This window comes from Eschrichtius robustus, chromosome 1 (assembly GCF_028021215.1).
Source record: "Eschrichtius robustus isolate mEscRob2 chromosome 1, mEscRob2.pri, whole genome shotgun sequence".
NCBI lineage: Eukaryota > Metazoa > Chordata > Mammalia > Artiodactyla > Eschrichtiidae > Eschrichtius > Eschrichtius robustus.
Genome location: NC_090824.1, coordinates 147,597,729 through 147,882,416, shown reverse-complemented (window position 1 = coordinate 147,882,416; position 284,688 = coordinate 147,597,729). Strand labels below are relative to the sequence as shown.

Genomic DNA, 284,688 nt, shown 5'->3' with positions numbered 1-284,688 from the left:
TTCTTTCTCTAGTGGCTTTAAGTGTAAGGTTAGGCTGTTTATATGAGATTTTTCTTGTTTCTTGAGGTAGGGTTGTATTGCTATAAACTTCCCTCTTAGAACTGCTTTTGCTGCATCCCATAGGTTTTGGGGTGTTGTGTTTTTGTTGTCATTTGTTTCTAGGTATTTTTTGATTTCCTCTTTGATTTCTTTCGTGATCTCTTGGTTATTTAGTAACATATTGTGCAGCCTCCACGTGTTTGTGTTTTTTACAGTTTCTTTCCTATAACTGATTTCTAATCTCATAACATTGTGGTCGGAAAAGATGCTTAATATGATTTAAATTTTCTTAAATTTACAGACGTTTGATTTGTGACCCAAGATGTGATCTCTCCTGGAGAATGTTTCGTGTGCACTTGAGAAGAAAGTGTATTCTGCTGCTTTCGGATGGAATGTCCTATAAACATCAATTAAGTCTATATTTTCTAATGTGTCATTTAAGACTTGTGTTATCTTATTAATTTTCTGTCTGGATGATCTATTCATTTGTGTAAGTGGAGTGTTAAAGTCCCCCACTATTATTGTGTTACTATCAATTTCCCATTTTATGGCTGTTAGCATTTGCCTTATATATTGCAGTGCTCCTATGTTGGGTGCATAAATATTTACAATTGTTGTGTCTTCTTCTAAGATTGATCCCTTGATCATTATGTAATGTCCTTTTCTGTCTCTTGTAATAGTCTTTTTTAAAGTCTATTTTGTCTGATATGAGTATTGCTACTCCTGCTTCTTTTCCTTTCAATTTGCATGGAATATCTTTGTCTACTCCCTCACTTTCAGTCTGTATGTGTCCATAGGTCTGAAGTGAGACTCTTGTAGACAGCATAAATATGGGTCTTGTTTATGTGTCTATTCAGCTGGTCTGTGTCTTTTTGTTGGAACATAATCCATTTACATTTAAGGTAATTATTGATATGTATGTTCCTATTACCATTTTCTTAATTGTTTTGGGTTTGTTTTTGTGAGTCTTTTTCTTCTCTTGTGCTTCCCGTGTAGAGAAGTTCCTTTAGCATTTGTTGTAAAGCTGAGTTGGTGGTACTGAATTCTCTTAGTTTTTGCTTATCTGTAAAGCTTTTGATTTGTCCATCGAATCTGAATGAGTTCCTTGCCGGGTACAGTAATCTTGGTTGTAAGTTTTTCCTTTTCATCACTGTACATGTATCCTGACACTCCTTTCTGGCCTGCAGAGTTTCTGCTGAAAAATCAGCTGATAACGTTATGGGGATTCCCTTGTATGTTATTTGTTGCTTTTCCCTTGCTGCTTTTTTTTTTTCTTAAACATCTTTATTGAAGTATAATTGCTTTACAATGCTGTGTTAGTTTCTGCTTTATAACAAAGGAATCAGTTATACATATACATATGTTCCCATATCTCTTCCCTCTTGCATCTCCCTCCCTCCCACCCTCCCCATCCCACCCCTCTAGGTGGTCACAAAGCACTGAGTTGATCTCCCTGTGCTATGCGGCTGCTTCCCACTAGCTATCTATTTTACATTTGGTAGTGTATATATGTCCATGACACTCTCTCACCCTGTCACATCTCACCCCTCCCCCTCCCCATATCCTCAAGTTCATTCTCTAGTAGGTCTGTGTCTTTATTCCCGTCTTGCCACTAGGTTCTTCATGGCCTTTTTTCCCCCTTAGATTCCATATATGTGTGTTAGCATACTGTATTTGTTTTTCTCTTTCTGACTTACTTCACTCTGTATGACAGACTCTAACTCCATCCACCTCATTACAAATACCTCCATTTCATTTCTTTTTATGGCTGAGTAATATTCCATTGTATATATGTGCCACATCTTCTTTATCCATTCATCTGTTGATGGACACTTAGGTTGCTTCCATGTCCTGGTTATTGTAAATAGAGCTGCAATGAACATTTTGGTACATGACTCTTTTTGAACTATGGTTTTCTCAGGGTATATGCCCAGTACTGGGATTGCTGGGTCGTATGGTAGTTCTATTTGTAGTTTTTAAGGAACCTCCATACTGTTCTCCGTAGTGGCTGTATCAATTTACATTCCCACCAACAGTGCAAGAGTGTTCCCTTTCCTCCACACCCTCTCCAGCATTTATTATTTCTAGATTTTTTGATGATGGTCATTCTGGCCGGTGTGAGATGATAACTCATTGTAGTTTTGATTTGCATTTCTCTAATGATTAATGATGTTGAGCATTCTTTCATGTGTCTGTTGGCCATCTGTATATCTTCTTTGGAGAAATGTCTATTTAGGTCTTCTGCCCATTTTTGGATTGGGTTGTTTGTGTTTTTGACATTGAGCTGCATGAGCTGCTTGTAAATTTTGGAGATTAATCCTTTGTCAGTTGCTTCATTTGCAAATATTTTCTCCCATTCTGATGTTTGTCTTTTGGTCTTGTTCATGGTTTCCTTTGCTGTGCAAAAGCTTTTAAGTTTCATTAGGTCCCATTTGTTTCTTTTTGTTTTTATTTCCATTTCTCTAGGAGCTGGGTCAAAAAGGATCTGTCTGTGATTTATGTCATAGAGTGTTCTGCCTATGTTTTCCCTCAAGAGTTTGATAGTGTCTGGCCTTACACTTAGGTCTTTAATCCATTTTGAGTTTATTTTTGTGTATGGTGTCAGGGAGTGTTCTAAATTCATACTTTTACATGTATCTGTCCAATTTTCCCAGCACCACTTATTGAAGAGGCTGCCTTTTCTCCACTGTATATGCTTGCCTCCTTTATCAAAGATAAGGTGACCATATGTGTGTGGGTTTATCTCTGGGCTTTCTATCCTGTTCCATTGATCTATATTTCTGTTATTGTGCCAGTACCAAACTGTCTTGAATACTGTAGCTTTGTAATATACTCTGAAGTCAGGGAGCCTGATTCCTCTAGCTCCATTTTTCGTTCTCAAGATTGCTTTGGCTATTCGGGGTCTTTTGTGTTTCCATACAAATTGTGAAATTTTTTGTTCTAGTTCTGTGAAAAATACCAGTGGTAATTTGATAGGGATTGCATTGAATCTGTAGATTGCTTTGGTAGTAGAGTCATTTTCACAATGTTGATTCTTCCAATCCAGGAACATGGTATATCTCTCCATCTATTTGTATCATCTTTAATTTCTTTCATCAGTGTCTTATAATTTTCTGCATACAGGTCTTTTGTCTCCTTAGGTAGGTTTATTCCTAGATATTTTATTCTTTTTTGTTGCAATGGTAAACGGGAGTGTTTTCTTAATTTCACTTTCAGATTTTTCATCATTAGTGTATAGGAATGCAAGAGATTTCTGTGCATTAATTTTGTATCCTGCTATTTTACCAAATTCATTGATTAGCTCCACTAGTTTTCTGGTAGCATCTTTAGGATTCTCTATGTATAGTATCATGTCATCTGCAAACAGTGACAGCTTTACTTCTTCTTTTCCGATTTGGATTCCTTTTATTTCTTTGTCTTCTCTGATGGCTGTGGCTAACACTTCCAAAACTATGTTGAATAATAGTGGTGAGAGTGGGCAACCTTGTCTTCTTCCTGATCTTAGTGCAAATGGTTTCAGTTTTTCACCATTGAGGACAATGTTGGCTGTGGGTTTGTCATATATGGCCTTTATTATGTTGAGGAAAGTTCCCTCTATGCCTACTTTCTGCACGGCTTTTTCAGAAATGGCTGTCAAATTTTGTCGAAAGCTTTCTCTGCATCTATTGAGATGATCATATGGATTTTCTCCTTCAATTTGTTAATATGGTGTATCACGTTGATTGATTTGCGTATATGGAAGAATCCTTGCATTCCTGGGATAAACCCCACTTGATCATGGTGTATGATCCTTTTAATGTGCTGTTGGATTCTGTTTGCTAGTATTTTGTTGAGGATTTTTGCATCTATGTTCATCAGTGATATTGGCCTGTAGTTTTCTTTCTTTGTGACATCTTTCTCTGCTTTTGGTATCAGGGTGATGGTGGCCTCGTAGAATGAGTTTGGGAGTGTTCCTCCCTCTGCAGTATTTTGGAAGAGTTTGAGAAGGATAGGTGTTAGCTCTTCTCTAAATGTTTGATAGAATTCACCTGTGAAGCCATCTGGTCCTGGGCTTTTGTTTGTTGGAAGGTTTGTAATCACAGTTTCAATTTCAGTGCTTGTGATTGGTCTGTTCATATTTTCTATTTCTTCCTGGTTCAGTCTCGGCAGGTTGTGCATTTCTAAGAATCTGTCCATTTCGTCCAGGTTGTCCGTTTTATTAGCATAGAGTTGCTTGTAGTAATCTCTCATGATCGTTTGTATTTCTGCAGTGTCAGTGGTTACTTCTCCTTTTTCATTTCTAATTCTATTGATTTGAGTCTTCTCCCTTTTTCTCTTGATAAGTCTGGCTAATGGTTTATCAATTTTATTTATCTTCTCAAAGAACCAGCTTTTAGTTTCATTGATTTTTGCTATTGTTTCCTTCATTTCTCTTTCATTTATTTCTGATCTGATCTTTATGATTTCTTTCCTTCTGCTAGCTTTGGGGCTTTATTGTTCTTCTTTCTCTAATTGCTTTAGGTGCAAGGTTAGGTTGTTTATTCGAGATGTTTCCTGTTTCTTGATGTAGGCTTGTATTGCTATAAACTCCCCTCTTAGCACTGCTTTTGCTGCATCCCATAGGTTTTGGGTCGTCGTGTCTCCATTGTCATTTGTTTCTAGGTATTTTTTGATTTCCCCTTTCATTTCTTCAGTGATCACTTCGTTATTAAGTAGTGTATTGTGTAGCCTCCATGTGTTTGTAGTTTTTACAGATCTTTTCCTGTAATTGATATCTAGTCTCATAGCGTTGTGGTCGGAAAAGATACTTGATAAGATTTCAATTTTCTTAAATTTACCAATGCTTGATTTGTGACCCAAGATATGATCTATCCTGGAGAATGTTCCATGGGCAGTTGAGAAAAATGTGTATTCTGTTGTTTTTGGGTGAAATGTCCTATAAATATCAATTAAGTCCATCTTGTTTAATGTATCATTTAAAGCTTGTGTTTCCTTATTTATTTTCATTTTGGATGATCTGTCCATTGGTGAAAGTGGGGTGTTAAAGTCTCCTACTATGATTGTGTTGCTGTCGATTTCCCCTTTTATGGCTGTTAGTATTTGCCTTATGGATTGATGCGCTCCTATGTTGGGTGCATAAATATTTACAATTGTTATACCTTCCTCTTGGATCAATCCCTTGATCATTATATAGTGCCCTTCTTTGTCTCTTGTAATAGTCTTTATTTTAAAGTCTATTTTGTCTGATATGAGAATTGCTACTCCAGCTTTCTTTTGATTTCCATTTGCATGGAATATCTTTTTCCATCCCCTCACTTTCAGTCTGTATGTGTCTCTAGGTCTGAAGTGGGTCTCTTGTAGACAGCATATATAAGGGTCTTGTTTTTGTATCCATTCAGCCTGTCTGTGTCTTTTGGTGGGAGCATTTAATCCATTTACATTTAAGGTAATTATCGATATGTATGTTCCTATTCCCATTTTCTTAAATGTTTTGGGTTTGTTATTGTAGGTGTTTTCCTTCTCTTGTGTTTCTTGCCTAGAGAAGTTCCTTTAGCATTTGTTATAAAGCTGGTTTGGTGGTGCTGAACTCTCTCAGCTTTTGCTTGTCTGTAAAGCTTTTAATTTCTCCATCAAATCTGAATGAGATCCTTGCTGGGTAGATTAATCTTGGTTGTAGGTTTTTCTCCTTCATCACTTCAAATATGTTCTACCACTCCCTTCTGGCTTGCAGAGTTTCTGCTGACAGATCAGCTGTTAACCTTATGGGGATTTTCTTGTGTGTTATTTCTTGTTTTTCCCTTGCTGCTTTTAATATGTTTTCCTTATATTTAATTTTTGAGAGTTTGATTAATATGTGTCTTGGCGTGTTTCTCCTTGGATTTATCCTGTATGGGACTCTCTGTGCTTCCAGGACTTGGTTAACTATTTCCTTTCCCACATTAGGGAAGTTTTCAACTATAATCTCTTCAAATATTTTCTCAGTCCCTTTCTTTTTCTCTTCTTCTTCTGGGACCCCTATAATTCGAATGTTGGTGCGTTTAATGTTGTCCCAGAGGTCTCTGAGACTGTCCTCAGTTCTTTTCATTCTTTTTTCTTTATCCTGCTCTGCAGTAGTTATTTCCACCATTTTATCTTCCAGGTCACTTATCCGTTCTTCTGCCTCAGTCATTCTGCTGTTGATCCCATCTAGAGTATTTTTAATTTCATTTATTGTGTTTTTCATCGTTGCTTTGTTCCTTTTTAGTTCTTCTACGTCCTTGTTAAATGTTTCTTGCATTTTGTCTATTCTATTTCTAAGATTTTGGATCATCCTTACTATCATTGTTCTGAATTCTTTTTCAGGTAGACTACCTTTTTCCTCTTCATTTGTTAGGTCTGGTGTGTTTTGACCCTGCTCCTTCATCTGCTGTGTGTTTTTCTGTCTTCTCATTTTGCTTATCTTACTGTGTTTGGGGTCTCCTTTTCCCAGGCTGTAGGTTCGTAATTCCCATTTTTTTTGGTATCTGTCCCCAGTGGCTAAGGTTGGTTCAGTGGGTTGTGTAGGCTTCCTGGTGGTCCCTTGCTGCTTTTAATATTTTTTTCTTTGCATTTAATTTTTGTTAGTTTGATTAATATGTGTCTCAGCATGTTTCTCCTTTGATTTATCCTGTATGTGACTCTGCATTTCCTGAACTTGTTTGACTATTTCCTTTCCCATGTTAGGGAAAGTTTTGACTATAGTCTCTTCAAATATTTTCTCATACCAATTCTCTTTCTCTTCCTCTTCTGGGAACCTCTATAAGTCAAATGTTGGTGCATTTAATATTGTCCCAGGCCTCTAAGACAGTCTTCATTTCTTTTCATTCTTTTTTCTTTATTGTGCTCCACAGCCAGTATTTCCACCATTCTATCTTCCAGCTCAGTTATCCATTCTTCTGCCTCAGTTATTCTGCTATTGATTCCTTCAAGGGTATTTTTCATTTCAGGTATCATTTTATTCATGACTGTTGATTTCTTCTTCAGTTCTTCTAGGTCCTTGTTAAACATTTCTTGTATCTTCTTGATCTGTGCCTCCATTCTATTTCCAAGATCTTGGATTATCTTTATTATCATTACTCTGAACTCTTTTTCAGGTAGATTGCCTATTTCCTCTTCATTTATTTGGTCTTGTGAATTTTTCCTTTGCTCCTTCATCCACAATATATTTCTCTGTTGTCTCATTTTGCCTAACTTACTGTGTTTATGGTCTCCTTTCTGCAGGCTTCAGGGTCACAGTTTTTCTTGCTTCTGCTGTCTGCCCCCTGGTGGGTGGGGTTGATCCAGGGGTTTGTGTAAGCTTCCTGGTGAGAAGGACTGGTGCCTGCACTCTGGTGGGTGGGGCTGAGTCTTTTCCCTCTGATGAGTAGGGCTGCATCAAGTGGTGTGTTTTGGGGTGTCTGTGAACCTAGTATGACTTTAGGCAGTCTGTCTGCTGATGGGTGTGGTGGTGTTCCTGTCTTGCTGGTTGTTTGGCATGAGGTGTCCAGCACTGGAGCCTGCAGGCAGTTCACTGGAGCCAGGTCTTGGTGTTGAGATGGATACCTCTGGGTGTGCACATGCTGATTAATATTCCCTTAGCCAAGGAATTCTTTGGCACTCCAGCAGACTGGATTTCATGCTCCCACCCTGGAGGCCCAGGCCTGATCCCTTGCCAGGGAAACAAAAGCCTCCAAGCCATGCAGCACAGCCAGAAAAAAAAAAAGAAGAAAGAAAACAGACAAACCAAATACAAGACAAACGATAAAAACAAAATCAAACAGAAACAAAGAAGCAGTTAGAAAGGAAAGAAAAAAAAACAATGAAAACAAAAAACAAGAGAACAAAGAACACAGAAATGAAAACAATCAATAAGGACTAAACTAACAAAAACAAGAAATGAAAAACAAATCAAAAACAGAAAGCAAACTAAGAAAAAAAAGAGCAAAGAAAACAAAGCAAAGACATTAAATTATTAAAAAAGAACAAAAACAAGAAAAAAACACAAAACAAAAAAGTAAAGTAAAAAAAGAAAAATATATTTTAAAAATAAAAAATAAAAACAAAAACAGCAACAACTGAACAAAATTAAACAAACAAAAAGTATAATAGTAATAAGAATCTTTTCCTGGGGCCTCATCTGTCAGTATCCTTGATCCCATAGTGAGCCAGAGCCAACCCCTGCTTCCCCAGGAGGCCCTTCAATACCTCTAGGTAGGTCTCTGAACCTGCTGTGGGCACTGTAGGGCCAACTCAGACTCTGACCTGGCCCAAGTCCTACATGTACTTGCCCCTAAAGTCCACACCTGCTAAACTTAGACTGGTCTCAGTTGTGGGAACACTTGTTGTCTATTCAGATATTCCACATATGCAGGATTTACCAAGCCAATCATGGGGATTTAATATGTAGCTTATGCAGCTACACAGAGAAATTTCCATTCCTCTTCCTTAGTCACACTGCCCCTGGGGCTCAGCTTTGGTTTTGGCCCCACCTCTGTGTGTTTGCCACCCTCAAGCATCTGTTCCCTGCCGAGAGAGAGACTAAGCAGCAGTTGATTGGGGCACACTTACTCACTCAAGCCAGGGAGGGGTACAGTGGCCCAACTGGGTTGTGCATGAAGGTGGACGAAACCAGCAGGGAGTTGCAACAGACTGGGTTGCACTCACTCTGGTGGGAGTCCCTCCCAGTGCCTGCGGAGGCAGGGGCTGGCATGTGGGGGTGGTGGCAGTCCTGTCCCTCACACACCACTCAACAATGATGCCTCCTTTCCTAGACAGATCCTGCTTCCTCTAGGAGCATTCCTGGCCATGGAGCCCCTCACTCCCATCCCTTCTGTTGTACCCGTGCAGCCAACAGCAGTCCTCTCCCTGGATCTGCTCTTTTAACCCCACACTTTAGCACCCAGCCCCCACCAGCATTGGCAGATTCCTGTCTCAGGCAGGGGGGCCCAGGGCTGATTCCTTAGGAGGCTTTGGGATGGGTGGCACTCAGGACCCCGGAGCCTACAGGGGAGGAGGAGGCCTTAGCTTGAGGCACCAGTGAGCCTGCTCAGATGGGTGCCCTTCCCAGCGCCTGTGGAGGCCAAAGCCTGTGGGTGGGGAAGAGGGTTACAATGGTGGCCCCACCCCTTGTGCACCACTGAAAAATGATGCCTTGCTTCTATGGTGTCCTGGGCTTTTTCTGCAAACTTTCCCAGTCGTGGAGCTCCTTACTCCTGTCCCTTCAGGCTGTCTTTTTACAGCCAACAGGTGTCCCCTCCCTGGGTCCATGCTCCAAACCCCACTTTCCAGCACCCAGCTCCCCTCTGCAACAGGAGACACACGACTCAGCCTGGGGTGCGCAGGGCGGTGGCACAGACCATGCACAGTTCTTACTTTGTCCTGCTTTCCACAGACCATCCGCTGCATTCTCCTTTGATCCCCCGAAGGTCCCTTTCTGTCCCAGCTGATTTCCCCACCATGAAGGGGTTTTTCTGATTGCGGGAACCTCTCCTCACCTTCAGTTTTGCACAAGGGTTGTTGGTCCCTTTATTGATTCCTCTTTTCTTTTTTTCTTTCTTTCATCCTACCCAGTGATGAGGGTATTTTTCTTATCTTTTTAGGTGTCTGAAGTCTTTCACTAATGTTCAGCAGGTGCTCTTTGAGAATTGTTCCATTCGTTGATGTATTCTTGATGTACTTGTGAGGAGAGACAAATTCCACGTCCTCCTATTCTTCTATCTTGACTACTCCCCCTCAATTGACTTTTTTTTTTAATTTTTTTCTTTTAATTAATTAATTAATTTATTTATTTATTTATTTTATTTTTGGCTGCATTGGGTCTTCGTTTCTGTGCGAGGGCTTTCTCTAGTTGTGGCGAGTGGGGGCCACTCTTCATCGCGGTGTGTGGGCCTCTCACTGTCGTGGCCTCTCTTGTTGCGGAGCACAGGCTCCAGATGCGCAGGCTCAGTAATTGTGGCTCACGGGCCCAGTTGCTCCGCAGCATGTGGGATCTTCCCAGACCAGGGCTCGAACCCGTGTCCCCTGCATTGGCAGGCAGATTCTCAACCACTGCGCCACCAGGGAAGCCCCCAATTGACTTTTTAATGTAACTATTTTCCTTCTTTTTTCCTTCCTTCCTTCCACCTCATTTAGTTTAGTTTTATTGTTCTTTTAAAAAAATTACTGACTTGAATATTTAGTTCCCAAATTTTATTCTTTCTTTTTTCTGATAAATTGATTTAAGGCAACAACTTCTATATAAGTGGGAAAGTTTTGGAGGGCATAATTTTGTGATATTCTCATGTTTCTAAATACATGGTTAGTTTAGTTTTAATTTCTCCTAGTGATTTAATATTTACGTGAAGAGATATTTTGATTTTAGTTTGTAATTTGGAATTTTATTACACTGTTTGCTGCATACTGATTTCCACTTTTAAACATTTTCTTGACATTTTCCTTTACATAATCAATTTCTGTGACTGGTCTGTATGTGTTTGCAAAGATTATGTTAGTTATGCATACATATATGCATATATTATGTTGTATTTTCTCCAATATACTTAAATTTGTCATTCAAATCTCTTATATTTATTCTGAGAGAACTGTGTTAATGTCTCCCACTAATTTTGTGGATTTGTCCATTTTTCCTTGCATCTCTATTTTTCTTTATTATTTTTTTTATACACACACTATATTAACATCATTAGAGAAATAAAAGAGAAAATAGAATCTATTTTACAAGAGCATGCTGCAAGTTACTCATTTCCAAGATATATCTACATCTATATCTGTATCTATATCTATCTATCTATAAAGAGAGAGCTTATTTTTTAGACAAACTCTTAGTGATCTTGGAAACAAGGCATCAATTATCCAAATTTAAAAAGTATTAAAATTTATAAATAGACCATGAAGCAGAATGGTCACAACTAAAATAGTGAAATATATGTGCATGTATGAGTGTGTGTGTGTATGTGTGTGTGTGTGTGTATATATATATATATAGAGAGAGAGAGAGAGAGAGAGAGAGTTAGCAAAATTTCATAGACTACTTTTACTTTTCATAAATGTTAAAAATTTACTTTTCTCCAGACAAATAGCACAAAGAGAACATGCATATAAGTAGTTAAGATATTGACTATCAGAGGAGAAGATGTAATTTGTTGATTAGAAGAGCCAGTCTGGGTACTGAGTGGTTGCACTGGAAGCATTCACCTCTTTAAAACTGTTTCTTCACATGTACTGTGGTATTATAAATGCAGCCCCTTTATACATTATTAGAAGGTTTATGTGAGATGGGAGACTGCATGAAGAGCATTATCTCAGTTCTGGACAAAAGGAATCACTTAATAAGTGTTAATCATCAACCCCATAAACTATGTAAAGCATTTATGATAAAGATTTAATTGTCTTAAAATTTAATTGTCTTTAATTGTCTTCTTACAAATCAATTAAAAATATACAAACACATCAAAGAAAAATGAGCAAATGAATGACAATTCAAAAATGAAGGACATTGAGTATAAGCATATGGAGAAATGTGTACATAATAAACATGTAATAACAAATAAATAAGTGAATAAACAAATAAATAATGTTACAACAAAAAAATTAAAACTACAATTAAAGTCAAGAGAACTCAAATCTCCATGGCATTTTAATTCAGAAAAAGTGAATCTTGGTTTTTATTTTATCCTCTGAAACACAGAAATCTTGGCTTCTTTGGCAGAGTTTTTTATTTGGGTTGGGGGGGTAATTAGGTTAGCTTAATCATAAACTAAACTAGAAGGAAAAATAGTTTATATACTTTTTACTTCGATGGCAGCTCTAATCAATATTAAGTTCCACACATTTATAAGGAAGTCCTACTTTCTGTCCCTTGGTGCTAAGATACCTCCTAATATATTCTTTGACAGGCAGCTTGAGACTTCTAGGTGCCTAAACTGATGTGAAAATGGAATAACATGCACTTTTGCTCCTTTTCATGTATTGTATTAAAAATAATTCAAGAAAGTGTTTGAGAATACTTGGGCAACAACAACAAACAATCTACAAAGTAAAGCCTTATTCTTCATATACATGATTTCTTCCTCTCCTGTGCCTCTATACTCTCATCATCTCTGCAAAAACAGACTTTCCCAGATAAGAAATGGTCCACAGGAAGTGTCTGGGGCCTCTTGTTGGGTTCAAAGATGTGGTGGCCAGAATTCATGTGGATGACAAAGATAGGAGACTGAGGTTAAAATGCTTTAAGAGACAGCAGCATATTTAAATATTATATATTCTTTTCTTGTGTTGGGAATAAGGGCGATTTTGTATTCTTTTTTTTTTTCTACAGTGATATTTATCATTTGTATAATTTTAAAAAGACTAAATAAGGAAAAGATTATATAAAAGGATAGGGGAGGGGCTTCCCTGGTGGCGCAGTGGTTAAGAATCTGCCTGCCAATGCAGGGGACACGGGTTCGAGCCCTGGTCCAGGAAGATCTCACATGCTGCGGAACAACTAAGCCCGTGAACCACAACTACTGAGCCTGCGCTCTAGAGCCTGCAAGCCACAACTACTGAAGCCCACGCACCTAGAGTCCGTGCTCCACAACAAGAGAAGCAACCGCATGAGAAGCCCACACACCACAACAAAGAGTAGCCCCTGCTTGCTGCAACTAGAGAAAGCCTGCGTACAGCAATGAAGACCCAACACAGCTAAAAATAAAATAAATAAATTTATATATAATTTATTTATTTTTTATTTATTTATTTTTGGCTGTGTTGGGCCTTCGTTTCTGTGCAAGGGCTTTCTCTAGTTGTGGCGAGCGGGGGCCACTCTTCATTGCGGTGCACAGGCCTCTCACTGTCGTGGCCTCTCTTGTTGCGGAGCACAGGCTCCAGACGCGCAGACTCAGTAATTGTGGCTCACGGGCCCAGTTGCTCCGCGGCATGTGGGATCTTCCCAGACCAGGGCTCAAACTCGTGTCCCCTGCATTGGCAGGCAGACTCTCAACCACTGCGCCACCAGGGAAGCCCAATAAATTTATATATAAAAAAAAGAAGCTGCAGTTTCAAAGCCCATCTTTAAAAGTCTAAAAAAAAAAAAAAAAGATAGGGGATCTATACACATTGTTAATTATTGGTTTCAATAAACAATATTTGTATTTCATTACTTGTCTTTCAATTATCAGCAAAATGATATATGTTTTAAATTTTTATCACACTTAGGTCACTGGCATAAAATGCATGATGACTACTACAGTAACACCAAATTGTCATATTGTTGTAAAAATATTTGGATAGGAGGAGGGGCAAGATGGTGGAAGAGTAAGACGTGGAGATCACCTTCCTTCCCACAGATACAGTAGAAATACATCTACACGTGGAACTGCTCCTACAGAACACCCACTGAACGCTGGCAGAAGACGTCAGACCTCCCAAAAGGAGAGGGGATTCAGAGCACCGCCTAAACGAACTCTAGAGAAAGGCGCGAGCCGCGGCTATTAGCGCGGACCCCAGAGACGGGCAGGAGACGCTAAGGCTGCTGCTGCCGCCACCAAGAAGCCTGGGTGCGAGCACAGGTCACTCTCCACACCACCCTTCCCGGGAGCCTGTGCAGCTCGCCACTGCCAGGGTCCCGTGATCCAGGGACAACTTCCCCGGGAGAACGCACTGAGCGCCTCAGGCTGCTGCAACGTCACACCGGCCTCTGCCGCCACAGGCTCGCCCCGCCTCCTCTCTACCCCTCCCTCTCCCCAGCCTGAGTGAGCCGGAGCCCCTGAAGCAGCTGCTCCTTTAACCCCGTTCTATCTGGGTGCGGAACAGACGCCCTCAGGCGACCTACATGCAGAGGCGGGTCCGAATCCAAAGCTGAACCCCAGGAGCTGTACGAACAAAGAAGAGAAAGGGAAATCTCTCCCAGCAGCCTCAGAAGCAGCGGATTAAAGCTCCACAAACAACTTGATGTGCCTGCATCTGTTGAATACCTGAATAGACAACGAATCACCCCAAATTCAAGAGGTGGACTTTGGGAGCAGGATATATTCATTTTTCCCCTTTTCCTTTTTTTGTGAGTGTATATGTATATGCTTCTGGGTGAGATTTTGTCTGTATAGCTTTGCTTTCACCATTAGTCCTAGGGTTAGGTCCATCCATTTTGTTGTTTTTTTTTTGTTTTTTTTTTGTTTTGTTTCCTTTACTTAAAAAAATTTTTTTCCTAATAAATGTTTCCTTTATAATTTTTTCCTTATTTTCTATTTTTAGAAATTAAAAAAAATTTTAATAAGATTTGTCATATTTTTTATTTTAAAAAATTAAAAAAATTTTTTTTCTTAATTTTTTTTATTTTTCACTATAAAAAAATTAATAAATCTATTTTTAAAAATTAAAAAAAACCTTTTTTTCGAATACATTTATTCTTAATAATTTTTTTTTCTTATTTTTTATTATAATAGCTTTATTTTATTTTATTTTATCCTCTTTGTTTCTTTCTTTCTATTTTTTTCTCCCTTTTATTCTGAGCCGTGTGGATGAAAGGCTCTTGGTGCTCCAGCCAGGCATCAGGGCTGTGCCTCTGAGGTGGGAGAGCCAACTTCAGGACACGGGTCCACAAGAGACCTCCCAGCTCCACGTAATACCAAACGGCAAAAATCTCTCAGAGATCTCTATCTCAACATCAAGACCCAGCTTCATTCAACGACCAGCAAGCTACAGTGCTGGACACCCTATGACAAACAACTAGCAGGACAGGAACACAGCCCCATCCATTAGGAGAGAGGCTGCCTAAAAACATAATAAGACCACAGACACCCCAAAACACACCACCAGACGTGGACGTGCCCACCAGAAAGACAAGATCCAGCCTCATCCACCAGAACTCAGGCACTAGTCCCCTCCACCAGGAAGCCTACACAACCCACTGAACCAACCTTAGCCACTGGGGACAGATACCAAAAACAACAGGAATTACGAACCTGCAGCCTGTGAAAAGGAGACCCCAAACACAGTAAGATAAGCAAAATGAGAAGACAAAAAACCACACAGCAGGTGAAGGAGCAGGGTCAAAACACACAAGACCTAACAAATCAAGAGGAAATAGGCAGTCTACCTGAAAAAGAATTCAGAATAATGATAGTAAAGATGATCCAAAATCTTGGAAATAGAATAGACAAAATGCAAGAAACATTTAACAAGGATGTAGAAGAACTAAAGAGGAACCAAGCAATGATGAAAAACACAATAAATGAAATTAAAAATACTCTAGATGGGATCAATAGCAGAATAACTGAGGCAGAAGAACGGATAAGTGACCTGGAAGACAGAATGGTGGAATTCACTGCTGCAGAACAGAATAAAGAAAAAAGAATGAAAAGAACTGAGGACAGTCTCAGAGACCTCTGGGACAACATTAAATGCACCAACATTCGAATTATAGGGGTCCCAGAAGAAGAAGAGAAAAAGAAAGGGACTGAGAAAATATTTGAAGAGATTATAGTTGAAAACTTCCCTAATATGGGAAAGGAAATAGTTAACCAAGTCCTGGAAGCACAGAGAGTCCCATACAGGATAAATCCAAGGAGAAACACGCCAAGACACATATTAATCAAACTCTCAAAAATTAAATATAAAGAAAACATATTAAAAGCAGCAAGGGAAAAACAACAAATAACACACAAGAAAATCCCCATAAGGTTAACAGCTGATCTGTCAGCAGAAACTCTGCAAGCCAGAAGGGAGTGGCAGGATATACTTAAAGTCATGAAGGAGAAAAACCTACAACCAAGGTTACTCTACCCAGCAAGGATCTCATTCAGATTTGATGGAGAAATTAAAAGCTTTACAGACAAGCAAAAGCTGAGAGAGTTCAGCACCACCAAACCAGCTTTACAACAAATGCTAAAGGAACTTCTCTAGGCAAGAAACACAAGAGAAGGAAAACACCTACAATAACAAACCCAAAACATTTAAGAAAATGGTAAAAGGAACATATATATCGATAATTACCTTGAATGTAAATGGATTAAATGCTCCCACCGAAAGACACAGGCTGGCTGAATGGATACAAAAACAAGACCCATATATATGCTGTCTACAAGAGACCCCCTTCAGACCTAGAGACACATACAGACTGAAAGTGAGGGGATGGAAAAAGATATTCCACGCAAATGGAAATCAAAAGAAAGCTGGAGTAGCAATTCTCATATCAGACAAAATAGACTTTAAAATAAAGACTATTACAATAGACAAAGAAGGACACTATATAATGATCAAGGGATCGATCCAAGAGGAAGGTGTAACAATTGTAAATATTTATGCACCCAACATAAGAGCACCTCAATACATAAGGCAAATACTAACAGCCATAAAAGGGGAAATCAACAGCAACACAATCATAGTAGGAGACTTTAACACCCCACTTTCACCAATGGACAGATCATCCAAAATGAAAATAAATAAGGAAACACAAGCTTTAAATGATACATTAAACAAGATGGACTTAATTGATATTTATAGGACATTCCACCCAAAAACAACAGAATACACTTTTTTCTCAAGTGCTCATGGAACATTCTCCAGGATAGATCATGTCTTGGGTCAAAAATCAAGCCTTGGTAAATTTAAGAAAATTGAAATCGTATCAAGTATCTTTTCCGACCACAACGCTATGAGACTAGATATCAATTACAGGAAAAGATCTGTAAAAAATACAAACACATGGAGGCTACACAATACACTACTTAATAACGAAGTGATCACTGAAGAAATGAAAGGGGAAATCAAAAAATACCTAGAAACAAATGACAATGGAGACACGACGACCCAAAACCTATGGGATGCAGCAAAAGCAGTGCTAAGAGGGGAGTTTATAGCAATACAAGCCTACCTCAAGAAACAGGAAACATCTCGAATAAACAACCTAACCTTGCACCTAAAGCAATTAGAGAAAGAAGAGCAAAAAACCCCAAAGCTAGCAGAAGGAAAGAAATCATAAAGATCAGATTAGAAATAAATGAAAAAGAAATCAAGGAAACAATAGCAAAAATCAATGAAACTAAAAGCTGGTTCTTCGAGAAGATAAATAAAATTGATAAACCATTAGCCAGACTCATCAAGAGAAAAAGGGAGAAGACTCAAATCAATAGAATTAGAAATGAAAAAGGAGAAGTAACCCCTGACACTGCAGAAATACAAACGATCATGAGAGATTACTACAAGCAACTCTATGCCTATAAAATGGACAACCTGGAAGAAATGGACAGATTCTTAGAAATGCACGACCTACCGAGACTGAACCAGGAAGAAATAGAAAATATGAACAGACCAATCACAAGCACTGAAATTGAAACTGTGATTAAAAATCTTCCAACAAACAAAAGCCCAGGACCACATGGCTTCACAGGCGAATTCTATCAAACATTTAGAGAAGAGGGAACACCTATCCTTCTCAAACTCTTCCAAAATATTGCAGAGGGAGGAACACTCCCCAACTCATTCTACAAGGCCACCATCACCCTGACACCAAAACCAGACAAATATGTCACAAAGAAGGAAAACTACAGGCCAATATCACTGATGGACATAGATGCAGAAATCCTCAACAAAATACTAGCAAACAGAATCCAACAGCACATTAAAAGGATCATACACCATGATCACGTGGTTTATCCCAGGAATGCAAGGATTCTTCAATATACGCAAATCAATCAACGTGATAGATCATATTAACAAATTGAAGGAGAAAAACCATATGATCATCTCAATAGATGCAGAGAAAGCTTTCGACAAAATTCAACACCCATTTCTGATAAAAGCCCTGCAGAAAGTAGGCACAGAGGGAACTTTCCTCAACATAATAAAGGCCATATATGACAAACCCACAGCCAACATTGTCCTCAATGGTGAAAAACTGAAACCATTTTCACTAAGATCAGGAACAAGACAAGGTTGCCCACTCTCACCACTATTATTCAACATAGTTTTGGAAGTGTTAGCCACAGCAATCAGAGAAGAAAAAGAAATAAAAGGAATCCAAATAGGAAAAGAAGAAGTAAAGCTGTCACTGTTTGCAGATGACATCATACTATACATAGAGAATCCTAAAACTGCTACCAGAAAACTCCTAGAGCTAATCAATGAATTTGGTAAAGTAGCAGGATACAAAATTAATGCACAGAAATCTCTTGCATTCCTATATACTAATGATGAAAAATCTGAAAGTGAAATTACGAAAACACTCCCGTTTACCATGGCAACAAAAAGAAAAAAGTATCTAGGAATAAACTTACCTAAGGAGACAAAAGACCTGTATGCAGAAAATTATAGGAAACTGATGAAAGAAATTAAAGATGAAACATATAGATGGAGAGATATACCATGTTCTTGGATTGGAAGAATCAACATTGTGATAATGACTCTACTACCCAAAGCAATCTACAGATTCAATGCAATCCCTATCAAACTACCACTGGCATTTTTCACAGAACTAGAACAAAAAATTTCACAATTTGTATGGAGACACAAAAGACCCCAAATAGCCAAAGCAATCCTGAGAACGAAAAATGGAGCTGGAGGAATCAGGCTCCCTGACTTCAGACTATATTACAAAGCTACAGTAATCAAGACAATTTGGTACTGGCACAAAAACAGAAATATAGATCAATGGAACAGGATAGAAAGCCCAGAGATAAACCCACGCACATATGGTCATCTTATCTTTGATAAAGGAGGCAAGCATATACAGTGGAGAAAAGACAGCCTCTTCAATAAGTGGTCCTGGGAAAATTAGACAGGTACATGTAAAAGTATGAAATTAGAACACTCCCTGACACCATACACAAAAATAAACTCAAAATGGATTAAAGACCTAAGTGTAAGGCCAGACACTATCAAACTCTTAGAGGAAAACATAGGCAGAACACTCTATGACAGACATCACAGCAAGATCCTTTTTGACCTACCTCCTAGAGAAATGGAAATAAAAGCACAAATAAACAAATGGGACCTAATGAAACTTAAAAGCTTTTGCACAGCAAAGGAAACCATAAACAAGACCAAAAGACAAGCATCAGAATGGGAGAAAATATTTGCAAATGAAGCAACTGAGAAAGGATTAATCTCCAAGATTTACAAGCAGCTCATGCAGCTCAATATTAAAAAAACAAACCACCCAATCCAAAAATGGGCAGAAGACCTAAGTAGACATTTCTCCAAAGAAGATATACAGATGGCCAACAGACACATGAAAGAATGCTCAACATCATTAATCATTAGAGAAATACAAATCAAAACTACAATGAGGTATCATCTCACACCGATCAGAATGGCCATCATCAAAAAATCTAGAAACAATAAATGCTGGAGAGGGTGTGGAGGAAAGGGAACACTCTTGCACTGTTGGTGGGAATGTAAATTGATACAGCCACTATGGAGAACAGTATGGAGGTTCCTTAAAAAACTACAAATAGAACTACCATACGACCCAGCAATCCCAGTACTGGGCATATACCCTGAGAAAACCATAATTCAAAAAGAGTCATGTACCAAAATGTTCATTGCAGCTCTATTTACAATAGCCAGGACATGGAAGTAACCTAAGTGTCCATCATCGGAAGAATGGATAAAGAAGATGTGGCACATATATACAATGGAATATTACTCAGCCATAAAAAGAAATGAAATGGAGGTATTTGTAATGAGGTGGATGGAGTTAGAGTCTGTCATACAGAGTGAAGTAAGTCAGAAAGAGAAAAACAAATACAGTATGCTAACACATATATATGGAATCTAAGGAAAAAAAAAAAGGTCATGAAGAACCTAGTGGCAAGATGGGAATAAAGACACAGACCTACTAAAGAATGGACTTGAGGATATGGGGAGGGGGAGGGGTGAGATGTGACAGGGTGAGAGAGTGTCATGGACATATATACACTACCAAATGTAAAATAGATAGCTAGTGGGAAGCAGCCGCATAGCACAGGGAGATCAGCTCGGTGCTTTGTGACCACCTAGGGGGGTGGGATGGGGAGGGTGGGAGGGAGGGAGATGCGGGAGGGAGGAGATATGGGAACGTGTGTATATGTGTAGCTGATTCACTTTGTTATAAAGCAGAAACTAACACACCATTGTGAAGCAATTATAGTTCAATAAAGATGTTTAAAAAAAAATTTGGATAGTTCATTCTTGATTACCATTCCCCAAAACATAATAATCAATATCAGTGGATTAATGTCTTATATTAATAATACATGATTTAAGGACCTCACTTGGAATTATACTAATATATAAAAATGTGGGGAGGGAATTCCCTGGCAGTCCAGTGGTTAGGATTCTGGGCTTTCATGGCTGGGGGCCCAGGTTCGATCCCTGGTCTGGGAACTAGGATCCTGAAAGCTATACAGCTTGGCCAAAAAAAAAAAAAGAAAGAAAAAGTGGGAACGATATCTTTAGACATATAAGCAAATTTGCTTATATGCTTTTGCTTTTAATTAAAAAATGTCAGACTTCTGATTTCAGCCCTGACATGTAAAGGAGCTTGGAAGTAATCACTGCCATCCTGACAAGAAGAAAAATCTGAACAAAGTGAAAGTTAACAGCTTCTTTTGGACTCATCAGAGAACTGAGGTCACAGGACAAACCACCCCAAAGTCTGGAGATACAGGAGAATGTGGAGAGAAACACCTGAGTTATACTTTCAATAGCATAAGCTGCTGGAGCCATAAACTGGTTAGAACACTCAAAGGGTAATTTTGACAAATTGCTGGAGGCTGAGTGTGGAATAGCTTGAAATCAAGGGACTGTTGAGGGAGATGCTGTCTTGAAGTGACTCATACTTTTCTACATTTTACCTCCAGAAACATCACCTGGTATTCAAGATAAAGATCTGAGAAAGATTCCCTAGAGGCTCTAGTGGAAGTTCTGTTTGGGGGTATTAATTGTGATGAATTACTCCCAGAGTCCTCTCTCTGACAAAGGAAGGGCTACTCTCCAAGGAAGATTTTACCTGGGCCTTATCCCAGCTGGTGAAAAGTGTTCCTCCCACGGTAGATCCCTCTAGCCTTCCTGTATCACAGTAATGGGGTTGAAAACAACAACAAAACAAACAAACAAAAGAAAACAGTCTTTGTCACTGGAAAAAAAAAAAAGACAACTGTGCAGATCATAGCCCAGAGACATGGTAAAACACTGAGATTTAATCATGATATCATAAAATGCTTCCCTTCCCCATACCTGACCACTATACCAATAGGGCCTCTGTAGAACAACAGTGAATTACAGTGGAAAAATCTGAAAAACAGACTCTTGGAAGAATCTTAAACAGGAAGCCCAAAATCAAGAGAGGAGACAAAACCAAGGACACTAGAGGAATTTGAAACCCTTGACCCCCCCCACTGGCAAGAGCACACATTAAATACTGGCCAACTTCCATCCAGTTTAATATAAATTCTCACACCCAAGGCCTAGCTACCTCAGCTCCTATTACCTGACACAAGTCTAGCTTTCAACAAAAAAGTACAAGGAATGCCAAAAGGCAGGAATAAAAGCAACAGACACAGGCTCAGGTATGACACAGATGTTGGAATTATCAGAGAGGGCATTTAAAATAACTATGATTAATATGTGTAAGGGCTCTAATGGAAAAAGTAGAAACATGCAAGCCCAGATGGACCGTAAGCAGAAAGATGGAATTTCTAAGAAAGAATCAAAAGGAAATGCTAGAAATCTAAAAATAAGAACAAAATTGAAGAGCACTTTTAATGGGTTTATTAGCACCCTAGACATGGTCAAGGAAAGGATCAGTGAGCTTGAAAAGAGGACAACAGAAGCCTCCCAAACTGAAATGTAAAGAGAATGAAAATAAACAGTGGAACCATTTCAAAAAGTGTAACATATACATAATTGAATTACCAGAAAGAGAAGGAAGAGAACACAGAGCAGAAGAAATATCTGAAGTGAGAATGTCTGAGAAGTTTCCAACATTAATGAAAGACATAACACATAACAGATCCAGGAAGCTCAGAGAACACCAAGAAGGATAAACACTGAAAAACCAAAGGCAAACTGTATGTGGGCATATCATATTCAAATTGCAGCAAAAACAAACAAACAAACAAACAAAGAGAAAAATCTTGAAAGAAGGCAGAGGAAGAGAAAAACCCTTTCCCACAGAGGAACAAGGATACTTCTGTCAGAAATCATGTAAGCAAGAAGAGAGTGGAGTGAACTATTTAACACTCTGAGAGGAGAAAACTCATTACCCTGGAATTCTACATGCAGTGAAATTATCATTCAAATGTGAAGGAGAAATAGAATGCTTTTGAGCTAAACAAAAACTGAGGAAATTTATCAGCAACAGGCTTGCCATGCCAGAAATGTTAAACAAAGTTCTTTAGGGAAAAGGAAAATTATATAGGTCAGAAATTTGGAGTGACAAGAAGAATAGAAGAGCATCAAAGAAGTTATAAGTGAAGATAAAATATTTTATTTTTCTTATCCTTAATTGATCTAAAAGATAACTATTTCTTTAAAGTAATAACAGTAGCAATGTATTGAATGATTATAGCACGTGGATAAATGAAGTGGATGATAGCAATGTCATAAGGAAATTAGAAATATTAAGTTATACAGTACCTGCATTATTTGTGAAGCAATATATTGATATTTGAAGATGAATTTATTTATAATAGTCAAAATAATATTAAACTTTAAAGAAAACCTTAAAAACATTTTAAAAGAAGTATAATTGATATGCTAAGAAAGGAGACAAATGGAATTATATAAAATGCTCAAAGCACAAAAGGCAGAAGAAAGAGAGAAAAAAAAAAAGAAACAAAGAACAAATGCAATGAACAGAAAATAGTTACAAAGATCATAGATATTAATCCAAATATGTCAATAATCACTTTAAATGGGAATAGTATAAATATACTAAGTAAAAGACAAGGAAAAACAGGTTGGATTAAAAAGCAATACACATTTCTCCAAAGAAGATATACAGACAGCCAATAAACACATGAAAGAATGCTCAACATCACTAATCATTAGAGAATGGCCATCATCAAAAAATCTACAAACAATAAATGCTGGAGAGGGTGTGGAGAAAAGGGAACCCTCTTGCACTGTTGGTGGGAATGTAAATTGATACAGCCACTATGGAGAACAGTATGGAGGTTCCCTAAAAAACTAAAAATAGAACTACCATACGACCCAGCAATCCCAGTACTGGGCCTATACCCTGAGAAAACCATAATTCAAAAAGAGTCATGTACCAAAATGTTCATTGCAGCTCTATTTACAATAGCCAGGACATGGAAGCAACCTAAGTGTCCATCGACAGATGAATGGATAAAGAAGATGTGGCACATATATACAATGGAATATTACTCAGCCATAAAAAGAAATGAAATTGAGCTATTTGTAGTGAGGTGGATGGACCTAGAGTCTGTCATACAGAGTGAAGTAAGTCAGAAAGAGAAAAACAAATATAGTATGCTAACACATATACATGGAATCTAAAAAAAAAAATGGTTATGAAGAACCTAAGGGCTGGACAGGAATAATGATGCGGATGTAGAGAATGGACTTGAGGACACGGGGAGGGAGAAGGGCAAGCTGTGACAAAGTGAGAAAGTGGCATGGACTAATATATACTACCAAATGTAAAATAGATAGCTAGTGGGAAGCAGCTGCATAGCACAGGGAGATCAGCTCAGTGATTTGTGACCACCTAGAGGGGTGGGATAGGGAGGGTGGGAGGGAGATGTAAGAGGGAGGAGATATTGGGATATATGTATATGTATAGCTGATTCACTTTGTTATATAGCAGAAACTAACACACCATTGTAAAGCAATTATACTCCAATAAAGATGTTTAAAAAAAAGAAACACAACTGGGACTTCCCTCGTGGTCCAGTGGTTAAGACTCCATGCTCCCAATGCAGGGGGCCTGGGTTCCATCCCTGGTCAGGGAACTAGATCCCACATGCTGCAACTAAGAGCCCACATGCTGCAACTAAAAGATCCTGCATGCTGCAATTAAGATCCCACATGCCACAACTAAAGATCCCACATGTTGCAACGAAAAACTTGTGTGCTGCAACTAAGGCCCAGTGCAGCCAAATAAGTAAAAAATAAAAACAAACAAACAAAAACAAAACAAAACACACAACTATATGTTGTCTACCAAAATAAATAAATAAATAAAAACCCTATAGGGGCTTCCCTGGTGGCGCAGTGGTTGAGAATCTGCCTGCCAATGCTGGGGACACGGGTTTGAGCCCTGGTCTGGGAAGATCCCACATGCCACGGAGCAACTAGGCCCATGAGCCACAATTACTGAGCCTGTGCATCTGGAGCCTGTGCTCCACAACAAGAGAGACCACACGCGATAGTGAGAGGCCCGCGCACCACGATGAAGAGTGGCCCCCACTTGCTGCAACTAGATAAAGCCCTCGCACAGAAACGAAGACCCAACACAGCCATAAATAAATAAATAAATAAATAAATAAACCCAAAGTTAAAAAAAAAAAAACACCCTATAAAGTCACAGATTAAAGTATAGGGATGGAGGAAAATATATATTATGCTGTACTGAGTTGAATAGTGTCCCCCCCCAAATTCATATCCACTCTGAACCTCAGAATATGACCTTGCTTGGAAATAGTCTTCGCAGATGTAATTAATTAAGATGAGGCTATACTGGATTAGGTGGCCCCTAAATCCAAAGACTGGTATCTTCATAAGAACATGTGGATACTCAGGACACAGGGACTAACAGAGAATACCCTGTGAAGATGGAGGCAGAGGGGAGCGAAGCAGCTATAAGCCAAGGAGCCCCACGGATTGCCAGCCGCACCAGTAAAGTGAGCACAGTCCTGCTGACATCTTGATCTCAGACTCCTGGCCTCTAGAACTGTGGGAGAATACATTTCTGTTGTTTGAAACCACCAGCTTGTAGTAATTTGTTACAGCAGCCCTAGGAAACTGATACATGTGCTAACCATCATTAAAATATACCTAGAGGAGCTATAGTAATTTCAGGCAAGTAGACTTCAGAAGAAGGACAATTATCATGGATAAAGAGGAGGATTATATAATGATAAAGAGGTCAGTTTTCCAAGACATAACACTCCCCGCCTTTAGAGCCAAGAACAGTCTATGGAGACATGAGGACTAAACATCATGTGGTATTCTGAACAGAAGCATGGGACAGAAAGAGAACATAGATGAAACTATGACAATCTGAGCAAAGGGTGAACTTTACTTATATGATGAATCAATGTTGGCTCATTAATTGTAACAAATATACCTACTATGTAAGATGTTAATAATAGGAGAAACTTGGTGTGGTTTACATTGGAACTGTCTACACCCTCTATAAAATTTTTCTGTCAATTTAAAACCATGACTAGATAATTTAAGAAAAAATTAGAAATGTCTCACAACATTTATGAAACATTTTACCTTAATAAAAGTATTGTATTTAAAAAACAACTGACAATATTTTTAACTCACCAGATACTCACAGATTAGAAAATATAACTAACATTTATGTTGGTGTTCTGAATTGGTCACTATCATACTCTGCTCGTGTGAAGAAAACTGTTATATCTTTTGGGAAAAAGAATTGATGATATTTACAGAGATTTTTTTTTTTCCCCAACAATGTACATACCATTTGACTAAGTAATTCCATTTCTTGAGATGTTTCAAAAAGAAAGTGTCAAAATGGAAACAAAGGTTTTGGCCCCAAGATATCAGAAATGAGATTTACTTATAATATTAAATATTAAATATAACATACCTTGTCTAATGTCTTGACAGCTAACATTTTCTTAGTAGAAGGCCACTTGGTTTTTAATACCTTATCTTTACAGGATATATGTCAAGAGCTAAGCAGAGCTAGAGAGAGCTGGGTGGCTAGTTTTGGAAGCAGCTGATTAAGACAAGCAGTTGATTAAGACAAGCCACAGTGAAAGTAACCGTCAAGCCTTGAACAACAGAGATTGATCATAAAGCAAGAGGCAATAGAGGAGAAGTACCAGCCCCCCAGGTTTTGTTTTCCCCGCAGCAGTGCCAAGCGAGGGCTGGGTAGATCAGCTTGGACAGGTGGATCATCTCTGCCCAAGGACCCCCAAATAAGCAGCTCCTGACATTTTGTGTATGTACCCCGAGGCCAGGAAGATGGAGGCAGGAAGGGCTAGAAGTGGGAAAGTACTGAGCCCTGAGTCAGGGTGAAGAAGTGTTCTCAAAGTCACCCACTCCTGATGAGCAGGGGAGGCACCTAGGGAAGGCCTCCAAGTGGAGGTCCCTGGCCTGGGAACGCTGCTATGCCAGGGAGCATGGTCAGTAGGGCCTGAGTCCTGGACAGAGCCCCCCAGAGACTGCAGCACGCTGGCTGTCAGCACCGCTGGTATGGGGAGAGCAGCTTCCTGGGAGGCTTGCCTTCTGAGCTTTGTAACTGCCTGTGGTCGGGCCTGAAAAATCACACATGGAATTCTGGCCTGGAGCTGGAGTCCTCAATATGTGTATCTATTAAAAAACAACTTTCCTGTTGCTGTTTGCATAGGAAAAATATATTTATGTTCCCAAGGACAGTATGTCTTTTTAACAAAATGATAGGTGGTCAAAACTTTTAAGTAACATTCCACTCACGATGGGCAGAACACTATAATCCTATGGAGATGTTTTGAAACAAGTGCCAAGAATCAAAAAGGGGTGGACGTTAGAGAGAGGCCATGTGACTGAGTGCAAAGCAGCTGTAGTTAAAAAACACACTCGTTTGGTGCACAGGAAGCAATGTTATAATCATGGAGATGGTTAGAAAATTAATTGGGAGTTTCAGGTGGATATGTACTACAGTACAATCTAGCCTGTTTAAAATAATAAGAAAGAGGCTTCTGGTTATGATGTTCTAGCCAAACATTTAAAATTCAGGAACAGGTTATTGACCTGAAATAGGAGATGCCTATATCTGGATGATTAGCAGAACTTATTAACTCATGGATTCATTCAGTGACTATTTATTGAATGGTTACTAGGTCAAATGGTAAAACATGTTGTTTTATATCCAAATAATTGATGAACTAGAGATTAGATCTAGAAAATTACTCCTGATTCAGCACAGAGAGAAAATGAGGTGGAAAGTATGGGATTTTCACAGTCAATGTTACTTTAAGAAATGATTACTATAAACCCTGATGTCCAATGTAAGAGTCCTACAAGGAGAAGCTATAGAGAAGAGCGTCAAAGAGGGCAGGCAGGTGAACAGTGTAAGTGATACAATTTCTAGAACCTCATGCATGAATTCTCAGATTGAATATTCACAAAAGTAAGGATAAACAAAAAGAAATCCATAGCCAAGCTCTTCATGGTAAATATGTAGAATCACAATTTCCATGGATCTGAGCAAATTCCAAATAGGATAAACTCAAAGACATCCTTGGAAAGACAAGAAGAGAAAGAACAATGAAATTGATATCAGTTTTCACAGAAACAAAAATGAGGCCTGAAGACAGTGAGCTATTTTCATCAAAATACTAATAGAAAATGTTAACTATTGAGACAGTAGACCAGCCATGTCACATGTAATATTCAATATTATAAATAAGTCTCATTTTTGACATCTTGGGCCCAAAGCCTTTGTTTCCATCTTGACACCCCAGAACACTGGAAGTCTATATTTAGCTAGGCAAGGCCCTACAGTAAGCACAAAATAAATACAATTTTCAAATAAATAGAAATGAAAGAGTTTACCACTCACAGGGTCTCACTGAAAAAGAAAAAAAATATCAGGAAGAGCAGTGAGAAGAAAAGAATGGAAATGCAAGAAACATGACAAGAAAGAAATTGTTAAACATGGCAGTAATTCTCAACAAATAGTCTTTAATATTAATAATAATGAAACTTACACTGATATATGAGGCACAGATTAAAATAAGGACTGAGCAATTATTTTACTTCAGGAATGAAAGAATAATATAACATTGGGAAATTTATTAATAGGCTGAGGATTAAACATGGCAGATTAAATCTAATCATTTATCTTTCCTCTTTATTGTCTTCTGTTGACAAAAAATTTTTTTAGTGTTGTACAGAAAGAATAAGGGGAAAGGGTAAATGTGCTATTTCCTATTCCTTCTGCTAAGTATAGCTAAAAACACTAGAAGTTATATATTTGAAAATTACAAACATAAGAAGACATTGAAAGGTGGGGAGAAAAACGCAGAAGGCCGAGGGAGATGGGAGTGATATAGCAGTGAATTACCTGGGCTTTCTTTATGTCTCATGTATCTCAGACTGAGTACTATAGAAGCCAGCAATCTGGAAATGCCAGCAAGTACAAACAGAAAAAAAGGATCCCCAAGAAAAGTCTGCCCTTTCTAGCCAAAGACCAAGAAAGGGCAGTACCGGAAGACAGAAAAGTTTTAGACAATAACATATTTACTCCTGCCAAACACCACTGAAAATACTGTAGCCTGTCCCACTCCTTAGCCACTTCAAGGCTAATTGGCTAGACTAACAACAGCTCCGTCCGGCTGTAAGAGGACCTCAGTACCCCCCAGGGGTGGGGCCAAAGCAGACAGAGTGTGAAGGCAGGATGTTCATCCTTAGTGGATGGTAACAGAAGCTCCTAGACCTACTCATTGGAGACCATGTGGGGAGCATGGCCTTTCCTCCTCTCAGAGTAATGAGGAGCCCTCATTCCCCACAGGCGTGGTGCCAGAGGAGGTTTAGTGGAAAAGTCTTTTACCAAGACCCAGAGGTAATGAAACCACCCTCCTGCAGTGTCAGTGGAGGACATATGAGGAGAAGTAATGAGACACTGCTCTCTCTCTCTCTCTCCAACTATAATCAACGGAGGCCTACTGGGGCTCCTGAACCCCCACGTCAACGAGCAGGGGGTCTCTCCCTCCCTGGGAGTCAATGAAAGCAGAGTGGACAAACCCGACTTCCACCCTTATCTGGCAGTAATGAAGCAGGCCCTTTTCCCTACCAGAATGGAATTGGAGGGTGCTAGATAAAACAGAAGAGTTAAAGGAGATCCAGCTATTTGCAACATAATACACAGAATGTCCAGGTTTTGATAGAAAACAATTTATCATACCAAGACAAGGAAGATCTTGAATGGAATAAAAAAAACAATGAATAAATGCCAGCACTAAGATAACAGAGATGTTAGAATCATCAAACAAAGATTTTTAAAGCAGCCATTATAAAAATTTAACAAGAATTATGAACACACTTGAAATGTATGAAAACAATAGTCTCAGCAAAGAAATAGAAGATATAGGGAAAAACTGTTGATAAGTGGAAATTTTAGAGTTGCAAAATACAATAACCAAAATAAAAGACTCAATGGATGGGCTCAACAGCAGAGTGGAGGGGACAGAGGAAAGAAGCAGTGACTTGAAAATGGAAATCACTCACTTTGAACAGCAGAGAGAAAATAAACTGAAAGAAAAAGTACTGAACACAGCCTCAGTGACCTGTGGAACTGTAACAAAAGACCTAGCATTCATGCAATCAGAGTCTCCAAACTCCAGAGACCCAGAGAAAGAAGTTGGGGCTGAAAAGTATTAAAAAAATAATGGCTGAAATATCCCCAAATTTTACAAAACACATGAACTGACATTCATGAATCTGAGCAAATTCAAAATAGGATAAACCCAAAGAAATCCATAGAAAGGTACATCATAATCAAACTTCTGAAAACAAAAGACAAAGAAAAAAATTTGGAAGCACCCAGAGAGAAGTGACACACTATGAATAAAGGAAAAACAATTCAAGTGACAGAAAATTTCTCATCAGAAATGATGGAGGCCATAAGAAAATGGTGCAGTACTTCCAAGTGCTGAAAGAACTATCAACTGTGAATTCTATATCTGGTTAAAAAAACCCTTCAGGGTTGAAGAAGAAATCAAGACAATTTCAGATGAAGGAAAAGTAAGGGAATTTTTCACTAGCAGATCTATTTGAAAAAAAAAAAAAAGGCTAAAAGATATTCTCTTTAAAGGAAGGAAACTTGGGGGGGAATATCCCAAGTAAAAAGATGTGGAACTTACCTCCCCCAATCAACACATCAAAAACACATCTACATGTGGACAATTCTCAATGAAAACTAACTGGAAATTGGCAGAAGGACTCCTGTACAACCAAGGCTATAAGAAAGTTACACATGTAACTGGGTAGGAAGGGAAGAAAAGTGATTGGGTTGGGACCAATTTCCTCTGAAGAGTCTCAGAGGAAAAGGGAGATCACACAGGTGGACCCTCACCCTAGGGAGAGTGTAGGTCAAGCCACAGACTGGACATCTTACATATAGGAGAAAAGCCCCCTCTGTGCCTTGGAGACCACCAGGAAAGACAGAAAGGCTGGAGAAGCCTAGACTCCACTCATGAGGACTGTGCAGGTGATGGCTTGCCCCTAGGCAGGGTGGGGGGTGTGGGGCTGCCCTGGTGGCTGCTGGGTTTCCTACAACCACCTTGCCATGTTCCCCAGCCTGAGCTGAGCAAAGGCCATGGTCCTGCTCACTTCATGCCACAGGTGGCACTGGATCTAAGATGGCCAGAACGTGGAAGAAGACTCTTTAGAAGCAGAGTTGACCCAGAGTTGACCCAGTTGAAGCAGAGGCCAGGTGGGATGGCAGTGGCCACTGTTGTTTACTCAAGCAGCACCCCTGAATCAGCTCAGATCTCCGACAGCAGTATGGCTTCTGGGTTTACCATGATTGCCTTGCTGTATATCCAAGCTGAGCAAAGGCTCCAACCTGCTCACTCCATGGCACAGCACCACACTAGATCTGGGGCAACCACATCCCAGAAAAGGATGAAACTGTGGGCTGTGTCTGAGTGGAGCTGTGGAATCCAACACAGGCAGAGCATAGGACCTCTGTGAGTGCACAAGCCCCACTTGATTCAGCACTCCCCTCGTTTGGGGGGATGGCCTCAGTGCAGGAAGAGGGAAAAACACACATTTAAAGGGGACACATTCACTGTGAACCCCCAGGGTAATACTCTTAGGTTGTAAATAAATAAATTAAATAAATTAATAAACAAGCAAACAAGTAAATGGAACAGAGCCAGCTCAAGCCTGACCTTCAGGGTTTCCACTCCAGTAACGTGGGATTGGACCAGACACCCAATAGGGTGGAGATGGCCACTGACCAGAGAGGAAGTCCTGCCACACACCAGGAGCCTGCTCTAGCTCCTCCAACTCCAGCCCCACCCCTACCAAGGTGATAGCTGCCAGCACACCCTGAGGAAAAACATGACTGGCATCCACATCAAATCCAGCACCCCCATCAGAGACACTGGGCACACACAGTCTACATAGGGATATTCCTACATAAGAACACCCCTTAAGACCACAGTAAGCAACTGTTTCACCTAAATTCATAGAGGCAGAGAAAGTTAAGTAAAATGAAAAGGCAGAGAAACTGCTCTCAATTGAAAGAGCAAGAGAATACTCATGAAAAAATAAATAATGAAACAGAAATAAACAATTTACCAGGTAAATAATTCAAAGCATTGTTTATAAAAATTTTAAATGGATTAGTGAAAAGAATTGATATAAACAGTGAATATTTTAACAAGGACCTAGAAAATATTAAAAAACAATCATAAAAGAAGAATTCAGTAGCTGAAATAAAAAAACACACTAGAAGGAATGAATAGCAGACTAAATGATACAGAAGAAGGCATACATGATCTGGAATATAGAATAATGGAAATCATCCAATCAGAACAGCAAAAAGAAAAGCAAGTTTAAAAAATGAAAACAGTTTAAGAGATCTTTAGGATAAAATTAGACATACCACCATTTGTATTATAGGGGTCTCAGAAGGAGAAGAGAGAGAAAAGGGGATAAAAGATGTATTTGAAGAAATTATGGCTAAAAAATTCCCAAGCCTGTAGAAGGACACAGACATTCAGACACAGGAAGCACAGAGGAGCCCAAACAAGATGAATGCAACAAGGCCACACTAAGACATATAATTAAAATGGTAAAGGCTAAAGATGAAGAGAGAACTCTAAAGGCAGCAAGAGAAAAACAGAGTCATATATAAAGGAACCCCTATAAAGCCATCAGCTGATTTCTCTACAGAAACTTCACAGGCCAGAAGGGAGTAACAAGATATATTCAAAGTCCCAAAAGGGAAAAACCTGCAGCCTAGGATACTCTATCCAGCAATATTATCATTTAGAATAGAAGGAATGATAAAGACTTCTCAGATAAGCAAATCTAAGAGAGTTCATCAATGCTAAACCTATCCTAAAAAAATGTCAAAGTGGAAAAGAATTAAGAATCTATAGGAAAGGGAAAATTCCACTAAGAAAGGCAATTGTATAGTAAAGACAGAGGATCACCACTTAAATAAGCCAGCATGTAATTAAAAGACAAAAAGTTGTAAAAGTAATTATACTGACAGTAAACTAATAAGGGATAAACATGAAGATGTAAAATATGACATCAAAAACACAAAATGTGGGGGAAGGGAGTAAAAATTGTAGATTGTTTAGAATATGTTTGAACTTAAATGGCTACAAGTTTAAAACAAGTAGATATAGTTATAGGTCAACATATGTGAACCTCATGATAACCACAAATCAAAAACCTACAATAGATACATGAAACCCAAAAAGAATGGAATCCAAGCATACTACTAAAGAAAATCATCAAACCGCAATGGTAGAAACAAAAAGAAAAAGAAATGAAGAGAGAAGAATGACAGAAACAACTGGAAAACATGTACTGAAATGACAATAAGTACATGCTACAATCATTTCTTTAAATGTCAGTGGACTAAAGGCTCCAATCAAAAGACATAGCCTGGCTGATTGGATAAAAAAAAACAAGACTCTTCCATATGCTGCCTACAAGGGACTCCCTTCAGAGATAAAGACACACACAGACTGAAAGTGAGGGGATGGAAAAAGATATTTCATGCAAATGCAAAGGACAAGAAAGCAGGGAGCAATACTCATATCAGGCAAGATAGACTTTAAAACAAAGGCTATAATGAAAGACAAAGAAGGGCATTCCATGATGTAAAAGGGATCAATACAAGAAGAGGACATTACACTTGTTAACATATATGCACCCAATTCAGGAGCACCTAAATATATAAAACAAATACTAACAGACATAAAGAGAGAAATTGACAATAGTACGATAATAATACTACTTTGGGTTTTAACAGGAAAAACTATACCAATTTCCTATTTTATGGTCTTAAAACATTGCAACAATTCTTCATTTTACCTTGTCTCTTATTGCACCCAATTCATTCTAGTGAGTATTTTGCCATCTCTTTCATACTTTCAGTCAGCACTGTTACACAGTCAAGGTTAGGAAGGTGATTCACATGAAGAAATTAATGGTGCTTTTGTAAAATACAAGTAATTGATAGATTTTTAGGGACATTGTTATTGAATGTATTATTCTCTACAGTGATACCTCAGAATGCACATACATCATCCCTAGTTTAAGTTCTTTCCTTTTGGCATTTATGGTATAAGCAGAATACTTCTGGTAAACTTAGGTAGTAAAAGGTTTCAGGTGCATGTGAACAACAATAAATGTATTATTTATTGACAAAAAACACAATAATCTAAGATTCCATCTTAAGAAGCTAGAAAAAGAAGAGCAAAGTAAACCCAAAGTAAGTAAAGAAAATAATTAGGGTGAGAGTAGAAATTAATAAAATAGAAAACAGACAAATGATAAAGAAAAATCAATGAAACCAAAAGCAGATTCTTTGAAAATATTAATAAAAGCAATCAACCTCTCTGTAGACTTATTAAGAAAAGACAAAAAGACACAAACTACCAATATCAGGAAATAAAGATGGAACATAACTACATATACTACAGACTTCAAAATTATAGTAAGGGAACATTATAGGCATTTTTGTTACTAAATTTGACAACTTAGGTGAAATGGACAAGCTTCTCAAAATACATAAATTAGCAAAACTGTCACGAGAAGAAATAGAAATCTAAATAGACTTATGCCTGTTAAAGAAATTATATTTATCATTAAAATCTAAGGGAAACTTCAAGGGCAGATGGTTTCTTTGATGAATTCCAGAAAATATTTAAGTAAGAAATGATAATTATCCTACAAAAAAATCCTTCAAAACTTAGAGAATGAGGGAGCATGTTGTAGCCTCATTTTGCACTGAAACTAAAACCAGACAGGAAAAGGACATTATACAGCAAACACTCATGAACCTAGACAGAAATCCTCATCAAAAATATTAGGAAGTCAAATCCACAGATACATTAAAAATGTAAGCAACATGACCAAGTAATGTTTATCCTGGGAATGCAAAGATTGCTTAACATTTGAAGATCAATGTCATCTACCACATTAAAACCATAAAGGAGAAAATCCATATGATTAACTCCATAGATACACAACAACAACAAAAGCATCTGACAAAATTCCACTTCATTCTTCATAAAATTTTCCACAAACTGGGAACGGAAGGCATATTTCTTAATCTGTTGAAGGGTACCTAGAGAAAACTTTTTGTTTTTGTTTTTTGATTTTTTAAAAAAAATGTAAAGCCATCATAAACTTACAGAGAAGTTTGAAGGACTTCACAATGAACTTTTCCCTGAACCATCTGTGCATAAGAAGCCAAGCTGATGACTATCATCCTCAAAGAGCTGAGTGTTTTTCACACATGCAAGGAGACTTTCTTATGTTATTACAGTACGATCATCAAAATCAGAAAATAGGTATTAACTTACTACTCTGCAATCTTCAGATCCCATTCAAGATCCACCAATTGCCCCACTAATATCTCTTACAGTTCAGAATCATACATGCATTAAGAATCCCTGACTCTTCAGTTTCCTTCAGTTTGGGGTAGTTCCTCAGTCTTTCCTGACTTTGATGACGTTGGCACTTTTAAATATTACAGGGCAGTTGGGTTGTATTTGAAGTCTCTCAATTGGAATTTGTTTGATGTTTTCTCATGATCACATTCAGGTTATACATCTTTGTTAGGCATGTCATAGAGCTGATACAATATTCTTCTCAATGTATTATATCATGGGACACATTATTTTGATTTATTTCATTCTTTAATTTATTTGTATTGATCACTTGATTATGGTGGTGTTTGCCAGCTATACTGTAAAGTTTCTTCTTCATAATTAGTATTTTGTGGGGAATGTAATTAAAAGCTATGTAAATATGCCATTTGTGATTAAACATTTCATTAGCTAATTGATTATTATGCATTAACTCATATTTTTCTCTTCTTTTTCTATGGGTTGTAGCTCATTATTGTCATTATTAATTTTTATGCTCAAATTTTTTTCCAGAATTGGGCAGCACAAACACATTCAAGCTGGATTTTGTGTCTCTTTGACACGTCCCCATCATTCTTTAAACACTTCCTGTTCTCTGGCACAAGATATTTCAATCTTACCTTGTACTTTCCTGGCCTATCTCAAGAATCAACCCTTTTCCCAAAGAGCCATGGCTCTGTTTAGTTAGAAAATTATACATAGAATCCATGATCTGGGTGCAGGGGTGCAATAGCTGATTGCTATTGGGCTGTCATTGTTCTTAGGCATTCTTGGTGGATAGAACTTGAGAATATATGTACATATGTGTATATATGTAGGTGTACAGAAAAATATACATACAGTATATGCATATATATGTGTATGTACATATTTGTGCTTATCTATACATTTTGAAAATCATTAGTTCACACGAATATGTTTGACTGCAATCTCACACCATAGGGATTATTTCTCTGTCTTTTAGTATTTGTAACTCCCATCTCCAAAGAGAGAAATCTGGCTTCCATTATCTTTAATATACTTACTCATTTGATAAGTGCCCCACTGTATAACAAATCTCTTGTTGCTGCCACTACCCTGCATACTTTCTGCTCTCCCTGTTCAGGTTCTGAATCTCATTTTGGGCCATCCCAGAACGTGGATGCCATCCTTACTCTTCTCAAGTTCTGAGTTTCCATGACAGGTCACCCCAACACATGGATGCCCACATCTCCCCTTGCACAGTGTTAGGATGCCTTCTTAATGCTGCTTGGGCTCCAGTTCCTTATTCCAGGCTGGCCCACATTAATGGATGCCTTTCTCATCCTGCCTGGGCTTAGACCCACACTCAGGGTAGTCCCCATGTCTGGATATTCTCCTACCCTCTGAGACCCTTACAGCCACATGAGCCCTCCTGCCATTGGGACGTGGCTCCACCTTGCCTTGGCTCTGATGTCAAACACAGGCTGCTTTGTCCACATCAATGCCTTCCTCATCTCCCATGCGCTCTGACACCCATGCCAGGCTGTCCTTCCCCTGTGATACCCTCCTTACTTTTGTTTTGGCTGTGACATCCTAACTCAGCTTTCCACCCCAAAAGAGGTCTTTTTTCATCCACTTGAGCTATGAACCCTCATGCTCTCCTCACACTACCTGGGCTCCTCATTCCATGCCAGATGCGTATCTTGTACGGCCCTACCCTTAAGACTGAAATTTTCAGAGAGGTGCAAAAAGGGGCAAAGAGGAAAGGGTAGAGAGAACAGAAGAAAAATAAGAGGAAGATGTTAACATCATACTTAATGGTAAAAACAACAACAACAACAACAACAAAAAATCTGAACATTTTTCCCTTAATATTGGAATAAAGCAAGGGTATCCACTCTCACCACTTCTATTCCACATTGCCTTGGAGTTCTCTGTCAGGGCTGTAAGGCAAGAAAAAGAAATAAAAAGCATCCAGAAAGGAGAGGAAGAAGTAAAACTATCTATATTCGGAGATTATATGATTGACTTTTTTGATGTAATCCTAAGGAATCTACAAAATTTTTTATCAAAATAATAGTACATTGAGCAAGGTTATAGGATGCAATGTGAATATATTAAAATCAATTATATGTCTATATACTACCAACAAACAATTGGACAATGAAGTATTAAAAATAACATTTATAACAACATAAAATATGAAATAATTAGGGATATATTTACTGAATCAAATGCAAGACTTTGCACGGAAATCTACAAAGTATTTCTGAGAAAAATTAAATATGATCTATTATAAATAAATAGAGAGATACAGAGTTTTCACAGATTGGAGGATTCAATACTGTTAAGATACCAATTTTCCCTGAATTCATCAATAGATTTTATGTAATATGAATTAAAATCCCATGAAGCTTCTTTATAGAAATTGAAAAGATCATTCTAAAATGTCTATGAAAATGAAAAAAACTTCAAATAGTCAAAAACATTTTTTAAGAAGAAGATCAAAGTTGGATAATTTACCTTACAGCTACATTAATCAGAACAACATGGAATCGGTGAAAGAATACATGTGTAAGTCAATGAAACAGAGTAAATGAAATAGAGCCCCCAAAATACACCCACATATATAAGGTCTATTGATTTTCAACAAAAATGTAGAAGTAACTCAATGGAAGAAAGAATAATATTTTCAACAAATTGTGTTGAAACAACTGGACATCCACGTGGAAGAAAAGAACCTTGACCCTTACATTATCCACAAAAAATTAGCTCTAAGTATATCAAAGGTGTAAATATGAATGCTAACTTTTTAAAGAAAACCCAGAGAAAATCTTAACTTCTGATTAGGTAAAGTTTTCTTAGGTGGGATACCAAAAGTCTGACCCATAAAAGATAAAGATTGATAAACTGAACTTCATCTAAATTAAATCCTTCTTTTCTTTGAAAGACACTATCAAAGAAAGCAAACGGAAAGGCCACAGAATAGGAGAAAATATTCTCATTACATATATTTTATAAAGGATTTGTATCTAAAATATATAGAGAACTCATATCTCAATAAAAAAGACTAAGAATGCAATTTAAAAATGGGAAAAAATTTTTATATTCAAAAAGAAGATAAGAATGGCCAGTAGGCAAATGAAATACATTTACATGTCACCAGGAAAGTACAAATTCAAACCTCATGAGATACCACTACACGCCCACCAGGATTGATGGGGGTGATGTGGAAGAGCCACTTCTCATGCATTGCTGGTGAAATGTAAAATTCTTCAATTACTTTGGAAAATATTTTAGCAGTTCCTTATAAAGCTAAACATGCACTCTACTATATGATTCAGCCATTCACGCCTAGGTATTTACCTAAGAGAAATGAAACCATATGTCCACACAAAGACTTGTACATGACTTTGTATTCATAATGGCCCAAACTAGAAAGGTCCATCAACAGATGAATGGATAAACAAATTGTGGAATAACCACACAATGGAATGCTACCCAGCAGTAAAACAAACTATGGATCTGCAACAAGGACGGATGTCAGAAACATTATACTGAAAGAAAGAAACCAGCCATAAAATAACATATACTGTGTAATGCCACTTATATGGCATACTGGAACAGGCAAAAAAAAAAAAATCTATAATGACAGATGTTAGGTCAGTGCTTATCTGGATCCGGAATGGCATGTATGCTAAAGGGTTGAGATGGAATTTTGGGGATGATAGAAATGTACACTGGTCTACACATTTTTCAAAAATCATCTAATTATATATTTAACTTTTAATTTCATGTGTCATACTTCAAATTGATTGAGTTATTTTAAAGAGCTTTAAAATATATTGTCAGAAACTTTGATACTGTTTAAAAAGACAACTTGATTTTCTATAAGTAAGAGGCAACTATGAACAAAACACAGTTTGGTGAAGGCTTTTTGGTCAGCCCAAATGCACAAACATGGACTAGGTAAAATGATCATGTGATGTTCTTCATCTATTTCCTCCCTTTCCTGCTTCTTACCTTAAGGACCCCAAAATGTTATTCTAGCCTGTTTAAAACCACTTTACTATGAACAAAATTGCATTCATCTCCTTTTTCTTCTGACATGAAAATTTATCCTTTGTAAGACCCCTAAAGCCTTTTCCTCTTTCTGTAGAAAATAAAGAACTGCATCAGTTATTTCCAGCTGATTTGGCTAATATGTTAGCACCATCTAGTAAAGATATGAAAATATTCTTGGTTTCAGGAATCCTGGCAAGAGAGTGGAAGGATGGGGTTACCTGGGGTTCACGGCACATCCAACCCTCCAAGAAGGCTGTGGGAGGAGCTGAGACAGGAGGGCAGTCAAGGGTTGCATGCCCAACCTTTGTTGCTCACGTAGGTGCAAGTTGGCCAGCAACTGTGATGAGCTTCATGGCCCAGTGTATCTTGATTATACCAGTGTACACTTACTGCAATGTTTCTCTTAGATTTTGCCTTCATATTAGAAAAAGACTGCATTTTAGGTGACACTTTTAGTGACTTGCCAATGGGTTTATGACTTAGCCTGGGTTCACCAGAAAACATATGCTGAGGCAAAATTGAAGTGCTATTGCTTTTCTAGGGTGTGTAATACTGATGAAAACAGGAGTGAAGGAAAAGGGGATCCAGGCATGGAAGGAGAGGGAAAAGAAAGGAGTTACTATGGCATCTCAGGACATTTCATAGGGAGAAATAGAGGGAGAATCATTTATCCCCTGGCTCCCATCTTCTGTTCATCTAAGGTCCATCCCATGGATGGCAAACACTACAGTAATTTCAGATTGCACATTTGTGAGTACTGAGTAGGTCCTGTTGAATTTGGACCTCATTGCTAACTGAGAAGCCTGAAGATGGGAGGTGAGAGACAATCAATGTGGACAGGTGGTGAGGGGTATGGATTTGTTCCCATGTAAAGCTGATCAGAGCTCTTGCAGAACTGTATGGTGAAGCAACAACTGGAATGAAAAATAAGGCCAAGATACTCAGAGACTTGTTGAAGCCAGGATCTGAGGTGTTACATGGTTGGATGACAATAACATTTGCAATGTTGTTTTCAAGTTTTAGAACATATAAAATAGTAGAAAGGGGGCTCATTCTTGCTATGTTGTTGGTTTTTCTCAAGCACCTTATTCTCACTGTTTGTTTTCTATAGCCATGATCCCCAGCAGGGCATTTCTCTAAAAGAGGTACATGCAAACAGGAGAAATAGACTGAAACATGAATGTGGAGGGGAAGGTATGATAATGCAAATCTAATTTTCCTGATAATTCCATTGCACTTGAACAGGACACAGAATACAAGTAGTTGTAAATAGACTTTTCCAGAAAATAATTAGGGAGCTAAATTTATCTCTTAACCTTATCTTAATACCAACCATTCAGCTTCTGTGGTCACATTTTATGTTCCAAAAATAAAATTGTTGATTTTTTTTTAAAAGGCAATGATATTTAAAATTAATGTCAGAAACATGCCAAGTTGAGAACCAGGGCCTAGATTTAGATATTTACCCATATAAAGTCTTGACAATAGAAAAGAAAACCTTAAGCTTTGTAGAAAAAGTAATTAATACAGAGAAGCAGTTACCTATAATTAACCATTCATTAGGTCCTGGAATGGCCCAAGGTAGTCTATCAAGCAGAAAATGGACTTGATTTGTAAGTGTTGTTGGTTGACCACAAGTAGGAATGTGTAATCATCTTCATCAGTATTAGAAGTCTGAAGCACAGAGGACCATTCAGTAAAGAAAAATATATGACCTATGACTCTGGGTGAGCAGACATTCCTCAGGTACACAGTGGTGACATACAGGGCAGGGTGGACCGTGGTGCACATCGGTCTGTTTCTTGGCCAAGGTGCAGGAGGTTCTCTTCTAAAATGAGAACCAAAGGATGGGGGCCAGTCATAGGGAAAACGAGGTTCCTTGCCTTATATTAAGAACCACGGACAGCTCCAGGCTGCACCAGAAAAGGCACATTATTTTCCCGTTCCTGGGATGATAGTCCAGGGTCTCCATGTCTGATTCGGACTCCGGCTTCCCGATAATAAAGCAAGAGTGCATATCCAGGCCTCTCTTTAACACTCCTTATAAATGTATTTATGTAAGTAGGGAGGGCCCAGTGCTCACATGAAATGTTCAGGGGGTGAGAGTGAGAGAAATAGTTTAAAGAACCAATTTAAAAAATGGTCTTATATTGCATAAATAATTAATCAGGCCGCCATGCAAGGGGCTGGATGGCGGGTCAGGCAGGAAAGCCTGGGGGTGGGGGCAGGGGCGGGGATCCCCGCATCGCTGTTAGAATGCTCGGTGACTGTGGGGGAGAGCGGATCCCACCCAGGTTAGGTCAGAGGAGCAGCGCCATGTGCTCCGGGATCCCGGCTCTCCTGCTGCTCATCTGGCTCTACTGGACCCTGGGGACGCGAGGCTCAGAGCCCCGCAGGTGAGGTAGGGGCTTCCCCCGGGCCACGCAGCCTCCCTCTCTGCTCCGTAGCTCGCAGTCCCGCGGGCAGAGGCGCTCCGCTGTACTCATGGGCTCGGCCTGAGCCGCAGCTGGGCGGGGGTCGTAACGAAGGGGTCGGGCCGGGGAGGGGGCGGGGGGAAGCGGAGAGCGTTTCCTTCGCGGTCTCTGCCCACGTCGCCGTCGCCGATGATACCCTCCTTCCTGGGTCGCAAGGAGCCCAGAGGAGCTGGCAGCGCCAGCCCTGCCCCGCGCCGCGCAGCCGCGGCTCCGGCTTGCTGTCCCCGGCCGGGCTTCGGGTCTCGCTCCGCAGCCGCCGAGGCCGGAGGCAGCGCTAAGGGCCCGGGCCCACCAGCCGCGGCGAGCGCGGGGGAGGGCCGGGTGCGCGGCACTGAGCGGCCGGCTCCGCCGGCTCGGCCTCCGGCTCGCCCTCTCTCCTCCCCCCTCCCCTAGCTCCCGCGCCCGCTGCTCCTCCTCTCCCCGCGCCCGCTCCTCCTCCTCCTCCCCTCCCCCTCCCCCTGCGCCCTCCTCCGCTCCGGGCCAGCGCGGCGGCGGCGGCAGCAGCAGGAGCAGCCCCGGCTGCGGGTCGCGACGGCGGCGGGGCGCCCCCTCCCCCGTGCCGGGGCGCGGCGGAGGGATGTGGGGCTTTGCGGGAGGAAGGCTTTTCGGCATCTTCTCGGCCCCAGTGCTGGTGGCGGTGGTGTGCTGCGCCCAGAGGTAGGGTCGCGGGTGGGTTGACGGGAAGCGGGCCGGGCGCCGGGCAGGGCGCGCGGGTGTGCGCGCTGGGCGCTGGCGGGCGAGCCGCCGCCTGACCCAGCTCTCTCTGGCCCCCGTCCCTCCCGCAGCGTGAACGATCCTGGGAACATGTCCTTTGTGAAGGAGACGGTGGACAAGCTGTTGAAAGGCTACGACATTCGCCTAAGACCCGACTTCGGGGGTAAGTAGGGTGTGCGCGGCCGCTGCGGGCAGCGCGACCCACCGCGCTGGCGGCCTGGGTGGAGGAGGGAGGCGGGGGCCGCTTCCGCCGAGCTGCGGCGGGGTGGGGAGGGGGGCACTTCGCCTGCGCCCCCTCCTCGGATAGCCCCCCATCCTCAGAGCCGCTGCAGCCGGTGCCTGAGCCAGGCTGATCACCGTGTCGTGCGCTTCCCGCAGGTCCCCCGGTCTGCGTGGGGATGAACATCGACATCGCCAGCATAGACATGGTTTCCGAAGTCAACATGGTGAGTGCCTGCCCTCCCCAGGGCTGTCCCCGAGCCCCTGCCCCGCTGTCTGGGCCCACAGGCGTCCACAGTACTGGGCCAGAGGCCTCCTCCGCCGGGCTGAGCTTCCCGGGCCCGCAGAGGGAGCGGCGCTCCTGGGCGCAGGTCTCCTGTTCGTGAGGCTCCCTCCGCCCGCCTGAGTGCGCGGGGGTAGTCGTTGGCGTCAGAGACGCTCGGAGGGCGCACCCTTCCCGCCGTAGGAAGGGGTCCTGGGCTCACCCGAGGCTGGGCTTTCACCGCCGCCCTGGTGCTGCCAGCTCCTCCAGGCGTCGGTCCCCTGGTCCTGAGGCTGCCCCAGTGTCTTCTCGCCTCCTTAGCAACAGGCGCCGGGGAGCGGGGGAGGAGAGGAGAGTTGTGGGGGTGGCTCGTATTCTAGGTAAGAGATGCTTAAGGGTTCCTTTGTTGTCTTTCGGAAAGAGGTGCTGGCCGCCGGAAAGCGCGGTGGGCGGTGGGTCTGTGTGTTCCTGGCTGTCTCGGGTCAGTTTCCTTGGTGTCAGTGGCTCTTCCGAGGGCAGGCTCGTGACAGTGAAACCCGGACCCCATCCACCAGGCTCTGTCGGAGGTGCTGACGGCCCGGGCGGCTCTGAGAACTGGAGGGCCTGGGCAGCCTACGGGCTTTCTCTGCCCGGAGAGTCGAAGGCGAGGGAACCAAGTGTCCCTTAGGGCTATGTTAACGGTGACGGGATTCAGTATTCCGACCTGTGGAAAGTGGAGGCCCGTGTCCCGAGGTGCGAAGTGGGTGTCACGGGCTTTTGCTCAGGATCCTTTAAGACAACAGGCAATAAGGAGAAAAATGACCCCTTTCATTTGTTAATTGAGCTGAAATACCAGGGGATTTGGAAACGGGTTTAAGTTTCTGTTGAGTGACACTTTAGAAATTATAAGAATGAGAATTTGGAAAAAATATATTTTTGGAAGAAATCGTTTGGCAACTTTTCTTTCTAAAATATAACACCGAGAATATAATGAGGCATGAGATAGACTCGATAGATTTCTCAAGTCTGTTGGACATCAGAGCCACATGGGCAAACTTGTTTTAAATGCATACTCCCAGGCTCTGATTCTGATCCAGTGGTGTGGAATGGAATCTTGGGGTCTCTGCATTTCAAACTAGTGCTCCAGATTTTTTTAAAGCAGGTGTTTTGTGAACAATATTTTGAGAAACATTGCAATAACATAGAAATGTTGTTTACAAATAAACTAAAACCATGATTTTTAAATAGACTTTAACAAGATATATTTAAAAGTATATACTAGTATGGATTTTGTAGAAAAAAATCTGACTACACGAAACTATATTTTTTATCAATTTTCACTCTTAACCTAAAGATTTTAAAATTATAATGTTTGATTTAAAAAAAAAAGTACCTTTCTTTCAATGTATATCACTAAGGACATTTATATACAAGTGTTAATAATAAATAAATAAATAAATAAAGTGTTAATAATAAAAGCGTTAGCAAGAAACAGACTTTACATACATTACACTAAAATCATCATGTATATTTTACTTTTTGTAATTTTGTAAAAATAATTCTGTCAAAAATATGTTTTGTTTTATGGCCTTAAGGAAACAAGTTAATATATTCAAGATTTACTCTGTAGTCTGTGATTTCCTCTATTGGCAACTGCACATTCTATAGAGAAGACAGTTTTGTACGGAAGTTAATCGACTTAGTGGATTTTTATGTCAAAAATTATTATATTGGATGTCAAATTATGGAGAGAATATACTGATGTGGCACTTTAAGAACTCTGTATAGTACTAAAACATTCAGGGGAATGGGGAGAATGTCTTGTTGCAGATCATTGCACATTTTCTTTGAATTAATATTTAAACTTAGTTATCCACTTGTTTAGACATCATGCTGATACTTAGTACCTTAAAAACTTCATATGTAATTGCCTAATTCATGCACTATGAATTGAGGTGTCCCAATTTTCTCTGGACCCAATAATAGAAAGACGAATCGAGGATACAAGCCATTATATTGGATAATCTTTAAGTGCATATCCCAAAGCCAGTAATTATGCATAATGTAGCCATAGTATACTTGTATGCCTTTTTTTTGCATTCTCATGATGGAAATTTTTGTGGTTCTCTACACTAAGTTTATTATAAAGAAAAACTGGGGATTGATGGGATGGGAGATTGAAGGCCATTGGACAGATGTACTGACTGGCTTCTGAAATATCTTCCACAAGTGGATTGGTAAAACCATTCGCTAGAAAAATCTGATTTCCCTTAACTCATGATCAGGATCATAGCTCATGATCATAGCTATGTTATTTGATTTTTTTTAATTGAAGGAACTTCAAATACAGCAATGATTAAGTATCATTTTGGAGGTAACATTTTATAGGGAAAGAAGAGAGAGTATGTGAGCATAAGATTAAACCCATCACTCAATCATGTTGCTTAAAAACAATGAATTATATTTATGAGCTTCCTTAATCACCTTACTAGTTACACAAAACTAAGTGTTGTTAGCTTATGAAACTAAATAAGAAATGATCTTGCTTTAAGGATGCTACAGCTAGTAGAGGAGATATGTCAAATAGTTGTAACAAAAGTAGGTGAGTCCCATTTAGAGGAACAAAAGAAAGGGGTATGGCCTAAGAGAGAGAGGGAAGGAAGGAGGGAGGGAAGGAGGCAGAAAGAGGGAGGGGGAGAGAGCGATATATTGAGATTACTTCTGACATGGAAAGCCTCATGAAAGAACTTAAGAAATGATATCTAAATTGGGTGGGTGAATAGTGGGGAATAGAATTGTGACTGGCATAGATAGAGGAGGATGTTCTGGGTTAGGGAAGAAATTGGCAAAACTACTGATGGATAGATCTGCAGGATAGGAGATTGTGAAGGAGAGACTCAAAAGATGAAATTGGAAAAGTAGGACAAATCCCTGTTCACCTAGGCCCTTCTCTGCCTTGCCAAGGGTTTCAGATGTTAATTTTCAAAAATTAAGGAGCCTGTAAATGTTTTTAAGCAGGTGATTGACATGATTTAAGATGTGGTTTAGGATGAATATTTTGGCCAAAATGTTAATTTAGATAGAGGAGTCAGAATGATGAGTTAGAAGAGCAAAGTTCACTAGAAAATTCAGGGTAAATGATCATGGAAAGTTGTTCTTTGAAATTTTCTTCTCAAAATTTCATAGATATGCTTTTGAAAACATATATTTAGTGAAATAAAGATTCCTTAATATATGAAATAAAGATATGCAAAACATGTATATCTCAAGATGGGACAGATATGTGCTTGTCAGTGAGCATTGTGGGGGTGAATGTAAAGAATATTGTTACTTTTCTCTTTAAACTATTATAAAGCACAGTGTTTATCTATTGATGGTGCATATAGATAATGCCTCCAAATAATGCCTCTGACCTCAAAGAATTAAATAAATAGATACATTATGCATATCCGTGTATATGTCATCGTGCATTTTAGTGTTTTGTATTAACAATCTAAAAATGGATTTTAGTATTTTAATACTTAACATTATTTTGCCATAACATGTTTCACTGATAATGGAGATAGTCTACATTTCCATTTTTCCTAATCTTCTAATTTTTCTTTTCATGCACTTTTTTAAATTGATATAGTTAATTTACAATGTTGTGTTAGTTTCTAGTGTACAGCAAAGTGACTCAGTTATACATATATATTTATACATGTATATACATACATACATATATATATATTCTTTTTCAGATTCTTTTCCATTATAGGTTATTACAAGATATTGGGTATAGTTCCTTGTGCTATATAGTAGGTCCTTGTTGTTTACCTATTTTATATATAGTAATGTGTATATGATAATCCCAAACTCCTAATTTTCCACTTCTTACTTTTTAATTAGCTGACTTGACAGAAGTCAGACAAAAAACCATTTTCTTTTACATAACTTCCCTTGTTCTCTAGCTCTTGTTTTAAAATTTCAGACAATCTTTTAAAACTATGCATGGTTAAGTAATTATTGAGATTTAGTTTACATATTACTTTCTTTTTTTTAAGTTTATTTATTTTTTATTTATTTATTTTTGGGTTTTCGTTGCTGTGTGCAGGCTTTCTCTAGTTGTGGCGAGTGGGGGCTACTCTTTGTTGCGGTGCGTAGTCTTCTCACTGCAGTGGCTTCTCTTGTTGCGGAGCACGGGCTCTAGGCATGTGGGCTTCAGTAGTTGTGGCACACGGGCTCAGTAGTTGTGGCTCGTGGGCTCTAGAGCGCAGGCTCAGTAGTTGTGCCACACGGGTTGAGTTGCTCAGCGGCATATGGGATCCTCCCGGAGGAGACTCAAACCCGTGTCCCTTGCACTGGCAGGCGGATTAAATGAGATTGTACTTATGGAAGAATACTGTCTACTGAAAACTTTTATATGCATGTGTTATAATTCTGGTGCTTAGCACTGGTCCAAGTGTGTGTTGAATAGATAGATGAAGGGATGAATAAGTGGACAAAAATTATTGAAAATATAGGAAATATAAGGAAATACTAAAAATAAAAACAACTAGGAAATTTTAATTTAAAAATAGTACTTTTTACTGAGAGAGTGAAGCAGGTCTAGAACTCTTTAAAAAAATCAATTAGTTAAAAAATAAAAACAGTATTTTAAAGTAGTCATATGAGTTCTTTTTTAATTTGAATGATTAGAAGAAGCCATTGTTTGATTTGTTAATTCAGAAAGAAACTACACGTACTTGATTTCTACTTAATTAACTATAAAGTACTGAGAATATAAAGCTAGACTCAAACTCTAGTAATATAAATACTAATTTTCTATGATTTAACTTGTATTTTGTTATTATTCTGTACTTAATTCGTCTATTAAAATTAGCTCATCCTGGGACTTCCCTGGTGGTGCAGTGGTTAAGAATCTGCCTGCCAATGCAGGGGACATGGGTTTGAGCCCTTGTCCGGGAAGATCCCACATGCTGTGGAGCAACTAAGCCCGTGCACCACAACTACTGAGCCTGCACTCTAGAGCCCACGAGCCACAACTATTGAGCCCGTGTGCCACAACTACTGAAGCCCATGTGCCTAGAGCCCGTGGCCCGCAACAAGAGAAGTCACTGCAATGAGAAGCCCGTGCACTGCAACGAAGAGTAGCCCCACTCGCCGCAACTAGAGAAAAGCCCACGTGCAGCAACGAAGACCCAATGCAGCCAAAAAAAAAAAAAAAAAGCTCATCCCAATGAAAATGTAACTACAGGGTTATTTCTTCTGACTTAATGCATATAAATCATAAATTATTGTCTTTTTTTTTTTTTTTTTTTAGTTGTGAGCTCCTTTTAGGTGACATATAATGTGTCTTTAGTTATTATGAGAAATAGATTTGTCCCTTATGCTTGTTGTATTGTATTCCTTTGTCATTTATTGTATTTTCCTCTTATAAAATCCACTTGTTTTCTAATGTCTCAGTGTAAAATTAAGTATGGTACATAAGAACATGGTTTTAGCACATCTCAGCAAGCAACTTTGGCACTGCATCACTGTAAAATGGGTGCAGTCTTACTCACGAACACAACACGTAAACATTTGCACTCATTTTGTCTTTCCCCTTTTCAGAAGAGTGGGAAAGAGGAGAGGGTTTCCCTGTATAGAGTGAGCTGGGATCACCTGGAGAATTCAGCTTTAGGCATATTCGATCAAACTTATGTTAATCCACTCCCCTCTTCGTGCTGCAGAATCTAGGGTTGCTCTGCCTGTAGTGAATGCTGAAGGGGCACCCAGTGCCCAGTACCTGGCCGGGTCCTCAGGCAGAGGAGCTGAGTCCCAGGAGTCCAGCTGTGTGCTGAAAAGAGCCTAATGGGATTGGGAGTTTTGGGTCCTGTTTCCAGGTTTATGGGAACATCTAGCCTTAGGCAAGTCATTTAACACTCAGTAATTCAGTCTCAGGCTTCCCAGATGCCCATGGCATCCCCACAAAATTGCCAAAGTAATAGCACGAAGGGCTTAGCTCTACACAGAAAATTGAGGTAAAGACATCCACAGGATCACAGCCAAACAAACACGTTAGAGAACTGTCCTTTACTGATTTCTCTAGAGAGGCTCTGGCTGCTTTCAGAGTTTGCATATGAATTGTTACTAGCATTTTAAAGGTTGGAAATGTGCTAATGCTCTTATTACCAAGTAAGCTGGGGGATGACTCAGCAGAAAGGAAAAAGTGTTTCTCTGACCCAGTTGGGTTTGGAAAACTGCTTACGTGGAAGGCACTCCATGGGTAAGGTACAATGAGCATGTTGGCATTTGGTTCCAGGTTGCTGCATTTAGGAGGTAAGATTGTTTATTGAGGACATTACTTTTCCCTGGCAGTGTGTTTCGTGCCTAAGTTATGATCAAACGTCAATGCTGGGGCACTGATAAGAAAGCATATAATGAACTTCAGAGGTGGATGAGAATAACCCTTACATAATACATTCTTTATGAAGGGAGGTTTTTGTTTAATATTAGAAGGAATGGTATGGGGAGCAAAGAGAATGCTTTTTGTCTTTCCCCTCAGGGACGTTGTAAAGCTTACATTGCTGCATCTCTTAAAAGATGGATCTTACACACATTTCCTTGTTGTGAGCAACCTCTTCCTAGAGCCTGTGCCAGGCTGAGGGATCCTATGTTGTACTGCACATAGAAGTAAGTATTTCGTTTGAATTAATGGCGTAAATCTGATTATTTACATACTAAAAACTTTATGATTCTTACCAGTAAAGCAGTATGAATTCAACATTTGATTTTGTACAATCTGATATCTGTAATAGCTCTCCTTTTCTTCCATTGGTAGCAGAACCCTTCTTTCTCCTATGGGTTCTGTATCATATCGTATATACTGTCATTGTGCTTTGAAGCCTACTGAACGTTTGTTTTAAATAAATGAAGCCTATTGACCATTTGGAATCTTTAAAATTTTCTTATAATACATGTTGAGGTGTAACTTAGGGAGATGACAGCTAACAACAGTTTTATGTCATTTATGTCATACTTCAGGTATTTTATCATATTTGATCATCAAACATGATCAGTTTAGTGAAGTATATCTTATAGGTAGGTGTTAATCTCATCTCCATTGTTCAGGTGAGAAAATAGCCTCAGGAATAGCACTGACTTACTACAAAGGCAAAGCTGGGACTTGGTCCTATTTCTTTGTTCTTTCTACCTCATTATGCTACAGAGCAATAAAAAAGTGCTCTGTTAGGCCCTCATGAGATTTTACCTTTTTCCATGACCTTCATTGCCATCTAAAGTGGATCTTCCAATTTACTTTTCCATGAACTCTTAGTCTTTCCTTATAACACTATCAAAGTGTTAAATATTCTGGTGTGCTTGTTTGCTTAGAGGCTTTCTTCTCCATTTTTCTCCCCCTTAAGACTGTAAGCTCCATCAGGCAGATCTGTGTCTAAGAACAGCCCTTGCATAGTGCTTGACACATGATAGGTATCATTCTTCATTCATATATTTTCTTTCAACCAATATCTAATATACACTAGTGTCTATATATATATAGCATCTATTAGATTTTGGTTGAAAGAAAATATATGAGTGAAGAATGAATGAATGAATAAATATGTAAGTGCATGAATAAATAGGCAGATAGCTTTCCAATGAAATATTTTTATAACTCAGAATTTGGGCTCATGACCAAGAAGAACCTTTTATAGGCTAAATGTGATGTATATAGTTTTTACTTTAGGGGACTTAATTTGATCAGAATTTGTATAATTGTACACAGTATAATACTGTCAAGTGTCAAGTGTTGTCAAGTGACAGCTTGTCAAGCTGTCAAGTGTTCTATAGCAGTTACCCCCTTCACTGGAGAGCTTTTACCCTGATTTCAAAGCAGAAAAGAGGGAAGTATTGCAGTGGTTCTGTGATGTACAGCCTGTGTAAGGGTTAGTGTATATATTTCAAACACCAGTCACTAGTGCCTTTGTACACTCAAAGTTTTGTGTCTAATTGGAAGTATATGTGGTTTGAGCTTTTCTGTATGATAGGGAAGTTTTGGTGGTTCTTCTTATATTGGGATTTATTGGGCTCTGCATTCCCTTTCTGATGGCCGCTCAGCAGTGCAGTGGAGCTGCATTGGTTTTCATTCGTTTGCTAGCTTTCCAGCACAGTTTACTTCTGGGCCATTTATGCCAGCCATGAAGAAGATTCTCTAGCTGCAAAATTGGGAAGACTAGGACTAAAATAGGTTTCATCTCTTGGCACTTTGCTCAGTCCTGTCAATTCAAGACGGAGAGCTAGCCTCCGATCTCTGTGGTGGGGGATGTATTGATAGAATTCTCTTATTCCCTTGGTTACCCAGAGACTGCATTAAGAAATAGAAGCCATTTGTAAACATTAATGCATGTATCCCTTTTTACATTTTTCCATTGAACTTAAGTATCACACAGAAGCGTTAATATAATTAACAAAAACCTTAGCATGCATGGAACTAACATTTCAGATGAATAGGAATAAGATTAAGATATGAGAATGTCATAGTTCTTTAAAAACTCTAATTTGTGCTTGTCCATTCAATCTGAGAGAGGATATGGATTCTAATGATTACAACATCATCATATTTTACCTCAGTTCTACAATGAAAGAATTCCTTTTATGTAAAATATTTGCTAAATCCTAATTCATAACATGAAATACATTTGTTTTATTTTGAATTGACTTAAAAGGATAACAGAATTTACTGGTTTAAAGCTATATAACTCTGTGTTTGATACATATGTATAAAATGTTTGTTACTTAATTCAACATCACATCACTCTTCTTTTAAAATTTAATTTTTTGAATTAGACTTTACAATTGATAACTTTAATGAGTAGAGGGTACAACTTTTCTGGGTCACCCATCATTACAAGTTGTTTGTGTGTGTGAATCTGTGAATCCATGCAAACCAAAAATTTTAAAAGAAACAACAATTTGAGTAATTCATTGTAATAGCATTGATTTTTTTCCAATCCTGATGACTCTAAAAATCCATCTGAGAGATACATCCATATATCAGGTTGAAAGACTAAACTGGTCACCAAGCGCAGTGCCTGTCATGTAGAATATGCTTAGTAAATATTTGTTAAATGCATTTGTGTAGCACATGACCCTTGTGGTAAAGCTGTACGTTCTGTTTGTTTTATCGGAGAGATTCCCTTATTTGTATGTTTGTCAAGCACATAAAATTAACTGTAGCTTTACACATGAGGATTCCTGTGAACTTGTCACAGAAAAGACATCTGAATTATGGAAAACAGTGCCATTCCTATGGTCTAGACTAGTGGTTCGAAAGGTATAGACCAAGAAGACTTCTGTGGTGTTGGATTGATTGCAGGGGTTGACACAGATAAGTGCCCTCCAAGCAAAATTTCTCATCATTGGTGTAGTCTGTGCTTTGCCTTTCAAAAGCAGTGTACATACTAGAAAGAGGCTGGGAATAACTGAGTGTATGAGGAGCAGGATTGATTGTGCTGTATTCCTTTTTATGCTGTTAAACATTCTGTGGATAATTCATTGGTGTGAGGCTATATTTGATTGTGCCATTGAATGAGTTTTCATTTCTGAATTTTTCCTTTGGCCCTGGGCACCAAAATTCCCTGTGAGAATGTAATTTCTTGTGGTATGGGCTAAAATAATGGTTGCTTAAGAGAATGCTGTTATATAGTGTACATGTATGCCCCATAATCAGTGTTTCTGCTCAAATAATATTGGAAATTATGTTAGAGATGTAAAATAGGTTTCTTTACTGTAGGAACTGTCAAGCCCTTTAATATGCTAATGATTTTTGTAAATCTTCAATAAGAGGGGTGAAGAATTCAATATTTAAAATATACGTTTGGGGATTTTTTTCTTTTTGAGGGGATGGTGGACCTTATTAACACTTATTCATGAAGTTTCCTGTAGAACACAGTTTAGGAAATGTGGGTCTAACCCATTGAATTAGAATGAGCTTTAATATGGCCAGTCCTCAGGAATGATAACTGAGAAAATTACTGCATTAACAAAGCCTATTCTGGTGACCATGTCCAAACAGCACAGAAGATACAATTTTGACAAAAAATGTATCAGTGCATATGGGAATGGGTAATATTTTCTGGAAATGAAGATTAAGCATTTCATAATTAGATTGATAAAAAACACAAAGATTTTCTTCTACAACAATACTCTCTGTCACACTGAAGGAAGATCTGTGTTTCAAGCCTTCTTGTTTTCTTGTAAATATTACAAGAGTAAATGATACAGAAGCAGAGAGAGTTGTGTTGAGCAAGAGAGGATGCAAAAAAGGCTCTTGGGACAACAATAGTAGGTTAATTTTGAGAACAAAATATGTCTCTTTGAGGCTGTTGGGCTTAACCAGTGCTTTCTTGGAAGGCTGGAGATTCCTTCTTGGGGCAGGAATAACAGGCAGTGCTGTGATTCTGCATTCCACTAGGGAGGGTTGACATGTATCTTTGAATATATTACATTGCATAAACAGATATTTATTATAATCTACAATACATATTATATATAATGAAATTATATAGTATACTGTATATTATATAATTTATGTTATTCATATTTATATGTAAAATAAGATTCTCTTTAAAAATAAGATTCTCTTTGGTTGAAAGGTTCTGGTGATAAACATTTTAACATCCCCTGGAGTAAGACATCTCTAAAATTCCCTGTATGACTAATTCTCTATAGTTCTATGAAGAGTCTATACATGTTCATGAATAGTCAGTGACAACAGCCCAGAGGGCAGATGCATCTTCTGGACTGTTCCAGAACCACAGGAATATTATAACAGGGCAGTATTGCTCAGGCAGCACTGGGGAGGCACCACTGGGGATCTGGGCTTGACTGGTAATAATGGGTGAGGAAACCAAAGTAGATCCAGAAATGTAAAGAGATGCAAAAGTGTTAATTGATTATAAGGATAATAGGTTTTGTTTGTTTGTTTGTTTGTTTCTGGCATTTAGGAGCATAGGGAGCTGGTTTAAAAAAGGAGGGCTCTTGTTTTGGAAATATTATATATCTATAGATTTTTTCCCCCTAAGTCATGCTTTATTTATCATTACACTCTATTGTCCCAAAGGTTTTGTTTATGATTGAAAAGCTAGTCTCAAAGCTTGTGCAAACTCTTTAGAATTTTAATTATCTAGGTAATTTCCTTAGTATTCCAGGCTATTTTACCTTTAGAGACCACAGAGGGTCTAACTGTCAAGATTGCCCTTGGCAGTGGAAAAGAGTTGGTTGTCAGAACTCTCAGATTACAAAGGGTTTGTCTTAACTTTGGCAAGTATTCAGACTCAATGGTCTTCAATCTGATCTTTTTTTTTTTTTAACAAGTATATTAAAATTGATTCTTTAAGTTGCCTTCTAGCTCTGATTTCTGTGGTTTCTTAGAGTCTGTGAGCAGTTAAAAACATAAGGGACCTTCTGTTTGCATTACACAGACCGCTGCTTCTTATCATTTGATACTGTGTGTAGTTTAATTGGGTATCCTAGTGGTGGTCATCTGGCAGCTTGCAGCCTTATAGTCAAAGCATGGCCCATTTTCCCCAAGTCATCTGTGCTGTGTGCTGCAAGCCTGGGACATGTCGTACATAAACAGTGAGATTTACAGTCTGTACCCATGCTCATTAATTTTTGTGTTTCAAACATGGTGTTGTTTAGTTTTTGGTTTGAATTCAGAGTCACTAATTTATGAGTGAAAACTAGCAGGCTGTTAAAATGCTTCTGTTTTATCCAAACCATGACCTTTCCATTATCATCTAAGAAAAATAACTCAATTTGGAAATGTCAGTTAATGCCCAATAGGGTACCAAATTGTCCATATTCAGATTTTTCAAAAATTCTACATGAATGTAATTCATGCAACAGTTTTGAGTCTTCTGTGGTATTTCTGTGACATAATTTTAATATTGCTTGAGTTCATAGTCCAGTCAGAAAGGAAGAGGGTGTGGGCTGAGTCAGAGTTACCTGTACTGCCCTCAATCAGTTTGGGATGATTAGCCAGCATTTCGTGAAGAAAACTGTAAGCTTAGACCTCAAAGGTAGTTGCATATTGTGGCCTCTCTACAAAAAATAAAGTTTTTACCATGTTCTACCTCTTTCTTGATTCCTTGCCTCATTTAAGGCAAAATTATTATACATAAAATCCAAGCAAGAAAACCTGTGTAGATATAGGGATAAAGACTTGGGCTTGCCTGAACTAGAGATTGCAAAATGAGATACGTAAAATTGTTTAATTTTATTCTGAAAGAGGAAAAATGTGGATGTGCAAATTATTATATAACTAGGAAATTACCTATTTAAAATTATATAGATCAAAATGTATAGTGTGACTCAAACTTGGATGTAATCAATGACCAAAAAAATGTTAATAATTTTCAAAGTGTTTACTTCATATTTATTTACTGTAGGTGAAATCCTGCTAATAATGGATTGCAGTATCTGGTTAGGAGAAATTGTAGCACAGTAAAGACAGTAAATAACTGATTTCCTAACTTAGCACTTTGAAATAATTTATCTACAGTGGTAGCCCCACGCATAGATGTTCCTCAAAGTTTTTTTTTTTTCCTTTCTTTCTCTCCCAGAGCAAGAGGGGTATGGCAGCTAGTCTGGACTAGCAAAGTTCAGACATTAAAAGGGGAGACACTTTGTTCCAAGTGTAATTGAATTAGTGCACCTTGGGTAACACCAACTCTGAGGACCAGTGGGGGTACAGGTCCTGGGCATTAGCTGGTTTACTAAGATTAAGGTGAAAAGGTCAAATAAGGGAGGTAGATGTCCTTCCTAGTCTCTCGGCTACCTATCTGAATGACATCTCCCCTGATGAGATAAGAAATGGGGGTCTTACCTGCCAGTTTTTCTCTCCATTTATCTTTCTGGGATTTTGAATGAAAAATTTTGATACCACAAGCATCAGATTGGCTCAGTAATTTCTCTCCTTTTATCATATCTTTCAGTTTCTAAAACTATTAAGGAAAAGCCTCTTTTTTTTCTCCAACATACTTCAGAGGAAAACGGAATGAAATTTGTTAAACAAAGGCTGACAGGAAAGCAAGCATCTATTAATTGACATCCAATTTCCTGATATGCCAACCTTTGCCCAAGACTGTACTTGATTATGCAATAATGTGCAAACAGAATATCGGAATTTACTCATGCTATAGTATTAATAGAAACTGTCAGTTACCCAGGGGAAGGACTCACACATCAGTTTCACATATTACTGAACTATTGGGTTGGCCAAAAAGTTCGTTCCGGTTTTTTCATAACATCTTATGTTATAAGATGTTATGGAAAAACCCAAAAGAACTTTTTGGCCAACCCAATATTTTCTGTCAGGTAAGTGTGAGTGTTTCTAGATCACACTTATGTAGAGATTTTTTTGTGTGACTATTTACATTGTAATAGAAATGGTGAGACCGATAATCATGACAAAACTCTGAAATAGAAAACATAGAATTCTGTCACACTGACAGTAGAGCCTGTTGCGATGGTAGAAAAGGGGAGTGTAAGGGGCCGATTTTGTGAATATTTATGGTGGAACACTACTTTCGTTGCTTCAGAGTGAAGTGCTATATCTAATTTACACTTATTCTAATAGGTTAGTCCAAAATAAGCTGTATGTATAGATTTTTAAAGTTCCAGGCTTATCAAAGCACCTTGCATTCGTAAGTCAACTCTGGAACTAGTCGGGGAGAGGCAATGCAATGAATTTTTCCTTTTTTAATTCTCAAAATAACTAATATCACGTAATAATTCCTCTTGTGTTGTCTTTCATGGCTTTTTGGTTCACCTGTTCTGTGCTGATGAGCATATTCTTGTGCTGTCTCCTTCACTCTAAATGCTTCAGATTTAAGAGGTTACTTAACTAGTGTATAACTGCTCTCATACGCCAAAGAAACACTCAGCATCATAGATCCAAATGATAATAGTTTGGGCTTTTCCACGTGTCTCCAGTTTAGCACATCTTTTCACGTTGCCTCTGGCACTTCAGACTTGAAACTCTGGCAAGCAGTCAGCGCCACATGAAGTTGTGCAGAAACTCAGGAGGAGAGGGTGCTTGCCTGGAGCTCAGGAGTGAGTCACTCAATAATCATCAACCTGTGCAGACGTGGGAGGACAGTGACAGTGAAGGTGGGGATGAGGAAAGAGGAGACACTGAGAGTGTTCTGAAAAGCAGTTTGGAGGAAAGTGAATAGGACTAGATGGCATGGAAAAGACATAAGGGAGCTATGGGTGGGATTGAAATAGCAAAACATGATAAAAGTGTTACAAGAAACTGGATTTTTGATTCTTTAAATACTTGCGATACTGGGACATTTGGTCATGTTTAATTAAAAAATAGATATATGCCAGTTTGTACTGTGCAAAAGAAGAATTAAATTGTTTACTTCTGCTCTTCTTACATTTTCCTTTGAAAAACTGGAACCACTGGGGGTGTTTGAGTCCCTGAATTGGAGCCCATCATCCTCCTGGGGGGCAGCTGCCCAAGGTACAGAGTCACTAAGAGGGTTTACAATCTGCTCAGAACCTGTGCTGAAACCCCAGGTGTTTTCAGAGCTGCAGGCCTTACCGGATACTTTGATGCATGTTCTTTTCAGGTGTGATGGGAGGGAGGCAAGCAGGAAGGACAATCTTTAAATGAGAAGGAAGGCAGAAATTCTCCCTTATCCAGCTGTAAATGATCAGAACACCCATGGATTTTTATACATAACACAGGTGACTTTGTGTTTGCATTCCATGTTCTTTAACATTGGGTCAGGTGCAGGAGTGTTCTCTGACTTTATATTGTGAAAAGAAGGCCCACGTGGCTGGAGATGTCAGTATGACTGCCTGTTGAGAACTTAGGTACTCACTGCACCTTTACTGCTTTCACAAAATAGTGTCCACTGTTTTCCAAAATTAAAAAAAAAAAATTAGTTGCCCACTAAGAAAATTTAGAACCGATATAAAAATACATTTGGATGTATTTCTTTTGGTTTTTTTCATGCACATATGATATGTATGTACTATTTTTTACACACTGTATGCATAAGTTATTATCATGCTTTTCCATGTAACTTTATGTTATAGACACTTCCATGCCACTGAACATATTTTACTGATATTTTAAAAACTGTATGGTATTTCCTTGCATGGCTGAATAATATTGTTAATATTTTCCTATTGAATATTTAGGCTACTTGCTAGACTAAATAGTATTTTGATGAATATCCTTGGGCGTGAATTATTATGCATATTTTCCTTGAGAAACATTTCATTAAGTAGGATTACTAAGTCAAATAGTATGAATATTTTTAAGGTGTTTGAGACACATAACTGAGTAGCTTTCAAGTAAGGATCTGCTGGTTTGGGGTCCCACTGATTTGCCTAAAAAATGTTTTATAGCTAATATTCTAGAATAAGTGTATCTTTTGGTAAATGGAAAGAGAATAATAGCTCACAAAATTGAGTTAAACCCCAAAACTATTCTTAACTTTACCATGACTCCAACACAACGTCATCTAACAAGAAAAATATACAAATAATTTGGCTTTATATTAAAATTGACTTTATCTTAATTTTATATTTGGTATTCTGATATATATGTAAGGAACAGCACAAGTTCAGGTCACTGTTTTGAATGAAATAGAATAAATTCTAATTCCCCAAATAACTTTTACATTTGAATACTAGAATTTTCTCAGAAATCATGCCTAAGAAATTGGAAAAAAAAATTATTGTTAGGGGTTTTGAGGTCACATTTGACCATTTTTACCTGGAAGCCCACATTATCAGATTTTACCAAGACACTTAAAATTCAACGTAGCCCCATATTTAATCTCAATAACCGGGCAGAGCCTTGATCCTTTGGGTGTTAAAGTATGTGGGGCCCCTGGCAAGTGTGGGGAAGTTGAGGGGCCTGGTGTGGGCGGGGCTGGCGTGGCATGGGCGGGGCCTCGTTTGTGCAGAGAGCAGTGAGGCTGATACGAAGGGCGCATCTGATTAATCTGAGGTTTTGTTCAATGAAGTATTAACTTTACCTACATGGGTAACATTTTTAGGGGACTATTTTCCATAGTTAATGAGGAAAAAATCAGATAAAATTTAATCTAATCCAAAGTTTGCTCTACTGATGCAGAGAAAAAAAAATTAAGTGATCATTAACATTTAATCGGAAGAGAATTTAAATCCAAATTATATTTGGATTTTTCCACGTCGATTATGAGATGAATGGGTAACCATTTTTCCTCACTGCCCTGATTTGAATCCTGCCATCATGCCCAGAAATAGCATCTCAGTGAAAGTCATTCAGGAACAGCCCCATATTTAAAAAAATTTATAAAAAGTTTCACCTACCCCTGAGCTTTATTATTTTTAATCTTCTTTCTACATGAAGGTCACACATTTGACCAAAGGAGCCGTCTGCTTTTGAGAAGACTCTTTTCACTGTCCACTTGTCTTTCTTTCCCATTCTTCTGCCCTGTCAGCAATTTTAGTTTTATTCGTCCTTAAGCACTGGTTCTACCTCTCATCCTAGACACCAAAGAAATCTATTTCAAGTTTCTCTAGCCCTTTAACATCATGATTGTGTTTAGCTTTTGCCCAGCCTTCAAAACGATGTTGGTCAAAGTGTCACAAGCCTATCCACTAGAAGAATGTCTCTGACCACAAGAAGTCTCCCAGTAATTTTATTATTTAATGTTCATTGTCTTCTCTATGCAGAGCGTTCTCTCCACTTAAGGCCTCCATTCTCACTTCCCATCTTTCCTTGCAGTTGAACTCAAATTTTGTTTCCCTCAGAAGATTACAATGTGGGCTTGCAGGATGCAGGGGCCCTTCCCCCGTGTCTTTCTCAGAGGAAGATGTTTCTCCTCCCATCAGAAATTATTCTTGCTCTCTGTGCTCTGCATTTTGGCTTTTCCTGTGCCCACATTTGCTGTCTCCTTTGCAACATATCTCCCTCTTCGTTAGGCTCTTTCCTGTAGTCTTCCTATAGGAAAAAGAAAGTATCTGTATATAAAAGAGACACTCCAAGCCCTTCCCTTGACTGTGCTGCCCCTAAGTGTTGAATTCTCTTTTACAGCCATTTTCCTCAACCATATGTTTCTGGACACTGTTTCTGGGATGAGTATCAACCTGTAGCCCTTGCCTGTATCCTCGCTGGTGGGTGCTGGGGGCTGTGTGTGTAAATGTGGTGATCAGGGATTACTCTCCTGCATATCAAATCTTGGTCAGCTAGGCCTCGTGAATTGTGATTTTCCACCTTGTCATTGATCCTGAAGATAATTTTCATCTCTTTCCTCTTTCTCTAGTATCTAATTATTCATCAAGTCTTGCACAGTAATTTTGATAGTGTATTGAAGACTCCTTTTTTTCCATGACCCTAGTTTGGAGCCCTCAAATGCAGGGATCTATGATCTGTCTTAAGTCTGTTATTATCCTCTGTTCTGGTTCCACTTGTGCAGTATGACCACTCCGTTCTTCCTGTCCTTTCCAGGATGGGAGCCCCTAATGGCTCCAGAGTGCCTGCTGGGTGTGGTAGAATGGGGTGACTAGAGTTAATGTCCACCGTGGCTGGGATGCTAAGATTAAGAACCAGCTCCAGGATCTGGGGGGAAGTTCCTGTGGGCTGTGTCAATGGACATCTTCTCAGCCTCAAGGGAAGAGATTGGAGCTATTTTGAGGTTCTCAGTACCTATCAGAGCCTTTGCCATTTGGTTAGTACAAGGGGCAGGATTTAGGGTTCTTCCTGAGAAAGTGCAAGAACAAAAGAAGTGATGGCCCTGGATGACTGTGTTGAGTATGGACTTGACACTGGGGCCTCAAAGAGTTGAAGAGCAAAGCTCTTACCTTGATAAGTCCAATTAGCCCTATGTTTACCCAACTTCAGTTTATTCTAATCCTTAGCACAGTGTTAACGTATTGGTCTCAAACTATTTCACTTGTAGATTTCCTCCCTTTGCCATGTTATGTATCCCTTTACTTCCATATATTCCATACTATCAGCCATAAATAGATGTTTTAAAACTGAGTTTTTTTATACTCCAATAAAGAGCTATTAAAAAAAAAAGTGAGTATTGATAGTGATTCTATTCTGATTGTGGAGATGGCCAGAGGCAGACAAGGACCTATTCTCTCCAAGGATACCAACACCATAAAGAATGCTGTGGGGCAAACATGGAACCATTAAAAACACTCATTACAGAGAGCACACAATGAGTGGGAGGGAGTAATTGTGAAATTGTGAGAGTCAGCAGGACACAGTCCATGGACTCTTCTCCCCCTTAAATCATCACTTTTACCCTGGGTAACTACACGGTTAAAAAGGAGAATCTCAGAAATAAGAGATGGAAAGAAAGAGTGGGTGTTAGAAAGAGGTTCTTGGTCTGCTAGTTAAGTAACACTGTGTTGTTGAATTTAAAAAAATATTTCAAAGCATGCTTTTTTATACAGAAAATTGTATTTCTTAGGAGGAGCAAGGGTGCTGTCTCGGCTAAAAGTCTACATTTAATGTGTACTCTCTTTTCTTGCCAAGTACCAATTAGAAATCAGGTTACATAGCCTATCAGTCAATTAGGGATGGAGATAAGGCTTTCTGAGTGTGGTGTAAAAACATAGATTTTATTTCTAAAAAAGTAAAAAGCTGAAATTAGCTAGAAAAGGAACAAATTTGACAGTTTAAAATCTAGAGAAGTGGTGGTGAGATTAGTGCTCTAGCCAAATTTCATTTACTGGGATGCTGAATCAACAGCAGAACAGACCCTCAAGAAGTAATGAGTTCGATATATCAGTGATTATTTTTTCAGGGAACTTGGATAATATTGGGATATGATGAAAATTAGGAGCCAAACATCAAATTCCAAATTAGGAGGAGGAGGTGGAGAGGTGGTTAGTTTAAGATCCTTTATCTCATGACCTTCTATGTCTAGAGAGCTCTCTTACACTGAAGGGAATCTGATCACTGCTCTATTGTTACTGTTGGGCCTTGTTCCAGGAGTTGGAAACCATAGACTTTGGAACAATGCACCTTTCCATCTGCAGTTGTTCTGGACACATTCCAATGCATTTCTAGTTTGAATTTCTACATTGTTGCCAGTGTTGTCCGTTGATATTTAAAAGGTTATTATGATATTTTAAATATTTGATTAACATGAATTGTAAACTATGGTTTGTTAAGGAAAGAAAGGAAGGAATCCCATGAATTCTGGATAACTTTATCATCAAACACTTTTTTTTTGAATTTGCTAGAATGAATACAAATGCTCAGATTTTGGAGAACTCTTACAAAATGCATTGTATAACTTTCAACATTAGTAGTTCATGAATTTTCCGTAATCTAGAAAGATTTTGAAAAACTAGAGATTTCACTATTCCCAGATGCTAATTACATTTTATAAAACATAATTTTTGCAGAAAAAAAGAGCAAAATGCTTCATTGTTATGAGTAGAACTTAAGAAAAAGGTTGATTTATCATAATGAAATCTTAAAATAAACAAGCTTTGGAAAACATTTATAATTCATAATATTTCTGAGCTTCAGTATATTCTTAGCAAAAATATAGGTTATCACATCTCTGGCAGTTTTCTCCCATTCATGAGGTAAGCATTTCATGAAATTCTCTTTCTTCAACTTAATAGAGTCATTTTACTCTAAAACAGCTCCTTATGTTAACTTTTCTCTTCATAATCAACAATAGCTTACTTAAATCTAATGTAAATTCCATATTTTAGTTAATCTTGAATTCACTTGTCTCTGTGTGTTCAGCCTGCCTCTTGTTATTTAACTGGGATGCTGCAAAGATGGGTACCATGCCAGCTGGTTCCTTCACTTGGTAGAAAACAAAGCAATTATTAAAGGCATAGTTTATATTTTTCATAAGAAAATAAATTCACATTCCCATTTTGTCATGTAGTTTCCCAGTCTGTGTTGGCAGTACCTTATTGTTCTCTGAGCAGTTTCATTTAGAAAGAATTTGAAGGGCAGTATCTAGGCAGTGAATGGGGTCTAAGCCTTAATGTTCTACTACTGCTAACTGAGGGCTTGGGTTGAATGAATAATTTACATCCATAGATTATTATTTTTTTAATAAATTTATTTATTTTATTTTTTTATTTTTGGCTGCATTGGGTCTTTGTTGCTGTGCATGGGCTTTCTGTAGTTGTGGTGAGTGGGGGCTGCTCTTCATTGTGGTGCACGGGTTTCTCATTGCGGTGGCTTCTCTTGTTGCAGAGTACGGGCTCTAGGTGTGCAGGCTTCAGTAGTTATGGCATGCGGGTTCAGTAGTTGTAGCACGCGGGCTCTAGAGCGCAGGCTCAGTAGTTGTGGTGCATGGGCTTAGTCGCTCTGCGGCATGTGGGATCTTCCTGGACCAGGGCTTGAACCTGTGTCCCCTACATTGGCAGGTGGATTCTTAACCACTGTGCCACCAGGGGAGCCCCATCCATAGATTATTGAAAACCTCATGTTAGTAAGTAGTTTCAAGTTCTTTCACTGGACCTCTTCCAGAGTTGCTAATGAGTAGCAAATGGACTGATTTTGAATTCTAGCTCCTTCTATTTCCTTGCCTTCTTTCTGGTAGAGGTGCTAATAAGCAAGAATGCAACTAAAAGGCGTGAAGACAGAAGGGAAGAATTAAATGAAACTGGTTTTTAAAAACCTCTAAACAGATTTCCAATTCCAGCCAAGATGGAGTAGCCTCGTTCCTCCTAGTCTTCCCTCTTACAACTGAAAAACCCAGATCATAATCCAAAAACAGGAAGATTCTGAAGGTTGAAAGAAGAAGGTTGATTGCCTGTGGACCTCAGGACATGGGCAGTGACTTGGTATTGAGTTCCCTAGGTCTTCTTTTTGCCTTTCATGAGTTCCAGAGAGTATACTGGAAAGCCTACTGCCTAGAACTGCCAACAACAGAGGAAAAAAACTCCAAAAAAGCTTCTTAGCCAAATGATCAGGAGAAGGATGGCCTAACAGAAACAGAAACTTTTTGATAATACCTATCCTATTTCAGCCAAACACCAATCAAAAAAGGACATACCTCCCTCCCCATGATTTCAGCAGGGTCAAACAGGGAGCTAATCATCTACCCGCTACCCAGTAAAACAGGATAAAGAAGAACTGAACATCACCTCAGTCAACAGGATCTGACTGACATTTAAGGAACACTTCACCCAACAACAGCAGAATACACATTCAAGTGCCCACAGAGCTTTCCCCAGTATAAATCATGTTCTGAGTCATAAGGCAAAGAATTCATATCATACAGTTTATGTTTTCTAACCATAATGGAATCAGACTAGAACTCAATACAGAAAATCAACAGGAAAATCTCCAAATACTTGGAAATTAAACAATAAACTTTTAAACAATCTGCGAGTCCAAGAGGATGTCTCAAAGGAAATAATGCTGAATGAAAACAAAAATGCAGCATATCAAAATTTGTGGGACACAATTAAAACAGTGCTAAGATGGAAAGTTATAGCACTAAATGCTTACATTAAAGAAAGGAGAGCTCTCAAATCTAAGTCCTTAAAAAGAAGAAAAGGCAGATCAAAATAAATCCAAACCAAGCAGATATGAGGACATTGTAAAGATAAGAGCAGAAATAAATGAAATTGAAAACAAGAGAACAGGAGAGAAAAATTGATCAAATATAAAGTTGGATTTTCAAAAAAATCAATTAAATTGCTAAATCTTGGACAGGAATAACAAGAAAACACAAATCACCAATGTCAGGAATGAATTGGGAATTATCATTCCATGTCCTGCACTCATTTAAAGGAAAATAAGGGAATAGTATGAACGAACAGCTTTACACATAAAAGTTCAACAACCTAGCAAAAAAAAGACCAATTTCTTAAAAATCATAAATTACTAAGACATACCCCAAATGAACGAGATCTGAATATTCCATTAGTGACTAAAGAAATTGAATTTATAATTAGAGGTTCCTGAACAAGAAATCTCTGGGCCCAAATAATTTCACTGGAGAATTCTAGAGTACATTTAAAGAAGAATTAAATATTGGTAATACACAATCTTCTCTAGAAAGAAGAAAAGGAGGGAACAGGTCCTGACTCATTTTATAAAGCCAGTATTGCCCTGATACCAACCCAGAGAAAGACAGCACACAAGGAGAAACTAAAGAACAAAATCTCTCAAGAACATTGGCACAAAAATCCTGAACAAAATATTTGCACATCAAATCCAACAATGTAAAAAAGGAATTCTACACCATGACCTGGTGTCATTTATTCTAGGTATGTAAGACTGGTTCAGTAATCACAAATCAATTAGTAACTACCTTGTCAGTTGGCTAAATAAGAAAAAAAAATCACATGTTATATCAATAGAGACAGAAGAGGCATTTGAAAAATACAACACTCATTCATGATAAAAATTTTCAGCAAACTAAGAATAGAAAATTTCCTTAACCTGTAAAGAGAATCTACAAAAAACCTACAGCTGTCATCATGCTTAATGGTGAAGGACTGACTGCTTCCCCCCTGAAATCGGGAATGAGGCAAGGATGTCCACTCTCACCTTTCTTATTCTAGCTACTTCAGTAAAGCAAGAAAGAGAAGGAAAGGGCATACAGATTGAAAAGGAAGAAATGAAAGTGTCCCTATTACTAGATGACACCATTGTCTATGTAGAAAATCCCAAGGAATCTACATAGAAAGTCCTAGAACTTATTAGTTCTAGGTCTTAGGATATGAGGTCAGCACAAAAATCAGTCACATATCTATATAGTAACAGCAAACATATGGAAACTGAGATTAAAATAAAAACATTCAAACTCACTCCAAGAAAGTTAAATACTTAGGTATAAACTTAATAAAACAGGCACAGAACCTGTATGCTGAAAATTATAAAATACTGATGAAAGAAATAAAAGACCTAAATGAATGGGGAAAACTACTGTTTGATAAATTGGAAGATTCACCATAGTAAGACATTGATTCAAATTGATGTATAGGTTTTATGCAATTCCTATCAAAATCCCAGAAAGATTTTTGTTGACATAGATAAATTTATTCTAAACCACATATGGAAAGGCACAGGGGCAAGGAGAGCTAAATAAAATTATCTTCAAAAAAGAAGAAAATAGTGGGAAGGAATACTCTCTACAATATTTGTGATTACTATGTAACCACAAGTCAGTGAGTTTTGGTGGAAGGATAGACATATAGATCAGTGGAATAGAATAGTGAATCTGGAACTAGACCCACACACATATGCCCAAATGATTTTTAACAAGATTCAAAAGCAATTTAGTGGAGGAAAGATGGCCTTTCTTTCTTAGGTGAAGGGTACATGGAACCTCCCTGTACATTTTTTTCAATTTCCTATAAATCTATAATTATCTCAAAATAAAAATTTTAAAAATTCTGAAGACTATGTGTATATATGTACACATATAAATATACATATGTAAATATAAATAAGTGAAACGTTTCTTTTATTTATTTATTAAGTGAAATGTTTCTTGAGACTATAACTTGAGAATTGAAAATATGAGTTTCAAAGTTGTGAGCTTGATACTGGTTATTCAAGTTTTAATCAAAGTTTCTGTTATTGTTATGTTGAAAATAATTTCCATTGTAGCTGATAACTGTATCTCAGTAATGTAGCATAGTTTAAATTTTAAAAAAAGTGAAAAGAAATGGGAATAACAAAAGTCGTCATCTGTCCATACAGCTTATCTAATTTTCTAAGTGAAATATCTGAGAATTTTCATGCTTAATCTTAGTATCAAATGCGGTTACTAAATGGCGAGGCCCTGAGCTGTAGTAAGTTGAGTGGAGAAGAGCACGCAGACTGTGCTATTTTTATATGCCTCATTCAGAAAACCGCATCTGCGTAGAAACCTGTCTCTTCAGGTTGTGCTGAGCTTTGCTGGTTTTTTAAGTGGGAGACGATCTCAGGCACACGAGAAGGGGAATTAAGTACACAGGACTTTACTTTTGGTGACTAGCACTCTTCTTTCCCCTCAGCTTCCTAATTTGTAAATATAACCTCCTTCCTACTTAGCGGGAAGAGCTGAGAAAGGACTTTCTTTCAAAGACACCTGAAATGTACTAGAGATGAGTGCTCAGTGTGTCCACATTCCTGTTGATGTGAGTGTGCTTTGTCATTCATCTCTGGTGATAATCCAGTTGCTTGTTAAGACGGTACAACATAGATGTTCATAGGGAGGAGTGAATTGGCAGAGAATCATTGTCATGCCAGAAAATGGCCATTTCCTGTTAAGATTGTCATGTTGCATTTTGCTTAGTAATGAAACAGACAGAAAAACTAAAATGGTGTTCACTTTCCCCACAATTTTGAACTTTTTTGTTCTAGCATGGAATATTCATGGAGCTAATGAAATCTTATAGGAATGCCAAATTATATACTGGCATCTTTCTGAATCAGAAAACATTTATAATAATACCAATAATCTAGCACCTGCAATTCCAATAGATAAAAGATTGTACAGATAAACTTTAATAGCCATCTGACATAGAAGGAAACTGAGAGTTTAATTTCTCCAGCCCACATAACTTGCATGGAGCCAAGATTCAACCCCAACCTGAAATCTTTCTACTATGGAACTGAATGCCTTTTGGGTACAGAGGCTTGGGTTAAGGATTTTGGGAGGAGTGGAGATGGGAGGAAAGAGGAAAGGATATCCATTCCATGTGTACCATCTGTTTTTGAGGAAAATAAAGTCCAATGACAATGTAATGGTGATGGAAAAGCTTAATATTTTATAGATGTTAGTTATTCTCAAATTAATATGTAATTGAAATTAAATCTCAATTATGATCTGACTTTTGGGTAAGAACATGATAAATTGATAAAGTTTATGTAGCAGAATAAATGGGTGAGAATAACAATAACAGATTGGCAGAAAAAGATTAATTATGGGAACTTTCCTTACCAGGTATTTAAAAGGTAAATTGCAGCAAGGGTGATGTAGTAAATCATGGAAGAGAAGAGAAAGTCCAGTAGGGCACACGTTCATATATGGAAGATGATGTTTCAAACCAGAGGCAAAAGGTTTGCTGTAAAAACTGTACTCGATTTTCTACCTCATGCCATTTATAAAATATCTTCCTTATAAACTCTTGCACATGTTTAAAAACTTGGGAAAAATATAAGAGTATATATGGACTGCATTTGTGAATTTAAGTTGTAATCCTAGGGTAGAAAAGTTTTTTTTTTTTTTTTTTTTTTTTTAAGCAATACATCAAGACCCCACACTATAAAGAGGAAAGAGTTGAAACTAAAAATTAGGTAAAGTATGTACGATACCCATGGCAAACAGTAAATATCCATTGTAGTAAAAGGACTCCTAGACTTAGAAGACATCAGAGAGCTGATTTCGGTAAATGACCCAACAGACAAGCTATAGAAGAAACATGGGTGTCAATAGTATAGTGGAGAGGCAGGCAATATGGGTAAAATGCTTAGGGAAACACAGGGAAGCAGGAGGGACAGATCATTATTAATCCAGCATTACTAAGGCTGTAGGGAAGAGCACTTCTGAGCACTTGTAGGAGTACATGAGGGTACGTTAGATAATGGCCAGTTTGACATGAAATAGTGTATTTTAAAACTTGCATACTTTTAACTGAGAAATTTGATCATGAGAGTTTTCCTCTGGAAGCATTTGTATAATTGTTACAATGATAGTTGCACCATTCTTTACAACAGTGAGAAACTGGTAAGTAACTAAATGCCCCAGTGGGGGAGGTTGTTAAATGAGGGTGGGTACTTTCAGACAGTTGAATACTGTAAGACTCCTCAAAGAATGAGGTGCATCCACATGATGTGGTCCACAATTACTTGTGAAACAGTGTGCATAGTATGAATATAAATTTGGAAGAGATATGTATATACATTGGACATGGTCAGGAAGGATATTCATCAATTATACTGTGTTTTATTTAACATTTTTGGAGAATGTCAGGGAGATGGGATAATAGGATAATTTCATTTATAATTTTTTTTTTTTAGTTTTATGGCTGAATGACATGTTTTCTAAGTGGAGATTAGAAGTACTGGACAGCAGACTGGTGGGTCTTATGTCTCAGTATTTGGTAACAGCACTTGTGCCCAGTGGAACGTCTGCAATATTTATTCTCCTTCTTTCTCTGATAAGAATACATGGAAATCACTGAAAGCAAGTATTCATTGTGTTACAGGGAATTCAGGTCAGTTCACCCAAACCTTATGTATTTTTCGTTCTGACCCTAAGCTTGGAAATGCAAAGAATAAAAGATAAAAAAGTAGCAAGAAATTAAGACCATATATGTAGTGCTTGCTATGTGCCAGGTACTCATATAACGTACTGGAGTCCACATACTCACCCTGCCCTCAGCCCTATGAAGTAAGTACTGTTGTCATCATGCCATTTCACTGGTGAAGAAACTGAGGCATCCATGAGATTTTTATTGCTGCAGACCCATAGCCAGCTGGGATTCGACTGGGAGTCTGTACTCCTTACTTTGGCTGTTTGCTTCTCCCACTACCTCTACCCTCCAAGTACCTCCGGGAATGCACGTGTGCATGTTCAGGAACTGGGAAGATTCCTTATAGCTTATCATCCAACTGGGAGGCTTTGAAAGGGGGAGAGGGCATTGTTAGTAACCATTATGGGACAAGCAAGAGTGAGCCAAGGCTGCCCTGGGAAAAGTGGGACTGCTGATCACTGTCATCAAATGAGGTGTGTCGTGTGTCTCATAGCCCAGGTCAGAAAGTGCCCTCCTCAGAAGGGTTCAGAAGAGGGAGAGCAGAGCCTAGGAAAAGGAGGGGCTTTGTGGAATGCCCTGAGGTAGTAGCGAGGTTGTCCTGGCAGAGGTCACACAGAGCAGGAGGGGCAGCCTGGGTGCTGCAGATGAGAGGTGGGAGATGGACCTCGTGAGGGGACATTAGACACAGGTGGCACCTTTGACCTTTCCTTATGCTGTTTCTCCTGCCAGGACCGTGGCCCTATCCTCAGGTCCCCACTGCACCTCCCCGTTATCTGCTTGGAGATCTTTTGGTCCTTGTAAGACCAGTGTGCCTTCTGCAGAGACCTTGGCATAGTGTCCCCAGATGGCAGCTCGAGCCCAGAACCTGGCACACCTGCGGGTGGTGAGTGCAGGGGGACACGAGTCATTTGGTCAGTCCCAGGAAGCTACCAAATGCTGTCTGAGTGAGGAGGTGAAGATACCAATACTGACCTGTAGGAAGCTTATTTTGTTGGTGAGGTGATTTAAAACAGGAGAGTGCTGGGGACAGAGACAGGTGAGCCTCCTGTGCAGGTGTGGAAGCAGTTGGCAGCAGGGTCTGTCTGTATTCAGATGAACCACTGGACGACTGCTCTTGTGTACATCCCCTTCTATTTTCTGAAGATAAAGAATAGATCTTATTTTAACCTCAATTTCCCCCTTTCTATTTTATAAATTTCTCTTAATCTTTTCCAAATAAATCCCCATATACTACTTTTCCCAACTTACGGTCTACACACACCAAGTATTTATTATTGAGAAGTACCTGATCAGTGAGAAAAGGAAGCTCCGTCCCTCCTGGTGCTCACATCTCCCCTACATCCTGCCTGTCTGGTTGGTATAGAAAGTGAATGAACTAATGCATTAATTTACTCAACAAATATTGATTGAACACCTGCTGACCCCATAATAGATTTCTGATTTCCCAGAAAAATGTTGCAACAACCAAATACTGTAAACAAGGAATTTCTTTCAATAAGGATAAAGCTATTTTGATTTTTTTAAAAGTTAACTCTTCCTTGTGCTAACTGATCCCAATTTTAGGAGATTCTCTCTCTCTCTCTCTCTCTCTCTATCTATCTATCTATCCTTATTCTGCAGTAAATCAAAACATTTATGTTAGCAGGTACATGAGAACTGACCAGAAGAATCTCTTCCCGTTGGCTTGCAAAATTCATCTATGCTTTCAGTTTCTATCTTGATGAAAATATTTACATTGACCTAGCCAAAGAAATAAAATTTATCTCTATTTCAGAACATTTAAATGATTGATCTTGCTATACTCTTATTTTCCATATCCAGTCCTGTTTTGCATAGTGCGTTCTTCTTCCCCTGGGCTGTCACGTCATCACTGCATTGGAGGTCCCAGCCTTTTGAAGCAGACAGCAGAAACCACACAGACACGGATTATTTTTATAGTCAAAACATTCCACAAGGAAGCACCCATTGCCTCAGCTGTGTTAATGGGAATAAATATCCAGCGTTTCTTTGCTCCTCCTGAAGTGAGCACATTGACATGACCCAGAATGTCAGAGGGCAGTGATGGCCCCTGGAGGCCTGGTGGTGACACAGGAGGCTAACTGAGGAAATAAAGAAGATCAAACCCAAAGGGAAAAGAGGGTGCTTTGCCAGTTGTTGTCCTTCCTGGAAAATGCACTCGCTTCAGACCTAACCTGGCGAACACTGGCGACCGCGTCTGTGTGTCTGGGGGTGTCTCAGGCACCCAGCGTCTTCAGGCCGGTCCTCCCTCCAGATCGAGGCCCGTTGTTATCTTGTTATCCAGTCCTTCAGTCAGTATTCACTGAGCACCTGCTACCTGCCAGTCCTCACAGGAACTGTGTGATGTCCAAATGGAAAAACATGCTAACTAGTTAATTACTTTGCTCTAGGTCCCAAAGCTACCCTGTGCTCCTGACCCACAGCCCTTAGCTGTTGGCCTTTCCCTGGAGGAATCGACCTTCCTCCCGGAGGCCTGGGGCTTTCCCAGGCATAATGAAGGTGGCATGGTGTTTTCATCTCACTCTGGGTGGAAGATGTCTGGTAGAAACATGTAACTAACAATTTCAGAGGGAGTAATCCTCAAGACAGCAGTTCCCATCATGTTTTATTATTTCCTTCCCGATAAACTGTTGGTAAAGGAAATTCCATTATACCTCACTTTAAAACAAAGTATAAGAGTTGCCTTGTAATTTTATCATGTGGCTGGATAGTATATTTCTCTCCTGCTTTATACTAATGAAGAAATAATTTTCTGTAATTCCACCAAGGATACTGGCTGATGTAAGTAGCTTCTTTTTTTTTTTTTCAATTTTTTAAAACATTTATTATTTTTTTGGCTGCATTTTGGTCTTCATTGCTGCGCGGGCTTTCTCTAGTTGTGGTGAGTGGGGGCTACTCTTTTTTGTTGTGCGCGGGCTTCTCATTGTGGTGGCTTCTTTGTTGCGGAGCACAAGCTCTAGGCGCGCAGACTTCAGCAGTTGTAACACGCGGGCTCAGTAGTTGTGACTCACGGGCTCTAGAGTGCAGGCTCAGTAGTTGTGGTGCATGGGGTTAGTTGCTCCTGGGCATGTGGGATCTTCCCGGACCAGGGCTCGAAACTGTGTCTCCTGCATTGGCAGGTGGATTCTTAACAACTGCACCACCAGGGAAGCCCAGTAGCTTCTATTTTTTTGAAGGGCCTTCAAACATGATGGAAGTCTTTGTGTTAATGAATAATTAGATTTATTTATCTATCTATTGATCAATCAGAAGTTGATTTTTCCTTATAACCAACTAAAATTCAGTGTTGACCTTGTTCCCAACACACAAATATCATTAACTATCCATTTTAGCCACTTTGTGCACCTCTGTAAGAACAGTCCTCAGTGGTGTGCTGACTCTCCTTCCCCTGTTCACAGCCCTCCCGTTTGTGTCTTCTGCTTATTTACTGAATTTTCACATTAACTGTTTGCAGTTAGTATTATTGTGTGTAGCATTTCATGCAGAAATTGAAATACAGAGTGTCAAGATATCAATATGGGGAGAAAAAGGATGTAATGTTATGAGCTATTTCACAGGCAGGTGCAGAAATAGTCCTCCTGCTAGCCTGGTCTGCATGTCTTTGAATGCAAGTGTGGGCTTGTGTCTACCCTGCTTCCCATGTGTGTCCCCAGAAAGAACTTATTTAACTGTGAAATTAAAACAAGCCCCTGTCTAAACTCCAGAGTGAAGTCCAGGGAGCCGGCAAAGCTCAAAGTTTTATTCAACTTGAGAATTCAACAAGGATATTATTCTGGTGAGAGTTGTGTACAGTGAAAAATCATTCTCTCACTGGTGGGAAGAAGTCTTTTGAAAACTTGAGTTGAAATGAAAGGCTTGCTGTAGTAAGCAGTGCTTATTTGTATGTGTCTACTGGTTTGTTTTTTTATGCTATATTTTTGATTTATTATTGTTGTTTGGTGATTTCTGTTATTTTTTATTTAATAGGTCACATATTTCCTGCAAATAATTACATTTTTAAAACAAGTAGAATTGCAAAATCAGTGTCGATCACAAACATAACTTTTGGATGAAAATAGTATTATTGATTTGTTAAAAAGTTTAAAAAAGAGAGATTGCATCATTCATGTTAGTGTTGCTGAGACTGAAAGAATGATGTCAATAAGGCTAAATGTTGTACCCAAATTTTATTCATGATTGCTTGACAAGAGTTATTTACCAGTTTCTTTTGTAAGTGTGGTGCATGTGTGAATTCATTTACTGCTTACAAAGGTCCTATGAGGAAAGTATATTATTATTAACCCTTAAAATTTTTTTATTTTATTCAAGGATAGTTGATTTACAGTGTTGTATTAATGTCTGCTGTATAGCAAAGTGATTCAGTTATACATATATATACATTCTTTTCATATTCTTCTCCGTTATGGTTTATCACAGTATATTGAATATAGTTCCCTGTGCTACACAGTAGGGCCTTGTTGTTTATCCATTCTCTATATAATAGTTTGCATCTGCTAACCCCACACTCCCAATCCTTCCCTCCCCTCCCCTTTCCCCTTGGCAACCACAAGTCTGTTCTCTATGTCCATGAGTCTGTTTTGTAGATAAGTTCATTTGTGTCATATTTTAGATTCCACATATAAGTGATATCATATGGTATTTGTCTTTCTTTGTCTGACTTCACTTAGTATGATAATCTATAGGTCAATCCATGTTGCTGCAAATGGCATTATTTCATTCTTTTTAATGGCTGAGTAGTATTCCATTATACATGTATACCACATCTTCTTTATCTGTCCATGGACATTTAGGTTGTTGCCATGTCTTGGCTATTGTGAATAGTGCTACTATGAACATAAGGGTGAACGTATCTTTTCGAATAGACTTTGTTTGGATATATGCCCAGGAGTGGGATTGCTGGATCACATGGTAGTTCTATTTTTAGTTTTTTGAGGAACCTCCATACTGTTTTCTGTAGTGGCTGCACCAACTTACATTCCCACCAACTGTGTAGGAGGGTTCCCTTTTCTCCACATCCTCTCCAGAATTTGTTATTTGTAGACTTTTTAATGATGGCCATTCTGACCAGTGTGTGGTGGTACCTCACTGTAGTTTTGATTTGCATTTCTCTAATAATTAGGGATGTTGAGCATCTTTTCATGTGCCTGTTGGCCATCTGTCTTCTTTGGAAAAATGTCTATTTAGGTCTTCTGCCCATTTTTTGCTTCGGTTGTTTGTTTTTTTGTATTAACCCTTTTTTATGGATGAGGAGACAGAGGTGCAGTTGGGTTGAGTAATTTTTGCCATGTCATACAGCCAGCAAAAAGTAAATGAGGATTTGAGTTCAGAAATTCTGAGCTCTGAATTTTTCTTCTTACCTTCTGGATCATACTTCTCATTAAGTCAGTCATTAATATGTGTGTAAAACCCAGGCAAAAATCGCAAAAAAGTAAAATGGCCTTAAAATGTAAGGGAAGAGCAATGTCCATGAGTGTCCTGTTGACTGTGAGTGAGATGAAGGTGGGCTCAGCCCCACCCCTGCCATTTGCACCCCCTCCCTGCCCCCCATGGCCTCAGACCAGGCTCTCTAGCCCTTCAGCTTAGTGTCCTTCTCTGTACAGTGGGATGCTGTGTGTGTGTGTGTGTGTGTGTGTGTACACTAGGAAACTGTAGCTTTCATTCTGTAAATCTTATTTTTCCACATGTTCCTCATCACCAAGTCAGTGGGTATTAGGGTTTCAGGAAATGGGACATCACCAACAGAAGAAAAATACATTATCTCAGCTTGGACTGTCAAAGCAGATATTTACTAGGCTTTTCAGGAATTCAGTGGATTTGAAAGCCAGGTTTTTCTAATTTCCTTTTGGGTATCTTGGTATTCCTTCCATAACGACAGAGAAAATACTCCTTTTGCTTTACATGGCTAGGCCATGTATGTGTTCAGTTTACACATCCGTTTTATAATATTTAGTGAATGCCTTTATGCTACAGGCCTCATTCTAGGTTTACATCTAGGGTTATATCAGGGAAGAGAGTCAAGTCCCTGCTGTGCTGGAGCTGACAGCCTGTGGAGAGACAGACAATAAGCAAGCATGTGAGTACAGCCCTGTGTGTCCTATGGGAACTCCTGCTCTGGAGCTTGGAGAAGCTGAGCAGAGCAGGAGTAAGGGCCTGGGGGCAGCAGTCAGGGAGGCCCTGCTTCGAGGCCGGAATTTGGGTGTGCACCTGGAGGACGTGAGGGAGCAGTTATGCCTGGAGGAAGGACACTTTGGGTAGAGGTGACGGAGAGTATAAAATTTTGCTTGAGGAAAGAAAGCAGAAACCATCAGATCCATTTTTGGCCCAAGGGTTTGTGGGGAGAAGTGAGATGCTGAGAAAGTGGAAAGTACCCCACTCATGCACAGGGCACTTTGGGGCCTTGTCCCTGGAGGCTTTAGAAACCCCCAGTTACCTTGACGGTTCTTCCACTGGAGCCATGCACAAAGGCTGCAGGCCTCCGGGAACCCCGACCATTAGCTCTGTGCTTTTGTCTAATGGCGCATTGGAAAGATGGGGCCAGGTGGTGCACTGTCCTGCTCCCTGGCCTCCCCAGGTCTGTATATCCCAAGGAGGGGAATGCAGAGGAGGGGGCGTCTGGACTGGGTGGTGGGCAGGACTGTGAGTCCGGGGGCTCCAGGGTTGTTGCCTACACATCACTTCTGAAGGCCAGTTGTAGGGAGTTACACTCTGCAGTCTCCAGGATGGGGAGTAGAGCAGTCTGAACACTGTGCAGCTGGGACCACTGAGAAGGCAGGGGCCCCGTGCTGTCCCGTCACTGCGCCCCACCCACTGAGAAGGCAGGGGCCCCGTGCTGTCCCATCACTGCGCCCCACCCACTGAGAAAGCAGGGGCCCTGTGCTGTCCCATCACTGCCCCCCACCCACTGAGAAGGCAGGGGCCCCGTGCTGTCCCATCACTGCCTCCCCTCTACTGTTAAGCCAACAGATGCCATCTTGGAGAGGACTTGGAAAGGCAGGTGAGATCTAAAAGACTAGATTTTTTTAGAAAAGACTATAAGTATGTATCTTATAGGTAAATTATTGAATCAGACTTCTTTTACTCATGCATACTCAGTATTAGTGATACCTGAAGTGTGAACCTTCTTAAGGATAATCACACAGGAAGCTACATTTTCACTGCATATTTCAGTGTCATGTGAGCAAATTTATATAACCAGATGTATTTAAATTGCTTAGCACAAAACCTGGCCTTTATAAAGAGCTAAAATAAAAGTCACCTGCTGGTGTGATATGGGCTAATATATCTAGGAAGGTCTGAGATATTCTGAAAAATGGCACACAAATGGAAACATGAGAGTTCTTTGAATTTGAAAGATTGGGAACAGTCCTAAAGCACCTGTGTGATGAGATCTGAAATAAATTAATGATGACTCTTCTAGATTACTATATCAGAGCCTTTTTGGAAATTTTTGGTAGTATGAACTAATCTTTCCCTTATGAATATCTTGCATTGCCAGTATGTGCAGTGTGGCCAAGGTGGTTACCTGCTCATAAAATCCACCGTCTCTTCTCTCCTGGACCTGTAGTAGACTACATTCCCCAGCCTCTCATGGAGTCAGGTGTGACCTTGTGCTTGAGTCCCTTAGAAGTGAGCCCCTTCTAGCTGTGGCCTATATATATACACCCTGTGTACATGCTGTATGGAGACAGTGCCCAGGCTAACCTTAGAAGCTGTGTGTTGAAGGTGACAGAGTCTCCATATACTTGGGGACCCAAATGAGTGGAGGGGACCACTTGCCTAGTGCAGTCACATAGGAAGAATTAAGCTTTGATGGTGTTAGGGTTTGGGGTCTCATTAATACAGCTAACCTAACTAATTAGCCTAACCTAATATAAGCAAGGTATGATAAACCATTTGACAGAGCACCCCTCAGCTTCTCCCTCATAAGAATGTCTCTCTTTTCTATTTAAATCTTACCTTTAGGTATGTGGTTGAGGGGGGTAAGGATCAATCTGGGTAACTTTGTGTTTTGACCATAGACTTAACGATTCTACTCAAAGATGGTATTTTAGTTAGTACAAATATTGTACTTTAGTTTCTCACACATGTATAGGTTAGAATTTCTGACACTGCATATTATAATTTTGAACAAATAGGTAAATATATTGTGGGTAATGAAGGCCAAATTTCTTGTTGTCAGAGAAAGGAATGACAAATGAGGATGACAAAGACTAGAATGAACCCTGTGATCTGTGAGCACTTGGGTTTTTAATATACAGACACAGAGAGACATACAGGAATGGATGCAGATGAGCGAGATGCTGTTGTATGTGCATACACTTGGATGTCCCAGGCCTGTCCACTGAGAGCCCAGGAGACAGTGACACCTCAGTAGCAATGAGCACACCCAGCTTCCAGATCTTGGTTTCTAAATATTCTCCAATAAAAACCAGTGTTCCTTGGACTGATTGCAGGGCTGGGGCAGGAAAAGAACAAGATGAACCTAGAATATCTTTCTGTATTGGAGAGTAAGAAAGTGCTGAAAAGTGATGGGAACCTATTGAAAAAACATAGGAACCAAGTTGAAGTGGCCAAGTCTGGGACAATTTGAGCAAGAAAGAAGGACAGTAATGGATATAACCTAGAGAATAAAAGTAACCCACAGAATAAGGTATCCATGAGTTCACACAGGTACAAATAAATAATTTAGTAAATAAAAATGTAAATAAGTAAGTAAATAAGCAAGAAAGGACAACCCTCCAACACAATATGACAATGGATTTAGAGAATCACCATTTCGTAGGCATCATAGCGACAGCTGGTTCAGGCAAGAGTGACCTGTGCATGCTAAAATTAGTGGGCAAAATTTTGATGGGAAACAGTATTTGCATAGTTTCAAAGTGTCTCCCTACAAGATACGTATTAATTATAAAAGGAAGTAATAGTGAGTTTACAGTGTAGAAACTCTGCAGACACCAGGTTAACCAAGTGATGAAAGTTACCTTTCTAGCCTTGGCACAGATAGACATCCTACATCTCCTGATATGATGCACTGAGAAGGGCACCGTTCTGCTTCTGTGATGTTCTTGCCCCAGACACAGAGCCAGAACTGAATCACGAGGAAACTTCAGACAAACCCAAACTGCAGATAGTCTACAAGATACCTTGCTAGTACTCCTCAAAGTATCAAGATCTGAAAGGCAAAGAAAGATCAATGAAGGGTTCAAGATTCCAAGACTAAGGGGCCAAGACAACAAAATGCAACATGTGATCCTGGTTTGGATCCTGGCCCAGAAAGGGATATTAGAGGATCTGTAGATGAAACATGAATAAGGTCTGTAAGTGAGAATACCATTGTTGACTTCATGATTTTGATCATTTTACTCTGCTTTTGTATGATGTTAACAGAGGAAGCTGGACAAATGTTATATGGGAAGTATTTTGTACTAGTTTTGCAATGTTGTAAGTCTGAAACTATTTCAAATAAAGAATTCAAAACATAAAGAAATTAGAAATAATTCACATGTAAGCATCATTACCCATTGCTTGCTATGAGGTAAAGGCTCTTTTTCACTTTGGAGGCATGAACTTATCTGAACGTCTTGCATGGTACCTGGGGAGACAGCTGAAGTTACAGCCATTTAAACTTTCCCAGGAAAATATACGACCCATTGAAATGCTTCACAAGCCTACAAGAATCCAGACTCATTCTTGTGTGTGCTCCAGGTGCCTCTTCCTAAGAACGAATTCATTCTACAGATATCTGTTGAATGTTTGTACCAGGCACAGCTCTGTAACGGACAGGGATGAATAAGGAATGGCATCTGTCCAAGGAGGTTACCTGTTCCCAGTTGCATTTGGCAGGTCACGGCCAACTTCAATGCAGTGTGTTGTGTGCTACCTGTGCTGGGATAGCCCTGAAGGGAGTCGGGGGAGCCACTGATGTTACCAGATTCGTTTTGCAAGCAGAAGAGAAAGGATTGCAGAACAAGTGACATTTCAGGAAGATGGGCAGAATGTTCCCTGGGAGAAGAGTGTTCTCAGTCAACAGCTCCGCATAAAGTAAGTGGTTAAGAATCCACCTGCCAATGCAGGGGGCCCGGGTTCAATCCCTGGTTCGGGAAGATCCCACATGCCACAGAGCAACTAAGCCCATGAGCCACAACTGCTGAGCCCACGTGCCACAACTACTGAAGCCTGCGCGCCTAGAGCCCGTGCTCCGCAAGAAGAGAAGCCACCACAATGAGAAGCCAGCACATTGCAACGAAGAGTAGCCCCCGCTCGCTGCAACTAGAGAAAGCCTGTGCGCAGCAGTGAAGACCAAACGCAGCCAAAAAAAAAAAATAAAAGAGCTCTGCATGAGCAAAGATAAACAAATACGAAAGCTTGGCTTATTGGAGAATAACCAGGAGAACTGAGTAACGAACATGTGGGCGTGGCAGCAGAGGACAACGTGAATAAAACAAAAACACAGAAAGGGTGTTTCCAGATTGCAAGATGTGCCGCTAAGGAATCTGCTCCTTCCTTGTGGCTAATGAGTCTGTTTCTGACATTCTTTCTTATTGAAAAGAAATGCAGGGGGGAACACTGGTACAGTGTTTGAGATCAATTTCTTTTCTTTTTGCGAATAACCAGTGGAGCTTTAGGAGTTATGGGTGCTGGTTTGCCTAATGGGCAGGAAGAAAGAGAGGGAGGCAGTGATAACCTCAGTCCCCAAAGTCACGGGGACAGGGACCATGGCTGGAGGCCAGGTGTGTGTCCACATTGGCCGCTTCCATGCTCCGTGAGTGTTCAGCTCTGTGTCTGCACTCACAGGCACTGTCTCCATGTGTGTAGAGATAATTACTGGCTTAAATTAAACCTGAGAAGCTCATTCTTTGCAAAATTATACCTGATGAACGCCAAAATGTGGGATTTCTTAGTGTGAAAACAGCTACCCTAGGCGGGATTATATTCTAAGATAGTCTATACTTATCAGGATATAGAATTATAAAAAATGTCTACAGCAAAGCAGGATACAACATTCCAAAGACTCAAATTATTTTATCATAGGAAAAGGTAAATGATGTGTATAAGCCTGTTCAAAGCACACATAGTTTTATATTGTGACCTTGTAAAGATGCTAATGATAATATTAGTGTGACAGATTTCTTCTGCAAATTGAGTAGGGTTTTCTTATGAGTTTTCCCTGATTTGTGTCACTTCAAGATCCCTTCCTCCCCTTATTAATGTGCTTATCCTGGGCAGAACTTGAAATTTTCTTGATGGAAGTACTAAGGCCCTTTTGAGTGACATTTTGGAACCTACTCTGTAAGTCTCAGCATTGAGAGCTTTTATATTATTATTAAAATGAAGTCATTTCCCTGGGAGATGAATGCTAAAATCTAAAATAGTATGAAGCTGATATAGGTCCCTGAGGCAAAGCAGTGGGCAGAGAAAGGCAGTAAGATTACCTCTGAGCAGGGAGCCCCATGGGGCCAGGCCAGTTCTGACACACACAGGCAGAGTATCAAAGGCAGGCCTTTTGGATCCACGGACTGCATTTGAATGGAGGCAGAAATCCTGAGTTCTGTGACTTTTTCTCTAGTTAGCCATTGGATTGGGTTGGCCCAAAAGTTCGTTTGGGTTTTTTCTGAACAATCTTTTGTGCCAACCCAGTATTTCTGAATGAATAACTCTGTCTTGGGCTTCAGTTTCCTCATCTATAAAATCAAAACGGTTGCCAAGATGATGTGTAAAGATGCTGCCAGCGTTGAAATTCTGTCAGATATGAGGGCTGAATGTTAAAGTTCAAGGAATAAATTGCCGTAGAATTTTCCTCTTCAACCCAAATCACATGTAAGAAGTGAAGGTGAGAAAACAGTTTAACTTTTCATGGCTCATCCTGTGGTTTATTTCTACCTGAGAGCCTTTTTCATCAAGACCCTAAGTGACCCAGAGAGATAACCAACCAGAAGACCTCAGAGTCCCTGAAATCTTTGAGTCCCTTTGAGACAGGAAAGGGGCAGGGCACAACCTTTAAAAGAATGACATAGCCATTGAGGACACTAGATAAACTGGTTAGAACCAACTAGGTCCAAGATGGCAGATGAGTCAACTTCCACTAGACCTTGACCTCATTATACGCTCATTGTAATACATCAGCTAAATGACACACCCACAGGCACCATGATGGTTCTGAGGCTGACCAAAAAAAGGTCAAAAAGTGGGTGGTGGTCCAATTCCTAGAAATCCCTGCCCCTTCCACAAAATAGTTGGAATAATCCTCTCACTCATTAGCCTATGAAATTACCTAGCCCATAAGAACTAACCACCCCATATTTCCAGGACTCTCACCTTCTGAGATGGCCCACACTCTGTCTGTGGACTGTGTTTCTCCCAGGGCTGCTCTCACTTTCTGAGACGGACTGAATTCTGTCTATGGGAATGTGTATCTCTCTAAATAAACCTGCTTTCACTTTATTCTGGCTAGCTCTTGAATTCCTTCCTGCACGAAGCCAAGGACCCTCATTTGGCATCCTGTCCCAGGGACTCCATGAGACCTGGGACATGGCCATCCTCTTGTGCCCCATTTTTTTTTTAAAGCTTTGAATATGCATTTTATCTTTTGAACCAGAAACGATTCCATCTTTTTAAAAAATTAATTAATTAATTTTTGGCTGTGTCCAGTCTTTGTTGCTGCACATGGGCTTTCTCTAGTTGCGGTGAGCGGGGGCTGTTCTTCATTGTGGTGCACGGGCTTCTCATTGCGGTGGTTTCTCTTGTTGCAGAGCACAGGCTCTAGGCAAGCAGGCTTCAGTAGTTATGGCACACGGGCTCAGTAGTTGTGGCTCACGGGCTCTAGAGTGCAGGCTCAGTAGTTGTGGTGCACGGGCTTAGTTGCTCCGCGGCATGTGGGATATTCCTGGACCAGGGCTCAAACCCGTGTCCCCAGCATTGGCAGGCGGATTCTTAACCACTGTTGCACCCCATTTTTTTCTGCAACACCGTGTTCTCAAATTCTGTCTCTTATAAACAAGTAATCCAAATAGTCACCCAGAGATTTCATAAAGTGGCTCTTAAGTATCTGTTTTGTGGGCTAGTTCTGCAGCTCCCCAAACTGTCTTAGAACTAATCCCAGCAGCCCCATTTATCCCTTCTCCCAACCCAACTGAGTAAAGTCTGAGGTGGGACCTTGGCCTGGTTAAAAGCTGGCCTGCTACTCCTGTTGAGGACTTCTTTCCTAGATGGAGCAAATTGAGCCAAGGGAAAATGAAGTTCAATGGGGTGAGTATGGAAGTATTTCCTAGGGCCTGCATACACTGGGGGGGCTCATTAAAAAATACTGCATTCTAATTTAAATAATGCAAACTTCTTTCCCGAGTAAGACTGAGTAGCCGGAGCTTGGAGCGGAGTTGTAGTTGGAGAGATCACCTGTGGTTATGCAGGAAGCACTAATTGAACCACTGCTGTGGGCACCAGTCTTCTGCAGCGTTCTGAGATATTCCTGCAAAATCCTCAAGGACATGGAGGGTGCAGCCGAAATCTGCCAGTTTGGCTCTTTCTTGGCGTCTCAGCGGACTCACCAAGGAGTCTTGAGTAATCAGACTGAGGAGCAGGGTCTCTGTGAGCATTTGGGGTGTGGGCCCTCGAGCATCTTTCAGGAGGGTTAGATTTTTCTGGCCCTACCTGCTGAATCCAGCAGCTCTCCAGGCATCTGGCTGCTGGAAGGCCACGTGCACACATGGCTTTGGGAAATCTGGTGGAGACTTTCTGGTGGATGGAAGGAGGATGAAGCCCTTGCAAAATGACATGTTTGCTCCTCGCTCAACATTTCAAATGTTGGCATGTTTTTAAAATTTTTCCTGGTGGATCCAGTTTGAAGCCCACTTTTGAGTGCTTTATTTGACTCAGTGATGAAATTGAAATTCTGTGAACTCTTTATGATAAAAGAAAGCAAATAGAATCTTTGAAATATCAGCAGGGCTTGACTCCCTGGATTTATAGGTTTCATGTTTCAGTCTTAGGCTTTATCTCCATTTCCCAGCTTCTATTTCAGTTACCAATTTGAGGAATTTTTCTTCCTTTTGAAATAACTAGAAAAATCTCTGGGACTGTATAGTTAGCTATCTGTATGTGTGTAAAATGGTTTGGAAAGAAATAATGTAAAAAATTCATGAATTGGAGAACTCTCATTCTTAAGAAAAAATATTTGTGGTTTAAGGGAAACCTGATACTTTTTGAGGGGAGAGGGAAATGGAGATTGAACAGATGCTAGTTTTTATAAATATTTCTCTGTGGGTCCCTCAGTACTCTGAACTAAATGCCTGCTTGCCGTCTGGGCTCTGAGTCACAGTGCCCTGTGTCTCATCACACGGTTATTTAAGACCCCAGATTCTACCATCCATGTGAGTGAAGGTGATCTGATAGCTAGGAGATCAGTAATGACTGATGGCAGCTGGTATGGGGTACAGATAATGCAGAGTCTGATGATCTACCGGGTTTGGGGATTGCCGATTTGGGTTATGATATTAACTGTTCGGTTAGATTTTGCTTTTAACCCTTTCCCTTCTCATTCTGACCATCCTCATTTCCTGAACTAGTTTGTGAAGTTAGTAATCAGGACTCGCCTTCCTGAGAATAGCTGTGTCCAAACTGATAACCTGACGTATTTCATGACATAAACAGCTGTCAGTTTGGGGTAATAAGATGCAATATAGGAATCGTATGTTCACACTTTCAGGCAATTTAAAACATAGTGTTTGAAAGATAGTAAATATACGTTATCTAATGTTGTCAGTCAATTCAAGGTTGGAATATTTTAAATTTAGCTTTTACTAGCAATGTTGCAAAATGGAGCATATTAAAGTATGAATAAAATTTTATATGAGCAATTTTAATAATTATCGACAATTGTTTGAATCCCCATGCCATGGATTTTCATAGAATGGTTTCATGCCTGATTAGAAGTGTGAAATTGGAAGAAAGCACATTCACTGTGTGGGGGGTGGCAACCTGAGTTCCTAGAAAGGTCCCCGTACTTGTCCGTGTGGGTGTGGTTGTCCTAGAATAGTCCACACTGAGTGGGTTGTTCCTCGGCTCCCTCTGTGGTCCAGCCTGCTCTGTGCCCAGCTCTGTGCTGCCTCCATGTACCCAGAGCAAAGACCATGGCCTGTTGTGCAGGCAGCAAGAATAACTACAATCCAGAGCAAAGTTTGTGCTGTCCAGAGCCAGTGTGGTACATGCAGGGAGGATGCAGAAAGGACCAAGTGCCACACCTGGGAGGTGGGTCCCCAGGAGATGGAAGGAGGGGGGCCTGGGTGTGCGATGGTGCAGACATTGGGTTCTAGGTGCCTCTGGCTCTATAAATAGCATCGCACCGTTGCTGCCGCATCATGATCATCATCTTACCTGTTTTTAATTCCTGGGGCGGTTTCCACCTCCACTCCAACATGCACTCCCTCACACCCCTGCACATTCAGGGGAAGAGGGTCAGCCTGGGGCATTCAGTTGCTGAAAGCTATTCTGCAGTTTGTATCCTCTGGGACCCTGGGAGAAAAATCAATCACAATCTTATGTTTTGAAGATGAGACTTCTGTTTCCTTCTGAGAATAAGGGTATTGAGTAGCTAGTCATGTAGCATGAGTTGGGTGGACTTCCATTAGGAGGTGTGGGGAATTCCCGCAAGGCTGTTTCCCATTCTATTTGAAAACCAGCCTCTGTTTTCACAGTGGTTTAGTTTGTGTTCTTACCATGGCTTGCTCCCTGGGTGTTTTGCTTTTAGTGTCTGGAAGAGGCAGCAACTCTGAACATTTATAAAGAGCAATCTCTGGAACGTCAAGGTCACGTTCTATAGGTTATAAGTGATTGGCAATAAAGCAAGCCTGTATGCCAGGCCATGGGCCTTTTTAATAGTTCACTGTCAAAGGACCCATTTTGCACACAAGGAAGCAGATGAGATTCAGGCAATGAAGACAGAGTAATCTACCTGCTGTTAGTATATTTCATATTATCACAGGACCAGTGCACCAACTCATGCACTTTAACAACATTTTCCAACATTTCACTATCAAGAACATATTGTGTATGCTCAAGATGGGTAAGAGAATTGAGCTTATAATAGTAATTGTTTCACCATTTGGTCAACATAACTACCAATGGTAAGTCATATCCTCCTAGTTCCTGACTTGGCTTACTACCATCATGTGGCATCTTTGTGAGCGTCTTATTACATCGTGTGGGTTTTCTTGCCTCTGTCTTTGGGGATGTAGCACATCCCACACACGGCTGCAGGAAAATCCTCTCTGACCATCATATCTGTTGCCCTGTTCTCTGCTTGTTTCTTAGAGAAGCTTCTGAGGACCTTCTACTCTCAAAGTTGACTTTGCAGTGTAGGGGATGAAAAAATTTCCCTTCTTCTAAGTTCTGTGGCTGGTCTAATAATTAAATTGACATAGATAGATTAACGGGAGAAAAACAAATTTAATTTCATATGTACAGAATTCCTACAAAGAAATGAGACTCAAAAGCAGGCAGAGGATTGAGGCTTACGTGCCATCTGAGCTAAGGAAAGGGATAGGGCTCTGGGGCTTCAAAGGGAAGGAGGGCCTTCATTGGGAGGTGAGAAGAACAAATGTTTGGTAAGTAGAGTTGCCCTGCCATGCAGATAAGTCTCTCAGGAGAGTGATCTCTGGCAATAGCTTTCTTCCTGGTGCAGGCCCCCTTCTAATTTCTTTTAGTTGGTTAAAGGGTAGGTAAAAAGCTTTTCCTGAGTCTTCTGGGTCTTGACTGTCTTCAGCTCAAAATAATCCACAGACCAAAGTGGCACATTCTGGTGTTTATTTTTCTGAATCCCCTCAGCAGCTCAGAAGTGGTGGCTTCAAACAATTGTTTTTTCTGCCCTTCCTCTTACCTTGCTGACCTCCTGTCTCTTTATTAATTGGCCCAAGTCCCCCGCATTCTGTCCTGCCTGCGTCCATCAGTGGCTGGTCCTGGAGAGCAATAGCCTCTCCCCAGGCTACATGTGCCTTATCCTTCAGGTCATTCACACTTGGTCTCCTCCACCCACTGTCTGCTCTCTTGTCTGCACACCTTTAGCTCATCTACATTTAACCAGGACTCTGTTTTTATGTGACTTTGTACTTTTTTGCATGCTGCTTTTTTGGGATGTGTTTTATCTCCCCTTGAGGCGGGTGATGGTTCCCTTTCTTTGTTCTTGGTGTGTCCTGTAAGATCTTCCTGTTCTACATGGGTTCAGATTTGTCTTTGACAAGTGTGTGTCGAACTTCTCCTGTGAACCAGCGACAGCCTCAAGTGATTTCAAACACAGGTGTCATCATGACTAACAACAACAACAAGAATAAGAGTAGAGAGCTACTGGGGGATTATTGTGTGTCCAACACTGGAAACACAATACACTGCAAACAGCAGTTTGCATGTATCATCTCATTTAATTGTCATAATGAGAGGTGTTAGGACTGTGGGCAGGACTGTTCTGAAGCCTGTTCTACACGTGAAGGAGCTGAGGCTTGAAGGAGTTACATAAGCTGCCCAAGGTCATGCATCTCCCTTGATGGAGTTCTCATGTGTTGCATGGAAGGCAAGCACATGCTCCCTGGTGCAGTTGCCTTGCTGACCTGTGTCAGAGTTTCCTTCTGGGCCAGCGGGCCTGTCAACAGATGACCCCCCCCCTCCCCCCACTGGCCCCACCACAGCAAGCCAGCCTGGGAGGGCACTTCAGACCTTGTCATCAACAGACACTCGTACTTTTCTGCTGTGCTTCTCTCCCTTTTTGGCAAATTCACCTGGTTTTTTTAAGGTATAGCATACCTGCAGTAAAGAGGGTGAGGTGTACACATCAAGTGTGCAGCTTGACAAATGGTCACATACACAGAAGCTCCTGTCACCAGGGTTCCGTCAAAGAGGGAGTATTCTCAGCCCCACCCCCCCACCACTGATGGAAAGGGCAGATTGCGTGGCTTTTCCCGGAGCTTCTGCACCCCTGCCTCCAGGGCTAGTTATTTCCTGAAGTGGCCATCACGTGGATCCCTCTCTTGGAGAAACTTTTTGATTTGCCCCTCTGCTATCCACCCCCACACACCTTACAGACCCCTGGCCAGAGCCTGCCCGTGGCCTCCCCCTTCCACACTTGGGAACCATAGCACCACATTTCAGGGCCACGGGAGACGAGGAGCTGTCCACGGTGATCTGGCTGCCAGTGCCGTGGACCTGGCATTGTCTCATCTCCAATCCACAGCCACCCACTCGCTTTCCCACCCTCCACCTCTGTGCTCAGAACCTCCTTTCTGGTCGTGGCCTCAATAGATGACCTCTTGTCTCACATCTGGACAAATAATAAAAAGGGTTTCAAGAGGGAATCCTCTTGGCTGTTCTCACAGCATCATGTCCTCCACAAACATGCCTTCACCCCAGCGCTGCTCCCTGTCTCACTGCTGCATCCCTCCCTCAGCTGCTCTCGGAACTGAGCACCACCGTCTCCCACCAGAGTCCTTCTGGACCTTTCCCCACTCACGCCCTCAAGGCCAGTTCACCTCTACCAGCAGAGCCCTTTCTCTATCCCTACCCCATGCCTATCCCACGTAGCTCTCTGTGGTCTCCTGCTGTGTCTGTGGCCCTGGTGTGACTTCCTTTGTGTGTCCCAGCCAGCCCCTGGAGTATAGCCTGCAGGGCCTGGCTTCCTCTGAAGCCTGAACTCCACCACCCCCCTGCCCACCTCCTACACCTCTGCGCATGCAAGGAGCCTCCCCCTAACCTTTCTAAGGTTGGTGCCTGCCCTCTGCTTCCCTCCCAGGCTTTCCAATGTCATAGGCACTCTGATAACACCACTAATGTATAGTGCAAGCACACCCTTCTCCCAAGGGCCAGATCCCCATTCTCAACAACTACTGGGGGTTGAGCTTTGCAAGTATGAAACGTCTGGAGCAGAGCTCTTGAGTCATTGGCTCCTGGCTTCCACATACTCTGTTCCTTGCTCAACAGAGAATCCTCAGAGTGCCGCTGCCACATCTGTACAGATTAGGCCTTCTGCCAATCCATCCTCCCCAACAACTTCATCATCTCCATCTGGACTCGACCTCTTTGCCTCCCCTCTTGTTCCTTCTCCTCACATGGTAGCCAGAGTGAGTACTGGCAATCAAGCATTATGTTCCCTACTTTAAATCCTCTGATCCTTTATGTCGTCCCGGCCCTGCTCTCTGTCCCGCTTCCTGTCCTGTCCTACTGTCCACCTCCTCCTCAGGCCCAGGACTGTGATCTCCTGGCCATTCTGATGTTCCACCCATGCATTCTGCTCTGTCTCCCTCAGGCCTTGCACTTGTCTTCTCACTCCCCATCCCCCATCTGCACTGGGCAAGTGCCTTCTCAATACTCATTTGACACCTCAGTCTGTGGCACTGAACCCCGATTCCATCTGCAGTGGAGAAATGTGTCTTTCTCCATGTGGCTGTGTCTGAAGCATCTCAAATTCACCATTCTCAATAATGAATGCATCTCCGAAATGAATGAAATCATGAGGGAAACAATACCCCTGCCATTTCCATCATCCAGGGCAGGCTCAGGTTCATCCTTGACTCCAGCTCCCCCTCAACCTGCACCTCTAATTAGTCATTCACTCTGATGGACTCAGTATCCTTGATACTTAAGTCTCCATACTCTTTTTCATCCTGCCACTATTTTAATTCAACATCTTGCCATTTCTTACTTGGATATTTGTAGTCATTTCCTAACTGGTTTCCTTGCATCTGATCTTACCATCGATCCTCTATGCTGATATTCCTTTAATATAAATCTTATAACTTCCTTACAAAATATTTGCTAGAAGTATGCCTGTCCTGCTTCTCTAATAAAAGCCTCATCCACAATATTCAGTGCAAATATTTTCTCCAAGAAGCCCCTCTGCCTTCCACAGATACTTTCTTCCATGGTCTCATAGCATCTGCTACATTTTTGATAAAATATTTATCATATGTGTGCACTCATGCATTTCTGTGCTTGTTTCTCCTTGAAATTATGAATGCCTCTTGGATGGAAACCACATTCCCATCTTTCTAGGCACTTGTAACATGTGGCACATCACCCAGGGCAGAGCCGTAGCCTAAGCACTGATTCTCAAATGTGAATTCTCTTTCCCCTCTGAACTTGCACCCCCACATCCCCTCCTCACAGACTCACTGAAGGTAAAGGAGGGTGGGTGGGAGACTGAGAATCCCTTTTAGTTTCATGCAGAGATCTGGCTTCAAGAATCTTGATGAATGAATGAGTGAACCCGGCACTCTCTTCTTCCCAGAAAACCGTTGCTGATGACTCCACCTCACTCATTGCTTGTACTTTCAGGTCTCTTTGTGCTTGATATTTATGTTTCCTCTCCTCATGCCTTTGTTCTTATTTTCTACTTGTTTTAATTTGGGTTGTTTAAAAAAAAATGAACACAGATGTCACCAGAAAGGGAGCGAACCTTTTTTCTTCCTAACTGCAGTTAGTACATTTCTTTGGGTACAGTAGATGCTAAATGAATGCTTGGTGAAGGGGTGAACATGTTAACAAATGATACTGTGCCTTAAAATAAAAAGGAACAAGAAAAAAAGCCATAAATGAATATTATCTGGCTTCTTGAAAAATAACAGCTAAGTATGAATTTCCAAGGAAAGTTTTCCAGGCTTTTGTAACACTTCCCTGTGAAGAACTCTGGTGGGGAGATCTAATGAATAAGTAGATCTGTGAGGTTTGAGTGGCTTCTTCCCACACAGTGGATGTTTCTTTAGCAGCGGTGCCCAGCTCACTTTTTGAGCTGAGACCCCATGAAGTGTGAAGGTGGTTAGAAAAGCCTGAGTGACATCTGAAACACTTTTTTGATCGAAATACACTAATATTGAGTGTAGTAGGGTATTTTTGTTTTGTTTGGGTTTGTTTTTTTTTTAACATCTTTTTTGTTGTGGGGAAACCAAGTACTTTATCTCTTACTTTCTCTTCCTTTTTTTGGTGTGCTTTTAATGACTCCACTGAGAATAGAATTGACCTATATAATGGCACATATTTAAATTATACCATGTGATGAATTCTGACTTGCACACACTTGTGGAACCATCACCACAGTTAAGGAAATGAACATGTCCATCACCCCCAAAAGTTCCTTTGGGCTCCTTGGTAATTGCCTCCTCCCATGCTTGCACCCCCATTTCCTGTCTGCACTGATGGGCATTTTCTAGAATGTTATATACATAAATCATATAATGTGTATTCTTATTTATCTGGATTTTATTACTCAGTATAGTTTTTTGAGATTTATCCATAGTAAAGTGTGTATCAATAGTTTCTTCTGGGGCTTCCCTGGTGGCGCAGTTGTTAAGAATCCGCCTGCCAGTGCAGGGGACACGGGTTCGAGCCGTGGTCTGGGAAGATCCCACATGCCGCAGAGTGACTGGGCCCGTGAGCCACAACTACTGAGCCTGCGCGTCTGGAGCCTGTGCTCTGCAATAAGAGAGGCCGCGATAGTGAAGAGGCCTGCGCACCGTGATGAAGAGTGGCCCCCGCTTGCCGCAACTAGAGAAAGCCCTCGCACAGAAATGAAGACCCAACACAGCCAAAAATAAAAATAAATAAATAAAAAATAAAAAAAAAAAGAGCTACACTTAAAAAAAAAATAGTTTCTTCTGTTTTATTGGTGAATAGTATTGTATGGATATACCAGAGTGTTTTTATCCATTCACTTGTTGATGGCTATTTTGGTTCTTTCCAGGTTTGATTATTGATAAAAAAGGCTGATATGAACATTCACTCACAAGTCTTTGTATGTACATAAGCTTTCACTTCTTGTGGGTAAATACCTGGGAGCGTATTGGCTGGAACTTATGGTAGGTGTACATTTAACTTCTTCTGAAATAACCGGAATACTTCCCACATTGGTAGTGCTGTTTTATATTCCCATCAGCAATGTGAATGTTTCAGTTCCTCTTATCTCTGGCAACACTCTATATGTGTATGGTCAGTCATTTTAATGTTAGCCATTCTACTAGATGTGCAGTGCTTTTTAGTTTGCATGTGTCTAATGGCAAATAATGGTGAGCATGTGTTTATGTGATTATTTTCTAGATGGATATCATCTTTGGTGAAACATCTGTTCAGATATTTTGCCTATTATCTTATTGAGTTGTTTATTTTCTTATTGCTGAGTTTTGAGAGTTCCCTATATAATTTGGTTTTAAGTTCTTTATCAGATATATGCTTTCAGATGTTTTCTCCTGATCTGTAGCTTTTCTCCCAGTCTGTTTTTTTCATCCTCTTAACAGCGTAACAGTATCTTTCAAAAAATTTTCACAAAGTTTTTCACTCCGGTCAAGTCCTATTTGTCAGTTTTTTCTTTTTTGGATTGTGCTTTTTGGTGTTGAATTTAAGAAATCTTTGCCTGACCTCAGGGCACAAAGTTTTCTCCTATGTTTACTTTTGGGAATTTAGAGTTTTAGGTTTACATCTAGGTCTATGATCTATTTTCATTTAATTTTTGTATATAGTACAAGATAGGGATTCAAGTTCTTTTTTGGCAAATGAATTTTTTGTCTGTGGATATCCAATTGTTATAGCACCATTTGTTGAGAAGTTTCTTCTCTACTGAATTACCTTTGTACCTTTGTCAAAATCAGTTGTGTTTGGTTCTATTTCTGGATACTCTATTCTGTTTCACTGCTCTTTTGTATATCTTTATGACAATACCACACTATCACAATTAGTGTAGTTTTATAATAATTTTTGAAATAAGGTAGTGATAGTCCTATGACTTTGTCCTTTTTTAAAAGTTGTTTTGGCTTTGCTAGGTCTTTTGTATTTCTATATGAATTTTATAATATAGTTGTCAGTTTCTCAAAAATGCTGAGATTTTGACTGGAATTGCCTTGAATATGCAGATCCCACTTGGGAGAATGGATATATTAGCCATGTTAAGTTTTCCAACCCATGAATGTTGTATATCTATCCATATATTTAGGTTCTAAAAAGTTTCTTTTAGCAATGTTTGGTAGTTTCCATTGTTCAGAGCTTTCACATATTTTGTCATATTCATCTCTGTTTCTTATTTTTTGATGCTGTCATTAATGGAGGTTTTTTTTAACTGCAATTTCCAGTTGATTGTTGCTATTATGTAGAAATAAAACTGGTTTCTGTGTATTGATCTTGTATCCTGCAGTCTTGTTAAACTCATTTGTTCTAGTAGCTTTTTTGTAGATCCTATTGGATTTTCTACAGAGACAATCATGTTATCTGCAGATAAAAACAGTGTTACCTTATCCTTTACAATCTGGATGCACTTTATTTCTTTTTCTTGCCTTATTACACTGGCTAGAATCTCTTGTTCAGTGTTGGTAAGTGGTAACAATACTATCCTTGTTTCTGACTTTAGAAGGAAAGCAGTTGGTCTTTTTACAATTAATTATGATGTTTATAGTAAGCATTCATAGATACTGTTTATTAGGTTGAAGAAGTTCTCCTCTATTCTTAGTTTGCTGAGTTTTTTCAATGAAACATGGATGTTGAAATTTGTTAAAATTTTTTCCGCTCCATCTATTGGGATGATAATACGATTTATCTTTTGTTAATATGTTGAATTACATTGATTAATTTTAAAAATATTAAACTTACCTTGGATTGCTGAGATAAGCTCAACTTGGTCAAGGTGTATTACCCTTTTCATATGTAGTTGGATTTGATTTGCTAAAAATTTGGTTGAAAATGTCACATGAAGTTTCAACATGGATATTGATCTGTAGTTTTCTTTTCTTGTGATTTCTCTGTCAGATTTGGGTATCAGGGTAATTTTGACCTCAGAAAATAAGCTGGGAAGCATTCCCTACTTGTCAGTTTTCTGGAAGAGTTTGCATAGTATTCATATTACTCCTTCCTTTTATGTTTGGTAGAGTTCACAATTGAAACCACAATCTTTGTGGGAAAGTTTTAACTAAAATTTAATTTCCTTAATAGGTGTAGGGTTTTTCATGTTATCTATTGTTTCTTGAGTGAGCTTTGATAGTTTGTGTTTTTGAAGAATTTGACCATTTCATCTTAGTTGTAGAATGTATCAGCATGAATTTGTTCATAACATTCCCTTATTTTTTCTAAACATGTGTAGACCCTGAAATGATGTCACTTCTCTCATTCCTAATATTGATAATCATTGCTTTCTCTGTTTGTTTGTTAGTTTTTCCTTATTAGTCTGGTAAAGACTTATTGAACTTCTTAAAGAACCAGCTTTTGGTTTCATTGATTTTTCTATTTTGTTTTTGTTTTCTATTTCACTGATTTCTTGTCTAATCTTTATTATTCTCTTTCTTCTACTTACTTTGGATCTCAGTTAATCTTTCTTTTTCCCAGTTTTATGGTAGAAGCAAAGGTCATTGATTTGAAAACTTATTTTCTAAAAATAGACCTTCAGTGTTATAATTTTTTTAAGTACTTCTTTAGTAGCACCCAGAATTCTAATATGTTACGTTTTCATTTTCATTCGGTTCAAAAAGCTTTATTATGCTTTTTATTTTTTCTCTAACTTTTCGCTCTGTAGTTTCTATTGCTATGTCCTCAAACTCACTAATCTTTTCTCCTGCAGTGTGTAGGCTGTTGTTATTCCCATCTATATATATTTAATCCCAGATATTGTAGTTTTCATTTCAGAATGTTCAGTCCTTTTTATATCCTTCATATCTCTAACTTTTTGAGCATATACAATAGTGTTATAATAACTTTTTAAACATCCTTTTCTGCTAATCCTAGCATTTTTGTAAGTTCTGGGTCTATCTCCTTTTGATTCATTGATATTTCCTCATTATGGGTTGTATTTTCATACTTTTTTTACATGCCCAGTAATCACTGGATTCAGGACATTATGAATTTTAACTTGCTGAGTGCTTGATATTTTTGTCTTTCTATAAATATTCTTGGGCTTTGTTCTGGGACACAGTTAAGTTCTTTGAAAACAGCTTTATCCTTCAGAGTCTTGCTTTTACTATTGATTAAGCAGGATTGGAGCACAGTTCAGTCTAAGGTTAGTTATTCCCCATTACGGAGGCAAGGCCTTGTGAGTGCATCACCTCATGCCCTGTGGAATCTTGTTCTGGTGGAGTAGGCACTGTTCATTCCTAGCCCTGGAATTTAAAAAGAAACTCATTCCTAGTTTCTTTTTAAACCTGACAAATGTTCATCTGAATATTTGTATTCCTGCTTCTCAATTGGCTTTTGAATCTGTTTTTACTTTTTTTTACTATTTTGATATATTAGTTTAATGTAAACTCAGAAACTCATCATACTGTATAAAGAATGACATTCCTTTTTTCTGTTGCTTTATTAAAATTTTGTTTATTTAATCTAAATTTGGCAATTATGTTCTATTGTAGAGGTTCAATACACCTTACTCAAAGATAAATGTTATTATTATTATTTTTAAAAGATTGATTGATTGATTGATTGATTGCTATGTTGGGTCTTCGTTTCTGTGCTAGGGCTTTCTCTAGTTGCAGCAATCAGGGGCCACTCCTCATCGCGGTGCGCGGGCCTCTCACTATCGTGGCCTCTCTTATTGTGGAGCACAGGCTCCAGACGCGCAGGCTCAGTAGTTGTGGCTCACGGGCCCAGTCACTCTGCGGCATGTGGGATCCTCCCAGACCAGGGCGCGAACCCGTGTCCCCTGCATTAGCAGGCAGATTCTCAACCACTGCGCCACCAGGGGCACCCCTAAATGTTATTTTTTTTGTTATGGTGGTGGTGGTTGTTGAATCAGATTTACTATATCAGCTGTCTTTTTCACAGTCCTCAAAGCTAATGTTTTAACAGATGAAATTTCTGACAGCTGAGTGTTGGGAGGATAAACATGCATCTGTTGAACAAACGTGAAGTGGGAGTTTGGGGGGAGATAGAGAGGAAAGGCAATAATGAGCTTGAAAGAGGGAGAATTAGCCCCATAAATATATTTTTTCTCTTCCCATTAGGCCCTCTCTTCACTTTTCTCTTCCCTTCCCTTTCATTCTCCTTCTATTTACCTCTTCTCTCTTGAATATGTATATTTTTCATCAGTTAAAAAAGTTTTCTGTATTCCATTTTTATCCTTTTGGACAAGACTCTCTTAAGCCTTTTTCTTATTGTGGGTTGCTTCTCACTATGCTTTTATATTCAGATAACAATCCCCCATAAATGTGTTATAATTGTGATTCCCTGAGTGTGGTCATATGGTGATCAACTGAATTCTAATAGATTTCACTCTGACATTCATAGCCAGGTTGTGAGAGAAATGGAAGAATATGTAATAGAGAATAAATACTTCTTTTAACCAAGAAACAAGCTGAAATATTCCCAGTCCTTACCTTTGTGAAGCTTATGGGTACATACTCTTGTGTTTTCTCCCTGTTTCTAATTCCCAGAGGCAAATAGCCTAATGACATTAGTCACGTCAATCCATCTGTCCCCTTTTCCTATTGGGATATAATCAGTTGACATTTCTTTGGCAGTCAGAGAGGCTAACCTGGCAGCCTGTTTTGCATCTGTCCTTTGTGCAGATTGCATGGGGCTGTTTCATCCCCTGCTAGGTGTGATGCATAGAGGCTTGCTTAGCTGATGAGCTGGGACTCTTGATCAGCACTACGGTGATGAGGGAGGTGGGGTGAATGAAATGGCAGATGATTTCCAAGTCCTTTCCTAGATCTGTCATTCAAAGAAAAATAAAAACATTTGATGGCTCCTACCTTGATCAAGGCCCTGAACCTGACAGGAGTAATGGTGGGTATGGAGATAAAATGTGAGGAGAGTATTGTTACTCGGTCTTCCAGGAGCTTATATTTAGGGCCAGTTTTCTTTAGCTAGTGTTTGTGTGATTTACTAAGTCAGTCGCTTGAAAAGTGCTTGTCATGGAAGTGGGGTGAGATAGTTCAGTCTCTGTTTGCAACCCAAGGGAATTGATGTAACTTTCTGTATGCCCTCTCTGAAACTCTGGGTTGGGGAAGTGGAGAGTCCCTGAATGAAAGTTAAAGCTGACATGTTTGCTCCCAGTTTCCTGTTTTGTCTGAGTTCCTGCTTCCCTGTAGGATTTGAGAAGTGCATGGGAAAGTGTGCTAGACAGCCAGGTCCGAGTGGAAATTACAGAGGGAGACAAGCCACTTTTTAGGCTCAGGCATTGAAAACTTAGTTGGTTACTGAGCGGATCATGCTGTATAGACTTTGCATCTTTCTCAAGATTTTCATTCTCGAGCAGAAGTCCAATAGTGTGATTTTTTAAAAGAAGCATATGTAAGTAATGTTTATTTCCAAGGAATTCAAAGGAGAATCACATTATTTTAATAATAATAAATGCTTACACGTTTAGAATAGACCATTATTTATCCTATTTAAGTAGGATAACATAGTTCTTCGGAAGTATTTTTCCCAACCTTGTGCTTACAAGTAATTGAATTTTTATCAATAGAATTATACTTCCCAAGCAGTTAGCACTCTGAAGAATCTATGGGGATCTGAAAACTGCAAGGCCATCTGCTTCCAGAAGAGCCTTGTATGTTACAAGGAGTCTTAAAAATGTATGTGGGTTTGGATAGGAATGTGTTTTAAGCATGTTTTGTTGTGTCATCTCTTTTCCAATCCCCCAAATTTGGTTTTATTACTTATGTCAACATTCCCTCAAATTCATTACTCGGCCAGTTTCTGGGGTGCAATATTGCATTGTCAGAGTTAGTCCAATAGAACTTCAGCAGAGATCTCCATAGTCAGATACTCCATGTGCAGGCTTTTTTGATATCTAAGGCTCCCACCATCAGTGGTGGTCAGGAACTCTGGCGGGACCCTCTGTAAGGTTCACACTGAGTGTGATGAACGGGCTGATTTGTCACAGAGCAGTGTGGGTCTGCAGGTTTCTGGGGAGGTGAGAGTCAGATTGTCTAGAGCCTTGCAAAGACAGGTCCCCAGGTAGATTCAGGTAATGGCTAATCCAGGGCCGAGGTGAGAGTCCATTCTGACTCAGTACATGTGGTTGCCCCACACGTGATAGACATGAGGAACCCATAACAGAGTGCCAAAGAATGCACCATTTACTTTATCAGAATGTATTAGCCTGTGGAAAGGAGTTTGGAGATTGAGGGGAGGAGGGATGTCAATAACTTAGACTCCTGAAAATTTGCTGTGGGAAGAAACCTCAAATAGTATAAAATTTCCACTTCAGGGAGAAATAATATAAGCTTGAACACCATTGCATTTCATTTTTGTTTTTATTTTTGTTTTGTTTTGTGGTTCCTGATGTAGAATTTACTTCTTACTTTCTTACTTAAACTACCATGAAAGCAAAGACTATCGAGAGTTTTAATAAGTACCATGAAAAGAAAAATTGCCTTTCAGTGCCTGGAGATGGGTTCCTTGCATTTGCTGTCTCAGAATCAAACTCTGCATGGGTCTAGGACACAGGATGTTTTATCTATTTCCCTTATCTATAAGCTGTAATCCCCAATTCTATTGCTGCTATTATTTTGAACAAAAAGTTATTTGTTAGATCAATTAAGAATAAGAAAAATAAAAGATTTTATTCTCTTATTCTTTCTTCCTTTCTTTGTGTAGATCTGAGTTTCTGATCTATATAAATTTTCTTCTCTGAAATATTAATACTTTTTGCAAATCAGGTCTATTGTCAACAAATTCCCTGCATTTACATTTGTCTGAGAAAGTCTGTTTCTCCTTCACTTTTGAAGGATAATTTTCACTAGATAGAGAATTCTAAGTTAGTGTTTTTTTTCTTTCAACAATTTAAATATTTCACTCCATTCTAGTCTTGCTTTTGTGGTCTCTGAAACAAAGTCTGATGTAATTCTTATCCTTGTTCTTCTATAGGTAAGGTGTCTTTTCCTCTGCCTTCTTTCTGCATCTTCCTTTTGTCTTTGGTTTTCTGCAGTTTTAATAGGGCATGCCTAAGTGTAAATATATATACATATTTTTTTTTTTCCTATTTTTTCTGCTTTGCATTCTCTGAGCTTCTTATATCTGTGGTTTGGTGTCTGTTACTAACTTTGGAAAATTCTCAGCCATTATTTAATATTATATTTCTTTCCCACTTCAGGTATTATATACACTTTGTAATTATCTCACAGTCCTTGGATAGTCTGTTCTGTTTCTTTCACTCTTTTCTTCTTGGCTTTTCAGTTCGAGATGTCTCTACTGACATTTCTTTAAGCTCAGTGATTCTTTCCTCAACTCTGTCTAGTCTATGAATGGACCCATCAAAAGCATTCTTTCTTTCTGTTGTTATGTTTTTAGTTTCTAGCATTTTTCTTTTGATTCTTACTTAGTTTCCATCTCTCTGCTTATGTTACCCATATTTTCTTGCATATTGTCCACTTTTCCTTTAGAACCCTTAGCATATTAGTCATAGTTATTTTAAATTTCCTGTCTGATAATCCCCAAATCTCTGAGTTTGATTCTAATGCTTGCTTTATCTCTTCACACTGTGTTTTTGGCCTTTAACATGTCTTGTAATTTCTTGTTATAAGCTAAACATGATGTGTTGGTAAAGGGAACTAAAGTAAACTGGCCTGTAGAGTGAGGTTTTATGTTTATCTGGTTAGGAGTTAAGCTGTGTTTACTCTTTGCTGTAGCTTTCTGAGGCTAAAATTTCATGTAGTGTCCTTGTTTTTGTCCACTGTCTGGGTTTCTCTAGGGACTGCTTCTTAGACTGAGTCTCAGCCTTTCAGTTCTTTGAGTTGTAGTCTCTCATTAATATATGAGTCCTGCTCGTGTGGTGGTGAGGCATGGGGAAAAAGAAGCATTCCATAGTCCTGTGATTAAGTCTCAGTCTTTTAGTGGCCCGTTCCCCTGGGCTTTGACCTTCTTAAGTGCTTCTTAGCCTTTTTCTCCACCTTAAGTAAGACAGGAAGGCTGGAGGGGCTGGAGTTGGGTATTTTACCCCTCCCTCACATTGGCTAGGCTCTGGTAAAAGAGTTTTCCTTGAGGACAGGCCTTTGTTAAGGGGAAAGGGGCACTCTGCATATTTCAAAATGGTTTCTATTCTCCTCCCCTTACTAAAAGCACAAGGGAATTTTTCTATAGTCTTCACACTGAGAGCCTGATTGGAGCTCCTGATGGTAAAAACTCACAAAAGTGTGGGAGCACTGCTAAGAGTGGATCCCCAAGAATTTTTCATGCTCAAGGTAGTCTATGCCCAACCTCTAGCAATTAGTCCATTACCTCATCGCTGGCTACAACAGTAGCTTCTACTCCAATGAGCTGTGATTCTGTGTATCTAACTTTCTGTCTCTCCAGTTTTCAAGCAGTAGCTTGCCCTGTGACCTCAACTCTCAGATGGAAGAGTTGTTGAATTTCAGTGTGGTCAGCTTTTTTTTCATTGTGAGAACAGGAGGGACAACTTCTAAGCTCTTTAACGTTGGAGTGGAAACCAAAAGCTCCCTGTAGGTTCTAGAGTCTCCTCCCCCAGGGATGCAAAGCACAGCCTTCTGTTGTAGTCATGTGACTCCAGTGGACCTCCCCTTCCCACGTGTACAAGGGCACCAGAAAAGCCTGTGTATTTAGCATGATCCAAATAGGAGAAATGAACTTCTATTTCCTTTTTTGTGTTTTCTGTTCCTATTTCAGTTTTCTTGAGAACGTTTGGAACGCCAGGTCAGCTTGGGGTTCTAGGCCTATCTCTGCCACTAATTGGTTGAGTGAATTGGGGCAACTTGGTAATCAATCTGTGCTTTTGGTTTCCTCACCTGTGGAAACAGTTACCGATACATGTGTTCTCCTGATTGTTGTGAGGATCAAAAAAAGGAAAAAAACCCAGTGTACTGATGCTTTTTAAAATGGGAAATCTTAGGCTGTGGAATTTTCTGTGCTGATTTATTTTGGCAGCTGGAACTATCATGGCATTAGCTCCTAAGCATTTGAAATGTATGTGCATTTGGGGACAAGCAGACTTCCCTGTGCAGCCCTGGTCTTCTTAGTCTCCCTTTGTATTACGTATTCTCCTGTGACCTAATAGTTCTTCTTAAAGTTTCAGTCTAAATTCTTTGCTCCATAGGGAAAATTTTAACCAAAAAAAGAAAAAAAGAAAAAGAAATGGACATTACTCAAAATTGGAAACATTAGAAATGGGTTAAATAACATGAGATTTCTTACTTTGATCATGTATAGCTGTGATTCACAAAGCACCTTAGTGTATGTACATTTATACTTTACCACTATCAAAACAGTGTAGACGATCTGGAAAAGATCTTCAAGGTTTTTTTCTATGCCTTCATTGAAAAAGCTGTTGCCATTATTACATGTAAACCTGGTGACTAAAGTAAATATGCATGTATCCTTAGCTATGACCCTACATAACCATCCTCCTTGTACGATGCAGAGCATAAGCCTTCAACTGCTTCAAGTGCAAAAGTAGGGAATTAATAATCATAAATTAATACCATCCTGCTCTGAGCTAGAGTCAAACACTCTTCTGAGTTGACTATAGTCTTGGAGGGATAGAAAACAATGTTTGGATTATAAGGATTTGTTGTTTCACCAAATACTTTTCCCTAAATATTTCAAAGAAATGTAGAAGAGAGCTTGGTGATATTTAGGCATGGGAACTACTATATCTGAAAAGATTTTTGCTTTTCTCACTATCACTTGATCCTTTGCTGTAGCCCATTGCCTTGATCTGTGGATTGTGCGTAGTTGCCACTCTTTTAGACGAGGCCGTGAGCTTCTGTGGGGCACAGTGAATAGCCTAACGGTCTGGGTACCAGTGAGGGCCACTGAGGGCCCAGTGCAGCATCCTTCCATCACACCCTTGTTGAGCAAATGGCAGTGTTTTGTTGTAAATTATTAAAAAATGTATGTGAACCAGGCAGTATATACTTAATAAGATATGCTCCATTTTATGACATGTTTGTTATTTTTTCATGAAAAAAATGCTTGCTCAGATACTAATGTGCTCATTTCATTTCCTTGTGGTAAACTTCTGATAGGAACAGGGAATCCTTAAGTCTTCATGGCCGCTGACAATAGAAATCAATTGTCACACTAGCCAACGAGAAAAGGTGTTTAATTCCCCATTATAACCTTCCTCCTGCTCTCCATTCACTTGACCTCTTATTTCTCGTTAGTGTTAAAATGTATTTCGGTTGGATATTCTCTCACCTGCACTGTGATAAACCAGAAAGGGATTCTCTCTGAGAGGAAGGCAAGGGAGCTACTTGGGACTTCAGTCCAGTCATCTGGAGCTGCTCAGTGAGGAAGGTGTTCAAGCAGAGGTTGGAACAGAGTGATCTCCTGAGTTCTTTCCAACTCTCATTTTTATAATTACATTTTCTTTAGCTCAATTTACTCTGGACTCATTTACAACAAACTACTGGGAAGAATCAATAAGTTCTAATTGTAGCCATTTGGACTGACACATAACCTTAGGCAGATAAGTAACCTTATTCCTTGTAATTTCTTTCTCCTAGAGTTTAGGTCATTAAACAATCTGTGCTTAGCTTCATTCTTCATCCTCTCCCCTGAAGCACCAAGGGTCATTTACTTCTGAGGTTCTCTTCATTCTGGGAGGCTCCCTCCCTGCTGAGATAGCTGCCTATATGCAGAGTGACTCCTGATGGGGCCACAGGCACCCTGGGCCACATTTTGGGGATTTGTCCATGTGGATTCTGCTTGTCCCTTTCGGTTTCTGTAGTTCTGGCTTCTGTCCTCCTTTCCCCCTCTTTGCCTTTTTCATGTACTCTTTCCTTCCCTATTAGGGACACGTGTAACTAAATCACCCCTTGCCCTTTGTTGTCATAAAACTCATACGTAAGACAAAGGAGAAAAGAAGGAAAAATAAACCAATGACAGAGGAACACAAAGCTTGTGTGAGGAAATAGAAAAGAAGGGCAAATCGAAAGAGTAAGGCCAGAATCTCAGGGTCTCAGTATCTGCTGAAAAGGCGCTTGTTATCTAACCAGTGCTAAAACATTTCTGGAGAAAGAAGGAAGGGAAGGAGGAGGGGTAAAGAGTGGAAGGGGGAAGTAAAGACACTCAGAGAAAAGGCAGATGAAGAGTGGAGGAGGGGGCTAGATGATGCTGGAGTTTGAGAGGGTCTTCAGAACAAACACAATTGGTCAGAACTCTGGTGTTATTTCTGATGTGATCCTGTGTGTGACAATGAGAGGTTTTGTGTGATGCCTCATACCAGAGGTCAAAATGCTCATCCCCTTTGCTCGTCTCCAGGGAAAGTTTGGTCAGCATTGTGTCCCAGGGTTTGTGCTGACACCAGCAGACCAATGCCAGGCTCAAAGGATGATTTGTACTTGGCTCAAGTCGTAACCTTATTATTCCTCAAGAAACCATTTTTTTTTCTTACTTGCCTAGAATGAAAACGATTAGCTTTTCTTGCAATTGATTGTCTCCTGGTCTTTGTAGCTGCTTTTGTACAAGAATTTCAGTTGATAGTCTCACTTTCTACAGGAACATTGTGAGAACAAATAGGAGTTGAAATCTCTGTGAACTTTTTTAAAGAAAGAAAATTCTAGGAGTGTGATTCCTACTTTAGGATGTGATAAGAAAATGAGGCTTAAATAAACCTGAAAATAAAGAAGCAGCTAAAGTTTTATTACATGCTTGTGCTTGAAAGTCTTATCAGCAGCTTAGCTAGATCCTAAGGTAATGGGACTTTGTTCATGATACGTAGACAGTTTAAATTGTCTTTGTAAACCTTTTTAGGATTCTTTGAGTATTAAAATGTTCAGCATCAGTGGCCAACCACCAGTGGTTACTTTTACATATCATCAGAATTTTTCAGCTCCTTGAAAGGGACTGGTGTAATTCCCGACCTGTTGAACACATACAGTGAACATGGCTCACTACAGATTTTAACTGTTATGACTAAAATCTGGACTGAAATACGCAGTAACTTGGAAGCTCAGTCACAGAAACTCCATAACTGACATCAGTGGCACACCTCTGGCACACATAGTCAGTTAATGCCATTAGAAGCATCTTCCACTTCTCTGATTGTCTCATGCCCATTCTCCAAAGAAACGTAAAATGAAAACAAACAGCAACAACAAAAACTAGCATTGGCATGGAGCCTTGGAAGCTTAATCCACAAAGGGATATGTGAGACAGCTGCTAGTATAACACTTCACTTCAGATAAGCACGCCCACTGAGGTTTGCCGGGGGAGTCGAGGCTTGGGGGCATGGCTGCATTTCTGGCAACTTAGTGCACGTGGCAGGCAGGCGTTCATCATGCCCGGCTACTTGACATGTGGCTGATATTTGCCCTGTGCCCAGCACTATAGTTGTTTGGCAACCAAGATTTGCAGGGGAAAATAGGTATTGGGTGCATTTATCTTTGTTTTTAAACTATGCCCTGTGTCTGTTTTAGTTTATGAGAATTAATTGCTGATTTTGAGTTTTTAACTCAAATGAAAAGTCTTGTGGTCATTATGTAATTAGAGAAAATTTCATTACCAATTTCAGTTTCTTTTATTTTTTGTCTAAAGTTGACATGTCATAAAGTCCGCATGTTCTCCTCAGTAGTGGGTTGCCCATTGGACACAAAAAGAATGTTCTGTAAAGATGAAAGTGATTTTAAGATTCAGCAACTTGTTCTCTACGTCTATGTCTCTATTTCTGCTTTGTAAATAAGATCATCTATACCAATTTTTTTCAGATTCCACATATAAGTATTAATATACAATATTTGTTTTTCTTTTTCTGACTTACTTCACTCTATATGACAGTCTCTAGGTCCATCCATGTCTCTACAAATGACCCAATTTCATTCCTTTTTATGGCTGAGTAATATTCCATTGTGTGTGTGTGTGTGTGTGTGTATATATATATATACCACATACCAAGGGGGAAAGGGGGTGGTGGTGGGATGAATTGGGAGATTGGGGTTTACATATATACACTATTGATGCTGTGTATAAAATAGATAACTAATGAGAATCTACTGTAGGCACAGGGAACTTTTCTCAGTGCTCTGTGGTGACCTAAATGAGAAGGAAATCCAAAAAAGAGGGGATATATGTATATGTATAGCTGATTCACTTTGCTGTACAGTGTAAACTAACACATTATTGTAAAGTAACTGTACTCCAATAAAAAAAAAAATTCAGCAACTTGTAAACTAATAAATATTAAAATAATATGTGTTTATTCTAGGTAATTATTTGGTTTGAAGCAGGGCTTCTTTTTAAATATACATTCTCTAATGATGTGAAAAGAACATTCATCATGGAAATAGTTATTTAAATTCACAGTCAGCAGGTGCAATTAGACAGGACAAGACATCCTACAGGGCAGCAGAGACAAATCTGTATGGAAAATGTAATACATGCCATATTTTGCTCTTGTCTGTCAGACTATCGGTTAAATGAAAAACAAAAAAAAAAAGGATATGGTTGTAAATGTTTTATGTCATATAATTTTCCATCATTCTGATAAAAAAATTGGGAAGGAAGAAAAGAGGGATGGAAGGGGGAGGATGGAAGGAAAGAGAATGCAAAGATTAAAGGAGAAATGACGCCACGGTGCTCCAGGTCACTCCCACTTGGGACATGGTATTTGAACTTTTTTCTCTTTCTGGCAGCACCCTTTATTTATTTATTTTTCCTTTTGTAAATAGGGAGTTGCTTATGTTAGCAGTTAGCCGTTTGTATGAACGAATTCATTTAACAAAGCCCTTTGAAATTTGAAAATCCTCCCTGCATTCTAAATCCCACATACACATATAAAATCTTGTTCTTTCAAAAGGTGGCATCGATACATTTCTCGTGAAATATCTTCAAAGTAAATGATGAAAGTTAAGATGAAGGGGGAAGGTGAGTGCCATGACATGGCTGGGACAGCCACATACCCAGGAGCCTTTACCTTCATGCACTCAGCCCCGCAGGGGAACTGCCCACAGGCCCAGCCACGTGGTCCTGCTGTGCCCTGTGGGGTAGAGCTGTGCGGTGCCGCAGGTGCGGGAGAGCTGCCTGGTCATCAAGTTTATGCCTCTTTTGCTGAGGTTGTCGGTTCCACCTCAGCACTTTCCCAGATGCACTACTGTGGAGAAAAGAACTTCCACTTGGTGAAGTATAACACTCTAGGCAGAGCTTTATTAAACTTCCAAAGTAGGCTTCATGCAAGTTTTGATGGACAGTAACTCCTCGGTGGTACGCAGGCAAAGCAACCTGAGTCCAGGAGCATAACCGTGTTAGTGCCCTAATGACACGGGAGCTCGTGCTGTTTCAGCACTTTTCCTGGGGTATTGACAAGGCACTGCGACATTTTATCTTAACTTTATGAAAATTCTTTGATCTCTGGATATTTCCATGAGCTATTCAGCTATTTTCAAATTAAATGTTAAAGCCAAAGTGTGACCATCCAAATGTTTTGGAGCTGTCAACATCTATTCTTGACTTCTAATCAAAGTTGTATGTTTTTTAGAGCTTTAGGTATAGTAATAGACATCCTACTTTGTTATTTATCAATATAAACACTCTTGCTGAGGGGACTGGAATATTCTTAACAACAGTGTGAAGGCCTGAAGACTCCAGTGGCACCCATCCTTGCTTGTTGTTGAAAATCTGCTGTTTTTACATCCTGTCCTTTTTCAAAATAGCTGATAATCTTTCTTTTTTGTGGCATTCACCCATATTTTAGGAACATGAGAACCACTATACTTACTGAGAAATGGTGGGTCCAGCCCAATATCCTAGCCAACAGCCAGCATTTGTGAGTCTTTCATAGCAATGACCTTGACAAGTAAGAAGTCTATTCCTGTTATCTTGAGCTTCCTTTAATAATTTATTTTGGATAAATTATTTCAGAAACTTATTTTATCTATTCTTGAACCTAATTTCTTGTTTCATTCTGAATTACCTCTTGAGATAACTTCACCAGCTCATTACCTAATACTGCTTATCATTTTCCCTAGATTATATCTTGTAAACTCATACTCAGGGGTAACACATAGTCAGTTATTTTCAGAATGTAGAAAACAAACCCAAATTCATGTTTCCCTTGCAAATTGTGCTCTTATGGATATGGATCATAACTTCCTGTCTTCCACCATTCTATTCAAAAATCATTCATGTGTCCTTTCCTTCATCACTACCATTATCCCATCAGAGGATCAGTTAACTTCTGGGTCTCAAGTTTCCATAGTATTAGCTGTCTTACTTTGGCTTCCCTAGAAGCAGACCCTGAATCCAAGAGAAAGTGCTTTTATGTGGGAAGGGCCTTGAAAGCTGGCAGAGGAGTGAGGCAGTGATTTAGGGTGGGGAAGGCAGCCCATAAGCTTTGTTATTAATCCACTAACTACTGAGAGTGGCTGAAGCTAAATTCCATGGTAAATGGTGGGAAAAGGCATAAAACACACACTTCAGCATTACCTCACCCAAGAGAAATGGGAGATGCACAGTATACAGTGAGGCGCTGACAGTTGTCTACAGTAAGGTTGTCGTAAGGAATAAAAGCATCATCGTGTGGGAAATACTTTGAGTCAATAGGGCCTGGCACACGATAAAGCACTTAGTATCTGCTAGCGATTCTGATGATTTACTATGAAGTTGTATGATAGCTATTTCTAAGAGCAGTACAAGTTTACTGAATGCCAACTGTAGGCTGACACTCCATTCCATCTTAGGATAACCCCAGAGGCAGGCTCCATGGTCTCACTGAACCTACAATATAGTGGGGAGACAGGCATATGAAGAGAGCAGAGTGGGGAGTGCCAGGACACCAGCAGGAAGGGGACGAGCATTCTGTCTGAGTGAGGACTGAGGGCCTCAAATAGACCTGGGTTCAAGACTTCCCTGGGAAGGCAGACCACTGAACCTGGTCAGGCTGTGGAAGGGCACACTGGGCTGAGAGGACTGCAGAACAAGTGTGGAAGTGTGGGGAAGACGACTTTTATCATTGAGCCATGAATTTAGAAAGCTGAAGAAAAGGGCCAGCCTCAAGGGCGTGCCACCTGTGACGTCACCCGAGACCTGTGCTCAGAAGGGCTCCTCACTTAGTTTTATTGTTCTGCTCTCACCATCCTGAAATTCTTCATAATTTTTGAACTGTATTTCAATTTTCACTAAGCCCTGTGAGTTGTGTTGCTGGTTCTGCAGAAGAGTGTTAAGTTTGGGACAGATTATTAAAGGTCTTTTATAAACCCTGCTGCGATGGTTAACTTTATGTATCAACATAACTGGGTCACAAGGTGCCCAGATACTTGGTCAGACATTATTTTGGGTGTGTCTGTGAGGGTGTTTGTAGTTGAGATTAACATTTGAATCACATACACTAAGGTACAGGATGGGACCCGCCCCAGGTTTCCCTGCTAGTTAGGGGTGAAACTGGGACCCAGACCTCACAGTCCCCTGCAGCTTCGTGCTCCTGTGGGCAGTTTCTAGAATATGGAGTTTATGCTCCTTCATTTAGGTGGGAGCTGAGAGTCTCCTGTGAGGCAGTCAGCATCAGGAGGTCACGTCGTAGGTCAAGTTCATCCTGCTTTTGTCCCAGCCCATGCCCATATTTCATCTTGCTCCATTATAAGACTTTATCTGCCCTGTTGTGATTCCGTCCTGCACAACTGTTCTCTGGAACAGTAGTCTTTTATCTCCGTCCACCTTCTCTCCCACCTAAGTGCGTGCCACCAACCCATGGAAGATTCGATGGACATAGACATGAGTGCCCTGAGGCCCCAGAACTATCTTTTCTGTTGTGAACTAAAGGCAGACAAAGATTATCACTTTAAGGTGGATAATGATGAAAATGAGCACCAGTTATCTTTAAGAACGGTCAGTTTAGGGGCTGGCGCAAAGGATGAATTGTTGTCAAAGCAAAGGTGATGAATTATGAAAGAATGAAATTAGAACACTCCCTAACACCATACACAAAAATAAACTCAAAATGGATTAAAGACCTAAATGTAAGGCCAGACACAATAAAACTCTTAGAGGAAAATGTAGGCAGAACACTCTATGACATAAATCATAGCAAGATCCTTTTTGACCCACCTCCTAGAGAAATGGAAATAAAAACAAAAATAAACAAATGGGACCTAATGAAACTTAAAATCTTTTGCACAGCAAAGGAAACCATAAACAAGACAAAAAGACAACCCTAAGAATGGGAGAAAATATTTGCAAACAAGGCAACTGACAAAGGATTAATCTCCAAAATATACAAGAAGCTCATGCAGCTCAATATCAAAAAAACAAACAACCCAATCCAAAAATGGGCAGAAAACCCAAAAAGACATTTCTCCAAAGAAGATAGACAGATTGCCAGCAAACACATGAAAGGGTGCTCAATGTCACTAATCATTAGAGAAATGCAAATCAAAACTACAATGAGGTATCACCTCACACCAGTCAGAATGGCCATCATCAAAAAATCTAGAAACAATAAATGCTGGAGAGGGTGTGGAGAAAAGGGAACCCTTTTGCACTGTTGGTGGGAATGTAATTGATACAGCCACTATGGAGAACAGTATGGAGGTTCCTTAAAAAACTAAAAAGAGAACTACCATACGACCCAGCAATCCCACTACTGGGCATATACCCTGAGAAAACCATAATTCACAAAAAGTCATGTACCACAATGTTCATTGCAGCTCTATTTACAATAGCCAGGACATGGAAGCAACCTAAGTGTCCATCGACAAATGAATGGATAAAGAAGATGTGGCACATACAAACAATGGAATATTACTCTGCGATAAAAAGGAACAAAACTGAGTTATTTGTAGTGAGGTGGATGGACCTAGAGTCTGTCATACAGAGTGAAGTAAGTCAGCAAGAGAAAACCAAATACAGTATGCTAAGACATATATATGGAATCTAAAAAAAAAAAAAAAGGTTCTGATGAACCTAGGGGCAGGATAGGAATAAAGACACAGATGTAGAGAATGGACTTGAAGACACAGGGAGGGAGAAGGGTAAGCTGGGATAAAGTGAGAGAGTGGCATGGGCATATATACACTACCAAATGTAAAATAGATAGCTAGTGTGAAGCAGCTGCATAGCACAGGGAGATCAGCTCGGTGCTTTGTGACCACCTAGAGGGGTGGGAAAGGGAGGGTGAGAGGGAGACGCAAGAGAGAGGAGATATGGGGATATATGTATATGTATAGCTGATTCACTTTGTTATACAGCAGAAACTAACACCCCATTGTAAAGCAATTATACTCCAATAAAGATGTTAAAAAAGACTTTATCTGCTTCCTGCCGGCAAATAATGGGGAAGCTTATGGGAACCCACCTAGGCATCTTCTCCAAAATAATGGGAAAATGGTCAGTTTTCCTGGGAGTGGGAAGTGGGAGGAGGGTATGGAAACACTCATTCCAAGATTTAATACAAACCTTCCTGAGAACATTGTCAGTATAATGGCAGTGGTGACAGGCTTTCATATACTACAGATGAGTCACTACCGCCTGAGCAATAGGAGAGGAATGTAAGAAGCCAGAGATTAGACATTAGCATCATACATTATACAGACAAACCTAAGGGTAAAATATTTGAGCCAATGATTTAGTACGCCTTCTCAAGAAAAGCACAAGGACTCAGAAAGTGTTCAGGAAAAACCAAAGTGAGGTAGCGAGTAATTTTGATGGTAGATATTTCTCCAGATGCTTTGATGATTTTAAAACTTTTACTTTACTAGAAATATGTTTCCCAATTTGCAAGGCCTGGGAGTGTCTGACAATAATTAGAACCAACATAAACTTATGGTTTCTGTTTTGTAATGTAGAACATTACCTGTATCCTGACACTTGAAAACACAAACATAGATGGTAATCTGTGCTCTGGGATAGTTGAGACAAAAGGACTGTCTTAGATGTTCTGACTTCACATATGCTCAGTGTGGGCACAAAATAAGTGGAATCACATTGCTGGTCAGATGTAACAACTTGGACATGATAATATGCTCACATTTCCCATATAGGGAGTCAGAATATCACTTGGGATATTATTTATGTTTTTAAGAATCTGATTTTGAGGAGAAATGGGCATTTAGAAACTTATATTGATTTTCTCCGTGAAGATGAAATGGAAGGCAAAATATCCTCCTATCACCTTAATTCACTTGGGGTGCATGCATCTTAAAAGTCTAATTTCTGGACCAAGTGTTGAATGAATCAGGATGATTGGATTCAAGTAAGGCTAATATTAGAAATGCTGATGGTTGGCTGTTGGTTGATTTTGATTGCCTCCAAAAGATTTAAGGCAGCTTACAAAAATTTGGGTGTAAAGGAAAGCAAGGGTAGGAAGAGTAATATGAAGCCAAGGGGGAGGCTGATTGTAAACCCACATGTGTTCATGCTGACACAGGTACAGGAGGAAGGACAGGCATTTGGCTGTGTTCTTTTTAACGAGCAGCACAGAGAAGACAGGCCAGCTACTCCATAAGAGTGTGGTTTCTTGGAGGCCTGAGGAAGCCCTCTGTGGGACCTCTTAAAGAGGCCAGCCTGCCGCGCCTCCACACCTCACTGCCACGGCTTCTGAAGCAGGAAATCCTGTCCTCACGACGTTGATGGTGATGATCATAATGACGGCTTCTTGAACATTCCCCATGTCCAATTGTAGGGAAGGTTTGAGTCAGTTGCTAAAAAGTGTCAGCTGCTAGTACATGGTTTGTTCTCCACTCAGCCTGACCACTAAGGCCTTGCTTTTAACCACCATGCTGTAAATGAGGAAAAGAACAAATGCAGGGCGTTTCAGTCTGGAAAGGAAACGTCCTCTCTGCCAGCTGCAGCTCGAGTCCCAAGGCCTTCTGGAGGCAGAATTCCTTCCTCTTCAGGAGACCTCTGTCTTTTGTCTTAAGGTCTTCAACTAATTTCACAAGGCCCACCCACATTATGGGGGGTCATCTGCTTTACTCAAGGTCTACTAATTGAAATGTTAATCTCATCTGAAAAATACCTTCATTGCAACATCAAGACTGGTGTTTGACCACAAATCTGGGCAGCTTAGCCAGGTTGACACAGAATCAGTCATCACACCATGTTATCAAAGGAATGGAGGGAGGAGGCTAAGAAGGTTACCCTGTAGAATGAGATGGGCTGGCCGCTGGGGCAGGGCCTGTTTCCTCCACACGTTTGATGTGCATCTTAAGAGACGGGGAGCTTTGTTTGTGCTGTGGGGCTCTGGAGTAAAGAACCAGGCATGACGGCTGCCGACCACAGGGGCAGATGTTGGTCTGAGGTCAGAGAGGGCTCACTGCCCTGTGCCCTGGACAGGGTGTTGTCCTCAGCTTGGGAAGCTTTCTGGAAACAGTGAGATTGGCTCTGGGCTTTTGTGGAGGGAAATGTTTGTGGCTCTGGATGGTCCTGGATCCAGTTCTACTGTTTGAAAATATTTTGCTTGAGATTTTGTGATCATCAAAAATTCAATGATGTCTTTCCAAAACAAACTTGAGTCAGTGTACCAAAAATGCAAAGACGATAAATAGGTCAGACCTGGATTTGAAAATGGCTAGGCGAGGTTAGTTGGGGGCAAACAGGGTGAATGTACAATAGAGGCTACATCGTATGGCAGTATGCTTAACCAGATCAGAGTGAGATTCTGATGTGTATGTGTGAATTCTCAAGAGCCAGGGAGTGTGATTCTCACTGTTTTCTTCCGAAAGTTCAGAGAGGTTATTTTAGAAATGTGATGTCAGCCAGTACTTATCCTAGTGAGGTCAGAAAATGAGATTGCAGTGAACACTGTAGCCACAGTGATTGGTGAATAAGGGGCTTAGAAGCAGTTACCAGAAGGCAGGGAACTTTCCCAGGTGAAAGAGTTTATGTGTTCATTTCTGTTGTTTAGACCATGTAATGAGATCAGTAATCACACCCCATGTCCTGTGCAGTGGAGTTGGCTGCATTACTAAGGATGCAGAGGTGCTGGCCCGGCAAGGTTGGATGCTGGCCTCCATGTGGGTCCTCTGTGTGGGATCCTGCTGCAGCGGATAAAACAGTCTCAGCGGAGCTGCCCTCCTCTGCTTCCAAGCCAACACTCGTGCCACTATTCCTGTCACACCAGCATTTCATATTGGTTTCCACTTAGGGAAATTCTATAAACCCTGGGTTCCTCCGGTTCTTGATCTTGGCCTCAGCAAGGCACAGTTCCATTTGGGATAGAGAGCAGCACGAGTGCCCAAGTGCCCTGGAACTGGCCCTTTGCTTCCAGGAACCAGGGCTCCTGAAAAGCCATTTCCCCAGAGTGCACACCCTGGCGCTGCTGCAGGACCCACTGTGTGGGTGAATGTAGTTCCTCGATGTTTCCCTCTCCCTCTCCCCTCCTCCAGCTCTCTCTGTCTGTCTCCCTTGTCCTCTCCTTCTCAAATAAAATGAGGGTCTGGAGAAGCCTGGGCAGGATGTTGCCGAGATCTCTCCACTCTGCAGTCAGTTCACTGTCAACACCCTGAGATCTTAACGCTGGATACAATAACATTCCCTGGAGCCTGAATGGGGTACCACACTGTGAGCCAGTTAATTTAAAATAAGAAGTTGTCGGTAGACTAAGCCTAGAAGTCCACATGGCCAGCTGGTTCTCTCCCTGTGATCAATGTTCCAAGAAGCTGGATCATGATGAGACCATTGCTTTGTTGGGTGAAGCAACCAAAGGAATTGAGTGCATCTCGTGAAAAAGTTTTACGAGAGTCAGAGTTTGTGGGGACTGTCCGTTCCAGGGGTGGCTTTGCCAACCCCTGCGTAACTCTGCTCTCACTTTTGTTTTGGACTGCCCTTTCCTTGGTTCGAGACCTCTTTTGTTTTTTTCTTTAGATATGTTAATAGCACCAGCTGATCAAATTGCTGGGATGCTCAGTGAGAGCAAACCCTAGTGCTTAACTGGAAAATAAATTCTTGACCTACCCATGTACTGATGGTGGTTTAGGCTGATAGATACTTTTCCTGATGCCCTAGTCGCCCTCCTATGTGCTGATATCTGGGTGAAAGTTGAAGGACATTATTTCCCTGTTTCAAATGCTTCTGAGAACCTCATTATAGCCCTCAAATGCTAACAAAAAAAGAACACAAACTATTAATTATTAAAGTAGTTTCATGAGTCAACTTCAAAGTAAATAAGCAAAGAGCAAAGAAACAGCTCAGAAAAACATGATACTCCATATTAATGTGCCATTTCCATTTTGGTTCACTTTACTATAAATTGTCTTTTTCCTTCCTTGGAATAGAGAAAGAAAACTGTTCTACCTTTCCTTCCTTCTTCTGGATCCCAAGAGATTGGGTGGGTGTTTTAACTTACAGTTTGAGCCTTGGAATTCAGGTAAGTGTGTAAGTGGTATCTTTGAAGTTTTGGGGAGAAAGCCCCTTTCCCTGGGCTGAGGAATGGTTAGGAGGCCGGAGCAAGTGGCTTCATGTTTTGGGGTATTTTCCTTTATCCCAGAAAACACACTTTTAGGAAAGGCTCTGATAATTGCACTGTCACTAACATGTCAGTGAATAAGAAGAAGTAAAAAGTTATCAATTCTAAATAAATGAGCAGTGTTTGTATTATCCCTTCTATGGATACTTGCATTTAAATAGTCCATGTTTGAAATCAGCTAAAGGAATGGGACTCTAACTGGGGAATTGGAGCATCTTCCAGCTAGGTAGTGGGGATAGTGGGGATATTTGGAGGGCAGGATGGCCTTTCTATCCCTGAAATCACGGCTATTTCCTACCAAGCCCTTTGAAGGAAATGTCTTCACTTTTAGATGTTTTAGGTGAGGCTGAAGAAAAAGTAATCTAGAGGCCAAAGAGCCAACTGGGCTAAAATGAATGACTATTATTCCCAGCATTGCTGGCCCAGCTAGGGCAGAGTCCTTCCCAGAGCAGGGCTGGACCTGTACAACCATGTGTGCTCAAGGAGGCAAGCCTAACTGTAATGAGTGTGAGCCAATTATCTAGTTAACGTTATTTAGGTACTAAAATGTATCTTTAACCAAAGTCACTATATAAATGTAAAAGATATTTCTGAGAGAAAAATAACCCATCTATTAGAAGAAAAATATTTAAATATAGAGTGGTATAATGTGGAAATCTTAAACATTTATTTCATCTTTTAATTATTATTATTTGATTAATGCAAGTTGTGCCTACATTTATTAGTAAAGCATGAACATGAAAGGTAAATGATGATATTAACAAGTTTTATTTATTTTAATTTGTTAGAGATATTCAACCATGGAGAATTTGGGAGGGTATGCCTAAGAAATTGAAACTCAATATGCCAAGATTGCATAGCTCACCAAGAATAAGTTTGCTTTATTTTTATTTTAATAGATTGAGCTTAAGACCCATTTCTGGTAATGAATTTCACACTTATAAGGGAATGGCAGGTGTGTGTGTGTGTGTGTGTGTGTGTGTGTGCGCGCACACACACTCAGACACAGTGCCTTGAGTCTCTCTGGTCTGTCCAGTAGTTTTGGTTCCCCCAGGTTCTGCGTGGTTGCAGGGTTGTCTCTGCTAGTTCTAGGCAGGTGGCCCTGGGGGAGCCCGTCCACTCTGGTCTCATCAGATGGGCAGCCGATGGCTGTGAGTCAGGCTTCCACCATCACAGGCAAGCCAGGAATAGACTCAGAAATAAGAGGAGAGCAGTGAAACCTGGGAGGATCTTTAGAAATTGGATTTCGTGTAACTTAAGTACCAGTCACAAAGAGAACTAAAGGTCTGTTGAAACAGAATGGGTGGGAGCAGGTGCTAAAGGATTCATGACTTACCAAACAACCTGGCAGCTTTGAGAGGTGGGCTCCATGTTTATGTCTCACAGTGACTCCGTAAGTGGTGTAGTTAATTGTCTTGATTTTTTTTCTCAAAGATGCTTTCCATACTATTTCTGCTTATGCTGACCTCCCGTAAAACACACACCACATCCCCAACACACAGAAGCACACAGGCAGGCACAGGAGGAGGTGAAGGGGTTCAGAGCTGCTTCCTGATGAACAGCATCTTCCTGGAGGCCCAGAGTGGTGGTGAAGTGAAGCGATCCGGGTGCAGCTTCTTTGGTACCAACCTTCTGCTCTTGAATAGGGCAAGGCACTGAATCAAACCAAAGCTTTGGTTTTATAAGCTGCAAAGGATCTGTAACATTTTTTGTTGTTGTTGTTCAGAAAATTGGGAAAAAGAAATTGTGGTGCCATGAGAAATCAAGTCCTTCATCACAACTGGACCCAGGGCTCTCCATTGTAATTTAATATTCAGTGCCTCATTAAGAGACCCAGGGACCCCTGAGATTTCTGAAACTACAAGTAATTATTTCACAAGAAGGCTTGGTAAGTTGGTTCCTGCCTATCCCAGTGAGAAGGAAGGCAGAGGTGTGGACTGCATGCAGTTAACTCTTTGAGGCAACTTGGTTCCATTTAATATGTTATACCCTTGACCTCTAGGAGAAACAGTGCATGGTCTAAAAGCCAGCCACTTCTTCTGTTGTGCAGGAGAGTAGTATTGGTCCTGTAAGCCTCGCCCTTCTTGAAGCTGGTAATCTTCCAGTGAAATCCCTGCCCATAATTTTGCAGCTACACCCTGGTTCTAATTTCACTATTTTAGGTCCTCACTTGAATACATTTTGTCATTTCTCTGCTCAAAGTCATCTCCTCAGAGAGGCCTTGTCACATCACTGTCCCTTCCCAGGGCTCTGGTTTTCTTCACAACACTTACCAGTCTCCATCACTGCATTGTAGGTGTATGGATTTTTAGTTTTTCGGAATTTCAATCCCAGAAGAGCTGAAAGATATTCCTTTCTGCCATGCTCACAGGATCTAAAACAGTGTCTCAGGAAATACTGTCAAACGAAAATGCTAAACTGAATGAATGATTGAGAGAATTAATATATTAATGTATCCACTCCTGAAACCTGATTTGGCTTTTGCTGCCAGGTGTATATATTAATGGTGTTATGAATATGTGTCTTTGAGAGAGGACTTACAGAAAACTATTGTGAAGGCAAAAGATAAAAACAGAAAAATATGCTTTAATTGGAGTTTTCGCTGTAATGGGTCATTAATTAACTTGCCACATTCTGTCTTCTATCCTGAGAAGTAAAGCTTTGGACAGAGTGTATAATACTTTGGTGCATTTCTAGATTGATTCCTATGTGCTGGGTGTCAGCTAAAAAGAGTATGTGGGGCAGACTGCCCCCTCCTGCCTGGGACCCGTGGTCTTGGCATGGTGCACAAACCTGTCTGATTTGCTCTGAATGAGGATGTTTCCTGTGACCTTCATAGTCTCTGCTTATATGCACATCCTGAGTAGGGTCTTTGCTGCTGCTTTTCCTAAGAGTCGAAGAGTAATTCTCTCCTCCAGTGGTGTATGAGGCTGATGGTGGCCCTGGGCATCATTCAGCTCATATCATCTTAATACTCCAAGTGCCTTAGGAGACGAAGCAACATTTTAGGGAACAGGTAAGGCTGTAAGTAACTGAGATAAATGAGGTAGCTACAAGAACTCACTTCCCTAAGAGACAATGTGAAGAGTTCGGTCTTCACAATTGAAGCCTGAAATCTCCTACTCACTCTTCTAATGGTTTAAAAGAACCTTGTCACCAATTTTCCTGCACCCATCCAATGAAAAAGAAAAGACACAGTTACAATTTGAACTTTTTTCTGGCAATATTGTGGATGTTGAGTTTGAGAAATTAATCTCAGGGAGAGCTGCCCCAGGAAAACACCATAGGAAGTCAATTTTCAGCTCAATTATGACATACTCTGATTTTTGCTTAAACTGCAAATTCTATCATTTTGCGTATTTTTAGAGATGTAAATATGACAATCACTTATAATTTTTTTTTGTGTGAAATAGAGTTTAAGACACCATGAAATAATTTTGTTGAATTCTAAGAGAACCGCCTTTTTCTTTCTCCCTCTTTTTCCTTGAGTGTTTTTCTTTCTTCTTTAAGCCCATTTTATCTTTCCTCCTCCAATCACATATTTTTCATCTGTCTTCATAAACATCCCTGATCATGCTGTAGGGCCAAGGATTCTTCTCACTGTGAAAACTTCACCTGTGTAAAATGAAGAGTTATGCCAAAAAATAAAATTAAGTGGTATTGGACAGCCTATATATAAAGCATCCAAAGAAAAGGAAGAAGGGAAAAGAAAACTACAGAAAAGGAGAAAAAAGATTAGTAACAAGCGGGATACAGGGTAATTATTCCAAAATTTTCTTGGTATTATCCATACTTCCCACAGTGGAAACATTGGTTGCTATCAAAGTGAATTAAGAAATGTGTACATGTGAAAATGAAAACTAACATTTTCCCTTAGACGAGATAAAATCAAACTCTTCTAGAAAGTCACTGTGAAAACAAACAAAGCTCCTGGCACAGGATCTGCTCAGAACGTTCCCCACCTGTCCCAGTGGCACTGGGCGGGGGTGGGGGGGTGGGCGGGGGGTGGAGAACTGAGAATCTCCTTTCAAAAACTCATTTCAGTTTTTTAATAGTAAAAAGTAAATCAAAAACATGTCAACCATAAAATTGATGAGACACAATAAAGCCATTCTGAGATTCTAGCCGTAAAACCAACCCAAATTAATCAAATAAGAAATGTATAATTCTTTTATATGACTCATCCATAAAGCAGCCCCAACATTTGTAAAGCACACATCTTTGTTACAAAATCTGCTGATCTCCTGATGAATGTTTAAAGTACCCTAAAAACAACAAAGAAAATGTGCAGCCCTCATTGAGAGAGTCTTTTCAGCAGTATTGGTTCAGTCTCTGAACTCAGAGGAATGTGTCCCTGATTCAACGGTAATTCGATGCCTCTCTGTCTCCCAGATACAACACAGAGATGACCTCTGAAGCCTCTTGATATAGCATTTTTCCTTAGATGTATTTGGAAAATGAATCTGGATTTTACTATGAATTTGTGAGATGCTTTGTGTAGCATAATGAATTCTGTTTATTTCAAACCACTTAGTGATGGAATTTTTTCTAATCTATTTTATTTTTTTATTGAAGTATAGTTGATTTACAATGTTGTGTCAATTTATGCTGCCCAGCAAAGTGACCCAGCCATACATTCTTTTTTATAGTTTTTTGCATTATACTTTATCATAGGATATTGAATATAGTTTATTGTGCTCTATAGTAGGACCTTGTTGTTTATCCATTCTATATGTAATAGTTTGCGTCTGCTCACCCCAAACTCCCAATCCATCCCTCCCACACTCCCCTCCCCCTTGGCAACCACAAGTCTGTTCTCTATGTCTGTGAGTCTGTTTCTGTGTTGTGTAATTTATTTTATTATGGAAAAATTTTAAGAGATATCGAGAACCTGAAAGGAAAATGATTGGTTATTTGCATCTTGTTCTGGGGACATTTTTGAAAATAAAGGCCCTTATTTTTCTTGATGAGCATGATTTGGGAAAATTTTTGTTGTCTTTTCTTTATGCATTGCTCCATTTCTTCCTTCATTATGTGGCCTTGGCCTCATCCCTCAGCAGTCAGATATCTCATAGAGTAACTGCTGGAGAGGGATCTTAGTAGTGAATGGTCTTCAGAGAAAAAAGCAAGGCTTGAAAGTAAAAAGGGAAGGCCACATGGAGACAGGAGAACCTGATGCAAACACCCACAGTCTCTGGGAATCCACACAAGTTTTAAAAGTTATGCTGTGTCTTGATTATACACGTACTGATTTCATCAAATTTCTCAAAATAGTCACTCTTCATAATTTTCTCACTATCAGTATTATTATCCTTTTAAATCTCAGAATTTTACTTTTTTATGTCCATATTTATTGGAAAAGCTGGAGGTTGGGGTGTAGAAAAAGCAGCCACAGAATCAGTCCTTACTACTGCCACACAGTTTGGGGCACTGGTGTAATTACTTGGGCCCCAAGGTGCCACTGCATGACAGGGCTTCTCTCCAGCCCTCTGCCCTTCTCTGTTTTCTGGTGACATCCTCCAAACCCGCTTTGCCGGAGCCTCCTGTAGGGACTGGCAAGTGCCCCAGACGGGGTCCATCCCCTTTGCCTCGCTGCTCCCTCTGCTGTGGGCTCCATCGCAGGGCTCCTTCCCCGCCCACCTCCTCTTCCTGCTAGAGATTCGCCTCCAGGGCACCTCTGCCTGTCTTCTTCCTGCTGGCCTCTCCCTACTCTGCTTTCCAGCAGAAGGAATGACTGAGGTTAGTCTTTTAGTTATTAAAATAAAAATTAAAGAAAAGATGGTCATTCTTGACTGAGATTTTTTCAAATATTTCTTCGTGAGAGAGTTGCCTGTATTTTCTGAACACTGGCTGTATGGGAAGCACGTGCTGCATGATATCTAATGAGGCTGAAGAGAGAGAAAATCAGTTCTCTCCTCAGGGTGCTTGGAATCAGCCAGACCATCCTCAGTTGGCACCAAAACGTATAGGAAAGTTTTACTTGAGGTTTTCTTGTATCTATTATCATCAGTAAAGACTCCAATCCACCTCTGTTCAGGGGTTCAATGTTGGCAAATGACAATTGTTGGATTATCATTTGCTTCTGTTTGTATAATAACTTACTTTGATTTTTCTATGCTTTGTAATAAGTTTGCCTAGAAATTTAGGTAGGTTATCACAAAATTGTGTGTGGAAAATCAACACAAACTTAATCTTTCTTCCCCACATAAAATCCTTTAAAAAAAGATTAGGCATTTAAGAGTGAGGTTACATTAGGTTGGAAGTTTTAAAATCATGTTTTATGATAAGCTTGCAGAAGTCTACTTAAATTCAATTTAGATGGCATTTTGAAGTATTTCCAAATGCCCATTTCACCTAGGAACTCTCTAATGAGGGGAGAGTTGGGCTGCAGGAGAGTCTAAACGTTACCCTGCTTCCAAATGTAACATAAAACTCCAATAACACATTGATTTAATATTGAACATAAACTTGCTTCAGTCCCTTATGTATTCTTTCTGGACCCTGGTTAGGTGTAGCTGTGTGGCCCCGACATCTGTCCCTGCTCTGGGCCCTGGTTCCTCTTGCACAGGGTGAGGAGATGCAGCAGAGGCTGAGCAGCCCTCTCGGGAAGCACTGCATTGGGTTTGGACATTCATGCCAATGGTGCCTCATGTGGCACCAGGACACTCTGGGGAGAATGGCAGCCGACCTGAGGAGGGGAGTCACAGGAAAGGTTCTTGACCCAGGGGAGAGAGGGGGTCAGGATGAGGGACAGAGAGTCTCAGGACAAGTTAGAACTCTTACAGGGACCCAGTGATGCATGGTTGTAAGAAAGATGGCAGATATGGTGTGAAAACAGAAAAGTCTTGGGCCAAGATTTAAGAAGATAAGAAAATGTCAAAGTGAGGGAAATTTTCATGTCTGAATAGGAATACGGAGGGAATACAAGTCTGAAATAAACAGTAAGAGAGTACTCTGCAGAAAGTCTTGGAAAGAGGCCATGACCACTGCCTTCTCCAGGGAAAGACAGGTTGTGGTTCCTCAATAATTAAGGAAGTCACGTGATAATAGTCAACTTTTATTGAACACTTGCCCCATGGCAGACAGTGAGGGAGGTGTTTTGGGTGCGTTATGTAATTTAACGCTCACAGTAAATCAACGAGGAAGATACAGTTATGATCCCCAATAAACAAATGAGGTAATTTAAGTTTGGGGATGTCACCTACCTAGGGAATGTACAGCCAGGATTTGAATCCATGTTGAGAGTCACTGTCTTATACCATAGCACAAAGAATTAAAAAAAGACTAACTAAATGGTTAGTGGAGGTCACATTTTTAATACTAAAGAGAATATATTGTGGATTTAAGAATTTGAAATAAACCTGATGAAATCATACCTTTTTTAGAGGAATAATGCAGTTTAAAACAGCCAGTGCTGACGCCCTGTCATGGGGATCCACACATTCCAGCGGTGTCTGTGATGTGTGTCAGGAATTTACCATCCTGAGCAGGTCCCTCATGGGGACTCTGGGCTCCGTCCAGCCACCGCATTAGTCAGAGCAGTTATGACACAAGGAGACAGGTGAAAGGCCTGGAGTGTGACATACCCCAGAGCCTCCTAGAGATGTGAGGATGTGAGGACCCTGCTTCAAACACCCCTGGTCTCCTAAAATCCTGGTAGCTGGTTCTGCTTAGTGGTTCACTCCTCTGGCTCTAGCATTGGAGGCTTTGGCTCAAACCCTGCCTCTGTTCTGATGTAGTGTGAAACCTGCAACTCTGACACTCCATTTTCTTCCATTATAAAATGGAAATAGTAATACATGATGTTTTAGGAGGGTGATGTAAGGGAACGTTCATGAAACAGAGCAGTGTGCCTTCAGTAAAAATTATCCCATTATTTTCACACTGAAAGCATCTAAAATCCACAAACTGTGCTGGGGAGGGGATAAAAGCATGCATCCTTATCCTGCTAAGGTTCTTTTCAAAGGAAGTGGACTATCTTTGGCCTCCCGGGAAGAGGGCAGAGATGCGTGTTCTGAACTGGCGGCGACTGTACTGGAAATGGTGAGCCCTGGTCCTCTTGCCTTCTGCTTTCTGGGTGATGAAGTGACCAGCCCTGCGTTTCTTCTTCCTGACATGTCTTTCCTTTGAGGGCAGACTGGCATCTAAATCTTTTCTAGGACCATGGAATGCTGTCTCTGCCAAAACCCTTTCTCCTTCAGGGGAGTGGGGCACCCTTGGCTTAGGGTCACGTAGGTGTCTCAACCCCATAGGTGTGCAGTCCCACAGATACTTCAAGTCTTGTGGGTGGTCTAAGGAATCCCCAAGAAGACACTGGGTTGCTTCCCTAGTTTCTGCCTCCTGGTACCATCTTTGATATGTGTAAATCACTTTCAGGCTCTCTGAGGCTCACAGACCATTTCGCATCCTTGCACATTTGCCTGTTGCTTCTGAACTGCCTCCTGTAGTTCAGCAAGTGACCCATGACAAACTGTAAGGGTTAGTGCATCCCTCAGCCTCCCCCTCCTCTGCAAGCCTGAGTGCCTTCAGCCCTGCACACCTGAGAAGCCCAGTGTGCTGCTGGCGGGTGGAGAACACATCACCTCTAACACTTTACTTTTCAAAAAGAGTCCCAATAAAAATATTCAGTTCTTCCTTCCCATCTGCCAAGTAATAGAAATAAACTACTCAGTTGGTGCCTTATGGAGGTATTTGTAATGAGGTGGATGGAGTTAGAGTCTGTCATACAGAGTGAAGTAAGTCAGAAAGAGAAAAACAAATACAGTATGCTAACACATACTAAGGAATCTAAGGGAAAAAAATAAAAGGTCATGAAGAACCTAGTGGCAAGACGGGAATAAAGACACAGACCTACTAGAGAATGGACTTGAGGATATGGGGAGGGGGAGGGGTGAGATGTGACAGGGTGAGAGAGTGTCATGGACATATATACACTACCAAATGTAAAATAGATAGCTAGTGGGAAGCAGCCGCATAGCACAGGGAGGCATAGCACAGGGAGATCAGCTCGGTGCTTTGTGACCACCTAGAGGGGTGGGATAGGGACGGTGGGAGGGAGGGAGATGCAAGAGGGAAGAGATATGGGAACATATGTATATGTTTAACTGATTCACTTTGTTATAAAGCAGAAACTAACACACCATTGTAAAGCAATTATACTTCAATAAAGATGTTTAAAAAAAAAATGGTTTGACCATAAGTAATATGGTACTTGGGTGGAGTTGAGGAGTCATGCTTTTCTCTGAACAATTCATTTTCCCCTGAAGCCTAAAAATAGCATCACACTTGGATAGATGATTGAGGAGTTTCACAGAGGCCATTTTTCAGTACTGTGTCCTTACGTAAGCATGCTTTCTGTTAGACAGTGGCTTCAGTCTGAAAAGCGACACTGTGTGAATGTGTGTGTGTGTGTGTGCGTGTGGGCACTCATGCACTTGATAAAATAACAGTCTTAAGGTCAGAGAGTTTCAACTTTGAATTAACTGAAATAGGGAAAGGTTTTGTATTTGTAAACCTGCTTGTCACAGGGTTTACTGTACCTGTGATGCTATAACATTTTAACACCCACACATACCTGTTATTATTCTCATCCATTGAAAATATGTTTTATGTTTTTTGGTGTATACAACTTTGCAATTTATCCTAATGCTGTTCACATAAAGTAGCTTACCGGCACTTTCAAAAAGAAAAAAACCTTGTGCAGCAGTCAGAGAAGGTTTTGAAGGTTAGGAAACTATGGCCCAGAAAGACTAAAGGACTTGTCAGAAGTCCCCAGCCCCTTCAGGTGGGTATTTCCATGAGTGTTAAGGGTCCTCTTTGATCTGACACCTTCCCCTTCAACACCTTATTTCCTATTCTTCCTTTTGCTATGCGTGGGAAATGGAAGGTCACTTTAGGTGGAATATAGCGTTAACTATCAAAATGAAAACATTCACTTTACTACTACAAGTACTGCTACTTAAAAGATGCTTTTAGTCCTCTGATCCTAGTTCTCTAATTTTGTATGTACATCCTGCCTCTCAGTAGCAGTTTGACTAACCTATACTACCTTTACAATTTTCTGTTATGTTTCTGTTTTCTGTTTATAAAATTAGAGGACTTAATTCCATGATCTGTAAGATTTCTTCCCACACTGAGTGGTACACTACCCAGATTGAACAAATATATAAATGAAAACCAATTTTGGCCAAGATGGAGCAGCCCCATTCCTCCAACTCCTTTCTCTTACAACGAAAACACCAAACATAACACAACAAACATGGAAAGACTTGAAAGGCAGAGAAAGAAGGCAGATGGCCTTTGACCTCAGGACTGGCTAACGACACAGTGGTGAGTTCCCTGGGTTATTCTGTTTCCTCTATGTCCCAGAAACAGTGCTGGAGAAGGCTGCAACCCAGAAGTACCAACAGACAGAGAAATACAACCCAAGTCTGTTCCCCAAGCAGAGGACCAGAAAAAGGGTGGCCTAACAGAACAGAAAACTTTTTTGACAGCATTTACCTTCATCCAACCAAACACCAGTGGGAAAACTGCCTCTCTCACTCACAGTTACACAGGGGCTAGGGCAGCAGAAGCACAACTCCGATTCCTCCCAGATGCTGATGAGCAAGCTGGCCCACCATCCCTCGCCTGTAGAGCAAACTGAGTGCTCCTTGCCAGGAATCTGTGGATGGGCTCAGCAGAGTTCAATCCCAGATTCCCCCAGTGGGGCAGTGACAGCAAACTCAAACAGGGAGCTAAACCTGCACCCTGACCCAGGAGCAACCAGGGTGAGGGGGCTGATCTGCACGCTGCTGCTTCCAGGGGCAGCTGGCCTCAGTGGGACCTGAGCACTGAGTAGCGACGGGACTGAACAGGAGCTGTAAGTTGGGATTGACCGGCACTCTGCTTCCCACCCCCAGACATTAGCTGGGTCTTCAACTCCACTCAACAACAGATTGAGTGAGGCAAGACTAGTCAGCATTTCACTTGCCCCATGCCACCCTGGGTTTTGAAGGGGCCTGCAGAGAGCTGAGCCTCCGCCCATCCCTGCACTGGCAACGTGGAACATGGTACAACGTGGGGCTAGTCTTTCTGCCCCTGACCCCCAGGGTCAGTGGGGCTTACCAGGAAATGAGTTTTCACCCCTACCTTCCAGCAGTGAAGTGACTTAGCCAGCCCTCTGTTTCCCTCTCTCTCTGGAGTCAGTGTGCCCAGCAAGGAGTGGGTGCACTGCTTTTACTGGGAATATGTTGGCAGATCTAGGAGGAAGCTGAATTTACACCCCGCATCTGCAGTGAGGTGTCGTGAGTCAATTAATCCAGCCAAGTGGAAACTTTGTTGGGTAGGGTCGTGGGGCTCCCTGAGGAGTTGAGCATTCATTCCACTTGGCATGCCACACCTAAACAGGGTGACTGCTTGCTAAAAACTAAAATAGAGTGGAGCCCAGAGTTTCACAATATAATGTCCAAAATGCACAGCATACAATTGAAAGGCACCAGGAAAATCACAACTCGAATGGAAAGAGACAGCAGATGCTGATGCTAAGACGAATCAGATGTTGTGATTTTCCGACAATGATTTTAAATCATCAGTCATAAAAAAAAATGCTTCAATGAGCACTTATAATCAGTCTTGAAACAAATGAAAAATAGAAAATCTCAGCAATTAAATAGAAGATACAAAAATACTCAAAGGAAAATTGTAGAACTGAAAAGTACAATAGTACAATAAGCAAAATAAAAAATATCTCACTAGATGGGAGATTGGAGATGACAGAGAGCAGAATCAATGAACTGAAAGACAAATCAATAGATATTACCCAATCCGATAATAGAGAAAAAATAGACTAAAAAACCCAGAACCATGTGTGGTAATCACAAAAAATCTAATATTTGCATCACCAGAGTCCCAGAGGAAATGAGAAAGAGTGTGGGGCTGAAAAATTCAAAAATATAATAGCTGGAAATTTCCCCAAATTGGGCAAAAGGCATACACCTACAGATTTGATTCATGAAACTTCGTGAATCATGACAGGATAAACCCAAAGAAATCCATGCCAAAAAATGTCATAATCAAACTTCCAAAGGAAAAAATAAGTCTTGAAAGCAGCCAGAGAGAAATGAAACTTTACCTACAGGAAAACAGCATTTTGACAATGAATGACAATGAAATTCTCATTTGAAACCATGGAAGACATAAGGACATGTTACAACATTTTTCAAGTGCTGAAGGAAATGTCAACTGTAAATTCTATATCCAGCAAAAATATCCTTAATGAAGAGGAAATTAAGATATTCTAAAGCAGGGGTCCCCAAACCCCAGGCCATGGACCAGTACCGGTCCATGGCCTGTTAGGAACCAGACCACATAGCAGGAAGTGAGTGGCAGGCAAGCAAGGGAAGCTTCTTCTGTATTTACAGCCACTTCTCATCACTCTCGTTACTGCCTGAGCTCTGCCTCCTGTCAGCATTGTGGTGAGTTGTATGATTATTTCATTATATATTACAATGTAATAATAATAGAAATAAAGTGCACAATAAATGTAATGCGCTTGAATCATCCTGAAACCTTCCTCCCCGCCCCCGGTCCGTGGAAAAATTGTCTTCCACGAAACCTGTCCCTGGTGCCATAAAGGTTGGGGACCACTGTTCTAAAGCAAAGAAATATAAGAGAATCTGTCCTCAGAAGACCTACCCACAAAGAATACTTAAAAGAAATTCTCTAAACAATGAAGAAATGGAAACAGAAGGAGCCTGATACATCAGGAAGATAGAGTAATGGATGGAGTAAATTAGTGGTAAATATAACAGGCTGTTCTTCTCTTCATGAGGTTTTAAAACTGTGTTTGAAGATTGAAGCAAAAACTATAAGGTCATCTGATGTGGTGCTCAATGAATGGAGAGAAAATTCTTAAGATATTTCTAAAAAAAAGGTAGAAGAGTGAAAGGACCCAAAAAGATGTAAGATGTTTATACTTTGCTCAAAAGTGGTAAAATACTGATGCCAGTAGACTCTGATATGTTACTTACATATATGAAAAAACCCTAAAGTAAACACTAAATTACTATACTGAGAAAAATAATCAAAAGCATGATAGATAAATCAAAGTAGACTTCTAAAACATAAGACATAAGAGGGCAAGAAAAGGGAGACAGGAATAAAAAACAGAACAAATAGAAAACAAGAAATAAATTGGCAGACTTTAGCCCTAACCTATCAATATTTATCTGAAATATGAAAGGTCTAAACATACCAATCAAAAGACAAGGATTGTCAAAGTGGATGAAGAAAATAATCCAAATACGGTATATGCTTTCTACAAGAAGTTCACTTCAAACATAGCAACATAGGTAGGTTGAAAGTAAAATGACAGAAAAAAATATATCATGCTTTGTGGGGGGCATAAATTGGGAGACTGGGATTGACAAATACACATTACTATACATAAAATAGATAACTAATAAGAACGTACCCTAATAAGAACATACTGTATAGCACAGGGAACTCTTCTCAATACTCTGTAATGACCTATATGGGAAAAGGATCTAAAAAAGAGTATATATGTATATGTATAACTGATACACTTTGCTGTATAGCAGACACTAACACAATATTATAAATCAACTGTACTCTAATAAAAATTTTTTAAAAATCACAAAACTGTAAAAAATATACATATCATGCAAGTATTAATTTTATTTATTTTTATTAAATTTTTTTAATGGTACACATTTATTTTTATAGGCTTATGTTTACCATTTACTTATTCTAAAGTCTGTTTTTCTTCCAGTTTTATTGAGATATATTTGACATACAGCACTGTATAGTTTAAGGTGTATAGCATAATGATTTGATTTACATACATCATGAAATGATTACCACAGTAAGTTTATTGAATATCCATCATCTCATATAGATACAAAAGAAAAGAAAAAGAAAAAAATATTATTTTCCTTCTGGTGAGAGCTCTTCAGATTTACCTCTCTTAACAACTTCCATATATAACATATAGCAAACAAATGGGACCTAATCAAACTTACAAGCTTTTGCACAGCAAAAGAAACCATAAAGAAAATGAAAAGACAACCTATGGAATGGGAGAAAATATTTGCAAATGATGTGACTGACAAGGCTTAATTTCCAAAATATACAAACAGCTCATACAACTCAACAACAAAAAAGCAAACAACCCAATCGAAAAATGGGCAGAAGACCTAAATAAACATTTCCCCAAGGAAGAAATACAGATGGCCAGTAGGCATCTGTATGAAAAGCATGAGCATGAAAAGATGCTCAACATTGCTAATTATTAGAGAAATGCAAATCAAAACTACAATGAGGTACCACCTCACCTGTCAGAATGGCCACCATTAAAAAGTCTACAAATAAAAAATGCTGGAGAGGGTGTGGAGAAAAGGAAAACCTCCTACACTGTTGGTGGAAATGTAAGTTGGTGCAGCCACTGTGGAAAACAGTATGGAGTTTCCTCAGAAAACTAAAAATAGAATTACCATATGATCCATCAATCCCACTTCTGGGCATGTATCCAGATAAAACTATAATTCAGAAAGATACATGCACTCCTATTGTGAATAGTTCATAGCAGCACTGTTCACAATAGCCAAGACATGGAAACAACCTAAATGTCCATTGACAGATGAATGGATGAAGAAGATGTGGTATATATATATATATATATATATATATATATATACACACACATATATATAATGGAATACTACTTAGCCAAAAAAAAGAACAAAATAATGCCATTTGCAGCAACATGGATGCAACTAGAGATTATCATATTAAGTGAAATAAGTCAAAAAGAGAAAGACAAATACCAAATGATATCACTTATATGTGGAATCTAAAATATGACACAAATGAACCTATCTGTGAAACAGAAACAGAATGACAGACATAGAGAACAGACTGGTGGTTGCCAAGAGGGAGGGGTTCGGGGGAGGGATGGAGTGGCAGGTTGGGGTTAGCAGATGTAAGCTTTCATATATAGAATGGATAAACAACAGGGTCCTACTGTATAGCACAGGGAACTATATTCAATATCTATGATAAACCATAATGGAAAAGAATATAAAAAAAGAATGTATATATATATATGTATAACTGAATCACTTTGCTATACAGCAGAAATTAACATAATGTAAATCAACTATACTTCAATAAAAAATATTGATTGATTATAACATGCAGCAGTGTTAATTATACTTATCATGTTGTACATTACATCTATAGTATTTATCTATCTTATAACTGGAAGTTTGTACCTTTTGACCACTCCCCTACTCCCCTCACCCCACCTCTGGTAACCACAAATCTGATCGCTTTTTCTATAAGTTTTATGTAGTATAACCTACAACACTATGAACTTCTTGGTGCACAACATAGCGATTCAGTATTTCTTTATATTACAAAATGATCTCCAGGATAAGTCTAGTTACCATCTGTCACCATAAAAAATATTATGTTATTGACTATATTCCCCATTACTCATTTATTTTGGAACTGGAGTTTGTATCTCTTACTTTCACTTGTCTGTTTCACTCATCCCCCTACCCCTCTCCCTTCTGACAACCACTTGTTTGTTCTCTGTGTCTATGACACTGTTTCTGTTTTGTTACGTTTGTTCATTTGTTTTGTTTTCTAGATTCCAAATGTAAGTGAAGTCATAAGACATTTGTTTTTCTCTGCCTGACATTTCACTTAGCATAATACACTTCGGTCCATCCATGTTGTTGCAAATGGCAAGATTTCATTCTTTTTTTATGGCTAAGTATTATTACATTGTGTGTGTGTATATATATATATATATATATATATATATATATATATATATATATATATATATATATCCATTCATATATCTATGGGCAGTCATGTAGGTTACTTCCATGTCTTGGATATTGTGAAATATTGTACAATGAACATAAGGGTGTATATATCTTTTGGAATTAGTTCTTTTGTTTTCTTTGGAAAAACACCCAGGAGTAGAATTGCTGGATTGTATGGTAGTTCTGTTTTTAAATTTTTGAGGAACCTCCATACTGTTTTCCATAGTGGCTGCACCAATTTATATTCTCTCCAGCAGTGTACAAGTGTTCCCCTTTCTTCACATCCTCTCCAACAATTATTATTTGTAGTCTTTTGATAATAGCCATTCTGACATGTGTGATGTGATATCTCATTGTGGTTTTGATTTCCATTTCCCTAATGATTAGTGATGTTGAACATCTTTTCATGTGTCTGTTGGCCATCTGTATGTCCTCTTTGAAAAAAATGTCTATTCAGATCCTCTGTCCATTTTTTAATTGGGTTGTTTGTTTTTTTGATATTGAGTTGTATGGGTTCTTTGTATATTTTGGATATTAACCCCTTATCAGATATATCATTTGCAAATATCTTATCCCATTCAGTAGCCTCCCTTTTTGTTTTGTTGATAGTTCCCTTTGCTGTCTGAAAACTTTTTAGTTTGATGTAGTTCCCCCCTTTTTTTGATTCTGTTTCCTTTGCCTAAGGAGATATAACCAAAAAAATATTATTAAGACTGATGTCAAAGAGCATACTGTCTATATTTTCTCCTAGGAGTTTTATGGTTTCAGGTGTTACATTTAGTTCTGTAAACTATTTTGAGTTTATTTTTGTATGGTGTGAGAAAATGTTCTAATTTCATTCTTTTATGTGTAACTGTCCAGTTTTCCCAGCACCATTTGTTGAAGAGACTATCTTTTGCCCATTGTATATTCTTGCCTCCTTTATTGTAGATTAATTGCCCATGTAAGTGTTAGTTCATTTCTGGGCTGTCTATTCTGTTCCATCGATCTATGTGTCTTTTTTGTGGCAGTACCATACTGTTTTGCTGACTGTAGCTTTGTAGTATAGTCTGAGGTCAGGGAGCATGATATCTCCAGCTTTGTTCTGCTTTCTCAGTAAGAGAAAAAAGGCTATTTGGGTGTTTGTGTTTCCATACAAATTTTAGAATTTTTTGTTCTGTTTCTCTGAAAAATGTCATTTGTATTTTGGTAGGGATTGCATTGAATCTGTAAGTTGCCTTGGGGAATATGGTCATTTTAACAATGTTAATTTTTCTAATCTGTGAACATGATATATCTTTCCATTTGCTTGTGTTGTTTTCAGTTTTTCTCATCAGTGTCTTACAGTTTTCCAAGAACAGGTCTTTTGCCTCCTTAGTTAGATTTATTTCTAGGTATTTTATTCTTTCTGATGCAATTGTAAATAGGATTTTTTTCTTAATTTTTTTTTCTGATAGTTCATTATTATTGTATAGAAACAAAACTGATTTCTGTATTATCAATTTTGTGTCCTGCAACTTTAGTGAACTCATTTATTAGTTAAAATAGTTTTTTTGGTGATGTTTTTAGGATTTTATAATGTTGTATCATGTCATCTGAAAACAGTGGTAGTTTTACTTCTTCCTTTCCAATTTGGATTCCTTTTATTTCTTTTTCTTGTCTGATTGATGTGGCTAGGACTTCACCAGACCTGTATGATCTAGGCATGTTCTTATGTGGGCTCTGTGGCCCCTGTTGTTGTGGTGGGCTGACTACCGTGGGAGTGCTGGTAGGCAGGGCTGGTCCCCAGGTATGTTGACTGCCAGGCCCTGCCTTGTGCAGAGGCTACTGGCTGCTGTTGGGTGGTGCTGGGTCCCAGGGCTGCTTTGCTGTGGAGGCCTGGGGTAGGCTGGACCTGGTGTCAGCCCACTGGTGGGTGAAGCTGGATTCCCATGAAACTGGCTGCTTGGCCTGGGGGATGGGGTTCCTGGGACTTGGACCAACCATCTGGTAGGTTGGGTTGGTCCTGGTTGTAGTAGTCTAGAGGGAGGACTCCAAAATGCCAGTTGCCAGCACCAGTGTCCTCGTGGTAGAACAAGCTCTTGTTGCAGTGTCTGTGTCCCCAGGGGTAGTCCCAGCTACCTCCTGCTTCTCTGGGAGGTGAAGATCAGCAAGTGGGTTTGACCCAGGCTCCTTTCAAGTTACTCCCTCTGTGCTATGTATCGGAGTGTGTGAGATTTTGTGTGCGCCCTTTTAAGAGTGGAGTCTCTATTTCCTGGAGCCCTCTGACTCTCCCGTATGCAAGCACCACTGACCTTCAAACCAGCTGTTCTAAGGGCTTGTCTTCCTGGTGCAGGACCCCTGAGCTGGAGAGCCCAATGTGGGACTCAGACCCCTTGCTCACTGGGGAGAACCTCTGCTGTTGTGATTATCCTCCTGGTTGTGGGTTGCCTTCTGAGGGGTGTGGATCTTGACTATACCGTGTCTCTGTCCCTCCTGGCTGTCTTGTTGTGGTTCCTTCGTTATATCTTTAGTTGTGGAAAATCTTTTCTTCTAGTCTTTAGGTTATTCTCATTGGTAGTTACTCTGTAAATAATTGTAATTTTGTTTTGCCCATGGGAGGAGGTGAGCTCAAGGTCTTCCTACTCCTTCATCTAGGCCACTCCCCTATGCAAGCAATAATTATAAAAAAGCAGACGACTATATTTAATCAGATAAAGTAGATGAAAGAACAAAGAAAATTGGGATATTACATAACAATTAAAAGTGCAGTCTACCAAGAAGATAAAGCAATCCCAAATGTGCATGCACTAAAAACATGGAGCACATGAATCCAAACTAACAGAGCTGGAAGGAGAAATAGACAAATCTACAGTTATCATTGGGAACCTTAGCACCCCACTCTCAGCAACTTGTAGAACAACTAGGCAGAAAATCATGTAATGTTCCTAAACAAGATTACAAAATTGGAGAAAACATTAGTGGTTGCCAGGGTTATGAATGGAGCGGGGTGAGGTTGGTGTAGCTATAAAGAGTTCTTGAGGGAGTTCTGTATCTGGATTGTGGTGGTTGTTACACAAATCTACATGTGTGGTAAGATTGCTTGGAACTCCACACACACAAATGCTTGCATGTAAAAGTGGTGAAATCTGATTAAACTCTGTATTTTACCAGGGTCAATTTCCTGCTGTTGATATTGTACTTGAATTATGCAAGATGGTAGCATTTGGCAGAACTGGGTGTAGCGCATGTGGAACTTCCCTATATTTTTTCCAACTTCCTGTGACTCTAAAATTATTTCAAAATAACTTTAAAACAAATAAATGAAGAAGAATGGTAACACCACTGTATGCCCGTGGGTTTGTTGGAGTTGCGTCTGTACTTGCGTTCATCCTTTTGCTGTCATCAAGTATATTCCTGTTTCTTGACCTGATTTGGATTGGGTTTGTAATGACTCTGCCCCTGAAATATGTTCATCTGTGTCGTGAATTGAAAGTAGATGCCCTTCTTTTGTGATTGCAGAGGCAATGCTGCACGTGTGGGGACCAGGCCATGGGGCGCCTGGGACCTGAGGCCGGGGCCCTCCCAGCCCATCTGGAGAGAGATACCATGGCAACGGTGCTGCACATTGTAATTAAGCCTAATTGTTGTCAGGTTTACTCCAAGCATCAGAAGTTAAAAATAGGGCCATTTATTTCCTGATGCAGGTGTAACATCTGGGGAAATGCTCTGGCTGTGAAAGAGGAGCCAAGCCTAGTGAGGAAGACCCTCTGGTTGGACACATCTACTGATGGATGTGACTGTGGCCAAACATCCCCACTTGGATAAAAAATTCTTATATGTCCAACCAAACAGAAAGTTAACCATTTATATATGATTAGCTCTTTTTCAGAGCTATCTATCTGTGAAAGCTGATGATCTTTTTTTTTTTTTAAATTATTTATTTATTTATTTATTTATTTATTTATGGCTGTGTTGGGTCTTCTTTCTGTGCAAGGGCTTTCTCTAGTTGCAGCAAGCGGGGGCCACTCTTCATCGCGGTGCGCGGGCCTCTCACTGTCACGGCCTCTCTTGTTGCGGAGCACAGGCTCCAGACGCGCAGGCTCAGTAGTTGTGGCTCACGGGCCTAGTTGCTCCGCGGCACGTGGGATCTTCCCAGACCAGGGCTCGAACCCATGCCCCCTGCATTGGCAGGCAGATTCTCAACCACTGCGCCACCAGGGAAGCCCAGGTTATGTTTTGATAAATAGTAAAGATGACTTCTGATTAAAGTTAAGAAACAATGGAGATGAATGACTACATAGGTTATTGCTTTAAAACATCAATGTTGTTATAAAGGAGATATAATTTGGGGGTAAATATTAATCAGTTTGACTAACTTGTCTGAATTTACTTGAAAACTCAACATCTATTATATGATAAAATGTTTTTCATGTAGCTTGTGACAGTCAGTGATTACATGTTAGGTGTGACAACTATATTAAGAGCTTAGCACCAAAGTAAATAGCTAAATACTTTCCCAGCCAATACTTTGGCAGGAGAATCTGGGGGGTACATTTCAGGCTGCTCTGTGCAGGTTCAGGCTCACCCCTCTGTGATCCTCTCCTGTCTGATGGATGAACAGCACCTTTTCCTTTGGTATTTGTCCTGTCTTCATGGAGTGGCCCTCTTCCATCCCCACCCTCATCTTCTCTTCATCCTGTGGGCATTTCCCTTGCCACACCTTGGGCGTGTGAACCTTTCCTCTTTATTGCCATGACCACTGTGTGAGCACATGTGTGCTCTTTCCTTTTGCATTGCCCAAGTGCCTTGCAGTGTGCCTGGCCCAGAATGAGTGCTCAATAAACAACCCTGACTGACTGTGATTAGGATGCCCTGTGTGGATGTCTAGAGGGCTCTTGCATACAGGTGCTCAGGATGAAAAAGAAACCTTAATTTGGTTTGGATCTTAGGTATCGTTTTACCCTGTGTCTTACTTAAAATGTATCAGGATGATGCAAACAGTTATGTGTTTGCGTGTGCACATGCATGCATGTGTGTGTGTACGTGTGTGATAGTTTTCTTCTGAGCATCTCACTGCTTGAGGATTCAGCTGATAATCAGGAACCACAAGTTTCCTTAATTGTGATAATCTTAGACTACTCAGTCTACCTGTTTTTTACCTGCACTAATTGTCAGTGTGGTAATATTCCTCTAAATGCTTTTAGAGTTCCTTACCATTCACGTAGTGTGGTCGTGCCGGCATTTCATCTTGACATCGTAACAGATGTGCATGGTGGGTGTCACAGGCTTTGTTTCACTTTGCAAGTTAGGAAACTGATGCTCACAAGAGTGGTGACTTTTATGGCTAGAAAAGGCAGAACTAGACCTAGAACTCAGGTGGTCTCAGTACCGGATGCTTTCTTCCAAATATTCCACAGAATTTGACTGCTGCTTGGAATTTTGCCAGCTGTTGAGAATAGGTTTCACTGTCAAAGCATTTTGGGCAGTTGCCAGTTGATTTCCATTCTAAATTTCCCAACTATTAACTCATATATTTATACTCTTTATAGTTCAGAAGAGAGAGATGAGGAAATTGACTAGGGATTTCAGAGCTCCCTCACCATCTGAGATCAGGTGGCTTTCACTACAATATAACAAAACTGTTTATTACAAATTTTCAGTGGCTATGGACATAATCACATGTCTTGTAATCAGCTAGATGTTGGGAGGGTCCTAGCTCCACTCACCTATTCACATGTACATTTTCCCTCCTGAGCATCAAGTTTCCTGTCAGTTGCTGCTCCCTGAAGTGTGCATTTTAAAGGGATTCCCTCATCTTTCCCCACAAGGCTTGCAAAAGACACTTGCTGCCCTCCCTGTCGGTCTCCTGAATGCAAGCTGATGCCCATGGCTGTGGCACTTTCCTTCAGGGAGTACCTGGGTTATATGTAGAAGCCCATGGTGCCTTTGCTGATGAACCATTCTCTTGACAAAGGGAATTTATTCCTCCCTCATTTCCAGCTTCCTCTTTCCACTCTTTCTCTATTCAAACTACCAGGTGACCACGATGGAAGATGTGACACTTGAATCAGCTTTGTTAACAAGTTTGAAGATGATCAGCTTTTCATTTCACCATCATCATGATACTGAAATTGTTTTTATTTTATTTATTTATTTTTGGTTGTTAAATTTTCTTTTTCTTTAATTTTTATTTTATATTAGAGCATAATTGATTAACAATGTTGTGTTAGTTTCAGATGCACAGCAAAGTGATTCAGTTACACATATACATGTATCTATTCTTTTTCAAATTCTTTTCCCATTTAGGTTATCACAGAGTATTGAGCAGAGTTCCCTGTGCTATACAGTAGGTCCTTGTTGGTTATCTATTTTAAATATAGCAATGCCTTAAACAAACTAAAGAATAGTGTATCGTTTGAAACATGTAACAGTGGACCCCTCGGATCACTCCATCTAGCAGTGGTCCTCCCAGACTCACCTTTCCTCGAATCTCAGGCTTTTTAAAGTATGATAAATCCCACCCCCAAAGTCTTTTTTTATAAATTTTTATTTATTTTTGGCTGCGCTGGGTCTTTGTTGTTGCTGTGCGCGGGCTTTCTCTAATTGCAGCAAGCCTTAGCTACTCTTCATTGTGGTGCGCAGACTTCTCATTGCGGTGGCTTCTCTTGTTGCGGAGCATGGGCTCTAGGTGTGTGGGCTTCAGTAGTTGTGGCACACAGTCTCAGTAGTTGTGGCACACAGGCTTAGTTGCTCCATGGCATGTGGGATCTTCCCAGACCAGGGATTAAATCCCCTGCGTTGGCAGGCAGATTCTTAACCACTGTGCCACCAGGGAAGTCCCCACCCCCCAAGTCTTATGAGCAAAGTACAGCGGATGTTAATTTGGCTAAATGGGAAAGTAAAAATGTATTTCAGGGCAGAAATGGAATTGCTTGTAGGAACAGTTTCATCAGTTTATTTTAGTGTAGTTATTCTCACTGATGACCTGTTGTCCAAATGGGTATCCTATGACTTTCTGTGTTGTTGAATTCTAGTTTTGAGTGTTCCATTTCAGTTGGCAACATAACACTCCTGGGGACGTTTGAGAGCAAAACAGCCAATTTCCACTCATATGCCAATCAATATTGGGAGAGGAAGGAAGTCTTAGCATTAGTTCACAGATGTGTGCGTACCTACAGAGGCAACAACATGAAATGTGAAGAATATGGGCTTTGGAATGAGACAGACACACAGTGGTTTGAGCATTTATTATTGCTGTGTTGTAAGTAAGTTAAAAAGCTCCTTGAAACTCAAATATCTATGAACTAGAGATGATACCCTCTGTTCTTCATACGTTTGCTGTGAAAATTTAATGAGATCACCTATATAAGTAACTAACGGTGTCTGGGACATATCACGTTGTCATTAATATTCCCTTTTCTGGCCGATAGCTCACGGTCTTCATCTGGGATTTTACTCATAGTTGGATCTATGGGTGGCTAGCTTGTTACCTAACATCCATCCCCAGTTTTTCCCAGACAGGTCTCAATTACTAAACTAGGGCAAGTTATTAAAAGTTAAAAGTTGTCAAAATCACTTTGGATTCCATTCCACAACTGGGATTCAAGTTGGAGAATTACAAACCAATGACTACCAGTTTTCTCTAAAATCGTCTGAAAAGTAGTGAGGAAAGAGAGGCCACTCACCATTGGATACTAACACTACAAAGGGGAGGAAGATATGCCTATCCACAGAGGACAGAAGGTCGACCACAAATGAAGTTCAGCTGGTCATAGGGCTGCTCTTGCCCACAGCAAACTCAGCACTTCTGATGTGAGTTCAGATGAAGAGAGAAATAATTGCTTCCCAAAGACCACAGTGAAAAAGCTTAAGAATACACCAAAGGCTATAAGTCCCCCAAATAGTGGGTTGTATTTCCCTTCTATCTAAATACAAAAGGGAGGGTGTTGCTTCCTGCTTTGAGACCAGTGCTCCTGGGTAACAGTATCATTATCAGTGTTTGTCATAGCACATCTGGTGCTGGGACCCAGATCACAAGGATCTCAAAGCCCAGATGATTCTTTCTGAAAATCCTGTGCTCTAGGTTATTCAGAGTAAAATTAACAAATGTTAACCATGCTTAAGGTACTTAAAGAAAAATCTTAAGTTTGAAGCAGACATAATCATGGCTCTGAGGTTTTCTGAAGGATCGGCTTTTATGAGTCATTTAATTCTTATAGACAATATTTGTTTTTTAGGAAGAATGAACTGAGTCTTCCTTCTTGTACTAAAGCCATGACACAATTTATACTTTTGGAGCTGGAAGTGATAAGAGAGGTGGACAGCTAGCTCCCTCATTTTACAGATGAGGAAGCTGCAACTCAAGTGGGTGAGTCACTTAGTGATGGCAGAGTAGACGCTTAGCTCGGACTGTCCCCTATGCCATGCTGCCTCAACAGGCTGCTGTATTTGATGTCTGCTGAAACATGCATGTCAAAAAGATGAAAGGAAGACACCACAAATAGAAAACTGACTTGCCAGGATATGTCAGTCAGAGGTTGAATAACTGTAAAAGACAAAGAGTGCCATGATAAGAATAACCCCAAATCTGAAAAGAAATCTTGGCAAAGGGCACATTTTGTCTACTTGCAGAAGAAGAAATACTGGTGATGCAACTTACGTATAATTGATAATCCAAAAATTGCAAATGAAAACAATATTGAGCTTTACTTGGGTCTGTCTAATAAACCAACTAAAAATGCAGGTGCCTGAGTGGTGAGGCCAGGCTTCACAGCAGGGGCCCAACAGGTACACAGGCACCCACGCTTGGTGGGTTTATCCACATGAATGTAACTGGAAAACGTACATTCACCTCAGACTGTTGTGTATCTTACAAAACAGTCAACAGAGTGGAAAATTATCTCTGTGTCTATGAAGGTATTCATCACCATATTATTTATAACACTTAACAAGGAGGGCAGGTTAAATAAATTATGATACTTCCAAATAATAGTCTATGAATGTAATAAAGTGATCTTCAAAGAATTTTGAATGTAGAAATTTTACTGAACAAACTGAAACGTCGGAGTTTGGATCAGAGAAAGGTTTATTGCAGGGCCAAGCAAGGAGATGGGTGGCTTGTGCTCAGAATACCCTGAACTCCCTGAAGGATTTCAGCAAAGAGTTTTTAAAAGCAAAGTGAAGGAGGGCCATTCCAGGGTACGTGATCAGCTCCTGCACAATTCTCTGATTGATAGATTTTGAGGTCACAGGGGTTAGCATTATGAATCCTTAGGCACCAGAAGGTCTGTGGGCTCATGATCATCAAGTAGTTAATTTCTTCCATTTGGTGGTGGTTTTAGCATCTGTAAAACAACTAAGGAAGTATACATCAGATACTATTATCTGGGTACTTCAGAGAGGAGCTACAGCAGAGGAAATGGGGGAGGTGTCTGTCCCAGAAAGGCCCCATAGAGTCCTGCTTGGTTACAGAAAGATGTTCAAAATGCAGTTTTTCGTGAAATGAAACACATAACACAAAATTCAATATAAGCATGATCCTGATTATATTAAATTAATCCACATGTACACCATAGAAATATAAGACAGTTCACCCAAATGTTAACAGTGGTTATCTCAAGATAGACGGGGTTTTGTCTTCTTTATTTTTTTCAAATGTTCTACAATAAATAGGGATTATTTTTATAACCAGAAAGAGGAATACACTTATTTAAAAATAATTTACAAAGTTAAATTAAACCCATTTTAAGAGTGTTTTGATTAGCCATAAATTTAGAAATGTTGGCGTTTTCAAACCCCATATGTTCATAGTGCATCTTCTGCAGATCACATGAAATGGCTCTCTCATACCTCATAATGGTATAATAACAAGGTGTTCTCTGCATCTGGGGTCTACTGTTTGAACATTCAAGCAGTTTAATAGTTCTAATAAATATTATAGTCATGATCTGATTGAGTACTTTTCCCAGCTTCTTCCCAAATTTTCCATAATCCTTGAAAAAAGGAACCTACCTAAATATTCAGATACCACAGATTATTCCTTTTCAACTTCTACATATTTCTTATAAAAAAAAAAAAAGACTGATGACTAACACTTATTCAGTGTTTACATACGTGGTTTTATTTAGTTCTCATGTGATCCTATTTTAAAGTTGAGGAAAGCAGCCACAAGAAGTTTATTCTTTGGGCTGGCTCTCCCTCCCTTTCATGCTTCATGCCATTCATTTCCAAGTTTCTGTATCCTGGACCTAGAATAAATAAGTGTAAGAAAATATTTCAATTGTCACTGTAAAATGATTAGATTTGCCCTTCATTTAGGGTCTGACTCAACGGCCTAGGAAATTGTGAAGCTGCGTGCCTTGGGTTTTCAACCCATCGATTGGAGATGATTAAGAACTTTCATCTAGGCTAATGTTCACCTTTCTGTTGACTGTTGCCAAAGAAGTCTTATGGCTTCTATCTATATTTTCATTAATACACTTATATTTTAATATGTTTACATTAGATATAAATTTATGTTTTTATGGGATTGTGGGGACATCTATTTCTATGGTATCACCCAGTGAAAATTCTGGTGACTTTCTTTTTTTTTGTATGGGTCATTTTCTTTGTCTCTGGGAAGGTACCAGCCTTGAGAGCAGTAACACCATGTGTAAGAATTATTTCCATTTATGATTACTTGCCATTATCTCCCTCAGCCGTTGTGAATGGGCTCTAATTGCCAACATTTCTTTAGTTGGAAACCACAAATAAAGGGGATTTTTAAATAAGATTTTTGCATAGTTCTGAATATATTTAAATGTTTTCACAAGTCAATACACCCTCTGATTTTTATCAACGATAGCTGAATACAGAGGGCTAATACTCATCCTGCTCTTAAAGGAACTATTTTCATTTATTTCTGAAGACAGAGGAATCCTCTTACAGTTCACTTCTTCCCTTACATCATCATACAAAAGCAGGATACAGATGGTAGTAAAATTAGGTGAAGTGCAAACCCCTGTTTGCTGATAGGTTTTTAATTAAATGCACTGATTATAGAAAAGTATGTTCACATTGTTGCCGGAGCTGCTCAGGTCTTTGCTCAAAACCCGCCAACCCCCACCTTTAGCAAGAGTTAACATAAATCTTTAAGTTAAAGGGTCCAGAAATAAGAAGGGAGGCTACAAACCGAAAAAAGAAAAAAACCAAAAAAAAAAAAAACCCCAAACCAATGGAACCAGCTGGGACCAAGATGGCCACGAATCTGACCTCCAACAGACCCTGGGTCTCATTATATACTGATGTTACTCCATTAGCATATTAAATGACACACCTACTGGTGGCCAAGGCCAAGGCAATAGGACCAAAAAAAGGATAAAAAGGGAGTGGCCCCCAATTTCCTCAAAAAAGCCCTGTCCCTTCCCTGGTAAACGAATGAATATGCTTGCGCATCATTAGCCTCACTCCTCCTGCCTTTGTCTTTACTTTTTAAAATTAAATCCTGATCTGTGAACTTAGTTCCCCTTCTCCATTCTTTGGCCACTGCATAAAGCTTGTGTTGTATCCATCTCAGCTTCAGTTTCGTTATTTGGCTGCTCAAACCCCAATGGAAAAAGAATCCTCCCCTGCTGAGGCCGAGAGCCTTGGCTGGGCTGGGGACCTAGCAGGGTCCATAGGACTTAATTAGGTAACAATATAACTCCCATGGGTTGGGGGAGCAGTTACCCATAGCACAGCTTCTGCTTTTCAAGTTGGAATCCATATCTTTATTATTTTTTTGTGGCTGCAGCTTCCTCATCAAATGTCCTAAAAACTGACAGCGCCTCCTCACGGAACTGATTTATGTGTAGATAGAGTTGAGGGCTGTGGTGCTAAGAAAGCTACTAGATCCTTTCCTTCTGCAAATTAATTTTGTGACCTTACCCTCCTTTGAAATTCATTGAGATGAGATGTGCTGCAGTCATTTAAAAGCAGATTATCATAGCTGGGTAATAGAAAAATGCACTTCCAAGGGTCCAGGTAGATTTGGGAAGATTCTCTAGGGCTGGGAGTTGGGAGGGGAAAACTACTAAGGCCAAGAGAAGAGATAGTCAGTCCCTCAGGAACTGAGCCTCCTGGGGGTGGGGGGGATGGTCCACCTGTGACCTGTGTTGCCTGGGGGTGACTGCAGCAGGCTGGGGAAGGGGGGACAGGCTGAGGCCCTCACCCTGCAGGTAGGCTTGCTCAAGACCAAACCCCCATTAGCAGCATTGGGGGAAGGGCACCTAGGGAGCACCTGACTGACATAAAACAAGGGAACAGATACCTCTAGGATGAAATGGTGAGGCGATGAACAGGAAAATAAAAAATGGCTCTAGAGAAAACCACGTATAAGGAACAGGTGACAGTTTTCACACGTGGATCTGATTTATCAGATATATATTTGGCTTGTCTCAAGCCCTCTGGCTCTCCACTGGGATTTTCAAGCTCCTTCACGGGATATCAAGTTGTAAGCAGATTTGCCAGGCTTTGCTGACAGATCCTGCATGCTCACTTTGATCGCCTGAGACAGACTTCCTCTGGAGTGCCAGCCCTCTCTGATGGCAGCGTGGAAGGATCCAGGGCTAGAGGCAGAACAGGGGTCTACCCAGAAGGTGTTGCTGAGGCCTCAGTTTCCCCAGCCTGCAAAATGAGTGCATTGAGCAAGAGACTAAGACTAATTATACTTCTCATGCTGTTACGGAGAAATAGTTGAATCATTTCAAATATTCTGATTCTTGTTGCATGAAGAGTTGTTTGGAAAATACCAGTGTTCACTATGCAGAACAAAGGAAAATGGTTCTCCTACTCTTTTTGTTTTTTTCCTTTTAGCCCTGCAAAGTCCTTTTAGGATTTTGATGTAGTAGGAGCCGGTACTGGTGAAATACCAGTCAGCATGATTTAGAGCAATTTTGCTAAGTTATACTTGCCTGGAGGATGTTAGTTTTTAAGTGGAATGATCATTATTTGCTTTTAACCTACATGTTCTAATTGGGCATACTGAATATGGTTCCTCTTTGAGAACTCTGATTCTCAAAGGATTTTGAATGACTCAGTAATTTTCTTTTAAATTGCTGAAGCAAAGGATCTTTTTGTTCTGAAGGTCTTCATCTTTGATAAATATAAAATGCTTCACTATTAAACAGTTGTTCTGTTGAATAAAACTTTGAGATGTTGTAGTATTGCCTCCTATTTTTGAAGTTAATCAAATTATTCTTTGGGGATAATAAATAAAGGGATAGAATAATTCCTTTGTTACAAGAACACATTATAAAATATTGTTTTTATGACAACACCGCCGTATTTTCTTGGTAGGTGAATTTTCCTCAGCATGGACTTTTCCACAATATCTCAGGCTCTGGAAAGGAAAATTATATGACCAAATAATGCTTGAGTAGGAATCTTAAGTGTTTGAGAACTGGGGGTTGCTGGAGTGAGATTGCAGTACCTAGTGTAAGGGAGAAACAATTCTTTTTCCTTTTTCCTCTAACCACCTTAGAGTCAGTGTCTAGGGATCTGCAAATTAGCCTGGCAAAAGACAGATTAGCAACAGAAAAACAAGCAGAGGTGTATTAATGCATGCTTTGAATCTCAGTGATGAGTAACTCAAAAAGGTGGTTGGAATTTGGGCTTATATAGCATCTTAACAAAAGAACAATAAATTTGTAGAGAAATTTTTTTTGCATTTAATTAGATTTTATTTTCAGAAAGGCAGCATTCATTCCAGTTTGTCTAACAGCTTACATAATCAAGAAGTTTTAAAAAAATGTTAATCAAGAAATTTCACCTTCATCTGCAAAAGTCAGGCTGTGCTGTTGAATATAGTCAATACTATAAGCATACACATGCCATTAGGTCTATAGGGTAAGATAAGGGAAAGGGTTTCTAGGAATGGCAAGTTGTGGGCAAATATGCAGGAAACTAATGGTAGATAAGGGCTAGCTAGGTTGTTTGTATAGACACTTTCTTGGTGCCATCTCATCTCCTACAATAAGCTTGATTCTCTTTCTGGTTCTGAACGTGGGAGGAGGCGGACACCTTCAAAAGGGGACTGTGTGTTCTGTTTTGGGTGAGTAGAGGAAGGGAAGAGAGCTCTTCCTGTGTCTGCTCTTTCTTAGTTGTGTTCAGCTCAAAACAACCCTGGTACAGAGGGACACATTTTGGAGTGGCTTGCTCTGAACCCCTACTCTGGCTGAGTGTGGGTCATTATAGGGGCAGGACTTCCCCCAGATCCAGGAAGCGCTGCGAGAGCAGGCCAGGGGACGCAGGCTCAGGTGGATGTGCCCTGGGAAGAAGACTGGAGTTTTGAGCTCAGGCTTTGTCCCCCTTACTGCCTTGGTTTCCTCCAGGAAGGAGATAGCTCCTAAATACTAGGACAGCCCACGAGGGAGCCTGCCATCCCCACTTCCACAGTTGTGGGAGAAAATCCGTGGACAAAAATGTACAAGCTCCAAGATGTTGACAGCTCTTGGCAGCACTGAGGGCACTAAGGGCACAGCTTTCACTGAATTTTACGTCTCTGGGAATTCCCCTTACATTTGCTTTTTCTTCAGTTTCTTCTAATCTGCTTTCCTTCCTCGTGTAGAAATTCTACCCCTCACCCTCACCCTCACCTTCAAATCCAGATCCATGAGCCTCTCCTCTTAGTCCTCCCTGCCCTCCAGCAACCTACCAGACCTTTACTCTGTTCCTTGGGGATGGCCGTCTCAGAGTAAACGCCCATGTCAGCTTCCCAAGCTCACACAATTGGCCTAACCTATTGCATCTGCCACCCTCCTGCCCTCTCTCCAGGCTCACTGACTCTTGTCTTCTTAATTGGTCTGGTGCATCTAACTCTGTGCCTACCTGGGCCGCTGACTTGTCCTCATCTCCCTGCCTGGGACATTCCCCTCTATCACCACCTGAGAGCCCGTCATCACATCACTCTGGTCTGTCCTTCATTGTCTCCTTTTCAGAGAGTTTTTCTCTCCATTCCATCAAAAATAGCATTCTTCTGAACCATTACTCTCTATTCCTTCAATCCACTTCATTTTTCTTTGAAGCACCTGGCATGTCTTGCGGTTCTTCATTTGTTTCTAATTGTCTGTGTGCCCCTGACGAGGGTCTTCATTGTGCTCTGTTTGTACCGCTCTTACAGCAGTAGATGATCAAGAGGAAGTCTCCATAAGCTAGTAGCTAAATGAATTATAATGTCTTCTCTACATTATGTGTCATCAATTTTCTTTAAAAATTGCATTTGTACCTTCTTCTTAACTCATTTCTGCCTGGCTCTCCTGGATGTAAGTAACCACTTTTTGCCATTTTGTTGCCTTTTCCCTGATACTCAGGCTCCACAGGAGGCTGACCAAGTGGCTTGCAGACATGCATGGGTTCAGGGTCCTCTGTTGTTCTGTAGTTTACACTGTCCAGTTGGACCATCTTCCCATCTTTGTTTCTGCTACTGCCAAGTTCCAGGGCACCTTTTTCTGATTCCTCTACTGACACAGGCCCAATCCCTAGTTGCCCAATTCCCTCCGTTCCTTAGGAGTTTCTCAGTGTGCCTGAAAATGCTGAGAGGCACCATGATGCCTCACCAGGGGAGAGCGCTGACTTCATCTTTGGATGGAGGGATCTGAGGGTGTTTGCAGGTAGAGGTAACAAGTCAGTAGAGGGGAGGTGTGGAAGCTACCAGAGGAGGTGTCAGGAGCAGAGGGCATGGTCTTCCTGTCTCCAGGTCTTCCTTAGTAGTGCCTGCCCCTCCCTTGTGCCCCACTTTCATGCTTGATGTGGAGGTAGACAGCTTGTGGATGACAAATAGATGTTCTCTGTTTGTTCAGTCCCCATGCTTTGCCTGGTCTTCTCCTTCAGTCCTCATCTGCTCTGTCAAAACAGTCAGCTGTCCTTCAGGCTCAGCCTAACCCACTTCAGAAGGCTCCCGACGGCTCTCCCCAGATGCATGCCCTTCTCGGCCCCCATCTCCTCTAGCCCAGGTCACCCTCACTCAGAGCACTTTTCCCTTCCTGGCTTGTCTTATAATTATGTGTGTCCTCTGCACAAGGGCGCCTTGATGATGGAGCCACTAACTCGTTTACTTCAAAATCCAGCTTGATTTCTGCCCCCTCTCTGGAGCATTCAGAACTACCCATGCCCACACTGTTTTTCTCTTTTGCTGACCTTTCAAAACTCATTAAAATGTTTTTTTTTTTTTTCATCTTTAGGACTTATTTATTATAACTGGAAGTTTTCACCTTTTGACCCTCTTCACCTATTTCATCCTCCCACTTTGGCAATCACCAGTCTGCTCTCTGAATCTGTGAGCTTTTTTGTTTTGTTTAGATTCCACATATAAGTGAGATCACACAGTATTTGTCTTTCTGTGTCTGACTCATTTCACTTAGTATAACGCTTTCAAGATTCATCCATGTTGTCACAAATGACAAGGTTTCATTCTTTTTATGGCTGAAAAAGATTCCATTGTGTGTGTGTGTGTGTGTGTGTGTATACCACAACTTCTTTATATATTCATACATCAATGGACACTTAGATTGTTTCCCTGTCTTGACTATTGTAAATAATGCTACAGTACACATGGGGGTACAGATTCTTTTCCAGTTAGTATTTTCATTTTCTTTGAATAAACACCCACAAGCTGGTTGAACTTGATTTCTCTTCTCTGGAGCATTCTGAACTACCCATCCCCACACTGTTTTTGTCTTTTCCTGACCTTTCAAAACTCATTAAAAATAATCATGAATTGCTCCTCCCTTCAGCACTGCTCCTAGTCTGTCTTAAATATTTCAGATATTTAAGACTGTCACCCCACGAACTTGTGAGCTCAGGATAGATGGTCAGTAAATGGCAGCCCTCAGTACATGCTTATCAAAGACTGTCTTCTGGGATTATTTTATTCATGGGTGTATGTCTAATTGTTCCAGAAAGGATAGTAAGCAGCCTCCAGAAACAGCTATTTTAGTTCCTAAATATCCTTTCAAGAATCCACTATAAAGCCAGATTAGATGGTTAAAATGTAATCGACTATGGTAGAAACCTAGGAAATGTTACAGTCTGTGTCTGTGTGTATGTGTATTACTAGTGATAGTTTTGTTGAAAAAGGAAATGATATGTAAAGTGATTTTATATGAAGTGGTTCTTTGGTACTTAAGGGATGCAGGGACACATATTTGAGGAAGTAAAGGTCTATATGGTTCTGCTCGAATAAGTAGCTGTGAGATTTTGGAAGGAAGCTAAGGAAACAGACAGAGCCATCCTCTGCAATTTACACAGGCTGAGGGATTCCGTAGAGCTCCTGAGTATCGTGTGGTGGTTTGAACAGAGCAATAAGGATTCTGTTTGAGAACATGCTTTGGAATAACCATGACTTGATGAAAGAAATATGACCCTTTTTCCTGATTCTATTTTGAAGTGTTTAGATAAGTTGCATATATGTTGTAGATGTTTGTGTTGTTCATTCAGTCCTGTGTTTTAAGTGACAGAACACTTGACTAAATTCATTATTTTTATACATTAGCAGACGCTTTAATCTCCTCTGAGTTCCCTCTTTGTAACATCTGAATATCTGTTTCAGACTGAAAACAATGATCTTGAGTCTTCTGAAACATTGCCTTATGGAAGATTTTTAAATATCCACAGAAATATTTTAGTTTATAATGAATAGATGAGCAATATTATATGAAAGTCTCTTAAAATATTATGTGCATTGTGACTCAGCTGGGTTTTTTTTGCATATAGAAGGAGGGGAACCTATTTTTTGTATTAAAAAAAATGAAATGATCTGCTTTCATTTGTATAGAATCAGAAAAAATGTATTTATTATTTCATTCATTCTCTTTTCCTCCCAAAACATTTCACCTCTGGGGTTTTGTGTGGCAGATAAGATATTTGGGGTCCTGACTGAGGCGATGCTATGGCTGCCTGTGTCCCAGAAAGCTTGGCATGGGGATCTGACAGCTACAGGCTTAGTGGAGTGAGTCCGAAGGTTACAGTGAAAAGACATTGCTCCAGTTACACAAATGAACAGTTTTACACTTGGCAAAGGCCATGGAAGGGATTCCCATGCAAGGAGCTTTGGTGCCTTCATGATGGAAGCAGGAGAGACACATCAGCACAGGGAGCCCCTCACTCAGCAGGTGCCTCATGCAGATCTCGTAGGCCTGCTTACCCCCGCCCTGGTCAGCATCTGCCCAGGTTTACCATCCTTGTGAAGGAGCATCTGCCCAGGTTTACCATCCTTGTGAAGGAGCCTGTGTCTAACTCTTAAAATCATTTTTCATAAAAACTCCCTGCTAATTCCATCCACGGCAGTTGTGTGGCATTCCACAACCAAAACAGAGGAAGGTGTGTGCTGTCGTGTGTGGGCCCTGGAGGGGAACTGAGTGCCCAAGGTGTGCACCTCTGGGTGGGATGCCAACTGGGGGGTGCAGAGTGGGGGCAGGAGGCTCCAGGGGATAAGGTGCTCAGGGAAGGTCTGGAAGCATCTGGAAGGTGATGACCTGAGCCAGGGTCGCTCTGCTCCCAGGTGACATCAGTCGCCAGGCAGGACAGGGACCCAGCAGCAGGAGAAGGTCAGCTCGGCACGGAATGGCCTGCGCCCGTGAGGCTCCCAAGGGACCCTGGGGAGCCTGAGCCACTGGGACCCAGAGGAGTGAGGCCAGGTGCCTGTGTAGGTTTCAGACCCCTACTTGCCAACTCCAGATACACACGCCTACTGATTCACAAGGAAAATGATGACTTGGTATGGGTGCTTTTCAGGTTGAATTTCTAGCTGGGTTAGTGGAGAGGCTGAGCACAAGTCCTTCCACGACAAGCTCGAGCCTCTCTCTGGTTTACAGCGTTTGATTGTGTGACACAAATTGTGTCAATTGTAGGAACATTGATAACGAGATTCCAGAATGGATCAGATATGTGCTCCTGGTTGAAGCTCCACACAATGACACCAGGAGGTATGCGTCTCAACTGATGTGCTCTCCTCCTTTTTTTTTGAAAAAAAAAGTTTATTTTGAATATTAAATTTAAAAAATCATACCTATGAAGTGTGTTATAGAAATTTAGATATAACATCTGATGGCTCCAGGGCTCTGCATTCTGCCACCTCCCTCTCTCCAATGCAGTGAGGGGAAAAAATTGCCCAGTTGTATGCTGGCAATTCGAAATTAAGAATCTTTACATATTCTGATGTGAAAAATAATTAATAATGCAAAAATATTCACATTGCAATTCTCTTTCTTACATAATCTTCCTAAAGAAGTGAATAAAAATGATCCATAAACCTGTATATATTTCCAATCACTCTCAACAAACAGGAATTAAGGAACATCTTTTTAGTTCTTTAACTTTCCTATACCAACTTAAGAAGGAATTCTTAGTTAGAGGTCTCCCCTCCCAAGGAATTGAGGCTCATCTGCTTCCAGTTTGCCCAATTTTGAATACTACCCAAAGCAATCTACAGATTCAATGCAATCCCTATCGAACTACCACTGGCATTTTTCGCAGAACTAGAACAAAAAATTTCACAATTTGTATGGAAACACAAAAGACCCCGAATAGCCAAAGCAATCTTGAGAAAGAAAAACGGAGCTGGAGGAATCAGGCTCCCTGACTTCAGACTATACTACAAAGGTACAGTAATCAAGACAGTATGGTACTGGCACAAAAACAGAAATATAGATCAATGGAAAAGGATAGAAAGCCCAGAGATAAACCCACACACATATGGTCACCTTATCTTTGATAAAGGAGGCAAGAATATACAATGGAGAAAAGACAGCCTCTTCAATAAGTGGTGCTGGGAAAACTGGACAGCTACATGTAAAAGAATGAAATTAGAACACTCCCTAACACCATACACAAAAATAAACTCAAAATGGATTAAAGACCTAAATGTAAGGCCAGACATTGTAAAACTCTTAGAGGAAAACATAGGCAGAACACACTATGACATAAATCACAGCAAGATCCTTTTTGACCCACCTCCTAGAGAAATGTAAATAAAAACAAAAATAAACAAATGGGACCTAATGAAACTTAAAAGCTTTTGCACAGCAAAGGAAACCATAAGACGAAAAGACAACCCTCAGGATGGGAGAAAATATTTGCAAATGAAGCAACTGACAAAGGATTAATCTCCAAAATATACAAACAGCTCATGCTGCTCAATATCAAACAAACAAACAACACAATCCAAAAATGGGCAGAAGACCCAAATAGACATTTCTCCAAAGAAGATATACAGATTGCCAACAAACAGATGAAAGAATGCTCAACATCATTAATCATTAGAGAAATGCAAATCAAAGCTACAATGAGGTATCACCTCACACCAGTCAGAATGGCCATCATCAAAAAATCTACAAACAATAAATGCTGGAGAGAGTGTGGAGAAAAGGGAACCCTCTTGTACTGTTGGTGGGAATGTAAATTGATACAGCCACTATGGAGAACAGTATGGAGGTTCCTTAAAAAACTAAAAGTAGAACTACCATATGAGCCAGCAATATCACTACTGGGCATTTACCCTGAGAAAACCATAGTTCAAAAGTGTCATGTGCCACAATGTTCATTGGAGCACTATTTACAATAGCCAGGAGATGGAAGCAACCTAAGTGTCCATCGACAGATGAATGGATAAAGAAGATGTGGCACATATATACAATGGAATATTACTCAGCCATAAAAAGAAACAAAATTGAGTAATTTGTAGTGAGGTGGATGGACCTAGAGTCTGTCATACAGAGTGAAGTAAGTCAGAAAGAGAAAAACAAATACCGTATGATAACACATATATATGGAATCCAAAAAAAAAAAAAAAAAAGGTCATGAAGAACCTAGGGGCAGAATGGGAATAAAGACACAGACCTACTAGAGAATGGACTTGAGGACACGGGGAGGGGGAAGGGTAAGCTGGGACAAAGTGAGAGAGTGGCATGGACATATATACCCTACCAAATGTAAAATAGATAGCTAGTGGGAAGCAGCTGCATAGCAAAGGGAGATCAGCTCGGTGCTTTGTGACCACCTAGAGGGGTGGGAGGGAGGAAGACGCAAGAGGGAAGAGATATGGGGATATATGTATATGTATAGCTGATTCACTTTGTTATAAAGCAGAAACTAACACACCATTGTAAAACAATTATACTCCAATAAAGATGTTAAAAAAAAAGAATTTGTAAAGATTGAAAGCAATTATTTCAAAAAGAAAAAGCAAGCTGAGAATGGTTGTGTTTACTCAGCATCCAAATAAGTTGAATAGTGATTTTCAAAAATAATCATACAATTCCAAATTCAAAGGATAGTGTACATATTTGGCCTAATATAAATTGGCCAGTAATAAATGACTTGAATAAGTAAGCCAGGTGATTTCAGATCATTAATACTAAACAGAACGTTAAATAGTGTGTTTGACTGAAGTAAATAGATGATTATGGAAATGTGATTATCAGCTTGTCCATTTATGTGGAGTGTGTGAGGGAATGGGGTAGACCAGGCAGCCCTCTCCCCACTCTTCTCTCCTAGAGATGCTTAGTTTCCTCTAAACAGGGTAACTTCCATACCTAGAAATATAGGACTTTACTGTAGAGAGTGCCTTTTGTTGTTCATCTATAATATACACTTGAAAGACAAAATGAGTGCAGTGAGTGCTCACATGTGCCTAGCAGGATAAATTAATGAGTAAGTCACTTGGTGAAAAACTTGGAAATACTAAGATCCAGTCAGAAGATTGAGGAAAAGTATAAAAAGTATAAAACAGTTACTTACATTTTATACACAGTGATCAAACAGTACAGAGACAGCATTGATGATGACTGTGTTCTGGACAGGAAAGTGAAGGCTGCCCCCTTAGGACTGTGAAATGGGGGGCAAGACATGGCATGGTCCATTTGTGAAACACTTGCTTAACCAGCCTCACAGGTGATAATGGGAATCAGATCAGATGGAAAATAGAGAACTGTTTGGAGAAAATGCAGAATCTGCTAAAAATAGGAAGAACATAATTAAATTATAATGATTCTGGTTATAGACAAGATGGGGTAACAAGGATAAGATTTACCATTCCATCTGAAACAAACAAATATTTTTGTGTCTTTCATTACCACAAAAACCAAAAAATAAAATACGTAAGGCAATATTGTGAAGTCAAGACACTGGATGTCAAACAATAGAAGACTGTGATCCCAAGAGATGAGAAGCAAAGGAGGGAGCCCTGTAGTTGCCCCAGCTTGCTGTCTTGGGAGCCTGCAGGAGGTGACGCAGGGATGGGAGCCCAGGTAGAGCCTGGAGGCAGAATGGGCAGGAGACCAAGGTGACTAGAGTTCACAAGACACGGTACCAGTGAGGAGAGAGCTGCACAGAGAGAAGCCCAGAAATCTACAGAAGGTCCCCCTCAAACATTCAACAGAGTGTTCAGAATAGTGCATGCATGTGAGGAAACTACCTGAAGCTGGAGGAGGAATAGCCTAAAAGGAGCCTCCCAACTCACTTAGGTCTGGGAGCTGCCTGTTCGTACAGCCAGACTGGAAATCTCATGACTTATGGGGTGTCAGGAACAGTACCATCAGGTCAATGAGGGTTTCACTTTCAACAGTGTTGACTGGGTTAGCCACAGAATGAACCCAACTTTGGTCTCATCTAGTAAATAATACAAGCAAGATCCAGAAGCCTCAAACTTTTTCCAAATAACTAAACAGCATTCCAAAACAAAGCTCAAGAATATTTATAGGAAAGCAAAGATGCCCAGCACCCAGCAAGGTAAAATTTGTAATGTCTGCAATCCAATAATAGGCAAAAGCCAGATAATAAGAGCCGTAATAAGGAGAGAAACTGATCCATCAGAATTGAGACAGATGTTAGAATCAGCAAACAAGTACATTAAAACAGTTATTATAGGTCTTCTGGTTCTGACCAAGATGGAGCAGCCCCATTCCTCTCAGGTTCTCCCCATCACAACTAAAAGTCTCTGGTTGTAAGACACCTAGGAAGGCTCTGAAAGGTAGAAGGAAGAGACTGGGCTGCTAGAGACCATCAATGAGACAGAACAAGATCATGGGAGTAAAGGCTAGTGGCCACTCTGCTGCTTGTTCTTCCCCACACTGTACCAGTGGGGCCCCTAAGATCTCAGCTTAGAGAGCTGAGCTTCCATGTCCACCCTATAGCAATAAAACAGACTGAGGAGCCCTCTGCTTTCCCTCTAGCTAGTGTCATTGGGTCCTAGCATGACTCTGATTTTACACCCCAACTCAGAAGTTATGAGGGGGTGTGACTCCATTCCCCCCTTCCCCCAGGAAGGTTTTAGTGGGACCAAGGAGGGAGCTGAACATCTACCATGATCCACCCTTGATGAGGCTGTGTGACTCAGTACCTTTGTTGGGATGCTGTAGGTGGGGCCAGTGGGAACTTGAACATTCACACCCATCTGGGCTTCAAGCTATATGTGTACATGGGGACTACCTGCTAAAAAAGATTAGATGGGATCCAGAGTCTCCCCACATAATGCACTAAATATCCAGGATATAATGGAAAAATCACATATCATTCTGAGAACCAGGACAATCACAACTTAAATGAGAAAAGACAATCAACAGTTGCCAATACTGAGACAGATAAAATAGTGAGATGAGCCAAAAAGGATTTTAGAGCAACTATCATAAGAGTACTTCAGGGAGCAATGACAGACACTCTAAAACAAATGAGAAAATAGACAGGCTAACCAAAGAAACACATGATTAAAATGTAGAAATTACAGAAATGACAAATATAATAACTGAAATGTAAAGACTTGCTAGATGGCTCAATAGTAGAGTGGGAATGACAAAGATAGAATCAGTGAACCCAAGGATAATTCAACAGAATTTACCTAGCTTTAGCAACAAAGAGAAACTATACTAGAAAAAAGATTGAGCAGCATCCCAGGGACCTGTGAAACAATGACAAAGGAACTGACATTCATATCATTGGAAATGCAGAAAAGGAGAGGAGAGAAAGTGAAATGTATTTGATGACATAATGGCTGTAACTTCCCAAATTTGGCAAAAGGTATAAATGTATATATTCAAGAAGCGAAGCCAACTCCAAATAGAATAATCCAAAAAAAAATCCATGCTAAAACACATCATAATTAAACTTCTGAAAACTAGAGATAATAAATAAATCTTGAAGCAGCTGGAGAGAAATGTCATATTACTTATAGGGGAACACCAATTTGAATGACAGTAAATTTCTTATATGAAACCCTGTAGGCCAGTAGGAAGTGGTACAACAGTTTTTAGGTACTGAAAGAAAAACTGTCAACTGTGAATTTTATACCCAGTGAAAATATCCTTTAGTAGTGAAGGAGAAATAAATACATTCTCAGACCAAGTAAAACAAAGAGAATATGTTGCTAGCAAACCTAGCCTTTGAGAATGGTTAAATGAAATTCTTGAAATAAAAAGGAAATGATAACAGAAATCATGGAAATTCAGAAGGAAGAGAACATATACTATCCCATCTGTCATTACTATCTTAAATCATATTAGATAGCTGAAGCAAAAAATTGTAAATCATTTTATATGATGCTCAATGTATATAGAGGAAATACTGAAGAAAATCATATTTTAAAATTGGGAGAATAATGGCACCTAAATGAAACTGAAGTTTCTACACTCAGCCTGAGGTGGTAAAACGTTGACACCAGTAGGCTGTGATGAGTTACATTTACGTATTAATATCTAGAATGACTACTAGCAAAATAATACAAAGTGATATTCTCAAGAATGTTATAAATAAATCAATATAGAATCCTAGAAAAATTCAAATAACTCAAAGGAGAATAAAAAAAGAGAAACAGGAAACAGAGAAAACAAATAATAAAATGGCAGACTTAAGCTCTAACATATCAATAATTACTTTAAATGTAAATTGAATAAACCAATTAAAAGACAGAAATTGACAGGATGGATTTTAAAAATATATGGTTCAATAATATGCTCTATACAGGAAACTCACAGTTTCCTATATACAGTTACATTGCTAGGTTGAAAGTAAAAGGATGGAAAAAATATATGATACAGACATTAATAAAGAAAGAAAACAGGATTTGCTATACTAATATAATAAAAAGTATACTTTAGAGGAAAGAAACTATCTGAGACAAAGAAGGCTATTACAAAATCAATCCTCCAGAAAGATGCAACACTCTTAAATGTGTGTGCCTCAAATATAAGAAGCAGAAACTGACAGAACAAAAAGGAGAAACAGACAAATCCACAATTATTGTTGGGAACTTCAACACCTCACTCTCAATAGTTGGTAGAACTACTAGACAGAGAATTGGCAAGGATACAGAAAAATGGAACAACATGATCATCATTGTTGACATATATACAACATTCCACCCAGAAAAAGTAGAATGCTCACTCTTTTCTAGTGCCTACAGAACATTCAGCAAGATAGACCATATTCTTGGTCATAAAACAAACCTCAGCAAAGTTAAAAGAATTGAAATCATACAGAGTATGTTCTCTGACCACAAACTAGAAACCAATAACAGAATGATAATGGGGAAATCTTCAAATTGTAAATTTATCAACATACTTCTAAATAATCCATGGGTCAAAAAGGAAGTCTCAAAAGCAATATAAAGCATAGAACTGAATAAAAATGAAACAATATATTGACATATGTAGGACACAGCTAAAGCAGTGTTAAGAATGAAATTTATAGCACTAAATGCTTACATCACAAAAAAAAAAAGAGTAAAAATAAACCCAAAACAAGCAGAAGGAAAGGAATAATAAAGGTAAAAGCAAAAACCAATGAAATAGAGAACAAGAAATAGAGAAAAATCAATGAAATAGAAAGGTATTTCTTTGAAAAAATCCATTAAATTGATAAACAAGACTGACCAACATACAAAGGAGAAGGCACACACCATCAATATCATAAATGAAAAGGAAATATCACTATAGATCCTGCTACTATTAAAAGGATGATAAAGGAATAATACAAGCAACTTTACTTTCCTTGAAAACCAGAAACTACCAAAACTCAGCTGAAGTGAAATATACAACCCAATACTCCTATAACTACTAACGAAACTTAATATGTAGTAAAGAGTACACCCCCCAATTGTCAGGTCCAGATGCTTTCGTCAGAGGATTCTACCAAACTTTAAAGAAAATTTAACATCACTTCTATACAATCTCTTCCAGAAAATAGAAGAGGAGGGAACATGTCTAATTCATTCCCAACTCATTTTATGAGAGTAGTATTGACTTGATACCCAAACCAGAAAAAGTGTGTGTGTGTGTGTGTGTGTGTGTGTGTGTGTGTGTGTGTGAGATAGAGAGAGAAATGGAAAATTAGACATCAATATCTCTCATGAACTCTCATGTAAAATTCTCAAGAAAATATTAGCCAATTTAATCCAGCAATATATAAAAAAGATTAGACACCATGATGAAGTAGGGTTTCTTCCTACTATGCAAGGCTGGTTTAATATTCAAAAATAAATCAATGTAATCTGCCATATCAACAGGGTATAGAAGAAAAGTCATAACATCATATAATATGATGTAAAAAAATCATTTGACAAAATTCTACACTCATTCATGATAAAATCTTTCAGCCAACTAGGAATCAAGGGGAAACTTCTTAACTTGATAAAGAGCATCTACAAAATACCTACAGGTTACATCATATTTAAAGGTAAAAAACTGAATGATTTCCTATTAAGATTGGGAACAAGTCAAAGATATCTAGTCCTACTACTCTTTTATAACATACTATTGAAAGTTCTAGCCACTGCAATAAAATAACAAAAGGAAAGAAAAGTCATACAGGTTGGAAAGGACAAAATAAAACTGTCCCCGTTTGAAAATGACATGATTGTTTATGTAGAAGATCCCAAGGAATCTATAAAAATTCTGTTACAACTAATAAGTGAGTTTGGCAAGTCACAGGGTACAACATCCAAAATCAATCTCATTTCTGTATATTAACTAACATATGGAAACTGAAAATAAAATCAGAATATCATTTGGATTTCATTACTCAAAAAAAAGCAGAATATGTATAGCTTAACAAAACACATACAGGATCTGTAGCTGAAAGTTCCAAAATGCTGATGAAAGAAACCAAAGATGATCCAAATAAATGGAAAGACATACTGTCTTCATGAATTAGATAACACAGTGACTACGTAAACTCCATTCAAATTATTCTATAGGTTTAAAACAATTCCAATCAGCAAAGTATTTTGTGGACATAGATAAACTTATAATAAAATTTATATGGAAGTGCACAGGCCTTTCTTTAAAAAGAAAATAATGTGGTAGAATTACTTTACCCAATATTAAGGCCTACCACACACTACAGTAATCATGATTGTGTGGTATTGGCAGAGGAATTAACACACAGATCTTTGACAGAGTAGAGAACCCAGAAACAGACCCACACAAATGTGCCCGACTTTCTTCACAAAGGTACAAAAACGATTCAATGGAATATTGATAGCTTTTTTCAACAAATGGTGCTGGAGCAATTGAATATCCATAAACTTAACAAAATCTGCTTAAATATCATGCCTTCTACAAACAGTATCTCACATTTCACATTCACAGACTTAAATGTGAAACTGTAAAACTTTAGAAAAAAAGCAAAGGGGAAAGTCTTCAGAGACAGAGCTAGATGAAAAGTTCTTATATTTGAAACCAAAGTGCAATCCATAAAAGGAAAAAAAATGATAAATTGGACCTCATCAAAATTCAAAATTTTGCTCTATGAAAGACTTTGTGAAGAGGATGAAATTATAAACTATAGACCAAGAGAAAAACATTGCTATTCAAATATCTAGCAAAAGATATGTGTGTGTGTGTGTGTATAATAAAAAATCTCATTACAGAATGGGCAAAAGACATGTACAGACAGTTCACTGAAGAGGATATATAGGTTGCAATTAAGTCCATGAAAAGATGTTCAGCAATGTTAGCCATTAGGAAAAGGTAAATTAAAACCAAAATGAGATACCACTGCACACCTATAAGAGTGGCTAAAATGAAAAATAATGATAACTGTAAATGCTAGCAAGGATATGGAGAAACTGGATCACGCATACATTGCTGGTGGGAATGTAAAATTATATAGCCACTCTGTAAAATAATTTTGAAGTTTCTTATAATAAAAACTAAACATGCACTTACCATATGACCCAGCAATTGCATTTTGGAGCATTTATTTCAGAGGAATTAAAAATTAGGTTCACAAAGAAACCAGTTCATAGCAGCTTTATTCATCATAGTTTTAAAAAGTAGAAACAACCTAAATGTACTTCAGTGAGTGTATGGTTAAATAAATTCTGATATAACCATACTTTGGAATGCTACCTAGCAATAAAAAGGAGGAAGCGACTGACATATGCATATCTTGGATGGATCTCATGGGAATCAGTCTGAGTGAAAAACGTTTATCTCAAAAGATTATATATTCCATGAGTCTGTTTATATAATATTCTCTATATGACAAAATTATAGATTTGGAGAACAGATTACTGAATGACAGGGGGGTGGGGGGATTGAGGCGTGGAAAGCTATCAAAGGGCTTGAAGTGAGACATCCTTGTGTGATGAAAGTAAGGTAGACTGGATGTATACTGGGAGTAATATAAAGTAAAGATGCTAAATTATCTTGACTGTATAAGTGTCAATATCCAGGTTGTGAAATTATAGTTTTGCCAAATGTAACCATCATGGGAAACTGGATACAGGGTGGGAGCCGGGTTACAAAGGAGGATGAGGAAGCACTTGGAGATTTTAGATAAGGTCATTATCTTGACTGTAGTGATAATTTTATGGCCAATATATATGATATATATATATATGATATATATATATGATATATATATATGCCAAAACTCATCAAACTGTGCATTTTTATTGTTATGTCTGTTATACTTCAATAAAACACTTTAAAGAGTCCTAATGTCATAGACCTCATTACATACTCCAAGTCTCAAGAAAGATTAGAAGGAGGCAAGTCATGAGACATTTGTAGTTATTAAAGGCAGTTTGTTGACATAAAAGATAAAAGTTTATATTATGGCCACTACTTATTCAGGCTGATTGAGGCTTTGCAGGAATTTGGCAGTGAACTTGTTGGTTGCCTCTTTCTTGGTTTTGCCGTGTTTCAGCATCATTCCTATATGTGCCCTTGGCCCAGTAGAGGTCACTTTTACTTGCTGAAAGTGCTCTCTTTTCATCACAGGAATATTCATTAAACTTGAATATTTATATTTGTTTTCCTATCCCAAAGTCTTTCTTGCCTTGTGAGCAGTGTGGGATGGCATTTGAGTTGTTTTCTGTATCTGTGTTCGTTTTTAGTTACTGTGGCCTATTGTGCTGCTTGTCTGAATATGATTAGGGTAGATTCCTAGCCACATCTTCACACTTAACTTTGAAATACACTGAAACCATGTCCCTCCTTTGCTTTGAGAAAAAATTATGGCCACAGTCCCTTCCGCTCTGCACATGGATGCTGTAGCCATTCAGACTTTGTGAATGGGGAGCATCTTGCAACAGAAAGAACAGGAGGTTTGAAGAGTGGGGTTCAATTCTGGCTCTGGCAGTGACTGACTGGGCCACCCTGAGCAAGTTATGTGACCATCATAGTTGGTTTTCTCTTCTGCAAATGAGGATAATAATAAGGCTCGCCTTGCAGAGTGTTATAAAAATTAAAGATAATATATGTAAATGGCTCATAACCAATAAATGAGATTGCTATTAATACTGTGGCTACATTCTGGAAACAGTGGGAAAGGGGAGCTTTAATGAAAAAAGGAATCTATACCATTTCCATTTCAGCTCTCTTCTTCTACCTGCATATACTTTCTATGACACCTATAACCACCTCCCACCCCCGATCCTTGGAGCTGCAATCACCACCTACTCAACATTAATTCAGATTTATCAATCTCTGTGAATGCTGACTTGATGAAGCAATCCTTCACACCTCGGGTGTGTACCCCCACCTGACCCTTATCTGATGTGACCCCTCCTGAAGGGCTTTCATCCTGGAGAGTATGATGTGCCTGCTGCCCTGTCCTCTTTGTTGGGCAGAATGAGTTATTTTAGCAGAGGTGAAAATTGTGTGTCAGACAAATTGTGTGCCAGACACCAAGATGACATTTGTGACTTGAAGGTCTAACCTGGAGCTTTTCTGCGGGCATCTGAGAATGTGGGATTCTTCCAGGTTCATCTTGTAACCATTGACATGCCTGGGCCACCACCAAAATATGGCATGAAACTGAGGACTGCTGCTCCCATGAGTATCATTTGAGTCCAACACACATTTCTTGACCACTGTACTAGGTCTAGCTTCCTAAAAGGATGAATACACAGTTACTTCCTGGAGGAATTCACAGTTCAGGGACTCCTCAAACATGAGTTCAAAGGATGTGCCAAATGCAATAATCAAGATATGCATAGGGTGTTTCCTAGTTTCTAGAAAAGGGAGTAAGGAAAGAGGCCCTTGAGTCCAACCTGGGATTTTGGGAAAACAGTCCTGGGGGTGAAGATGCTGGGCTGCTTCAGGACGATTGGGATGTAACCAAGCCAAGGAAGAGACTGGGTGTCCAGCAGCGTGGACAGTGGGAGCTGAGGTACCTGCATCGTTCAAAGTGCCCTGTATAATCACCAGCTGGGAAAGGGGTCCAAAACTCATGGGCTGCCAAAGGTAACAACAGGGTCCTAACTGAACTGGAGATTTAAGAATGATCTTGAAGAGGTGCTGGGGCACACAGGAGATACAGGAGTTAGCTATGCAGAGTTAAGCCAGGAGCCATTCCTGCAGAAGGCAGAGTACAAGTGAAGGTTTTGAGTTGGAAAAGAAGGTGGGTTTTCAGAAACTTGCAGCAGGTACAGATGTAGAGCTTGGTCAATAAGGAACTGTGAAAGGGTTCTAAGTAGGAAAACCGGTTCAACTATTGTTTGAGAAAGCTCATGGTGACATGGTGTGGAGGGTGGATGTTGTTTCAGGCAGTGAATTGGAATGCTCTGGGAGTGGTCCAGGTGAAAACGGCAGGGGCCTGCGCAGAGGAAGTATGGAAGGGAAGGACTTGATTGGATTAAATGAAAAGGGGAAAACTCATGGGAATTAGTTGTTTGAAATTGTGGTTGAAGCAAGTGGTATCCCACTAACGAAAATAGTTAACTAATGAAAATAGTTAACTCAGCAGGGCAAACAGTGGCTTCATTTTTGGTGAGGTTGTGTTTTAAGTGTATCTAGCTCATCCAAATATGTATCTTCGTGTCTATTGGGGATGGGAAGCCCAGCTCTCGGAAGAGGTCAGCGTGGACTTGTTATAAGTGTCTGTTAATACGGGGTAGTGTGGGGTCCTGAACTGGTGATCCAAGCACAGCATCGGGAACGCAATGTATTTGGGCAACATCCATCTTTAAGGGCACTTAGAGAGATGAGGTCTCTGAGAAGAGGCGGTGGAGAGAGGTCGCAGAGCCTGATGGAGACCTGATACTACGGAGAGTGTGGGCAGCAGTAAAATGCAGCCGAGAAGACCAGTGAGGCAACAACAGAAACTCACCCTGTGGACTTGGGGCTGTGAAGTTCATGATCTCTGTGGAGGAGCGCATAGGAGGCCGGACTCAAGCTGTGCAGGTGTGAGAAGTGAGTGAGGAAGGTGCAGGGGCGACTTGGCTGGCACCCTAGATTGAGAAGCACAGGCCTTTACCTCCAGCATTGAATCAGTCCTTCGCTGCCTTTCTCTCCTGCCTTTCGAAGCTGAACACCAGCCAAATGGCAAGGCCACAGCGGGATACATCTCTGAGGATAAGGCTGGACATGGCCTGTTCTTGGTCACCGCTGGGCCCACTACCCCTTTGCGCCTGATTTTCATTCTCCTGTGCGGCTCCGGCTGGCCGAAGTCTCACAGCCTCAGGTGCGGTTCACCTGGCTTGGTTGATTTATACCTGGCCACCCGAAGCTACTTGCTGGGACAGTGGTGCCCATGGCGGCCTTGCCCCTGTGCCTGTTCACAGCCCAGCATTCTCCCTGATGACTTTGTGGTCAGAGTTCTCTCCACCCAGAGTGGCTCTCTTTCCTCTTGGTTTCACTCTGGGCTCCTTTCCAACCCCAGCCCCAGTTTCCTCTGTGCACGTGGCTTGGTCCTGGCCAGCCTCCTCCAAGCACCAAGCGTGCTTTGTGGAGGGCTGCGTGGGGTCTCCCCTAGGAGCTCAGAATCAGCCAGGAGATGTCCTGAACGCAAGGAGACCAGGGTTGCTTTGATTCAGGAGTTGGGGCCCTGGACATCTTGCACGTGGATTGGCTCTGTGCTCTGTAGTTTGTCCGCACAGGTGCTCCCGGGCGTGATGGGATTTGTCTTCCCTGCAGACAGGGGTCGTGGTGAACTAGGAGAAGATACCTGCACAGTTGCTGAATTAATATGGTTATGAGAACAGCAGCTCAGAAAAGAGTCTTTTTTACTCCCAGGGCCTTACTTCTTCACCAGTATGACAACTAAACTAGCCGCTGATGATATTAATTTCATGTATTAACTTCATGTTTGGATTTTGAGAACTATCAATAAAGAGCAGAATTAAGCATCAATTCACATCTGTGATTACTTCCGCTGTGAAATTAAGAAAACCTTCCAAAGCAACCTGTAAGTAGCTTTAAAAAAACTGATACATGCATAAATCTATATTTATATATTTACATGTATATATGTATGTATTTATATGTATAAATACATATTTATAATATATAATATACAACATATTTAGATATAACTGAATATGTATGTAAATACATATAAAATATTATACATATTATAAACATAAAGTATATAGTATATAAAATATGATAATCTATATTGTACATTAAAATTTTATATAAGCATATATACTTGTATATTATATTATTATATTAATTTTATATACAATATTATATTATGTATTATAATATTATATGCTACTTTATATAAGCATATATACTTTATTATTTTACTGTATATTATAATATATATTAATTTATATACAGTAGTATATTGTTATATATAATTATATATACTAATTTTTATAAGATATATACTTGTATATTTTATTATATAATATCATATATTAATTTATATATATATTTATGTATACATATAATATATGCTTTGTGTACATTAAGTGACAAAAGCATGTTACAGGTTTCTTTGGAAGGTACTTAATATTTATATATAAAATATATAATATTATATATAAATATGTATTCCATATGTGTGTACCTATCTGCACACACACACACACACACACACACACACACACACACAGATATATGTATCAAAAGTAACATGCTTTTTGATGCATATATCCCCTGGTGTCTTGTGACTATATCAAATTGTACAGCACAAAATGTAGGACTGTAAGGCAGCTAGTTGTCAAGGCAGTCAGTGCAACTCAAGGATTACACAAGCTCTCTTGCCCATTATAGCTCCCTTTACTATATGTCTAGTCTTTACTTGCCCTCTCTATCTCATATTTCATTATTAGAATTAACAAAAGGACTAAAAATGGCTTGTAGTATGCGCTTACTTTGTGCAAGCTACTTTTCTAAGCACTCAGCATGTATTATTCTCACAATATCTATGTGAAGGTGTCAATGTTGGCTCCTACCCAGCAGCATCTCCTTCCCCTTCTAATTTGTTCATAGAATCCCAGTTTTGTTCCTTTCATCCATTTGGATGAAGAAACTCTGTCTTCACCTCAAGTATAAATTCTGAAGTAATGGCACCCCATTCCCCTTGCTGGTGTTTGGTTAGATAGTGACCACATAATCCGGTTTTGACCAGAGAGGTGAGCAGTCTAATGGGCGGCCTTGGAAATTTGTCTGTCTTTTTAACATGAGTCACGAAGAAGATACCATACTGTACAGGAAGCTGTTGTGTGTCGTATGTGGTGTGATGTCTGGCTCTCCATGGCCATACTGCAACCAAAGGATGCTAGCCTGAGGCAACTTATGGGAAAAAATGATCTCAGGTCTTTTCATGATATCACTGAGCCACTAAATGAAAAAATTTTGAAGCAGTCCTACTTCAAGGCTTCTTTTGGAGATGTATCACTTAGCTTTTGCCACTATTATGCTGCATAACAATCTGCCTAAAATGCAGTGGCGGCTCTATAAAAAAGAATGAAATAATGCCATTTGCAGCAACGTGGATGGACCTAGAGATTATCGCATTAAATGAACTCGCACTAAATGAACTAAGTCAGAGAAAGACAAATATCATATGGTGTCACTTATATGTGGAATCTAAAAAATGATACTAATGAACTTATTTACAAAACAGAAGTAGACTCACAGACATAGAAAACAAATTTATGGTTACCAAAGGGGAAAGGTGGGGGTGAAGGATAAACTAGGAATTTGGGATTAACATATAAAAAATAGATAATCAACAAGGACCTACTGTATAACACAGGGAACTATACTCAGTGTCTTATAATAACCTAAAATGGAAAATAATCTGAAAAAGAATATATATATATTTATAACTGAATCACTTTGCTATACAAACTAACACAACATTGTAAATTAACTATATTTCAATTTTTAAAATGCTGAAGTGCAGTGGCTCAAAACCACAATCATTTTTTTCAACTTCGCATGTCTACAGGTTCTCTGGGTATTGACTGATCTAGACTGTGCTTAGGTGGGTTTGGCTTCAAGCAGCAAATTTGGTCCAGATTTACACCATGTATCTTTCATCCTCTGGGCAAGTGTACTTGCTGGGGCACGTGAGGACAGAAGTGCATGGGAGCAAGCCCAGCCATGCAAACACATTTCACGTCTTTGCTTATGCCAAGTCCCTAGTGTCACACTGGGCAAAACAAGCCATGGTCAAGCCCACCATCCATTGGCAGGTGAAGCCTGGTGAAAGTCTCTGTGGAGTCATATGATGAAGGATATGGTTGCACTGAGGGGTGAAAAATTGGGAGCAACAGCACAGTCTGCCAGAGGATGTCATTTTCCTAATTATGTAACAAGCCAGTGGAGATAGGTTTTAACGTGGCTTGCAGTTGGAGGCATCCAAATAGAGGTAGATGTTTCAAGTTTCCTGACTTATAGGTGATGAAATCATGACATGTGATCTAACACCAGAGACCGGGCTCTTGGAGCGATGTTGAGTAAATACAGGATTATCATTTCTAGGACAGTGGCCAAGAGTTCTTTAGGATTGTGTATTGAGTCCATTTGCATTTGCATAGATTTTCTCCCCAAGTTGACTTCTTAAATATCACTTTGAGCAATATGGAAAAAAGCATATTTTAAGGAAGAGAGGAAACAGAGAAGAGAAAGTAATAGGATAAAAGAAATACACCCCCCCCCCCACACACACACTGAGTAATGATGTAAGGAAATGTATGAGCCATGCTAAATTGGTGGTTCAGATATTACCAAGGGATTAAGAGGTCAATAAAACATCCCCCTTTCCCCTCTTGAAACCAATTGAGAAAGAGATAAAGTCAATGGGGTAGAAATAAAAATATCAGGTTTATTACTGGTGAGACCTGGCATCGAGAATATGTCTTTGAATTGCAGGCATGTTTCATGGTTTCCTCATGCTTCTCCCAGCCACAGCAGCACTGGGAAACTGCAGGCTTCAGAAACTGGCTTCAAAGGAGAGAGGGCAAGGAGCCATGCCCAGAACACCCCCATTTATTCTGCTCTAATCAACCGATGAGTTACCCCAGTTCCCATGGTGATTGCCTAGCATTAGTCTCTCCCCACCATGGAGAACCTCTAGCCAGTGTGAGTCCCGAGGGAGAAAAGGCTTGTATAGAAATAAATGAAGAACTGAAGACTCGACTTAAACCTGAGTGTATCTTAAATAAATGATTTTTTTTAAGCTCTATTTTTTTTTTATTAGAGTATAGTTGCTTTACAATATTGTGTTAGTATATACTGTACTGATTTGGACTTGATAAACAGTAGGGGTGACTTTAGGAAGTCCTGTAATAATGATAGTATTTTAAGAAAACTAAGCATGACTATAAGCATGAATACAACATAAATATATTAATTAGGCTTGAAATACAGGTAAAGGCTTTATATACTTCATTTTGAACCATGAGAACAATCAGATACCCCAGAAACACAGGACGCTGCTCTGTAGTCTTGAATCAGGAATTCCGACATCTCTGTGTTCTCCATTCTCTTCCACCTTTATCTCTCCCTCAATCCCGCTGTATCTTCAGGCCTGACCTCTCCCTCCTCCCAGGTTCAGTCTCTCCCTTGACCTCACTCCCTCCATCCTCTCCTTCCCTGTCTGTCTGGTAGGGTTTAAGGGCATGGCGTTGGGGTTGGACCTACTTGGCTCTGCCTTTTAATTACTTAGGGTAAGCAGATTCATTAACCCAGGCCTCAGTTTTCTTTGAGAGTTGGCATCACAACAGTGTGAGCCTTGGAAAGTAACTGAAATGATGAGTGTCTCAGAAATGTGCAGTCATGGTGGAGTTATTATTCCAAGTTCATCACTGTTGGACTGCTGAGGGTAGCTGAAAAAAGCCATAGAAACCTGCTGACTGGCTCTACGACAAATGTATAGTTTTAGTCTCTGTTGGATCCTCCAAACTGCTCAGCATTTTGTTTTGGTTTTGTGCCCAGTTATCTCTAAACATAGAATTGGACTGTTTTGTCTTGCTAATAAAGTAACTCCTTATAGAAAAATTAGAAATTATAAAACATTATTAAAAACCTGTGATCCCACCCCCCCAGAGATAGCTATACTCCGATATTTCTGCATTTTAGTATATTTTTAGTGTATTAGCTATCTCTATCTATCTCTATATGTATATATGTATACATGTATGTATGTCTCTATCTCATATCTATCTATATCTATTGATTGATCTATCTCTATATCTCTATATGTATGTATGTATCTATATCTATATATCTATATGTGTATGTATCTATCTCTGTCTCTGTATGTAAGTATGTATCTATATCTATGTCTATATGTATGCATCTAGCTGTATTTTTCATACATACAGCCTTTTATCTTTCTTCCTTCTGTGGACTCAGCAAATTTCCCTTTCTCCTCATCACCTTTTGCTATAGTGGCCGTTGGGGAACCTCACTCTTTAAGCCACCTCCTTTCATGCTTCTCATCTTATCAAAAGGCCCCTGAGAAGATACAGAGAGAGAAGTTGACAGTTCTGCCACCTCCCTGCCATCTAGACTCCTGTATCTTCTCCTGCCTCTTAGCTCTTTTGCTCTGCTCTGTTTCCATTCTTACTTTCTCCAGGACACAGCTCCTGTCTTTCTCTGGTACCTCCCATCAATTGCCTTCATTTTGAAGGCTCCCCCCTTCTTTCCACCCACCAGCCACTGTCCTTCCCTTCCTGCCCAGAGAGGAACCATGGTCTTGTTCCATCCTCAACCTGCCAGGGCACCTTTGGACTTCTGCCTAACAGTTCTGCAGAAGCTGTTATCATTGTGGTGGCCCATGTTCTCTGGGCTCCCCACACCCATGGCCTCTTTCCGGACCACCTTGCCTCACATTCTCTGCCGCTATATAAACTCCTGACTACCTGCAAGTTTCACCTCCTGGCTTTCCTGCTGCTTTCTTAGAGCGTCTTTTTCATACTTTCTAATTGATTGATTATCCTCTGCCCCTTTCTTAGGAATCAGAAAGCTCTCACTTCACACCCTCTCTTTAGTTATTTCATCTACTTCAAAATCTCCACCTGCTTTAATGTTTAAGCTTTAGACACTTTCTTCCATGACATATTAACTGCTCCTCACCACCTTGCCCCACTAGCACTTCCAGATTTCTATGAGTGAAACAGAATGTCCTTACAATGGAGTATTATTCTGCCTTAAAAAAGGAAGAAAATTCCGACATGTGCTATAACATGGATGAGCCTGGAGGACATTATGCTGAGTGAAATAAACCAGTCACAAAAGGACACATACTGCATGCATCCACTTATAGGAGGTCCCAAGGAGTCAGATTCATAGAGACAGAAAGCAGAATGGTATTTGCAGAGGCTAGGGGAAGGGGGGAATGGGGAGTTAGTGTTTAGTTTGCAAGATGAAAAGAGTTCTGGAGATGGGGGGTGGTGATGGTTTCACAAGAGTGTGAATATACTTAATGCTACTGAACTTAAAAATGGGTCAGCTGGTAAAATTTTTTCCAACTTTATTGAGATATAATTGACACATAACACTGTGTCAGTTTAAGATATACATTGTGATGATTTGATACATGTATATGTTGTGAAATTAAGCTGGTAAATTTTATGTTAAGTTTATTATACCATGATTTAAAAAAACAACCCAGAACATCTTTTCCTCCTCTTCTGTTTTTTTTTACAGTTTTTTTCCTGTACTTGATTTCTAATCTCAAGCATTGTGGTCGGATAAGATGCTTGATATGGTTTCAATTTTCTTAGATTTACTTGATTTGTAACCCAAATTGTGATCTATCCTGGAGAATGTGCCATGTGCACTTGAGAAAAAAGTATATTCTGCTGCTTTCGGATAGAATGTCCTACAAATATCAATTAAGTCTATCTGGTCTAATGTGTCATTTAAGGTTTGTGTTTCCTTATTAATTTTCTGTTCACTGGTGTAAGTGAGGTGTCAAAGTCCCCTACTGTTATTGTGTTATCATCAATTTCCCCTTTTATGGCTGTTCGCATTTGCCTTATATATTGAGGTGCACCTATGTTGGGTGCATATATATTTACAATTGTTACATCTTCTTCTGGGATGGATCCCTTGGTCATTATGTAGTGTCCTTCCTTGTCTCTTGTAACAGTCTTTATTTTAAAGTCTATTTTGTCTGATGTGAGTATTGCTACTCCAACTTTCTTTTGATTTCCATTTGCATGGAATATCTTTTTCCATCCCCTCACTTTCAGTCTGTAATGTGTCCCTAGGTCTGAAGTGGGTCTCTTGTAGACAACATATATATAGGTCTTGTTTTTGTATCCATTCAGCCAGTCTTCGTCTTTTGGTTGTAGCATTTAATCCATTTGCATTTAAGGTAATTATCAATATGTATGTTCCTACTGCCATTTTCTTAATTGTTTTGGGTTTGTTTTTGTAGGTCTTTTTACTTCTCTTTCTCTTTTGTTCTCTTCACTTGTGTTTCTTGCCTAGAGAAGTTCCTTTAGCATTTGTTGTAAAGCTGGTTTGGTGGTTTTGAATTCTCTTACCTTTTGATTGTCTGTAAAGCTTTTGACTTCTCTGTCGAATCTGAATGAGAGTCTTGCTGGGTAGAGTATTCTTGGTTGTAGGTTTTTTCCTTTCATCACTTTAAATATATCCTGCCACTCCCTTCTGGCCTGCAGAGTTTCTGCTGAAAAATCAGCTGATAACCTTATGGGGATTCCCTTGTATGTTATTTGTTGCTTTTCCCTTCTGGCTTTTAATATTTTTTCTTTGTATTTAATTTTTGTTAGTTTGATTAATATGTGTCTTGGTGTGTTCCTCCTTGGGTACACACCTGTATGGGATTGCCTGCACTTCCTGGACTTGCTTGACTATTTCCTTTCCCATGTTAGGGAAGTTTCCAGCTATTATCTCTTCAAATATTTTCTCAGGCCCTTTCTTTTTTTCTTCTTCTTCTGGGACCCCTATAATTTGAACGTTTGTATGTTTAATGTTGTCCCAGAAATCTCTGAGAGACTGTCCTCATTTCTTTTCATTCTTTTTTCTTTATTCTGTTCCATGGCAGAGATTTCCACCATCCTGTCTTCCAGGTCACTTATCTGTTCTCTGCCTCTGTTATTCTGCTATTGATTCCTTCCAGTGTATTTTTCATTTCAGTTATTGTCTTGTTCATTTCTGTTTGTTTGTTCTTTAGTTCTTCTGGGTCTTTGTTAAACTTTTCTTGTATCTTCTAGATCTGTGCCTTCATTCTTTGAGATCTTGGATCATCTTTACTATCACCACTCTTAATTCTTTTTCAGATAGATTGCTTATCTCCTCTTAATGTAGCTGTTCTTCTAGATTTTTATCTTGCTTCTTCATCTGCGGCATAATTCTTTGTTGTCTCATTTTTTCATATTTACTGTGTTTGTGGTCTTCTTTCCACAGGCTGTAGGATTGTAGTTCCTCTTGCTTCGGGTGTCTGCCCCATGGTGGGTGAGGTTGGTCCAGAGGCTTATGCCATTATCCCCTTGATAGGGAGGTTGATTGGCATTGTGGTGATCAGAGCCTGCCCTGGATATTGAGCAGGGCTTCCACTTTTTCCTGTGGTTGTCATTGCCCTGTCAGAGGTGGCGTCTGCTCCCTAGTTGTTGGAGTAGAGGCCCCCAGATCTGTTTCTTAGCTGTGATTCTGATCTGTGTTGTGAGTTAGGCAGTATTGGAGCACTCCCACTAGGAAAGAATCTACTGAGTGTTCCTCCTCTGGAGCTGTTGACCTGTGAATGTGCTGAGTTGTGTCCCCTTTCATGCGTTGTGTGGACTCACAAAGTACACTGTTGTTGACACTGCTCTCGGTCCTGCCTTAACTATGGTTATGCCAGTAATTGGCCCTGGTGACTCTCAGGCATTGTTTTCACCCAGCCACTGGTGGAGGTCCACTGAGGTCAGGTCACAGGACTGCAGTTCTCGTGCACCTAGACTCTCTGTGGGATCTTCTTCTACTGATTTACCCACTTCCTGAGTGGTGAAGCCTCATTTGGTCTCCATGTTGAGTAAGCAGCTGCCCAGTCTCCCCAGCTAGCACAGTGGAGGCAGCTGAGCTCCTAGGTTCCTTCACGTGGCTCCACTGCTGGCCCAACCAGCACAGTGTGTCCTGCCTTTCCTTACAGACTTGTTGCTCCTGCCTGGGTCTCAGTTTCATCTCTGCCCTATACATTGCATCCCCCAAATTCAAATTATACTACTTCTGTAGAATGCCCAGCCTTTGCACCTGCACTTCTCTTTACCAGGAATGAGTGCCCTTTCTCCTTTCTTTGATAAGTAAATTTATACAAATATGATTTGCATACAAAATGGGCTCAAGTGGATTCTAGACCTAAATGTAGGAGCTAAAACTATAAAACATTTAGAGGAAAAAAAAAAAAAAACCCATAGGACTATATCATCCTGATCTTGGGTTCAGTAAAGATTTCTTGGATGTGACATAAAAAATCCAAGAGATAAAACACTGATAATTTGTACTTTGTCAAAATTTAAAACTTCCACTCTTTGAAATACTACAACAAGAATGAAAGACAATCCACAGCCAGGGAAAAGGTATTTGCAAAGCATATAAGTGACATAGAACTTATATCTAGACTACATAAAGAATTTTTATATCTTAATGAGAAGAAGAAAAACAAATTTTAAAAAATTGGCAAAGATTCTGAACAGACCTCTCTCAAAGAAGTTAGTGAATGGCCAATAAGCCAAAGAAGAGACAGTCAGCATCATTAATCTTTAGGGGTATGCAAATTAAAATCACAATGACATGCTGTTCTGTACCTACTAGGATGGCAATAATTTAAAAAAAGAAAATAGCAGATGTTTGCAAGGATGTGGAGAAATTGGTACCCTCCTGCTTTGCTGGGGTGACTGTAAACCAATGTGGCTACTTTGGAAAAACAGTTGGGCAGTTTCCCATGTCAGTTACCATATGATGCAACAGTTCCACTGCAAGATATGTACCCAAGAGAAATGGAAATATTTGTCCACAGACGCTTGTACATGAATGTTCATAGCAGCACTAGTCATAATACACCAAAAGTGGAAATAACCCAAACATTCACTGATAAATATATGAACAAACTGGCTTATCCATACTTATAATAAATATTTGCACTAAGAAGAAATGAAGCACTGATACATGCTACACATAGATGCTCCTCAAAAACACCATGAAGAGTGAAAGAAGCCTGGCAAAAATACTACACATTGCGTGGCTCCATTTGTATGAAATGTCCAGAACAGGCACATCTATAGAGACGGTAGATTATTGCCTGCTTAGGGTAACAGACTGTGAACAGAGAGCCACTATACATGGGCACATGGTTTATTTTGGGAATGACAGACCTGTTCTAGAATTAGACTGTGGTGCACTTTGTGAATTTACTTAAAAATATTTAATTGTACCCCAAAACAAGTGCATTTTTTGGTATGTAAATTATATCTCACTTAAAGCTATTAAAGTAGATCTCATTATTTGGTAGGGTAATATTGAAATGTGGAAATAAACTTTAAATAAATTCTTAATGAAAATATCAGGCGTGTAAATGTGGTTTAGTTTCTGTTAACAAGTAATTATCTTTGGGTACACACATCCTCGCATGTGCGTGCGTGCACGCGCACACACACACACACACACACACACACACTCCAGAGCAGAAGAACGACAGAGAGTCTGTGCCTCAGAAGAGAAACAAGGGTGACCTTTCTTCTTGTCCTCATAAGTTTATGTTTTATTGGAGAAATAAAGAAGTAGAAAAAGAAAATGCAATCAATTCTCATTATTCACAGTAGTTTTCTTCTATAAAGCTGCCACAAACACTGAATTGGTGAATATTGAACCACTGATCCTAAAGGAAATAGAGGTTAGGTACCTGCAAGCCTCTGGTCACAACACTTTGCTGTACACCTGAAACTAACACCACATTGTTAATCAACTATACCTCAATATAAAATAGAAATTAAAAGAAAATAGAAACACACATAAAGGAAAGTTATGTATTCCTTGTTTGATGAAAATGTTGTGACCAAGGGTGGCATTTGATTGGAGATAATAGAGGTGTTTTAAATTTTTTCTTTTTAGCTCATTTTCTAGTTTTACTAGAAAACTATAGATTTATAGTTTAATCTATAGATTTACTATAGATTAAAATTGTCTTGCAAATGCCATCACAAGCTGATTAGATAGAATTGCCTCTCATTGTTGGCCAGCCTTCTACTTAATGCTTCCTTCACCACCCCACCCCTCCCTGTACAAACCATCACGAAGATGCTGTTGTTTTATTGCCTAAATTTCTCCCAAACACATTCACTTCTTTCTTTTTTTTTTTTTTTTTGTGGGAGGAGGCATTTTGTTTATTTAAAAGTGTATTTGAAATGGCCGGGGAATATTTACTTTTTCCTCCCCATATAGCATCATGTAAGTTTAAGGTGTACGATGTGATGATTTGATATGCATATATATTGCGAAATGTTTACCACAATAAGGTTAGTTAATACATCCTTCACCTCACATAGTTACCATTCTCTTGTTGTGGTGGTGAGACTATTAAAACTCTACTCTCATAGCAATTTTCAAGTACACAATACAGTGTTATTAACTATTATTCATTAAAATCACCATGCTGTACATTAGATCCCTGGAACTTATTCATCTTATAACAGGAAGTTTGTACCCTTGGACCAACATCTCCCCATTTGCTCCATCCCTCAGCCCCTGGCAACCATCAGTCTGCTCTCTCTGTTTCTATGAGTTCAAAGTTTTTAGATTCCACATATAAGTGAGGCCATATAGTATTTGTCTTTCTCTGTCTTGAATTATTTCACTTAGCATAATGCTCTCAAGGTCCATGATGTTGTCGCAAATGGCAGAATTTCCTCCTTTTTATGGCTGAATAATGTTCTACCCTGTGTGTGTGTGCATGCGTGTGTGTGCACCGCATTTTCTTTATCCATTCATCTTTCAATCTTAAGTTGTTTCCATATCTTGGCTGTTATAAATAATGCTTCAGTGAACATGGGCTTGCAGATACCTCTTTGAGATAGTGATTTCATCTTCTTCAGGTATATACCCAGAAGTGAGATTGCTTGATCATATGGTAGTTCCACTTTTAATTTTTTGAGGAACCTTTATACTATTCTCAATAGTGACTGTACCAGTTTACATTCCCACAAAGTGCACCAGGGTTCTCTTTTCTCCACATCCTTGCTAGCATTTGTTATCTCATTTTTTTTAATAATAGGTATTCTAATGGCATTCATAATTTTCTCTTGCCATCGCCACCCTTCATGGACTGTGGCAGTATGTTTGTCTGCTTGTAATGGCTTGGGCTGCCATTACAAAGCACCACAGACCAGGTGGCTTAAACAACAGAAATGTATTGTCTCACAGTTCTGGAGGCTGGAAGTCCAAGATTAAGGTGTCAGCAGGATTGGTTCCTTCTGAGGGCTGTTAGGGAGAATCTGTTCCATGCCTTTCTCCTAGCTCCTCATGGTTTACTGGCAATCTTTGGTGTCCCCTGGCTTGTAGAAGAATCCCCAGTCTCTACCTTCATGGTCACAGCTGTTCTCCCTGTGTAGTGTCTGTGTCCAAGTTTCCCCTTTTTATAAGGGCACCAGTTGTATTAGACACTGACAGTGTCTTATTATCCTTTTGAATTCCCTCTCCTGTGTATGGGCAATGTCATACAGGAATGTTTGTTGGATAAATTCATGAAAAAGTAACAAAGGAGTGAGAAAGTTGTACCTTGGAGTCCAGACCGAGTTACCCACAGGCTGCTCCCAGCCCACAGCCTGTTCACGTCACAGGCTGTTCATCCCTGCAGGGTGAACCTCTGCAGCACACTTGCTTGTCATCATTAGACCCAGAGGATGTGTGTTGGGTCCCATGTTGGTTCCAGCATGTCCCCATGCTCAGCAGGAGTGCAATGGCAACAGCACTGACCTCGGTGTACTGCGAGGGAGTTAGAAGACACCATGGGAAGAAAATTACTCCTGCCCACAGCTGAAGACTACACTTCGGCTGAGTCCTAAAGCTGCTGTTTTCGGAGTTTGCTCTAATGAGTGATTCTGTGCTTAAGGATTTAGGGTTGCTTGGTGGATGTGCTCACAATGGGCTGGCCATCTCTTATTAAAGGATAGAAAAGGAAAGACAGACCTTTGAAAGATTTTGATGAGAGAAAAGATGGAGCTTGAACAGAGACTCTAAATAAAAATGTCGCATGTCTTGTGAACTGAATCCATAACAACTATTTATTTTTATAAGCTTGGTGAGGCAAATGTAGTAAATAAATGAATATAAAATGATGAATGAATGAATACAGTGACTGAATAATTCCATGAATAAATGAATTGATTTAATAAATGCCTGTCCACTGACTAACTGATAATCTTTCTTGCAAATAACCCACAATATTTAAAAATTACATATTGGTATGGCTATCTATTACTGGTTTGGGGGACATATCCAAATATATGTAAATAGACATAGAATAACACCTAGGCTATTTTTAGTGTGAGATAGTGATCCAAAGTGTCCTTTATGTTTCTTGTTCCTTTTGTATGTGCGTCTTGCTGTCAGCTGTCCTCTGTCAGCCAGGGAGGCTAAGTTCACCTGGCACCGGCCCTGCCATGAACTGGTGGACAAGTAGGATGAAGAAATCGTCACCCACCCTTGGGCTCTTCAGGTGTGGCTCCCAACCTGTGCTGATAAAACTGACCAGAAGGGGAGGTGAGCTCCCTCACAGATCCAGTGGCTTTGGTCATGGGCAGTTGAGGGGCAAAAATATAATTCTGGAAACGTTAACTCTGACCACCAGTTTGTATTCCACAGGACATTCTGGCCCTGTACCCCAGTGCCCTTGTCCTTTGGCATAATCTTTGAACCTCAGCTATGCCAATTTCCTTTCCTCCTTCTTTACCCTCATCTGGCCAGACCCAGAGGGAAGGAACCCCTGAAAAGTGAGGTCGCTGGATGGCTCTGTCAAGATGCTCCACAGAACCTCCTGACACCCGCTGCAGTTCTGGGAAGTCATCCTGTGCAGAGACCAAGTTCAGACGTTAGTTCTCTGGCTCCTGTCCTCACTGGAAGGCACTCAGATCATCACAGTAGTCATTCGTAAAGGTAAATTTGATAATGGGCTGAGAAGTAAGTCTAAGGATCTTTTAGGTCACAGTACTGTTCTGGTTAACTTGGTGCAGATGGCCTCTTTGGGTTGCGGGGTTGAATTTTGAGTCAGAACATAGCAGGAGAAAACCAAAAGGAGAGTAGCTTTTGTGAAATCACACCCTGTACATTTTAAGTGACAACAATTTCACAGCTTTAAAGGTGAATGTAAAGCAAGTGGATCACAACTGATTAAATTACCAGCTGTTAATTATATTGCCAGTTATAAATTATAAACTCGAATTCCGATTAACACAGCAACTAATTGATCGACATCTTTGGTTACGTTATAACTGAATTGGGCACGCACAATTCCAAACTCCTCGGAAGGAAAAATGTCTTTACAAGCTGTGTAACATAGTGGCTGAATCCTAGTTGTGGGATTTCTGAGAAAGGCTGCAGAGGAACGAGAAACATAAAGGACACTTAGAATTATTGTCTCGCACTAAAAATAGTCTACCTGCTATCCAACATGAGCAAGTCACATATGGAAAACCTGTATTTTAATATCCAACATTACTCACAAAATCAGGAAAATGTACAGTTAACTTGACAGTTGATGTTCTAACCAGCACCTTGGTGAACAGAGACCTTTTGCTACTTTAAATCTCCATCTGGCTGCTACAAAAAAATTTGCTTTCAATGGCTAGAGTCAGGTTGGCTGGTCCACAGCTCTGTGTCATGACTCCTTTGGACTCATTTGAATATGAATAGTGTCAGATATTTTGTTTAACAAGATCACACTGCCAGTGGAGGGAGAGCACTTGCTTTCTTCAAACAATGTTCTTCCTTAGGAATACTTTAAGAGTTCTTATTTATTTACTATTTATTTACCAACTTCCAAAGCAAAACATGGGCATTTTAACAGTCAAAACCACCCTTTCACAATTCCTGTTGGCGCCATAGACACTTCACCTTCTCTTCATTAATTCTAAATCTTCCACGTGTATGCCTGGGTTGTGTGCACGAGCAGTGAAAGGGAATAATTAGAAACATCTGTTTACATTTACCAGGAGCAGATATTAAAAGAATTAAAATAAGCATAATCATCACACAACAGCTTAAAAAACTCAATATATGAGAATGTCTGAATACCATGAGAGTGCTATATAAATTTCTATATAAATACACTATATGAATGCATCACTGTGTGAATACACTATATGACATAAAAAGATCTTTCATTAAATGATATAAATAGCAAGCAAATTTAACATGTACTAAATAAATATTCGGGAATATTCATTTCTATTATTAATTTACTGAACAGCCCGCCAGTGTGGTGTTTGAAGGTAATGGCACATGTTGGGTTGATGACTGTAGTTATTTATGGCATCAGGGCCTGGAACAAGGCAGAACATCCATGCTCTGAGGCAGCCCTCAGACACCCACGCTGCAGCCCCGTCAGAGACCTGTGGTTCTAGGGCCCTGACCCACGTCTCCCCGTTGTCATGTCAGCTGTTGCCATGGAGCTGCTGGGTTTTGTTCAGAGCTTCTTGAAGTGGTTTGCAGTGAGACTGTCCTAGCATCCACCTGAATCTGAAAGCACGTGGGAAGGTTGTGTTCTTGCAGTTGGCCCAGCACAGACTCTGCTCTCCACGGCAGTGCACGGCTAAAGCTGTCCACATGCTGCCTTTTGGTACACATGTGTCTGCTTTCTAAATATAGAAGGAGAGTTTCCTGATTTTAATGAAATTAAAAGGTTCAGTATAATTTTAAGTCAAAATAATGATCAGAATATGAACATGCAAAAATAAGAATTGCACAAGGAGCTTTTTAAAATTACCAGCACTGGGTCTTACCTCCTGCAATTCTGATTCAGTGTAGCTGAGGTGGGCCCTGGAATTGCATGGGGCATAAGGAAAGAGAAAGAATAAAGATGACAAGGTACAACCAGATGGAGCAGTCACGAGCTCAGGTGGCTGAGGAGAAAGTCAGTGCTCAGAGGGATACCCGGCCTGCAGGTAAAAATGAAGAGTTAAACATCTTAGGAATGAATGAGCTCACCCTGGAAGAGAGGAGGAAGGGGGCAGGGCAGGGATGAGCCTAGGCAGACGAGCCTTGAGACCTGGATGAGGGGGGCTGGCACCGGAGCCCTGAGCCCACAGCCAGTGCAGTAGAAAGGCCAGGAAAGTGTCTCAGAGGCTGAGCAGTGTCCCGAGAATGGGCTTCAGCCCTGTTGCAAGCTGCTTAGATAGTCAGATGAGGGCAAAAGAGTGCCCTCTGGAGGTCATTAGGCAACCTTGCTGGGACTGGGTTGGAGATGGAAGCAAGTCCCAGGTGAATGATGAAGGGATAAATTCTAAAGAACTCTCAGTATAAAACCATTAGAAAGGGTGAACAAATCATAACAAACATCATTTAAATGTGTCACTTAATTCACAGAAAAATAAGAGAAAGCCCCAGGAGCCACATAAAAAGGACAGAGATTCTATTTGGAGAGAAAGCTGAGGATGAAAATGTTGTAAGCTGAACTTGAGGACCTGGGGTCATTTGCCCTATATAACCAAGTGGCTTGAGGTTAGTGGTCAGGCAGAAACAGAGAGACTAAAGAATTCCACAAAGCAGAGAGTTAAAATTGTCTTTATAGAGCAGCACACTCAGGGGCTACACACCCATTGGAAGGGTGGTCTAGAAAAAAATTCCCCAACTATCAAAGGGTGATAAGAAAATGTCTGTCTCACCTGGGCCTTAGGTAGCATGGAAAACATCTGCCCTGAGAATTTGTATCGTATACCTGTACTAATCTCGATTTGGGGTTTGACTTAAAACTGCGGAGAAATTTTCACTGAAAGTGATCCAAAGTTATCAACCAATCTGGAACATTGGATGAAAGCACATGCAGATCTTTTATAAAGGGACACACTGGCAACCCAGTTTACATAGAACTTCTGCTTATTATTCAGCAAATGTTTATGAAATTCTCTTATGTGCTGGGCGCTGTCCTAGCACTGCGCTGCGAATAGATCGGTGAACAAAACAGACAAACGTTCCTGTTCTCATGCAGCCTACATTCTAGCATGGGAGAAAGGAAGTAAGCATAATAAATAAATATATCAAACAGAATATAATCAAGGTTGACAGGAAGGGAGGGTGCAAGGGATGAAGGTTGCCACTGTCAGAGAAGGCTCATTAAAAATGTGAATTTGAGTAAAGACTTGACTAAGGTGAGGAAGTCAACCAGAAGGTTATCTAGGGAGAGAGAGTCCCAGGCAGAAGGAACAGCTAATGAAAGGGCCTACGGTGGGATAGCGCCTGGGTTGTTTGAGGAACAGCCAAGAGGGTATTGTTGCTGAGGTGAAGTTAGCAAAGGAGATGAGGTCAGAGAGGTGGTAAGTGGGCCAGAGCACAACTACATGGGCTTTACTTCCATAAAATAAGGAGCCATTGTATGGTTTTGAACACAGGAGCAAATGATCTGACTTAAATTGTTAAAAAGTCACCTGTTGAGAATTGGAGCATTGGAGAGCACAGGTGCAGGGAACTGGTCTGTAGGCTACCAGGGAAGGGTGTATAACCAGGGGGGCAGCCACAGCAGTGATGAGGAGTAGCTGGACCACAGTCTGCTTTTCATGTGGAGTCAACAGAATTTCATACGGACTGATATAGAATGTGAGAGAATAGATGAGTGAAAATGACTGGAGATTTTGACTCAAGTAACTGTAAGGACAGAATAGCACCAAGTGAATGGGAAAGATTATAAGTGGATCCGTTTTGAGGGTAACATTAGCAGTTAAAGCTGGATGTGTTGACTTGATTCTAGAGTTTGATTTAAAAATTGGGTTGGAGAATAAATTTGGGAATTCTAAGCATACAGGTAGGTTGTAAATCCATGCAGCTAGAAGAGATCACTAAGGAAGTGAGTGCAGAGAGAAGGGACCAGGGTGTGGTCAAGTGAGTGTGTAGATGGTGGCACAGGGAGAGCAGTCCTGGGCTCTCTAGCATTAGGAAGAAAAGGAAGAATTAGAAGGAGTAGCAAAGAAGATAGGCCAGTTGGACAGGAAGAAAAGCAGGAGAGTGTGTGTCAAGAGCAGTGATGGGTCTGGGATTTTGCCCACAGCTTTCATGGATGCTGGAAGAAGACACAAATCTCATGAGTCAAAGACAAAGGACAGTTGACTGCTCACAACTAGGGCCAGCTACATGATTTGTGGGGCCCAGTGCAAAAAGCAGGAACACAAATGCATAAAGGATACGTGGTGCGCGCGCGCGCGCACACACACACACACACACAATGGAATACAACTCAGCCATAAACAAGAATGAAATTTTGCCATTTGTAGTGACATGGATGGACTTGGAAGGTATTATGCTTAGTGAAATAAATCAGATAGAGAAAAGCAAATACTGTATGATATCACTTACATGTGAAATCTAAAAAATACAACAAATTAGTCAATATATAAAAAAGCAGCAGACTCACAGATATAGAGAATAAACTAGTGTTTACCTGTTGGGAGAGGGAAGTGGGAAGGGGCAAGATAAGGGTAGGGGAGTAAGAGGTACACACTATTACGTGTAAAATAAGCAACAAGAATATATTGTACAACACAGGGAATATAGCCAATATTTTATAATAACTACAAATGGAATATAACCTTTAAAAATTGTGAATCACTATGTTGTACATTTGAAACATATAATATTATAAATCATCTATACCTCAATTAAAAAAAAGTTTTAAAAAAGCAGGAACAAACTGTCATTCATCTCCTATCTAAAGGGTAGCACTTGGTTTCTCCCTCCTTGAGCACTATACTTGATTGATTGTATGAAACCCTGCATTATGGTTTCTTTCCGGCTACCCAGGCTATGATTATAATATCCCAGAGGATAGGATTGCTTCATGTAGTTCCTTGCAGAGATGCCCTTCCAAATATTTCTGTTGAAATTAATAATAATTTAAAAAACTATCAAGCCAATATTTTTCAGTTATATGAAGTGTGATGTTGTTAATATTGTGATTTGTCTAATAGCAATAACCTAACAAGTTCTGGGTAGAAACCAGAAATATACATGATCTCAGAAATGAATGGACTTGCTATCTAAAAATAGCATGTCTTCTTAGAAACTGAAAGTACTTTAAAATGTGTGGCATCACTAGTCCACATGACTTGTCTTTGAGGAGGGGAAATCCAGTGTTAAATCTTGATATAGAGGTACATGTATAAAATCAAAGTGCATTAAAATACCCACAGTTTAAGTTTATAGGAGGGGTTCTTGGTTTAAAATGGAAATATTCATCCTCTTTTATTATAAATAGATACCCTTCTTTCTGCTGAAACTTTTTTTTTTTTTTGCCTTATTGCTCTCTTGAAGGGATTCAGAGTGACACTCAGTTCAGCAAGTCTAATAATGAGAACTCTATAAGCCATGTAACCCAAGAGATGACCATGACTATTTTAGAATGTAGAATTCTTAACCTCATGGTCATCTGTAGGCACTGTACTCAAGCAAGGGAAGAGCACAGAGGCTTGAGAAATGCCACACAACCAGAACGTGGACAAATCACTCACATCTTCAGGTGTAATATTCTCCCAGTTTGAGTATCTTTCAGATATAAAGGTTTTGAAGGCAGCTTGCACAAGCAATATGGCTGTTTCTCACAGCCAGTTCTTGGAGCACCTTTGCATAAATGACATATTTGAGTCATTGCATCCTCCTTGGAAACCTATTAATCAAAGATAGTTGCTGGAAAATAAAACTATGTATCTGATTATGCACACACACACATGTTGCAGACTATATATATATATATATGTGTAAATATATGTATATATATATATATATATACACATATATATATATGTATGTATGTATATATATATATATATATATATATATATGTATATATATATATATATATATATATATATATATATATAAAATTTCCTGAACAGTTTGGTGTCTTTAATGAATGTTATTCAGATAAATACTCATTTAAAATAAAGCAGAATATGAAATGACTTCTCCCCAGTTTATAATACATTCCAAAAGCTCATTCATACAATATTTGTGCTGAGTTAGAACATCTGTTCCCATATGGAGTGTGAGACATTTGGTCATCTTGTATATTCTTCTGTTTAACCCATAATATATCTGAGGTCTGGTGTTGGACTCAACCTACTCCAGACACCATAGGTAAGCATTCTTCTGAGGTGCAGTTTGGGAGTCCAGGAGCTCATCTCTAATCCATTGTCATGGGGACACTAGTGGAAACACTGCCCACCCTCCTACTGCTGCTGCTGACTCATGATCCAGTTCTAGATGTGGAAGGTATTTAGGAAATAGGGTCAACAGAACCCAGTGACTGAATGAATCCTGGATTTCAGATGTGAAAGAAAGAAGAGGTTGGTGTATAGCCTGTTTTTGGTTTGGTTCAGAAAGTGGGTAGATGCTAGCAGAGAATGGGGAACAGATTTGGGGTAGAAAGATAATGAGTTAATTTTAGACACATTGAACTTGGTTTACATGTGGGGCATCTGGATGGAAAGATTCAGAAGGTGCTGGATCCATACATGGACATCTCAGGAAAGTGAAATAGGCCAGAGACACTGATGGAGGAACAAAAACCTGGAGGCTGGAGTTAAGAATAGGAGATGCTTCTTGCTCCTGGTTCCTTGATGCTCAGTTTGGGAGAATCAATTTTACAGTTAAAGGGGGCTGTGCAGGGGCACTTAGTGAAATGCTCTTTGTATACAGAGGGGTCAATTGATCATAAAATGGGGAGGGGTAGGTGGGAGGTAAGCCCTGGAGCACCTGAAGGTCAGATTAGCCACAGCAGATCAGGCCTGGCAGGGTAACTGGTTTGGTATTTTTAATAGTGCTGTAGCTGTTTTACAAATTTGTGTTTAATTTAAATTTGTAATTTCAACATATTTCACAGCAGAAAAAATGTTTTATGGAAAAATCTAGTAACCTGATACATTTCAGGAAACAATCTTGCATCTTTTGCATTTGGATACTGAGTAGAAGATGGAACTTGGGATTTTAGAAGCAAAGCGTGAGGACTGCTTCAGGTGGTGCTGAGAATTCTACACCAAAGTATTAGGCTGAGTCTTTCTTTCTGGCATCTTGGGATAATAGAGAACAGTAGGTTTCTTTTTTTTTTTTTTTTTTTTTTAGAGTTTGGCATGTACTTGGCATGGAGCATTGGGCTGGGGGCCCACCTGATAAAGAGGATCCTTTTTCATCAGGTGCTGGGGGACTTTTGGGAGGATGACTGGCGCTGCTCTAGGATGAGGGAAGAGAATGTATAATTTTCCAAATGCCTATTATGAGTCAAGCACTGTGTTAAGCTTTGTTAGCTCAATTAATTGTTAGAGCACTTTTGTAAAATGAGCATTTTTAGTTTCATTTTTCCACATGAGGTTGCTGAGGCTCAGAGCGATTAGGTAACTTTTCCAGGTAAGGCACAGGGTAAGAAGCTGACCCGGTGGTCTAAAGTGTCCTGCTGCACCACCTCCTGCAAACTAGCCCCTGCTGGAGACTTATTTAGCCAAGGACATCTCTCTTAAATTTTCCTGGTTCTCATTTGTTTAGGTTGAATTCTTGATTTTTTCTAATACTACATAGTTTTTTGTCCTTTGAATGTAGGTCAGTATAATCATTTTGCATTTCAAACTTACTGGATTCCAGAAAAATAGCTATGGTATCTTTTCATACATGAAAAGAAAGCCAAATTTTCAAAATAATTTATGTCCTATGCCAGTTTTTCAGATGGCTATAGAGGACTGGGGAACTTGTAACTATTTTCAGCAGCCCATCCAGATTTCATGCAGAGGTAACTAGTTCATATTCTAAATATATTTAGCATTTAAGTGGATGAATAAAAATTACAGACTATGAGCCTTTCGGCAGGTATAATAGCTATATGAAGACCAGAAAGCCTCAGCAATCTTCCTCTGCATTTGCACACCAGCTTCCTCCCCTGCCAGCTACAGACTTAGTAGATATTCCTTAAATATACACTTCTTTTGCATTGTTGTACATTTCTTGGCTCCTCATGTGTGCCCTCTGTGATGCTAATCACTTCAGAGTGTGTGACAGGCAGACTTCCCAGATGGGTAAATGGGCTTATAGTGAAAAGGCTCACCCACCTTTGCCCAGCCAACAGGAGGTAGACTTGAGATTTGGGCATGTTTGAGTGCAAAGCGCCTTCTCTTAATCACTTTAGTTTTACTTGATTTGATTTGATGAATACCCCACCAGAATGTGAGCTACTTAAATGTACAAATGATATCCTCCTCATCTCTGGGTCCATAGCACCCAGCAAGGTTCTTGGCCTGTAGTAGATACTCAGTGAAGGCTTGAGGCAGAAGGAGGGAGGAAGAGAGGGGATCAGAAGGAGGTGGTCCTGCTTTATTCTCATAGATCACCATGTTACCAAACTCAGGTTCGGATGGTCGCCACTCAAAAGCCAATAATTGAGAGGCAAGTGTTGGTAGAAAGGAAAGTTGCTTTAATCAGAAAAGCCAGCAATCTGGGGAGAAGGTGGACTCATGTTCTGAGACCAACTCCAAACATTCTGCTCAGTCATGACAATTTTTAAAGGTAAAAAGGGGAAACAATCACAGTTAATCATTAAGTTAGGAGGTCAGATTCTTCATCATTTTTCCACTGTGTGCAGAGCTGCTGACCTCTGATTTTCCTGTGGAAGCTGTCTTGCCCACGTGGTCCGCCTGCAAATTTGCTAAGGGGGAAGCTGGGCGTAAAGAGTCAGTCATTCTTTAACTACTTAGTTCTTCGTTCTTACTTCATTTAATCCAGGAAAGTAATCAACAGATTAGGCAAGGCATTGTGTACCTTCAATAGAGCAAAATCAGGAGTTAGGTTAAATGTTACCTAGTGATCTCATTTTTATAATTAAGGCCTGAGGGAAACAGAAATGGGCAAAAAGGAAAGGAGCAAAAGAGCTGCTTACACTTGTCAGACATCATTCCATTTCTATGGGATTAGGGATGAAGGTCTGCCTTCTGTAACTTCTTCATGCTGACATAGGGTGCTATATTCTTAGAGTGGAGGATGTCAAGACACGGGTCTGTACAATGTCTTTACTGACAATTTTAGTTGCCTGCTTACATATATGGGCAGAACAAGCTATAATATTTTGATGCCCACAAAGATATAGATTATTATGAGCAATAATGTTAATCCCATTCTCTTAAAGCCAGTTCTTGGAATTGTGCTAGCCATAGATTTAGTACTGCTCAAGATGGAGCAGCTTATGTCATAGCTACAGTCTGGTCATCACGCAGTTAGCTTGTTCCCCCTGGTGGCAGTTATAGTATCTGTACAACGACTCAGGAATGTGCATCAGAAACTGAAGGATTCTGTGACTCTATTGTCCTGATCATTAACTGCTTGAGCCTGCTCTTTTGTGACTCAGGGAGGCCTGGGAGATGTACGTTTTTCTACAAACAAAAGGCAGGGGACATGGAGGGGCCTTTGTTCTTGGTTTGGCAGGGGGGTGGCCTGCAGGCTTCTGCTGGGTTCCAACCACATGGATTCAACAAATGGAAACCTAGGTACCAGCAAAGTCTGTTGTGGGAGGGGAGATGGATGCAGTGTTGTATACTCATTTTTAGGCCATTAAAAGGAATAGATTAGGATTGTCTAAATAAATCTTGTTAACAGAAGTGCCAAGATTCTCTCAGCCTAATTTTAGTTGCAGAAATGCCTGCAAAGGAAGCCTCCACCATCCAGGGCTTATATAAGCTTCTCAAAATAATTTTCTGTCCTCCCTGACCTGAGAACAACTTACCTGTGAGTTTTTGTCTCGTAAACTTGCTGAACCAGAAGCAAATGCAGGTGTCCTGTGGCTTTCACAGCTGCAGTTAAATATTTAAATTTGGCTTGGAGATTGCATTTCTTTCTCAGGGTTAGTAAATTTTTTCATTTCCTGTGCTGAGGAAATCTAGTCAATTACCTAATTGCAGAATAATGAGCAGTGTTTCCACTTTCGAATATGTATTCTTGTCATTTTAATGCGATAAATACCAACAAATTTCCACAAGCAAGAAGAAACCTTATTGTTTATCTCTTATTGAAATTTATTTGAGCTACTTGAGTTATACACCTAAAGGTTTTATTTTGTTGTTATTTGTTGTTACCACTGCTGTTCGTATATTCTCAGGATATTTTAAAAGGACAGTCACCTATGCATAAATGCTTGGCCCCTGAATGCCTGTTCCCAGCCCCCTCAGACTTCCTGCCTGCCCCTCGCCTCTCCCTGCCCCATCCTCTGCTACCTCAGCCCACTTGCTCCCAACCACGGGACCCTGGGCTGGGCTGGTGTCTTACACAGAAACTGTGGCGTCTGACTTTTGCATGAAATGGAATTTTGTAATCTGGCGTAAAACCTAGCAACCCTTGTGTCATGTTTTTTCAATGAGAAAATATGACACAAATTCTAAACAAATGATTTTCAAGCTTATGGAACCCCACCTACTAGTATTTGCTGTCCCTTTGTGAAGGCAGTGTAAAGCCTTCAGGGACAGGCCTAGCTGGACTTCAGGGTTTCATGCTGTTTGATTTGATACACACATGTAAACAGAGAGAGAGAGTGGAGAGGGCCCTGAGTTCATTTAGTTATCAAAGAGCTTTACCATCCCTAAGAGAAGCCCCAGGAATAAATGGCCCTTTAATTGAATGCTTTTTTTTATGAGATTCTTTTTAAGAAAGATTCTTTGTTTTGAATACAATTCCTGAATATTTCTTCATGCTGATTCCAAGTTCATCATAAGCTTTTTATAATACAGAGAGAGAGAAAGAGAGAGAGAGAGAGAGAGAGAGAGGTGTTCCAGGCATTTTATCTTACCTAATGATTTTGATGAACTATCTTAGTTCAAACCAATTCTAACTGAATAACTCCCGTTTATGCATTATACACCAGAAGGTCCCAGTTCTCAGTGGCCTGGAGAATTCTGGATGAGGATACACTTGCGTTTTCCCTCTCACTGCCTGACAGCTCTCCAGTGAATCCCATCTCCTAGGAAATCAATACTTTTACTCAAGGCCTCCCAAGTACCTGGTGCCAGCCCCATTCCATGGTTGGATCTGCACCTGAACCGGAAGCCGGGTGTTCTCAGGGTGCCCAGGGCTGTTGACACATCTGCTAACACAGTGGGTGTGAGTCAGTATTCGTGCACACACAACCAGTATGTCAATTAATTAATTTATAGGAGGGTATTTTATAAATGCTTGAAGTACTACAAATCTCAACCCTCACCCAAAGCATGGTCTTCTAAAATCAAATGATATCAGATTATAACCAAAGGAGCTTTGTGAGCTAGATTCTGCAGCAGGTCTGAAGAATGTGGGGGTGGTGTGCAGAGTGGAGGTTATGGGGGTCCCACCTGCAAAAGAGGAGATTCTGCTTCTCTGGGACACAGGGCCCTGTTACTGCAGCCCTACTGGCAGCTGCTGTTTCTGTAAACCCTGATCTCTGGGCCGGTACCTGCTCTTTCTTCTGCCAACATGCTCTGTCTAGATGTGCTGATATGGCTGGGTGTGCCACAGCCAAGAATCCGTGCATGGAGACCACTGTATCTTCTTTGTGTGTGCGAATCTAAGTAAGCCCCTGGCACCAGAGAGGGGCCTGCTGGTCCCCAGCACCCACTGCTCCCAATGCCCACTACCCCCTCCTGCCCGTTCCTCCCAGACTCCCACTTCCCCCATGCCTCTCCTCCATACTCCCTGCTCCTCCCCACTGTCTCTCCTGGAGCTGCAGTCTCCCTGCAAAGGGTGGAGGTGGGGAAGGAGGAGACAAGCACGAGTTCCTCTCAACCTGGTGTCCCTTTCACCGTGCCGTGAACCTGCAGACTCCTCCCTGTACCCAGGTGGATCACGCCACAGAGCAGAAAAGATGAAAGAGACACAGTAAGCTCAACAAAGGCCCGGGAATGGAGATGCTCACCATCGCCATCAAACCAGTGCTGCCTGGTTCTAATCCCCATGACCCTTGGAGCCCCCGAAAGCCCTTTCTTTGAGAAATGCCACTTCAGGGTCTCTGCCGTGTCCCCTTTCTTTCCCTCTTGAGTCTCCCTCAGCTGCACCATGTTTGGGGATGATGCCCAAGGAAGATGGCAAGGAAGGCTCAAGATGGCCCTATGGGGCCACGCCCTTCTTTGCCTCTTCTTCCCTTTGTGCTATCCTGGGGCTCACCAGCACTGGGTGGTGTGGTGGCTGATTCTGTGAGCAGCACCCCGTCTGTCTCATCTTGGTGTCTAGTGCCCCAGCACGAGCTCCAGCAGCACAGGGCCTCTGCCTGGCTGTTATTTTAGAGGCTCCACCCCTCGCAGCCCTGTCTCATCTCTCTGCTGCTTTTCATACCAGCAAGTTTCCATGCAGACGGCACCTGAGTCCACCTCCAGTGCTAAGGTCAAAGACCAAAAGCTTACTTCCCCACTTCTACCTTATGTTCCCTGAGGAGTCCAGGATTCCTGCTTTCTACCCCTAGTCTACTGCCATCTGGATCTCTGTGGATTCCTGGAACTTTTACAGTCTCAAGGTCTCTTCTTTTTCTGAGGACTGACTCAAATCCAACCCTGGCAGACTCTCCAATCCATACAGATTGCATCTCTTCATGGCTGTGTTCCTTGGTCCCCGCCACATCACTCCAAACCTGGAAACCAGCAATTTGTCTGGGACTCCTTGGAGGAAACAGACCTTCACAAGGCATCTGTCTACAGAGTAGCTGTGCTCAGTGTCTTCAAGGATGAGGGGCTTTGGTGGTGCCATATTTCTTATTACTCCTCTTCAAAAATATGTTACTGTACGTGGCTGCATCCTCCACTCTCAGGGGCATCTTTGCAGACCTCGCCCACCAGGCTGGTTTATTTGGCTGCATAGAACCTCACCCTAGAGCTGTGAGGCTGAGAACTGCTCCCGGAGGGAGTCGGCCTCAACTTCAGACCCCACATCCCCCAGTTATTTGTGTTTAATGGGATGGGGGGTGGGGAGGCAAATTGTTTGAGCTCTCTAAATTTTTCTTTCTTCATTGATTGGGATGGTAATGAGAACAGCAGTAATCTCTGCCTTGTATTTAAATAAGATGATATAGCATGAGGCCTGGCACTTGCTGCCAGCCCACGTTAGCTGCTGCTGGTAGTGTGTCTGATGCTCCTCACTACCCCTCCCAGGAGTCAGCGCCGTGGCCCCCCAGTGGCACAGTCTCCCATTAGCTGCCCCCCAACTGCACAAGAGAGCAGAGGGGGCTTGTTCCTGTAGAGTCACCTTTCCTTCATCTGCCTCTTCTTTCTCTGCAGGAGAACGAAGTGGGATATTGACTAGTGTCCCACTGATTTCATGATGCCCTTGCTTTCCGAGGCACAGCCCATGCAGCAGATTTGGGTTTAAGTACTACTACTTTTTCTCCCTCTGTTACCTAAGCTCTCCCCTACCGCAGTCCACTCAAGTCACTCAGCGAACACCCAAGACCAAAACTGAGAGGTGCTGCTGATGCTGTGGAGAGCAGCAGAATCCAAAATTAGAACCTGATCCTGAGCTTGCAGACTGTGAATGACAACTGGTTTCCTAGGGCCAACTGACACATGGCAGTGCCTCCACCCTCATGGCAGCCCATGTGAATGCCAGCTGGAAGGGAGATGGGAGAGCAGTGCTAGACTTCACAACTCAGGCGTAGGATGAGAGCTTAGAAACCAGGAGAGAAAGATGAAGCTCTTCTATTTCAATAAGAATGCAATTTGGAGGGTTATATTTAAATTGAAAATTCTTTAGCTGCTCCTGCTAATTTATCTCTGTCTTGTTATGCCACCAAAACTTTGCATGTTTCAGTTAAAATGCATCACCTACATTAACTTAAGTTAATGGTAATGTGGGGGGCATGATTGCGAACTTTACAGGCCGTTTGCATCCCAAGGGTCTACATCAAGCCTACTATCTGTGACTTCCTAACCAGCACCCCTTTTCTCTGTCCTCCCTCATCACCTATCAACAAGCTCTCCCACTCATTGAGGCCTTTGCTCATCATCTGTCTTACCCATTGAACTCACCATTGCAAAACTGATCTTCCTCACCTACAGCTTTGAGTTTAAAACATAGTCTTATTACTATTCAGGTATGGCAAGGCCAACAGATCAGGAGACAGCTGTCATTGAAAAGAGAGTTTGTCACCCACAGACCCCAGGAGAAGGAGGCATGCCATGCCATGGTGGAGGGGATGCCTGGGGAAACACCAGGGCAGGTCACAGAGAGTGAGCCTTTATTGTAGCTTCCATGGAAAGAATGGGCATGGCCAGGCTGGGTAAGCAGGCTTAGGATTGGCTAGTTTGAATAATTAAAGTAGGCCCTGGGACCTAGTCTATCCTTAGTTGCCTGGTACCTGAACGTGGAATGAGGCACTGGCCTGGAGTGTGAGAACCTAATAAAGAAGGCAGCTCGGGGTATGAGCTCTGGGGTGGTTGGTTTGCATATGAAAAGTACAATCCAGTGCTTGGCAGAGTTGTTTGCTCTCTCTAGGAGCTAGAGGGAGGGAAGGCAGTCCCTCCAGGGTCCAGAGATTAAAGCATGAGAAATCAGAAAATAAATGACATGTTCAATACACACGGTTATGTCACTTGCTACTTGGAAACCTTCAGTGTTCATTGGCTTTGGAGCTGGTGTTTGAGTGTTTCCACTTTATGGTCACTGCCACAGGGTCCTGCCTTGCCCACAACTCTTTACTTTCCTCCTCTTGCACACCAAGTTCCAGCAAAACTGCACTCCTTGGGGTTTCTCAGCAATTCAGTAAAAACAACGGTCTTTGTATGACTTTTCATGCCCCTACCTCGTGTCTAGCTGACCAAGGCCTATCTTCAATACCACCTGCTTTGTGAGAATCTTTAATTGGTGGTGGGGTTTTTTTGTGTGTAGGGGGTTTCACACAGTTAATACCAGGCACAGACCTCTGCCGTGTAGGTGACTAGGAAAAAATTCCCGTTTCTTCTCATCCACTCAAATGCTGCCTCTCTTTCAAGTTGCAGATAAAATGTCAATAGACTCCCCAGGCTATTTGCATATTTTGCTTCCCTCTCTCTCTGATTTTTTATGGGCCCTATAGCTTAAAACTTCTTTTGTTTGTAGTTGTTTAGTACGTATTGGTTTTGTCACTTCCTTGTCTGTGACAGCACCTGGAGTGGAGCACAAGTGTACTTTGTCATTTTGGAGGCTCCTGTGCCCAGCACTCTTGCAATCAGTAACAGATGGGTGTTATTGGGTTAGCAAGCTCTGAGAACCGCCCTGTGAGGCAGCAAGAAGAGTCTGCCTGTCTGGGATGGATTCTTTAGCTGATTTGTCATCCCGCCTCTCACTGCCTGCAAAGCAAGGGTGTTGCAGACATGCTCTGCCGGTGCATGAGCTCAGGCGCTCCTGCCTGTAACAACAGTGATTTCTCCTTCTCTGGTTGAAGAGTTTACCGCCTCACCTTTGGATTTTCAGCTTGTATCCTTCCACGACAGGGTTTAGGATGTCCAGTGACTATGACCAGATTTTTAGACCTGATCGTTCTAGACTTGAACAGTGATTGCCAAAAAGAACAGAAATTTTAAAATAGAATTTCCATGCTCAGCCTCTGATTTGTCTTTTTTCCCACTTTCTTACTGCACTAACTTCTCTGCAAAACAAAAACATGGGGTCATCTGCCTATTTTGCTTCTTATTTTGTTGGCAAGCCTGTGGGGCTGCATTGCCCCTGGCTCCCTCTTCCCACATCCGGTTTTAGTCCCATTTTCTCTAGATGTCATCCTCTAGAGGTGATGACATGTCCCAGTTAGTGTAGAAATGGCTGTGTAGTGTAGAATGGCAACCTAGAAGGAAAGGAAAATGTGATGCATGAGGTGTAGAGACCCCCCCACAGGTCATGGTGTCTCCAACTGGTGTTTCTATTCCAGAGGTTTTCTATTTACAGCTGTGTGGAGGGCAGAAGGAGAGGAGGAATCTAACTGCAGAGAATTTGTAGCCAGGCCTGGCCTGTCATGGGCGGCTCAGGCCTAGGTTTGCCTGGTGGGAGGAGGAGGACCTAGGCCAGCACACGGGTTCTCTGCCAGCACCCTGATTTTATGATGACTTTTTTGGGGGCCTTTATTTCTAAATTATCTCTTAAATGCCAATTTGTATAGTCTGCTTCTTACCTAAATAAAACAGAGAACTTATAGACATGATGTACACCTATTAAAACTAGTATTTGTGTTTACAAGAAAGCAACCACTGCTTCCTAACTCTATCTGAAAATAACATCCATTTCTCCTGGATTCCAACCTGAATTGGGCCAGTTGTGGAGGAAACAGGCCTGCGGCTGAGCACAAACTCATTTTTTTCTTTTCTTTTTTTTTCCCCAGGATTACACCTTGACCATGTATTTTCAACAATACTGGAGAGATAAAAGGCTTGCCTATTCTGGGATCCCTCTCAACCTCACGCTGGACAATCGAGTGGCTGACCAGCTCTGGGTGCCTGACACATATTTCTTAAATGACAAAAAGTCATTTGTGCATGGAGTGACAGTGAAGAACCGCATGATCCGCCTCCACCCCGATGGGACGGTGCTCTACGGGCTCAGGTCTGTCTGCCCTGTGGGCTGGGCTCATGGTTGCATGGTGCATTGGTCTTGAGTTTTCACTGGAGGTGATTACAGTAAGTGAGGCCATGTCCTCAGATTAAGTTAAGAGACACCCATGAAACACTTGGAGCTCTGCAGAAAAAAAATCTTATAAATCTAAGGTTTGGGGCATTACTGTTACTATAAATAGACATCAAACAAGTGAAAAACAGCCTCCTCGGATTGAATTGATATAATTGGGCTGCCATATCTAAGAACACATATTCTCTTGGGGTGGATTTCCCATATCATAGCCACAAAGGCCTGTAATTAATATCATCACCCTGGTACTTCAGAGGCTTTCAGTGAAGTTTCCCAAAGCCATTTGCAGAGTTGACAAAAATGTCTAATTATGCCGACATACAGTATAGTCTCCATGGAGCTTTATGAGGTGGTGCCACCAATATTTATGGGAATGAGTAAATGTGAGGCTTCCTGGTGAGAATCCTCTCTCACCAGGTCTCATAATGAAAGCACATGAATTGGGAAACCAGACTGCTGTTTGGAACCCTAAGGAGGCCCTGGGCTTCCCTGGTTACACTGGAAACCACTAGGCCTTCCCGTGATGCTCCACTACTGCTGGTGGTTAGTGATTTTGACTTTCACTGAATGGCAGCCTTAGCAATCTTTGTCTCTTGTGTTGATTTAGCACTGGTTTTTGTTTTGTTTTGTTTTGTTTTAGAGTAAGTATGTCTGGGTCTTTCTTGATCTCCTGGCCTGAAAGTGCCCAGAGGCCTTCCAGGAGGGGCTCACAATCTGGAGTGGGGTACAGGTGGATATCTTGGAGAAAAGGTTTATCTCAAAATGCTGTGAATCTTTAACTGAGACTCCAACAGTTCTAAAGAGTAATCATAACAATGTAAGCTTAAATACACACCACTGTGACTTTTAGTGCTTCAGGAAGAGTAAAGGGAATTATTTAACATTGCCTTAAGTGGAAAATGTTAAGTGACTTCCTCAAAACAGCAGCATATAGAATGAGAGTTGGAATTTTAGCAAAAATCAGACTTTTTTAACTGTAAGAGAAAAAAAGTGGCACGTGTCAACTAAGCCATGGTGTTACTCTAAAAAAAGTCTAGATGATGCTTCCTTGGGATGTTTTCAGCATTTTGTATTTTTGCCTGGAAGTGAGAGATGTGGTTGAAAAGTTCTGGAGTTCTGAGAAGTACAAAAATCAGTTGTTCAAAAGATTATCCAGAGACCATGTGAGCATAAAATGAGGAGTCATGTCCTTCATTTACCTACCCACCCCAAAAAAGTGAATAGAAATGTGTGTATGTTTGTGTGTGTATGTGCATGTGCATAGTGGGGGTGAAGCAAAAGGAAGCAAATAGCAATAAAAACTAGGCTAGGCCTTCTTGGCTTTTTAAACAAAACTTGCTATTTGGGTTCTTTCCCTTTTTATCTTTGCATTCTTTATTTTCTCACCAGAGTTAGAGTATGTTAGTTTGTCTATAACAAAGAGCTTTCATTCTGTTAGGATAGCATCTGAGTCCGCTTGGGCCACTCTAGCAAAAACCCACAGCAGACACTTATTTCTCACACTCTGGAGGCTGGGAGTCCAAGATCAAGGTGCCGGCAGACTTACTGTCCATGGAGGGTCTACGCCCTCATTCATGGCAGGTGCCTTCTCACTGTGTCTTCACATGGTGGAAGCTCTGTGGGGTCTCTTTTACTAGAACACTAATTAATCCCATTCATGGGGTTCCACCCCCATGAGCTAAGCCCTCATCTCCCAATACCACCACATTTGGGTTCAAATATTCAAATATGAATTTGGGGAGGGACTTAAACATTTGGACCATAGCAGACAAAATGATACAATATGAATGAAAGAACTGAAATAAATTTCCAAACTCCACTTGAAAGTGTTGGATTTCACACCATAAAACAGGCAAGAATAAGAGAAACCAAGAGATTAAAACTGTATCTTTATAATTTAGCTAATACTCTGTAAATTTTAATATAAAAGTTAAATAATAATGTAATAATAAGCTATGGGATACTTTTAATAATAAACTTTGTACAATAATCTAAAAAAGAATCTCTCTAATGAAATTTACATTCATTATACATCTCAGCCTCTTAAATCAGTAAATGAATTTCTAAATCAGTAGCTGTTTTTATTCAAATGTAGTCTCAATGTACCCCTTAGATCTTTATTTAGAACCTCATTTTTTTTCTTTTTTCTTTTTTTCTTTTTGGCTGCATGGGGTCTTAGTTGTGGCATGCAGGATATTTCATCACAGCACGGGCTTCTGTCTAGTTGCGGCATGCGGGTTTTCACTCTCTAGTTGTGGTGTAAGGGCTCCAGGGCATGTGGGCTCTGTAGTTGTGGTGTGCAGCCTTCAGAGTACGTGGGCTCTGTAGTTTGTAGCATGTGGGTTCTCGAGTTGAGGCACTCAGGTTCAGTAGTTGTGGTATGCGGGCTTAATTGCCCCACGGTGTGTGGGATCTTAGTTCCCTGACCAGGAATCGTACCCACGTTCCCTGCATTGGAAGGCAGATTCTTTACCACTGGACCACCAGGGAAGTCCCAAGAACCTCATATTTTTTAAACAATTCTTCCATCTGGACCTGGACAAGCTGTCAGAAAGGAAATCTAAATAACAGACCATATTCCACATGTGATTATCAGCTACACTGTGCCACCTGAATTCCTTTTGAAATTGGCTATTCTAGATATTTCTGCCTTCAGATTAAAAAAAAAAACACAGGGCTTCCCTGGTGGCGCAGCGGTTGAGAGTCTGCCTGCCAATGCAGGGGACACGGGTTCGAGCCCTGGTCTGGGAGGATCCCACATGCCGCGGAGCAGCTGGGCCCGTGGGCCACAACTGCTGAGCCTGCGCAGCTGGAGCCTGTGCTCTGCAGCAGGAGAGGCCGCGATAGTGAGAGGCCCGCGCATCGCGATGAAGAGGGGCCCCAGCTCGCCACAACTAGAGAAAGCCCTCGCACAGAAACGAAGACCCAACACAGCCAAAAATAAATAAATAATAAATAAAAAACAAACAAACAAACAAAAAACAAAAAAAAAACACACATAGCTATAGAGATTAATTTGAATTTGAATTTTTGGACGAAAAGCACATTAGTGCTTCAAAATACTGGTAATTTTATTAAATTCATACAAATACATATTCTATGTCATTCTGTGTGAACTGAAGTACCATTTATATATATTCTACAAGATACACACACACACACTGTATGTATTGTGTTTTTTGATAACAAAGTATGAGTGCCACCCTCCACCCTCCCCTTGGCCCCAAACCCTACCTTCCCTCTGCTCTTGTTTTACTGTTGTACTTGCTAGGCCATGTTGGTGACAGGGCAAGACAAGGATGGACAGTGTTAGTAACCTCAGTGATACATTGTATCCTTTTGGTAAATAGGTACCAGGGCCTGGGCCAGGAGGGGGTCTGGTGTAGCTGAGAGCTTGAGTGTGTTAAACTCCCCAAGGAGGTTCATGGAGCACTGGGGTTGTTGTCAGTCTCCTGCTTGTAAGGTATTGCTCATGATGGCTAAACCCAACAGAGATTACTTTCCTACTGGCTGTATCCTTAAGATGCTAGTTTACCTGGCTGTGTCCTTGGGACCTTATGGTCAAATTCTTCTCACCACTGGAGACTAGGATTGGCCTTCACCCCAAGTATCCTGCAGTCGCCCACACTGGTAGGTCAGTCACCATTTAGCTCTTCTGGGCTCCTTTTCCCAGGCATGTCCAGCCATCTCAGTACAGGATCAATGGTGGCTTTTGCTTTATCAAGAGTAGATGAGGATCTCTGGCTGGGGATGAGCTCTCCAAGATGTAGGTTTGTACATCATCTCAGACTTATTCTGGGAAATCATTAATCCATTACTCTGATGACTCTGCAGAAGTGGTTGATGGCTGCTCACAAAGATGCTGGAGAGGGATCATGTTCACATAGTGATAAAAGGTTGTTTAAATCATGAACTCTTTTTTCAATGATTCTTACAGCCCCTGAGCATGAAACTTGGGCTAACACTAGCTTGATGTTACCTGTTTGGGCTCGGCTGAATGAGACAATGAACCAAGCTTCTTGTACAGGTCCAAGTCACCGTGTGTTGTAAGAAAATGCTCTTGATAGGGCATATACACCATCTTGAAATAAAAGTTGGGCTCTTTGAAAGTTTCCTTTGGGCAGCCAAGTCTTTTCAGGAACTAGGGAGATCTTGGCTGCCTAAGAGGCTCACAAGTCTTGGTCCTGTTCCCATGACAGCTTTTCTGTTTCCTTTGGTGCCAGGCTGAAATTTTCTGCTGTCTGTCCCTATCCTGTCTTCCCATCTTTCTTTTTCAAGTCAGCCAATCACCTGATATCATTGAATATCTTACCTGCACCACTAAGGATACTTTGTAATGTGATCTTCAGGCCATGAATTTTGTGTCTTCGGACCTTTTTTCTGATGCTAGGAATTGGTAATGGGTTCACAAAATAGTATTTGATTTGCTCCGAAAGGAACTTGGAAGTCTAAGGTTGAGTCATCTTCATCAAAACAACGTGCCTGAGAAGGTTACTGCAAACTTTGTTGGAAAATATCTTGTAAAATTCCCACTTGCTGTCAAAAATGGCTTGAAATTGTTAAAGTTGCCATTCGCGTACTTAAACGGTTGACGCAATATTAAAATGAACCTAGAACTTCATTCAGAAGATTCAAATTAAGTCATCTAATTGGTTTGGCTGCCATCTTTTTTCCAAAACTCTATTTTTAAGTTGGTTCTGGCCAAACACCTTTTTCCCCCAGAAAAGATGTAAGCTCACAGAATTAATAAGGCCCACATGATTTGAGTGCAGGTGTGTTTAACTTCCAAACTCTTGTTTTGTCACTGCCTCCCAATTACTTTTACATAAGTAAAAAACATATTGATAAATTGCTTTCCAAAAGGATTATGCCAATTTTTACTCCCACAGCAATATATTACATATTAGCTTCAGGGTTGTGACACCTGCTTTGGGCTTCATCATTTTTTAGGCTACTGTAAATAACCTATTTACTTCATCCCTTGAGGCTGGAGAAAATCACCTGTCTCACTTTAAATTCAGGCTCACAAAATCCTCTATTCTCCCCAGTCACGTTCATTCTTCCCTTACTTTTAAGAGCTCTTTCACACCTTCACTTCAGGCATCTCTCTTCACTCTCATTTGATGATATTGCCTTATACTTCAATTGAAAACACAGTAACTTTTTCATTTTGCTATTTACAAAGAGACTATTCCACATACCTGCTACTCATACTTTGCTTTTTCTCTCAAAGTGGAAAGTGGGTCCCTGAGCATTTCAAGAGTCAGCTTCCCCTTGGTATCCTCTCTCAACTTGAGAATTTGACTCCTGAAATTCTAACCCCTCTCTGTTTACCACTGTTCTCCTCTTTCACCATGCTTCTGGTATGCATACCTTCCTTTGCTCTTAAGAAATAGTCAAGGATGTCTCTGTTTTAGAGCCTTTGCACATGCTCTTTGCTGGATGCAATACTTTGTTTCCAGATATTCATGTTTTTAGCATCACAGTGTAATTATGTAATTGAAGACAGTTCACCTTGTCCTGCTCTGATCACCTATTCCCTTTTTATTACACCTTCTTGTTTTATTTTTGTCATAGCACTTATCCAGATCTGACATGATCTTGTCATTTTATTGCATTTCTTAATTTATTGACTCTGTTCCCATCCATGATGGTGGGGAGGCCACCATCAGTATATAAATTCTCTGAGAAAAGAACCTGTTTCTTGTTTATTATTACCTCCCCCAAACCTAGAGTAGTGCTGGGTAGAAAACAAGGAAAAAATATTGTATCAGGATTAAGTTTAAATTCCAATTCTTATTTCTATAGTGCTTTATTTTCATATTTTCTATTTAGATTCTTAATCCATCAGAATTTATCTTGGTGTACAATGTAAGGTAGCTGTCCAGTGTTTTTCTTGTCGGATGGTTAGCTGTTTATTCCAATACATAAGTTTATTCTTCCATATGAGCTTTAGAAACATTTGTTTTATCGAATTCCTAAAAATATAATGTAAGATGTTGGAGTTTTGCTGAAAAATATGACTTAAGAGAAGAACAAATGCTATATGATATTCAGTCTTTCCTACATAACCATGACATATCTGCATTCATGCATGCCTTCAGTCATGGCTTTTAGTAAAGTTTTGTCATTTTCTTCATAGACAACCGCTCATTTCTTGATAAGGTTATTCCTGTCTTTTATAAGTGTGGTACCGTTAGGAATGGGATATTTTTACATTATCTTTCTAGCTCTCATTGATACGTGGGGAAGCTATTGATCTATTTGTTTATGGCTGTCTTTGTTTATGCATTTGTCCACTATCATATCCAGCCAGGCTATTCTCTTACTATGTCTAAAAATTTAGTTAATACTCTTGAGGATTTTAGTCTTACAATCATATTGCTTATAATGATGATTTTTTAATCTTCATTTTTATTGGTTTTATTCATATTTCTTTTTTCTGTTTTATTGCAATGGTTTCAACTTACAGGAAATGAAAAACAGTAGGGATAACAGTGTACAGCATCCCCTAGTTCTTCATTATAGTAAGAGTGCTTCTTGTGCCCCACCATGAAGGATGATTTGCACTCTCAGTTTAATGTAGTTGTGACTCATTCTTTTACTTCCTTTAAATACATACATACATACATACTCTCATTTTCTGGGAACTGTGTCATGAGTTGAATAACAGATATCACCAATTTATGGAGTTTATATTCAGGAACCAATTATAAATCAGATGACTGACCCTAGACGGCTTTTTTACATATCAGAAATAGAAATAGATTTTGTTGATTCAACCTCTATAAAGAGAGGTTTTCCTTTTTTAACCTGTAACTATGATGTATTAATTTCCTACTGTAATCTATCCTTGAATTCCTGAGATAAATCCTATTTTATCATGGTGGGCAATACTCTTAAGAAATTATTAAATTTGCTTTGCTCATGGTTAATTTATAATTGTTCTTTTAAAAATTTGTCGACAACCAGTTTATTGGTAATCAACATACCTTGTGATCTAGTCAATGCAATCTTTTTTTTTTTAACATCTTTATTGGAATATAGTTGCTTTACAATGGTGTGTTAGTTTCTGCTTTATAACAAAGTGAATCAGTTATACATATACATATGTTCCCATATCTCTTCCCTCTTGCATCTCCCTCCCTCCCACCCTCCCTATCCCACCCCTCTAGGTGGTCACAATAGTCAATGCAATCTTATTTGTCCCCCACTATCCCCCTAAACACTATTAAGTGAGGTATGAAATTTCTTTGCCTTGGGTAAAAATTTGGGCAGATTGCATGGTTTTCTGCCAGTGTTTTAATAGTAGTCTTTTTCCATTTTTATGTTACACAGGAATTCTCAGTTCAACGTCTAATATTAAATGCAGATACAGAATTAATATTTCCCCTTCCACAGGCCAACCCTATTTTAGGCTGGAAGCTCATCATGGCAAAGGAAGTGTAGTTGACTTCTCCACTTCTGTGCTTCTGCTTCTCCTCTATCCCCTCCCAATCCATCTTGATGGCCTACATATGACCTCCTCTGGTTTTGAAGGTTTATTTTGGTGGGTGGAGGGAAAATAAGTAAGAAAAGTGTTACTTGAACTGTACCATTTCCTGGTGGCTTCATGCTCTCTGGACCTCAAAGACATCCAGAATTGGCTCTACTCAGAGCTTCCACCATCAGGCAGCTCTCTCCAGGTGGCCCCTTGACCAGCACTGGGGATGCTGAGTGGGAAGAGTGGGAGAAGTGCTGAGTGGGTGAAGAGTGGGAGAGTAGGATATGTTTCTCCATGGAGTCCCTTGGAACAATTTCCTTAGCTCTAGGACTCCATCCTTCACGGACACATTCCATTTCTCCGCCCATCCATGCAGCCCTAGTATAGAGGATCCAAGAAATATGCAGGTACCCCGTTTTCCCATGGAGCCCGTGTGTGATCCACAGGAAATCTGCCTGCATTCCTAGTCTAACATCCAAGTCCTATTCAGTCTCCACTATGCAGCCACCTGCACACCAGGTGTGAAGCATCCACCATTCTTCCTAGAGACCCAGCTGAAAGATGTTAGTCTCCCTTAATGATGGCTAGAAACTCTACTAAGAAATCTATCCTGAAGTTAGTTCCCTCTCTCTCATTACTCTGACTTGAATTAACATTCATAACTTGGCTGAAGATTCCAAGAACCATGAACCAATTCAATGAAATTCACTAGTAAATTATCCAATGGTGAGGTGGTAATGTAGGGCCCTTTTACACAATTGTGGTATATATCATATAGATTCTATTAAATATATTAATAGATTATATCTATCTTTAAATCTCTTTGTGTTTTGACATAATATGAATCAAGAAGATTTCTCTTGATCTTTTTTCTGTGTTTTTGTATATTCTGTAATAGATTATATCATATGGTAAATATCTGTTCCTAGAATGAGTTGATATTCCTGTAAGTATTTTAAAAATTTACCTATAGACATATACAGTTGACCCTTGAACAATGTGGGGGGTTAGGGGCACTGACCTTCCACAAGTCAAAAATCCACATATAACTTTACAGTTGTCCCTCCATATCCTTGGTTCAGTATCTGTGAATTTAACCAACTGTGGATCGTGCAGTACTATAGTATGTATTTATTGAAAAAAATCCACATGTAAGTGGACCTGTATGTTTTACACCCATTTTGTTCAAGGGTCAACTGTACTATACATAAAATGTATTTTGTAGATGCACGGGACTTTGAATAGGCTGTTGAATGACATTTTCCACTCTGGCACACATGGCTTTAATTTCTGCTATACTTACAGGTCTCTCTAGATTTTCTTCTTATATCAATCTTGAAAATTCAAGTTTTTCAGGAAAACATCCTTTTTTATCTAGACATTCTAATTCATTAGCATGCATGTATGCATTGCCTTCTAGAATACATTGTTACATTCCCTTCTTCATTTATAATTCTGTTCAGTAGCATCAAGAAATACTTATCTATTTTATATATATATTTTAAAGAGGTAGCCTTTAATTTTATATCATAATTCTGTTCATTAATTTCTGCCTTATCTTTATAAACATCCTCCTCTTGCTTTTAAAGCTCTCTATTGGGGAGTGATGTCAGCAAAATGGCAGACTAAGAAGCTCCAAGCTCTTATTTCTCCACAGAAACATCAAAAAACAAGCAGAAGCTGTCTAAACCAACTTTTTAGGAGCTCTAGAAAATATTCCAAGGCTTATAGCAACCAACCAAATGCCAAATAAAGAAAAAGCTATATTCAAAACAGTAGGAAAGTTTTGTGGCATTTTCCCCTGCCATTTCCCCATCCCCTCCCTGGTACAGGGGCACTTTTGATCTTGAGCAAGTGACAGCTCAGTTACCAGTTCTCTGGCACTGGAGGAAGCAGAACAGACCTTATTTATGAAGCATTATATACATTTGTTCTAAACTGTCTGGAGAATACCTGAAGGACTGAAGCAAGATGCTCATCTCTATTTTGCATAACTCAGAAAGCAGACAGGAAAAGAGGCAGGTACTACTCATAAAGACTTCAACATGTCTACAGACCCACAGATATCTAAGGCAAGAGATTCTGAGTGGAAATATACAATAGACCATCTGAGGCCCAAAGGAGAAGCTAGGATGAGACTCTGGAAAATTAGGTCATTCAAAAAGCAGCCATGCAGAGTCGGGATCAAAATGGCCAAGGAGTAGGAAGCAGAATTCACCTCCCTCCACAGAAACATTGCAAATACATCTACAAGTGGAACGATTCACACAGAACAGCTACTGAGGGCCAACAGAAGACCTCAGACATCCAAAATGACACAAAAACCTCCATGTAACTGGGTGAGACAAAAGGAAAAAGAAAAAGAAGGAATCAGGATGGGGCCTGCACCCTGGGGAGGGAGCTGTGAAGGAGGAAAGGTTGCTGCACCTTGGGAAAGCTCCTCACCAGTGGAGAAATTTGACTGGAAAGGGGGAGTTTCAGAGCCTAAGGGGGAGAGCAGCAACTGGTTTGTGAAAGGCAAAATAGAGAGTAAACTGCATAGAGGGTCGGCACTGCCACCCTGCACTCTCCAACCTGAGATACTCCTCTGTCAGTGAGGTTGGGCATTGGGTGTTGAAGCTCAGACTCCTAAGCTCAGTTCCAGAGAGAGGACCAGGGTTAGGTGCAGAAACAGCCTGAAGAGGTCGGGCCACGGCAACTGAGGGTGTACTAGGAAGAAGCCTGGGGCTGCCAGAGAGGCAAGGAACCATTATTGGGAGGCACACGAGGAGAAGGGAAGGGCCACCATAAGAACTTCTTTCCCTATGAGCACTCCCAGGCAACAGGAAACTGCCTACAGGAGCTCCGGAGGCAGGCACAAGTCGCTGCCGCCATCTTGGGCTACAGAGGCGGGCACTGGCTGACTCTTTCAGACCCGCAGGCAGATGCCAGGCCTTGCCCCTGCTGACCTGGAAGGGCACCGACAGCTCCTGACACTAGGAATTCTGCCAGCGGGTCACAGGACCCACCCCTGCTAACCTGGATGTGCACAGACAGCTTCTCCCACTAAGGAATACTGCCAGTGAGTCTCAGGACCTGCCCCTGCTGACCTGGAAGGGCGCAGACAGGTCTAGCCACTAGGAATTCTGCCAGCAAGCCCCAGGACCTGCCCACACTGTCCTGGGAGGGCATGAATAGCTTCCGCAACTAGGAAATCCATCAGTGGGTGCCAGGACCTGCCCCATTGTGCTGGGAGTGTGCAGAAACCTCTCACTACTAGGAAATCTGCCAGTGGTTGCAGGGACCCACCCCGCTGTCCTGGGAGGGTGCAGATAGGTCTCCCCACTAGTAAATCCGCCCAGAAGAGGGACAGAAACCACAGCTGAGCCCCAGGGGCTGTGTAACTAATGAAGAAGAGCTGAAATCTCTCCTCTCGGCTGTGTGAACTGTGGAGGTACACTTCCACTGACATCTTCCTAAATTCAGTGCCTGCAAAATATCCAAAGGACAACAAATGCCCTTACTGCTGGGACAGGTCCTGATTTAGCAGCTGTGGGCTCTGTGGGCACATACACATGGCAGTTGGGCCAGAGCAGAGTCTGAGCTGCCTCCATTGTTCCCACAGAGGGTCCAGGTGCATGATTACTGCAGTCCTGGGACCTGACCTCAGTGGACCTGTGCTGGTGGCCAGGTGAAAACAATTCCTGAGAGTCTCCAGGGCCAATTGCTGGCATACCCACAGTTAAGGGGGGACCAAGAGCAGTGCCAGCAACAATATACTTTGTGAGCCCACACAACGAGCAAAAGGGGACACAACAGAGCACATTCACAGGTGAACAGCTCCAGAGGGGGAATACACAGTAGATTCTCTCCCAGTGGGAGTGCTCCAATCCTGCCTACCTCACACTGCAGATCAGAATCCAAGCTAAGAAACAGATCTGGGGGCATCTACCCCAACAGCTAGGGAGCAGACTCTGCCCCTGAGAGGGCAGTGACAACCACAGGGAAAAGGGGAAGCCCTGCTCAATATCCAGGGCAGGCTGTGATCACAACACAAATCAAACCCCCTATCAAGGGGATAACAGCACAAGCCTCTGGACCAACCTCACCCACCAGGGAGAAGACACCAGAAGCAAGAGGAGCTACAATCCTGCAGCCTGCAGAGAAGAGATCACAACACATTTTTAACAAAATGAGATGACAAAGAAATATGTCACAGATGAAGAAGCAAGATAAAAACCTAGAACACCAACTAAATTAAGAAGAGATAAGCAATCTATCTGAAAAAGAATTCAGAGTAATTATAATAAAGATAATCCAAGAACTCGGAAAAAGAATGGAGGCACAGATTGAGAATATACAAGAAAAGTTTAACAAAGACCTAGAAGAACTAAAGAACAACAACAACAAAAAAAAAAAAAACAGAGATGAACAAGACAATAACTGAAATGAAAAATACACTGGAAGGAATCAATAGCAGAATAACGGAGGCAGGAGAACAGATAAGTGACCTGGAAGACAGAATGGTGAAAATCTCTGCCATGGAACAGAATAAAGAAAAAAAAGGAAAAGAAATGAGGATAGTCTCAGAGACCTCTGGGACACCCTCTGGCACAACAACATTCAAATTATAGGGGTCCCAGAAGAAGAAGAGAAAGAGAAATGGCCTGAGAAAATATTTGAAGATATTATAGTTGAAAACTTCCCTAACATGGGAAAGGAAATTGTCAAGCAAGTCCAGGAAGCGTAGACAATCCCATACTGGATAAATCCTAGGAGGAACACACCAAGACACATATTAATCAAACTAACAAAAATTAAATACAAAGTATTAAAAGCAAGAAGGGAAAAGCAACAAATAACATACAAGGGAATCCCCGTAAGGTTATCAGCTGATTTTTCAGCAGAAGCTCTGCAGACCAGAAGGGAGTGGCAGGACATATTTAAAGTGATGAAAGGGAAAAACCTATACGCTACCCAGCAAGGCTCTCATTCAGATTCAACGGAGAAATCAAAAGCTTTACAGACAAGCAAAGGCTAAGAGAATTCAGCACCACCAAACCAGCTTTATGACAAATACTAAAGGAAATTTTCTAGGCAAGAAACACAAGTGAAGAGAACAAAAGAGGAAGGGAAGAAAAAAGACCTACAAAAACAAACCCAAAACATTTAAGAAAATGGCAGTAGGAACATACACATTAATAATTACCTTAAATGTAGATGGATTAAATGCTACAACCAAAAGACGTAGACTGGCTGAATGGATACGAATACAAGACCTGTATATATGCTGTCTACAAGAGACTGACTTCAGACCTATGGCTACATACAGACTGAAAGCGAGGGGATGGAGAAAGATATTCCATGCAAATGGAAATCAAAAGAAAGCTGGAGTAGCAATACTCATATCAGACAAAATAGACTTTAAAATAAAGACTGTTACAAGAGACAAAGAAGGACACTACATAATGATCAAGGTATCCATCCCAGATGAAGATGTAACAATTGTAAATATATATGCACCCAACATAGGTGCACCTCAATATATAAGGCAAATGCGAACAGCCATAAAAGCGGAAATCCACAGTAACACAATAATAGTAGGGGACTTTAACACCCCACTTACACCAATGAACAGAAAATTAATAAGGAGGGGGGGCAGTGGTGTGATGAATTGGGAGATTGGGATTGACATATATACACTAATATGTATAAAATGGATAACTAATAAGAACCTGCTGCATACAAAAATAAATAAAATTAAATTTTTTTAAAAAAGAAAATTAATAAGGAAACACAAACCTTAAATAAAACATTAAACCAGATAGACTTAATTGATATTTATAGGACATTCCATCTGAAAGCAGCAGAATACACTTTCAAGTGCACATGGAACATTCTCCAGGATAGATCAAATCTTAGGTCACAAATTAAGCCTCAGTAAATTTAAGAAAACTGAAATCACATCAAGCATCTTTTCAGACCACAACGCTATGAAATTAGAAATCAAATGCAGGAAAAAAATGTAAAAAACAGAAACACATGGAGGCTAAACAATACGCTACTAAATAATCAAGAGATCACTGGAGAAATCAAAGAGGAAATTAAAAAATACCTAGAAACAAATGACAACTAAAACAAGACAACCCAAAATCTATGGGATGAAGCAAAAGCAGTTCTAAGAGGGAAGTTTATAGCAATATAGTCTTACCTCAAGAAACAAGAAAAATCTCAAATAAACAACCTAACCTTACACCTAAAGCAACTAAAGAAAGAAGAACAAACAAAACCCAAATTTAGTAGAAGGAAACAAATCATAACGATCAAAGCAGAAATAAATGAAATAGAAATGAAGAAAGCAATAACAAATATCAGTGAAACTGAAAGCTGGTTCTTAGAGAAGATAAACAAAATAGATAAACTTTTAGCCAGACTCATCAAGAGAAAAAGGGAGAAGACTCAAGTTAATAAAACTAGAAATGAAAAAGGAGAAGTTACAACTGACACTGCAGAAACACAAAGGATCATGAGAGACTACTACAAGCAACTATATGCCAATAAAATGGACAACCTGGAAGAAACTGACAAGTTCTTAGAAAGGTACAACCTTCAAAGACTGATCCAGGAAGAAATAGAAAATATGAACAGACCAATCACAAGTAATGAAATTGAAACTGTGATTAAAACTCTTCCAACAAACAAAAGTACAGGACCAGAGGGCTTCACAGGTGAATTCTATCAAACATTTAGAGAAGAGCTAACACCTATCCTCCTCAAACTCTTCCAAAAAATTGCAGAGGAAGTAAGACTCCCAAGCTCATTCTACGAGGCCACCATCACCCTGATACCAAAACCAGACAAAGATAATACAAAAAAAGAAAATTATAGGCCAATATCACTGATGAACATAGACCCAAAAATCCTCAACAGAATACTAGCAAACACATTAAAAGGATCATACACCATGATTAAGTGGGATTTATCCCAGGGATGCAAAGATTCTTCAATATATACAAATCAACCAATGTGATACACCATATTAACAAATTGAAGAATAAAAATCATATGGTCATCTCAATAGATGTAGAAAAAGCTTTTGACAAAATTCAACACCCATTTATGATAAAAACTCCAGAAAGTGGTTATAGAGGGAACCTAACTCAACATAATAAAGGCCATATATGACAAACCCACAGCAAACATCATTCTCAATGGTGAAAAACTGGAAGCATGTCCTCTAAGACCAGGAACAAGACAAGGGTGTCCACTCTTACCACTGTTATTCAACATAGGCTTGGAAGTCCTAGCCACAGCAATCAGAGAAGAAAAAGAAATGAATCCAAATTGGAAAAGGAGAAGTAAAACTGTCACTATTTGCAGCTGACATGATACTCTACATAGAAAATCCTAAAGATGCCACCAGAAAACGACTAGAGCTCATCAGTGAATTTGGTAGTTTCAGGGTACAAAATTAATACACAGAAATCTCTTGCATTTCCATACACTAACAATGAAAAATCAGAAAGAGAAATCAAGGAAACAATCCCACTTACCATTGCAACAAAAAGAATAAAATACCTAAGGAGGCAAAAGACCTGTGTACAGGAAACTATAAGACACTGATGAAAGAAATCAAACATGATACAAACAGATGGAGAGATATACCATGTTTGTGGACTGGAAGAATCAATATTGTGAAAATGATTATACTACCCAAAGAAATCTACAGATTCAGTGCAATTCCTATCAAATTACCAATGGCATTTTCACAGAATTCTAACAAAAAATTTTACTATTTGCATGGAAACACAAAAGACCCCGAATAGCCATAGCAATCTTGAGAAAGAAAAACGGAGCTGGAGGAATCAGGCTTCCTGACTTTAGACTGTACTACAAACCTACAATCATTAAAACAGTATGGTACTGGCACAAAAACAGAAATATAAATCAATGGAACAGGATAGAAAGCCCAGAGGTAAACCCACGCACCTATGGTTACCTAATCTATGACAAAGGAGGCAAGACTATACAGTGGAGAAAAGACAGTCTCTTCAATAAATGGTGCTGGGAAAACTGGACAGATACATGTAAAAGAATGAAATTAGAACACTCCCTAACACCATACACAAAAATAAACTCAAAATTGATTAAAGACCTAAATGTAAGGCCGGATACTATAAAACTCTTAGAGGAAAACATAAGTAGAACATTCTTTGACATAAATTGCAGCAAGATCTTTTTTGATTCATCTCCTAGGGTAATGAAAATAAAGACAAAAATAAACAAATGGGATGTAATTAAACTTAAAAGCCTTTGCCCAGAAAAGGAAACCATAAACAGAAGAAAAAGACAACCCTCAGAATAGGAGAAAATATTTGCAAACAAAACAACTGACAAGGGATTAATCTCCAAAATATACAGCTTATTCAGCTCAAAATCCAAAAAACAAATAACCCAATCAATAAATGGGTGGAAGATGTAAATAGACATTTCTCCAAAGAAGACATGCAGATGACCAAGAGGCACATGAAAAGATGCTCAATATCACTAATTATTACAGAAATGCAAATCAAAACTACAATGAGGTATCACCTCACACCAGTCAGAATGGCCATCATCAAAAAAATCTATGAACAATAAATGCTGGAGAGGGTGTGGAGAATAGGGAAACCTCCTACACTGTTGGTGGGAATGTAAATTTGTATGGCCACTATGGAGAAAAGTATGGAGGTTCCTTAAAAAACTAAATATTGAACTACAATATGATCCAGAAATCCCACTCCTGGGCATATATCTGGAGAAAACCATAATTCAAAAAGATAAATGCACCCCAATGTTCATTGCAGCACTATTTACAATAGCCTGGACATGGAAGCAACCTAAATGCCCATCAACAGACGAATGGATAAAGAAGATGTGATACATATATACAATGAAATATTACTCAGCCTTAAAAAAGAAAAAACAAAATAATGCCATTTGCAGCAACATGGATAGACCTAGAGATTGTCAAATGGAGTAAAGTAAGTCAGACACAGAAAGACAAATATCATATGATATCGCTTATATGTGGAATCTAAAAAAATGCATACAAATGAACTTATTTACAAAACAGAAGTAGAGTCATATATGTAGAAAACAAACTTACAGTTACCAGGGGATAAGGGGTGGAGAAGGATAAATTAGGAGATTGGGACTGACATATACACACTACTATATATAAAATAGGTAACTAATAAGAATCTGCTGTGTAACACAGGCAGCTTTACTCAATACCCTGTAATGGCCTATACTGGAAAAGAATCTTAAAAAAATGCGGATATATATATGTGTGTAAATGATTCACTTTCCTGTACACCTTAAACTAACACAACTTTGTAAATCAACTATACTGCAATAAAAAATTTTTAAAAAGCAACCATGGATACAGAAGAATTTAGAAAGCCATGCATATGGCAAGGCAAGGCAGATGCTCAGAAAAGTCCTGAGTAGACCTTAAGTTTTTGCCTTGGCTGATCGCTAGGCTTGAGAGCTATCCTATCTGAGTGGTGAAGGAATGTGCCACTGGAAGACTGGTAGAGGTAGCTGTTCTCTCTTTTCTGTTTCTTTGTTTTTTTGTGTGTGTTGTGGGGGAGACGGGAGCTTGTTTTGTTTTAGCTCCTGAAATTCAAAGAAATCTCTGTTAAAGCATTAGCTGAACATGAACTAATGGAACAGAGACTTTGCTGATTACACTTGACAAGAAATAGTCTTTTTAAAAAAAGTTTAGATGTATCTCAAAACAAATGGACTACTAAAGCCTTCAAAGAAGACAGCAAACCCTGGGGAAAGGAGAAAATTTGATTTTGCAGATTTAAACATTATAATAATAAAATGCCCAATTTTCAAGAAAAAAAATCACAAGATATACAAAGAGATAGGACAACAAGACCCATTCAAAGGAACAAAATAAGTTCACAGAAAGTATTCTTGAGTAAGCCCAGACATTGGACTTACTAGGTGAAGACTTTAAATTGTCTATCTTTATTATACTAAAGGAGCTAAGGGAAAACATAGACAAAGAACTAAAGGAAATTAGAATAATGATATATGAATAAAATGAACAAAATAAAATAAAGAGTTAGAAATTACAAAAGGGAACAAAAATTCTGAAACTGAAAAATACAATAATTGAAGTGAAGAATTCACTAGAGGGGTTTATGAGCAGATATGAACAGGCAGAAGAAAGAGTCAGCAAATTTGAAGATAGGACAAATAAAATTATTGAGTCTGAGGGGAAAAAAAAAGATTTAAGAAGAGTGTATAGAGCCTGAGGGACTTGTGAGAAACCATCAAGGGCACCAAAATATGTATTATGAGAGTCCCAAGAGATGAGAGTGAGAAAGAGGCAGAGAGATTATTTGAAGAAATATTGGCCAAAAACTTCCCAAAGTTGATGAAAAACATGAATCTACAAATCCAAGAAGCTCAGTGAAATCCAAGTGAGATGAAACAAGAGGCCCACACTAAGACACATAAAATCAAACTGTGAAAAGCCACAGACAGAGAGAATCTTAACCATCAAGAGTGAAAAAGCTTGTCCCACATAAGGGAGCATCACAAAATATTATCAGCCAATTTTTCATATGAAACCTTGGAGGCCAGAAGCCAGTGGTATGATTAAATATTTAATAACTGTTGAAAGACCAAACCTGTCACAAGAGAATTCTGTATCTGGCAAAACTGTCCTTCAAAAGTGAGGAGCAGATATAGAGAACAAACTAGTGGTTACCTGTGAGGAGAGGGAAGTGGGGGAGGGGCAATATAGGGTAGGGGAGTAAGAGGTACAATCTCTTAGGTGTAAAATAAGGTACAAGGCTATATTGTACAACACGGGAAATATAGCCAATATTTTATAATAGCTATAAATTGAGTATAACCTTTAAAAATTGTGAATTACTATATTGTACACCTGTAACTTGTACAGCAACTATACTTCAATATAAAAAATTGAAGGAATTCATAAATTCTCAGATAAAACCTAAGGGTGCACCTGAAACTCTCACAACATTGTAAATCAACTATACTTCAATAAAAAAGAAAAAAAAAAAAAGGAAGGGCCAAGCAAGGAATTAAAAACAAACAAACAAACACAAAAGCTGAGGGACTTTATTGCCACTAGACATGGCCCACAAGAAAGGCTGAAGGGAGTCTTTCAGGTTGAAATGAAAGGATGCTAGACAGTAACTTGAAGTTGTATCAAGATATAAAGATCTCCAGTAAAGGTGAATAGACTGGTATTATTTTAATTTTTGTTTGTAACTTCACTCTTTATTTTATACATTATTTCAAAGACAAGTGCATAAAAATAATTATAGATCTATGTTATTAGATGCATAATGTATAAAGATGCAATTTGTAATGTTAATAACATGGAAGGTGCAAAGCAAATTGAGTATATGTGGTTAAAGTAAAGCTGGTATCAATTCAAATTAGATTGTTATAAATTTAGGGCATTATATATAATCCCCATGGCAACCATAAAGAAAATATCTATAGAATATACACAAAGGAAATAAAAAGGGAATCAAAACAAAAAAAAAATCAACTAAACAGAAAAGAAAACAAAGATGGAGGAACAAAAGGCTCTAGGACATACAGAAAACAAATAGCAAAATGGCAGAAGTAAGTCTTTGCTTTTCAGTAATTAAATGTAAATGAATTAAACTCCTCATAGAAGAGCTAGAGATTGGCATAATGGATAAAAATTAAAACAGGATCTATCTCTCTGCTATCTATAAGAGACTCACTTTAGATCTAAAAATCTAAAGATCAAATAAATTTAAAGTGAGAGGGTGGAAAAATGCACTCCATACAAATAGTAATCAGAAGAGAGCTGCAGTGGCTATACTAATATGGAAGAAATATCCTTTAAGTCAAAGACTAATAAGAGACAAAGAAGAACATCATATATTGATGAGTCAATTCCCCAAGAAGATTAAACACTTATAAACATATATGCACCAAACGTCAGAACTCCAAAATATATGAAGCAAACATTGCAGAATTGAAAGGAGAAATGAACAGTTCTACAATAATACCAAAACTTACGAGATGCTGGGAAACAGTGCGAAGAGGGAAATTTATACCTCTCTACACACCCATTAAAAACAAGAATTCAACTTTACACCTTAAGGAACTGAAAAAAAAAAAAGACTAAATTAAACCTAAAGCTAGCAGGAAGAATAAAATAATAAAGAGTAGAATAGAGATAAATAAAATAAAGTAATAGAACTATGTAGAAAGATCAATTAAACCAAAATTTGGCCCATTGAAAAGATCAACTAAATAGACAAATCTTTAGTTAGATGGACTAAGAAAAAAGAGAGAAAATGCAAATAACTAAAAGCAGAAATGAAAAGTGGAACATTTCTACCAATTTTATAGAAATAAAAAACTTGATAAGAGGATACTATGAAAAATTATATGCTGGAAAAGTGGATAACCTAGATGAAATGGACAACTTCCTAGAAATTATACAACCTACCAAAACTAAATCATGATGAAGTAGAACATCTGAACAGACCTATAACTAGTGTGTTGAGTCAGTAATTAAACCTCCCAACAAATAAGCCCTGGACAAAATGGCTTCACTGGTGAATTCAACCAAACATGTAAAGAATAATTAACCCCAGTTAATGCAAACTTGAACTCTTCCACAAAAACTGAAGAAGAAAGAATTATTCCTTACACATTCTATGAAGCTGACATTACCCTGATACCAAAACCAAAGATATTACAAGAAAAGAAAACCACTGACCAATATCTCTTACAGGTACTAATTTAGAAATCCTCAACAAAATACTAGGAAAATGAAATCAGCCCCATACACCATGACCAAGTGGGATTTAACCCTGGGATGCAAGGATGGTTCAATATGGGAAAAGAACATTAACAAAATGAAGGGGGGGAAAACACATGATCATCTCAATTGAAGCAGAAAAAGCATTTGACAAAATTCATCGCCCTTTTATTATAAAAATGCACAAAGAACTAGAAATAGAAGGAAACTTCCTCATAAGATAAAGGCTATATATGAAAAACTCACAATTAGAATCATATTCATTTGTGAATATGTAAAATGGTTTCCCCTAAGATCAGTAACAAGTCAAGGATTGCTGCTTATGCCATATTTTTTCTAACTGGAAAGTAAAAAGTAAAATTGTCTGTGTGCAAATAATATGATCTTATGTAGAAAACCTAAAGATTCCATACAACCCCCCCGCCCCAGAACTGTTACATCTAAAAAACAAATTCAATAAAATTGCAGATTTCAAAGTCAACATGTGAAAAATCAGTTGCAGAGTATGGAGGTTGGGGAAGGATCTAGATGTCAGAGTAAGAGGACGTGGAGCTCACCTCCCGCCAGGAACACATCAAAAATACATCTATATGTGGAAAATTCTCATGCAAAACTAACTAGAGACTGGCAGAAGGACTCTTGTACAACCAAGACTAAGAAAGATACACACGTAATCAGGTAGGAAGGAAAGAAAAGCAATTGGGTCAGGATCTGTGCCCCTGAGAGGGGACTTAGAGGAAAAAAGACATTACATGGTCAGACACCCACCTTGAGGAGTGAGCAGCTCAAGCCACAGATTGAGTATCCCAGTCCTGGGGCCCTATGCTAGGGAGACAAGCCCTCTTGGCTGGTTGGAGGACTGTTGGGACTAACAAGAAAGTGGTGGGAAGCCTGGATTCTATTTGTGAGGAGCTCACATGCTGGCCTGCTCTCAAGGCAGGGCAGAGAGAGGTCTGCTCTAGTGGTTGCTGGGTTTCCTGCAACTGCCAAGCCACATGCTCCTAGTTGAGTGAACACTCTGGCTCCACTTTCTCCAGATTGCAACATGGCACTGGATCTGGGGCAGCCATGACCAGGAAAAGACTCAACCGTGGGATGCAGAGGTAACCCTGTCCCAGGGCAGAGCCTGGGTGGGGCAGCAGCAGCCATTGTTAGCACTTACTCAAGCAGAGCATCAGAAGCAGCCCAGATCTCTGATGGTGGCCCCTCTACCACAGCTCACCTCTCCATACACCTGAGAGTCCACATGGGTCTTACTAGTCCTGCGGAGCTGTTCCACAGGAGGGTGGAGGTGGCAGAGGCTAGGGACAGTGATTGGCAGTGAGGGACAAAGGGAACTTGCACACAAGGCTGCATCTGAGCAGAGCATAGGCAGCATATTGAACCTCTGTCTGTGCACCTGCCCTACTTGCTTCAGCACTACCCGCCTCTGGAACAAAGGTCCTGGTGCAAGAAAAGGTAAAATCACACACATAAATGAAACAGAGCTAGTTCAGGTACGACCCTTGGTGCTTCCACTCCAGTAACTTGGGATCTGAGCTAGCCCCTGATAGGGTGTTGATGACTGCTGAGCAGAGGGGAAGTTCCAGCACACACCCAGTGCCAGCTCTAGTCCCTCCATCTCTGACCCCACCACCTACCTAGGTGGTAGCTGCCAGCACACCCTGAGGAAAGACATGCCTTGCACCCAGCTCAAATCCAGCTCTCCCATCAAAGGCATTGTACACAGTCTTTATAGGGATGCTTTCACATAAGAACACCCATTTAAGACTGCAATAGGTAACTGTTTCAGCTAAATTCATAAAGGCAGAGAAAGTTAAGCAAAATGAAAAGTCAGAGGAACTACTTACTCTCCATTGAAAGAGCAAGAGAAAACCACTGAAAAAAATAAAAATGAAAGAGAAATGAACAATTTACCATATAAAAATTCAAAGCATTGATAATAAGTTGGCTAACTAAACTAGGGAAAAGAAGAGATGAACACAGTGAAAATTAGACCCAATTAGAAATGAAGAGTTCAATAGCTGAAATAAAAAACACACTAGAAGCAATGAATAGCAGACTAAGTGATACAGAAGAAGGCATAAGTGATCTGGAATATAGAATAATAGAAGTCACCCAATTGGAACAGCAAAAAGTAACACAAATTAAATATTGAAAGCATTTAAAAGCTTTCTGAGGTAATATTAAGTATACCAACATTTGCATTATGGGGATCGCAGAAAGAAAAGAGAGAGAGAAGGGGATTGAAAATGTATTTGAAGAAATGATGGCTAAAAATTATCAAACATGAAGAAGTAAATTGATATCCAGGTACAGGAAGCACAGAGGGTCTCAAACTAGATGAAGCCAAACAGAGCCACACCAAGACATATCATACTTCAATTCACAAAAGTTAAAGATAAAGAGAGAATTCTAAATGCAGCAAGAGAAAAAGTCACATACAAGGGAATCCCCATCAAGCTACCAGCTGATTTCTCTGCAGAAACTTCGCAGGCCAGAAGGAAGTGGCATGATATATTCATGCTGAAAGGGAAAACCTGCAACCTGGGATACTCTAGCCAGCAAGATTATCATTTAGAACAGAAGGAGAGAGAACTTCTCAGACAGACAGGCAAAAACTAAAAGAGTTTATCAACACTAAACCTACACTAAAAGAAATGTGAAGGGTCTTCCCTAAGTGGAAAAGAAGTTAGAATCTATAGGAAAGGGAAAATCCCACTAAGAAAGGCAATTGTATAGTAGGAACTGAGGATCCACCACTTAAATAACCTAAAAAGATTAAAAAATGAAAAATTGTAAAAGCAACTGTAAGTACAATAAACAGTTAAGGGATAAACATGACCATGTAAAATATGACATCAAAAACACAAAATTTCAGGGAGAGCAGTTAAAACATAAATCTTTCAGAATGTGCCTGAACTTAAATAACTACATGTTTAAAACAAGTAGATACAGTTTTCTGTCCACATATATGAACCCCATGGCAATCTCAAATCAAAAACCTATAGTAGATACAAAAAAAAACTAAAAAGAAAGGAACCCAAGCGTACTACTAAAAAAAAAAATCATTAAATCACAAGGGAAGAAACAAAAAGAAGAAATGAATAGAGAATAACTATAAAGACAACCAGAAAACAAGCAATAAAATGGCAGTAAGTACATTCCTATTAGTAACTACTTTAAATGTCAATGGACTAAATGCTCCAATCAAAAGATACAGCATGGGTGATTGGATAAAAAAAAAAAAGTCCCTTCCATATGCTGCCTTCATGAGACTCACTTCAGAGCTAAAGGCACACACAGACTGAAAGTGAAGGGATGGAAGAAGATATTTCATGCAAATGCAAAGGGCAAGAAAGTGGGGGTAGCAATACTCATATCAGACAAGATAGACTTTAAAACAAAGTCAAAGAAAGACAAAGATATAAATATATAATGATAATGGGATCATAAAAGAAGAGGATGTTACAATTGTTAACATTTATGCACACAATTCAGGAACACCTAAGTATATAAAGCAAGTAGTAACAGACATGAAGGGAGAAACTGACAAAATGCAATAATAGTAGGGGACTTGAACACCCCACTGATGTCAATGGACAGATCATCCAGAGAGAAAATCAGTAAGGCAACAGCAATCTTAAATGACACAATAGACCAGTTGAACTTAATGATACCTATAGGACATTACATCCCAAAGAGCAGAATATATACTCTTTTCAAGTGCACATGGAACTTTCTCCAAGATAAGTCACATACTAGGCCTCAAAACAACTTTCAACAAATTTAAGAGGGTATAAATTGTATCAAGCATTTTTTCCAACCACAACATTATGAAACTAGAAATCAATTTTAGAAAGAAAAATGGGAAAATAACAAACATGGAGACAAAACAACATGCTACTACAAAGCCAATGGATCAGTGAAGAAATCAAAGAGGAGGTCAGAAAATACCTCAAGACTAATGAAAATGGAAACACAACATTCCAAAATCTATGGGTGCAGAAAAAGCAGTTCTAACAGGGAAGTATATAGCAATACAAGAAAAATTTCAAATGAACAACCTACCCTACCACCTATAGTAATTAGTAAAAGAAGATCAAACAAAGCTCAAAGTGAGCAGAAGGAAGGAAATAATAAAGATCAGAGAGAAAATAAAGTAGAGATTAAAAAAACAATAGAAAAGATCAGTGAAACCAAGCATTGGAAGTGAAATTGAATTGTAATTAAAAAAAAGAAAAAAACTCCCAGCAAACAAAAGTCCAGAACTGGACAGCTTTATAGGGGAATTCTACCAAATATATAAAGAACTAATACCTATCCTTCTCAAACTATACCAAAAGATTAAAGAGGAAAGAACATTCCCAGCTTCATTCTATGAAGTCACCATTACCCTGATACCAAAACCAGACAAAGACACTACAAAAAATAAAATTTCAGGCCAAAATCTTTGATGAATATATATGCAAAATATATGCAAAAATCCTCAACAAAATATTAGCAAACCAAATCCAACAATATATAAAAAGTATCATACACCATGATAAAGTTGTATTTATTCCAGTGCAACAAGGATGGTTCAACATTAACAAATCAATCAATGTGATACACCACATTAACAAAAGGAAGGATAAAAATCACATGATCACCTCAGGAGACACAGAAAACGCATTTGACAAAATTCAGCATCTGTTCATAATAAAAACTCTCATCGAAGTGGGTATGGATGGAATGTATCTCCACATGTATCAACATAAAAAATGTATCAACATAAAAATGCCATCTATGAAAACTCCACAGCTAACATCATACTGAACAGTGAAAATCTGAAAGTCTTTTCTCTAAATTCAGGAATAAGACAAGGATGCCCATTCTATTTAACATTGCATTGAAAGTCCTAGCCACAGGAATCAGACAAGACACATAAATAAAAGGCATCCAAATTGGAAGAGAAGAAGTAAAACTGTCACTATTTGCATATGACATGAAACTTTACATAGAAAACCCTAAAGTTTCCACTGAAAAAAGTATTAGAACTAATAAATGAATTCAGCAAGGTTGCCAGATAAATCTGCTGCTTTTCTATACACTATTAGTAAACTATCAGAAAGAAAAAGTAAAAAAAAAAAAAAAAAACTACACCATGATGTATATATAGCAAAACAGAAATAGACTCGCAGATACAGAGAACAAACCACTGGTTACCAGTGGTGAGAAGGAAGGGGGTGGAGTAGGTTAGGAGTATGGGATTAAGAGATACAGGCTACTATGTATAGATAAGCAATGAGGATATATTGTATAGCACAGGGAATTATAGCCATTTTCTTGTAATAACTTTTAATGGAGTATAATCTGTAAAAATACTGAATCAATATGCTTTACTCCTGAAACTAATATAATATTATACATCAAACATACTTCAGTTAAAAAAATAAAATGGAAAAATATCATCCTTAGAGATATGGAGAAAAAAGTGATAATAGGCAACCTTTATTTAAAAAAAAAAATCAGATGCATTTCTATGTACTACCAATTAACAATCCAAAGAGGAAACTGAGCAATTTCTTTCACAGTAACATCTAGAAGAATGAAATACTGAGGAAGAAATTTAATGATAGAGGCAAAAGACTTATGTACTAAAAGTATAAAAGAAAGAGTAAAACTATAAAACTATATGACCATGTGACTATGATTTGGCCCAAGAGCTATAAAAGGAACTTTGGCAGGGTTCTTGCCAGGATATCTCAGTAAAATGGAGGGGGTAAGCGAGCTTTGGCTCCTCACTTTCTTCTGGCTGCTTGTGTAGAAGGTAGATATAATGGCTGGAGCTGCAGCAGCCACTTTGAATCAAGAGATGACCTTGAGGATAAAGGCCACATGCTGAAAGAATTTAAAGAATGCATAAGCAAATGGAAAGACATCTTATGTTCATTGATTGGAAGAATTAATATTTTTTTAAGATGACAATACTACCCAAAGTGATTTACAGTTGCTATGCATTCCCTTTAAAAATCCCAATCACATTTTTTTCAAATGGAAAACTCCATTCTAAAATTCATATGTAATCATACAGGACCCCAAATATTCAAAGCAATCTTGAAAAAGAAGAACAAAGTTGGAGGTTTCACGTTTCCTTATTTCAAAACTTACTATAAAGCCATGGTAATCAAAATAATGTTATATTTGCATAAGAACAGACACATAGCCCAATGGAATAAAGTAGAGAGCCTAGAAATAAACTCTTGAGTATATGATCAGATGATTTGCATCAGGGGTGCAAGACTATTCAATGCATAAAGGAGTGTGTTTTCAACAGATAATGCTGGAAAAACTGGGTATCCTTCTGTAAAAGAGTAAAGTTGGATGCCTACCTTATACCATATACAAAAATGAACTTGCAATTGATCAGAGATGTAGTACATAAGAGCTAAAAGTATAAAACTCAAATGGACAACCCAAAAGTCCATTAAAACATGAATGAGGTATATACATACAATGGAATATTATTCAACCTTAAAAAGAGGTTTGGAAATCTGGTACATGCTACACCATGAAAACATTATGGTAGGTGAACTAAACCAGACACAAAAGAACAAATGTTGTGTGATTGCACTTATATGAAATACCTAGTATCAGTAAGAATAGAAGTTGCCAAGTTACCAAGTCCTGGGGGGAGGGGAGAATGGGGAATTATTGTTTAATGGGTATAGTGGGGGTTTTTTTAGATGATGAAAAAGTTCTGAATATGGATAGTGGTGATGGTTGTGAATGTAGTTAATACCACTGACCTGTACACTTATAAATAATGAAAAAAGGTAAATTTCATGTTATGCATATTTTACTTTAACTAAAAAAATTCTTTGTTTCATATTTAATTCTATTTTGTTCACTTGGATGCTGTTTGTTTTTGCTCTGTTTAATAGAGCTCAGTTTCATACCAATTTTCTGTCCTGTACCTATCATCTTCTCTGTGTTTTCAAAGCTTTGTCTTCTTCCTCTGACCTTAGTAAGGTTTTACAAGTTGGCCCTCTCCTTCCCACTGACTGTGGTCCCCAGACCAGCAGCAGCAACATCATCTGGGAAATTCAGAACTACAGACCTACCCCAGATGTCCTGCTCAGAATCTGCATTTTAACAAGATCCCTCAGTGACTTGCGTCCCCTCAGAGTTTACAAAGTCATTCACATCATTAAATGACTTTCAGCTGTGTAATTCTGCTGTCTCTGTGTTCAGTACAGATTTCAGTTCAGCACTTACTCTCGGATTCCTTGCATTCTTTTCTCAGTTTTACATTATCTGTCTATGCCTTCATCTCAGGCTTTTCTTTCCTTATGTCTTCCTGTCCTTGTTTTAAAGAGAATTCATGCCTTTTGACAACCAGACCAACATCTTTCCAAGTTTTCAACTTTCATTTTGCATGCTTGCATACTTTTCATAGAACATCTCTTTGTTTTATTCATAATGTTTATCCTTAGATGGGCAGATCCATGGAGACAAAGTGATATTCTAATGAGACTTTGGATATGGCGACCTTGGCCCCCTTCTGTCTCACGCTCACATTGGAAGCCTTAGTCCCTAAGATATAAATCTGAAGATTGGGTTAATGCATTCCCTTTGTTATGCCTAATCGCCATTCTTTTAGGGTAGGTCCTTCTCTCAGACTGCTGGTTAACCCACTGAGCCATGAAGTCAGATGCAACGTATGATACTTTGAATAGTCTTGAATGACACCTTCTACTGTGGCCTGCTTGTTTCCATGCCCTGTGGATATCTGCCTCTAGCTGCAGTGGCTTTTCTTTGAGGTGATGGGTTGTGTGCATTTTTTTTTTTTAACATTTTTATTGGAGTAGAATTGCTTTACAATGTTGTCTTAGTTTCTGCTGTATAACAAAGTGAATCAGCTATATGTACACATATATCCCCATATCCCTTCCCTCTTGCATCTCCCTCCCACCCTCCCTATCCCACCCCTCTAGGTGGTCACAAAGCACCGAGCTGATCTCCCTGTGCTATGTGGTTGCTTCCCACTAGCTATCTATTTTACATTTGGTAGTGTATATATGTCCATGCCACTCTCTCACTTTGACACATCTTACCCTTCCCCCTCCCCATATCCTCAAGTCCATTCTCTAGTAGGTCTGTGTCTATTCCCGTCTTGCTACTAAGTTCTTCATGACCTTTTTTTTTTCCCCCTTAGATTCCATATATATGTGTTAGCATACTGTATTTGTTTTTCTCTTTCTGACTTACTTCACTCTGTATGACAGACTCTAACTCCATCCACCTCACTACAAATAACTCCATTTCGTTTCTTTTTATGGCTGAGTAATATTCCATTGTATATATGTGCCACATCTTCTTTACCCATTCATCTGATGATGGACACTTAGGTTGCTTCCATGTCTTGGCTATTGTAAATAGAGCTGCAATGAACATTTTGGTACATGACTCTTTTAGAATTCTGGTTTTCTCAGGGTATATGCCCAGTAGTGGGATTGCTGGGTCGTATGGTAGTTCTATTTTTAGTTTTTTAAGGAACCTCCGTACTGTTCTCCATAGTGGCTGTATCAATTTACATTCCCACCAACAGTGCAAGAGTGTTCCCTTTTCTCCACACCCTCTCCAGCATTTATTATTTCTAGATTTTTTGATGATGGCCATTCTGACAAGTGTGAGATGATATCTCATTGTAGTTTTGATTTGCATTTCTCTAATGATTAATGATGTTGAGTATTCTTTCATGTGTTTGTTGGCAATCTGTATATCTTCTTTGGAGAAATGCCTATTCAGGCCTATTCTGCACATTTTTGGATTGGGTTTTTTGTTTTTTTGTTATTCACCTGCATGAGCTGCTTGTAAATTTTGGAGATTAATCCTTTGTCAGTTGCTTCATTTGCACATAGTTTCTCCCATTCTGATGGTTGTCTTTTGGTCTTGTTTATGGTTTCCTTTGCTGTGCAAAAGCTTTTAAGTTTCATTAGGTCCCATTTATTTTTGTTTTTATTTCTATTTCTCTAGGAGATGTGTTGTGTGCATTTGACTGTGTTGCCCAACCACTTTCAACTAGGGAGTGTGTCCTCTAAAGCTATGGTGGTGAGGGGGCTGGAGGGAGAAGGAGGCTGGGAGAGAGGGAAGGGGAGGGGAGGGAAAGGAGAGGAGAGAGAGAGTTAGGGAGGGATAGGAGCTGGCAGGCTGCATTAGCAGGCAGGGCCAGGTCTGTCACCCTGTCTGGCTCACGTTGTTTCTCACCATTTCTGATGGAACTTACCATGGTGATGAAGATGTTCTAAAATCTGCACCATCCAGTGCAATAGCCACTAGCCATAGGTGACTACTGAGTACTTGGAATTTGGCTAGTGCCTTAGAGGAACTAAATTTTTAATTTTATTTAATTTTAATTAATCTAAAATGTAATTATAAATAGGCACATGCGGCTAGTGGCTACCTTTCTAGATATAAACCCCACACACACCTCCCAAGTACCATCATTAGATCCAGATGGTTGGGGAGACTCAAAGTCTCAAAGTACTTTTTTGATTCTTTCAAAATATTTCCTTCCTTCCTCTTAGAGAGTTGAACCTAAGTATTTTCCTTGAGACTCCCTCAGTCATCCACCCTGACATTTCTGTTCCTGTCAGGTGCTTGAGGATCTGGCACATGCTTTTCTTTTGGTTTTGGTTTTTAGCATTATTGCTGGTTTTGGCCTTTGAATTGCTTTATCACCATATTGTTTGAAAATCAGGAGGTGGCCCGTCTCATTTGCCTAATGTGACTACTCATTTCACCAAGATTTATGTTCCTACAATGTTAGTGGATTTATGCTGAAATCCAGAAGTAAATGCTCCTGTTGTAGGAAAACACTATCTACTAAGGGCTTTGCTATCTTATGGCACCCCTGAGAAGTATCAGGTTGTGATGTCCATTTATTTATAAGATAATATATGCTTTTCTATGTGTGTAGTTACTTGTGTTGATTGTTGTATCTGTTATCTATGGCCACAACATTGCTGCATAACAAACAGCTGGAAAGACTCAATGTCAAATGATAATAAGTGCTCATTGCTTGTGAATCTGGGTGATTAATCAACACCTCTGCAGATTCTGGCTGGCTCACCCACAGCCCCAGGGATGGGTGGTCTCTGCCCCTTATGTCCGTACTCCTCCTAGACCCAGCAGACTTATATGAGCGTGGTTTTCTCACAGCAAAGGCAGAAGTACAAGGGGGCCAGAAACACAGAATGTCTCTTTGGGGGCTAAGCTTGGGACTGTTAGTACACACATTCTATCAGACAAAGCAAGGCACAAAGTTGGCCCATGTTCAGAAGGGGGCAGACAGCTCCTCTTTAGTGAGAAGAGCTGTAAATGACATGGCAAAGAGAGTGGATACTGGGGAAGATGAAGGAATGGGGCTGCCAACACAATCAACTTTCTACAGCAATTTTCCCAGCAACATCCTCAATGAATCTGCATAGCAGAGGCCTTTGGACATTTCTGTGCATGTATCTTCTTATATTTATTGTAAAATAAAACAAAAATTGGGGCATCTTCAATATTGGCTTATGTCCTGTGCCCTCTCCACATTGAATAATAAGCACTTGCTTTAGAAGGATGCTTGGTCAGTCTGAATTATTTGATTAGGTCCTTAATCCTAACATCTGAATTTCTATTCTTGGAAAAATGATAGATACCTCCACTGCCTGGTGCACCTGGGGTGAAGCCAGGAATGGAGATGAATGTAAGTTACCTGGGAGCAGTTGCAGAGGGCTAAGTGATTATCTGTAAGGCAATACCCCGGGTGTGCTGCTGTCCTGGGGCCATGGGTAACAACCATTGCCCAGGGTTCTCGGACATTTGGACATCCTCAGTACAAGCCAGAAGTCACACAAGAGGTGCTGCTAACTTGCTCCCGGTCCTGCTAGTTTGACAAGATTGTGATCAAAGGGCCAGAACTCCGCCTATGGCTGCATTTTGCTGCAGTCCTCACAGCCATGGAAACTGTAAAGCTTATGGGCATCAACATCAGCCTGCTAAGGACTCATTCTGCAGCTGAAGGATTCAGAGACCACCAGGCTATCAGCACATAGAGTGTCATCAAAGCATCTTGACCAGTGAGCCCAGGGAGGCTCTCAGAGGGTCAGTAAACATTCAAAGTCAGATCTCCTGCTGGGAGTGCTTGCAGGAGGGTGGGTATCCCCTCTGGCTCTTAGATTTGGGGGATTGAAACCAAGAAGGGCCAAGCCACCTCTTTTCCTTTCCACATTTTGCTTGAGTTCCACTCTGTCTGTTAGTTCAGGACACCTGCCATGTGCACGTGGCTGCGGTTCTAGGCACTTATGACTGCAAGGGACCAAGCCCTGCTCCAGGCTCCCCAGAGGACAAGCAAGGGGCCTACAAGTCAACAAATGGAAGGACATTCCAAGGGTAGATGATCCTAAGTATAATGACAATACTAAAATGGGTGATGAAAGGAGAGATAGCAGGGCTGAGATACTTTAGTTCTACAAGGCCTCTGAGAAAGCTAGTCAAGGACATTTTAATCTCTGTTCTCTCTGGTATTTACTATGAATCTAAAATATTCGTATAAGTGGGGAAGAGAGTGTGTGCATTGCCATGTGATTCACTGTAAGCGTGGGTCCCAGGCTCTGCCCAGAGTCCCCCTTTCCCAGCAAGGACAGAGAGCACTGTCGTACTTCGGCTGACAAGCAGGCATACTACCACCACCTAGTAGCTGTGTTCCGGAGCAGCCAAAAGTGATATTTCCACCACAGCCTCTCCAGGCGGTCTGTGGAGAAATCTGTGTTTGTGGGATGACACAAAGGGTTTGCGTCTGCCCTTAATATTCTTTTTAATTGGTGGAAATTTTAAAATGGAAGTGCTCATACCAAAGTACATCTCATAAGCTTGATATAATTGAGACAAAGTTAGAACCCTTTGACCTTCTAAAAGCCGTTCTTCCCAGGAGTAGTTTCTAGATGGTGTCCAAAGATGGCAGGTGTCTTGTAATAGGATTTTAAACTTGTTGGGATGATGCTGCCCTTATAAACTTCACATTTATTCCTCGAATTTTCATACTTTTGACTCTTAAACATATCTTTAGGGATATATCACTTATAATAGCAAGACTACCTATTAAACTCTACCCTATTCCACAATGGGCAAAATGTCACTACTGTTGCAGCAAGTGTAGCCTTAAAATATTTATTTTCTCCCCTTACGTAGTATATTTCCAATTTGTCATACATATGAGACGTATACATGTATATGATCTCTGTGTGTGTATATATGTGTGATCATATATATCATATATATATATATATATATATATATATATATATATATATATATATATATATATAAAACATGTTTCTCTACTGAATTCGCTCTTCTTTGAAAACAAGAACCTCATTCCCTGAGTAGGCTTTTAAAAGTTGAATATATTTTGTAGTTTAAGGCAGAAGGGGTGTCAAGGAGGTAGATGAGTGACTGCAGGATTCAGGCTGCCTGGATCTGAATGCCACATGTGCCTTCCAGTAGCATTGTAAATGTTGCCGACCCCCTTACTCTTTCTGATCCTTGGTTTGCTCATCTGCAAAATGGGAAGAATAACAATACCTCTACAATGTGGTTGTTGTGAGATTAAATGCATGAGTATTCAAGCGCTGAGCACGGAGCTGGGCCCAAAGCAAACTCGCAACCAGCCTTATGTAAAGTTCAAATGTGACTGCACGCTACGGCTAAAAACAATGGATCTACTGGAGAGAATTCCTCACCCAATATTTCTTATTGACTTCACCACTATTTCTTAGAAATAGGAGTGGAATTCTCAGCTTTCAGATGGAAGTGGAGCTAGAAGTTGGTTAAAGTCTTTTCTCAGGACAAATAAAATTGATTAGAAAAAAATACAAAAGGTGTGTGTGTGAGTGTGTGTGTGTGTGCGCATGCATGTTGGGGATTATGCAACTAGAGCTCGAATGTCACTGGGGCTTCCCTGCCCTTGGTCCATCTCCATTAACTAGGCTTGAGTTCTCATTCTGCAGACTATGAAATACCCTCCTATGGTTTCTACAAAGTCCCAGGGGTGCAAAATTTGGTCATTTCACTCAGAAGGTCCAGTCCCCAAACCTGTCATGAGTTTAGCCAACGTGGATGATGGCCTTGTGGCTCAGGGAGGGGTTCTGGCCTGCTGTGCCCTTCTTGATCTCTTTATTCCCCCCTTTCTTTTTTTCTTGCCTTTCTGTCCCAGTGGCAAAAAGACCTCTTTCCTTCTTCCACTGTGTCATGAGTAGGCTCTCATGACTTACTTTCCACCATAAGAGGGTTTTCTATGTATTTCTTCCATAGGAAGAAGAGTAGTGCATAGATGTCTATACCTTATTCCTCAAGTCAATAGGAATAGGGGTCCATATGATAGCCAGTATGATACCAGAACGAGAAGACAGGACAACAGCTGTACTAAAGATACTCACCAATTCTACTAGCTTCATGCTTCCCACTTCCAATGATTCCTATGAAACACTCTACATAATATCACAATACATGTGAGTCTCCAAACAATTTGGATGCATGTGTGTGCACTTGTGTGCATGTATTTTAATGATGATAATTGGGAATAAATAAGGAAAAACAAACAAAAAATGGTAATCTCAGTTATTGAGTCTTCAAGTGAATAGGTACTAAAACATGTAGGAAAATTTAAGAATTTGAACATTTCCAGTAGAGATCTTTTTCTCTTACTTACAAAAATTTGTAATTTTAGCAGAACTTTCTTCTAATTTTGCCTTATAGGCATCTTGTATGATTGTTGGGTTGACAACCTGCCATAAAACATGCCAGAATTTCAAAGTGTGAGGCTGGTTCTTCAGTTGGCCAGGAAGTCAGATGATGTAGAAAAATATACCAAAGAGCTATGTGTTGACTTTGGATAGAATGTAATCCACTCTTTGGAATGATAATTGGAAGTGTTATGACATTTGGAAAGGACACAGTTTCATCATTGGTGTGGATCTTATAGCATATGTCTGCACGGCACTTGCGTGCTATTTGCAGAGAAAAAATTAGCGTTGACCCATGATTGGCAAATAGGCCGACATTTTCCCTCACTGTTCTCAGTCATTGAAAAGTAGAACTTTCCTCAACCTGCTGCTTAACCCAATGCTAATAGAAGGACATGCTTTACTCCTAGTCCTTTAACACCGGCACTTAGGTTCAGTGAGACAAGCCCAACATAATTAGCACATGACTGGTGTCTGATAGGTGTTTTGGAGCCGAACTTGCTTATGTTGCCTGAGTGGTAGAAGGTTTGTTGTGAATGTTCACATGGAAGACTGTCTATAGAAAGCTCAATACTGGGCTTCGAGAAGGGTGGAGTCTAGAATGTGGCTGGGATTTCAAGGTAAATCTAGGGATCTCAGGAGAAGATATTCTCACCTCTTCCTTCTTAAGATTCACCATTTAATGAGCACAGCCCGGGCCGCCATTTACACATCTTCCACATCAGCCCTGAGATGCTGCTCCCTGAGATGTGTCGTACATGTCCTGCAAGGCTGTGCGCTGTGGCCCAGCCTTAGCTCTGCTGTCTCCTAAACCATCAACTCTCTGCATTGTCTTCACCTCTGTTATGCTTTCTCATGCCTGACTCTCCAGTTTGAAAATGGCATCACAAGCCTCTAATTCATGAACTTGCAAGTTTAGCTCCATTCTCATCTTTAATTCATTCCCATGGAAGAGAATCCCTTTAGCTCCATTCTGCCTTTTAACTCAGGCCACATCCTATATTCTTGATCAACTAATGGTTGGCTGTGCTTGATTCAGGGACCCAGCCCAGTCTGGTTAGCTGGGATTGTGGTGCAGAAGGGGTGGGATTTCGAGAAAGAGAATAAAGCATGGTAACCTAATCGTTGCATTTTCAACAGAGGATTTGGGTAGGTTGGTTTCCCTAAAATGAGGCTTTTGGCAGAGTAGGAAATGAACTTGACGTTTCTGGAAGTGTTTTATCTCCATGTACAATGGGTTTAACCGTTGCACGGCAGAGGCTTAACTGTCCTTAGGCCACGATATAAATTATTTCCATGGCTGCAGCTGACCTCAAGGGAAGCTAACCCAATCAGTTTTGATTCATAATCAATAACATAGAAGCCAAATATTCTCTTTGAAAAGGTAGGTGATCTTGTGGTGAAAAGCCCTGGAGCATTAGCCCAAGAGGCAACTGTAATAAAATAGAATCAAGTAGAAGCTTGGCTCACATTTCCAGAGTGCAGCCTGTGGATCAGGAGCTACTTGAACACTCTACACTGAAAGTCAAAGAATTCAATTGTAATCTAATCAATGTTGTTACCATAGGTAAGTTTTCCCTGTGCTACAAAAGTTAGAGCGTCACTAGACAAGGAGGCAGAATAAAAATTGAAGACAAGAGCTTCCTAAGAAACCCCTTTCTCTGCCCTTGATTATCCAAAGTCAGCAAGTTTGCATGAATAATTTTTTTAAAATTAATTAATTAATTAATTAATTTTTTTGGCTGTGTTGGGTCTTCGTTTCTGTGCGAGGGCTTTCTCTAGTTGCGGCAAGCGGGGGCCACTCTTCATCACGGTGCGCGGGCCTCTCACTATCGCGGCCTCTCGTTGTGGAGCGCAGGCTCCAGACGCGCAGGCTCAGTAGTTGTGGCTCACGGGCCCAGTTGCTCCGCGGCATGTGGGATCTTCCCAGACCAGGGCTCGAACCCGTGTCCCCTGCATTGGCAGGCAGATTCTCAACCACTGCACCACCAGGGAAGCCCAATAATTTTATAATTATATATGTATTGCTTTTTTGGATAAAGCTGGCCTACAGTATAATGAAAACTTGTCCATTTAGTATATATCATGAAATATGTTTAATCAGGTGTGCTTTGGGGAAGGGGTCCTACCTGAGGGTTACTCAGTGTTTATCTAGAAGCAGTTTTTCTGCTGTATTTCTCATTCCATCTTTAATATCTGCCCTCACTCTGTGTGTTTCAGAATCACCACAACCGCAGCATGCATGATGGACCTGAGAAGATACCCTTTGGATGAGCAGAACTGCACTCTGGAGATTGAAAGCTGTGTGTATCTCTATTTCTTTTTCAGCCACTTTGTGTTTTAGGCCTTCTTATCATTATTTGGCATGGCATATATAATTTTCTTGACATAGTTTTTAATTATCCTAAAGATTAGAAGTTTAATCCTCCACTTTGCAAATATCACTTTCATGACAGAGAGAGGGCAAGAGAAAGAGAGAGACAGACAGAGACAGAGACAGGGGCTCAGTATAAAAGAGTCCTCCACTCTGATCTGACTAAGAGAGTCTGTTTGCTATGCTGAAATAAAAGAAGACAAATGCTTTCCATCTCGACCCCTTCAGTGAGAAGAGAGCAGACGCCGAGAGGCGGTCCCTCAAGATGTGCTTCATCAGGCACAAGTGGCTGTACTCCTGGGACCCTCTGCAGTTGGAGTAAACCTCATTTCCCATTAGGAGCTCAGCTTTACAAGCCAACTATTTCTACATCTTGGCAATTTTCTTCAATTTGAAGAGTATTCAGATGCCTTATTGATAATTCAGTGTTGAGTGATACTTCTCTGAGAGGGACGAGAGCTGCAGCCACATAGTCTAAGAAGCAAATGCCCTGCTCCCTGACCTGCAACCCTGGCATATCCTGATGTGGCTGCTGCCGTGTGTGTTCTCCTGACCCACCGTAGACTGGTTTATCATTAGCCTCAGTTGGATTTTGGGTTGTCGGTATTTGTATTGAATTTTGGGGGAATGGCAGATGACTGACTTTGCAGCGCATTTGATGCATGCATGGTGAGAAGTGAACGCCTTGGTGAATGAACACACTGGGAAGCTGCACTGGTGGCAGGCCAGTGTTTAGACCCCTCACTGTGCCCCTCACTTTCACACGGCATCACGGCCCTGCTTTCTGAGAGCTGTGCTTTCAGAAGGTGAGGGACGTGAGATCATGTGGCATGATGCATACGATATTTAGTATGAAGGCTCAGGGGAAAGATGATGGTTTCCCAATAGTTGAAGGGCTACTTTAGGACGTTAAGTAGATTCTGTGTGGCCAGAGGACACAACTCCAATGAGCTGATGAGAGTTTCAGGAAGGCAAATTTGGGATCTAAGTGAGGAAGCAGCTCCTATTCCAACTGTGAGCCCTATTGAGTGGCGTTGGAGATTGTAGATTCTGTTTCCTTGATGTTTAACCAAGGTGGAGGATGGGGAGGAGGGTCTGTTGTCAAAGAGATTTCCTCAGAGTGTGTGAGGTCCCTCCCCCTCGGAGAATTCATGATTAAAGCAGTTGAACAGAAGAGGGATTCTCCCAGTTTTCTGGTGACCTGACTACACACGTGTGCAAAAGTTTTTATTAAAGTCAAGATGCAAATGTATGGAAGAGTTAGCCACTTGAAGATCTGGATGTCTCGTTGGGGGGCATGTAAGCCCTGGGCACAGCGTGCTGATCTGAGCTGCATCCAGAAGGCCAGAGGGGCTGGACTGGGTGGGCGAGGGAGTGGGTGTGGATGTACTTACAGCGCACACAGGGACCAGTCCTGTGGGTTCTTGGGGTCCTATTAAGGACTTTGGACTTGTTTTGCTAATTGCATTGGGAAACATTTGAGGGCTTTAAGCAGAAGAGTGACTTGGTAAGATGTGTGTTTTATTAGCGATCGCTGTGGCCGCCAGGTGAGAATGGAGTGTAAGGCAGTCGGAGGGAAGGGTGGAGACAAAAGGTGTGCCCACCGTGATCCTGGAGGGAGGCCAACAGACGGGACCAGGGAGCCAGCAGGGGCTGTGGGGGGCAGTCATCCCCACAGTTTTGGTCTATTTGTTTGTCTAATGTCAGATATTTAGTATCTGCTTCTTGTGTTATATGTTCAAATCAAAAAGTCTTTTATATTCATAGACTATTTTTCTACAGGTGTGAGTTTTAATTTTCCTTACCGCTAAAGTTGACCTGATTCTTTAGAAGACTCCTGGGTGCTGCAAATAACATCAGACACTATTGTCCTATTTAGTCATTCTCAAGAAGCATTGATTAATTACTGAGCGAGCATGAGACCATGCCAAGAGTTGGCTTTGGAGCTATAATCTGGCAAATGACCACTCCTCTTTCTGCTGAGACCACTGCTCAAATCTCTAAGGGCCAAGAGGGTCCCTACAAAAGGCATTTCTAAGGATGGCCAAGCTCACGGCCAGGAACACCTCATGACACTATCCAAAAATGCCTGACTTTATCAAACATTGATTGGTCAAATTCACCCTCAGTGTTTTAACTTTTTAATAGTTTTTGAGAGAGCTGCCTTTCCAGAATTCTTCATACTCAGGTTCTTACTTTTTCTTCCAACTATCTTATTCAGTGCTTTGAATATGTTTTTAATTCATTTCTGTGCAAAGTCGAGGCCAGCCCTACCATTAGGCTTTGCAGACAGAACTTTGGTCAGAGCACTCTGCCACCACAGTTTCTCAGCCTGGTTCAAATCAGACAGCAGAGGTAACATGAGAATATTTGAAAGTTAGTTCTTTGATGATGCTTCTTTTCATAGACAAGCACATCAAACAAATTTACTTCAAACATGGGCAAGCTATTACTTCCATTTTATTAGTGACAGTTTCTTTAGACAAAATAATGCTTCATTTTTGCCATGTCCTTGCTTCTGTCTCCTGGCAGATGGCTACACCACGGATGACATTGAATTTTACTGGCGTGGTGGTGATAAGGCTGTTACTGGAGTGGAGAGAATTGAGCTCCCACAGTTCTCCATCGTGGAGCATCGTCTGGTCTCCAGGAATGTTGTCTTTGCCACAGGTGAGTCCTGCATCCCCTCATACTCCCTGGAGGGATACTGGCTGCCTGGCCATGATGCTATCATTGTGAAATACCCTGCTGCTGATTCACAGTGCTCGGTCATCCAAAAAAGGACTATCATCAATATTTCATCATTTTCTGTACCCTTTTCTCTGTATCTAGAGGGGATGGATAAGCTTTGATGGGTAGGAAGGAGCACCTGACCAGGAGACGCTCTCTGTACTGGTTATTGAAGAGTTAAAAGACTGAGGGTGAATTTAACCAACCCTTGTTTGATAACATAAACAGCTTTCATTCTGGGCAGACAAGAGGCCACTGATGGCTTTGGAGGCAGGAAGGAAGGAGAGGGAGGAAGACCTGAGGAGGCAAGTGCTGTGCTCTCAAAAGTAAGAGACCTTCTCCCCACTTCTGGGCTGACAGTCAGCCCTGGTCCAGGAACCTGGGCACCTGCAGTTAGTGATGCCTCTTCAGACATGGTCATCTGCTCCTAATATCATCTGGGAGGATGCCCTGGCCTGGGTTTCATTGTCATCTTTGTTTCAACTGTCCAAAGACAGAGTAGTTATCTTCTACTCTCCTGTCTATACTTGCTGAGGTTTTATTAAGTTCCAACCATGTCTCTCACAATGGGTAGTGCTTCCTCGGTGTTCTTACTGAATGCTGTGTTGTAGATGAGAGAATAAACAAAAGCACTCCGTAAACTGTAGGGTATTCTAAAGACCACAAACTCTGGGTGGAGAATTCTCAAGAAGGCAGAGCTGGGATCTCCCATCTTGGCTTTCTCCTGACAATGTAGCTTAAACCACATTAAGCCCTGGTCCTGTGCCAGCATTCATGAAGCCCGTGGCCTGCACTCTCTGCCTGTAGCCTCTAGCTTGAATGCCTGTGACCCATGGCCACCTTGAATCCCTTCACCGGGCCACCTTCTACTGATTCTGCAGCTTAATTGAAATGCTCTTCCTCTGTGAAGGTTTGGCCCCTGCTCTGCCCACACACTGCCTCCCCAGGATGGCTTAGGTGACAGCTCTGCATTCCTTCAGTGCTGCATTGACCACCAGTGCCTGCGACTTCAAGGCGACCCCTCCCATAGGAGAGGTCTGTCCTGGGCACGGCTGACCCCACTCCCCGTCCCCTCCTCGTGGGATACCTGCCATGCTGCGGACATGCAGCCAGTCCTCACTGGGCCAGTTTCTCTCCTCTCTACCTCAGTCTCAAGAACAAAGGGACGTGCAAGTAGAGACAGAAGCCTGAATGTTTAAGGTCCATCTTCATGCGGTGCCACCTTCTCCTGTGTTGCAAGACGTCCTGCAAATGTGCTTGCAGTCTCTGTAGAGTACGCACGGAGGTGCTCACCTCGGGTGGGCGGTGAGACCAAAAGGCACATGGGCTTATCATTAAGGAATAGTTTCCACAACCATGAAAATTGCCCTGTGATGTGTTGCAGAAAATGATTTATTGCTTTTAAAACTGGGTTTCAAACTGTTACATGCTCCAAGTGATGTGAGCAGAGGTCTGCTCAGAACGCAGGGATAGTCTTGTCTTGGTGTAGGAGTCCTGCCCATGCTTGCCTTTGTCTAGAAGATTGCAGATAGGGTTGTTAGGGCACTGCCAGGAGGCCCTTTTATTGCATTTTCATGCAACCTCCTTGAAAGCCTGATGAGGCATCTGTGGAGGGTGTGGTGCTTCCATGGGAAACTGCAACCACATAGAATGGCCTTCCTGAATCCTCTTGCTCAAAAGCACTGGAGCCACTTTTTTCTAGGTGCAGTCTCTGTCTTTCTTTTAACTATGTATATGGCAGAACATATCCTAAACACATCTGGAGAAGATACACACTGCAGAAATGGGGGCAAATACTTAAACTCTGCTGAGAGTGATCATGCCCTCAGAATGCAGTGTTGAGTCCTCTTTTCTGTGCTCACCAAGTTTCTGCATTCGCAGGGTGTCACCAGGAGCTCCGTATCAGTCAGTTATAAACCTCCCATCCTTCAAAGACCCTGCACTTTAAAATTTATTCTAATTTGCTTACTTATGTAGAAACGTCATAAGCCACATTGTTACAAAACTATTTCAAAATTAAATATTATACTAATTTATTTTCCTTTACACAAGTGTTCTGAATTAATTAGATTTCAGTCAGTAAACTGGACTGAAGGATTCTCTAGCCTGAAAGAGAATTCTCAGAAAAGGGATTAGGAAAGACACAACACTCTGGAGGTTTCTGGAGATGCTCCTTCTCAGGGTCATGCAAGCGTAATTCCGTGGCTGGCCCACCTCTCCCTTGTCCTGCCTCTTTGAGGACCTTGTGAATGGCTTCTTGCTGTGGTTTCCCAAGGGGTAGAGTCCTAATCCATCTCCTGGGTAACATGAGGTTGCTGGCTGCAGGGCAGGGAATACATACAAAAGGAGTCATGAATATTCACTCAATGGCTGGCATGAACTAGGCATGGGGCTGAACCCTGGGTCAGAGAGGGAACAGGGAGTGTCTGGTCCAGTGGGACTGCTCACAGCCTGCAAGCATTCAGCAGTGTGCCCCGGATGACATCAGGTAGCCTCTTACCTAGTGGGGTGTTTAGCGGGAATTGAGCCACAATAAGAGAGCTCAAGTTCAAGAGACAGTATGTACGAGGTTTAAAGACTCAGACCCTGGAGCCAGAACTGCCGGAGCTTAAGTCCAGACTCTGGAACCTTCTAGCAGGGTGACCCGTGGTGATCTCTCTGAAAAAAAGAGGACATTGATAATATCTATTTGGTAGGATTGTAGAGGATTACATAAGTTAGTATAAATAAAGAGCCTAGAATAGGGTGAGCACTGATTAGCTTTCATTAATTAAATTGCGTGGGTCCAGGAATGAGGCATATTTTGAGGAGTCTGAGAATAGACACTCCAGTGGCTGCCCAGAGCTTTAAATATTAGAAAATGTATGACATCATTCTCCTGGATTATTGAGCATGATGTAACTGACTCCTAATTGCTTATCTGAGGGTTTCCTAAGAATAAGGCTTGTTTGGGGTTCCTATTTGTATCCCTAATACATATCCCAGCATCTAGCCCACTCAATAGTTTGAAAACTGCGTGGTTATTGAATTACAAGAGGAAGTTTGACTGTCATTATTAAGTATGTATTCAACCCTAATCAAATGAATCATTTCTGCAAAAGAGATACTATATAAATTAATAACATTATATGTTCAAATATTTAATGTAGTAAAATATGATGTTTTAAAAGAAAAATCCACATAAAACATCTTTGTACTTGGGGAGGAAATTAAGTATGCCTTTGCCCAGAAGGAGGGAGCTTTGTTTCATGAGTGCATTTTAAAGAAATAACTGAGTTAGTTCACCTCAACAAATAATTATTCCATTTCTGCCATGACTCAGCAAATAGGCTTTAGAAAAAATATTTCGATCCCCTTACAACTCTAAAGAAAATGAAGTAAAACTTTATTACTCACTGTGATTTCTAACCATAACAATGGCGTGCTACATTATAATTCATAGCACCTTGTGTTCAAGATTTTTCACTAATGTCCCTGGGAGACTGGTACTTGACAAATAAATTAGCCCAAGTTAAAGTATAGGAAAACTGATGTTCAAGAATGAAAATGATTTGACCAAATTTACACAGTAAAGCTAGAAAAGACAGAAATTAATCCACAAGGTTCCTGACAAATAGGAAACCCTGATATATTTTTTGACAAAGATTTTAAAAACTAATATTTTTAAGCTTTATTTAAATGATTATTTTCCATACTTTTATATATTAATGTTATAAGGGTTGTTACACAGCGTGTAGCTGTTGGGATGACAAACAATGTCTACTGTGCCTGTCCATGGCATCTGTGTCATTCCTTCCCTTACCTCCCGGTATTAATTGGCTGTACATTTTTTTTTAATTTAATTAATTAATTTATTTATTTATTTATTTATTTTTGGTTGCGTTGGGTCTTCGTTGCTACACACAATCTTTCTCTAGTTGCGGCCAGTGGGGGGCTACTCTTCCTTGCAGTGCGTGGGCTTCTCATTGCAGTGGCTTCTCTTGTTGCAGAGCACAGGCTGTAGGCACGCAGGCTCAGCAGTTTGTGGCTCGCGGGCTCTAGAGCACAGGCTCAGTAGTTGTGGTGCATGGGCTTAGTTGCGCCACGGCATGTGGGATCTTCCTGGAACAGGACTCAGACCCGTGTCCCCTGCATTGGCAGGTGGATTCTTAACCACTGTGCCACCAGGGAAGTCCCTATGGGCTGTACATTCTTGATGAGCAGTGCGTTTATGCAAGTTTCTAAAACCGGATGTCGGGATTGGAGGCCGCCAAATTCTTAATCCAGGGACCTAGAATTGATTCATCCAATGTCTAGAAATCCTTAATGGCAAGAAATGTGCCTCTGCCTTCCAGTCCATCCTGCATTTTGCTGACAAATTAGTAGCCATGCAACACTCTTTGGTTTTTTTATTTTTTATTGACGTATAGTTGATTTACTATGTTGTGTTAGTTTCTGGTGTACAGCAAAGTGATTCAGTTATATATTTATACTTTTTCATATTTTTTCCATTATGGTTCATTACAGGATATTGAATATAGTTCCCTGTGCTATACAGTAGGACTGTATGTAGTAGTGTGTATCTCTTAAGCCCAGACTCCTAATTAGTCCCTCCCTTACCCCCTTTCCACTTTAGTAACCATAAGTGTGTTTTCTATGTCTGTAAGTCTATTTCTGTTTTGTAAATAAGTTCACTTGTATCATATTGTAGATTCCACATATAAGTGATATCATATGGTGTTTGTCTTTCTCTGTCTGACTTCATTTAGTATGATAATCTCTAGGTCCACCTATGTTGCTGCAAATGGCATTATTTCATTCTTCTTTATGGCTGAGTAATATTCCATTGTGTGTGTGTGTGTGTGTGTGTGTGTGTGTGTGTGTGTGTGTGTGTATAGATATATAGATATCTATAGATAGATAGATAGATAGATAGATAGATAGATAGATAGATAGATAACCATGTCTTCTTTATCCATTCATCTGTGGACAGATGGACATTTAGGTTGCTTCCATGTCTTGGCTATTATAAATAGTGGTCATGCAACACTGTTTTCATGAAGCAACTTTTCAGCTCCGGAACCTGTGATGACTTGCCTTTGCCTGCAGCAGCAAGGAATCCAGTCTCCTTCACCGTGGATCCAAGTCTAGCTCTAACCTCTCCTCTTCAGTTTAGCTCACAAACATCCCCAACACAAAGCTTTGTTTTAGTTGCTGCATTCAGCTCTTCTCTCCTCCACTCACTCCTGCATGCTGCCTAAAGACTTTTGCTCCTATTACAGCCCACATTTGATGTATTCTCTTCCTCTTTTTTCTGTTCATATCCAGTACATTCATCAATGAACAGTTGAAACACCAACACCTCTGATTGGCCTTCCTTGAGCATCTCTGCCAATTATCCTTTTCCTTTGAAAAGCTTCGAGTCACAGTCTGACTGTATCATTCCTCTATCAATTGTCATGTTATTACTCTCACTCTCTTATATATCTGGCATTCATTTAAAATCTTCTGAATTAATTCATTTGTTCATAACCATATGTTCAGGATTCCCACCAAATACTGAAACCTCAATTACAGATTCTGCTTGAAAGTCAAACAGAGAAGAGAAAAAAGAAAGCTTTCATTAGATCCATGGTATATCATTCACTATTTAAATCCACTGGATTTCTTGGAAAGTCCTGAATCTATTACTAATATTCCTTCTTGATTCAGAGCTCTATTTTTTAAGGAAAGAGTTTATAAAGTGAATACTCAGATCATTCTTTAGCACCTACAGTCTATAGAATTAAGCCAAACCTGAAAACATGCGTGGGGAAGTCTTTCCAAGAAGGAAAAGGGAGACCAGATTAAAGAGGAACAATGAAAGAAGGGAGCAGCTTGCTGTCACCTAGATGTGAGATTACCTGATGTTTCATTTCTGCTTTAACCCTACAAATAAAGTATGTTTTTACTGCACAGATTTCTACTTTAAAGTGTGGTCTACTTTTCTATGACTCATTAGTGGTTTATGGTTGAATTTCAGGAAATACTGAAAATGTATTTTTAAAAATAAGTGCAAGTTCAGATTAGTCTTTGAAATTCTTTTGACTGAAACCTGAAAAGATATTGTCCTTCTATACAAGCTTTGGGAATCGTGTAAGAAATTTTTACTGAACTCAGCTTTTAAACCTGTTCTAGATAAGCAAGCCATAATTATTTAAATGTTGGGGTTTGAAAACGTCTTTCAAAAAAACTTAGCAAAGCAAATATTATATCATTATTTTCTGCTTACTGAAATTAAGCCAGTGACTCAAGCAGAATCTCAATAAAGGAAATATTCTTTTATCTAATTTCTAATTCTTTTATCTAATTTCTACTTAGTTAAACATAATAAATATACATGTGTTGCTGAAGTATTTGGGATGTGCCAGAAATATCAAGCTGAATGACCTTAAAGCAAACAGATCTCAATTCTTTAAGAAATATGTGAAAATTTTGCGTAAATTGTCAAACATCAGTTGGTGAACCTTCTAATAGAATGTAATTAATTAAAGCAGACACTCCTAGGAAGATTTAGAATTTTTCTCATGCTTTATTTTTAATACAAAGACTTATAGATTTTTATGACTTTAAGGATAATTTTTATAACTTTTCTGTATATGTACATACAGAAAAATATTTAAAATATAAATATAGTACTAAGTGAATTATCAGAAAATGAAAATCGTGTAACTGCCATCAGGTCAAAAACTAGAATGCTGTGGGCACTCCCAAGATCCACACTATGACCCCTCCTAATTTCTTTTTTTTTTTTTTTTAAACATCTTTATTGAAGTATAATTGCCTTACAATGGTGTGTTAGCTTCTGCTTTATAACAAAGTGAATCAGTTATACATATACAATATGTTCCCATTTCTCTTCCCTCTTGCATCTCCCTCCCTCCCACCCTCCCCATCCCACCCCTCTAGGTGGTCACAAAGCACCGAGCTGATCTCCCTGTGCTATGCGGCTGCTTCCCACTAGCTATCTATTTTACATTTGGTAGTGTATATATGTCCATGACACTCTCTTACCCTGTCACATCTCACCCCACCCCCTCCCCATATCCTCAAGTCCATTCTCTAGTAGGTCTGTGTCTTTATTCCCATCTTGCCACTAGGTTCTTCATGGCCTTTTTTTTTTTTCCTTAGATTCCGTATATATGTGTTAGCATACTGTATTTGTTTCTCTCTTTCTGACTTACTTCACTCTGTATGACAGACTCTAACTCCATCCACCTCATTACAAATACCTCCATTTCATTTCTTTTTATGGCTGAGTAATATTCCATTGTATATATGTGCCACATCTTCTTTATCCATTCATCTGTCGATGGACATTTAGGTTGCTTCCATGTCCTGGCTATTGTAAATAGAGCTGCAATGAACATTTTGGTACATGACTCTTTTTGAACTATGGTTTTCTCAGGGTATATGCCCAGTAGTGGGATTCCTGGGTCGTATGGTAGTTCTATTTGTAGTTTTTTAAGGAACCTCCATACTGTTCTCCATAGTGGCTGTATCAATTTACATTCCCACCAACAGTGCAAGAGTGTTCCCTTTGTCCACACCCTCTCCAGCATTTATTGTTTCTAGATTTTTTGATGATGGCCATTCTGATCAGTGTGAGATGATATCTCATTGTAGTTTTGATTTGCATTTCTCTAATGATTAAGGATGTTGAGCATTCTTTCATGTGTCTGTTGGCAATCTGTATATCTTCTTTGGAGAAATGTCTATTTAGGTCTTCTGCCCATGTTTGGATTGGGTTGTTCGTTTTTTTGTTATTGAGCTGCATGAGCTGCTTGTAAATCTTGGAGATTAATCCTTTGTCAGTTGCTTCATTTGCAAATATTTTCTCCCATTCTGAGGGTTGTCTTTTGGTCTTGTTTATGGTTTCCTTTGCTGTGCAAAAGCTTTTAAGTTTCATTAGGTCCCATTTGTTTATTTGTGTTCTTATTTCCATTTCTCTGGGAACTGGGTCAAAAAGAATCTTGCTGTGATGTATGTCATAGAGTGTTCTGCCTATGTTTTCCTCTAAGAGTTTGATAGTGTCTGGCCTTACACTTAGGTCTTTAATACATTTTGAGTTTATTTTTGTGCATGGTGTCAGGGAGTGTTCTAATTTCATACTTTTACATGTACCTGTCCAATTTTCCCAGCACCACTTATTGAAGAGGCTGTCTTTTCTCCACTGTATATGCTTGCCTCCTTTATCAAAGATAAGGTGACCATATGTGTGTGGGTTTATCTCTGGGCTTTCTATCCTGTTCCATTGATCTATATTTCTGTTTTTGTGCCAGTACCAAACTGTCTTGATTACTGTAGCTTTGTGATACAGTCTGAAGTCAGGGAGCCTGATTCCCCCAGCTCCATTTTTCGTTCTCAGGATTGCTTTGGCTATTCGGGGTCTTTTGTTTTTCCATACAAATTGTGAAATTTTTTGTTCTAGTTCTGTGAAAAATGCCAGTGGTAGTTTGATAGAGATTGCATTGAATCTGTAGATTGCTTTGGGTAGTAGAGTCATTTTCACAATGTTGATTCTTCCAATCCAGGAACATGGCATATCTCTCCATCTATTTGTATCATCTTTAATTTCTTTCATCAGTGTCTTATAATTTTCTGTATACAGGTCTTTTGTCTCCTTAGGTAGGTTTATTCCTAGATATTTTATTCTTTTTGTTGCAATGGTAAACGGGAGTGTTTTCTTAATTTCACTTTCAGATTTTTCGTCATTAGTGTATAGCAATGCAAGAGATTTCTGTGCATTAATTTTGTATCCTGCTACTTTACCAAATTCATTGATTAGCTCTAGGAGTTTTCTGGTAGCATCTTTAGGATTCTCTATGTATAGTATCATGTCATCTGCAAATAGTGACAGCTTTACTTCTTCTTTTCCGATTTGGACTCCTTTTATTTCTTTGTCTTCTCTGATTGCTGTGGCTAACACTTCCAAAACTATGTTGAATAATAGTGGTGAGAGTGGGCAACCTTGTCTTGTTCCTGATCTTAGTGGAAATGGTTTCAGTTTTTCACCATTGAGGACAATGTTGGCTGTGGGCTTGTCATATATGGCCTTTATTATGTTGAAGAAAGTTCCCTCTATCCCTACTTTCTGCAGGGCTTTTATCATAAATCGGTGTTGAATTTTGTTGAAAGCTTTCTCTGCATCTATTGAGATGATCATATGGTTTTTCTCCTTCAATTTGTTAATATGGTGTATCACATTGATTGATTTGCGTATATTGAAGAATCCTTGCATTCCTGGGATAAACCCCACTTGATCATGGTGTATGATCCTTTTAATGTGCTGTTGGATTCTGTTTGCTAGTATTTTGTTGAGGATTTTTGCATCTATGTTCATCAGTGATATTGGCCTGTAGTTTTCTTTCTTTGTGACATCTTTGTCTGGTTTTGGTATCAGGGTGATGGTGGCCTCGTAGAATGAGTTTGGGAGTGTTCCTCCCTCTGCAATATTTTGGAAGAGTTTGAGAAGGATAGGTGTTAGCTCTTCTCTAAATGTTTGATAGAATTCACCTGTGAGGCCATCTGGTCCTGGGCTTTTGTTTGTTGGAAGGTTTTTAATCACAGTTTCAATTGCAGTGCTTGTGATTGGTCTGTTCATATTTTCTATTTCTTCCTGGTTCAGTCTCGGCAGTTTGTGCATTTCTAAGAATCTGTCCATTTCTTCCAGGTTGTCCATTTTATTGGCATAGAGTTGCTTGTAGTAATCTCTCATGATCTTTTGTATTTCTGCAGTGTCAGTGGTTACTTCTCCTTTTTCATTTCTAATTCTATTGATTTGAGTCTTCTTCCTTTTTCTCTTGATGAGTCTGGCTAATGGTTTATCAATTTTGTTTATCTTCTCAAAGAACCAGCTTTTAGTTTCATTGATTTTTGCTATTGTTTCCTTCATTTCTTTTTCATTTATTTCTGACCTGATCTTTATAATTTCTTTCCTTCTGCTGGCTTTGGGGTTTTTTTGTTCTTCTTTCTCTAATTGCTTTAGGTGCAAGGTTAGATTGTTTATTCGAGATGTTTCCTGTTTCTTGAGGTAGGCTTGTATTGCTATAAACTTCCCTCTTAGCACTGCTTTTGCTGCGTCCCATAGGTTTTGGGTCGTCGTATCTCCATTGTCATTTGTTTCTAGGTATTTTTTGATTTCCCCTTTGATTTCTTCAGTGATCACTTCGTTATTAAGTAGGGTATTGTGTAGCCTCCATGTGTTTGTATTTTTTACAGATCTTTTCCTGTAATTGATATCTAGTCTCATAGCGTTGTGGTCGGAAAAGATACTTGATACGCTTTCAATTTTCTTAAATTTTCCAAGGCTTGATTTGTGACCCAAGATATGATCTATCCTGGAGAATGTTCCATGAGCACTTGAGAAAAATGTGTATCCTGTTGTTTTTGGGTGGAATGTCCTATAAATATCAATTAAGTCCATCTTGTTTAATGTATCATTTAAAGCTTGTGTTTCCTTATTTATTTTCATTTTGGATGATCTGTCCATTGGTGAAAGTGGGGTGTTAAAGTCCCCTACTATGATTGTGTTGCTGTCGATTTCCCCTTTTATGGCTGTTAGTATTTGCCTTATGTATTGAGGTGCTCCTATGTTGGGTGCATAAATATTTACAATTGTTATACCTTCCTCTTGGATCGGTCCCTTGATCATTATATAGTGTCCTTCTTTGTCTCTTGTAATAGTCTTTATTTTAAAGTCTATTTTGTCTGATATGAGAATTGCTACTCCAGCTTTCTTTTGATTTCCATTTGCATGGAATATCTTTTTCCATCCCCTCACTTTCAGTCTGTATGTGTCTCTAGGTCTGAAGTGGGTCTCTTGTAGACAGCATATATATGGGTCTTGTTTTTGTATCCATTCAGCCAGCCTGTGTCTTTTGGTGGGAGCATTTAATCCTTTTACATTCAAGGTAATTATCGATATGTATGTTCCTATTCCCATTTTCTTAAATGTTTTGGGTTTGTTATTGTAGGTGTTTTCCTTCTCTTGTGTTTCTTGCCTAGAGAAGTTCCTTTAGCATTTGTTGTAAAGCTGGTTTGGTGGTGCTGAACTCTCTCAGCTTTTGCTTGTCTGTAAAGGTTTTAATTTCTCCATCACATCTGAATGAGATCCTTGCTGGGTAGAGTCATCTTGGCTGTAGGTTTTTCTCCTTCATCACTTTAAGTATATCCTGCCACTCCCTTCTGGCTTGCAGAGTTTCTGCTGAAAGATCAGATGTTAACCTTATGGGGATTCCCTTGTGTGTTATTTCTTGTTTTTCCCTTGCTGCTTTTAATATGTTTTCCTTATATTTAATTTTTGACAGTTTGATTAATATGTGTCTTGGCGTGTTTCTCCTTGGGTTTATCCTGTATGGGACTCTCTGTGCTTCCAGGACTTGGTTAACTATTTCCTTTCCCATATTAGGGAAGTTTTCAACTATAATCTCTTCAAATATTTTCTCAGTCCCTTTCTTTTTCTCTTCTTCTTCTGGGACCCCTATAATTCGAATGTTGGTGCATTTAATATTGTCCCAGAGGTCTCTGAGACTGTCCTCAGTTCTTTGCATTCTTTTTTCTTTATCCTGCTCTGCAGTAGTTATTTCCACCATTTTATCTTCCAGGTCACTTATCCTTTCTTCTGCCTCAGTTATCCTGCTATTGATCCCATCTAGAGTATTTTAAATTTCATTTATTGTGTTTTTCATCATTGCTTGGTTCCTCTTTAGTTCTTCTACCTCCTTGTTAAATGTTTCTTGCATTTTGTCTATTCTATATCCAAGATTTTGGATCATCCTTACTATCATTATTCTGAATTCTTTTTCAGGTAGACTACCTATTTCCTCTTCATTTGTTAAGTCTGGTGTGTTTTGACCCTGCTCCTTCATCTGCTGTGTGTTTTTCTGTCGTCTCATTTTGCTTATCTTACTGTGTTTGGAGTCTCCTTTTCACAGGCTGCAGGTTCGTAGTTCCCGTTGTTTTTGGTATCTGTCCCCAGTGGCTAAGGTTGGTTCAGTGGGTTGTGTAGGCTTCCTGGTGGAGGGAACTAGTGCCTGAGTTCTGGTGGATGAGGCTGGATCTTGTCTTTCTGGTGGGCACGTCCACTTCTGGTGGTGTATTTTGGGGTGTCTGTGGCCTTATTATGATTTTAGGCAGCCTCTCTGCTAATGGATGGGGCTGTGTTCCTGTCTTGCTAGTTGTTTGGCATAGGGTGTCCAGCACTGTAGCTTGCTGGTCGTTGAGTGAAGCTGGGTCTTGATGTTGAGATGGAGATCTCTGAGAGATTTTTGCCGTTTGGTATTACGTGGAGCTGGGAGGTCTCTTGTGGACCAGTGTCCTGAAGTTGGCTCTCCCACCTCAGAGGCACGGCCCTGATGCCTGGCTGGAGCACCAAGAGCCTTTCGTCCACACGGCTCAGAGTAAAAGGGAGAAAAAATAGAAAGAAAGAGGCTATAATATAGTGAAGTAAAATAAAGCTATTATAAAGCAAAGTTATATAGACAAAATCTCACCCAGAAGCATATACATATACACTCACAAAAAAAACGAAAAGGGGAAAAATTAATATATCCTGCTCCCAAAGTCCACCTCTTGAATTTGGGATGATTCGTTGTCTATTCAGGTATTCAACAGATGCAGGCACATCAAGTTGTTTGTGGAGTTTTAATGCTGCTTCTGAGGCTGCTGGGAGAGATTTCCCCTTCTCTTCTCTGTTCGCACAGCTCCTGGGGTTCAGCTTTGGATTTGGACCCGCCTCTGCGTGTAGGTCGCCTGAGGGCATCTATTCCCCACCCAGACAGGACGGGGTTAAAGGAGCAGCTGCTTCGGGGGCTCTGGCTCACCCAGGCCGCGGGGAGGGAGGGGTACAGAGGAGGCGGGGTGAGCCTGCGGCGGCAGAGGCCGGCATGACGTTGCACCAGCCTGAGGTGCGCAGTGCATTCTCCCGGGGAAGTTGTCCCTGGATCACGGGACCCTGGCAGTGGCGGGCTGTACAGGCTCCCGGGAGGGGCGGTGTGGAGAGTGACCTGTGCTCGCACACAGGCTTTTTGGTGGTGGCAGCAGCAGCCCCAGCGTCTCACGCCCGTCTCTGGAGTTCATTTAGGCGGTGCTCTGAATCCCCTCTCCTCGCGCACCAGGAAACAAAGAGGGAAGAAAAAGTCTCTTGCCTCTTTGGCAGCTGCAGACTTTTTCCCGGACTCCCTCCCGGCTAGCTGTGGTGCACTAACCCCTTCAGGCTGTGTTCACGCCGCCAACCCCAGTCCTCTCCCTGCAATCCGACCGAAGCCCGAGCCTCAGCTCCCAGCCCCCGCCCGCCTCGGTGGGTGAGCAGAGAAGCCTCTCTTGGGCTGGTGAGTGCTGCTCGGCGCCGAGCCTCTGTGCGGGAATCTCTCCGCTTTGCCCTCCGCACCCCTGTGGCTGCGCTCTCCTCCGTGGCTCCGAAGCTTCCCCCCTCTGCCACCCGCAGTCTCTGCCCGCGAAGGGGCTTCCTAGTGCGTGGAAATCTTTCCTCCTTCATGGCTCCCTCCCACTGGTGCAGGTCCCATCCCTATTCTTTTGTCTCTGTTATTTCTTTTTTCTTTTGGCCTACCCAAGTACGGGGGGAGTTTCTTGCCTTTTTGGAGGTCGGACGTTTTCTGCCAGCGTTCAGTGGGTGTTCTGTAGGAGCAGTTCCACGTGTAGATGTATTTCTACTGTATCTGTGGGAAGGAAGGTGATCTCCGCGTCTTACTCTTCCGCCATCTTCTCTCCTCCCCTCCTAATTTCTTTACATTCCTCCTTCTCAACCGAAACCACTATCTTGTTACAGTATAGTTAATTTTGTGTTTTTGAACTTTATTGAATGGGATAGTAGAGTTTAAATTATTTTGTGACTACCTTCTTTAACTGAACATTATGTTTGTGAAATCCATCAGTATCGCTATGGTTCATTTATTTTCCTTGCTATACTACTGTGTAAATACACCACAATTTATTTTTCCAGTCTACTGCAGGTGGAGATTATGAGTAATGCCTCTGTGAACATTCTTGTACTTGTTTTTTTGTGAATAAATGCTCACATAAATGTTGAGAATGTGCTTAAAAGTGTAATTATGAATGTTCAAGCTTAATGATTATGCCAACCTGTTTTCCAAAGTGGTTTTACTAACTTACATTCATAGCAGTAATGCCTGAGTGTTCCTTTCGCCCCAAAACGACCTTGCTAATATTTCACATGGAAGTCACCTGTCGGGTGTTGGGTGATGTCTTGTGGTTTTAACTTCCATTTCTCTGAGTGCTAGTGGGACTGAGCACCTTTCCCTAATGGCTCTTTGGAGATCCTCTTTTGTGAATTACCTATGCAAGTCTTTTTTTGTGAATTTCCTGTCAATAATTTATTGAAGTTATTTATAAATTCTGGATGCAAACTTATACAGGTTATAATGTGTTACAAAAATGTACTTTTTACATTGAGACCTACAGTCCACCTGGAATTCATTTTTTGGTGAAAGGTGTGAAAGTTTTATTATTTTACACAGCATCATTGCTCTTGCAGCAACACCTTTGTCATAAATTGTTTGTATGTGCATGGATCTGTTTTTGGACTTTGTATTCTGTGCCATGGGTTTATTTATCCATCTTTGTACACTTCCCTCACTGTGTGGATTACTGTAGCTTTAAGTAGAACAGATCCTTCCTTCCCTTTCTTTTTATTTACTGCTGATGATTATTTTGGGCCCTTTACATTTCCATAAAACTTTTATAATCAAATCATTAATTTTCATTTAAAAAATGGTTTGGCTTTTTATTGGGAATGTATTAGTTAATTTAGTGAAAAGTGACCTTGTTATAATTCTTTCAATCTGTATATATTTTATCTCTCTCATTTTGGTCTTCTTTAATTTGTCTCAATAACATTTAGAGTTTTCTGTGTAGAAAACTTGTACATCTTTGTTAAACTTTTCTATATGTTTGATATTTTCTGATGTTATTATAGATGGTAAAATTTTCTTAACATAATTTCTTATTTGTTGCTGGTATATAAGAACACAATGATTTTGTATTGAACAACCTTGCTAAAGTATTTATTACTTCTGTTAATTTATCTGAGATGGTATTTTTACCTATTCCCGAGCATTGGAGGGGCCTTTGTACATTTGGATTCCATATTTCCTCATTCTGACTTATATATGCTATTGTCATTATGTATTATAATTTTATATATATTTTAAACCCTTTACCATATTATTATTGTTATTAGATGCAGGAAATTTTCACTTAGATGTAATTATAAATAATCCTCTTTTCTTTGTTATTCATTCTTTCCTTTACCACCAAGTCTATCTGTGAATGTTTCCTTCTGCCTAAAGAAGAATATTTTAAAAATATATCCTTTAGTGTGAGTCTCCTGGTCAAATTTCTTCTAGGGTTTTTTTTTTTTTTTTAAACAACCTGTGTATGACTTTATATCATATTTATTCTTATAGGATAAATTTCCTGGTTACAGAAAGATAAGTTGGCATTTTTTCTTTTTCCATTTGAAGATATGACTTCATTTTCCCTGGTGTCCATTGTTTCTATTAAGAAGAGAGTTGTTGGTCTAATTGGTGCTACTTTCAAATTAATCTGTTTTTCCTCCCCCTCCAGATCCTTTTATAATTTTTCTCTTTGTTTTGATTTCACTGGCATTTATGATGTACCAAGATATAATTTTCTCTCTAATTATTCTTCTTGGAGTTTGTAGATCTTCTTGAATCTTTGGCTTGAGGTCTTTCAGCAGTTTTGGAACTCTGTCAGCCACCATTGCTTTTCCTCCATTTTCTCTCTGCTTTTCTCCTTCTAGGGTTCCAATTTCAATTCTGACAATTCCAACATTGGATCTTGTCACTATATCTTCTATATATCTCACCTTGCTTTCTGAATTTTTTATTTTCTCTTCATGCTTCACTCTGGAAATTTTCTTCTGGTTTATCTTTCAGTTCAACAATTCTTTCTTCATCTGTGTCTAATCTGCTACTATTGTACATGGGAAAATTATAGATATAATTCAAAATCTATGATGATGTTTTCTTTCTTCCGAGAGAATTTATGCTTGCCTCTGTCAGGCATCTAGAGGCATTAGCAATCCAGAACAAGCTTCATTTACTTTCTGGGATTTGGGTAATGCTGAGTTCAGATTCATTCCTTGCACTTGCTTGAATCCTTCTGATTTATCTTTACATCTTGGACAGAGTTCTTTGGAATCCCTATTTGATGGTGTCTATCTCCAGTTTTTGCTCCCTTTGTTCCATGAGTCTGTCAGATGTGCTACTTAGCTTCTCATCTTTCTGTTATAGAAACTACAGCTATCTGAAACATGAAGCTCACCTCTCCCAGTTTACTTTTTCTCCCAAACCTTGGCCCATATTCTTACTGGCTTGTTATCCCTCCAGTGCCTATAAGGAGATGTATTTAAGTTTTGTCCATTTTTCCCAGTTGTTTCCAATAGAAGGGTTACCTATTCCACAATACTCAAACACCATAGCTTATTTTTCACTCCTCTTTATTTTTTCAGAAAAATTTACAGTTATTTAAATATTTAATTCTTATTTAGCTTGGACTATTAATTACATGAGAGTAAAAAAGAAGAAAATTTGGGATACATTTTTTATAATCACAGTTCAGTAAATATAAATCATTTAATTCTGTATGTTTCTGATAACATTATAGAGAGGAAACACTTAGCCATAATAGTGTACTATTGAGGAAAGTGCTGTAAAGCTCAAAGTCAGGAGATCTGAGTCCTTGGTTGCAACAATATGAAGCTGTGAAAATGTGAGCAAAGCACTTCAATGGCAGATAGTAAGAGGATTAGGTTAAAAGAAATACTGTGTTAAATTTATTTCAACAAGCATATCCAGCTAACAATCAAAGAGCCCTTTAAATATCACTCTGGACACAGGATCACTTCATTGGGACTTCAGCTTTTGTACTGGTCTTGAATGTACTTCTGCTGACCCACAAAATTTGGTATATAAGGTTTTTGCCAAATCTGAAATTTACTCCTAACTTTTTCATTTTCTTTGAGCCAAAAGACTGAGATTTTTGATAAATTCATGGAGAACAAGTTACTTAATATGCCCCTTTAATTATGTGATGTTTTTATTTCTCTCCTTTTTTTCCGGGGTACATTGGACTGATACATTCTGACTTCATTTCAAAATACTTCTGCCAAGATTAGAAGAAAGAATAAGAAAAGTATCTAAAAATAAATGATGATGATACATTTCTGTTAAGATACCTGAATTTTCTATTCTTCAAAAATCAACTTTCAAAATACTATTTTGCTTTTCAATTATGATTATGAAACAAATTACAAAATTTTTAAAAGTCTGCATGCCACACCCTTAATACATGCACTTAATTTTCTCTAGAGTCCATTCATGAACTCTGTGCTTTAGTTTTTTCCTAAAGTAAAGCCCTGTGATCAAATTATTACTCATTGGGTCTCTAAATAACATCTACTATAGGTCTAGAGCCAATATTATATGAAAGGTTAGAAGAAGGAATTATCATCTATATCTCATTGTCTTTTAAATTCCAGAGACAAATTCCCATTCTTTTTTCCCCATCGACTGTTTTTAGAAGGATCCTTAGAGATAAGTCACCTGTGCTTACTAGCCAAATACTACTAATCTCTGTGCAAAATGGCGGAACTAGAGCAAACTTACTCTCAGTGCCAAAGGAGAGCTTAACTATCTCATCTTATTGCTATGAAATCATTTTCCTTTAAGGGCTCCTGACCTATGAAATATGTCTCACTACAGAAGCCAGATTTCCTCAGAAAGTCATTGTCCCACACCTCCTTTGCAAAACTAACTCTCTTCTACCTTCATCTTTTGGAATTGCTTTTAAGACTTCCACACAATTTTTAAAATATGCTCAGTGGTAAAAATGCTTAGATTACAGAATCTTGAGCACAGAAGTCACCATAGAGGAGAGAAAGGAAAGGAAGAAGGAACTTGCTTTTATTCAGTGTGTATTTGCGGCCAGATAGTATGTTTGGTACTTGATATGAATGAATTAAGCCATTTAATTTCCAGTAAAGTACACATGGTAGGTATTCTTTTTCTTATGACAGAGTTGTTAAAATGTAATTTACATACCATAAAATTTAAGCATTTAAAGTATATAATTCAATTGTTTTTAGTGTATTTACAGAGTTTTGTAATCATGACCACAATCAATTTCCAAATATTTTCGTCACCCCAGAAACCCTGTGCTCATTAGCAGTCACTCCCCATTTCCCCCAATCTGCCAACCCTAACCCTGGGTAACCACTAATCTAATTTCTGTTTCTATGGATTTGCCTATTCTGCACATTTCATGTGAATGGAATCATACAATATATGGTCCTATATGTCTGGCTTCTTTCACTCAGCATGATGTTTTCAAGGTTCATCCTTGTTGTGGCATTTATCAATACTTCATTCCTTTTTATTGCTGAATAATATTCCATTGTATGACTATATCATGTTTTGTTTAACCATACATAAAGTTGATGAATGTTGGGCTGTTTCCACCTTTAGGTCATCAGGAGTAAAGCTGCTATGAACATTCATGCACACGTTTTTCTGTGGACATCATAAGTTGTCATTTGCATTACATATGTACTTAGGATTGCAATTGCTGGGTCATACGATAACTATGTTTAACCTTTTGAGGAACTGCCAAACTGTTTTTTAAAGTGGCTGTACCATTTAAGTTCTATAAGCAATCATGAGGGTTCTAATTTATCCACATCCTTACCAACATGTGTTATTGTCTCTCCTTTTTATTGTAGTCGTCCTAATAGTATGAAATGGCATCTCATTGTGGTTTTGACTTACATTCCCTTAATGAGTAAGATGTTGAGCATCTTTTATGTACTTACTAGACACTGGTCTTATCTTCTTTGGAGAAATATCTATTCAAGTCCTTTGCCCATTTTTAAATTGGGCTGTTTGTATTTTTTGTAAACCTTCTTTATATATTCTAGATACAAGTTCTTCATCAGATACATGATTTGCAAATATTTTCTCCCTTTCTGTGGACTGTATTTTCATTTTCTTGATGGTTTCCTTTGCAGAATAATAATTTGTAATCAATGGAGTATAATTTATATTTTTTCTTTTTTCACTTGTGATGTTCTTGCCCTAATTTTACACACAAGGAAACTAAGGGTCTGAGAGGATAGCCAGCTTCCTAAAGGAATATCCCAAATAAACCCTGAGCCTGAACCTGGATCACTCAGATGCCTCTGCTCTTTGCTTCAGAGTCATAGGATAGAACATTCCGGCTTTACTATGGAGGATCAGAAAGAGAATCATTGCCTGGTTGAGACAGTCTTTGAAAAAGTTTTGTTTTACCTCTTTCTCTCTTTCCTATTTCATATATCTCCTTTCCTTTATGGAATTTTTGAACATATATTAATTAAGGTGACTAGCAATGCAGGTGAGAAAATTAGGAACACCATTTTGAACTTTAGGTTGTATTGTAAAATAAAAAAGGTAGATATTGAATGAGACAGCATCATAAAGACCCCAAGAGCAGCACCGAGCTCACAAAGCTTCCTAGGCAATTGTGGGAGAGCCCCCACGGTGGCTGCCTTGGAGGGGGACAGGTATATGTACATAGGCCAGCTCTGCTGCAGTTGCTAAAATATCAGCTTGTTACTTTATAGATACATTTGAGTGGCTCATGCAAAGGTGACATGATACTCTGCATCCACATTTTTATGAGTTCTTCAACAATATTAATGCCTTAGAAAGTGCTATTAATTGAGGCTGGATGAGAGATCCAGAGCCTTGTTTCTGGCCACAACTTTTAGTGCATCTGGGGAGAAAGGGTTGAGATCAGCATCTTTGATAGATAGTTTTGCCAAGGAAGCCCTGAACCAGAACAGTGCACTTGTATTTAGGGACTGTACCTTTGTCTTTTTACTCAGCATCTACTTGTGGACCTGTCCACATCTGCATTGGCACACAGACTTTAGGGCTTCTGTGCCTTTCTGTTGTAATTTGTAAGCTTCTATTGCTCTTTTGAAGGTTATGTCTTGGTGCAGCTGACTCACTACTTCTCAACTTTAAATTATCAGCCACTCATTATGATCATTTGAGGAGTTTCTCCATAGATACAGGATACATCAGGACATCTGTTGTACCAGTGTCAGGACTTTATCTAACAGAGCTACACAAAGACTCTATGTGTTCTTGAAGATGCACACCAAATGGCAAAAGTCTTTGCCTAGAAGAATGGGTCTTGACACCTCTGAAGATTCTTGTGTTTATTAACATTCTGAGGTCTCTGTCTCATGGTATCTTGAAAGGCTTTTCTTCATTTGGCCCCAGTGGATCTTTTACCTTGAAGGCTATTCTGCTTCTCTGCCTGTAAAGACTCTTATTCAACCAGTAGTATCTCAGTTCAGATACCGTGAAACCTTTCTTAAATCTTGTCCCCTAGAATATCCAGTGTAGCCCTTACCTCTGGTTTACCGAGGCCGGTTCTGTATGAGTCTCTCTGACAGATTAGGAGCTAGTTGAGAGCATAGACTATCCTCTTATTCATCTTTGTTGTTTCCTCCACTAACATTCCCACCTGTGGGATTAGGAGATTGGGATTGGGGGGGCGGCACATGGTGAATGCCTAAAAATTTTGTTGATTTGAAGGTATATTTCATATTTAAGAAATAGAATGTATTTACTAAACAAATACATAAGAAAATAGTATATTTTCTTAATTCTATGTTCTGTGTTAATGAGTACCTTGGTGAATACATAGTTTTGAAATCTGAGTAATATTCCCTTTCTCAGGGTCACTAATGACCTTCCAAGTGTTTGACTCTGCAAGTGTATCATTGGTCCCCATGTTGCCTGGGGCAAGTATTCTCAAAAGAGTATCAGTTGTACTTCATTGCATAAGTATCAATATTTGCCTTGTAGGGAAGAGTTCTCCTAAAGAAGATGTACTTTGGAAAAAGTTAAGAAAGTTGACTCAGAAAATGGAAAGTTGGGGAATATGGTAGATTGCATTATCATTCAAAAAATATTTGTTGCTCTTCCCTAGGAGAGGACTGAACTGTCCTACTCCAGGGACATAAAGATTGACAGTGAGACTTGCTCTGGACAATGAAATGTGATGGGAAGTATGTGTGGCACTTCTTCCACAGTGTCCAGCTGTCTTCCAGATAGAGGAAGCTAAGTGGCTATGAAGCACAAGAAAGAAAAAAAAAAATCTTTGTTGTAAAGCTACTGAGATTTGAGGAGTCTTTTGCTACTACAACATGAGCCAGTCTATCCTGATGGAATAAAACAACATTCCAAGTAGAGTGGATATAGTGACAAATATCTGGAGCATAAAATAGCAAATGACAAGTAAAGGCATGAGATTGCCATGAAACTGCAAACTAAGATCTGATTTTGAAGTTACTTCAGTAAAAATGTTCAAGTTGTGGGCTTCCCTGGTGGTGCAGTGGTTAAGAATCTGCCTGCCAATGCAGGGGACACGGGTTCAAACCCTGGTCTGGGAAGATCCCACATGCCGCGGAGCAACTAAGCCCGTGCACCACAACTACTGAGCCTGTGCTGTAGGGCCCGTGTGCCACAACTACTGAGCCCGCGTGCCACAGCTACTGAAGCCCGTGTGCCTAGAGCCCGTGCTCCGCAACAAGAGAAGCCACCGCAATGAGAAGCCCGTGCACCGCAACTAGAGAAAGCCCGCGCGCAGCAACAAAAACCCAACGCAGCCAAAATAAATAGATAAATAAATAAAATAAATTTATTAAAAAAAAATGTTGAAGTTGCTATGGGATTTCAAACTAATATTTAATAGAAGTACTGACTGTTTTGAGTATTAAACTTGCTAAAGAGTCGCATAAATAAACCAAATATGCCTGTTTTCATTCTCTCAGTACACAGATGCATTTATTAATAGCCAGAGATGGTTTAGACATTTAACTAGGCATGACAGTATATGAAAAATACAGTATCTCACAAACTCTGCCTAGGGGTATGTACAGCTTACTAAGGAAGATCTTACCTTGGTAAATATTAATAATTATAACTTTAAAGAGGAAAGAAAATAAGAAGGTACTTACTTACACTTGGAGGGAAGAAAAAGAAAGGATTTATGGAAGATGTGGCATTTGACCAAGGCCTTGAAGTATGGTTAAAGGAAGACATTTCTTAAGGGGAGAACAGTGGGTGTGAATCAGCAGAGGCAAGAAATATGGACAATTATTTTGAGGCAATGAGGATACTTCTTGGCTAGAAAATGTTATGCTTAATGCAGAGACATGGTGGAAAATAAAACTAACATTAAATTGGGAAAACATTTTGGAGAAACTAAAATTCCCGGATGACTATTTTGACCTTTATGCGAAGCCTTCAAAGTTGTTGAACACGGGATGACCGTGCTTTTGAAACATATGGGGCTGGGGACCCAGAGGTGTCAAAGCCCAGGCAGGGCTCTGACTTGGCTCATGGGCACATCATGTCTATGGACATGTCCATGTCCATGTCCATAGACATGGAATGTACTATAAAACAACAGAGTGTATCAAATCTATGTCAGCAGAAGCTTTATTTCATAGATGTGTTGGAAAACTTGGTTAGTTGTTTGTGGAACAAAAACCAACATGCATGTTCACTTCATATCAAATTGCCAACCCTCAAAATAGGTTTGTGGTTAGCTCTCTATTGTGAACTTATCTAAACCTAAAAACAGGTTTTAAAAATCACAGGGAAAAAAATAAAATGGATAGACTCAACTACATACAAAAACTTGTTTTTATATGTCCCCCACTTTATCCTATTCAAGTTTTTAAACAAATAACCGGGAAAATGCTTGCGGAGGATACAAGCAAGGATTAGTATCAAAAGAACTTAAATGAATAGGCAAAAACAGTAAGAGGAACAAAAAATGAGAAAGATGAATGAATAGTATAATTAGATTATTTATAAAGTTAAAATCGGGAAAAACAAACATTTAGGAAGTGATCAATTAAAGAAAGTGGTTGAAAGGACAAATTTTCCCAAGGAAATTAACAAAAGTTATTTTTAAGAAATATTATGTAATATTGTTATGTTTATAAAATGAGATAAGCACTTCTATAAAGTACTCATAGTGGCATGTATGCTTGTGTGGTTCTTTTGCAAAGTAATTTGGGAATATGTATCAAAAGCCTTCAACATTGGCTTAGCAATTCCTCTTTTGGCACATTCATCCTTAGGCACTAAGTTTAAACATAACGAAAGGGCTCTACTCAAAGGTATCCCTAAGAATATTACTTAAAGTTTTGTAAAAATGGAAATACCCTAAATTTATCGCATTCAGGAAAATGTATTTATAAACTATAGAATACATGTGTATGTATTTGATGGAAAATTAGGAAAAATTTAAAATTGTATTTATAAGTAATTTGTAATAAGGATAAAAATGTTTATGCTATGGTGACAATACGATATATGCATTTGATCAGAGTTATATAAAAGAAACTATACACACAGGCACATAAAAGATTGGAGGAAATTTCCAGATTGTCAGCTTTGAAATGCTGGGTCCATTAGGCGATTTCTTTTCTCCTTTATATAATTTGGCTGAAAATGTGGTTGATGCTAAAGTAGGAGCCTAGAGGTTAAAGTCTTTCATCTACTACGTAGAAGAAACAGTCATACGAATGAATCAGACTGGAAAAGGGATAGAATATAGGGACAAAACCAGAAAGGGATTGGAGTAAAGTCAGGAAAATGCATATACTTGGAAAAGGGATAGAATATAGGGACAAAACCAGAAAGGGATGTGGAGTAAAGTCAGGAAAATGCATATACTTTGAGGCAGGAGGAGAACAGGAGCCTCTCAGGCTTGGAGTAGGAGGAAGGCAAGAAAAGTGAGGCCTCCTGAAGCTTTGGGTGGAAGAATCTCAGGAACAGAGCACCACCCATCAGTGAAGGCAGGAGGGGAGGAGGCAAGGAAGTTGATGATTAGAGAAGGCTGACCTTCCAGCAACCTCAGTTGAGTCCAGAAAATTAAGAGCTGAGAAGTTTGAAACTGATAAAGTGGACTGTTGAAATGGACAGGAGGAAATGGAAGCCACACTTGCCTTGCTCCAAGAAAAACAAAATCAAACAGAAAAGGCAAATATATAGCTATAGGTGGCATAAGCAGTGGGCTTTTTTCTCACTCTGCACTGGCAGTGGTGGTGGGGTTCAAGGCTGTCTAAGTGGGATATGCACATCAGGAGGTTAGCACTGGGATTCAAATACAGGAAAGCAGACTGGGTGCTTCTCCTCAGCTCTCCTTGATGCCTTTCCTGTGGTTGGAACAGAGCATCTCAGAGTACACTCCTGCCCTCTGTGCCTCTCCAGCTCCCGGGTGGGGGTCCCTGAGCTATCCCAGGTGGTCCAGGGTCAGTGCCTCAAACATCTGTGCACTGTTGCTCTAGATGGGCTGACAGGGGATGACTGATAAAAACCATTTTGCTCAGTAAAGCCTTGAGCCAAATCTCTCCTATCTACAATGGAGAAGGGGACCATTAATTGAAAACTAAATGAGATATTTGGCACTATTCTGTGTTCGAAGCTAAAGGCTTCCCCCAAAGTTTTCTCAGGGACATTTCTCAGCTGAGTATTTAACCTTAGAAGAGTATCCTCATCATGACCTCATACATAGACTGAAAATCATTCCTCTCCCAAGTTCTCGATGGGTACCATTAGGCGTGTGGAAGCAGATTGCATGGTTGTGGACCACCCCTCCGTTCTGGACTTTTTAAATGCATGCTGTTGATCCCTGGAAGTCAAAGCAAACTCTTTGTCTGCTGTGTCTGATCTCCAGTGTAACTCCTGTCTATTTACCATAGGTGCCTACCCTCGGCTCTCACTGAGCTTTCGGTTGAAGAGAAACATTGGATACTTCATTCTCCAGACCTACATGCCCTCTATCCTAATTACAATTCTCTCATGGGTATCCTTCTGGATCAATTATGATGCATCTGCGGCTAGAGTTGCCCTTGGTATGTGCTATTTTTAAATGATACCTAAAATGTAAAGTCACCATATCATTACAATATTAAGGGAGTTCAAAGACTATAGTTCAACTACAATTTTTTGACATCATGACACCAGTCTTGCCCATATAGTCACTTTTTATCTTGAAACACTAATTTCATGCATGATTCTCTTGATGTGTTAATTTAATTATAAGGCTCAAATGTGAATTTTCATGTCCATGAAAGGGAAAATATGCTTGCCGAATATTTGCATAATAAAACTATTTTTGACACTAATTTTAAAGCAAGGGTTAACATCTCCTGTTCAAAATTATTCTATGGCCCAGAAAGAAGACTTGATTAATTGTGCATTCTTTTTTAAGTCAGAAAAATAGTCAAATGTTATACCATATAATTGGAATTACACAAATTAATGAGCATTAAAATGTGATATTAAATTCTGAGTGGTTCCCAAAAACTCTAGTGATCTCTTCTGGCCATTGGTCACTTGACAACTGGATTGTTAGCTGATGTACAATATACATTATACGTTCCAGTATGATTTCTAATATTTTTTTGATTATTAAGGGAAGGCTTATATTTTCAGAAACATTATTTTCTACTGAACTAATTATTATGAAACTGCATAGACAAAATAATTATTTAAATACATTTTAGGTAAGTAGTGAGCTTTTAGAGCTGAAGAGCAATTGTCCAGTTTATCCCTTCTTTGGGTAGGGTTGAATTTAATTCCTGGGAGTGAAGTCATCAATAATACCTTTCAAAATTGATGGGAAAGAATTACAACACATCTGCTGGTAAGCCTGCAGAGAAGCATAAGAATTCAGGGATCTGGTTGTCCCTCTTTCTTACTTTTTCTATTTGCCATCTCTTCCCAGGAATATAAGTTGCTTAGCATCATGCTTCCAGGAGAATGTGTGTACATGTGCGTAAGTGGACGTCTGGTTTAGACGCAAAGACAGGTGACTCGCACTGATTCAAGATTAGATTTCTTTTCTCATGAAATAACATTTAACAGTGACTTATTTTTTTCTAATGACATAACATTTAACAGTGACTTAAGAAACTTAGGTAGTTATTTCTAAAGTGTTAGGTGAATGTAAAAACACTTTGAGCAGAATAAGGTATCAAAAAATCAAAAGTGCTGTTAATCTATTTCTAATGGGCTTGGTAAAGGAAAAATCTCTCGAAAAAACCTTCAGGATTTTTTTACCACCTGCAGAGGTTACCCTGTAACATCAGTCCTTTCTGTAGGTTTTGCCCTTTTTTGTTATGTTACTAGATTGCTCTTTGTTAAACTATTTTCTCTTCTCACCTGGAAAATTCACAGCTAAAATGAATTTGCTAGGGCAGATCCAAATTTCGTGGAGCTGCTAGCTTATACAACTTCAGGAGCTCTCTTTAAGAAAAAGAATATAAAATACATAAATACAGAATTTCCAGAACCGCCCCCCCCCCCCCGAGCCTCTAAGAGGCCTGTATTAGAGAAGATCAGAGGCTGAAGCTTCCTGAGCTTCCAGGGAATCTGCCTCAGATAATCTGTTATTTTTGAGGTAATTAGAGAAATATGAGTACCAAAGAACCAGAATTATCTGGCATCATCAGAAGTGAGGTGTACTGAAAATGTGAATTTCTCAATTTTCTGGATGATCCAAATTCTATAGCTCCTAAATTGTAAACATCATCTTCCACAATATTAAATAGATAATCTATCTGGAGTGGATTAGAGTCAACATAGCCTCATTACAGCGTATGAAAGTAGATTCCACTTTTTCTTGTCAACCCAGTATTATTACTATAAACCTCAATCATGCTTCTGTGGTTTTGCTGGGACAGAGGAGTGGTCTGTCCAGACTGGCTAAGGCATTACCACTGGAGGTGTGCAGGTTCTGATGGATATCAGAAGTCTGAGAGGCAGAATTGAAGGCATTTGCCAGTGTTGGGGTGGACCTGAGGCCTGGAGGTTGAGAAGGCAGCTGGGATCTCCAGGCTGCAGTGTCTGGCCAGATAGACATCCAGCAGGTCCCGCTCTCAGCGTGGGACCCCAGTCCTCTTACTCCTTCTCTCCCAGCTTCTGCATAAGACATGGTCTCTGAGCCTGGGTCCACAGGACTTGGGAAGTGACAGCACGGCAGCTCCAACTGGTTAAGGAAAAGTGTATCATCGGGTCATGAACCCTAAATAACAGCAACAACAACAATCATTAAAGCTGAAACTTACCAAATTCTCAGGTTCTAAGTTCTGTGCAAGGTCATTGGAAAGTGGTTACCTGATCCATGGTGCAGAAGATCCATAGCACGATAGGCAGTGTTATCGTTCCCATTTTACAGAGAAGGGAGTGAGGTGCAGAGAAGCTACATAACTCGTGCAAAGTCATATAATATTAAGTGTCAGAAGAAAGATTTTAATCCAGTTTGTCTGACTCCAGGGCCCTTAACCACTACAGGTGATTTCTACAGTGCCAATAGACAACACACAGAAGGGTTCTTTGGTCTATTACATTGTAAAAATGATGGATATTTTTAAAAGCTCAGCAAGAATTATTATTAACCATTCTTATTAAGGAATCTCTCAGAACCTTTAAGATGCTAATGTGCTCAGTGCCTCTTGGAGAGGATATGGCCATGGTTTGGGGGGCTTTGATTGGAGAACTCCCCCTCCCCCAGCTCACTTCATGTGTCTTGTCATGAACTACACCCTTTGAAATGCTTAGAGTGCTGTTTGCCTTCATCCTGAATGGTTGCACAGTGGTAAGTTCTCCCCACTTCTAAATGAGGTCTGAGAGGTGCGGGTCTGCACAGAAGGTGCTCAGTGAAGACCTCCTTGGCATGTCCCTCTGGCTCAGGGCACTGTTGGACCTGGAATTGTCAGGGGTTGTCTCTACTGAGAAGGGAAACGCTGGTTCTTCACCCAGCTGTGCTGCACAGATGCTCTGTGTGCTTCAGGGTCTTATGCTTCTGCTGCCCAGGGTCTGACCTCCACATCCATTGAACTGTTAGTGTTAGAAGCCGCTAGACTACAAAGTTGGGAGTTGTAATTACATGGTCTTCCTCAAAAATCCCGAAGTCCACTTATCAGTGAATAATAGTATTGGTCCTTCTGAAAGTGAAAATTTACACTAAAATAATTTAAGCCATATTATTTGGGTCACAAAGAAGAAAAATTAAATATCTTTTGATTAAATGATATAAATTATATTTTTATTTCACAACCATTTTTATAAATGCAGTTTTTCAAGCATAATATTTCCTTAATATAAATGAGAAATAATTTGAGGCTAATAGTTAGCAAGACTTAACAGCTTGGTAAATGTATGAAGAACACAGAAGACACCACTCAGTCTCCCATTCTGCCATTGAATGAGGTCCCCTTTAGAGATCAGAAGTTCAAAGCGAGGCTGCCAGATCTAGGTCTCCTGCCAAGAAACTGGAGGCTACCAGAAAATGTATTTTTCTGTGATGCTGATAATGATAACATCTGTTGTCACGAGTGTTAACAATGCCAGTTATTGTTAGCCCATCACCGTGGTGTTTAGACTTCACAACACCTTTAGACAACAATTGTGGACCTATCAAGCTCATTCAGGTCCTGCTGCTGGGACGTGGTGGAGCGGGGCTTTTGGCCTGGGCCATGTGGTTCTACTATCCAGGCCATGAACCACTGCATCCACCACTCTCCATGGTTATCTTGATAGGAAGGAAAATGATACAAAGAATTAGAGAATGCATGGTCTTTCAAGCTAAGAGGTCATGTGATCCCAAGCTGGAAAGCCAAGGAACACTCACCACAAAACCTTACTCTTAAGGGGCTCCTTGAGCTGGCCCTGATGGGCCTGAAGCCAGCGTCCTTGCCCATTTTCCTCACCTTTGCTAGGCTGAGTGCTCGTTGACATGTGCTGGCCGTCCCTGTTTTGTGTTACTTTAGCCCATTTTCTGGGGACATCTACTGAGGCCTGTGTTATACACATCCACTCAGAATAGTCAACTGGAGAGCCAAAGCAATGACTAAAGCAGAGCACTTTCCAAAGTCCATTTGGAAAGAAAAAAATAAGTTGTGGCAACATTACAAAATTTTTGAATAATAGTGAGAACACCTAATTTTGTAGCATCTGCATAGTGTTTTTGCACTTCTTTGTAAACTATAATTATCCCATTGCCATTTTCAAATTTTAGAAGTCCCCAGGTACACCTGAATTTTATGTTAAAGGGGAGTCTTAAAATATCCTGACATCTTTGACTTCCATATATTCATCATCAGCTCTGGTTTGCAGTCAGACATGAAAATAGGTTCTCTGCTCCTTGGTTCCCTCATCTCCTGCTAACAGCAGTTCAGCATGTGTGGGATGGAAGCCTGGACTCTCCTCCCTCTTCTCCAGGTGGTCACTAGTGAAGGGAGCCCTACACTCTGGCACTTATCCAAGGATGGGATGGGAGTCCAGAGGGCATCAGACTAAGACACTTAACAAACCCAGCCCCTTCCCCGGAGAGTTGAGTGGGGGTCCAGTGGGGTCAGAGAAGTGGTCTGGTGGGACCATGTGTCTGGGTGGTCAGCCTCTCGGGCTTGCATCGCCTGCTGGTCTAGGGGACATCATTGGTTTTCTGGGTTACTGCAGCTGAAGGACCATGGCTGAGGCTCTCACCTTGCAAGTCTCCTTGAGAGAAGTTCTCATGTGGCAATGACCCTCTCCTTTGGGTCCTGGAAGACACATGAGTAATCCCATTCCATGGTACCAGTCACATGGGTAGAAAAGAGTTGGCTCTTTGGAGCTGCCTTACTTTTTTGAGACTGCTTAATATTTCAAAAGTACTGTCTCAAAGAGAGCAAGTCAGCTGCAGTAATGCCCGTGCCACTGAGAAGTGAGTGATGCAGTTCATTCCCACACATGTAGCTTCATTCAGCTCAGCAGCTCTGGTCATGTCACGAGCCAATGGGTCCCCTGCTCTCTGTGGCTTCAAATCATCCCATATGGAATCTTTGTATACCAAGGACATGCCCACTGCTATGGGAGAATTACAAAATATGGTCCTTACATGTTTTTAGAGACTAAACTTAGCTCCCTTAGGGAAAAATGGTATTATTCGCCTGATACTATCTAAAGAATTCAAAATAATGACATTTAACAAAAAAAACCCAACAGAGATCTGGTCACTTGCCCCAGAACATGGTAAGATCCTATACCTTGGATAAAATCATTAGCCCTTGCCCACCACAGCCAACATGTGCCACACAGCTTATTAGCCTCTTTCTTAGCTGGGGCGGGAAGTTGCTCTGCGAGGTAATCTGTTCTCCGGAGCTACCCTCGAACATTCCCTCTCTTTGAGCTCAGGACTGGTTCCCATCCTTAGCAGCTTTAAGTCATTGCCTCATTTCCCTTGCTTTAAGGCCTTGTGGTAAGAATCATTTTCTTCACTAGCAGCCACAGATGGCCTTCCTAGATTCCCCAGATTCATTCTTCTTCCCAGAAGCTTCTCACCTAGACACTTAGTGTTTTATGATAAATTCCGGGTTTATTTTCATTTCTTCCAGCTTTCATGCAGGGCAGCCTCTGCCTTGTCCCCGACCCCTCTCCATCCACTTCCATCCACGGGCCAGGTGCAATGCGAGGCGCCTCCCAAGTGGGGTGGGGAGGGAAGAGATGTTAACTCCCCAGACTGAGGTGTGACCTGCGGCCCAAACTGTGTGTTCTATATTCTGTTGTGTTTCGATCACCCAACAATATTCAACCGTGATTTTCAACTACTTCACAGTGTTTGAGAAAATAAAGCAGGAAAGTGAAAAGTGAGGAACTGGGCGGTGTACCTGCAGCCTGTCACGCTCCCGTTTCTTTTACAGGGATCACCACCGTGCTGACCATGACGACCATCAACACACATCTTCGGGAGACGTTGCCCAAAATCCCCTATGTCAAAGCCATTGACATGTACCTCATGGGCTGCTTTGTCTTTGTGTTTCTGGCCCTTCTGGAGTATGCCTTTGTCAACTACATTTTCTTTGGAAGAGGCCCTCAAAGGCAGAAGAAGCTTGCGGAAAAGACCGCCAAGGCAAAGAATGACCGTTCAAAGGGTGACAGCAACCGGGTAAGCCTCTCGGCCTCGGCCGCCCCCAACTCTGCCTTTCCTAGACCCGCAGACCCCGCGGCATCACGGCCTTTGAGTAGGAGTGATGCGGGCTTGTTGATCGTAGCCTGAAAGGTGGCATCTGCAAGTCACTGAGTTTTATAGAAAAGCAAAATTGGTGCAGAAGTTGGAGAAGCCAAAAGCTTCCCAGTTTCCTGTGAAAAGAAAAGGAAAGATATAGGAGTGAATGGATCTCTGGGGTGTGGGGCCCAAACTTGACAGGCAAAAGCATTTTCAACAACGTTGCAGTTTTCCTTCGGTGGTCAAATTACAAGTGTGATAGCCAGCATGCTGCTGTTCTTTGCATGGCGTGGACAGCCCCCTCTCTCATCTGCCCTGGTTCAGGGTCCCTAGTGCAGGGCAGGAGCAGTGTGCTGTCCCAGGGCTCTTGTGCATCTGCCCTGGCCCAGCCCTGCTGGCTGTGTTCTGCAAAATGCCAGGCAAGCAGCCCAGGACAGCAGCGGCCAATCAGGGAGCTGCTCTAGGACCCATGGGCTCTGAACCCAGAGAGAGGGCAGCAATCAGGTCCCTCTCCAGCCTTCCTCATCTCATGCTTACATCCTTCCAATTACAAACTTTGCAGTTAGATGTCATTTCGGTTTATTTTTTTAATAAAAGCAATATGTTATTGCAATTATAAATACTATTTTAGTGAAAGCACACTGTCGTTTCTATAAAATTTTTATCTTTATCCTTTTACCTCTTGCATCCCTTCAAGTCCTCAAAAATATACCTCCACCCATTTACATACTGGGCTTATTCCTATATTTCTTTACTTTTAAATTCTTCTTACTAAACATACTTATTTCTCAAGCTTGTGAGGTTTCCTTGTTCTTTCTGGTGCTCTTGCTGCATTGCCGGCCCAAGCCTCTCGCAGGGGTGCAGAAGCTCCCTGGAGGAGTGCTGTGCCTGTGGCCCACGAGTGGCCCAGAATAGGTCCCCGGAGGTTCATGAATGAGTGAAGGTAAATGGCTGTAAATGGCTCCTATCCTTTCAGCAACACATAAATAGACTTGGTCAGAGAAACTAGGATCTGTGAATAAAATCAGGCTTCCACAGGCAACATGACCCTGAATTTCTTACTGGAAAGTATACTTAGCACCATACTGGTGTGTTTCTAAATTAGTCCACATCCTATTATGCATACACAGTATACTTTGGTAATACTGTTTCGAAGGAAACTAGAATTCATCACATCATTATTTTTTCCATTACACAGACACGCAGACACAATGCTGTTTTTCCAAATTCCCTCATAATGTAAACAGATTTAAATTTTATTTCCTTTCTTCTAAATGATGCTCTTTAGAAAGGTTAAATTGTTGTGCTACAGAAATATCTTTTTGAGTGTGAAGCTTAAAATTTAAAACAAAAAGAAACAAAATCCCCCAAATCTCTAAATCCACAGATGAAATTAAGCAGAATGTAGAAATAATATATTATAAATCAGATGCAGAGGAAAATTCATGAGTCCATTTTTACTGTTTGCTTTTCTGAAAATTTGTTTCTGTTTTCCCAGCAGTTTTCTTAAAGCCTTTACATGTTCATATTTTTAAAAATCTGTAATTGTAGACATCAGCTCATACATACAAATGCATGTATGCTAGTTTTAAATGCATACTTGATGCTCTTAAAAGTAAACATTGAAAACTGTTGCTGACTAGATGGCAAACAGGCACATGAAAAGATGCTCAGCATCACTAATTATTAGAGAAACACAAATCAAAACTACGAATTATCACCTCATACTGGTCAGAATGGCCATCATCAAAAAATCTACAAACAACAAATGTTGGAGAGGGTGTGGAGAAAAGGGGACCCTCCTACACTGTTAGTGGGAATGTAAATTGGTACATCCACTATGATGAACAGTATGGAGGTTCCTTAAGAAACCAAAAATAGAGTTACCATATGATTCTACCATCCCATTCCTGGGCATATATATGGAAAAGATGAAAACTCTAATTCGAAAAGATACATGCACCCAAGTGTTCATAGCAGCTATATTCACAATGGCCAAAGCATGGAAGCAACCCAAGTGCCTGTCGACAGATGAATGGATAAAGATGTGGTACATATATACAATGCAATATTACTCAGCCATAAAACAGAATGAAATAATGCCATTTGCAGCAACGTGGATGGACCCGAGAGTATCATACTAAGTGAAGTAAATCAAACAGAGAAAGACAAATATCATATCATTTATATGTGGAATCTTAAAAAAAAAAGATGATAAAATGATCTTATTTCCAAAACAGAAATAGACTCACAAACATAGAAAAGAAACTTACGGATACCAAAGGGGAAAGTGGGGGGAGGGATGAATCGGGAATTTGGGATTAACAGATACACACTAATATATGTAAAATAGATAAACCACCAGGACCCTATATAGCACAGGGAACTATATTCAATAACTTGTAATAACATATAATGGAAAAGAGTGTATGTATATACATATATATGTGTATATATATATAAAACTGAATCACTTTGCTATATAACTGAAACATTGTAAATCAACTATACTTCAATTTAAAAAAATTGTTGCTGACCACACCTAAGAATTTAGTGATAATTTTAAAGTAGAAATGCACCTCCCAAAAGTTCATATCACATGATCTGAATGAATTAAAAGAAAGTAAAGAATAAAACATTTAATGCAAAACAGAAATGGTACTATGCACAGGCCAACATTTTCAAGAGTCCTTTGTAATTATAATTATTCACTCATTCATTTTCAGTGATATCTCTTGGGATTGTTTATCAGTGTGGCCAGCAATGGCCTCAAGGAGCCCCTCTGTCATAGTTGGGAGCCAAGAGGCTCGGGGGCTGAAGCTTTCCTTGGACTGATGGACACTGGGTGACAGCAAGGACTTGTACTGTCATTGTCTTTGCTTGTGTCCTGTAAGAGATCTCAGGGTGGTGTCCTCAGGGGCTCTGCAGGCCACCAACGTGACCATGATGCTGTTGAACCTAATGTCAGACCATGAGTAGATTTTCCTTAAATTTAGTGATTGAACTCTATTTTAACTTAGTGACAGTGTTCACATAGTCACTTAGTTTCTCCTCAGACCAGTGGTGCAATGAAAATCCTGACCTTAATTTATTTGTGCTTAACCTCTATTTGTTCCTGAGTTGTTTCTATACCCAAGAGTTAGTCTTTGGTTGTAATACATATATTATGGTTACAAACTTTGTGATATTTTGCAAGTTGGCCAAATGGTATTTGAATTTCATGAAGTGGCAGAAAGTCTTGCCAAGGAATCAGAGCTGCAGGCTTGACATCATTCCTCGTACTAAAAAGCAAGATTTCATTTCTCACATGATAAATAGTTCCTTATTTTCCTGAAACTAGAGTATTTTATTTATTTTGAAGATTGAAGGTAAGTAGAGAATGAGATGTCAGCAGTGTGCCAATCTGGTGACAGATTCTTGGAAAAAACAAAAATCCCTCTAGGATACATTCCACATGAGATGTTTTTCATCTCTGAATGTTTCTGCCTGTCCAGGTTATGGAGCGGGAAGAAAAACTACATTGAAATCAATGAATCTAATTATAGTAGATATGAGACAAACTCCTCAAAATAAGTAGTATTCATGAAATGCTTCAGAAATTACAAGTCATCACTGTCATTCTATACAGGACATTTTTACAATCCCATCTGTTTTAAGATTTAAATTCTAGATGATAAGAAAAGATTAGCATCTCTTCTGGAAATATTTGTTTCAAATGTTTGGTTTCTAAGATTTAATAGATTTTAGTAACCCTTTAATTCTTGCAGAAAAAAAATACCTTCTAGTAGTTTCAGTGTAAATTTTCTACACACTGGTTCGTGTTTAAATGAAAACTATGCAAATGTAAAACTATGTCAAAAGCAGCCAAACTAATTTACGCTAAGCTCTTATTAATTCCATGTATATGTTCAAGTTCCTTTTGACATGATTTTTCCATTGTAGCTGTTCACCCCACTCTGAAATGGAGCGATGCAACCATATTGGTTCTCAAACAGCTCTGAGGCAGCCACAGGTGTCAGAGGACCCGGGCACCCCAACTTTGTAAACATTGACAACATCGGGTTCGGTTTCCCTCAGGGTGGGTTTCCTTCACTGGAATCCAAGAGTGCAGACTTAGACCCACCCTCCGAAGTTCTTTTCCAAATGCACAAAACTGGCCACAAGGGATAAGGGAAGACAGGATACTGATTCGTACAGATTTGTCATTAAATCTTGAAAAATCAACTCAACATCCAGTTGACCTTACTTCTTATGTTTTTTTCACTCTCCCTGTGGGCTTCCTGAAATCACCATACACCTTATTATCTCTTTGCCTTTGATTCCCTCTTCCCAGAATCCCTCTCTTTTTTGTCCACATCTTCCCCTCCTTCAAGACCTAACCCAGATGCTCCTCTCTATGATGTTTTCCTGATTTTGTCTACCACTTGTTCCCATCCTGCCTCTGACAATCCCCACTCCAAGCAGGTGGCCTTGTCCCTGTTCTTCTAACCTCCAGGGCACATGCGCTGTGCTTCGGAGATAGCAGGTCACATTTCATGTGGCCACTGTGCCTTCTGTCCTAGACAGCATCCCATTCTTTGCATCTACCAAAAGGTGCACACTGGGGCTGGATGTGGTAAGTGCTCAGGGAATGTGTGTCCATGAATGAGTAGTGTTTGTCATCTGTTTGATTCCACTGAAGCCACGTGTTTTCTCACTCTTCTAGTGGGAAAGGGGGGATGGTTCATAAACGTACCTCTTTTTTTTCTAGTTAGAACTACATCTTTTTTAAAAAAAATTTTATTGAAGTATAGTTGATTTACAATATCGTGTAAGTTTCAGGTATGCTGTACAGTGATTCAGTTATACATACATATATGAATGTATATGTACATAAGAATCTTTTCCAGATTCTTTTCCCTTATAGGTTATTACTTCATGCTACTATGTATAAAATACATAAACATACCTTTAAAGCCAGGTGAAATTCTGTGCCATTAGAATCATCAAAGTTCTACCTAATAAACGTATCACGAAATACTCCTTTCCTTCTTTAAGAATAGACATTCCTTTATTGGTATTTTGTTCTACAAAGTCATTCATCATAATCCCCTAGATTTTGATAAAAGGAGATTTGCATATGGCATTTCTGATAACTAGAAAAGAGATGAAATTGTTGGCATGTATTTTAAAATGTACTTTAAGGGCAATAGGCAGTACCTTCTAAAATGCATTTGCTGATTATTTGAAGCTCTCACCTGCTCTACCCCTTGAGGGCAAGGACTTTCTCTTACTCCTCCGTGCATTTCAGTAAAGGCCAGCTAATCTGACCCATCACCCTCACCTCCTTGTTGCCTTAGGGCCAACTGCCCACAACTTCCAAAGCAGGTCCAGATCACCCCCTTCTTAGGGAGGGTGATGACTTTCGGTGGCCCCAGCACACCCCCAGCTCCTAGGTGGTTTCTATGGAGGACATGCTACTGCCCAGTCCCTTGCTGGCCTTTCCTTTGCTGTCGCCTCCTGTTTCAGCCACACCTTCATTTACCTGTCGGGCTGCTCCTCCCACATGACTCAGCTCCAAACCACCGGATGGATGTCTCATTGATCCCCCAAACAGGAAAATAGACTTTTTTGTTGTAAGGATTTTACTGCCAATCATTCCAGGGAGAGGTAATGAAAAGAACAGATATAGAACACAAGTCCTTACAAAGGTCTACTATCCCTGGTACTTTCGAGATACAAGCCCCATTAGAATTTTTACCTCCATTTTAGAATAAAAAAATAATAAAACTTTAATTTTCTTCTGGCGGTGCTCTGCTCCTTTCCCAAGAATGGGTCTCCATGAAAAGCCTTCTCCCTAGTATGTATGATATTATCTTGGTCTATTCCTGTCTCCCGGCACCCCCAGGTGGGCTGTCTTCCATTCTCAGGAGACCGTAGACCACAATCCATCCCACCTTGGCCCTTCTCACTCATCACGCAGGAACACTGAGCCCAACCCAGGCTAACGTGGGCCAGCTGCTGCACCCTGAGTCCACATTGCAAGTATTTCTTCAGGGAGCTCAGGAAGGGCCAGGAGGGAGCAGGGTGATGAGTAACTGTCTCTCCACTCCTTTCCCACCTTCTTAACTGCAGAGATGCAGAAATGACCAGGTGGTGGTGAAGCATCGCTGAGTGTCCTGCGTGACCTAGAGGAAATGCTGGGATGGGTTGCAGTGGCTGGCGGGGAGCAGTTACTCACCGCCTCCTGGCATTTCGCTCCCAGACTGCCCTCAAGGAACAGAGACCAGTGCAGTGCACACCAACTAGGGTCTGTCTCTTCACTTTCTCCCTTCAAATCCATCTTTTATTCTTTATTCTGACACTTAAGTTGGGTTTCAGAAATGTGGCACTATTTCACTTAGAAATCACTTTTATTTCTCATTACCTAAAGGGTAAAGGTGAAATTCCTTTAATGGCTTGACTCTCATCTGCTTCCCATTCACCACCAGGTTTTCTTTCCTGTAATGATAAGGTGATAGGTAGATGATGACAGGGATGAGAATGCCAGTCACCTCCTCTATCTCCAGCTGAGCATGGGCCAGGAGTTGAGCGTGTGCATCCATTCCCTCCAGGACTTGAGTCCCACTCAACTAGTTTGCCCTTCTCAAAACACTTCAGCCACTCTTCAAGGCTTTGTCTGTGATATTTTTCTGGCTTTTTGCCTGAGAAATTTCTACTCATTCTTGAGGCCCAGTTCAAATTCATCACCCCTCTGAAATCTTCTCTTTTCTGTCCTGTAGTAGTTTTGATTACAGCCATACAAACTTAACACTTAAAACAACACCCAAATGTTATCCCACAGTTGGGTCAGTCAGAAGTCTGGGTATAGTGAGGCCAGCTCAGTGGGTACCATGGTTCCTTGTGGTTGTAGGACTGAGGTCCCCATTGCCTTGCTGGCTGTTGGCCAGGGCCCGTCTTTTCTCCTAGAGGCTGCGCCTTTCTTCTCAGGCCTTCCCTGAAGTTCTCTCAATCAAGGGTGAATCCAGTCCTCACGCTTCAAATTCCTCTGGCTTTCAATTTCTGCCACATCTTTCTGACGTTCTCTTCTGCTTCGAGCTGGAGAAAATTCTCTGCTTTTAAGGTCTCATGTGATTAGATTGGGCCCACTTGGATAATCTAGGCTACTCTCGCTATTTTAAGGTCCATGACCTTAATTATGTTTGCAAAGTCCCTTTTGCATAACATACTCAAAGGTCTGGGGAGAAAGGGGGTGACATCCTGATGACCACACCTTTCCTTCTCCAAGCGTAGTTGAATGGTATTCTCAAACCACGGTGGGGGGGGGGGGCACCTCTGAGTCTTTTTTGATGCCTTTGTGCCAGATCCTGAGTGGCCCCAGGATGTTGGCAGCCCTTCCTGTGTCTGGACAACCTTGGTGTCTGGGGCCATCCTACCTGTGGTCCTAGCACCACTCAGAGATCTGCACGGGCCCCTACTCTTCGTGTTGGGATTCTTCTCTCCCAACCTCACCTCCTGTACATCTACCTTAAGGCCTAGCCTCAGGCATGCTCCATGAAAGTTTAGTGGCAGACCAATAAGTAAAGTGGACCATTGGCATCATCATGAAAGGTCTGAAGCTGTATTTAGCACAGAATAAAATGTTATTTTAAAGTTTGGCTCCAATGTTAGAAGGGACTTTAACCTATCTTAAATATAGCTCTTAAAAAGGAGGTCTCCTGTCAGGAGCAGGATTGAGTGAGGAGATCATATTTGGGTGGGGGTCTTTAATCCACCAAGGTCATTAGGTGTGTCCATTCATCATAGTACTCACTTGTTTCTTCATGGTAATTTGGATATTTTTGTACCATCAGAAAAGGGGACAAATCGACTTCCAAAGAAGAATGGGAGAGTATAATTTCTATCCAGTGTATAGTTGTGGAAAATGGTTATAATACCTGTTAACATCTTGAAAGACATTTGTACTTTAATCTTGTCTTCAATAAGGACTTGTACCCATAATGTGAAATTTCAATTTGAAAAGGGCCCCCTTATTTTATCTAATTTTCTACATGAGAATTTTTAAATCAAGGAAATCAAAACTCTAACATGCAGTTAAGCCCACAAAATGACACTTTCCACTAAAATAGAGTGCTGGCTTTGACAGATGTGCAATTTCTCATAATATATGCGACATGACTGCATGACGTAAGTCTGTCCTGGGTTTATATGTAGAAATTAGGTTTATTGGCATGCTATGCTAGCTGTCTAACAATGTGTGTTTTCTTCCAATTAGGTGGATGCTCATGGAAATATTCTGTTAACATCGCTAGAGGTTCACAATGAAATGAATGAGGTCACAAGTGGCATTGGTGATACCAGGAATTCAGCAATATCCTTTGACAACTCAGGAATCCAGTACAGGAAACAGAGCATGCCTCGGGAAGGGCATGGGCGACACATGGGGGACAGAAGCATCCCGCACAAGAAGACCCATCTACGGAGGAGGTCTTCACAGCTCAAAATTAAAATCCCTGATCTAACCGATGTGAATGCCATAGACAGATGGTCCCGGATCGTGTTTCCATTCACTTTTTCTCTTTTCAACTTAGTTTACTGGCTGTACTATGTTAACTGAGTGACTGTACTTGATTTTTCAAAGACTTCATTTAACACTGAGTGAAATATTACTCTGCCTGTCAAGTTTTTATACCTGTACACACACAGACACACACACACAGAGACACACACATATATACATACGCAATTGTATATATATGTGAACTTTCTCAGCATATATATAAAATACACGTGTATATGAGGATGTATGTGTATATGTTTATACACACAGGTGTAAGTACCCATGTGTATGTCAAACAAATACACATACATATATACATTTTGCAGCTATGGACAATTTAACACAGGATGCATATTAAAGAAAGTCATAGTTTTTTCTTTTTTAATTGAAAGGGACAAGCATCGTCTAAATATTATGCCTTGAGAATGAGGGCGCGAAACACAATATCATCCCAAAATGTGTCTTTTACTATCATTAGTTAGATGTTTTAGTTTAAAAATCAGAAAGAAACTTAGTTATTCTTCGAAAACTCATACAGTGGTATTGCTAATTTAAAACCAGTCACACTTCATACCCTCTCTTTCAGTTTATTAAATGAAGGCTTTTCGGCTTTCTTGGCAATGGGATTTGTTTTCGTGGGGCAGACTTTTTCTGTACTGGTTCCATGGGTGGGGTGAGCCTCTGGTATGTGCTCACCTGTTTCTTAAACATAGGTAGAGCCCACATTGATGTCTGCACGTCCATCTTTTGAAAGTCCATCGGGGATGGATGGCATCTCATTGTAAGTACTCTGCTGTACAGTGTATTTCTCTGCTCACTTGGAGTGGATCCAGCTTCCGCATCACGTGGGACACAGCAGCACATTTTGGCAAAGTTGAGTTGACATTTCAATCAGTGAACACGTGCTTTACATCTCTTATGGATTTCTAGGCCTGGTATCTAACAGAAAGCTTAGACGTCTCAGGTTATTTGTTACTCTAAGGTAAAACCATCTAGGATGATTTTCCCCCTTGTCTTTAAGTTATCAATCACTCATAACATTGTATGTTAATATCAAATATATTTGCATAATATGCATATATATGTATATTTACCAAGATTTTCTTTCTTACGCTTGCTATCATGGCAGCATGCGATGTCATATTTTCTTTCTGTGATGTAACTACTTTCTGTTCTCTAGAATTCAGATCGAAACGAAAAACATTTCTGTTCAATTTCAGAAACCAAGAAACATCCTCATGCCTTTATTTCTATATCTGACATATTTCACAAGCACATCCAACTACTCCTAGTGTAACTAGGATGCTGCAGAAACACGACCAGTCCACACCATGCATCACCCAGGGACCCATGACCGTTCTCTTGAGGCAAAGGAGAGCAACCTGACAACAAACACAGTCACTTTTGGTTCCTTCCGATCCACAGCCTCATCAGTATTTGGACTTTTTAAAGCTCGTAGAAACAAGACAAGGTGCACCAGTTTCATAGATGCAACCTTAACTTACTATTTAGATGAGATCTTTCTAAAGAAAAAAAAAAAGAGATGATATATTTTTTGTAAACAATATTTCTATCACAGGCATCCATAAACTGAAATGACTACAGTTGTGCAAACAGATGTCACAGTGAAGTTAAGCATTTGGAGAAACAAAAAAGCAAAATATTCAGGAAAGAACTGCTAAATTAATACTTTATCCCAAAATGCCACATATGCCTCACCCTCTCTGTTCTATCGAAAACCAATGACCAGAGTCTCGCCCAGTATTCTCAGAGCTGACCCCAGTTTTCCCCACTGGTAGGGGCACCACCCTCCTTGCGGGTGTATGTGCTGTGGGCTATCCCCAGGAGCTGACTACTACTTGATTTACCTTGATGGCTGATGACAACCTTTAATTTGTAAAGGTTGTAACAGGTCAAACCCACCATCAGGTAGTACACAGACCACAAAGTCTCATGCTAGAAGCAGTGACCAATTTTTATACCCTTTCCCCTCTTTCATTCTTATCTTTCTTCAGCATCTTCTCCCAACCGCTGCTCTCTGGTTTTACTTTTATCTGGAGACTAGCCAGTGACTTCTTGTTCCTTGGCTTTTTTCTGACAATTTTTTTTCATGGGTAACAATGGGGGAATCCTAAAAGTTAAACAGATTGGGAAAAACCTTGTAAGTGGCCTTATCATTGTTAACATGTTAAAGAAAAAAAAAAGACATTGTGAAGACCTTATCCCTTTCAATACTTCAGGTATCTTCTTCTGTATCAGTGATTCAAGGAGTGAGCTCCACATGCAGAAGAGGGACCCCAAAATGCAAATGAACATGGACAAAATTGTCAACGGTTGATTTAAATGTACAATTTATATATTCAGAACTGTGACATTAATTCTTTCTGGGAGAAAAGTGATTCAAAATGTTTTTGATGCATAGTTGAGGTACCCAACTGTCAAAAGCAGAGACCCCGTGGGGCTCAGAAGAACTGCAGTCTATGTCCCAAGATTTTCTGGATATAAATTTGCATGGTATAGTCATAATAGCTTTTGAGCTTTTTATATGCATTTGGCACCGAGACTGGGATCCACAACTTTGTAGACACTGCAATGACGTTAAACATAATAGCTATACTATAAATAGTGTTTGTAACTACACACACACACGCGCACACACACACAATTACATACATACATTCTGTAAAAAAAAAAAACAAAAACTTTTTGAGATCCTTGGGTATGTGTTTGCTTTACTCCATTTTAGAAGAAAATTACTCTTCTTCTAATAAAATTATTTTATAGCTTCTCCATTTTTAAAAGCTGTGAGAAATCTTGAGAAGCAGAACTCTGTGCTGCCAGAAGAGAGTCGAGGTTGGCTCTCTGTTCTATTACGATGCCCTTTCATTACTGCACAGTAGTTCCTGGAGCCAGTGAGTGTGGTGTATTGATGAATCTGAACGCGGACCCCTGGCATAATGTGAGGTGGTTGTTACCCTCGTCCAGACCTCTTGAGTAAGGAGAGAAAAGTTGAAATTGGAATCTAATGGTATCTCTTTCTCAACAACTGAACGTAATAAAAAGTTGATTTTCTACATAGCCCTGTCTTTCCAAAATGCTTCACAGGGGCTCAAAGCATACAGAAGAATCTTGTTATGAGTTTGTTATTACCCATATTCAAATATAAGTATATTCAAGACAATTCCAGAGCTCTACTACATAAAATCCCGACAGAGAAAGAGGATCACACGGAGTAATCTTTAAAACAAGTATTGTTCTTGTTCACCAGCCCCAGGACTGTAGGGGGTTTCACTGTTTATACCATGACCCACTCGTTTTCCTCTGATCTAAGTGACCTCAGTGTATATCATGATAATGTTCCTGTCCCATGTATATGTGTAGTACCATGTGTTTCTAATGCCAGCACCCAGAACTTTGGACACGTTCAGTCATTGACATCGACACTTCTCACTGTCCAGCTATGGGATTAACATTTTCACCAAGGAGATCATCCTCTCAGAGGTGATGCCAAGCACGTGGGGACTGGTTTTAAGGGGACAGGCATACTGCAGCTGTAGGTGTTCATTTTCAGCATCTCATAGATAATCCCATTGGTGTTTGTCCCACAATAGTGTCTTCTAAAAAAGAGGATGTGTCCAACTTTGAATTTCCTGGCTTGAAATGATAAACCATCCCATAATACTTAATTTAGCTCTCCACCTGAAAACAAGTTCATATTTAGGGCCATTTTAATGTAAGCAAAACTGAACAATCAGTGAAATATTTTGTTACTCGTGGAATAGAGTCCAGCTCTCACCTTACATGAGCTATTGGTCAGGGCAACATTGAATCGTGGAGCAAAGAGCTGCCCAGGTGGATTAAATTTTCCCAGGACACAACTAGTGTGCCTTGGATTGATTATTACCTCTTTTACTGCATTGAAAGGTGCCATGTTTTCCTGAAATTCCCAACACCTGGGTAAATAGCAACCTCCCAGAGAGTGACTCATGTACCATGCCTCTCCCTAGGGCAAGCCCCAGAAACAATTTTGTCATTCTTGTCTCATATTTCTACTTCATGAGTCAGTAAGTGTGTTCAAGGTAAGTACAGGATTATTCTAATAGGAATAGGCGATTGCTGTCATGATCAATTCCCGCAGTGATTTCATTTCATTGTAAAGATCAATTAAAACCCAATTTTGCTTAAGCACATTGATGTAATTTTTTTGGTATTATTTGACATGAAAAAAACAGCAAAACTGAGTGATAGATACAATATGAAACTTGTTGATGAATGACTTCAAATTTATTAAAAAAGGACTAACTGACTTCAATGTGAAAGCTGATTTTTTTCCCTTGTCTATCATCAAACTAGTGTGGTTAATTCTAGGTATTTTTAGTCATACACTCCCATTTCAATTATGCTGAAAGTAAAAAGGAATAAGCTCAAAACTGACTGTGTATGAGACCAATTTGAACCATGACTTTTTTTTAAATCGTGATTTATTCTGAACATCAAAGGACAACTAGACACACAGATTCACCTTGCTCCTCTCTTCAAAAAAGTGTTTTCAGAGAGAATTATTTTTATATTAAAGGCCAGGAAACTAACCTACCAATAAACTCTGGCACAGGTGGTGTTGGTCCCTACTCTTTAGTTTTTCAGGACTAAAAGGCAATTTCCCTTGTTTCCTGTCCAGTGGGAAAGTAACAAGCAATGTCTCTGAGTGAGTGAGTGAATGAATGAATGAATGAATGGATGAAGATCCTCAGACACCTCAAACCAGACAGAACTTTTATTGACAAACACATTTCTAGGCCCCTGAAATGCTGCTGGCTCACGTGTATATGCTATATATAAAAGGAAAGTGCCCCACAGCCAGCTAGGGTTTAATGGAGGCTTAGCTTCCAATGTTCCTACTCTAAACAAAATAATACAAAGTCTTTGGTAATTCTTTACGTGCCATGTTTTCATTTTTTAACCTATGGACAAGTTTTTTACCTCCCTCATCTACTTTGGGACCCTGACATGGACATATTTCACTTAATTCTCTGTCTAGGACTGGAACTTCACTGTAAGGACCTTTCTCACTTCATTAGGCTACAACACTATTCATTCAGATGCCAAGTTTAAATTACCAATAACTGCAGAAAAAAGGATTTTTGAATTTTGATCAAATTTCTTAAAGTTTCTTTTAAAAGCATCCCACTTTTGGTTGACAAAGAAAGCCTCACTGAACGCAAGGTCCACCCAGAATCCACTTACTCCTGGTCCGCCTGGCTGCCACGGGCCATGTACACATTTGGTACCATTTCACAATTCTTTCCTACCTCCTCTTACCAGCTTCTAAAGGAGAGGGATTGTCAACTCTCCTTTGAATGGGAAAACTATTCTTCAGGGAAGATTAACTCTTTGGAACCTGTGACATTTAGCCCCTTATAGGACTAAAGCAGCAATGGTTATCGATTGAGGCACTCCTGACATTAAAGGGACTCACATTCCATGGCCCTTGCCTTTTATATAAATAGGTTCCACTTAGAATCCATAGGCAAGCAATGTAAAGGGAATCTGTAAGACAAATGCAGTCCACAAAAATGGCTGACTTTAAAGCACGTCTGCTGCGGGTGTGGGTGTGGGTGTGGGTGTGGGTGTATGTGTGTGCATCTTGAAACCAAATAGGAAACTAGTTAGTGGCCCTGGTAGCCATTGATTGCAAGAAAATATCTTGCAATGCATTTCTGATTTCCCTAGGGTCCAGCTTGACTTCCCATTCTTGAGGTAAAGGTGCTCACACCCCATCCTTCCACGCGTTTCCCTTTCCCTTTTCTCATGCCCTATCTTCTTTTTTTGTTTGCTTGTTTGGGTTTTTTGGGAATTTCTCCTTTGAAAATTAAAAAGTGATTTTGATTACCTGTTGCTTTCAGAGCAGTTGAGACCTTGATGTTAGCACTTCCAGTTCCTTTCCTGAAATAGAAGAATCAACTGTTCCTCTTGCATGTTGAAGCATTAGCTGTGCACAATCATTCACCTTGTCAAGGGGGCTTGGAATGCTGTATTACAGGCCATGTTTATCTCCCATCTTCTGTTAACTGTAACTATATTTTTACATTATCAAGGTCAAAAACATTTACATTCTTCCTACAATCATAAGATTTTACTGTTTAATATTATGTTTATAGAGTGATTCTAAACTCTATAAGTAATGAACTCTATAAGTTGAAAACTAATGAACATCCCACATCATTGAGTAAGTGCAGTTCAAGGTTTAGTATTTCAGTTGAATGTATTAAGATACATATTAGAAGAAGGAAAAAACAGAACTCCTATAGTTAAGAGTTTTTCTGCCTGGAAAGTGTGATCAGTTGAGGATGTGTGAGAAGAGAGATGTCATCTCTTACTGCTTCATGGAGGTTGAGAACTTTTACATTCAGCACTGTGACTGTACTTCAGCCTTCAGTATTTTACTTATAAATTATTCTAAAAGTTGAAAAAGAGTGAAAAACTTTGATGTTATCAAGTATGTAAGTATCATTCAAAGCAGAGCTAAGCAGTCTGCTCAGACCAATTTAGAAGTCCAGTGACTTCCTAGGACTATTTGAAGGAGAATATTCCTAAGGTCCAGACTAAATGAATTACTTTTTCCTGCACTAGTTGATCCAAACCTTATCACATGCATGTTTGCATTAGGACTTTCCTAGATTTAATCCCTCCCGATCACCCATAAACACCCATTCTGAGGTTTCTAATTTGCATTATTTTTTCTTAAGAAAGAATGGTATGCTTTCTTGACCATGTATATAACATTATCTACCACCTTAGTCATTAAGTTTATTGTTTGTTATTGTTTTTCTTAATGAAAATATTCTTCTTGGCATTGACTGACTTCCCATACAAATGAGAACTGCTTGCTTTTTGGACCTGCTGCAAAACTCTCATCCTATGACTTCTGGATTAGTTCCAATATTTTTAAATAGCCCATGGCTTCCTCTTTCCTGGTTTTATTCTTCTTTTTTGCCGAAGTTCATCCTCAGTTAATGTCTGAGGAGTAGGTATGAGACAGAAGGTTTCTGAGGCTTTGATTACCTGAATTCATTCCCTGGTCCTTCATATTTAATTGGTAGTTAGCTAGGTATTGACGTGGATTGAAAGTAATTTCCCTAGAACTTTGAAATCACTGTACCATTGTATTTTATCATCCAGTGATGCTTATAATGAGTTTGATACCAGCTGATTCTACTGTACTTAAATGGACTAACCCCGGATTCCTCATGCCCCTACTCAACTGCTTTTAGGACATCTTTCTAGTATTTCATAAAGGTTTATTTAGTGTGAGTCTTTTTTGTATATTGTGTTGGATCCTGGGTGAAACTCTAAATCTAAAGATCTATATCTCTGAGCTCTGGACACTTTTCTTATATTATTTTTTAGAAAATCTTCTCTGTCTTTTTTCGTATGCTCCTACTACTCAGATTTTGTACTTAATGTTTCACTTCGTAGTATATAATCTTTCTTTCCTGTTCTAGTATTTCATCTGTTAGCTATGTGTTTGGGGTGATTGACTTTATCTTTTAACAATTCTATTTCATTTTCTAAATATATTTTTAGAAGTATACATGACATATATACATGTTGAAAATGTGTAATTTGATAAATTTTGACATATGTGAAACCATCATCACACTCAAAATATTGAACATATTCATTCCTCCCAAAGTTTACTTGAACCACTTTGTAAATCTCCACCCTACTCTAAGACACACCTTCCTATCCCCAAGCAACAACTAATGTGCTCTCAACAAATGACATACTAAAGATTAGTTTCTTTTTCTAAAATTTTATATAAATGAAATCAGAGTACACTCTTTTTTCTCTAACTTCTTTCACTCACTATAATTATTTTGGGATTCATGCATGTTGGTGTACTTTTTATTGCTGAGTAGTATTCCACTGTACAGATACCCACAGTTTGTTTATCCATTCACTTGATGACAGACATTTGGACTGTTTCCACTTTTAGAACATCCATATACAACTTTTGCATAGACACATGCTTTCATTTTCCTTGGGTAAATATCTAAGACTGAAATAGCTGGATTTTATGATGGTGTAGGTTTAACTTTTTATAAAACTGTCAAACTGTTTTCCAAAGTGGTTTTACAATTTTACATTTCACCAGCTGTGTTTGAGGGTTCCAGTTTCTCCACATCTTCTCCAGCACTTAGTATGGTCAGCATTTCTAATTTTATCCATTCAATAGTTACATGGTGGTATCTCCTTTTGATTTTAATTTGCATTTCCTTATTGACTAATGATGTTGAGCATCTTTCCATGTGTTATATGCCATCTCTTTGTCTTCACTAATAAAAGGTTTGTTTAAATCTCTGTTCATTTTTTATTGGTTTTCTTATTGTGTTTTGAGAGTTCTTTATATATTTTAGATAAAAATCCTTTATCAAACATATGTTTTCTAACTTTTTTCTCCCTGTCCATGGCTTGTTTTTTCAGTCTCTTAACAGCTTTTCAGAAAGCATATGTTCTAAATTTTGATAATATATTTTTTCTATTTTTTTCTTTTATGGGTCATATATATGGTATTGTTTCTAAAAAATCTTTGCCTAATTATAGGTCACAAAGATTTTTCCAAATGTTTTCTTCTAGAAGTTTTATAGATTTAGGTATTACATTTAGACTTATAATACATTTTGAGTTAATTTTGCATATGTCATGAAATATAAAGTTCATCTCTCCATATGCATATTTCCAATTGTTCTAGCACCATTTGTTAAAAAGACTTTACTTTTCCCCACTAAACTGCCTTGGCATCCTTGTTGAAATCAATTTATCATATATATGTGGGTCCATGTCTGGACTTTCCATTCTGTTCCATTGATCTATTTGGCTATGTTGAGGTCAATACTACACTGTCTTGACCACTATAGCTTTATAGTGAAGCTCAAAGGCAAATATTATTAGTTCATCAAAATCAAATGTGTCATTCTTTTTCAAAGTTATTTTGGCTTTGTTTTGACATTTCCATATAAATTTTAGAATCAGTTTGTTTCTCTCTCTCTCTCTCTATATATATATATATATGTTCATTCTCTCTATATATTCATATATATATGAATATGTAAATTCGTTCTTATAATTTGATTAGGGCTACAATGAATTTATGCACCAATTTGTGGAGAACTGCCATCCTAACAGTGTGGGTTTCTTGACCTTGGCACATTGATACTTTGGACTACATACTTCTTTGTCATGGAGAACTGTTCTGTGCACTCTACGATGTTTACCCACATCCCTGAGGCTTCTACTCACTAGATTCCAGTGTCAAAATCTGCCTCCTCAGTTGTAACAACTGAACATATCTTCATATATTGCCAGATGTCCCCAGGGATGGACAGTTGGCTGAGAACCACTGCTCTGGATCTTTTAAAATTTCTCTTAGCAGTAATTTTTAGTTTTAAATGTAGAGACTTGCACATCTTTTTTTGGGTTTATCCTTATTATTTAATATTTCTTGGATGATGTAGTTTTTTTTTAAATTTCAATTTCTCATTGTTTGTTGCTAGTAAGTGGATATGCAATTGATTTTTGTATATTGATCTTTGTCTTAGTACAGGCTGCTCTATTTTCTTAAATCTCACTGAGAATAGCAAAGGTTTTCTTGGATCTCCAAAGTATTAATTTTTAACACTAATTTTTCTGTTTTGTTTATTGTAGTATTTTTTTATGCCAGTAGTTTTCTTTCTAAAACTGGTGGCCTTTTGTGACATGTTTTGTGAGTTAGCTTTATCTGGTTTTCTTTGTATCATATATCTCGTGTGGTTCTCTTTTACAACCAGCTTTTTCCTCTAACTATTAAGACTAAATGAGAGGTCTGAATATGTTTCTGGGGCTTCAGCAGGAATGTTTTATTTTAGAGTGAGCAAACAGAGAGGTGACCTAAATGCTGGGCACCCCAGTACCAAAATAAAAAGGGCTTTTCTTTTCTGGGCTACTTATGCCCTCTCTAGGAGTCTAGCTCTTCATAGGTAATTGTTTTTCAGTGTATTTATTAAAGATGCCTGTGCTTATTCATTGTTGCTTATTTGCTTGTTTTATCCTGGTGATAAAATACACATTGCATGGGTTGGAGGGAAGGGGATGGAGTGGTGGTTAGTGTGGAGACCCACTGGGACTGATTGTTCCAAATAGAGATTTCCAGTAACCCCTCAGCTTTTTGGACACCTCTTTCTCATTCCACTAACATCCTTTATATCCACTGTGTGGGTCTATAAAATCCAAACTATTTACTTTCTGGCCTTTACAGGAAAAAAAATTGCAGACCCCTGCTTTGATGCTTTAGATGAACCAGAAGCAAATGGTTTGGAACCCAGCTTTTTAGATACAATCAAATTCTAGTCTTTGGTCCCAAAAAGGCTTTTCTCCTCAAATAATTATTCTTATCTTTATTATACGGACTGAACACAATAAAATTTTCCAGTACACTACCTTGAGTTAGTAATGGATTTCTTTTCCCATCAAACCCATATCTGGTCATAACTTTAGCCAACTACTTCATTTATGGATCCTTTGCTCATTTTCTGAATGAGGAAAGTTTCCTTCAGAAGACAAGTCTAATAGTAAGACTTAGAATAAAAAAATTCATAGTTTTAAATAAACCAACTAAAAGTTATTTAGCATTACTGTTTCAGAAATGAAATGATCTTACTGACCAAAATGAACATAAAAAATTGCTGGACTCACCAGAATGATTATTCTTCACTCTCAAAAGAATAAGTCTTTTAATAGAAGGAGAAAAAAAAGTGCTTCTGTAGAATCTACTATGTTGGGTTATTTACAAGATTTATATACAGTATCTTCATAGAAAAATATTATTATTTCTCCAATAGTAAAGAAATGTGAGCTAAAGGGAAAAAATAAATTTCAGAGCCTTGAATCATTGATAGATGATGTTCTCTTTCCATGCCTTACCTATTTAGGACAAAAATCATTATTTGTGGAGATTTATTGAAAGACATAACTTTTACTCTGAGTATGTCTCTGGGGTTTACAAATAATTTAAATAAAGCTGACTGTCTCTAATAAGAAGAACTGAGTTTTAATATAGAAAAATCAATGAAAACAAAAGCTTCTTCAAAAGATTAACAAAATTGAAAACTCCAGACAAGTTTACCAAGAAAATAAGAGAAACTAGTTAAATTATTATAATTAGAAATTAAATAGAAGACATTACTACCAACCTTACACAAATAAAAAAGATTATAAAGGAAAACCATGAACAACTGTACACCAAAAAATTAGATAACTTAGGTGAAATGGACAAATTCTTAGAAAGACATAAACTGCTAAAACAGACTCAAGACGAGATAGACCTTCTAAATAGACCTGTAATAAATGAAGAAGTTGAACAAGTAATTTTTTAAATTACCCACAAAGAAAAGCCCAGATGCAGATGACTTCACTGTTGAGTTCTACCAAACATTTAAAGAAATTATAGCAAATCTTCACAAACTCTTCCAAAATGTAGAAGAGAACACTTTCCAAATCAGTTTATGATTTCAGTATTACCCTTATACCAAAACCAGGCAAAGGTATCACAAGAAAATAAAATTAAAGATCAATATCTCTTATGAATATGAATATAAAAATCCTAGTAGACTAAACCCAGCAATGTATTAAAAGAATTCTATACTATGAGAAAATGGAACTTATCCCAGAAATCCAAAGTTGGTTTTAATAAATTAATGCAATACATCATATCAATAGAATACAAAATAAAAATCACACAATCATCTCAATAGATGCAGAAAAGGCATTTGACAAAATTTAAAACCCATTCATGATTTTAAAAATATTCACCAAACTGGAAACAGAAGGGTCTGCCTCAACCTGATAAAGGACATCTACCAAAACCCCACAGCTAACATCATACTGAATGGTGCAAAAGCAGGTATTTTTCACCCTAAGATCAGAAACAAAACTAGATGTCTTCTCTTGCCACTTCTAGTCAACATTGTGATGGAGATTTTAGCCTGGGCAATTAAACAAGAGAAAGAAATAAAGGGCATCCAGATTGGAAAGGAAGATGTAAAACTAACTCCATTTGTGGATGACATGATCATATAGAGAATCCTAAGGAATTTACTAAAAACCTGTTAGAACTAATAAATGAGTTGAACAAGGTTGCAATATACAAGATCAAAACACAGAATCAGCTGCATTTCTATACATGTAATGAACAATCCAAAAATGAAATTAAGAAGACAATTCCATTCACAATAGCATCCAGAAGAATAAAATATTTGAGGTTGAATTTAACAAAGTGAAAAATTATACTCTGAAAACTATAAAGCATTGTGTTTTTTGTTTGTTTTTTCCTTGGAGTTTTATTGAGATTTAATTGACATATAGCACTAAGTTTAACATGTACAGCATAATGATTTGACTTACATACATCATGAAATGATTACCACAATAAGTTTAGTGACCATCTATTATCTCATATGGATACAAAATAAAAGAAAAAGAAAAAAAAATTTCCTTGTGATGAGAACTCCCAAGATCCACTCTCTTAACAACTTTCATATATAACATACAACTGTGTTAATTATATCTATCATGTTGTACATTATGTCCCTGGTACTTATTTATCTTATAACTGCAAGCTTGTAACTTTTGACTAACTTTATCCATTTCTCCCTCCCTATACCTTCCCCCCTATATAAAATATTGTTGAAAGAAATTAAGGAAGTTCTAAATAAGTAAGAGAACATCCCATGTTCACAGATCAGAAGACTTAACCTCATTAAGATGGCAAATCTCCCTAATTGATCTATCGATTCAACACAATATTTATCAGAATCTCTGATGACCATATACATTCACAAGATTCTAAAACTCATATGGGATTGCAAGGGACCCAGAATAGCTAAATAATCCTGAAAAAGAAGAGCAAAGTATGAGGATTCACACTTAATTTCAAAATTTACTACAAAACAATGACAATTAAGACAGTATAACATTGGTACAAGAATAGATATATAGATGAATAGAATGGAACTGAGAGTCTAGAAATAAATCCACACATCAATAGTCAACTGATTTTGACAAGGGTTCCAAGAGCATTCGATGGGGAAAGAGCAGTCTTTTCAACAAATGGTGCTGGGACATTTGAATAGTTACATACAAAAGAATGAATTTGGACCCTTACCTCACATCATATACTGAAATTAGTTCAAAGTGGATCAAGGAGCTACATGTAAGAGCTAAAACTTTAAAACTCTTAGAAGAAAATATATGGGTAAATCTTCATGACCCTGGATTTGGCAAAGGATTCTTGGACTTGTCATCAAAGCACAAATGAAAAAAGAAAAAAATAAACAAATTGAACTTTATCAAAATTTTAAAATTTTGTGCCTCAGAGAATACGATCAAGAGAGTGAATAGACAATCCATAGAATACAAGAAAATATTTGCAAATCATACATCTAAAAGAATCTGTATCTAAAATATATAAAGGACTCTTACAACTCAATAATAAAAAGACAAAAGCTCAATTGAAAAATAGACAAAGGATCTGAAAAGAAATCGCTCCTAGGAAGAAATACAAGTGGCCAATAAACATTAGTCATCAGGAAAATGCAAACCCAAATCACCACTTCATACCCACTAGGATGAATAGAATTAAAAAGTCAGATAACAACAAGTGTTGGCAAGGATGTGGAGAATTTGGAACCCTCATACACTCATACAGGTGAGAATGTAAAATGGTGCATCCACTTTGGAAAATAGTCTGGCAGTTCCTCAAGTGATTAAACATAGAGTTACAATTTGATACAGCAATTCAACTCATAGGTATATGCTCAAGAGAAATGAAAACATATGTTTACACAAAAACATGTACATGATTACTTATAGTAACATTATTCTTAATAGCCAAAAGGTGGAAATAACTCAAACATCCAACAATGGATGAATGAATAAACAAAATGTAGTATAGCCATACAATGGAATATTTGCCCATAAAAAGGAATGAAGTGCACGCTCAACGTGGATGAACCTTGAAAACAGTATGGTAAGTCAAAGAAGCCAGTCACAAAAGAAAACATATTATATGATTCCATTCATATGAGAGTCTAGGAAAGTAGATTATTGGTTCCTCAGGACTGGTGTGGGGTGGGGTGGGTACATAGCAGAAAAATAGCTAAAGGGTACAGAATATCTTTTTGAAGTTTGACCATAGTGATGGTTGCACACATCTGTAAATACCATTGAATTATACACTTTAAATGGGAGAATTATATGGTATGTTAATTATATTTCAATAAAGCTACTAAAAATTGAGTTTGGTTGGTAGCAGAAAAAAAAATTTAATAAAATAACAGTGGTTTGAGTAAGATATGTTTAATTTTTATCACATTCAAAAGATTTGGAAGTAGCCCAAATATCACAGTCCAAATTTTCAAGGACCCAGGGTCCTTCCAATGTCTCATCCTCAACTGGCAGCTAGATGCCAGCTCTACTATCTGAGGTTTAAAAAGCAGGAAGGAGGAAAGGTGTGGGGGAAG

At 39.8% G+C, this 284,688-nt stretch overlaps 1 protein-coding gene across 3 annotated transcripts; it reads left to right on the top strand.

Moving 5' to 3' along the window:
* The first annotated feature begins 41,144 nt into the window (after positions 1-41,144).
* Positions 41,145-270,190, top strand: GABRB3 (gamma-aminobutyric acid type A receptor subunit beta3). 3 transcript variants are annotated; one of them, XM_068537477.1, is made up of 10 exons: positions 41,916-41,959; positions 42,088-42,179; positions 42,395-42,462; positions 190,974-191,194; positions 227,574-227,656; positions 230,260-230,397; positions 255,308-255,460; positions 261,290-261,520; positions 264,163-264,182; positions 269,849-270,190. In XM_068537477.1, the coding sequence occupies exons 2-10, from the start codon at positions 42,107-42,109 to the stop codon at positions 270,188-270,190; spliced, it is 1,329 nt and encodes a 442-aa protein (XP_068393578.1). In that variant the 5' UTR covers positions 41,916-41,959; positions 42,088-42,106. The 3 variants fall into 3 exon arrangements, with proteins under 3 accessions (XP_068393577.1, XP_068393576.1, XP_068393578.1); XM_068537476.1 differs by lacking the exons at positions 41,916-41,959; positions 264,163-264,182 and adding an exon at positions 41,145-41,224 and having other exon boundaries at positions 261,290-261,534; XM_068537475.1 differs by lacking the exon at positions 264,163-264,182 and having other exon boundaries at positions 41,880-41,959; positions 261,290-261,534.
* The last annotated feature ends 14,498 nt before the right edge of the window (positions 270,191-284,688 follow it).

Coding starts and splice junctions, on each gene's coding strand:
- GABRB3 (XM_068537476.1), top strand. CDS start 41,145: ATGTGCTCCGGGATCCCGGCTCTCCTGCTGCTCATCTGGCTCTACTGG. Junction 42,463..190,973: donor TGGTTTCCGAAGTCAACATG/GTGAGTGCCTGC, acceptor TTTTTTCCCCAG/GATTACACCTTGACCATGTA. Junction 227,657..230,259: donor CACTCTGGAGATTGAAAGCT/GTGTGTATCTCT, acceptor GTCTCCTGGCAG/ATGGCTACACCACGGATGAC.